Source organism: Symphalangus syndactylus, chromosome 5 (genome assembly GCF_028878055.3).
Source record: "Symphalangus syndactylus isolate Jambi chromosome 5, NHGRI_mSymSyn1-v2.1_pri, whole genome shotgun sequence".
Taxonomy (NCBI): Eukaryota; Metazoa; Chordata; class Mammalia; order Primates; family Hylobatidae; genus Symphalangus; species Symphalangus syndactylus.
In genome coordinates, this window is record NC_072427.2 from 121,670,010 (window position 1) to 121,882,125 (window position 212,116).

At 40.1% G+C, this 212,116-nt stretch overlaps 1 protein-coding gene, 1 long non-coding RNA gene and 1 pseudogene across 8 annotated transcripts; 1 reads left to right on the plus strand and 2 right to left on the minus strand.

Moving 5' to 3' along the window:
- Positions 1-51,977: 51,977 nt before the first annotated feature.
- Positions 51,978-150,651, minus strand: AP4E1 (adaptor related protein complex 4 subunit epsilon 1). Of its 7 annotated transcripts, none has more exons than XM_063639451.1 (21): positions 150,348-150,651; positions 147,136-147,207; positions 143,409-143,532; positions 135,032-135,105; positions 133,813-133,934; positions 129,019-129,178; positions 126,851-127,017; positions 123,125-123,198; positions 116,055-116,177; positions 115,844-115,953; positions 109,464-109,592; positions 107,350-107,473; positions 107,119-107,237; positions 98,517-98,819; positions 88,900-89,014; positions 73,067-73,190; positions 61,327-61,582; positions 59,798-60,355; positions 58,432-58,622; positions 56,715-56,872; positions 51,978-55,397 (listed from the first exon to the last, which is right to left on the minus strand). In XM_063639451.1, exons 1-21 carry the CDS (start codon positions 150,495-150,497, stop codon positions 55,237-55,239), a joined length of 3,414 nt encoding a protein of 1,137 aa, XP_063495521.1. In that variant the 5' UTR covers positions 150,498-150,651; the 3' UTR covers positions 51,978-55,236. The 7 variants fall into 7 exon arrangements, with proteins under 7 accessions (XP_063495521.1, XP_055135087.1, XP_063495522.1 ...); XM_055279112.2 differs by having other exon boundaries at positions 107,350-107,462; positions 109,453-109,592; XM_063639452.1 differs by lacking the exon at positions 150,348-150,651 and adding an exon at positions 150,216-150,290.
- On the minus strand, positions 109,624-114,910 carry LOC129482767 (DDB1- and CUL4-associated factor 13-like; annotated as a pseudogene).
- A 1-nt stretch (position 150,652) lies between the features above and the next one.
- LOC129482769 (uncharacterized) lies at positions 150,653-204,177 on the plus strand. Its single transcript, XR_008657808.2, has 4 exons — positions 150,653-150,761; positions 168,563-168,717; positions 191,132-191,223; positions 204,048-204,177. It is a non-coding gene; the product is annotated as an uncharacterized lncRNA (long non-coding RNA).
- Positions 204,178-212,116: the final 7,939 nt, after the last annotated feature.

Here is a 212,116-nt window from a genome sequence, read left to right on the forward strand (position 1 = left end):
CCTCCTCTGCTTCTCTTCTAATGATAATGTAAAAATACCATACTAGCACAGCTCTATGGTTCATCCTACCCCACGGTCTATCTCCAGCAGGAGCATCAAGAGATGGTTTGTGGGGAGGTGTGAAACAATGTCCACTGAGCCTCGCTGGCCATTCAGCCTCAGCTTGCTGTCATGTCAACATCATAGCAAACCATCTAGTTACGTTCTTCAGCCACGCAGCCAGAATTAGTTCATAGGAAGGCTATTCAGTATGGAATATGGAGGAGTAAGGCCAACCCCTGTTCTCCATATTGGACAAACATGGCCTAGCCCTCTACTCAAACCCAAGGGTTGAACAATGATGCCCTGTGCACACCTGGGCTGGGGAGATGGCTAGTCATTTTCATTTGGCACTGCTGGTGGGAACTACAGACAGTTGGCTCCCCTTCCTTCCCAGCTGCCTGCAAGGCACCAGTCCAGCAGTGCTGGATTTTCTCATGCAGTCTTCAAGGTTTGCCTTGATGTATTTGTCTGACCAAAGACTGTTTTCTTGTTCAAGAGATGGTTCTAGAAGTAGATTCACTGTTCATTAAGTGGACCATTACAGAGAACTCAGACCCAAGAGGAATGAGTGAACCTGTCTTCTGTCCGTGTGAGATACAGTGGGGAAGAAGGCAGGATCCCCAGCTAAAGAGGGTGATGGGTTCTCTCCTGGCCCTGCAGGCCACAGCACAACAATGGTGTAGGAGGAAGGCTGAGTTGGGTTCTGACAGCCCACAAGTCTCTAAGGAAACTGGGTCCTTTCTGCTTTGGTCAAGGAAGGATCAGCACCTCCACCAGTGAATCTCACCAAGTGCAATGGCAGAGTGTGGACCAAAACATTTTCTATTACCTTAGGCTCTCTGCTGAGGGAGCCAGTGGGCTGTCTACCCAAGACCCCCAGACTTAGCAGCAGCAACCAGTGGGGAGCTGGGCTACCTGGGCACAAGAACTCCTCTAAAAATACAAAGCCAAAACCAATCCCATGTGCACATTTCAAACATACGATTTGCATCTAAATCAAGTGGTTCTTGAGTTTCATCAAGCAGCTGAAAGGCCTACAAATTTCAAATATTTTACATAACAATCTAGTGACCAAAGCTAGCATCTCATTATACAGTCCTATTGGTTTATCCTAAGTACTCTAACCACATCACCTGGTGGCCCTGAAAGGCTATTTTGGCTGAAAAAAATGTGATAGAGGCCAGAAGATGCTTTAGAAAGCAGGACTCTAGATGTGCATTTGTGCTCAGAGCTCCGTACAAAATCTCAATATGAGAACCCACAAAAGCAGAGTTAGAACAACTAAATTTTTAGGTCCCCAATAACAAACATATCATTTTGCAAAGTGATGGGAAAGCAATTTCGAAAGAAGCAATGGTACAAGATGGCTCAATTGATCTAGCTCCACACAGACTTCAGACAGCAATGCCTGATTCAGCAAACCAAGTAGGGGCGTGACATTCTTTAAGGCTGAGGAGTGGCAGAAGCAGCTTGCATAAGTCATCTGGAAACATCACTGGGTCTTCAACCGTCCCTGAACACTCAGCTCTGTCCCCACAGGAGGACACCAGGGACTTGTGCTGAAATCCTCATCAAGCCCTTTTGTGCGTGTCCTTCCTCATGTATCTGAGCCCTGCAGAAACACATTCCCTGCCAGCTGCCACCTGCCATGTGTCTGTACCACTCTTCTCTGTGTTTGCGTCTGTGGGTCTTGACACCCTCAGTAACTCCAGGTCTCTGCTCAGCGACAAAATGAAAAGACTTCTCCATCTGTGCTTCTTCAAACTCTCATCTCTCCCATCTGTACATTTTATAGAATCAAATCAGTACATTCATTGGCTGCTCCAATGAACTTATTGCATCCATTCATATTTTAAAAAAGAAAAGAGCTTGAATCAGGCCTAAGTGCCCTCTGCCCTAATATCTTTTTTTAATTTTTTTACTTTTTAGAGATAAGGTCTTCCTCTGTCACCCAGGTTGGAGTGCAGTGGCATGATCACAGCTCACTGAAGCCTCAAACTCCTGGGCTCAAGCAATCCTCCTGCCTAAACTTCCCGAGTAGCTGGGACTACAGGTGTGCACCACCACGCCCGGCTAATTTTTTTTTTTTTTTTTGGTAGAGATGGGGGTCTTGCTATGTTGCCCAAGGTGGTCTCCAACTCCTAGCCTTAAGCAATCCTCCCACTTCATTCTCCCAAAGAGCTGAGATTACAGACGTGAGTGAGCCAACTGTGCCCAGCCTTGCCCCAATATTTTTAGGACTTTTCTCTTTCTTTAATTCAACATGATCCCAGAGGTCAAGACCGAAACCAATCAGTGAAAATTCAACTTTAGCTGTGAAAACATTGCACTAGCAGGAGCTATCCAACAAGGGACCAGAATGTTGACAATAAAGTTATGAATCAGATGGCCTTTGAGAAGAGGGTTGCCAAGGCCTGCCCAACTGGGAGTTGAATGGTCAACTGGATTTTGCTTGTTTAATCTGACCCTGCTACATGAGCCACACCCCAAGCTGGGCCCAGCTCATGCTCTTTCTTTAGAGGGAGGTCTTGCTTGTTGGCAAGGGCAGGGGAAGGGGAGAGAGAATCTCCTACAACACTATTACTCAAAATAGCATCTATGAATCTCTGAAAGTCCTGAGGGCAAGGGGGTGGGGGAGGTGGAGTCTATGAGTTCCAAAATAAGTTTTTAAGTTTTTGTTTCATTCTGACAACTTTTTAAAAAAATTAAAATCAACATAAGTATGTTCCACATCATTTGGGAATGACCTTATAGCCATGTGGTGCCATCTGGCTTCAGTCTTGAGTTTCTGAGGTTGTGTTTACAACATCACTCATGATGACTGAGCACAGCAGGTGAAAGAAAAGAATTCAACTTCATGTGTTTAAGGTCTGACATCACCTAGAGGTCTGCAGGGCGAACTTGCAGGGTCTGTGAGTACTCAATTTAGAGAAACATTGCTATGACATATGAAAGTGGAGGCTTGCAGAGAATGAATGTCACCTTCCCCTAAACAGTGACTTATTTGTGGGGGCTTGAAGGTTGAGAGGTGAGCCAAGTGTCTGAAGCACCCATAGGTCTGCATTCTATATGCAGGTCAGCTTCCACATGTTCTGCCTGCCCTTTGAAACCTGGCCAAAAGAAGCTACCACATATGTGTTAGTCTGCTTGCATTGCCAAAAAGAAATACCTGAGGCTGTGTAATTTATAAAGACAGAAGGTTTATTTTGTCTCATGGTTATGCAGGCTGTACAGGAAGCATGGTGCCAACATGTGATCCTGGTGAGCACTCAGGGAGCTTTTACTCATGGCAGAAAGTGAAGTGGAAGCAGGCATGTCACATGGCAAGGAGGGACCAAAGGAGCAAGAGAGGAGATGCTCTCTTTTAACAACCTGTCTTTTAAACAACCAGATCTCACATGAATTCAGGGCAAGAACTCACTCATTACTGCGAGGACAGCACCAAGACATTCATGGAGGATCCATCCCCATTGAGCCAAACATGTTCCACCAGGCCCCGCCTCCAACACCAGGGATTACATTTCAACTTAAGATTTAGAGGGGACACACATTCAAACCATATCAACATAGAAATCAAATTAAAGAATTGACCAACCTATGCTGGCAATCCTAATACTAAATCTCAAAGGCTCAAGAGTGTCCACCACTGGACAAAGCAGACAGTGTTACTCCCAAGGAAAGGAACAGGGAGAAGCTTTTGAAGAGGTCACCTGCACGTGCTCACACTCTGTCCTAGTTCCAGCCTCATCTGCTGGCATGCAGACACAAGTCCAAGGCCTCAGGAGACCTTGTATGCTTCCAGGATCCCAAGAGGTTGTTCCTGAAGAATGAGGCCTGTGGCTCTAAGATACTGGTGACATCAAATTCCTTCCAGCCCCAGAAAAAGGAGAGGTCAGCTGGTGCAAAGACTCACACCCACCCCTAACAGCACTACAGTTCCACTGGTAGCCTTGCCTTTTCCTTACATGCTTTGCTGAGCTGGGGCAGGTCTGTACAGAGGAGGGGTCCTGGCAGCCCACCCAGGCAGCCAGAGTCTGGGCAGCCAGCCCTCCCAGGCCTTCATATAGAGCTCCTTAGCTGACTACTAAGGCCATTCTGGACCAGTTCCTGAGACAAGGGAGTCTGGGGTTTGGCTCCCAACTCAAGGAGCAGCTGGGCAGGAGCCAGAGCTTGGCACAGAGTGAGTGCCAGAGGCTAATGGGGAAGTGGCAATTAGGTTATGTTAGGGAGAGAAGCGCTTTCTCAGGCTCTGTCACTGGTAAAGGAAGAGCTTGTGGGCTGGTCCCCGAGGAGGGACTTGGGCTCTTTCCACCTCTTCCAGCAGCTGGCTTCCCTGTAAGAGGGTCACATTTCCTCTCAGCCATGGGATGCGGCTTCCCCTACTTTGTGTTTCAGAAATAGTGACAACTTGATTTTAGAAATAGATTGTTGGCTTTGGGTTGGGGGAGATGAGGGAGATGGATATTTTGGGGTTTGCTGTCTTTTCAGCTTTCACAGTCAATAGAAAATGTAGAACATGGAGCCAGCCATGGGTCAGGAGGATTTGTCTTAGCTTGCCCACTAGCCAGGGATTTCCTTATGCTTCACCTCTTCAAGCCTCAGTTTCCTCAACTGCAAAAGCAGGGAGTTGTACAAGGTCTTTAAGAATCCTTCCAGTTCCATAATTCTTCCAAGCAGCATAGAAGAGAAGCTCTGGGCATTTCTGCACTGTAGATCTCTTAGAAGGAAAACCTATTCATTATTCAACAGAGCAATAGCCTCCGAATTGAAAAATGACTCCTCAATGATCCTCTTCAGAACTTTTGAATGAAGATCTTAGTTGATGGATTTCAAAGGGGAAAAGCTTTAAGCCAGAAAAATGAAAAGTAAAATCAAGACTCCATAAACACCAGAGAACTACACACTGTGGGCCCAGGGAGTCAGCCAATTAGCCAACTCAGCAGGAGCCCGCTGGGGTTCAATGTTAGGCTCAACCCTCTAGTGAGACATGCATTACAGATCAAAATTGTGTCAGACTCCAGTAACAGGTCTCTGGACAGAGAACAGGGTATAAGCAAAGTCATGAATAAGTCATTATTGATTTGAGTCAAATATCATAGGATGCTATGAGAATTATTTTAAAATATATTAATGAAGCCATTCCACCAACAAATGAAACATTTTATGGAATTCTCAGTCCTTTTTTAAAAATAGCTTTATAAAGATATAGTTCACATAACATACAATTCACCAGTTTGAGAGTACAATTCAATGGTTTTTTGAATTGTGATGTGTTATGCACTACATAAGGACATTTTGGTCAATAACTGACCCCATAGACAACAGTCGTCTCATAGGATTATAATGGAGCTGAAAAATTCCTGTCACCTGGTTATGTCTTCATGATCCTGACCCTTCGTAGGCCTAGGTTAATGTGTGTGTTTGTTTCTTAGTTTATTAACAAGAAAGTTTAAAAAGTAAAAATTTTAAAAATAGAAAAAGTTTGTAGAATAAGGACATAAAGGAAGAAAACTTTTTTATAGCTGTACAATGTATGTGCTAAGCTAAGTGTCGTTACAAAAGAGTCAAAATATTTTTTAAAAATTTAAAAATTTATAGTTTCAGTAAGCTAAGGTTAATTTTATTGAAGAAGGAAAAATATTTTTTATAAATTTAGTGTAGCCTAAATGTACATTGTTTATAGTTATAGGGGTGTGCAATAATGTCCTAGGCCTTCAAATTCACTCAACACTCACTCACTGACTCACCCAGGGGAACTTCCAGTCCTGCAAGCTCCATTCATGGTTAAGTGCCCCATACAGGTGTACCACTTTTTATGTTTTCTACTGTATTTTTACTATACCTTTTCTATGTTTAGGTATTTTAGATACATAAATACTTACCATTGTGTTACAGTCACCTACAGTATTCAGTTCAGTAACATGCAGTACAGGTTTGTAGCCTAGGAGCAATAGGCTCTACTATATATCCTAGGTGTGTGGTAAGCTACACCATGTAGGTTTTTGTAAGTACAGTCTATGATGTTTGCACAACAATCAAATCACCTAACAACGCATTTCTCAGGATGAATCTCTGTCAGTGTATGAGTATTCATTAATATGTGCAACCCTAACCACAGTCAACTTTTGAACATTTTCATTATCTCAGAAAGAAGCCCAATACCTTATCAATCGCCTCTCTACCCCCATGAGACCTTATTAGCAACATAAAAGTTGATTTTCTACCCAAAATATCACAAATAAGAATTTCTCAATATTGGAACTGCTCTATGGTCTTAGATTCAGATCAAGCAAATCCCAGTTATATGCATGACTGACTCATTTTGCCGAACCACATCCTAGATTGAGCCTCAAGCTCCGTGTCCCCCACCTCAACAGTCTCTTGAGATGAAGCCTCATCAGCCTCTTAACAGGGGTGGCCTCTGTGGGGAAGTAGGTTCTGCAAAATGTTAAGGACAACCTGGCTGCCAGAGGCTGGCCACTCCCTCATCATCCTGCAGCCCCACTGAGGATGCAGAGTCAATAGCCATGTGCTGGGGGTGCCATAGAAGGAATTCAGGCATTACATAGGGCAGAGGATCTCAAAATGGGGACTGTGAAACACCTGCATCAGAGGTCCCAGGGATGGGGAATGGCCTTATTAAAAATGCGGAATCCCGGGTCCTACCCCAAATCTACCAGCTCCAAATTTCTGGAGGCGGGGCTTGGGACTCTGAATAGTTAAAAAGCTCCTTGGTGATTTTCAGACACAGTAAAGTTTGCTGACCCAGTATAGAGGGCTCCACTTGAAATCATTTGCATCTCAAATTCTGTGGTTTTCAGAATGTAACTCCTGCCTGAGTTGTTTTTACTTCCCGCCCTTTTCAGCTTTGAAACTGAGTCCATCTCCTTTTCTTCCTTTGTGTTCAGGAAGCAACCTGTGGACATGTGCTCACCCCACTACTCTTCACATGCTTTCATCACCCTGGGGCTGTCAGCAAGCCCTATTCTCACTAGCTGCAAGTGCCTGAAGGACAGCTATCTTTAGGCAGTCATTTCCAATGCGAAGAGCCATGGGAACCATGAGAAAAGTGACACCAGTTGGCCCCTATGTCCTGGCAATTGCTGCATTTTTTCCATTTCTCACCTCTCAATTAATTACCTTTAGTAACTGTTTAAAAATTTTCTTCTAAAGTCAATGACCTGGGATGCTGATCTGGAGATATAATTTCCAGAACTATATTTGACCCATATATAAAGAATAAACAGAGAGAGTCCCTATCCCTTGAGGTAAATGTCATCTTCTGCTAGGCCTCTCTTTGGCCCTTTTCTTTCCAAGGCCTCCTCTCCAGTAATGTAGGATGATCTGGAAACCCCAGTGTAGAGCAGGATTGCTCCTGGAACCTGGAGGCAAAAGGGAGCAGAAAGAGCACCCCAGGCGACATTCCTTTCTTTTAGCCAATGGAGAAACAACATCTATAAAAGTTGAACCCGGGCTGAGATCAGCCAGCCATGAGACTCCCAGATGGGAGGCAGAAGAGAAACCAGGGACACACAGGGACAGAGGGGAGAGGCCTCCAGGAACATGTACATGTTGTTCCATGTGGTTGCAAGTTGAACAGGGCTACCAATCCCTTTAGCTTTCCCTTACCAAGCTCTCTTTGAGAAAAGGGAAGAAGGCTTCATCTCAGAAAAGGAACTTACAGCCAATGAACAAAAAAAAAGGAATATGGGGAGCCCAGCCCTGTGTGGGAGTTATTGCTCCCAAGCCTCCCTAAAGGGTTAGGTTCCCCTCACTGCAGGTCCCCTAGCACAGGGCAGGACTACAGGTGCTGGCATACAAGGCCATTCCTGTCAGGGGTTCAGTAAGGCCCTGCAAAAGTGAGGGCCGGCCCTGATCTCATGCCTCTAATCTGACAACAGGCAGCTCACTTCTGGAGAGATCAACCAGCTGCTAGTTCAGGTATCAGGCCACACCCTGGTCATCCCACAAACTCAAATGCCCAGAACTCAGCAGGGCACTTCTCTTCCTTCTATATGGATGGAGGCTCCTTCCCTTATCATTTAGTTGGGAGGGACAGGAATTGAAAGTGTTTCCCTCCTACTGCTCAACACAATAACAGACACCTTCACTCTTGGAGCTCCTGCCTACTCGGCCCTTTCCCTTGTCGAGGTTATATGTGTGTGACTTCAGCTTTCCTGCTCCACTCTCTCTTGGGTTTTCAGGTCACCGAAGAAGAGGTCATGAAATCTGCTCAGTGATGGGCATCAGTCACATGCTGGGACCCATCAGTCCAGGAGAACCAGGGACCCATTTCTTTCAGTCCCTCTAACTCCTCACCTTTTGACAATCACATATCCTTTCACACTTTGCCTAATTTTCTACCTCTGTGATCAAAATCCCAAGGAGAGGAGAGACCTTCATGCTGTTTGTTTGTGCACACGTGTGTGGTTACACAAGCATCTCCTTTTCAAACTTCCAAAACCATAGTAAAAGATATATTTTCCCTTTTTAAAATTAAATCCAGTTGACAAATTTCTCAAAACTCCCTCTGAGTTAATTGCAAACAACAGGATTGCTTGAAAGATTTTTGGATAAACGTAACATCTCCAGGATCTTGAATGTGGAGAACTGGCCCATTAGCACACATGCTTGATGCCTCCTGGCCTGGAGCAAGTCCTTCTACCATCACTGGGAGGAGGGAAGAAGAGGTGATATTTCACTTCCCACCTCTCCCCTTGATGCCTCTCACTTACCTCCTGAGTCATAGTGGTCTCATTTGTGGACTAATCAATGCCATCTTGGTGTATTGGAAGAGATACTGCAGCTATCGGGAGAGATACTCCTTCACCCAGGAAAGAACTGCAGCTTGGCCAGGCTGCTGAACTCTCGGCCTTTGGATCTGATTCCCCCTGGCTTCCCTCCCCCACCTTGGAATTGCTCAGGGAGAAAAGGCCCACAGGGGTGTGGGTGACCCTCACAGTGGTGGCTGGCCAATTCCTCACTTGCCTGTGAGTTCCCAGAGGAAATGCAAACAAATCAGACCACACTTGGCTGCTGGCCAAGGAATCTTTGAACTTCTTCAATAAAAAGTCTTTAAAACTTTGGTTCTGACCCAAATCTTTTGCTCCAACATAAAAACTGCCAGGCCTTAAGAGTTTCTGTTTAGAGAAACAGTGTGTCTCTGGCATTTGAATAAGGGTGTTTATCTTAGAAACCCTCTTTGAGTTCCACCATGTTCCGTAAGCTCACTGTATCTCACCTTCAGCCTTCAAGCCTCCCTGAATATCTAGCATGAGTACCTACACCTCTTGCAGCAGTTTTCTTTATAAGCCCCTAATTGTGCATTGTAAAAAAGGCCCAGAGGTTGCTGAGTTTCCCCTGAAACTGAGACAAGAGAGAAAAAACTCTCCAGCAGGAGGCATTTAAAAAGGTATTGGTCACTGATATTTGTTATCCAGTGTGGTCCTGGAGCTGCCATCATTTAAAAAAATAAAATAAAATAAAATGTTTAAGGAACTGGTGCAGTATAAGGCATAGTTGTTTCTTTTAGAGTAAATGATACAGTATTGAATGGTGCATTTTCATTCCCTATTTGTTGCTGCTTAATCTCCAAAGCAGATTATATGGCACATACCTGTCTCCAAAGTCTTATCCCTTATCTTTATAAATAGAGGTCTCAGGAGGGAGAACCAGGTTTTTCAGACCTAGGCCTTCCCCTTCATCCCATGTGTTCGCCAAATCAATACCCTCACCACTTCCACTTCCATACCTTGCTGGATATAATTTTATTGAGTCTACTTTTGGCTGTCAAGAGGAAGTCTGGAGGAAATCAAAGCAATTGCCAGGAAACCACTAAACAGGTCCCCTTTTAATCTACCCCATCACCAATTTACCTAAACAATGTGGATGAACATTCAGACAGCCACTGAACTCTTCCTGGTGTGTCTCCTGAAAATATAGACTTGAACCTTCTCAACCTGAATTCTGTCTGATCCCCAACTTGCAACACATGTGGAAATCAAAGGCATTGGGAAAGTTCTCTCAAGAGTTGCACGTTGCTGGAAAAGTAACCTGGGAGCAGGAGAGGGTTCCAGACTCAAGGACAGAAGAGAGAATCACAGCTCATACCTAAGGCATATTTTTTAGAAAACTCAAGTGAACAATAATTGTTAACCCATTCCCTTAATTAACACCTTCCTAGAATCCAAACTGTTCATTTTCACCTGAATAACTTTTAGTGACAATAGATGGGAACCGACTGTGTTTCGCAACTAATTTTCTTTTACAGCACACTTCCAGAGGTGTCACAGGGTATTACATGTTGTAAAACAATGGTTTTTTTTGTTTGTTTGTTTGTTAGTTACTCTTAAAGTGCCAGGATAAATTTATGTGTACATAAATTTGCTGGGCCTAGTATTTTAGAACACCACGAAATTTTTTATAAAGGTGGACATTGTCAACCCAAGAGTCAAACTCTGTACAATATTTGAAAAGATTTATCCTGAGCCATATATGAGTGATCATGGCCCATGACACAGCCCTCAGGAGGTCCTGAGAACATGTGCCCAAGGTGGTCGGGGTGCATCTTGGTTTTATACATTTTAGGAAAGCATGAGACATCAATCAAATACATTTATGAAATACATTGATTTGGTCCAGAAAGGTGGGACAACTCGAAGTGGTGGGGTCAGGGGTGGTGGGGGGTGTTTTTTGTTGTTTTTTTTTTGAGACATAGTTTCACTCTTGTTGCCCAGGCTGGAGTGCAATGGCGCGATCTTGGCTCACTGAAACCTCCACCTCCCGGGTTCAAGCAATTCTCCTGCCTCAGCCTCCCAAGTAGCTGGGATTACAGGCACCCACCACCACACCCGGCTAATTTTTGTATTTTTAGTAGAAACGGGGTTTCACCATGTTGGCCAGGCTGGTCTCGAACTCCTGACCTCGGGTGATCCGCCGACCTCAGCCTTCCGAAGTGCTGGTATTACAGGCGTCAGCCACCCTGCCTGGCCGGCTATAGGTAAATTTAAACATTTCCTGTTGACAATTGGTTGAGTTTGTCTAAAGACCTAGGATCAATAGAAAGGAAAGTCTGGTGGTAGACACCAAAGTTTTACTATGCAGATGAAGCTTTAACTTGCAGGCTTCAGAGAGAATAGGTTGTAAAATGTTTCTATCAGACTTGAAATCTGTATTGATGTTAATGCCAGAGATATATAATGAGGCATGTCTGACCCCCACTTCCCTTCATGGCCTGAACCAGTCTTTCAGATTACACGTTAAGAGCCCTGGCTGAGGAGGAAGTCCATTCAGATGGTTGGTTGGGGTTGAGGGGTGGGGGGCCTTAGAATTTTATTTTTGGTTTACAACATCATTAACTAGAGATTAAAAGAGGTTCTAAAGATGCCTGCTCCATTCCCTATTTAGGCATCCTTTCTTTTTAGACTGGTGATAATACACATAGCATCATCTTCACCATCACCACCACAAAAAAAAATAAAAAGTTTGCTTTAGCCACCCATAAAACAATTTCATATTCTGTCATAATATTTGTGGACTAAATGTGATACTTGACCTCTTTTTGTTCTGTCTTCATTTTTTCCTATCATTATTTTTATATATTTACATGGAAACTTCTAAAATTGGCCAGAACCATGTTGGAAGAGACAAATTATGAGAGCAGATGAAATAACACGTTCATAGATATTTATGATGTTGTAACTTTCTGAAGCACAATAAAGTCAACTTATGAGGATAATATTGTCTTGCTAATGCTAGTATTTATGGCAAGTCATAAATGAACATGTTGGGTGCCTATTTTGGGTAATGACTGCTTTTAGAGCGTTGGAAGAATTTCTCCCTGTGGGTCACTCTGTTTGACATTACTCCTTCCTCTAGAAAAATTCTGGATGGCTGTTTAAGAGGAGGATGATCCTGGAGGAAGGCGGCCAAGGCTACATATAATGTAGTGTGGTCATTATCACTTTCTAGGTGAAGATTTCCGTTGTTCTCAGGTTGTAGCCTGGAGGCAGTTGAGGATTCATAAAGCCCTGTACTTGCTCCTGCTTTTTTCCTGCCCCTCTCCTTTCTCTGCCTCTATCTTTGTTCTAGTTTTCCCTACAGCCTGATTGCTTTGGAGCTCAAACACAAACTGCTTGCCCTGTCATTTCTCCACTTGCCCATCACTGACCTCTCCCCAGCCATGAAACCCAAATTCCTCCTCCATCCTACATGTATACTCCTAAAGAGTAAGACTTAAGCTATTCTGTTAATCAGCAGGCCTTGCTTGGAAGTCCACTTCAGATAAACAAGTGCCAAAAACACTTCTTCTGTTCTCAGTCTATCATTTCTCTGAGCCCATCTTGTTTCATTTTCAGCTTCCAAAATTTTGGTCATTTTGAGAAAATGGAAGTCTCCCAGCAGAAAAGACCAACTTTATGTAATGACTATATGCTTGGTGAAGTTTTAGGAATTCCCAGGAAAAGCCTGAAATTCTAACACTGGGACTTCTTTTAGGTAGAGCATTATGTGGCCATACATTTCTGTGCAGTGTTTGAATACTTCTGAGAAGGACATGCAGTAATCCATTATCATGCCCTAACCCCTTGGCACATCTGGATGTCAAATAGATAGCTGTTTTCTTGGAAAACAATGCAATGGGACACTAATGTAGTGAGTTTTGATAGAAGATGGAGGATGAGGTGTATAAAATACAGAAAACCCAGGAAGGGATGGCTCAATCCCACTAAACAGATCACTATAATAGGGTGAAGTGGGCAACATTAAGCACCTAAGAATTATGACAAAAAGGAAATAGAGAAGGAGATCTGAATCAACCAAGGTTCAATCAAGAAAATGGCACTCCAGGGGGGTGGGGGGCAAGGGGAGGGAGAGCATTAGGACGAATACCTAATGCATGTGGGGCTTAAAACCTAGATGATGGGTTGATAGGTGCAGCAAACCACCATGGCACATGTATACCTATGTAACAAACCTGAACATTCTGCACATGTATCCCAGAACTTAAAGTAAAATTAAAAATATATATATCGCTCCCAAAGTTTCGAACACAGAATTTAATACAGGGAATTGATTACTAAGTTGATGGAAAGAGTTGAGAAGTCTAACAGGGTACAGTGATACACCCCAAAGATTAGCAATAGCTGGGGCTTGCTACCAACCCTTAGAACAGGAGGGATAGAGAGGAGAAACTTACTTATTTCCAGGAGCTCAGGAGGTCCAGTTTGAATAAAAAATTGTAGATCGTAGGCATGTTACCACCTCCATTTACATGTAACCTCCCTTTACAGGACTCTCAGTTTAGGGGTAAAGATTTCTCTACAGATTACTTAAAAGATTAAAGAAAGTCATTGTATCCCATGGAAACATGTCTAGATCCCAGTAGGCATCAAAGAAATGTTTGATCCTTTTCAGGTATTTGAATAAACATGAAGGAGAGAAATAAATATGATCAACCCTTGCCCATGTCCTCTCTTACTCCAGTGGGCTCCCCACAGGCCATTAGAGGTAGGGAGACCATATATCCTGATTTGCCAAGGACAATCCCAATATATACCTGTTTTCCTGGCATCCTATCTTGTTTAGCATATGTCCTGGAATTTTCATCTTATAATGAAATATTATCAACAATTGTATTAAAATGAGCTGGGATAGGTTTGGTAGACTTCCACTTTGCACTTCCACCTTCCACCATAGTTTCAGGTAATGGTGTGTGAGACTCATGTGCAGTGAACAGATTTCTCATTTTAACACATTGAAAGATGGCCATCTATACTCATACCTCTTTTCCAACTTTTTATGATACAACGTAATTAATACATCCCTTTCAAAATTGGTTTGCAGAATGTTCACTGATAAAACTAAGTGCACTCCTATGCCAGTGACTAGGGCCAGCTAACTACTGGGCTTAGGTGGTTGTGGGGAAAGTATGTGTCACTCTTGCCCACCTGTTATATCATGGCCATTGCCACAGCCTTTTCAATGCACAAAGCATTCAGACCACTAATTGGAAGAGTCAGCGAAAAGTTGTTGGAGTTGGCGTACATGAAATACAAGGGTAAACAAAAGATGAAAATGAAAAGAAAGTTTCCCAAATGCTCTTGATATTTTGGTTTTCTCATTTATTATATGATGTGAATCTATAACTATTTATCTCACTGTTTGGCAACAATTTTATATTTTGTAGTAAACCCTTTCAGCAGCAATGAGCTCAAAAAATAAAAATTTAATGAAAATTAAATAATCAAATTTCCATTTCACGAGAAAGTTGATGATGGATACACAACTTGCACAGAATGTTTATATTTACCATCTACCTCTGTGATAGTATGATCACATGAGAATTAGAAGCAGCATCAGCTTCTCCTTCAGAAATTAGCACCCAAAGACATCATATGCAGCTGGAGAAGGTGTGTTTACCTATCACTCTGAAAAGCACAACTTTTCATTTAGATCAAATGATGCTCCCCTTAAATGAATTTTGCTCATTTTTGATTCCAAGTTTTCTCATGCATGGACAAAAGGTAAATTAATAGCAGAAGTACACTGCAAACAGTTGAATGATGCCTAGCTTAATACCAGTATCACTAGATGACTCAAATATAAAATGAGTTAATTCCCATAATGCCTCAATTTTTTTCATCTAATTAAGTCTTAAAATGTTTATTTTGCCAAAAGTGAAACACTTGTTGTAAATATTATTGTAAATTCAATTAAAAATTTGGCATCAAGGATAGAATTATTTATTTTTGCAATGGTAATATAAATACAAATTGTGATAAAACTTATATTCTTACTAGATTGAGCAAAAATGTATTTTGAGTGGATTGCGGTGCATACATAATTTATAACTCAATATCATAAACCAGGATATTCTACCGATTGAAGCAGCATCTGTACTTATCATAGTTTACATATATTTTATATATACACACTACAAAATTTTCTGATAAAGATGATTCAGTATGACAGTTCATACTTTTTCTCTTTACTATCCATCATCAATTAGATTTCCAATATGTCTGAGCCGCTGGAAAATTAGTTTTGAAATCAACTAAAGTATCCTAAGTGGCAATGAACTTTTACACAAATAAGATCTCTAAATTTTGGTTGTACTTGGTTGAAAATCAGCTGGAAGTTTTTAATCAGGGCATCCTCAGAGTGCCAAAAACTTTAATTTTTGAAGCTTTTATCAAAGTGTGGTTATCAATAGATACATAAAAAGGATTTCACAAGACCCAATACTATTTCATGGTAAACATACTCAACAAACTAATAGAAGGAAACGTTCCATAGTTAACATATACCTACTGGTGATAGACTTGCTACGTTCATTTTTAACTACTTCTATTCAACATTGTATTAGAGGTTCTAGTCAGGGCAATTAGGCAAGAAAAAGAAAAAAGGCATCCAGATTGGAAAGAAAGAAATAAAACTACCTCTATTTGCAGAAGGCATGATCTCACATATAGAAAACTCTAAAGAATCTACAAAAATACTACTACAGCTAATTATTTCGGCAAAGTTCCAGGATACAAGATGAATATATAAAAATCAGTTGGATTTCTATCTACTAGCAATAATAGTCCAAAAATGAAATTAAGAAAATAATTTCTTAATTGTTACATTACCACCCAAAAGAATAAAATACCTAGGAATAAATTTAACCAAAGAAGCTGAGGTTAACTACCAAACATCATAGACAGAAATTAAAGAAAACCTATGTAAATGCAGACATCCTGTATTCATGGATTAGAACACAATACTGTTAAAATGGCAATATTCCCCAAAGTGATCTACAGATTCAGTTGAATCCTTATCAAAATTCCAACTGCCTTTCTTATCAGAAGTGAATGAGTCTATCCTAAAATTTATATGAAATTGCAATGGACACAGAATGGCCAAAGTCATCTTGAAAAAGAAGAAAAAAGTTGGAGGACTCACACTTCCCAATTTCAAAAGTTACAACAAAGACACAATAACCAAGATAATGTGGACAGACATATAGATCAATGGAACAGAATCAAGAGTCTAGATCAGTGGTCTCCAACCCTTTTGGCACCAGAGACCAGATTTGTGGAAGACAATTTTTCCATGGACAGTTGAGGGGATGGTTTCAGGATGAAACTATTCCACCTCAGATCATCAGGCATTAGTTAGATTCTCATAAGGGGCGCACATCCTAGATCCCTCGCACATGCAGTTTACAATAGGGTTCACACTCCTATGAGAATTTAATGCTGCAGCTGATCTGACAGGCTCAGGCTGTAATGCTCAGGCTGTAATGCTCGTTCACCAGCTGCCCACCTCCTGCTGTGTGGCCTGGTTCCTAACAGGCCATGGACTGGACCGGTATCAGTCCACAGCCCGGGGGTTGGGGACCCCTGGTCTAGATAATGAATCCATATATTTATGGTCAATTTATCTTTGGCAAAGGTGCCAAGACCATTCAGTGGGGAAAGAATAGTCTTTTCAACAAATCGTGCTGGGACAACCCACCATCCATATGCAAAAGAATGCATCAGGGCCCCTAATGCGTGCTATATGCAGACTTTAACACAAAATGGATCAACTACTTAAATGTAAGAGTTTAAAAAAAAAAAAACTCTAACAAGAAAATATAGGTGAGTAAGGGCTTCAAGAGGACTGGCTAGAGGCACACAGCACTCACCTCCTCCATAAAGAACCAAAATATGGGGTGGAGCCAAGATGGCCGAATAGGAACAGCTCCCGTCTACAGCTCCCAGCGTGAGCGACGCAGAAGACGGGTGATTTCTGCATTTCCATCTGAGATATCGGGTTCATCTCACTAGGGAGTGCAGACAGTGGGCGCAGGACAGTGGGTGCAGCACACTGTGCGCGAGCCAAAGCAGGGTGAGGCATTGCCTCACTTGGGAAGCACAAGGGGTCAGGGGGTTCCCTTTCCTAGTCAAAGAAAGGGGTGACAGACAGCACCTGGAAAATCGGGTCACTCCCACCCTAATACTGTGCTTTTCCGATGGGCTTAAAAAACGGCACACCAGGAGATTATATCCTGCATCTGGCTCAGAGGGTCCTATGCCCACAGTCTCAATGACTGCTAGCACAGCAGTCTGAGATTAAACTGCAAGGTGGCAGCAAGGCTGGGGGAGGCGCGTCCGCCATTGCCCAGGCTTGATTAGGTAAACAAAGCAGCCAGGAAGCTCGAACTGGGTGGAGCCCACCACAGCTCAAGGAGGCATGCCTGCCTCTGTAGGCTCCACCTCTGGTGGCAGGGCACAGACAAAAAGATAGCAGTAACCTCTGCAGACTTAAATGTCCCTGTCTGACAGCTTTGAAGAGAGTAGTGGTTCTCCCAGCACACAGCTGGAGATCTCAGAACAGGCAGACTGCCTCCTCAAGTGGGTCCCTGACCCCCGAGCAGCCTAACTGGGAGGCACCCCCCAGTAGGGGCAGACTGACACCTCACACGGCAGGGTACTCCTCTGAGACAAAACTTCCAGAGGAACGATCAGGCAGCAGCATTCACAGTTCATGAAAATCCACTGTTCTACAGCCACCGCTGCTGACACCTGGGCAAACAGGGTCTGGAGTGGACCTCTAGCAAACTCCAACAGACCTGCAGCTGAGGGTCCTGTCTGTTAGAAGGAAAACTAACAAACAGAAAGGACATCCACACCAAAAATCCATTTGTACATCACCATCATCAAAGACCAAAAGTAAATAAAACCACAAAGATGGGGAAAAAACAGAGCAGAAAAACTGGAAACTCTAAAAAGCAGAGCGCCTCTCCTCCTCCAAAGGAACGCAGTTCCTCACCAGAAACAGAACAAAGCTGGATGGAGAATGACTTTGACGAGTTGAGAGAAGAAGGCTTCAGATGATCAAACTACTCTGAGCTACAGGAGGAAATCCAAGCCAAAGGCAAAGAATTCAAAAACTTTGAAAAAGGGCCGGGCGCGGTGGCTCACGCTTGTAATCCCAGCACTTTGGGAGGCCGAGGCGGGCGGATCACAAGGTCAGGAGATCGAGACCACGGTGAAACCCCGTCTCTACTAGAAATACAAAAAAATTAGCCGGGCGTGGTGGCGGGCGCCTGTAGTCCCACCTACTCGGAGAGGCTGAGGCAGGAGAATGGCATGAACCCAGGAGGCGGAGCTTGCAGTGAGCCGAGATTGCGCCACTGCACTCCAGCCTGGGCGACGGAGCGAGACTCCGTCTCAAAAAAAAAAAAAACTTTGAAAAAGAATTAGACGAATGTATAACTAGAATAACCAATACAGAGAAGTGCTTAAAGGAGCTGATGGAGCTGAAAGCCAAGGCTCGAGAACTATGTGAAGAATGCAGAAGCCTCAGGAGCCGATGCGATCAACTGGAAGAAGGGGTATCAGCGATGGAAGATGAAATGAATGAAATGAAGCGAGAAGGGAAGTCTAGAGAAAAAAGAATAAAAACAAACAAACAAAGCCTCCAAGAAATATGGGACTATGTGAAAAGACCAAATCTACGTCTGATTGATGTACCTGAAAGTGATGGGGAGAATGGAACCAAGTTGGAAAACACTCTGCAGGATATTATGCAGGAGAACTTCCCCAATCTAGCAAGGCAGGCCAACATTCAGATTCAGGAAATACAGAGAACGCCACAAAGATACTCCTCGAGAAGAGCAACTCCAAGACACATAAATGTCAGATTCACCAAAGTTGAAATGAAGGAAAAAATGTTAAGAGCAGCCAGAAAGAAAGGCTGGGTTACCCACAAAGGGAAGCCCATCAGACTAACAGCTGATCTCTCGGCAGAAACCTTCCAAGCCAGAAGAGAGTGGGGGCCAATATTCAACATTCTTAAAGAAAAGAATTTTCAACCCAGAATTTCATATCCAGCCAAACTAAGCTTCATAAGTGAAGGAGAAATAAAATACTTTACAGACAAGCAAATGCTGAGAGATTTTGTCACCACCAGGCCTGCCCTAAAAGAGCTCCTGAAGGAAGCACTAAACATGGAAAGGAACAACCAGTACCAGCCACTGCAAAATCATGCCAAATTGTAAAGACCATCGAGGCTAGGAAGAAACTGCATCAACTAACGAGCAAAATAACCAGCTAACATCATAATGACAGGATCAAATTCACACATAACAATATTAACTTTAAATGTAAATGGACTAAATGCTCCAATTAAAAGACACAGACTGGCAAATTGGATAAAGAGTCAAGACCCATCAGTGTGCTGTATTCAGGAAACCCATCTCACATGCAGAGACACACATAGGCTCAAAATAAAAGGATGGAGGAAGATCTACCAAGCAAATGGAAAACAAAAAAAGGCAGGGGTTGCAATCCCAGTCTCTGATAAAATAGACTTTAAACCAACAAAGACCAAAAGAGACAAAGAAGGCCATTACATAATGGTAAACGATCAATTCAACAAGAAGAGCTAACTATCCTAAATATATATGCACCCAATACAGGAGCACCCAGATTCATAAAGCAAGTCCTGAGTGACCTACAAAGAGACTTAGACTCCCACACAATAATAATGGGAGACTTTAACACTCCACTGTCAAATTTAGACAGATCAATGAGACAGAAAGTTAACAAGGATACCCAGGAATTGAACTCAGCTCTGCACCAAGCAGACCTAATAGACATCTACAGAACTCTCCACCCCAAATCAACAGAATATACATTTTTTTCAACACCACACCACACCTATTCCAAAATTGACCACATTGTTGGAAGTAAAGCTCTCCTCTGCAAATGTAAAAGAACAGAAATTATAACAAACTGTCTCTCAGACCATAGTGCAATCAAACTAGAACTCAGGATTAAGAAACTCACTCAAAACCACTCAACTACATGGAAACTGAACAACTTGCTCCTGAATGACTACTGGGTACATAACAAAATGAAGGCAGAAATAAAGATGTTCTTTGAAACCAACGAGAACAAAGACACAACATACCAGAATCTCTGGGACACATTCAAGGCAGTGTGTAGAGGGAAATTTATAGCACTAAATGCCCACAAGAGAAAGCAGGAAAGATCCAAAATTGACACCCTAACATCACAATTAAAAGAACTAGAGAAGTAAGAGCAAACACATTCAAAAGCTAGCAGAAGGCAAGAAATAACTAAAATCAGAGCAGAACTGAAGGAAATAGAGACACAAAAAACCCTTCCAAAAATTAATGAATCCAAGAGCTGGTTTTTTGAAAAGATCAACAAAATTGATAGACCGCTAGCAAGACTAATAAAGAAGAAAAGAGAGAAGAATCAAATAGATGCAATAAAAAATGATAAAGGGGATATCACCACCGATCCCACAGAAATACAAACTACCATCAGAGAATACTACAAACACCTCTACGCAAATAAACTAGAAAATCTAGAAGAAATGGATAAATTCCTCGACACATACACCCTCCCAAGACTAAACCAGGAAGAAGTTGAATCTCTGAATAGACCAATAACAGGCTCTGAAATTGTGGCAATAATCAATAGCTTAGGAACCAAAAAGAGTCCAGGATCAGATGGATTCACAGCCGAATTCTACCAGAGGTACAAGGAGGAACTGGTACCATTCCTTCTGAAACTATTCCAATCCATAGAAAAAGAGGGAATCCTCCCTAACTCATTTTATGAGGCCAGCATCATCCTGATACCAAAGCTGGGCAAAGACACAACCAAAAAAGAGAATCTTAGACCAATATCCTTGATGAACATTGATGCAAAAATCCTCAATAAAATACTGGCAAACCAAATCCAGCAGCACATCAAAAAGCTTATCCACCATGATCAAGTGGGCTTCATCCCTGGGATGCAAGGCTGGTTCAACATATGCAAATCAATAAATGTAATCCAGCATATAAACAGAACCAAAGACAAAAACCACATGATTATCTCAATAGATGCAGAAAAGGCCTTTGACAAAATTCAACAACCCTTCACGCTAAAAACTCTCAGTAAATTAGGTATTGATGGGATGTATCTCAAAATAATAAGAGAAGGGATGACAAACCCACAGCCAATATCATACTGAATGGGCAAAAACTGGAAGCATTCCCTTTGAAAACTGGCACAAGACAGGGATGCCCTCTCTCACCACTCCTATTCAACATAATGTTGGAAGTTCTGGCCAGGGCAATTAGGCAGGAGAAGGAAATAAAGGGTATTCACTCAGGAAAAGAGGAAGTCAAATTGCCCTGTTTGCAGATGACATGATTGTATATCTAGAAAACCCCATTGTCTCAGCCCAAAATCTCCTTCAGCTGATAAGCAACTTCAGCAAAGTCTCAGGATACAAAATCAATGTACAAAAATCACAAGCATTCTTATACACCAATAACAGACAAACAGAGAGCCAAATCATGAGTGAACTCCCATTCACAATTGCTTCAAAGAGAATAAAATACCTAGGAATCCAACTTACAAGGGACGTGAAGGACCTCTTCAAGGAGAACTACAAACCACTGCTCAATGAAATAAAAGAGGATGCAAACAAACGGAAGAACATTCCATGCTCATGGGTTGGAAGAATCAATATTGTGAAAATGGCCATACTGCCCAAGGTAATTTATAGATTCAATGCCATCCCCATCAAGCTACCAATGACTTTCTTCACAGAATTGGAAAAAACTACTTTAAAGTTCATATGGAACCAAAAAAGAGCTTGCATCACCAAGTCAATCCTAAGCCAAAAGAACAAAGCTGGAGGCATCATGCTACCTGACTTCAAACTATACTACAAGGCTACAGTAACCAAAACGGCATGATACTGGTACCAAAGCAGAGATATAGATCAATGGAACAGAACAGAACCCTCAGAAATGACGCCGCATATCTACAACTATCTGATCTTTGACAAACCTGACAAAAACAAGCAATGGGGAAAGGATTCCCTATTTAATAATGGTGCTGGGAAAACTGACTAGCCATACGTAGAAAGCTGAAACTGGATCCCTTCCTTACACCTTATATAAAAATTAATTCAAGATGGATTAAAGACTTACATGTTAGACCTAAAACCATAAAAACCCTAGAAGAAAACCTAGGCAATACCATTCAGGACATAGGCATGGGCAAGGACTTCATGTCTAAAACACCAAAAGCAATGGCAACAAAAGCCAAAATTGACGAATGGGATCTAATTAAACTAAAGAGCTTCTGCACAGCAAAAGAAACTACCATCAGAGTGAACAGGCAACCTACAAAATGGGAGAAAATTTTCACAACCTACTCATCTGACAAAGGGCTAATATCCAGAATCTACAATGAACTCAAACAAACTTACAAGAGAAAAACAAACAACCCCATCAAAAAATGGGCAAAGGATATGAATAGACACTTCTCAAAAGAAGACATTTATGCAGCCAAAAAACACATGAAAAAATGCTCATCATCACTGGCCACCAGAGAAATGCAAATCAAAACCACAATGAGACACCACCTCACACCAGTTAGAATGGCCATCATTAAAAAGTCAGGAAACAACAGGTGCTGGAGAGGATGTGGAGAAATAGGAACACTTTTACACTGTTGGTGGGACTGTAAACTAGTTCAACCATTGTGGAAGACAGTGTGGCGATTCCTCAGGGATCTAGAACTAGAAATACCATTTGACCCAGCAATCCCATTACTGGGTATATACCCAAAGGACTGTAATTCATGCTGCTATAAAGACACATGCACACGTATGTTTATTGCAACACTAGTCACAATAGCAAAGACGTGGAACCAACCCAAATGTCCAACAACGATAGACTGGATTAAGAAAATGTGGCACATATACACCATGGAATACTATGCAGCCATAAAAAATGATGAGCTCATGTCCTTTGTAGGGACATGGATGAAACTGGAAATCATCATTCTCAGTAAACTAACACAAGGACAAAAAACCAAACACTGCATGTTCTCACTCATAGGTAGGAATTGAACAATGAGAACACATGGACACAGGAAGGGGAACATCACACTCCCGGGACTGTTGTGGGGTGGCGGGAGTGGGGAGGGATAGCATTAGGAGATACACCTAATGCTAAATGATGAGTTAATGGGTGCAGCACACCAACATGGCACATGTATACATATGTAACAAACCTGCACGTTGTGCACATGTACCCTAAAACTTAAAGTATAATAATGAAAAAAAAAAAAAAAGAAGAACCAAAATAGCAATAGATAATCACAGTTTGAATAGATCATCTAAAAGAGAACACTGGAATTCAACAGAGAAATGACAGGAAACATTTAAAGCAAGGAAGAAGGAAGCAAGGCAGCCTTCTTGACCAGGATCAGCTGGGAGCCTGGAGAGGCTCCCCAAAGTGGGCAAAGGGTGAGAGATCCCCAGCAGTCCACATTCTCACAGCAGACTCCTGCAATCCTAGCCACGGGGGTGCCCATTGACCCTTGTGGGCTGCCCTGAGAGTAACATAGGAAGCTGCCTGGAGACCATGCAACAGTATTGCTCCAGAGAGGGAGCTTATGCTGGGTCCCGAACAATTCCCAACTCCTAAGCAGATACAGCATGGTGTTATATTGAGACCCTAGCCCCACCAGCCTGCATCCTGCCTGGGGGCCCAACAGCACCTGCATCCCCACATCCCTGGATCCCCATTAATATTACCAAGAACAGCCACCACCACAGCTGGCTGCTGCTGCCAAGGCTGAAGCTTAAACCATTGGCAGCATCCCCACTGCTCCCGGCAGCAAAGCCATCATGAATTTTCATGAACCCTGAGGACAAACTCCTCCGCCCACAGCCACTACCACTGCAGGCTGCCACCACAGCAGGGTGGGTGGGGGTGGGTGGGTGGGGTGTGTGAAGCACAAGCAAAGTGTATGCTCCTTAGCTGCCTGTGTACAGCTGTTGCCCTTGAAAGCAACCCCACCCTCCCTAGTAGCAGGGCTGCTGACACCCCCACCTGAACATTCACTTAGGACCTGGGGATCACCCTATTTCTGCCTACTATAGTTAGTGCCTGCATGCACCACCAGGGGGCCTGAGCATAGGTCCACCCATCCCAGCTCTGCCACCCACCAATGCCCAAACATGCCATCCAGAGGCCTGGGGACCACCCAGACTAGTTTACCAGTTTTGGCACTTGAGCCTCCTAGGGGCCTGAGGTCAGGCTCACTCAGCCTGCCATTACCACCATAGCAGGAATCCACCAGCTTGTGCCACCTATGGGCCTGGTGACCAGCCTACCCAGCCCATCACAGCCACCACCAACTCCAGCAAGGACTGCTTGGGAGTCAGAAGGTTGTCTCAACACTACTACTGCCATTGCCCACACCACACTCACTCCTCAAGGACCTGAAGAACTTGTCCACTATTGCCACAACCAGCACCTAAGTAACCTGCCTGGAGGCCCAAGAATCAGCCAGCCTGGACCTGCTAACGCCAGTGCCAGCATACGCTGCCCTGGGTCCTAAGGACAGGCACACTCTGCCTGCTGCTGCCACCACTGGGGCCCAAGGACAGGACTACATGGTGTTCTTGTCCTCAGCAAAATTTCATTGCAGACTCCACTAACAACTGCACCCTAAAACCAGTGAGGAAATCACAGACATCACTGTTGCTGTTTATAGCCAAAGAAATAATACAGAGACTACACTACTGCATGCACCCAGAATCAAAGCAAAAGTGCCCTACCCAATCAACACCATAGATCCATCTTCAGGAATAAGTCCTCTCCTATAAAAGCAAATACAAAATACTGGAAGAAGTGACTGTTACACCAGATGCACAGATATCAATGTAAGGACACAGAAACATGAAAAGCAAAGAAATACGACACCTCCAGGAAAAACAGTAATTCTCCAATAACATATTCCAAGCAAAAAGAAATTTGTGAGATCACAGAAAAAAAGTGAAAATATTGATGCTGAAGAAGTTCAGTAAGATACAACAGAACACAGAAAAACAATACAAACAAATCAGAAAAACAATTCAGGAAATAAATGAGAAATTTACCAAAGAGATAGAAATCATTAAAAAGAAACAAACAGAAATTCAGGCAAGGAGGCGGAACAATATGGCTGAAAAGAACCCTCCAGCAATCATCCCCCCTGCAAGAACACCAAATTGGACAACGATCCACCCAAGAAAGCACCTTCATAAGAACCGAAAATCAGGTGAGTTGTCACAGTACCTGGTTTGAACATCATATCAAGGAAAGAAGCACTGAAGAAGATAGGAAAGACAGTCTTGAATTGCTGACATCACCCCTCTCCCTCCCCCCAGCACTGGCCACGTGGCATGGGGAGAGAATATGTGTGCTTTGGGGAGAGGGACTGCAGTGATTGTGGGACTTTGCATTGGAACTCAGCACTGCCCTGTCACAGTGGAAAGAAACATAGGGCAGAATTTGGCCAGCACCTATAAAGGAACATTTAGACCAGCCTTAGACAGAGAGGAATCATCCATTCCAATGGTTGGAACCTGAGTTCCAGCTAGCCCCCCCACCACAGGCTAAAGCACTCCGGGGTCCTAAATAAACATGAAAGTCAGTCTAGGCCACAAGGATTGCAATTCCTGGGCAAGTCCTGGTACTGTTCTGGGCTCAGAACAAGTGGACTTGGGGTGCACACAACTCAGTGAGACACTAGATGGGGCAGCCAAAGAAATGCTTAAATCACCCTTTTCCCATTCCAAGACAATGTAGCTTACAGGCCCAGGAGAGACTTCTTCCTTTTGTTTGAGGAAAGGAGAGAGGAGACTAAAGAGGACTGTCTTGCAACTTGGATACCAGCTAATCCACAGTAGAAGAGGTCACCAGGCAGTCGTGAGGCCTCTATTCCAGGCCCTAACTCCCAGATGACATTTCTAGACATATCCTGGGCCAGAAGAGTGTTGTTGCCTTAAAGTGAAGCACCCAGTCCTGGCAGGATTCGTCACCTGCTGACTAAAGAGCCGCTGAGCCTTGAATAAACATCAGCAGTACTTGGGTGAGACCCAGAGCTTTGCTGGTTTCAGATGTGACCCAGCAAATTCCCAACTTTGGTGGCCACAGGGAGAGGCTCCTTCTGCTTGAGGAATGGACAGGAAAGAGCAAAGGGGACTTTGTCACAGAGTTTAGGCATCAGCTCAGCCGCTGTGGCATACAGCACTAAGCAGGCTCCTGGGGTTCCCAATTCCAGGCCTTGGCTTCTGGATGGCATTTCTGGACCCACCCTCAGCCAGAGGGGAGCCCACTGCCCTGAAGGGAGAGACCCAGACCTGGCAGCATTCACCACAAGCTGACTGAAGAGCATGTGAGCCTTGAGCGAACATTGGCACTAACCAGGCAGTACTCGCAGTGGCCCTCAGGCAATGGTGGCCATGAGGAGACACTCCTGCATAAGAAAAGGAGAAGGAAGAGTGGAAAGGACTTTTATCTTGCAGCTTGGATGCCAGCATAACTACAGTAGAATAGAGTACCAAGTAGAATCCTAAGGTCTGAACTCCAAGCTCTGGCTCCCAGATGGCATTTATGAACCTGCCCTGGGCCAGAGATGGAAGCTCGCTGCCGTGAACAGGATACGAGCCTGGCTGGATTTACCACCTGCTGACTAAAGAACCCTTGGGCCTTCAGTGAACACCAGCAGTAGCCAGGCAGTGGTCTCTGCAGGTCAGGCAAGACTCAATGCTATGCTGGCTTTGGCTCTGACACAGTGCAAGGCCAGTGGTGGTGGCCACAGGGGTGTTTGTGTCACCCCTCAACCAGCTCCAGGTAGCCCAGCATGGAAAGAGAGAGATACTCTGTTTGGGGGAAAGTAAAGGAAGAGAAAAAGTGTCTCTGCCTAGTAATCCAGAGAATTCTCCCAGATCTTTCCCAAGACCACCAAGATGGTACCTCTACAAGTGTGAAAGAATCACAATGTTATCAGGCCTGGGGTGCCCCATAACACAGATAATAAAGACTTTCTCAGACAAACAGAAGCTGAGGGATTTAAACACCAGTGACCAAATATTTAGATTATAATACTCAATTCCTTTTGAATACTTAGAAAGCCTTCCCAAGAAGGATGGGTACAAACAAGTTCAGACAGCGAAGACTATAATAAATACCTAACTCTTCAATGTCTAAACACTGATGAACATCCACAAGCATCAAGACCATCCAGGAAAACATGAACTTACCAAACTAAATAAGGTACCAGTGACCAATCCTGGAGTGACAGAGAGATGTGATCTTTCAGACAAAGCATTCAAAAATCAGGAGGAAACTCAATGAAATTTAAGATAACGCAGAGAAGGAATTAAGAATCCTATTAGATAATTCAACAGAGATTGAAATAATTTTTAAAAATCAAGCTGAATTTCTGCAGCTGAAAAATTCAACTGACATACTGAAGACATACAGAGTATCTTAACAGCAGAATTGATCAAGCAGAAGAAAGAATTAGTGAGCTCGAAGACTGGCTATTTGAAAATACACAGTCAGAGGAGACAAAAGAAGAAACAATGAAGCATGCCTACAAGATCTAAAAAAAAAAAAAAATAGCCTCAAAGGGGCAAATCTAAGGGTTATTGGCCTTATAGAGGAGGTAGAGAGAAAAATTGGGGTAGAAAGTCTATTCAAAGGGATAATAACAGACAACTTTCCAAAACCAGAGAAAGATATCAATATTCAAGTACAAGAAGGATATAGAACACAAAACATCTTTAACCCAAATTAGACTACCCCCAAAGCATTTAACAATCAAACTCCCAAAGGTCAAGGATAAATAAAAGATCCTAAAAGCAGCAAGAGAAAGGAAACAAATAACATACAAAGGAGCTCCCGTACAACTAGCAGCAGACTTCTCAATAGAAACCTTACAGGCCAGGAGAGAGTAGCATGACATATTTAAAGTGTTGAAGGAAAAAAAAAAATTATCCTAGAATAGTATATCAAGCAAAAGTGTCCTTCAAACAAAAAGGAGAAATAAAGACTTTCCCAGACAAACAGAAGCTGAGGGATTTAAACACCAGACCTGTCCTACAAGAAATGCTAAAGGGAGCTCTTCAATCTGAAAGAAAAGGATGTTCGGGCAGATCACGAGGTCAAGAGATCGAGGCCATCCTGGCCAACATGGTGAAACCCCGTCTCTATTAAAAATACAAAAATTAGCTGGGCATGGTGGGGCACGCCTGTAGTCCCAGCTACTTGGGAGGCTGAGGCAGGAGAATCACTTGAACCTGGGAGGTAGAGGTTGCAGTGAGCCAAGATCGCGCCACTGCACTCCAGCCTGGGCGACAGAGCGAGACTCCATCTCAAAAAAAACAAAAAAAAAAACAAAAAAAAAAAGGGGAGAAAAAAATCATCTGAAGGCACAAAACTCACTGGTAATAGTAAGTAAACAGAGAAACACAGAATATTATAACTGAAATTGTGGTGTGTAAACTACTTATGTCTGGAGTAGAAAGACTAAAAGAAGAACGTATCAAAAATAATAACTACAACAATTTTAAAGGCATAGACAGTATAATAAGATATAAATAGAAACAACAAAGAGTTAAAAAGTGGGGGAGGGAGAATAAAGTTAAAATGTCGAGTTTTTATTAGTTTTCTCTTTGCTTGTTTGTAGTTTGTTTTTGCAATCAGTGTTAGGTTGTCATTAGTTTAAAATAATGAGTTTTAAGATGTTACTTATAAACCTCATGGCAACTTCAAATCAGAGAACCTACAACAGATACACAAAAAATAAAAAGCAAGACATTAAAACATACCACCAGAGAAAATCACCTTCACAAAAAGGAAGAAAGGAAGGAAAGAAGGAAGAAAAGACCACAAAACAATCAGAAAACAAATAACAAAATGGCAAGAGTAACTCCTTATTCATCAATACTACCATTGAATGTAAATGGACTAAACTCTCCAATCAAAAGACATAGAGTGGTTGAATGGATAAATAAACAGGATCTAACAATCTGTTGCCTACAAGAAACACACTTCACCTATAAAGACACACATACACTGAAAATAAAGGGATGAAAAAAGATATTCCATGCCAATGGAAACCAAAACAGAGTAGTAGTAGCTTACGCTTATATCAGACAAAATAGATTTTAAGACACAAACTATAAAAAGAGACAAAGAAAGTCATTATATGATAATAAAGAGGTCAATTCACCAGGCATGGTGGCTCATGCCTGTAATTCCAGCACTTTGGGAGGCCAAGGTGGGCAGATCACTTGAGGCCAGGAGTTCAAGACCAGCCTGGCCAACATGGCAAAAACCCATCTCTACTAAAAATACAAAAATTAGCTGAGTGTGATGGCACATGCCTGTAATCCCAGCTACCTGGGAAGCTGAGGCACGAGAATCTCTTGAACCTAGGAGGCAGAGGTTGCAGTGAGCCAAGACTGTGTGATTGCATTCCAGCCTGGGCAACAGAGTGAGACTCTGTCTCAAAAAAAAAAAAAAAAAAAAGTCAATTCAGCAGAAATTCTGAAACTGAGGACTGCAGAATTCATTAAATGAAATACAAAACAACATTCAGACTGGGCACAGTGGCTCACACCTGTAATCCCAGCACTTTGGGAGGCCGAAGCAGATGGATCACTTGAGGTCAGGAGTTCGAGACCAGCCCGGCCAACTTGGTGAAACCCTGTCTCTACTAAAAATACAAAAATTAGCCAAGCATGGTGGTGGGTATCTGTAATCCCAGCTACTTGGAAGGCTGAGACAGGAGAATCACTCGAATGCAGGAGGCGGAGGTTGCAGTGAGCCGAGATCAAACTACTGCACTCCAGCCTGAGCAACAGAGTGAGACTCTGTCTCAAAAAAAAAAAAAATATATATATATATATAATATTCAAAAGCTTCAACAATAGATTAAATCAAGTGGAAGAAAACATCTCAGAACTTAAAGACAGGTCTTTTAAAATATCCCAGTAAAGCAAAAATGAAGAAAAACATTAAAAAGAATGAAACAAGTCTACAAGATGTATGAGACACCATAAAGACCAAATATTTAATTTTCCAGTATCCCAGAAGGCAAAGAAAAAATGAAAGGTATAGAAAACCTATTTTTTTTTTTTTTTTTTTTTTGAGACGGAGTCTCTCTCTGTCACCCAGGCTGGAGTGCAGTGGCGCAATCTCGGCTCACTGCAAGCTCCGCCTCCCGGGTTCACGCCATTCTCCTGCCTCAGCCTCACCGAGTAGCTGGGACTACAGGCGCCCGCCACCACGCCCGGCTAATTTTTTGTATTTTTAGTAGAGACGGGGTTTCACCGTGGTCTCGATCTCCTGACCTCATGATCCGCCCGCCTCGGCCTCCCAAAGTGCTGGGATTACAAGCGTGAGCCACCGCGCCCGGCCTTAGAAAACCTATTTAATGAAATAATATCTGAAAACTGCCCAAGTCTAGCAAGAGATTTAGACATCCAGGAAGCTCAATGACACGCAAATACATATAATCTAAAAAAATCTTCTCCACAGCACATTATAGTCAAACTGTCAAAAGTCAAAGAGAGAATTCTAAAAACAGCAAGAAAGGAATGTTTTATCACTTATAAAAGAACCCCCATAAGGCCAGGCGTGGTGGCTCACGCTTGTAATCCCAGCACTTTGGGAGGCTGAGGCAGGTGGATCACAAGGTCAGGAGATCAAGACCATCCTGGCTAACACGGTGAAACCCTGCCTCTACTAAAAATACAAAAACAAAACTAGCCAGGTGTGGTGGCAGGTGCCTGTAGTCCCAGCCACTCGGGAGGCTGAGGCGGGAGAATGGCGTGAACCCAGCAGGCGGAGCTTGCAGTAAGCCAAGAGCACGCCACTACACTCCAGCCTGGGTGACAGAGCGAGACTCCGTCTCAAGAAAAAAAAAAAAAATGCCATAAGACTAAGCAGACTTCTCAGCAGAAACCTTACAGGCCAGGAGAAAACCGGATGGTATATTCAAACCATTCAAACCAATGATACAAAAACCAGTAGCATTTCTATATGCCAAGAGTGAACAGCTGAAAAAGAAATCAGACCAGGTGCGGTGGCTCACGCCTGTAATCCCAACACTTTGGGAGGCCGAGGCAGGAGGACCACCTGAAGTCAGGAGTTCAAGACCAGCCTGGCCAGCATGGTGAAACCCCATCTCTACTAAAATACAAAAAATTAGCTGGGTGTGGTGGCTCGTGCCTATAATAAATCCCAGCTACTTGGGAGGCTGAGGCAGGAGAACTGCTTGAACCCGGGAGGCAGAGGTTGCAGTGAGCTGAGATCACGCCACTGCACTCCAGCCTGGGTGACAGAGTGAAAGTCTGTCTCCAAAAAAAAAAAAAAAGATTAATGATGAAAGGAAGAAAATAAAGGAAAGAGGGAGGGAAGATTACCCTCACTTGCAGGTTCTATGCTGTTCCTGCAGTCCCAGTGCTTGGGGCCGTGTCTCCTTTGTTCTCTAGTATTAGATCCCGGAAGAACTACAGAAAGGCTGGCATGATAACTAGTGCTTGCCCCCCAACTTTGGGCTCTGGGACTGGCACCCACGCTCCCTGGACCAGACAGTAAAGCTGCGATTCAACCTCAAAATTGGCATCAGACCCAGCCTCAAACAGCTGGCTCTGAACTCCAGGGCTCCCGCCACTCTAGGCTTGCTCCCAGAACTCTGAAGAGGAGCTGGTGGTCTGATTATTCCACATTCTGCTCTGTTGGGAGCACTCATGGCACTTTGGCTGAGAAATATTATATTCAGACGTTTCAAGTTGATGTGGCTGAAAATTTTAATTTGAAAAAGATATTTCACACATATTAATAATAATTCATAGTTTCAAACATGTTTATTTCAATAAATAATTATATATGTGTATATGTGGGTGTGGTGTGGTTGGGTGTGTTTGTGTCTGTCTCCGTGTATGCTGGGTTTATCCACTTCTCATTCATTTTTGGTGATGATTATTCTTCTAATACAACCCTACAAAAAATACCAGTGAATCATCAATGATTAACTTGTTGAAAATAGTTTTCCTCTGGCTTCATGATTACCTGCTTCAATAAAATAAAATAATCACAGCATTATTTAATTTCCTGACCCAACTACCAAATTAATCTAAAATAAAACAAGTTACTGTAATCCCCCAGTTTTCTTTAGACTAGCTGGACTTTTGGCAGTCACAATCACTTCAAATCTGGAAGTAACAAAGAAAAGAAAAAGCAAAATGTCTTTCTCTCCAGTAGAAAAAGAAGAACCCTCCCTGTGACAGGCTGTGACTTGTCAATCTGTTCACAGACGTTATGACACCCTCTTATTGGCAGAGCTCCCAAAGGGCCAGCTGCTCCTCACTAAAGCCAAGAGGTGTGGAAGAATAAAAGGGAAAATGAAATAAGAAAAAAGAGGATATTCAAGGAAGATCATGAGATCCCAACGCAAATCCTGATTCTACAGATATAAGCTCTCTGAGCCTGTTTCCTCATCAATAAAATAGGAAAATAATACTGTGCTACAGGGGCTTGAGGAGATTAATATAAAACACATGACAGTGTTTAGAACAGCTTCTGACCCAGTTGCACTCAATAAATATTTCCTTATTGTTGTGATGACAAATTATTTTTTCTTGTAGGCCTTTTTGACTTAATTAGAAGTACAGTGTCATTATAGATAATAATAAATCATGTAGAAAGGTGTGTTTCAACTGTACTTGTAGTCTACAAGGTGGGAACCCCTTAATGTGAGGAAGGCTGACGTTAGAAGCCAACTATGTACTATTTTTTTTTTTTTTTTTTGAGACGGAGTCTCGCTCTGTCGCCCAGGCTGGAGTGCAGTGGTGCGATCTCGGCTCACTGCAAGCTCCGCCTCCCGGGTTCACGCCATTCTCCTGCCTCAGCCTCTCTGAGTAGCTGGGACTACAGGCGCCCGCCACCACGCCCGGCTAATTTTTTGTATTTTTAGTAGAGACGGGGTTTCACCGTGGTCTCCATCTCCTGACCTCGTGATCCACCCGCCTCGGCCTCCCAAAGTGCTGGGATTACAAGCATGAGCCACCGTGCCCGGCCTTTTTTTTTTTTTTCTTGAGACGGAGTTTCACTCTTGTTGCCCAGACTGGAGTGCAACGGCACAATCTCAGCACACTGCATTCTCTGCCTTCCAGGCTCAAGCGATTCTCCTGCCTCAGCCTCCCAGGTAGCTGGTATTACAGGCACCCACCACCATGCCCAGCTAACTTTTGTATTTTTAGTAGAGACGGGGTTTCATCATGTTGGCCAGGCTGGTCTCGAATTCCTGACCTCAGGTGATCAGCCTCAGCCTCCCAAAGTGCTGGGATTCCAGGCATGAGCCACCGTGCCCAGCTTTATGTACTGCTTAAGACAGAAAAAAAGGTTTCATTTTGAGTGACAACTCAGATAAACTAGTAGTGGATGCCTGAAGCACTAAAGTAGGAAGGATCCTGAAGCTGAGTTTTAAATCCAGAGCAAGAGAGATGTAATAGATGGCAACACTTACCACGACTGCAGAAGGGAATGTGATGGCTTATGCCATTCCTGATATTCTATGCACAAAGGATACAAATTCAATGAGTTTTGTAGCCAGCCTCACAAGAGAAATTCAGACAAGTAATAATAATTATTAAACCAAGAAATAACTTAAGAATCACTTCATTTACAAAAAAAATTCAGCACTGCTGCCAGTGCTCAGCACTCATGTGGACCACAGCCCCAAGGACAGGCCTGTGACACCTTCTGCTGCAGCCACTGGCACCCACATGTGCCACCCAGGGGCCCCACAGCCAGCCTGCTGCCACTACTGCTACCAGTGGTGCCATGCATGCCAGCCAAGGGCCGAAGGCCTGTCTCCCAGCCCACCACTGATACTCCCAGCACATAAGGATGCCATCTGGAGGCTACAGAATGTGCCCATGCAGGGCCCCCACCTCCACCAGCACTCACATATGCTTCCCAGGGGCATGAAGACCAGTATGCCTGTCTCACCAACACCACCACTGGTACCTGAAGATGGCTCACTTGGTGTCCCCATCCCCAGCGAAGCCTCACCACAGCCTCCACTAACAAGTTCAGCCTAAGTCATCAAGGAACTCACAGACACCAATGACATTGATTACAGCAAAAGAAATCATATGGAGACTACACTACTGTGCCCTCTCAGAATTGAAGCCAAAATACCCAATCCAACCATCACTATAGATACAACTACAGGAAAAATCTTTCCCTACAAAAGCCAATCCATAAAATTGGAAGAAGTGACTGTTGCACCAGATGCACAGATGTCAATGTAAGAACACAAGAACCATTAAGAAAAAAAGCAAGGAAACATGACACCTTCAACAGACTGCAATAATTCTCCAGTAACAGATAAAAAAAAATCTATGAAATACTTGAAAAAGAATTCAAAATAATGATCTTAAGGAAACTCAGGGGATAGAAGATAAATTGAAACCCTGAATAGACCAATAGCAAGCTCTGAAACTGAATCTGTTAAAAACAAACAAACAAACAAACCTACCAACCAAAAAAAGCCCTGATGGATTCACAGTCAAACTCTACCAGATGTGTAAAAAAGAAACGGTACCAATCATACTAAAAGTATTCTAAAAAATTGAGGAGGGACTACTCCTTAACTCATTCTATGAAGGCAGTTATCAGCCTAATACCAAAATCTGGCAGAGAATGACAAAAAAAGAAAACTTCAGGCCAGTATTCTTAAAGCACAGAGGCAAAAATCCTCAAGCAAACTGAATCCGGCAGCACATCAAAAAGTTAATTCACCACAATCAAGTAGCCTTTATTCCTGGGATGCAAGGTTGGTTCAACATAATGCAAATCAATAAATGTGATTCATCACATAAACAGAATTAAAAGTATAGACCATATGATCTTCTCAACAGATGCAGAAAAAACTTTCTATAAAGTCCAACGTCTCTTCATAATAAAAACCCTCAATAGACTAGGCATCAAAGGAACATATCTCAAAATTATAAGAGTCATCTATGACAAAACCACAGCCAACATCATACTGAGTGAGCAAAAGCAGGAACCATTCCCCCTGAGAATTGGAATAAGATAAGGATGCCCATGCTTACCACTCCTATTCAGCATAGTACTAGAAGTCCTAGCCAGAGCAATCAGGCAAAACAAATAAAAGGGATCCAAATGGGAAAAGAAGTCAAACTATCTCTCTTTGCTGATGATTTGATTCTATACTTAGAAAACTCTAAAAATTCCACCAAAAAGAGAACTAAAAAAATGACTTTAGCAAGGCTTTAGGATACAAAATCAATATACAAAAATTAGTAGCAGTTCTATATACCAGTAACGTCCAGGCTGAGAGGCAAATCAAGAACACAGTCCCATTTACAATAGGCACAAAGAAAATAAAATACCTAGGAATAAGCTAACCAAGGAGGTTAAAGATCTCTACAAGGAGAAGTAAAAAAAATACTGCTGGAAGAAATCAGAGATGACACAAATAAATGGAAAAACATTCCATGCTCATGGATTGGAAGAATCAGTATCACTGAAATGGTCATACTGCCCAAAGTAATTTATAGATTCAATGCTATTCCTATCAAACTACCAATGTCATTCTTCACATAATTAGAAAAACCTATTCCCAAATTTATATGGAACCAAAAAAGCGCCCTTTAACCAAAGCAATACTAAACAAAAAGAACTGAGCCAGAGGCATCATACTACCCAACTTCAAACCATACTATAAGACCACGGTAACCAAACCAGCATGGTACTGGTACAAAAACAGACATATAGACCAATAGAACAACAAATACTCAGTAATAAAGCCTCACACTACAACAATCTGATCTTTGACGAGGCCAATAAAAACAAGCAATAAATTGTGTTGGGATAAATGGCTAGCCATGTTATCCCAGAAGAATGAAATTGAACCTCTACTTTCACCATATACAAAAATTAATCCAAGAGGGATTAAATATTTAAATGTAAGACCTCAAACTATAAAAATCATAGAAGAAAACATACGAAATATCTCCTATAGAATGGGAGAAAATTTTCACCAACTATGTATCTAACAAAGGTCTAATGTCCAGAATCTATACGGAACTTAATGCCACAAGCAAAAAACAAATAGCCCCATTAAAAAGTAGGCAAAGGATTGGCTGGGCGCAGTGGCTCACACCTGTAATCCCAGCACTTTGGGAGGCTGAGGCGGGCAGATCACAAGGTCAGGAGATCAAGACCATCCTGGCTAACATGGTGAAACCCCATCTCTACTAAAAATACAAAAAATTAGCCAGGCGTGGTGGCAGGCGCCTGTAGTCCCAGCTACTCGGGAGACTGAGGCAGGAGAATGGCGTGAACCCGGGAGGTGGAGCTTGCAGTGAGCCGAGATCGTGCCACTGCACTCCAGCCTGGGCGACAGAGCGAGACTCCGTCTCAAAAGAAAAAAAAAATTAGGCAAAGGACATGAACAGACATCTCTCAAAAGAAGACATAAAAGCAGCCAACACACATATGAAAAAATGCTCATCATCACTAATCATCACAGAAATGCAAGTCAAAACCACAATGAGGTACCATCTCATACCAGTCAGAATGGCTATTATTAAAAAGTCAAGGGCCGGGCACGGTGGCTCGTGCCTGTAATCCCAGCACTTTGGGAGGCCAAGGCAGGAGGATCACCTGAGGTCAGGAGTTTGAGACCAACCTGGCCAACATGGCGAAACCCTGTCTCTAGTAAAAAATACAAAAATTAGCCAGGTGTGGTGGTGTGCCAAAAAATACAAAAATTAGCCAGACGTGGTGGCGTGTGCCTGTAATCCCAGCTACTCAGGAGGCTGAGGCAGGAGAATCACTTGAACCCGGGAGGCAGAATTTGCAGTGAGCAGAGATTGCACCACTGCACTTTGGCCTGGGTGACAGAGGAAGACTCTGTCTCAAAAAAAAAAAAAAAAAAAAAAGTCAAAAAGCAGGTGTTGGTGAGGCTATGAAGAAAAGGAAACACTTATACATTGTTGGTGGGGCTATAAATTAGTTCAGCTACCATGGAAAACATTTTGGAGATTTCTCAAAGAACTTAAAACAGCAATCCCATTTTACTGGGTGTTTACTCAAAGGAAAATAAACCATTATACCAAAAAGATGCACACACTCATATATTCATCACCATGCTATTCACAATAGCAAAGACATGGAATTAAGCTAGGTACCCACCAATGATGGATTGGATAAAGGAAATGTGGTACATATATACTGTGGAATTCTATGAAGCCATAAAAAAGGAATGAAATCATGTCCTTTGCAATAACAGGGATGGAGCTGGGAGGCCATTATCCTAAGAAAATTAACACAGGAACAGAAAACCAAATACCACATGTTCTTGCTTATATATGGGAGCTAAACATCCAAACATCAGGTACTCATGGACATAAGGATTGCAACAATAGACACTGAGGAGTACCAAAAGAGGGAGAGAGGGAGAGGGGCGTGGGTTGAAAAACTACCTATTGGGTAACTAGGCTCATTACCTGGATACAATATATTCATGTAACAAGCCTGTACATGGTTTGTTTTATAATATTTTAGATACTCCTGTATCTAAAAGCTGAAATTAACAAACAAAATAAATAAATAAAATACCTAGGAACTTAACCAAGGAAGTGAAAGACCTCTACAAGGAAAACTACAAAACATCAATGAAAGAAATTCTTGAACACCAAAAGATGTTCACTGAAAGATGAAAGAAATTATTTCTTTCATTGGTGTTTTGGACACAACAAATGGACACAAACAAATGGAAACACTTCCCTTGTTCATGGATCAGAAGAATTAATATTGTTAAAATGACCATACTACCCAAAGCAATTTACAGATTCAGTGTAATCCCTATCAAAATACCAATGACATTCTTCATAGAAATAGAAAAAACAATTCTAAAATTTATACGGAACTACAAAAGACCCTGAATAGCCAAGAAAAAAAAAATCCTGGACAAAAAGAACAAGGCACCACACTACCAGATTTCAAAATATACTACAAAGCTATAGTAACCAAAACAGCATGGTATTTGGTATAAAAACAGACATATAGACCAATGGAACAGAATACAGAACTCAGAAATGTATTTATGTATTTACAGCCAACTGATATTCAATAAAGGTGCCAACACACATTGAGTAAAGAACACCCTTTTCAATAAATGGTGCTGGGAAAACTGGATATCCATATGCAGAATAATGAAACTAGACTCCTATCTCTCGCCAAAAATCAACTCAAAATGGATAAAAGACTTAAGCCTAACACCCAAAACTATAAAACTACTAGATGAAAACACAGAGGAAATGCTTCAGGATACTGATCTAAGCAAAGACTTTATGGCCAAGACTTCAAAAGTATATGCAACAAAAACAAAAATAGACAAATGTGAACTATATTAAACTGAAAAGTTTCTGCACAGCAAAGACACAATCAACACAGTGAAGAGACAACCTGTTGATCGTGACAAAATATCTGCAAACTATTCATCTGACAAGGAACTAATATCCAGAATATACAAGGAACTCAATTCAACTGTAAAAAAAAAAAAAAAACCCACAAATAATCCCATTAAAAAGTGGGCAAAGGACATCAACAGACATTTCTCAAAAGAGGACATACCAATGGCCAACAGGTATATAATAAAATGCTCAACATCACTAATCATCGGGGAAATACATATCAAACCACAATGAGATCTCACCCCAGTTAGAATGGCTGTTATTAAAAAGAAAAAAACAAATGCTGGTAAGAATGTGGAGAAAGGAGAACTCAGACACTGTTGGTGGGAATGTAAATTAGTACAGCCATTATGGAAAATAGTATGGAGGCTTCTCAAAAAATTAAAAATAGAACTTCCACACATTCAGCAATCCCATTACTGGGTATTTATTCAAAGGAAAGGAAATCAGTGTATCAAAGGTATACCTGCACCCTCATGTTTATTGCAGCACTATTCACAATAGCTAAGATCTGGAATCAACCTAAATTTCCATCAACAGATGAATGGGTTTTAAAATGAGCATAATGAAATACTATTTAGCCATAAAACAAATGAAATCCTGTCATTCACATCAATATGAATGAGCCTAGAGGATATTATGTTAAGCAAAGTAAGTCAGGCACAGAAAGTTAAATACTTCATATTCTCACTTATAAGGGGGAGCTAAAACAAATTTTTGAGCTCACGGAAGTAGACAATAGAATTGTGGGTATTAGAGGCTGTGAAGGGTAAAGGGGAGGGAAGGATGGGGAAAGGTTGGTTAATGGATACAAAATTATGGCTAGATAGGAAGAATTCATTCTAGTATTCTGCAGCACTGTAGGGTAAATATGGCTAACAGTAACTTATTTGTATGTTTTCAAAAAGCTAGAAGTGAGGATTTTGAATGTTCACAGCACAAAGAAATAACAAATGTTTGAGGTGATGGATTTGCTTTTTACAACCTGGTTTGATTATTATAAATTGTATACACTTATCAAAATATCACTCTATATCCCACAAATATGCATAATTATTACATGTCAACTAAAAATAAAAGAGAAAAATCATCAGAGGGAAAAGTACCTTCTAGAATCACAAATAAAAGCCAATGAAGGTTTTTTAATTAAAACTAACAAAAAATTGTTTAACAAAGAATATGCCAGTACTGATAATATCTATGTCATTATAGGGACAAAACTTTAGAGATATCCTAGTTTACTGGCTTACACCTTTGAAATCTGAGGAAGAGGTAGTGAAAGGAGACTGCTGGATAGCCCAAGGGCTGACAACAATTTTCAACATTTATAAGTTTGATGTCCATGGAGGAAAAGCTTCCCCCGACAAAATAATTTTTTTAAAAAAAAATGCTATTATACAAACAGACAAATTGGTAGTCCTAAGTCCACAGTATTCTCCCACAAAGAACATTCTCAAATACCACTCACAATTTTGGGGAAAAGTTCAGCTCAGACTGGCCTACTACAGTTTTTGCCTTGAGCTGTTCCAGCAAAGGCCTCTGCTCTGTGCACTGTGGCCTGTCCAGAAATATCTGTTGATGCAAGTCTTCAGGGGCCTCATTCTAATGAGAAGATTTAAGAATTTCTCTTCTTCTCTATTTAGCTTTCTTAACTCACCATTTAGCTGTCACAATAAGGGGCTCCTCCTTTTGATGATAATGGTAACCTGACCAAACACAAAATAAACATATAGAAGAGTTATTTGTCTACAGAGAGTGAGACAGCTCTCTTCCTTCAAAATTCTGTACTGAATTTGATCAAGTTCCTCAGGAATTTCTAGAATAAGGTAGGAATGTCTAATGAAATTAAAACCTGGTACTAGCTGGTTAAGGTACTACCTCTTATGGCCAAGAGTAACAAGGACTAGATTTATCTTCCTGCCTTAAACAACTAGGAAACCGGAGAGACTTATGAAATCATGATTTTCAGACATTGAAAAACAACCAGCACAGGACTCTAATCTCCCAGAGAGAAGGGAAACAAAAACAACACAAGCCATATGATTGTCACAGCTTCCTGACTAGAGGCAGTTTCCAGGTCACAGCACAGGGAGGAGAAATCCTAAGAGTTAAGGGAGGTCAGGGTGGCCAGAATTTGGGATAGAAATAGTTTATGTTTCCACCAACCAGACTGCCCTCATGATACAAAGGACATCTGGTAGAATCCTCAGAAGGGTGTTTCCTAGGGATAAGTTAACCCTAAAGACTGCTTTGGACCCAGCCTAATAAAATTTAAAGGCAGGTCTTTTTTTTTTTTTCTTTTTAACTTTTAGGTTTGGGGGTACATGTTCAGGTTTGTTATATAGGTAAACCTGTGTTATGGGGGTTTGTTGTACAGATTATTTCATCACCCAGGTACTAAGGCTAGTACTCAAGTTATATTTTCTGCTCCCCTCCCTCCTCCCACCCTCCACCCTCAAGGAGCCCCCAGTGTCTACTGTTCCCTTCTTTCTGTCCATGAGTTCTCATTATTTAGCTCCCACATATAATTGAGAACATGCAGTATTTGGTTTTCTGTTTCTGCATTAGTTTGCTAAGGATAATGGCCTCCAGCTCCACCCATGTTCCAGCAAAAGACATGCGCTCATTCTTTTTTGTGGCTGCATAGTATTCCGTGGTGTATGTGTACCACATTTTCTTTATCCAGTCTGTCACAGATGAGCATTTAGGTTGATTCCATGTCTCTGCCCTTATGACTAGTGCTGCAATTAATATTTGCGTGCATGTCAAAGGCAGGTCTTAAAAGGATTCAAGTGATTCCAAGCAACTCGACTGTGTACCAGAACAAAATTCAACACCACATAAATGAATTCAATACAATTCAGCATGCAACAACACGCTGACATTGAAATGAATGCAATACAATTCAGCACACAACAATATAAAATTCACAATATCTGCATCTAGTAAAAAAAATCTTTAGGCATGTCAAAAAACAGAATAATATGATCAATAACTGGGAGAAACTGCAATCAATAGAAACAGACATAAAAATGACACAGAGAATGGAATTCTCAAACAAGGACATTAAAACACCTATTAAAAATACATTCCGTAGGCTGGGCGTGTGGCTCACACCTGTAATCCCAGCACTTTGGGAGGCCTAGGCAGGCAGATCACGAGGTCAGGAGATCGAGACCCTCTTGGCTAACACAGTAAAATCCCGTCTCTACTAAAAATACAAAAAAATTGGCCAGGGGTGGTGGCGGGCGCCTGTAGTCCCAGATACTCAGGAGGCTGAGGCAGGAGAATGGCGTGAACCCAGGAGGTGAAGCTTGTAGTGAGCTGAGATCGCGCCACTGCACTCCAGCCTAGGTGACAGAGTGGGACTCAGTCTCAGAAAAAAAAAAAAAATACATTCCGTATGTTTAAGAAAGTAGAAGAAAATGTGAACATGATGAAGAGAGAAATTGAAGATATAAAAGACCCAAATGGAACCTCTAGAGATGAAAAACACATCTAGATTAGATTAATCACCAATTAAACAAAAATAAGTTAGATGTAGGAGGAGGCAAGAAAGAAAACAAATAGATATCAAACTCCTCCAGAAGTGAAGGGAGTATCTTCCTTTTCAGAAATTATTCTCTCTGACCTGCCATTAAAATTCAAGGATAGTATACAGATTTAAGGTTAGTTTAGTAGTAAGAAAGACAGACCAATCACTGATGTTTTTTCTAGATTTAATCTTTGAAGACTGTAAACTGAGATCCTGATTGAAAGTCAGATCTGAGACAGCACTTTTCAATACAAATATAATGCAAGTCACATATGCAACTTTAAATTTTCTAGTGGTCACATCAAAAATAAAGAGAAATGGGTGAAACTAATTTTAATAATATATTTTATCTAATATATCCAAAATATAATTGTAATATCATTAAAATAAAATTAATACTTTACTTTTTGTGCACTAAGTCTTTGAAATCCAGTTTGTTCTATAGTTAGAGCACATCTCAATTCTGACTAGCCACATTCCAAGTGCTCAGTTCCCACATGTGGCTAGTGGCTAACATATTGAAAATTATGGGTCTAAGCAGATGCATTAGTCAGGGTAGTTCTAACTGATGTAGCAAACCCCCAAATCTCAGTGGCTTAATACAACAAAGACTTGTTTTTAATTCAGGTTACAGTCCAGGGAGGTCAAGAGGGAAAGGAACTGCTCCTTTCAGAGACTCAGGTTTCTTCCAACCAGTAGCCCCATTGCCTCCTTTTTGGAAACTTTATAACTGGATTCTCTCCATCCAACAACCTGATGAGCAGAGTGAGGGCATGTAAAATGTTTTAGGGCCCTTGCCTAGAAGTTCTGTATATCATTTCCACCAACATTCTATTGGAATATAACTGACTGGAACTCAATCATATGAAAATCCAACTCCAAAGGAGCTGGGAAACAGAAGAGCATGTGGAAACAGTGATGCTGCCACAACTGCAGTGCTGAATGAAAGAGTGAGGAGGCTCTTCTGCAGATCAGAGCTGCCAACACAGTCAATTTTTTCCTATCTGATTAGACAGAAGGCCAGCTGCCCTGCACAGAAAGCACTGGCCATGAAGAATGCTTCTGTTGAATACTAAGACCCTGTGGGTTATGCTGAAACTTTCTGAGTAAGTTACTGTTCTTCTATGGACTGATGTTCTTCCATATTGTTCTAGAGAAATATATAAGAATCTGCTCCCCACTCTACAATAGTGACAAGGGTGATCTCCTTGAGCTAAGAAATTTTAGAAGAGGAAGTCATATAATTTGTGAAAATCACATATGCTCAGAGCAGCCCTGAGACTCTGAACTCCAGAAGTAAGGAGGATTTGAGAGATCTACTCCAGTCCTCTCTCTTCACTTTACAGAGCAGAAAACTATAGCCCAGAGAGAAAAGATGACCTGTCCAAGGTTAGAACTAATTTGATCAGAATTATAAGTCACTGGGCTATTATTTCTAGTCCAGTGTCCATCTTACTGCAACAAGTAAATGTTGACTTTCTGATGTGCATCTCAGCTAATGCTACAACAATGCTGTCTATAAACCACCTGAAAAACTCAGTGGCTAATAGCAACAAGTATTGTTCTCATGATCATGAGTGTGCAGGTCAACTACAGTTTAGCTGATCCAAGCTGGGCTTGGTGGGCATGAAATAGGTCATGAAATCAATCTAATGGGTTGCAACTAGCTTTTTGAAAGAATGGAATAGATCAGAATAGAAGGTATCAAAGTGCATGGGACTGAGTATTAGCTAAGTGATTTTTTGTGCAATTTGAAATTTCAATTACATATATAATGTGTAAACTAGGTCATCATGTACAATGTATTTCTTACTGTGGGTTACAGTCAATATAGTTTGAAAGTCTTTAACATTTAGAAGTCTGGCCAAACATAGCGGCTTGTAATCCTAGCACTTTGGGAGACTGAGATTGTCAGAACACTTGAGCCCCAGAGTTCAAGACCAGCCTGGGCAACATAGCAAAACCCCATCTCTACAAAAAATACAAAAATTAGCCAGGCATAATGGTGTGTGCCTGTAGTCTCAGCTACTTGGGAGGCTGAGGTGGAAGGATCACTTGACCCCGGGAGGTCAAGGCTGCAGTGAGCTGTGATGGATCCACTACATTCTACCCTGAGCAACAAAGCAAGACTCTGTCTCAAAACCATAAATAAAGTCTTTGGAATTGGTCAGGCTAAATATAATCCCATATGTATGTGATAAAATTATCAAAGGTTGAGATGATTGAGCCCGCTACATTTTAATGAATCCTTTAATTCAAGTGGATCACTATTCTCTGACCACAAATTCCTAATCTTGCATCTCTCTCCCAAATCATGTTACCTTCTGTCACTCAACCCCTTCTATTTTGCGCTCATGTCATTTAAAGTTGTTCTAGATGCTGGAGATGTATTAGTGGGTGGAGAAAATGTGTGAACTCATCAATATGACACATCTCAGGCTAAGGAATATCTCATCAACACTCCTCATGTGCCATCAATATCATATCTATCTAATTTTGTTCCCACATCTGCTCAGTACACCATTCCTGTCAGGTCCTGTCTTTCCATATAGTTGATAAATGCAACAACAAATATTTAACTAATCAAAAGAGCTTGATTTAAAAGGTACATCCTTGACTGGGCATGGTGGCTCACACCTGCAATCCCAGCAATTTGGGAAGCTGAGGCGGGTGGATCACCTAAGGTCAGGAGTTCGAGACCAGCCTGGCCAACATGGTGAAACCCCATCTCTACTAATAATACAAAAATTAGCCGGGTATGGTGGCGGACGCCTGTAATCCCAGCTACTCGGGAGGCAGAGGCAGGAGAATCGCTTGAAGCCGGGAGGCAGAGGTTGCAGTGAGCCGAGATCGCACCATTGCACTCCAGCCTGGGCGACAAGAGCAAAACTCTGTCTCCCCAAAAAAAAAAAAAAAAAAAAAAAAAAAGTATGTTTTTAATGATTCCATTTATATGACGTTCTAGAACAAGTAAAACTCATCTACAGTAGAGAAAAAAAAACAGAACAGTAGCTGCCTTGCAGCAGGGTGATGATGGAACACAGGAACTGACTGGAAGGGAAACGAGGAGGTTCTTGGGGTAATGGAAATGCTTCACAGCTTGATAGGGTTGTGGGTTACAAGGGCATATCCATTTGATGAGGTTAGGCAGTTAAGATTTGCGCATTTCAATGCATGCAAATAAAAGAACTACAAAAAATAATCTAGTGGGGGCAGGAAGTGAGGAGGTAAGATAAGAATGGCAGAATGCTCATAGTTGTTGAAGCTGGATAATGGTACATGGGTTCATTATGTCACTGTTTATTTTGTATATATTTGAAATTTTTGTAATAAAAAAGTTTACAAAATTATTGCAGTTCAGGTCTTTCCAATTATGCCACTTTTATTCATGGTGGCAGCTGTCATAGGACATATGAATGATATTCAATGTTCTAATCATCTTCAACAAAATCTGAATCAATAAAAAGACAACATCTGAGAAACCAATTATAAATGATGTTTTATCTATAAAAACCTAGGAATTTCTAAGTTCCAAGATATACATATTCTATGTCTGCAAATGAAGACTGGTCCAATAATAGGGTATAAAATCATTTCATCTTTCCCATAATTCACAATAACTATTTACCCCTATAAACCATTAGTCAATCAACTAAAATAAGAAAATAAATTCTAATACCTTGATAACTATCACTAACAGGACCAGCTTGTTCCAGTCACTGGTTTTGTCCTTGCCTTCATTAAATTATTTGGTAGGGACCAAATGCCTCCCCCTGAGAATGTACATGCCTTTGCCTCTGCTCCTTTCTACTTGTCATACAAGGAATGGAGGAGATGTGCAATTAAAATATTTCTAAGCACTTTCACTGAAACACAATTAACCTCTGGGCTCTAGTCTGTCCACTTGGCACATAATCTGCCAGATCCTATCAAGGAAAAATTTCCTGAAGTCAGCCATTTAGTGGCATTGGCAATGTGATGTTTTGGGGAAGGAAAAGTACTTAGGAAAAAGAGTTTAAAATAACTAATGGAAATTGATTCCCTCCCTTGGAAAAAAAGCCCACAATCTGGCTGCAACTGCTTACAAGGACCCACTATTTTTTCATCATTAAAGATGCTCCAGGAAGCTCATATGCTCCACATCCTCTGTACTTTCTGCACAACCAGGTCCATCTTCTCGTACCCGCGATATTTGTAAGTTCTCAGGATTCTCTGGGATTGACCTTTTGGGTGCTTTCCTACCTTGGATCCATGTACCTATCATAAAAACTTTCCTGTGTGATGCATATGAAACACATTTCCTTTTAAGTAACTCCTTTCTGCTGCTTTATCCCAGAGGGCCTGTTCTTTCCCAACTTTCCTGATGTTAGTGATCTTATTAATGTGTAGTTGTCCCTCCCTTTATCATAGTGCCTACTTTTATGAATAAGTGATGCTGATGTAGCTAGTAAGTCTGCCTTATCATATTCATTAGTTCCCTATTTTTAACTGCCCCAATTAGATGTCTACTACTTTCTGTCGTAGAACAAGTTTTTAGATCAATAAAACTTTATGAACTATATAATACAGAAAAGTATCCCTCCTCCAAGTCATAATTTCTATCTGTAATAACACTGCATTTGCAGAGAGATCTCTTAAATGGCATAACATGTTCTTATAAGAGAGTATTCAGGCCGGTAAGGGTCTCCTGAAGATATCATGTTTCCTCTTTCCCACCTGGTACAAAATGGCATAGGCTATTTTCACTGGAACCCCATTCTGCTGACTTAAATATTTAAACTGGATCAGATCATATTTCTTTACTTCTGGGAGAGCCACAGAATTACTAATCTAAATCCCTGGATATTATCCGGTCCCAGGTTACTTATTTTAAGTGGGCAGGTCTCCTTAGTTATTCATTCAATAGATGAGTGACTGTTATTGAGTGTCTATTGTGTCGGCAAAAGAGACATAAAAACTTACACATAAGAAAAAGAGAGGACACAAACTACTAATATCATAAATGAAAGAGGGGACATCACTACAGATTCCATGCACATTAAGAAGATAATCAAGGAACACTATGAATAACTCTAAGCCTGCAAATTTGATAACCTAGATGAAATGGACCGTTCCTTGAAAGACACAATCTGCCAAAACTCACACACACACAAAAACTACCCAAATAGGCTTACCTTACGAAAGAGTTGAATCAATAATTAATAAACTTCCAAAATAGACAGCACCAGGCCTAAGTGGGTTCACAAATGTTTCTACCAAAACAAGAAATTATACCAGCTCTCTTCCACGAGATAACTACAGAGGAAATACTTCTTTTTTTTTTTTTTTTTTTGAGACAGAGTCTCGCTCTGTAGCCCAGGCTGGAGTGCAGTGGCGCGATCTCGGCTCACTGCAAGCTCCGCCTCCCGGGTTCACGCCATTCTCCTGCCTCAGCCTCTCTGAGTAGCTGGGACTACAGGCACCCGCCACCACGCCCGGCTAATTTTTTGTATTTTTTAGTAGAGACGGGGTTTCACCGTGGTTTCGATCTACTGACCTCGTGATCCGCCCGCCTCGGCCTCCCAAAGTGCTGGGATTACAAGCATGAGCCACCGCGCCCAGCCAGAAATACTTCTTAACTCATTCTATGAGGTCAGAATTCCCTTAATGCCAAAACTAGACAAAGACATTACAAGGAAAAAAATATATAGACCAGTCTCTCATAAATATAGATGTATAAAACCTCAACAAAACATTAGCAAATCAAATCCAACAATGTAAAATAAGAATTATACACCATAACCAAGTAGGACTTATCTCAGTTATACAAAGCTGGTTCAACATTCAAAATTAGGCCGGGCACAGTGGCTCATGTCTGTAATCCCAGCAATTTCAAAGGCCTAGGTGGGCAGATCACTTGGAGTCAGGAGTTCAAGACCAGCCTGGCCAACATGGTGAAATCCCATCTCTACTAAAAATACAAAAAACAAATTAGCTGGGCATGGCGGCATGCACCTGTAGTTCCAGCTACTCACAAGGCTGAGACAGGAGAATTGCTTGAACCTGTAAGGTGGAGGTTGCAGTGAGCTAAGATTGCACCACTGCACTCCAGCCTAGGTGACAGAACGAGACTCTGTCTCAAAAAAAAAAAAAAATCAAAATTAATGAATGTAATCCATCATGTCAACAGGCTAAAGAAGAATAATCATATGATCATACCGATACAGAAAAAAGCAGCTGACAGGCCAGGGGCGATGGCTCACACCTGTAATCTCAGCACTTTGGGAGGCCGAGGCAGGTGGATCACGAGGTCAGGAGTTCAAGACCAGCCTGACCAATATGGTGAAACCCCATCTCTACTAAAAATACAAAAATTAGCTGGGCGTGGTGGCATGCACCTGAAATCCCAGCTACTCAGGAGGCTGAAGCAGAGAATCACTTGAACCCTGGAGGCAGAGGTTGCAATGAGCCGAGATCGCGCCACTGTACTCCAGCCTGGGCAACAGAGTGAGACTACGTCTCAAAAAAAAAAAAGAAAAAGAAAAAGCAGCTGACAAAATCCAACACCCATTCGTGATTAAAATCTCAGTAAGCTAGGAATAGAGAGAACTTCCTCACCTTGATAAAGAATCTCTACAAAAATCCTACAGCTAGCATCATACTTAATGGTGAAAAACTAGAAGCTTTCCCATTAAGATCAGGAGGAAGAGAAGAATATCTCCTCTCACCACTGCTTTTCAACATTATACTAGAAATCTTAGTGAACTTAGCAAGACAAAAAAGGAAATAAAAGGTACACTGATTCGGCAGGAAGAAATAAAAGTATCTTTGATTAAAGATGTCTCTTCTACCCAACTTTAGATTCAGTGCAACCCCAATAAAAAACCCAGCAAGTTATTTTGTAGATATCTATAAACTAATTCTAAATTTTATATGAAGAGGCAAAAGACCCAGAATAGCCAACATAATATTGAAGGAGAACAAAGTTAGAAGACTGACACTACCTGACTTACAGACTTACTATAAAGCTAGAATAATCATGGCAGTGTAGCACTGGCAAAAGAAAAGACAAAAATACATGAGTGGAAGAGAACAGAGAGCCCAGAAATGGATCCACATAAACACAGTCAACTGATTTGACTGATATGGTTTGGATGCTTGTCCCCTCCAAATCTCATATTGAAATGTGATTCCCAATGTTGGAGGTGGGGCCTGGTGGGAAGTAATTAGATCATGGGGCAGATCCCTCATGAATGGCTTAGCACCATCCCCTTGGTGATGTCAGTTCTTGCTCAGTTAGTTCACATGAGGTCTGTTTGTTTAAGAGAGTCTGGGACCTCCCTCCTCTCTCTCTTGCTCCCTTCCTCACCATGAGACACCACATGCTCTCCCTTTGCCTTCCACCATGATTGTAAGCTTCCTGAGGCCTCACCAGAAGCAGATGCCAGCACTATGCTTCCTGTACAGTCTGCAGAACCATAAGCCAATTAAACTTCTTTTCTTTATAAAATACTCAGTTATTTCTTTAGAGTAACGTAAAAACAGAGTAACACACTGACAAAGAAGCAAAGGTAATATAATGGAGAAAAGACGTTCTTTTCAAGAAATGGTGCTGGAACAACTGGACATCCACAAGCAAAAAAAAAAAAAAAAAAAGAATCTAGACACAGACCTTACACCCTGCACAAAAGTTGACTCAAAATAGATCACATACCTAAAAGTAAAATGCAAAACTGTAAAACTCCGAGAAGATAACATAGGAGAAAAATCTAGATAACCTTGGGTTTAGCAATGACTTTTAGATATAACATCAAGGCATAATCCACGAAAGAAACATTTAATAAGCTGAACTTCACTAAAATTAAAAATCTCTGCTCTGCAAAAGACACTATCAAGAGAGTGAAAAGATAAACCACAGACCAGAAGAAAATATTTGCAGAAGATACATCTGACAAGAGAATATTACCAAAAATAAGAAAGAACTCAAACAATCAGAAAACTTGATTTAAAAATGGGCTAAAGCCCTTAACAGGCATCACACACACACACACACACACACATACACACACACACAAATAGACAGATGGCAACAAAGCATATGAAAAGATGCTCAACACCATATGTCATCAGGGAAATGCAAATTAAAATGACATATCACTACACACCTATTAGAACGGCCAAAATCCAGAACCCTGACACCACCAAATGCTGGCAAGGATGTGGAGTAACAGGAATTCTCATTCTTTGTTGGCAGGAATGCAAAATAGCACAGCCACTTTGGAAGACAATTTGGCAGTTTCTCACAGAACTAAACATACTCTTAACATAGGATCCAGCAAACATGCTCCCTGGTATTTGTCCAAAGGAGTTGAAGACATGTCTACACAAAAATCTGTATAGTGTTTATAGCAGCTTTATTCATAATTGCCAAAACTTAGAAGCAACCACGTCTTTCAGTAAGTGCATGGATTAAAAAAGCTGTGGTATACACAATGAATTTTTCAAAGCTAAAAAGCTAGCCATGAAAAGATATGGAGGAAACTTAAATGCATATTAAGAACAATCTAAAAAGGCTACTACTATATGATTCCAATGATATGATATTCTGGAAATAGCAAAACTATGGAGATAGTAAAAAACATCAGTGGTTACCAGGGGTTGGGGGCAGGAGGGCGGAAGGGATAAGCAGGCAGAGCACAGAGGATTTCTAGTACAGTGAACACACTGTATGATACTACACTAGTGAATTCATGTCATTATACATTTGTATAAATCCACAGAATGTACATCATGAGTGAACACTAATGTAAAACATTTGGTGATAACAGTATGTCAAGGTAGGCTCATGAATTATAACAAATATAACACTTTGGTAGGGGATACTCATAATGGGGGAGTCTATGCATGTACGTGGGAGGAGGGAGTATATGGGAAATCTATTCTTCTCGATTCTGCTTGAACCTGAAACTGCTCAAAAAGTCTTAAAAAAGAGCCTATCAAAAAAATAAAATCTATACACACACAGAGTTCCTAAGCACAAAAAGCTCAGTCTCCCATTATGCATACACTAAACCAGTAACTATCATTAACTCTGGCCGGGCCGGGCGCGGTGGCTCACGCTTGTAATCCCAGCACTTTGGGAGGCCGAGGCGGGCGGATCACGAGGTCAGGAGATCGAGACCACGGTGAAACCCCGTCTCTACTAAAAAATACAAAAAAATTAGCCGGGCGTGGTGGCGGGCGCCTGTGGTCCCAGCTACTCGGAGAGGCTGAGGCAGGAGAATGGCGTGAACCCGGGAGGCGGAGCTTGCAGTGAGCCGAGATTGCGCCACTGCACTCCAGCCTGGGCGACAGAGCGAGACTCCGTCTCAAAAAAAAAAAAAAAAAAAAAAAACTCTGGCCCATAGGGCTGCAGGCCAACCCTCCCTTCAACAGCTCCCTTCTTTTCAATTACTACAGTGAGTGTGGTGCATTTAAACTTCCTTTTTGACTTCAGTGCCCCAAAGACTTGAGACTTGAGCTTCAAGTCTCAGGGATTTTTTTCTTCTTATACACTGTAGCCAACAAGAGACACAAATCAGTGGGATTTAAACTCCATTTCTGATCTAGCTTTGTGTTTTAGGATACATGACGCAGAGATGGCCAACACACTCAGATTCTTTGGTCACTAAGTTTCTAATTGATTTACTGTGTTTCTGGCATCTTCAGACATCTATAAAGGAAGGCATGATGGAAACAATGCTCTGCTTTAAATGCTCTGGTCAGCCTAAGGTGAAAGCAGGAGATATGGACAGGCATCCTGAGAATCAATCCATGCTATAACTTGTCTGAAGCCCACAAAGTTCTCTCTGACCATCATACAGAAAGAGAAATAGCAATATCTTTACTTTTAACCAATGAGACAAGATTCTTTGGGGGCTGTAATGAATAAATCATTATTGTCATCCCATTCCAATTGCTCCTGCTCTTTTTAGCTGATGTCTACCAAGTTATTGTTTAAATAATATTACTTATTATTCAGCTACTTAGTTAATAAAGAACATAGACCAAAAAACAGTACAGATCACTTTGTATTTATTACATTACTGAACTTTTTCAAATGACAGAATTCAACTCCAAAATAAAGTAATAAATGCCTATTAAATATTCACTTGTATTTTTCTCTCCTAAAATTTTAACACAGCAAAACATCTTAAAGATATGTGAATAGGTTCAGTGCACTCTCAGTGGCTCACAATCATGAGGCAAATAACCACATTTATCCATAAAAATATAAGATAAACAGATCAATATTTTAAAATATTGCTGACATAAAAGGAAAAAATAAAATACTACACTTTTACCACAATTATTTTGGTAGATGATAGTAGACTATTGTTTAAAATAATGCTCCTCTACAGGACACATGCTGTGCTTGGTATACTTGGCACATTAGCAGTTGGTAACTGCTCAGCTTCCATCTGCAATTTCTCTAGCAGAACCCTTACTCAGGCCCACTTTCAAACCCTGAGCTCTGATCTGCCTGCCTCCACAGGGACTATTCTGGTACCCTTCTTCCTCCATCTACTCTTAAGGCTTTTCTGTCTTCCCTTATATTCCCCCAGATTCACACTTGTTGCCATCTCCATTTTCAGCAAAGATGCCTGGCACAAAACTCACAAAGCTGAGCATCTCCTCCATAGCTCTTACCCCAGATGTTGTCCCTTCACTGACTAAATTATGACTATTAGGTAAAGAGAATGAATCTACCCACAAAAATAATTTGGCCGGGCACAGTGGCTCACGCCTGTAATCCCAGCACTTTGGGAGGCTGAGGCGGGCAGATCACATGAGGTCAGGAGTTTGAGACCAGCCTGACCAACATGGAGAAACCCCGTCTCTACTAAAAATACAAAAAAATTAGCCGGGTGTAGTGGTGCATGCCTGTAATCCCAGCTACTAGGGAGGCTGAGGCAGGAGAATCGCTTGAACCTGGGAGGCAGAGGTTGCAGTGAGCCGAGATTGCACCATTACACTCTTGCCTGGGCAACAAGAGTGAAACTCCGTCTCAAAAAATAAAAAAAACTCCCTACTTTATAGTCACATCTCCTGCAATGCAAAAATAAAGGTTGGTGGACACCTGATTTACAACTTAAAACATTCAATGAGTTTTATATATACTGCTCTGAAGTTTAATATATACTGCCCTGAAGTTCCTTAGAATCTATTCTTCCATTATTGTTTGTTTTTAAAATCATAAAAATATAAAAACTGTAAACATTCTACTAAACATTTCAGTAGAAACCCTGTTACACTACTTTTTATTTAGTGGGTCAGAAAGAACAAAAGTGACACCATGTTCCTTTGGACAGACCCAAAATCATGCTCCCAGCCCTAAATCTACCATTACATGTCTCCCACCCATTAGACAGCTCTGTATGCCAAGCATGTCTCTCACGAGAACTGCAGTTACCACTCACGAATACACCCTGTAACCAAGCAACAGATCTCCCTGGTAGCTGTCCATGTGCTCTCAGCATCTTACACCTATTGCTCCACACTCAACCTAGTCTCAGTAACTAGGCAAACATAGGGAAGTAAGGACACAAAAAATTGGAGCACCTCCTTTGTGACATGATGCATTCCTTTGCAAAGTGAGAAGGCACTTCCTCTCTGTCAGAGTCACAGCAGAATTAGGTAAGGGGCGAGGGATGCTGCTGACAGAGGTAGGAATAAGGAGGGAGCTGATAAGGCTCGCTACCAGTGTCCACCGCACCCCTGGAGTCAGCACACTTATTTCATCATGACACTGCTGAGAGCCTGGGGATGAATCTGATCTATTCAAAAGGAGGAATCTATTATGCAAGAAATTCCAGTCACTTATTACTCTTGTAGCAAGGTTTCACTGTATGTTTTTAAAAGAATAAAATCAAGATGTTACATATTTTAATGAATAACTTAAAAATTAATTGAGAAAGAAAATACTGCTTTTGTTTTTAGGGAGGAATACTCTTGACACAAATGACTAATGAAATCTATTAGCTCTGAGGAATCCCCTTAGCTTCTTTACCAGCCATGATTAATGAGATAACCTAAAATCAGAATTCCTGACCTGGGTGATTAACAGTACCAATTAACCAAAGTATTAACTGCAATGACTTAAAATTGTATTACCTGAATAGTCTCCATGGTGAAGTGTCAGAAAAGGTGAAATAATACATATTTTCCACAGCACCATAAGATTTTATAAAATACTATTTCAGTTAATGTACAACCTCATGGTTTTGGTCTATCATTCATATATAGGCTTAATCTCTTTTACTGATAATAGTTCTGACAGAGGCCACACAGGCATAACTATAACATGAAAATGATATATTTTACTGAAGAACCTGTATGTTATACTTAGTCTCTGCTTCAGCTATATCCATTGAGTACTAGTGGATTCAAAGGCCAGGAAAAGATAGTTTTGCCATTTATACTCTAATCACAAATTTTCATTTGCCAAAAGGACCTAAGTAGTAACCGACTAAAATATTTGTCATAACTAAAAAGTCATTTTTGTATCTGTTTGCTTTGTTACTGTTTGCTCTTATGGGTTTTGTTTCTATATGATATTTTGAAAATGGCTCTGAGTTTTCAAAATAAGAATAGAGTGATTTACTTTGAATTTTAAAATAAATCCAGTGGAAAACAGACAAATTTTATCGCCAAATTATCTGAAATTATGTGTAACAGTTATCTATAATAAAAAATATATCACAGATTGGATCCCCTCAATATCCAGCATGCTCATGGATCTCCTACAACTGTTAGTGTGTGCTATGCCAACTTAGTTCAACACTGATCTAAGCAAAACATAATCGAAAATACTGACTTGCCTACCAAAAACCACACACTACATTCCAAAGCCAAATATGAATTAAGTTTGAGATTATCAATTTCATGTCTCCCTTCCATTTAATGCAGAAAACTGAGACTTGGCTTTATTACAAATTAGCTAGCACTAGAGTAAACGTGCTATAAAATTATTTATAACAAAATAAATATTTTCAGTCCCTCCACACACTAAGTGATATATAAATCATTAGCAGTTTATAATATTAGCTTAGGTCACTTTTTGAGGGAACTAAACATACTGTACAATCCTGAGTTAAAGGTTAGGGACACAGTTTTGGGGATCTTTCTTGACCAGGAATCATAAAGAAAACATATAAACCACACTTGTAATAATCCCCATTTTCATTAGAAGTACCATGAGTTCTTTTTACTTTGGTAAATAAGTTTATCTATGTAAACCATTGATCTTGATGGAGTAAAATTTAGAAGGGCTTCTGCTAGCATCCCTCCATCACCTTTTGACACTGATACAGTAAATAGTCAGGAAGAGTAGAGCAGGAGGACCTGAACCACAGGGCTAATACATCCGCATGAACTCGGCAATGCAGTAAGCAGGGGATGGATGGGAGCAGCTGACAGGCCAATAGCCCTTCATTGCCTACAACAAAACAAAAGTGAAAAATGATTTAATGCAAAAGGACTTAAACAGACATTTCTCCAAGAAGATATACAAATGGCTAATAAGCACATGAAAAGATACTCAATATCACTAATCGCTAAGGAGACTGCAAATTGAAACCACAGTGAGATACTATACTTCATACCCATTAGGATGGCTAATATTAAAGAAAAAAACAGATAATAACAAGTGATGATGAAGATGTGGAGAAACTGGAACCCTGGTACATTGCTGGTGGGAATATAAAATGGTACAGTTGCTGTGAAAATGATATGGTGGTTTCTCAAAGAATTAAATCTAGGCCAGGCGCAGTAGTTCACGCCTGTAATCCCAGCACTTTGAGAGGCTGAGGCGGGCAGATCACTTAAGCTCAGGAGTTCTAGACCTGCCTGGGCAATATGGTGAAACCCCATCTCTACTAAAAAATACAAAAAAATAGCTGAGCACGGTGCTACACACCTGTAATCCCAGCTACTCGGGAGGCTGAGGCATGAGAATAGCTTGAACATGGAAGGTGGAGGTTGCAGTGAGCTCAGATCGCACCACTGTACTCCAGCATGGGCAACAAAGTGAGCCTCTGTCTCAAAAAAAAAAAAAAAATTAAATCTATAATTATCATATAATCCACCAATTCCACTTCTGGGTATGTAACCAAATAAAGAACTGAAAGCAGGGACACAAACAGGTATTTCTATAACCCTGTTCATACCAGCATTACTCACGATAGCCAAAAAGTGGAAGTAACCCAAGTATCCATTTACAGATGAATGGATAAACAAAATGTATCACATTAAAATTCGGACACATTCTATAACATGGATCAACCTTGAAGATATTATGCTCAGTGAAATAAGCCAGATACAAAAGGACAAGTATTGTATGATTCCACTTATATAAGGTACCTAAAGTAGTCAAGTTCAGAGACAAGAGGTAAAATGGTAGTTGCCAAGAGGTGGAGAGGAAGGGGAAAGGCGGAGTTAGTGTTTAATGGGTATAGTGTTCCAGTTGAGGAAGATAAAAAAGTTCTGAAGACAGATGATGGTGATAGTTGCACAACAGTGTATATATACTTAATGCCACTTAACTATATGTTTAAAAAGTGTTAAAATGGTATATTTTATGTATGTATATTTTCCAATAAAAAATTAATACAGTCTGAAAAACACATTAATCTGAAAGACAGTCACAATAGGAAATACAGCTCTAAGAAATCTGATACTTGTAAGAGTTGATTTGTGTTCCAATTATAAGAAAGCTCCTATAAACACAGAATAGCCTTTTTATAACTCTACGAACCTATAATCTCAATAATATGGAGTCTTAGTTTCTGTTGCAGAGTCTTTAGTGCAGAAGGAAGTGCAGCTTGAGATTCTGACATTTTTAAATTTTGTTTCACATCATTTGTGAAGGATAACCAGAGTTTCCCAAAGTCTTCACTTGAGATTTTTAATGGTCTGAAAATAATTTTTAAAATTAGATATATGTCAAAAACAGTGAAACGATTCTAAACGAACAAATTTCAAATGCCTCATGAGAATAAAACATAATCATTGTAAATCTGGGTCCCAAAAGATTTATGTCTTTAAACCAAATATGCTAAAAATGGTTAGTATCATCCTCCAACCTGATGAAAATACTGAAAGCAGGTATATTATTAAATTTAAAATATCATTTCAATAAATCACTCAGTTATCTCTCTTTCTACCAGTCATTCCAGTAAGATTTTACCAAGTAATTTCATAAATCATTCAAATATAATACAGAACTTTTCTTTCATATTTACTTTGAATTTGGGGATAATGGGATATTCTATCAAAGTTATGAAAAAGAACATGAATGCAAAGATCTAGCACCTTAAGTAAATTAGACCGAAAGAAAGAATTTTAACAAACACATTTTTTAAATGGTTCAGAAGACCTCCACAATCACACAACGTAAGTTTTTTGAAGGCTGGATTTTATCCTATCAGCACCACAGGCATACAGTACTCTAATAGACTGACAGTTATGTTATTACTAAAAGACTTTAAATGGGCAAAGCTGGGCATGGTAGCCCTCGTCCCTAATCCCGGCACTTTGGGAGGCCGAGGCAGACAGATCGCTTGAGCCCAAGAGTTTGAGACTAGCCTGAGCAACATGGCAAAACCCTATCTCTACAAAAAACACAAAAATTAGCTGGCATGGTGACAAATTCCTGTAGTCCCAGCTACTCAGGGGCCTGAGGTGGAAGGATCAATTGAGCCTGGGAGGTCGAGGCTACAGTGAGCCATAGTGTACCACTGCACTCCAGCCTGGGTGACACAGCAAGACCCTGTTTCAAAAAAAAAAAAGAATGAACAAAAATGAGAGCATTGTATTGTAACAGAAGTGACATGTGGAGGTTAAAAAAATATAGAGGGATATTCATTGGTATTCTGCATTCTGGGTTCAGGCAGCCTTCATATTTTTAATGTTCAAAAACAGTACAATACATTTATAAAACAAAATTAGAGCAGGTAAGATATCGTTTTCAATTATTTTGGTAACACTGCACAGTGCCTAGTATAATGGTAAAAACTGCATGTTTAATAAAAGTTTAATAACTATGTCGAGCAATTTTCTTACATTTCTCTAAATCTTAACAAACAAATTTTATGAAATAATTGAATAAAATACAAATCAGAGAAATTTTTAAAAGCCATGCAGAATCTTCGGAGTTATTTAGTTTAAATAATACTTTTTCTCACAAGCTTTTCCAGGTCACCAACCAACTCCAATCTAAATCCGGTCTCTCATTATAATCCCTCATTGTACCACTTATTTTCTCTTCATAGCACAATTCATAATTACATCTGTATTTATGTAATTGCTCCATGTCTCCTCCATAGACTAGAAATTCCTCTAAGGTAGGAACTGTCTGTAGTTTTTAACTGTTATACTCCCTAGCACCCAACATAGTGCCTCCATCCAGAGAAGAGGTTTAAAAAATAGTTGGTGAATTAACAACTTGAATTAACATTTAACAAAACATTTACCTAATGAAATCTAATAGTGATAAGTTTACAGAAAATTCCAGCTGAGCAGAATGAGTATCCATCATATGATAACTAATAAAACCAGTAAGATTTCCTTCTGTAAAAGGTTTTTCTATCTGCACACTATATTGAAAGCTTTTGGTGCTTTCTGCTTCCATTACAGGCAAACAGCATCCAGGTTGCTCAGTGACCTGCAAATAAAAGTAATGAAAGTGTTGAAGAAGGAAGGGATCAATACAGACAATTATATGACTACCAATTTTCTATTTAATTGAAGTGGCACAAATCATACTAATATGGGAAGTTTATAAACTACATTATGAAGATGACTGACAACTTCACTTGAGAAAAATTCACTAGAACAGATAATGAAATAATAATTGTACACAGGTCAAAATTATGTTAACAAATGGCATTACAGTTAAAACTCTGTAAATGTCCTGGCTGGTCCTGGGTTTTTAAAGATAGGAGTTTTCAAATAATTTTTAAAAGAATTTAAATATAAATATAAATACAAATACAGGTATCATCTACTCTCATTCTCTACCCTCAAGCTCTGGTGGTAGTGTTAAAGCAACTGGGAAGGGTTTGGTCTGTTTTTTTTAAGTTCCACAGGTGATTCTTTTTTTTTTTTTTTGAGATGGAGTCTCACTCCGTCACCCAGGCTGGAGTGCTCACTGCAACCTCCACCTCCCAGGTTCAAGCAATTCTCCTGCCTCAGCCTCCTGAGTAGCTGGGATTACAGGTGTGCACCACCACACCCACCTAATTTTTGTATTTTTAGTAGAGACAGGGCTTCACCATGTTGGTCAGGCTCCTCTCAAACTCCTGACCTCATGATCCACCCACCTCAGCCTCCCAAAGTGCTGGGATTACAGGCGTAAGCCACCGCACCTGGCCCCACAGGTGATTCTAAAGCACATCTAGTATCAGGAATTTTTGCTCTGGTCAGTGGCCCAGACAATATCCCATTCAACACATTCTAGCTCGTAGAAGAAACTGGGCCAGTTTTGTGGAAGATAAATATACTGGTTAAATCTCATTATAACTCCACCAAGGACATCCATACAATAATGCAATTAAACATACTTCCAGCAATCACAATGGCAATCTGTCAGAGCTAGGGAAGAAAGAGAACTGATGTCTGAGCACTCAGTATATAAAAATAAATTGGTGAGAGAAAGAAGTAAACAGTATACACATTTATTCTTCAATATCCTTACTCCTTAATCTTCCACTTTGCTAAATAATTTGAGAATTTCATTTTAGTGTTTATGACAAAAGTGAAGGAGACATTTAAAGAGCACAGGAAAAGAGAACACAAAATACACACTGAAAATAAAACAATAATACCTTTAAATTTTACCTTGAAATTTTCTGCAGGAAAAATTTCTAAGTCAGCACTTTTCAATTTCAAACCACTCTTATTAGTGACTGACCAGACCATCAATAAACAATCATCTTTCCAAATTTTATAAGAAGACACTGATATGGTTTCATTATTACAGACTTCCATAGCATTTGAGTGTATGTATTCAGTAGTTTCTTCCAAAAAAGATGAAGCTAAAGAGCTTTCCTTGGCAACTGAGGCTGCAGTAGACTGAGGAGGGTGAAAAATTTCCATGTTGTTATTAGCAAACAATGAAGGTGTAGACAGACTACAATATGAGAATTTCTCAACCAAGGGCAGTTCTGTGAGTGACTCAGAATCCAAAAGTTCCGAATTGAGAGAAAATTTCTTTAATTCTTTGTCTCCTCTATTGTGCACAGTACTCAAATAATAATCGTCTTCATATGCCACATTTGACAAAGAACTAAAGGAAGAACAGGTCATATTATGAGTACTGGTTGTTTCGCCACTTTTAGCTTCTTTGACTTTTGATTTCCTTCTGAACTTGTGAGAGACAGTATCTGCTTTTCCCAGCTGCAAAAATAAAACATAGTAATATAAAAAGAAATCATTCTACTAGTCATGAGTTTTAAACATTCATCTATAATTTCAAATCGGCAATATAACAATTTGCTAAGGTTCTATCTATAAAGAATAAATTAGCAAAGAATCAGAGATAAATAAAATGTTAAGCCCTAAAATCCTGACAGCTATATAACTTTGAACTATTAGCTAAATCTTATTTCTCATAAAAAACACATGGAATCAAAAAAAGAAATAAGGTCAAAAAGTCAGTCATGAACAAAAAACTTGTTAGATTTCAGAATACTAGAGTATAGAACTGAACAAATTAAAAAACAGTGAGAAACAGCCATTTTTTGAGTTGCCATAGTTCTTCTGTGTAAGCCTAAGTTACTCTTGAATGCAGGGATGACCCAACCTCTGTTTTAGTCATCTATAGTAATCATGATTTCATGGCCTGTAAGTTAGTAAGCAGAAAGAAAAACTGGTTTTACCTCAGGAATTAACTGGCAGTAGCTGACTGGAACACTCAGCAGGAAAGAATTCAATAACTGACTAGTGATGTTTGCCACACATTCAGGAGATAGAATGGCAAACTTGACATCGTTGGTCTAAACTTTCTGAAGAATGGTCTGTGAATCTATGTAAGAGGAGTGATGGTTCAAGTGTTCCCTTGCCTCGCAAAGGAAGGAGTGAGAGTGGCCGTGGTCATACCTGTAACCTTATTTGGAGCCTGACCCTTGTCCAATGACTGGGCTACAGAGAACACCTGACTCAAGTTGAGCCAACTGCATTTTCTCTTTCAGGAATATAAAAAGGTGTGTCATTAGTGGTTCTGGAGCTGGGAAATGATGGTGAGTAAGAACTGGGGAAGCCACTTTTCACTATACATATAGATGACAGCCAGGAGCTTTTACAGAGCCAGTTTTTTTTTGTACAAACAGACGACAAAGATTCTTAGAGGAATAGAACCGATTACTTACCAGGTTGATTGTACTTTCTGATCCTAGACCAACAAATAATGATGATGCCAGCAGCTGCTTTTCTTTCTCCTCTTTAGATTGGGTAAGAACTTGAGATTGATCCTTTTTAGTTATAGCTTGATCTGCATTCTCCATTATACTCTCTTGAGGAATAGGCAGAGCTCCACTTTCGTCACCAGTTTTGCTTTCCTTCTTGGGAAGATAGCCTTCTTTCCCCCACAATTTCTTTATACCTTCCAGCTTCAAGCTATTTGTCCTAAGGAGGTTGATAATAAAATCAAGTCAACTTAAATAACTGCTAATAGTTACTTTCTTGAGGCATTCTTTCAAAACATATCAATGCCCATGGCCTTTTAAAAACAACTGTCACATTATATTCTATATACCAGAAGAAAAACCTCGATCTCTAGATTTTAGTTATAGCCAACAACCCTCTACCGTCCAGTCAAAGGATTTGATTTAAGGCTGCAGAACTCCAGACTTAGTTAAAAATTTCAGAGCATTTAATTTTTACTTAATTGCTTAAGTTATACAATAATGGAACTACTGTACATCAGTTTATTTCCTCCATTGACTTTACAAAAACACCTTTAATTCTGATGGGTTAAAGATGAGAAATGATTCAAATTTCTTAGCAATATGAAGGAATTAAACCTATATAAATTCATTAAGTAAAATCCTGTTAAAAGCAAAAACATCATTCAAATGTACTCCTATGTATAAATTTACATTTTATTTTTTCTTTAGTTTTACAACCCAGGAAACATAAATTCAAGTTGCCCTGAATACATGCTCCCCATAAATTTACTTTAATCCAAAAGGTTTTTCTCACTATGCACATAGCGACATTTTCAACTATTATTAAGTGTACTTTTATCAAAATGCAATGGTTTTATCTAAAAAAGAAAAAAGTAAGATTTTGGGAAAAAGCCTGAGGCTGACAAATTTTTACACCTGAGTTGAAAAAGAATTAAAATATTGTTTAGGAGCCAGGTGTCCTACCCAAAAAGCCTAAACAAGGCATCTAGGCAGTAAGTTCAGGGCCAAATTTAGAATCCTAATGTTATCACAAAAGTTGCAGTTGTGAATCTGGAGTGACTAATAAGCGTGGGCTAAAATAGCCAAGGATCATCTCTATTATTCTCATATAAGAGCTATGTGTCCATTAATTAGTTTGATTGTGATAATCATTTCACAATGTATATCAAAACATCACACAGCATGCCTTAAACACACACCAATGACCCCTGAAAAATGGAGAGGGTTGGGGCACTGACTCCTTGTGCTGTCAAAAATCCACACGTAACTTTTGACTCCTCCAAAACTTAACTACTAATAGCCTACTGTTGACTGGAAGCCTTACATAAACAGTCAATTAATACATAGACTAGTATCTATATATATTTTATGTATTCCTGACAATCTTATTGCTTCTTAATTTTTTTTTTTTTTTTTTTGAGACGGAGTCTTGCTCTGTCGCCCAGGCTGGAGTGCAGTGGCGCAATCTCGGCTCACTGCAAGCTCCGCCTCCCGGGTTCATGCCATTCTCCTGCCTCAGCCTCTCCGAGTAGCTGGGACTACAGGCGCCCGCCACCACACCCGGCTAATTTTTTGTATTTTTAGTAGAGACGGGGTTTCACCGTGGTCTCAATCTCCTGACCTCGTGATCCGCCCACCTCGGCCTCCCAAAGTGCTGGGATTACAAGCGTGAGCCACCGCGCCCAGCCTTAATTTTTTGATATTCCTAGAGTAAATGGTTTGTTGGAAAGTTTTTTCAAATTGTCTCAAGTCTGAAAAACTTTTTCCAATATATTTTTTGAAGAAATCTGTGTATTAAGTGGACCTGCACAGTTTAACTCATATTGAGTTAAATATATATGTATGTATATATTTGTATAAAAAATGTTTTGTATATAAAATGTTTATTTGGCAATTATATCTCAGTAACACTGGAGTTAAAAAAAAAAAAAAAAAAGAACTATGTGTCCTTGGCACTTGACTCATTTAAGCATCTCTCTCATGGTCCAAAATGGCATTTTTAAAAAATCATTTCTACTACAAGATGAGTTGATCATGAAATGAACAAAAAGGAAGACTCAGAAATATTTCTACCAATTATTATTAGTATTGAAATTGTTGGAATCATGATCAATGTGATTTTGAGCCCAAAACTAAACAAAAACAGGTAATTACACTTCATATTGAGTGAAGAATTAATGCTATTAAGAAGTAAGTAGCTAAAGGAAAATTTGAATGTTAATAAAAAATGCTCTAAAGGGAATTGGTTCATTCCTTCTCAATGATTTTTACTGCTGAGTATCCCTTTACAAATATCTTCATTTCCCCCTTTCTTCCTCCAGGTTCTAAAAGAGTTTTCTAAAGAAAAAAAAAAAAAGTTACACAACAAACCTCTTAGACAAAAACGGGTTGTACTTGCCATAAGCAGATCCCAAGTGGTCATGGGAACCACTAAAATAACCCCTACCATTTCTAGGATATAATTCTCAAAAGAAGTACCTCTGGGGAATTCATGAATACCCACAATAGTATTATAGTATCTGTATACTCCCTTTAACCAAAATATTACCTTTATTTACAAAAAAAAATGAAAACAAGCCCCTAAATTTTACTAATCAATGATTTAAATAGTAGTTTAACAACAACAACAAAAGGCAGATGTGGAGGACAATGGGCTGCTCCATCTGGATCCCTCTTCAATGAAGGACTGTTGACCAGCTGTTGGGAGTGCTGTCATCTCTCAGCCCCTTCAGGGACTGCCTGAGCTGCAGAGAGCTACTTCACGCAAGATCACGCCCCCTCCAAGGCAGCCTACATCCAGTGATGGATGAATGGAAGTATAAAGTCCTTGCCAACCATCTCGGTCCAACTCAGCACAACTCTGAAGGGTCATTCCAGCTCCAGAGCTCACCATGGGGTCAGCAGAGGTTGTCACTGGCAATGCATCACATCTTGACTTCTGCCCAAACCTGCTTCTTTTTCCTTCCTTCTATAGATGTTGATCCCAATGACACTCCTAATTATTCTGCATACGAAATGCCATCACAGAATGTGCTTCCCAGGGAACTCAATCCACAACTGGCAAAAAGGGGCAGGAGGTACAAAAGGAGTCTAAAAGGAGCCTCAAACTATTTTAAAGACTTTTCTTATTTATTTCATCTGCATACATACTAATGATCGACACAAATATTCTGTTACACATACATACAGACCATCTAAAAAGTGGGAAAATATGGCCAGGTGCAGTAGCTCACATCTGTAATGCCAGCACTGACGCTGAGGCAGGTGGATCACTTGAGCCCAGGATTTCATAACCAGCCTGGCCAACTTGGCGAAACTCTGCCTCTACTAAAAACATAAAAATTAGCAGGGCATGGTGGCAGGCATCTGTAATCTTGGCTTTGAATGTGTACTCCACATTCAAAGACTGAGGCATGAGAACCCGGGAGAACCCACTAGAACCCAGGAAGTGGAGGATGCAGTGAGCCAAGATCACGTCACTGCACTCCAGTCTGGGTGACAGAACGAGACTTGTCTCAAATAATAATAATAATAATAAATTAAATAAATAATAAAAAATGGGAAAATACATAAGAAAGCAACATAAGGCCATTTCATATAAAAAATATGCTTCTTAATTAAATGAAACATTAGAAAAAGAATATTTTTAAACATGAGTCATCTTTGCCCGGATTTTGACAATACTATTATATAATACATGGTTTTCTATGGTGTGCCCTTGTATTGTTTTTATTCAGACCATTCAAACATAGATGTAAATTCTGACCAAGTAATGAACCTTCAAAAGACTAGGGATGTACTTTAACTCAGCTCTAGGAATTCCCATTTGAGACAGGGTGCTGCCAGGCAAGAAATTATAAATTAGATTTGCTACCACTTTATTCTCAGGTTGCCAGGGACTGTAAAAGAGCAATTGTCTTCCCTCTAAGATGATTCACCTTGCCAATTACTATGTTCCTGAAAGAATGTGTGAGCTGAGGTCCTCTTTGGAAACAAATTTTGAATTCATCCCTTATCTTCCATTTCACAATAATGCAGCATATATTATGTAATTCCTTAGCAGTTTTGCCAAATGTCATTTCTCTGAGGGTAGTAGATGTATATGTACAGCATTTACAAGGCCCTGTCACATCCCCCAGAACCTAGTTCAGTACTATAGTAGCAGATGCTGTCACCTGTTGTAGAGGTAAAAGTGTGTAAGTTCCTCCCTGGGTTTGAAGGGTTCCTATCTCTTTCCCTTGTCCCTTTGGTCCCTGTTTGGGATACTTAATTGCTGTCACCTCCATCATCGAATGCCCACAAACAATATCTGCTCCCCATGCTTGGAGTACCAAAATTAAACATCTGGGAAAGAAAATAAGGAGGTTAACAGAGCAGAAAAAAAAAAAAAAGATAAGAAAAAGAATTTGAACTCATGCCATTTCATTCAACATATTCTACATTCCTCATGATCTATTATTAGTATCTTTCTTCTGATAAACACTTGTAACCATTTCATTGAACAACTGACAAATGTAAGGATGAACATAAAATGACTGATTTCTTAATAAATACAGAAGAACTCAAAATTCAAATGTCATCCTTTAAAGTTGTCACTTTTGAAATTTTATCACATTTATTCCAACAATGCGGCCATTACTTAAAACATTTTTAACTCTGTTAGATGCAGCTTCTTCCCAAACAAGAAAGCCATTGCCTTACTTTATTGCCGCATCAGAATACTGACCAAAATTATTCAGATGGATCATGAATATTATCTGGTAAACTCACCTCTTGGGTAATGAAGACAACGAAGACAATGATGGTAATGACAATCATTATTAATAACAGCAACTACCATTTATCAATCATTTACTATGAGCTGGGCTGTACTATGTACTTACAAATGTCATCTCATTTTATTCACTTAATTATGTTTCTAAAGGTAACTAATTATGTTTCCAAAATCAAAATATACCTAACAAGGATGAAATTCAGCTCCAAATAAGACATCTTAACAAATGCTCACCAATTTTCAAGGTGGCTGGAAAGAAACTCTGAAAGCATTTTGAGCAAAGTATACAGCTTCCATAGGTGACTACGGATGGTCCCTGACTTACAATAGTTCAATTTAATGATTTTTTGGCTTTACAATGGTGTGAAAGCAATAGAGTTCAGTAGAAACCATACTTCAAATTTTGAACTTTTATCTTTTCCCAGGCTAGCAATATGTGATAGGATATTCTCTTGCAATGCAGAAATAATAATGAGCTAATAAAATAATAAATAGGCTGGGCACGGTGGCTCATACTTGTAATCCCAGCACTTTGGGAGGCCGAGGTGGGTGGATCACTTGAGGCCAGTAGTTTGAGACCAGCCTGGCCAACATGGTGAAACCCATCTCTACTAAAAATACAAAAAATTAGCCGGGTGTGGTGGTGGGAGCCTGTAATCCCAGTTACTCGGGAGGCTGAGGCAGGAGAATCGCCTGAGCCCAGAAGGCGGAGGTTGCAGTGAGCCGAGATCGTGCCACTGCACTCCAGCCTAGGCAATGAGAGTGAAACTGTGTCTCAAAAAAATAATAATAATAAAATAAAATAATAAACAATAATGGGCCAATGATCAGCAGAACTGAGTTCTAGACATAGATCTGGTGTTTGGTAGATCACTTCTGACTTATGATATTTTCAACTTATAATGGATTTATCAGAATGTAACCCCATCATAAGTTGAAGGGCATCTGTATATGCCTTAACTGAGTGACCAACTATATGGCTTCCTCAGGTGAAATCAATCACCTTATTTTATGTTCACCTCTATATCTGTCAATGTTCCAATGAGATGGTTACAAGCTGTATTTATCAGAAGAATGAGGAATGCAGAATGATATGTTAAACATCAACCTGGATGTATAAATTCTAATATGCTTCTAAATATATATATATAATATGTAGCAATAACACATATTATTACTACGTATAAAGCTTGTACACATTTTGTGCTGTCTTGGAAGGTAGGTAAGCTCTTAAAGAACATACTGTACAATATAAATACCTTAATAGCAATAAGTAGAAACCACTGAAACAACAGCCCATACAATTTAGCTTTTAAAAACCTTTCTAAACCATTATATTAAAACACATTGTCACAAATGTGTCTCTCCCTTTGAAAATTCTGTGAAAACCTAGTTGGAAGTAAAGCACTCCTCAGCAAATGTAAAAGAACAGACATTATAACAAACTGTCTCTCAGACCACAGTGCAATCAAACTAGAACTCAGCATTAAGAAACTCACTCAAAACCGCTCAACTACGTGGAAACTGAACAACCTGCTCCTGAATAACTACTGGGTACATAACGAAATGAAGGCAGAAATAAAGATGTTCTTTGAAACCAATGAGAACAAAGACACAACATACCAGAATCTCTGGGACACATTTAAAGCAGTGTGTAGAGGGAAATTTATAGACTAAATGCCCACAAGAGAAAGCAGGAAAGATCTAAAACTGACACCCTAACATCACAATTAAAAGAACTAGAGAAGCAAGAGCAAACACATTCAAAAGCTAGCAGAAGGCAAGAAATAACTAAGATCAGAGCAGAACTGAAGGAGATAGAGACACAAAAAACCCTTCAAAAAATCAGTGAATCCAGGAGCTGCTTTTTGAAAAGATCAACAAAATTGATAGACCGCTAGCAAGACTAATAAAGAAGAAAAGAGAAGAATCAAATAGACGCAATAAAAAATGATAAAGGGGATATCACCACCGATCCCACAGAAATACAAACTACCATCAGAGAATACTATAAACACCTCTACGCAAATAAACTAGAAAATCTAGAAGAAATGGATAAATTCCCGGACACATACAGCCTCCAAAGACTAAACCAGGAAGAAGTTGAATCCCTGAGTAAACCAATAACAGGCTCTGAAATTGGGGCAATAATTAATAGCCTCTTAACCAAAAAAAGTCCAGGACCAGACAGATTCACAGCTGAATTCTACCAGAGGTACAAGGAGGAGCTAGTACCATTCCTTCTGAAACTATTGCAATCAATAGAAAAAGAAGGAACCCTCCCTAACTCATTTTATGAGGCCAGCATCATCCTGATACCAAAGCCTGGCAGAGACACAACAAAAAAAGAGAATTTTAGACCAATATTCCTGATGAATATCGATGCAAAAATCCTCAATAAAATACTGGCAAACCGAATCCAGCAGCACATCAAAAAGATTATCCACCATGATCAGGTGGGCTTCATCCCTGGGATGCAAGGCTGGTTCAACATATGGAAATCAATAAACATAATACAGCATATAACCAGAACCAAAGACAAAAACCACATGATTATCTCAATAGATGCAGAAAAGGCCTTTGACAAAATTCAACAACCCTTCATGCTAAAAACTCTCAATAAATTAGGTATTGATGGGACGTATCTCAAAATAATAAGAGCTATTTATGACAAACCCACAGCCAATATCATACTGACTGGGCAAAAACTGGAAGCATTCCCTTTGAAAACTGGCACAAGACAGGGATGCCCTTTCTCACCACTCCTATTCCACATAGTGTTGGAAGTTCTGGCCAGGGCAATCAGGCAGGAGAAAGAAATAAAGGGTATTCACTCAGGAAAAGAGGAAGTCAAATTGTCCCTGTTTGCAGATGACATGATTGTATATCTAGAAAATCCCATTGTCTCAGCCCAAAATCTCCTTCAGCTGATAAGCAACTTCAGCAAAGTCTCAGCATACAAAATCAATGTGCAAAAATCACAAGCATTCTTACACACCAATAACAGACAAACAGAGAGCCAAATCATGAGTGAACTCCCATTCACAATTGCTTCAAAGAGAATAAAATACCTAGGAATCCAACTTACAAGGAATGCAAAGGACCTCTTCAAGGAGAACTACAAACCACTGCTCAAAGAAATAAAAGAGGATACAAACAAATGGAAGAACATTCCATGCTCATGGGTTGGAAGAATCAATATCATGAAAATGGCCATACTGCCCAAGGTAATTTATAGATTCAATGCCATCCCCATCAAGCTACCAATGACTTTCTTCACAGAATTGGAAAAAATTACTTTAAAGTTCATATGGAACCAAAAAAGAGCCCACATTGCCAAGTCAATCCTAAGCCAAAAGAACAAAGCTGGAGGCATCACACTACCTGACTTCAAACTACACTACAAGGCTACAGTAACCAAAACAGCATGGTACCAGTGCCAAAACAGAGATATAGACCAATGAAACAGAACAGAGCCCTCAGAAATAACACCACATATCTACAACCATCTGATCTTTGACAAACCTACAAAAACAAGAAATGGGGAAAGGATTCCCTATTTAATAAATGGTGCTGGGAAAACTGACTAGCCATATGTAGAAAGCTGAAACTGGATCCTTTCCTTACACCTTATACAAAAATTAATTCAAGACGGATTAAAGGCTTACATGTTAGACCTAAAACCATAAAAACCCTAGAAGGAAACGTAGGCAATACCATTCAGGACATAGGCATGGGCAAGGACTTCATGTCTAAAACACCAAAAGCAATGGCAACAAAAGCCAAAATTGACAAATGGGATCTAATTAAACTAAAGAGCTTCTGCACAGCAAAAGAAACTACCATCAGAGTGAACAGGCAACCTACAGAATGGGAGAAAATTTTTGCAACCTACTCATCTGACAAAGGGCTAATATCCAGAATCTACAATGAACTCAAACAAATTTACAAGAAAAAAAAACCCCATCAAAAAGTGGGTGAAGGATATGAACAGACACTTCTCAAAAGAAGACATTTATGCAGCCAAAAATCACATGAAAAAATGCTCATCATCACTGGCTATCAGAGGAATGCAAACCAAAACCACAATGAGATACCATCTCACACCAGTTAGAATGGCAATCATTAAAAAGTCAGGAAACAACAGGTGCTGGAGAGGATGTGGAGAAATAGGAACACTTTTACACTGTTGGTGGGACTGTAAACTAGTTCAACCATTGTGGAAGTCGGTGTGGCGATTCCTCAGGGATCTAGAACTAGAAATACCATTTGACCCAGCAATCCCATTACTGGGTATATACCCAAAGGATTATAAATCATGCTGCTATAAAGACACATGCACACGTATGTTTACTGCGGCACTATTCACAATAGCAAAGACTTGGAACCAACCCAAATGTCCAACAACGATAGACTGGATTAAGAAAATGTGGCACATATACACCATGGAATACTATGCAGCCATAAAAAATGATAAGTTCATGTCCTTTGTAGGGACATGGATGAACCATCATTCTCAGCAAACTATCGCAAGGATAAAAGACCAAACACCGCATGTTCTCACTCATAGGTGGGAATTGAACAATGAGAACACATGGACACAGGAAGGGGAACATCACACACCGGGGACTGTTGTGGGGTGGGGGGAGGGGGGAGGGATAGCATTAGGAGATACGCCTAATGCTAAATGATGAGTTAATGGGTGCAGCACACCAACATGGCACATGTATACATATGTAACAAACCTGCACATTGTGCACATGCACCCTAAAACTTAAAGTATAAAAAAAAAAAAAAGAAATAAAAGAGGACACAAACAAATGGAAGAACATTCCATGCTCATGGATAGGAAGAATCAATATTGTGAAAATGGCCATACTGCCCAAGGTAATTTATAGATTCAATGCCATCCCCATCAAGCTACCAGTGACTTTCTTCACAAAATTGGAAAAAACTACTTTAAAGTTCATATGGAACCAACAGAGAGCCCGCATTGCCAAGTCAATCCTAAGCCAAAAGAACAAAGCTGGAGGCATCACGCTACCTGACTTCAAACTACACTACAAGGCTACAGTAACCAAAACAGCATGGTACCGGTACCACAACAGAGATATAGACCAATGGAACAGAACAGAGCCCTCAGAAATAATACCACACATCTACAACCATCTGATCTTTGACAAACCTGACGAAAACAAGAAATGGGGAAAGCATTCTCTATTTAATAAATGGTGCTGAGAAAACTGACTAGCCATATGTAGAAAGCTGAAATTGGATCCCTTCCTTACACCTTATACAAAAATTAATTCAAGATGGATTAAAGACTTTTTTTTTTTTTTTTTGAGATGGAGTCTAGCTCTGTCGCCCAGGCTGGAGTGCACTGGCACAATCTCGGCTCACTGCAAGCTCCACCTCCCAGGTTCACGCCATTCTCCTGCCTCAGCTTCTCCGAGTAGCTGGGACTACAGGCGCCCACCACTATGCCTGGCTAATTTTTTGTATTTTTAGTACAGACAGGGTTTCACTGTGGTCTCGATCTCCTGACCTCGTGATCCGCCCGCCTCGGCCTCCCAAAGTGCTGGGATTACAAGCGTGAGCCACCACGCCCGGCAGATTAAAGACTTACATGTTAGGCCTAAAACCATAAAAATCCTAGAAGAAAACCTAGGCAATACCATTCAGGACATAGGCATGGGCAAAGACTTCATGTCTAAAACACCAAAAGCAATGGCAACAAAAGCCAAAATTGACAAATGGGATCTAATTAAACTAAAGAGCTTCTACACAGCAAAAGAAACTACCATCAGAGTGAACAGGCAACAGAATGGGAAAAAATTTTTGCAACCTACTCATCTGACAAAGGGCTAATATCCAGAATCTACAATGAACTCAAACAAATTTACAAGAAAAAAACAACCCCATCAAAAAGTGGGCAAAGGATATGAACAGACACTTCTCAAAAGAAGACATTTATGCAGCCAAAAATCACATGAAAAAATGCTCATCATCACTGGCTATCAGAGGAATGCAAATCAAAACCACAATGAGATACCATCTCACACCAGTTAGAATGGCCACCATTAAAAAGTCAGGAAACAACAGGTGCTGGAGAGGACGTGGAGAAATAGGAACACTTTTACACTGTTGGTGGGACTGTAAACTAGTTCAACCATTGTGGAAGTTGGTGTGGCGATTCCTCAGGGATCTAGAACTAGAAATACCATTTGACCCAGCAATCCCATTACTGGGTATATACCCAAAGGAGTATAAATCATGCTGCTATAAAGACACATGCACACATATGTTTACTGCGGCACCATTCACAATAGCAAAGACTTGGAACCAACCCAAATGTCCAACAATGATAGACTGGATTAAGAAAATGTGGCACATATACACCATGGAATACTATGCAGCCATAAAAAAGGATGAGTTCATGTCCTTTGTAGGGACATGGATGAAGCTGGAAACCATTATTCTCAGCAAACTATCTCAAGGACAAAAAACCAAACACCGCATGTTCTCACTCATAGGTGGGAACTGAACAATGAGAACACATGGACACAGAAAGGGGAACATCACACACCAGGGCCTGTTGTGGGGTGGGGGGAGGGGGAAGGGATAGCATTAGGAGATATACCTAATGTAAATGACGAGTTAATGGGTGAGGCACACCAACATGGCACACATGTGTACATGTGTAACAAACCTGCACGTTGTGAACATGTACTCTAGAACTGAAAGTATAATAAAAAAAAAGAAAAGAAAATTATGTGAAAACCACTGAAACAATAGACTTCTTGAAAGTTATCCTAAAATAAGCAAATAATGACCATGATGATATGAGGTAGGAGCAGAGGGCAAATGGAATGCTAAAAGACATTCAAGCACTCCCATAACCTCCATTTTAACAAGAAATGAACTTACTCTTTCAGTCCTGTCTCAGCACTATTCCCAGATATATCTGAACCGAGAGAAATGCCAGCAGGAGACTGTCGTCCAGTGAAGCCAGATGAAGAAAAGGAGAGTCCATACGGTTCAAAATTGAGAACTAGAATTTTAAAATAATAACAGAGGTTCATATTTAAAACAAAGCAAAAAACTGTCAAAGTTACCATTCACTACCAAAATAATTCAAGCCTGGAATGTAATAGCCATTTTTAAACTCTAAAGGACTTTGAGGATGATCTAATCAAATACTTACAGTAATAAATCAACTACCATTTGGTAAATGTCTACTGTAAGTCTTCGTACTACTAGGTGATTAAAGACAAACTATCCTTTATTTTTACCTTTTTACCTCCCTTGGAAGCTAAAAAAAAAACTCAATTAGGAAAGATAACTGATAAACCAAGTCTACTGAAAAGTTGCTGCTCCCATGCAAAAATGTTTAATGAGTTATAATGAAGAGGTGACCATGTTTTGCTGAACAAACTGCTCCTGGGTACATTCTTGTACCAAATGGATTGATGGAGTCCTCAATGTGAAATCTCCCTAAGGTTAACACAGATTCTGGTTCCTTTTAATCTGTATAACCTAATTAATTCAATAAGAGCCAAGAAAATTCATGTTGTTATTGTGGTAGGGCAGATGCCAATATCCACTCTCCCTTTCTTTCTATGTAATAAACTCCTCAATTCTTATCTAGATCATGACCACCCAGAGACATTTACAGACACCTTTGTCATATGACTGAGGTCTAGCCTATGAAATTATACACACATTTTGTTTGCAACTTCTGGAAGGAGTCCTCCTGGAATAAAAGACAATCTTTCTTCTCCCCCTTTCTCTTCCCTGCTGGCTAGACTGCAACATGATTGCTGGGGCATAAGCAGTCATCTTGGATCATAAAGTGGAACACCAAAGATGCCAGAACAGCAAGAAAGGTGAACCTTGGGTTTTTTAATAATCATGAAGCCATCATCAACCCTACATTGCCTACTTCTGGATTCCTTTAATGGGAGAAAGCAATAACCATCTATCTTGTATGAGGTCCCACTTTGTTTCTTTATTTTTTAATAGGCTAATTCACCAAGCCTAATCTTAACTGACAAATTTTGGACAGTCTAGATTACAGAAACGGACCTTTTGAAATCATAAAAAGTACCTCAGAAAATATTGTGTCAACTTCTGTAATTACTATTCTCATTTTACAAATGAGGAAACTGTGGTAAAGAGTTTGTCCCAAATTACAAAAAAATAGAAAATGACAAAGCCAGACACGAACTCAGACATTCTAGCACCAGAGCTGTACTCTCAACTATTATATTATATGGCCTCCTCCAAAGGAAATATCACCTACTCCAAAGAATACTAAATAAATGCTTGTTAGTTACCTAAATAAATGATACAGAAGACGAATCAATGTAAAAAAATAATAATGATGGGCTAATGATCAGGAGAACTGTGTTCTGGACATAGCTTTGCTGTTAACTAGGTATGTGAACTAGATCTTCATTTCTTCATCTGCAAAGTGAAGAATTCAAACTACGTCAACAGTTTCCAAACGCTGATCTGATAACGAGGATCAAGCTTACTTCACTGAATCTCCCAAGGACCTTTTTATACATACAGTCAAGCTTAGAGAGATTCAGATATAGAAGGAATAGGAGTAGGGCTCAAAATAAGTCTCATTTTTAAAAAACTCTTTGTGATTCTGATTCATAATCATGTTTGGAAACCACTTATCTAAATCTCTTTAAGGTCCTTTCCAACTAGAATATCCTATCATTTTAAGTTTTTTAATCATCTAACTTAATCATAGTCCATTTTATGTTGCTATAAGACAATGCAACAGAACAGGTGATTTATAATGAACAGAAATTTACTTGGCTTATAGTTCCAGAAACTGAGAGGTCCAAGAGCATGGCACTAGCATCTGGTAAGGGCCTTCATGCTGCATCATCCCATGGTGAAAGGAAAGCAGAAGGGAAGATAGTGCAAGAGCAAGAGAGGACCGAACTTGCTTTTTTTTTTTTTTTTTTTTTTTTTTTTGAGGTGGAGTTTCGCTCTTGTTGCCCAGGCTGGAGTGCAATGGCGTGATCTCGGCTCACCACAACCTCCGCCTCCCGGGTTCAAGCGATTCTCCTGCCTCAGTCTCCTGAGTAGCTGGGATTATAGGCATGCGCCACCATGCCTGACTAATTTTGTATTTTTAGTAGAGACGTGGTTTCTCCATGTTGGTCAGGCTGGTCTCGAACTCCCAACCTCAGGTGATCCACCTGCCTCAGGCTCCCAAAGTGCTGGGATTACAGGTGTGAGCCACTGCATCTGGCCCAAACTTGCTTTTTTAATGACCCACTCCCATGATAATGATATAAATTCATTTGTGAGGGCAGAGCCCTCATGACCTAATCACTTTTTATTAGGTCTCACCTCCCAACACTGTTTCACTGGGGACTGTTTCCAACACATGAACTTTGGAGTACACATTCACACCATAGCATTCTGCTCCTCCCCTACAAAATCATGTCCTTATGATACAAAATATATTCATTCCATTACAATAGTCTCAAAAGCCTTAACTCATTCCAGCATTAACTCCAAAATCCAGAGACATCTAAATCAGATACGGGTGAGACTAAAAGCAAATTTCTCTCCAGCTGTGGGGCTGTGAAATTAACAAGTTATGTGCTTCCAAAATACAATAGTGGAGCAGGCATAAAGTAGATATTCCCATTCCAAAAGGGAGGAATAGGCCAGAAGAAAGGGGTAAGTGGTCGCAAATAAGTCCAAAGCCCAACAGAGAAATCAACATTAAGTCTTAATGCTCCAGAATTATCTATCTTGACTCTACATCCCACCTTTTGGGAACACTGGGGCAGGAGTTGGACACTCAAGGCCTTAGGCAGCCCCACATCTATGACAAAGTCCTATGACTTTGGGGCTCAGTCCACCCAGCAGCTCTCAGGGGATTGCAGTCTCACGCCTGCAACTTTCCCAGGCTGATGCTGCAAGCTAGTAGCATCAGTTCTGGGGTCTCAGGAGTGATCCCACTCCCAAGGCTCCACTAGGCACTGCCCTTGTGGGGACTCTCTGTGATGCCTCTGATCCTGTATTTCTGCTCAGCATTGCCCTAGTAGGGGCTTTCTGCGATGGCTCCACACCCGTGACAAGTCTCTGTCTAAGCCCCAGGGAGTCCACGACATCTTTTGAAATCTAGGTGGAGGACGCCATGACCCCACGGCTCTTGCACACTGTGTACCTACAGAATTAGCACCACATATGCCACCAAGGTTTATGGCTTGAATCTTCTGGAGTAGCAGGTCAAGCCACACCTGGGCCCAGTGAATGGCTGGAGCAACCACGGAATGCTGTACCAGAATGCAGGGAGCAGAGACTTGAGGCAGCTCTGGGCAGCAAGCCCATGAAGGTTACCCTGGTCATCCCCCGAAAGCATTCTGCACTCCCAGAGCTCAAGCCTGTGAAGAGAAGGGCAGCCTCTGAGATCTCTGAAATGCCTTTAGTGTCACTCTCCCAATGTCTTGATGATCATTTCTATCTGTAATAACCGCCTTTGCAGACAGTCACTTGACCAGGTCCTTGGCCTGGTCTCCCAAACACATTTTCTCATTCTTTACATGGCCAGGCTGAAAATTTTTCGTCTGTTATGCTTCTGTTTAATTATAAATTCCATCTTTAAGTCATTTATTTCTTCTCATATCTTACTGCATGCAGTTAAAAGTAGCCATAGAGCTCCTTCAATATTTTGCACAGAAATTTCTTCCACCAGATATTCTAGTTCATCGCTCTTAAACTCTGTCTTCCATAAAGCCCTCAGGCATGAAGAGACATAAACCATCCAAGATTTTTGCCACTTTATAAGAAAGATGGCCTTACTCCAGTTTCCAGCAAGATATATTCCTCTTTCCTGTCTGGGATCTCATACACTTAATGAACTTAGAGATTAAGTACACTTAAGTAACTTAGAGATAAAGAGACAGTGAAGCCCATATTTCTAACAACATTCTGATCATGAACACTTAATAATCTCTAACTTTCAGATTTTCCCTATAGCTCTCCTCTTCTCAGCCCTCATCAGAACTGCCCTTAATATTATGTTTACGGCAATCTAAGATTTTCCTAGCCTGCTCCTTTAAATTCTTCTGCTCTACTCATTACCCAGTTTCAAAGCCATTTCCACATTTTCAGATATTTTTAATAGCAACAGCTTCACTTCTCAGGACCAATTTTCTGTCATAGTCTATTTTATGTTGCTATAACAGAATACCACAGAATGGGTAATTTATAATGAACAGAAATTTATGGCCGGGTGGTAATTCCAGCACTTTGGGAGGCCAAGGTGGGTGGATCATTTGAGGTCAGGAGTTCAAGACCAGCCTGGCCACTATGGTGAAACCCTGCCTCTACTAAAAATACAAAAATTAGCCAGGCATGGTGGTGGACGCCTATAATCCCAGCTACTCAGGAGGCTGAGGCAGGAGAATTGCTTGAACCTGGGATGCGGAGGTTGCAGTGAGTCGAGATCATGCCACTGCACTCCAGCCTGGATGACAGAGTGAAACTCCGTCTCAAAAAAAAAAGAAAAGAAAAGAAAAAGAAATTTATTTGGCTCATTTTTCTCAAGGCTGGGCTATCTAAGAGCATGGCATCAGCATTTGGCAACGGCCTTCATGCTGCATCATGAAGAAGACAGAAGGGCAAGAGAGTATGAGAGCAAGAGAGGGCCAAACTCATTTTTATAAAAACCCACTCTCATGATAATGACATTAATCAATTCACGAAGGCAGATTCCTCATGGCCTGATCACCTTTTTACAGTCCAATCTCTGAATACCACCGCAAATGGCAATTAAATTTAAATACGGGTTTTGACAAACACATTCAAACCATTGCACTTACCATCCAACAGTGGTATCTTTTTAATAGCATCTGTGACAGTGAGTCATCCAGCCACTGCATTAACACTTCCAGTAACAGTGATACCTCAAGACATGTTTTCTATGCATATTAAAGATAAAGAGTTTAAAACAAAGAGCAGAAAGAAGCTCAAAATTAGAGGTACAAAGTTTGAAAGTAGAGAGAAAAAAACAGACATGGAAAGGAACAGTATTTGGAAAGGAAGCAGAAAAAATTATCAATTCTGAGTCAAAAGAATTAAGATTATCATCTAAGGAAGGGCTGGAAAGGCTCAAGGTTGAGAATAAAATTCAAACCACATTATTTTCACTCCTCAGTGAAAACTCCCCAAGACCCATACAGTGATGAATGCCTAAAAGGACTAAAGATGCTGGAGAGTTAACTACATGTGCAAGAGCTCATGCACATATGTGGAACAGAAGGAGAAAAATGGTACGCAGAAAGCACCAAGAGAAAGAAGAAGACAGCTGACTTGCAACTTAGTGAATATGTAGAATTTAGTCAGATGAAGAATGAGGGCAATTCACCAGAAAAGAAAACATAAGCTGGAGGCAGAGAGTCCTCGGAGTTGGAAGCCACTGAAGTATTCTAGGTAACACATAAAAAAGTATAAACTATCCTGGGCATAAGTGAATAATTCAACATTCAATCTATTTGTATCCCTTATTATTAATACTTTAGAGGCCTCAATTATATGCACACTCATTTATCATACTTTGTACTGCAATTCTTTTATACCTTGACGACTTGGCTATATTTCTCTAACCATTCTCAGCTATTATTAATAATTTTTAAAATCATTTAAATAATTAACTTTAATTATCTGATTATTGTTATTTTATTTTTTGAGAGACTAGCAACCTTACCTTGACACGGCTTTCTAAAAGCCAGAGTTAGTAAATACTGTTTCCCCTTATTTTTTCTGGTTATCTAGTGTTGGAGTTATAACACATTTTATTAACATTTTAATAGAATAATCCACACTGATTCTGAAATGCTTTTTTTGATGGGAACTTGTAAGAAAGTTTGTTCCCCACCATCTCACCTATTTTTGCTAATTCTTAGTATCCCATGATATTTTCCTGAAGTTTATTCATTTTTCTACCTAAAAGATCAAAGTATCACTTATTAAAGTAACATTTAACTTCTACTCTCTGCGAATGATTATAGAAATCTGAAATCAGATTAGTACCAGAACAGGCTGGCATGGTGGCTTGTGACTGTAATCCCAGAATTTTGGGAGGCGGAAGAGGGAGGATCACTTGAGGTCAGGAATTTGAGACCAGCCTGGGAAACAGGTGAAACGTCATCTCTACTAAAAATACAAAAATTAGCTGGATGTGGTGGCATGCACCAGTTGTCCTAGCTACTTAGGAAGTTGAGGCACAAGAATCACTTGAACCCGAGAAGTGGAGGTTGCAGTGAGCCAAAAGATTGCAATACTGCACTCCAGCCTGGACAACAGAGAAAGACTCTGTCTTAAAAAAAAAAAAAAAGTACCATAACAGATTGATAATTAAAAGATTCAAGAATTAATTATTTATGCATAAAATACCTATTTCCCCCTACTCTTTATTTTGTCTTATAGCCAACCCCAATTCTAAGATATATAATTTTATAATTTATTCCACAAGTATTTATTAAATACTTGCTTATCTTATCTCATAACCAATTTCCTTTTCTGTAACAGTCTACTGAAATTTCAATTTTGCTTTAAAGGACTTTTGAAGCACATAGATTTGGGAGGAGAGAGGGAGAATCTAGTTTGAGAGCTTAATCCCATTTATAATGATGGTTCTATGGGAAAAAATGTACTTGGCAAAGGACTGCTTAAGCTTGGGGAATTCCAGGGCTCTTGTACTTGTGTCAGCAATTTAGCTTATTTTAAGAAACAAAATAGGCAGTGCCAGGGAATGGTCTCCCTATTCTATCTCCCCTTCCCTATCCAACCCTTGACTTCAGTAATGGCAACTGGTGGCCCCCAGATACCTGAAAATAAGGAAATACGACAACTGAACCATACCTCCCACTGTGGAAACCCAGGAGCTTTTCACTCTAGGCCCTGGATGTCATAAGACATTTATATACAGTATAACCACAGGTTAGGCAATTATAATTCAAAAGTTTACTTTTCCCCCCAATATATTCTATTAATTATAAAAAGTTAATAAGAGGAAACTGATTGCACTTTGAAAGAGAGTTTAAATTTTATAGTACATTAGTTATCACTGTGCTAAATAACATATAAAAAGCCTTAAAAGAAAGGGATTGCAGAGAATACACGTGCTTTCCAATCCATGAACACAGGATGTGTTTCCATTTATTTGTGCCTTGTTTGATTTCTTTCATTAAGTTCAGTGGTTTTCATTAAACACAACTTTCTCACTTGCTTCAGTTTATTATTAGGTATTTTGTTGCTTTTGGTGCTATCATAAATTGGGCTGTCTTCCTAATATCCTTGTCAAATGGTTTGTTGTTAGTGCACAAAAATGCAAATAATTTTTGCATGTTGACTTTGCATCCTGCAACTTTCCAGAATTCGCTTATTACTTCTAATAGTTTTTTAATGGAGTCTAATTTAGGGTTTTCTATAAATAAAACCATATTATCTCCAAAGAGGAACAATTTTCCTTTCTAATCTGAATACCTCTCTTCTTAACTGCTCTGGCTAATACTTCCAGTACTGTGTTGACTACAAAAGAGACAAGTGAGCATTCTTGCTTTGCTCTTGATCTCAGAGGAAAAGCTTTTGGTTTTTCATCATACCATGCTATGATGTTAGCTGTGGGTTTATCACATATGGCCTTTATTATATTGAGATGCTGCCTTCTATTCTTAGTTTGAGTTCTTTTTAATCATGAAAGGGTGTTCAATTTTGTCAAACACTTTTTCTGCTTTTATTGAGAACTGTGTGGTTTTTATCCTTTATTCTGTTAACATGATATCACATTAATTTATTTTCAGATGTTGAAACATCCTTGGATCCCTAGGATAAATCCCACTTGATCATGGTGTATGATCCTTTTATTGAGTTCAGTTTCCTAGTACTTTGTCTATATTCATCAAGGATAGTGGCCTGTAGTTTTCTTTTTTTTGTGGTGGCTCTGTCTGGCTTTGGTATCAGGGTAAGGCTGGTCTCATAAAATAAGTTTAGAAATGTTCTCTCCTCTTTAAATTTTTGGAAGAGGTTGAAAAGAACTCTCTCTCTCTTTCTCTCTCTCTCTCTCTGTGTCTCTTTTGTAGAGATGGGGTCAAGCTATATTCTCCAGGCTGGTATCAAACTCCTAGCTTCAAGTGATCCTCCCACCATGGCCTCCCAAATTGCTGGGACTACAGGCATGAGCCACTGTGCCCAGCCCCAATATTAATTCATTAAGTGTTTGGTAGAATTCACCAATGAAGAACCACAAAAGACCATGAATACCCAAATTAATCTGGAGAAAAAAGAGCAAAGCTGAAGGCATCACACTTACTGATTTCAAAATATATTACAAACCTACAATAATCAAAACAGCATAGTACTGGCATAAAGACAGACATAGAGACAGAACAGAGAGCCCAGAAATAAATCCAAGCATGTATGGTCAACTAATATTGAACAAGGACACCAAGAATACACAACAGAGAAAGGACAGTCTTCTCAACAAACAACACTGGGAAAACCAAATATTCACATGCAAAAGAATAAAATGGAACCTTTATCTTACACCATACCTAAAAATCAACTCAAAATGAATTAAGGACTTAACTATAAGACCCAAAACTGTAAAACTCATAGAAAGAGACAAAGTTTCGCTCTTGTTGCCCAGGCTGGAGTGCAATGGTATAATCTCAGCTCACCGCAACCTCCACCTCCTGGGTTCACGCAATTCTCCTGCCTCGGCCTCTCAAGTAGCTGGGATTACAAGCATGCACCACCACGCCCAGCTAATTTTGTATTTTCAGTAGAGATGAGGTTTCTCCATGCTGGTCTGGCTGGTCTCGAACTCCCGGCCTCAGGTGATCCACCCACCTCAGCCTCCTAAAGTACTGGGATTACAGGCATGAGCCACCGCGCCCAGCTGGGAAAAGCTGCTTTATGGCATTGCTCTTTACAATAATTTCATGGATATGACACCAAAAGTACAGGTAACAATAACAAAAATAAACAAGTGGCAATACATCAAATTAAAAAGCTTCTGCATAGCAAAGAAAACACTCAACAGAGTGAAAAGGCAACCTATGGAATAGGAGAAAATTTTTTTGCAAACCACATTTCTGGTAAGGGTTAACCTCCAAAATATGTTAATCCTATGACTTGATAGTTTTTTTTTTTTTTAACTAATAATCTGATCACAAATAGGACAGTAACTTAAAAAAACATTTCTCTAAAGAAGACATACACATGGCCAACAGGTATATGAAAAAATGCTCAATGTTACTATTAGCAAGAAAATACAAACTGAAACCATAATAAGGCATCACCTTGTACCTGTCAGGATGGTGATTATCAAAGAAAAGAAAACATAATATGTGTCAGGAAGGATGTGAAGAAGTTAGAACCCTTACCCATTGTTGATGGGAATGCAAAATGGTGCAGCCACTGTGGAAAGCAGTATGGAGGTTCCTCGAAAAATAAAAATACAGGCAGTACACAGCGGCTCATGCCTATAATCCCAGTGCTTTGCAACGTCAAGGTAGGAGGATCACTTGAGCTCAAGAGTTTGAGACCAGCCTGGGCAACATTAGGGAAACTCTGTCTCTACAAAAAATTAAAAATGAACCAGGCATGATGGCATGCACCTGGAATCCTAGATACTCAGGAAGCTGAGGCAGTAGGATCACTTGAGCCCAGGAGTTCAAGGTTACAGTGAACTACGATCGTTTTACTGCACTCCAGCCTAGGTGACAGAATGAGACACTGTCTCAAAAAAAAAAAAAAAAAAAGAAAAAAAAAAAAAAAAAAAAAATTGGCCGGGCACAGTGGCTCATACCTGTAATCCCAGCACTTTGGGAAGCCAAGACAGGTTGATCGCTTGAAGTCAGGAGTTTGAGACCAGCCTGGCCAAAATGGCGAAACCCTGTCTCTACTAAAAATACAAAAATTAGCCAGGTGTGGTGGCTCATGCTTGTAGTCCCAGCTACCCAGGAGGCTGAGGCAGGAGAATCACTTGAATCCAGGAGGCAGAGGTTGCAGTGAGCTGAGATCGCACCACTACACTCCAGCCTAGGCAACAGAGCATGATTCTGTCTCTAAATAAATACATAAATAAATAAATAAATAAAAATACAACTACTATATGCTCCAACAATCTCACTTCTGGGTGGGTATTTATCCCAAATAATTGAAATCAGGATCCAAAAGAGATATTATTAGCACTCCCATGTTCACTGCAGCACTATTCACAATAGCCAAGATGTGAAAACAACTTAAATGTTCATCAGTAGATGAATGGATAAAGAAGATGTCATATACATATACAATGGAATACTATTAAACTTCAAAAACAAAGAAAATTCTGCAATATACGACAACATGGATGAAACTTAAGAATATTATGCTAAGTGAAATAAGTAAGGCACAGAAAAATATTGCATGGGTCCACTTTTATGAGGTACCTAAAAGGTCAAATTCACAGGATTGAGGAATGGACTGGCTGCTGCCAGAGGCTAAGGGGAGAGAGAAATGGGGACTTACCAATCAATGGGCATGAAGTTTTAGTTAAACAAGATGAATAAGTGCTAGAGATCTGCTGTACAACTTTGTATCTATAGTCAATCATAAGGTATTATACACTTAAAAATTTGTTAAGAGGGGAGACCTCCAGTTAAGGTTCTTAACCACGATAAAATAAAATAATAAAAAGATTTAAAAAGATAAAAGGCAAAAAAGAGCAAATGTTTCTGGAAAAGGAGAACATCAAGCCTATTAATATTATGTTCATAACTTTTTGGTCTCATTCTAGGATCAACAGTTTAGTTGTTGTCTTAACTCAATATGCCTAGCACACAGCCTGGAAAATAAGTACTCAACAAAATCATTAAAGGACAAATAGGAAAAAAAAGAAAAACTTTTCAGCACTGAATTTTTCAGTATTGACATTCTGAACTCATAAATAGATAATATATTTATTCACTGATCTCCCTTTATTCATATGCATACTTCCCTTCTACCATCCAAATAACTCAATGATTTCCCCTTTACCAAAATCATGACAGACGTATTTTCCTAACAGGCTGCATTTCTTAAGTACAAAGTTACTCTTTCCTTTATTAGCTGTTTCTAACTTAAATCATCAGATATTTTGTTGAATGAGGATTCTAATACACTTAAGAAATATTAGACTGCTCAGAGCCATGTAGCTGTGTCCTGTGTGAGAGAAACATCCCCACAGGGCTACCCTCAGAAGACATGCCCCCCATCCCCAAGGCCAGCCAAACAGCCTTGCACCCACATCGTGAGCCTAAGAAACAGCCCCATAGGCTACTCTTGGCGGACATGTCCCCAGGCTGGCTAGGCAACTACATGCCCATGCTTCCCAGCCAGAGTAACAGCTCCATGGCCCCAATCTCAGTAAGCCAGAACCCAAGTTGGCTGACTCACTGTGTACATGCGCATATCCATGACTTGAAAACAGCCTGGGAAACCTGCCCTTGGCGAAGCCACACCACTGTCACCACAAACTCAGCCTAGGCCACTGAGAAACTCACAAATACCACTAGTGCAGATTACAGCTAAAGAAACTACATGGCCAGGCACAGTGGCTCACGCCTGTAATCCCAGCACTTTGGGAGGCTGAGGCGGGTGGATTACCTGAGGTCAAGAGTTTGAGACCAGCCTGACCAACATGGTGAAACCCCGTCTCTACTAAAAATACAAAAATTAGCCAGGCGTGGTGGTGTGTGCCTGTAGTCCCAGCTACTCGGGAGGCTGAGATGGGAGAATTGCTTGAACCTGGGAGGCAGAGGTTGCAGTGAGCCAAGATCATGCCACTGCACTCCAGCCTGGATGACAGAGCGAGACACCGTCTCAAAAGAAAAAAAAAAAAGAAAGAAAGAAAGAAAAAAACTACATGAAGACTACACTACATGTCCACCACCAAGGCCTTAGTACCCTACTGAACTTATACTCCAAGACCCATTTATACATGTAAGTCTTTCCCTTCAAACTGTACTATATAAAATTGAAAGAGTCAACTTTTCCACCAGATTCATACAAATCAACATAGGAACAAATCAACCATGAAAAAAGAAACATGTCACCACCAAAGGAAAATAAAAAATTTCTAGTAACAGACCCCTAATCATAAGGAAATATATGAAATTCCAGAAAAGGGATTCAAAATAACAATATTAAGGGAACTCAGTGAGATACAAGAGAATACAGACAGACAATTCAATGAAATCAGGAAAATGATACATTATTTGAACAAGAAATTCAACAAAAAGACAGATATCATAAAAAAGAACCAAACAGAATTCCTAGAGCTGAAGAATTCAATAAATGAAATAAAATATATACATAAGAGCTTCAACAACACATTAGAAAGCAGAAGAAATAATTTCTGAAGTTGAAGACAGGTCTTTTGAAATAACACAGGAAGACAAAAAGAAAAGAAAAAACAATTTTTAAAAAAATGAAGAAAGCCTACAAGATTTGTGGGACACCATTAAGCAAATAAATGTTTGTGTTACGGGCATTTCAGAAGGAGAAGAGAAGAGAAAATGTGAAGAAAATAATTAATGAAATAAAAGCAGGAAACTTTCCAAGTCTTGGAAGATGGAACATCCTAGTCCAGGAAGCTCAAAGAACCCCACACAGATTCAACCCCAAGCAGGTCCTTTCTGAGGCACATTTTAGTCAAATTGTCAAAAGTCAAAGACAAAGAATTTTGAAAGCAGCAAGAGAAAAGCATCAAGTCACATACAAGGGAATCCCCATTAGACTAACAGCTAGATTTCTCAGCAGAAACCTTGGAGGCCAGGAGAAAATGGGATGATATATTCAAAGTACTAAAAGAAAAAAGAAAAAGAAAAAACAGCATGAATATCATACCTAGCAAAGCTATCCTTCAGAAATAAAGGGGAAATAAGATCTTTCACAGACAACCAAAATCAAGAATTTCATCACCAGTACACCACCCTTACATGAAATGCTCAAAGGAGTCTGGAAGTGAAAAGACAATAACTACCATTATGAAAACATTCAAAACTATAAAACTCACTGGTAGAGCTGATACACAAATGAGAAAAAGAAAGCAATCAAACCTTATCACTGAAGAAAACCACCCAACTGCAAAAATAAACAATAAGAGAGGAAGTAAGGAACAAAGCATATGTAAAATACCCAAAAAACAATCAATAAAATGATAGCAGCAAATCCTCACCCATCAATAATAACCTTGAATGTAAATGGATCAAATTCCCCCACTTAAAAGATACAGCATCACTGCCTGGATTTTAAAAAAACAAGACTCAACAATATGCTGCCTACAAGAAACTCACCTCACCTCTAAAGACACACACAGACTGAAAGTGGGGGGTTGGAAAAAGACATTCCAGACAAACAGAAACCAAAAGTGAGCAGAAGTCACTATACTAATAACAAACAAAACAGATTTTAAGTTAAAAGCTGTAAAAGGAGACAAAGAAAGACACTGTACAATAAAGGGATCAATTCATAAAAAGAATATAACAATTACAAATATATATGTACCCAACACCAGAGCATCCAAATATATAAAGCAAATGTTAGACCTAAAGAGAGAGAGAAAGACCCTGATTCAGTAATAGTTGGGGGCCTCAAAAAACTGCACTCTCTGCATTGAATGAAGTATCTAGCACTTCAATGTTTATTGCAGAGCACTATTCAAAGTAGCCAAGATATGGAATCAACCTAATAAGGAATCAGCCTAGGTGTCCAATAACAGATGAATGGATAAAGAAAATGATGTGGTATATATACAAAGTGAAATACTATTCAGCCATAAAAACAAATGAAATCCTGTCATTCATGGCAACATGGATGAAACCAAAGGACATTATATTAAGTGAAATAAGTCAGGAACAGAAAGTTAAACACCACATGTTCTCTCTCATATGTGGAAGCTAAAGAAAGCTGATCTCATAGAAGTAAAAATTAGAATAGAGGATACTAGGGGCTAGGAAAGGTAGGGGTAAGGGAAGAATAGGGTAAAGGATAAAAAATTACAGCTAGATAGAAGAAATAAGTTCTAGACCACTATAGAATTACTACAGTTTAACAATAAAGTATCACATAGTCTCAAAAACTAGAAGAAAGATATTGAATGTGGCCGGGCATGGTGGCTCACGCCTGTAGTCCTAGCACTTTGGGAGGCCGAGGCAGGTGGATCATGAGGTCAGGAGATCGAGACCATCCTGGCTAACACGGTGAAACCCCGTCTCTACTAAAAATACAAAAAAATTAGCTGGGCATGGTGGCAGGCGCTTGTAGTCCCAGCTACTCGGGAGAATGGTGTGAACCCAGGAGGTGGAGCTTGCAGTGAGCCAAGATCACGCCACTGCACTCCAGCCTGGGCAACAGAGCAAGACTCCATCTCAAAAAAAAAAAAAAAGATATCGAATGTTCCTAACACAAAGAAATGATACATGTTTGAGATGATGGATACGCTAATTACTATGATCTGAACACTATACGTGGATTGAAACATCACTATATTCCCCATGAATATGTACAATTATTTGTCAATTAAGAAAATAAAATTTAAAAATAAATAAATAAATATAAGACTGCTCAAAATAAAAATGAAGCTCACTAGTCCATAGTAACCAGGGTTGTTTTCTGAAACTTTTCCACAGATATGCTCAGACTAATATGTGTCAGCCTACCAGCACAGTGAACAACATGGTACTCCAACCTTCAAGTTCTTTCACGTAGCCATAAAAAAGAATGAGATCATGTCTTTTGCAGGGACATGGATGGAGCTGGAGGCCATGCTTAGCAAATTGATGCAGGAACAGAAAGCCAAATACTGCATGTTCTCACTTAAAAGTGGGAGCTAAATGCTGAAAACACATGGACACATAGAGGGAAACAACACATGCTGGGGCCTTTCAGAGGGTGGAGGGTGAGAGGAGGGTGAGAGGAGGGTGAGGATCAGGAAAACTAATGGGTACTAGGCTTAATACCTGGGTGATGAAATAAGCTGTACAATAAACTCCCATGATACAAGTTTACCTGTGTAACAAACCTGCTCTTGTACCCCTGAACTTAAAAGTTTAAATTAAAAAAAGAAGAAAAAAAAGTTTCCCATAAAGATCATTATGTTAATAAATATATTATCAAAAAAAAAAAGTTCTTCAAAATTTCAGTATAATGGCCAGTCGCAGTGGCTCACGCCTGTAATCCCAGCACTTTGGGAGGTCAAAGAACCCTTGAGGCCAGAAGTTTGAAACCAGCCTGGCCAACAGGGTGAAACCCCATCTCTACTAAAAATACAAAAATTAGCTGGGTGTGGTGGCACCCACCTGTAAATCCAGCTACTTGGGAGGCTGAGGCACAAGAATCGCTTGAGCCTGGGAGGCAGAGGTTGCAGCGAGCCCAGATTGTGCCACTGCACTGCAGCCTGGGTGACAGAGCAAGACTCTTGTCTCAAAAAATAAATAAATAAATAAATTCCAGTATGACTACCATATCTTAGGTATTTGTGGATAGAGAGCCTATGTCTTCAGCAATATCTCTTGGCTAACTTTTTTTTTTCCTCTGGGTATCTGAAAACCTAGTCAGGGCAAACAAATCACAAGTGAATCATTAAAGAGGAATAATAGAAAGTAAATATCTTTATTTATTTACTTACATGACTATAATATCAAAAATTACATTCCTACACTCTAGCTTATCATAAATCCATGAAAAATTACCTTTTTCCTGAGAAAGCTTTTCCTCCTGGCGTTGATGGTGAGGTTTGTAAGGCGCTGCACCCTGACTGAGTCCTTCAGCCACAAAACCATCCAGAAAAGATAAAGAAGCATCCACCTATAATAAAATTAAGCAAAAATTAGGAATTAAATAAATTTATCCTAAGTAGATTATACAGTCACATAAATAATTTCAGCCCGTATATATTTTTTAAAATTCTAAATGAGAAACGAAAACTTCAATTCTAAAAATGCTACCATAGCCAGGCACGGTGGCTCATGACTGTAATCCCAGCACTTAGGAAGGCCAAAATGGGTGGATCACTTGAGGCCAGGAGTTTGAGACCAGCCTCGCCAACATGGCAAAACCCCATCTCTACTAAAAATACAAAAAAATTAGCTGGGCATGGTGTCATGCAGCTGTAGTCCCAGCACAGTCACCACCCGGGAGGTTGCGGCAGAACTGCTTGAACCCTGAAGGCAGAGGTTGCAGTGAGTCGAGATTCTGCCACTGCACTTCAGCCTGGGCAACAGAACAAGACTCTGTCTCAAAAAATGAATGAATGAATGAATGAATGAAAATGCTACCCAACTCTCTAGCTTTCTGAAACATCCATAATCAGATCACCTGCCTAAGAATCTAACAATATAAATCATTTGTACTTACTATTAATTTCACTGCAGTGGAGAATATATTTTTGAGCATCAAATATGTTACGGCATCCTATTAGGTTCTATAATTGAGACAAAGCAAGACACAGTTCCTACCCTGAGCAGAACTGTAACCCATCAGAAGAAACAGACATATATACTATGAGGTATGGTAACTGTATTGGTTTCCTGCTGCAGGGGGCTAAAATCAAGGCTTTGGCAGGGCTGCTTCCTTCTGGATGTACCAGGGGAATCCGTTTCTTGTTTCCTCCAGCTTTTAGAGACTGCCAGCATTCCTTGACTTGTGGCCACATCATTCCAATCTCTGCTTTTGTTGTTACTTCTCCTTCTCCTCTGTAACCTCTTGCTTCACTTTTATAAGGATCCTTGTGATTATATCATGCCTAGCTACATAATCTAGGATAACTGCCCCATCACAAAATATTTAATTTCATCACATCTACCAAGTTCCCTTTAATGTTTAAGGTAACAAGCACAAATTCCAGAGATTAAGTCATGGACATCTTTGTGAGGGCCATTATTCAGCCTCCCACAGTGCCTTTGATTTAACTATCCTAATATAACTGAAAATGCTTTTTCACAAATCTATGGAAAATTACTTAATTTCACCAGGAAAAGTGTTTGGAGGATAATTTTTAATGAATAAATGATAAGAGATGAAGAAAGAATGACAGAGAAAGGAGAAAAGAAGATGAACAAAAATGATAGATAAACAAGTGGAGGGAGCAATGATGATCTCAGAAACCAAAGACTTGCCTCTCCTGATTTAGCCAAGTATATACAAATAGCTCAGATAATTTAGAATAGCAAATAATTATCAAACATAAAAATGGCACCTCACTCTCTGAATCTGGAAAGGTTTCGCTTAAATAAGATTCTTAGGCTGCACGTGGTGGCTCATGCCTGTAATCCCAGCACTCTGGGAGGCAGAGGTGGGTGGATCACCTGAGGTCAGGAGTTCGAGACCAGCCTGACCAACATGGTGAAACCCCGTCTCTACTAAAATACAAAACCGAGCCAGGCGTGGTGGTGGGTGCCTGTAATCCCAGCTACTCGGGAGGCTGAGACAGGAGAATCACTTGAAACCTGGGAGGAGGAAGTTGCAGTGAGCCAAGATCGTGCCATTGCACCCCAGCCTGGTGACAAGAGTGAAACTTCACCTCAAAAAAAAAAAAAAAAAAAGATTCTTGAGATGAGGCTGAGGCTATGTCAACATCATTATCTTTTATTGGAGGAAAAAGGAAGTGTAGTTACTCCCTAGTATAATACTATGTGTAGCATATTCATTTATCATTTCAATAAACATCTCTGGAATGCCCACCAAATACTAAAGCAAGGCCTCTGCCCTTGAGGAACTACTGAAAGAACTAATGACGAAATGCTAAAAATGAATACAAGCCATGAAAATCTGAGTCAAAATTAGTGGAAATATTACCCTTTTTTTTTCTCTTTCTCAGCTAATTTGAATAACTCTGATTACCTTTGAAAGTTTTCTAGACCAGGTGCAGTGGCTCAAGTCTGTAATCCCAGCACTTTGGGAGACCAAGGTGGGTGGATCCCTAGGTCAGGAGTTTGAGACCAGCCTGGCCAATATGGTGACACCCTGTCTATACTAAAATTACAGAAAAATTAGCCAGGCGTGGTGGTGCACACCTGTAGTCCCAGCTACTCGGGAAGCTGAGGCAGAAGAATCACTTCAACCCCCGAGGCAGAGGTTGCAGTCAGCCAAGATCATGCCACTACACTCCAGCCTGGGTGGCAGAGTGAGACTCCATCTCAAAAAAAAAAAAAAAGAAAGTTTTCTAATTTACACCTGAGGGAGATCATGCTATGAAATAAAGAGAGTGAGTATTAAGTGAGAACTTTAGGTTAAAAGGGGTGGTGGCAAAAAGTAGGTGGGAAACTAAAAGGTGGGTGATCAAGCTCCAAAATGGTAAAGACTTTAACAAGTAGATTGACAAAATAAAAGGGAAAACCACTTTTTTGGATTCTCAAATAGAGGACGAATAAAATGACACAGAATTTCAAAGGAGATTAAAAGAAGATAGCCAAACATGTGGAGGTTCCTGAAAAGTGGTATGGCCACGGAGAGTATAAAAGCTCCGAAAACCTTCCTCCATAGCTTGCCCTATGCATCTCCTTCCTCTGTATCCTCTGCAATATAGTTTATAATAAACCAGTAAGCTAACACAAATCAAGGAGAAAATGTGGAATAATGCTAATGAGATATTACCCGATTCATGAATCACTACTAAAAATCAATTTGTGTGCACCCCACTGTTGCCACCACTGGCATGTGCACATGCCACCTTTGGAGGCCCAAGGACTGGCACACCCAATCCTGCCACTGCCAGGACCCATACACACTGCCCAGGGATCTGACAACCATTATGCCCAGCCAACCACTGCTACCAGTAGTGCACAAGGATCAACTCACCTAACGTTCTATCCTCAGCAAAGCCTTTCTACAGCCTCCACTAACAACCACAGCCTAAGCCATTCTATTAGTCCGTTCTTGCACTGCTATAAAGAAACACTTGAGACTGGGTAATTTATAAGAAAAAAAATAGGTTTCATTGGCTCATGGATCTGCAGGCTGTACAAGAAGCATGATAATGGCATCTATTCAGCTCTTGCAAGGCCTCAGGAAGCTTTTACTTATGGAGGAAGGTAAAGCAGAAGCAAGCATATCACATAGTAAAAGCAGGAGCGAAAAGGAGAATCCTGTGTGCGTGTGTGTGTGTGTGTGTGTGTGTGTGTGTGTGTGGTAGGGGGAGATGCTATACTTTACAATAACCAGATCTCTCAAGAACTCACTCTCTATCACGAGGACAGCACCAAGCCATGAGGTATCTGCTTTCATGACCCAAACAACTCCCACCAGGCCCTACCTCCAACACCAGGGATTACAATTCAATTTGAGATTTGGGCAGGAGATCCAAACCATATCACCACTGAGGAACTCACAGACATCACTGATTATGATTATAGTTGAAGAAATCATCTGGAAAATATACTACTGTGCCCATCCAGAATGAAAGCCCAAGCACCTTATTAACCAACACCACATATACATCTATAGGGAGAGGTCTTTCCCTACTAAAAGGAATCCATAAACTTAGAACCAACTGCTGTGATACCAGATATACATATGTCAATGTGAGGACACAAGAAAAATAAAAAAGCAAAGAAATGTAACACTTCCAAAGGAACACAATAACTCTCCAGTGACAGATTCCAAAAAAAGGAAATCTACAAAATGCTTGAAAAAAAAATCAAAATAATGATCTTAGGGAAACTCAAAAGATACAAGAGAACACAGATAGAACAAAAATAAATCAAGAAAACAATTCATGATCTGAATGAGAAATTCAACAAAGAGGTAGACATCATAAATAAGAAACAAACAGAACTCGTAGAACTGAAGAATTCAATGAATGAAATAAAAAGTATAACCAAGAGCTTCAACAATAGACTAGATTGAGAAGGGAGAATCTCCAAATTTGAAGACATGTCTTTGAAATAAACCAGACAAAAATAAATAAATAAAACAGAATAAAGAAAGCATACGTGACATGAGACAACATAAGGCAAACAAATATTTGAATTTTGAGAGTTTAAAGACAAAATGGGCGAAGACACAGAAAACCTAATTGAAAAACAATAGCTAAAAACTTCCCAAGTCTTGCAAGAAATACAGACATCCATATGCAGGAAGCTCAAAGCGCCTCAAAGAGATTCAACCTGGGCGGGCACAATGGCTCACGCCTGTAATCCAGTACTGATTCTAAATAGGAAGAAGAGTGTCTCTTCTGGAAAGCTGCAGTGAAGATATTTATATCCTGTGACAGTCTCTTTTAATACAGAATAATTGAGGAATTTCTCTTATTTATTGGTTTTAAAAGACATACATACCTGGCATACATACGATTATTTGATACATGCATAGAATGTGTAATATGTAAATCAGAGTATTTAGGATATCCATCATCTCTAACATTTATCATTTGTGTTGGGAACATTTCAAATCTTCTCTTTATTTTGAAATATACAAATAATATATAATTATTACTAACTATAGTCACCCTACTGTGCTATCAAACACTAGAACTTACTCCTCTTATCTAGGTATGTTACTAACCATTAACCAACCATTCTTCTTCCCTGCCCCCCGACCCTTCCCAGCTTCTTTATTCTCTACCTCCATAAGATGCACATTTTTAACTTCCACATATGCATAAGAACATGTAATATTTGACTTTCTGTGCCATGATTATTTTACTTCATAGTGAAATAAGTCACATCTATGTTGCTAGGATATTATTTGGCTGAACAGTATTCCATTGTGTATACATACCACATTTTCTTTATCCATGTGTCCACTGGTGGACACTTAGGTTGATTCCACATTTTGGCTATTGTGAATAGTACTGCAGTGAACATGGGGGTGCAGGTATACGTTTGAAATAATGATTTCCTTTCCATTGGATAAATACCCAGGGGTGGGATTGCTGGGTTGTTTTTTTTGAAACAATTTTTGGTTGTTTGAAAACTCTCCATGCTGTTTTCTATAATGGCTATCTTAATTTACATTCCTACTAACAGTGCATGAGTTTCCTTCTTTCTGCATCCTTGGCAACATTTGTTATTTTTTGTCTCCTGGATAACAACCATTGTAACTGAAATGAGATAATATCTCATGGTGGTTTTGATTTACATCTCCCTGATGATTAGTGATGTTGAGCATTTTTTTGTTTACCTGTTGGCCATTTGTGTATCTTCTTTTAAGAAACGTCTGTTGATGACCTTTGTCCACCTTTAAATGGGATTTTTTTTTTTTTTTTTTGCTACTGAATTCAGTTCCTTATATATTCTGGATATTAGTCCTTTGTTTGTAAATATTTTTCCCCAGTCTACAGAATGTTTCCTCATTCTATTGATTGTATCATTTGCTGTGCATAAGCTTTTGACCTTAATACAGTCCCATTTGTCATTTTTGCTTTTTTTGCCTGTGCTTTTGAAGTCTTAGCCATAAATCTTTGCCTCGACCAATATCCTAAGGCATTTCCTCTAAGTTTTCTTCTAGTAGTTTTATAGTTTTGGATCTTACATTAAATTCTTTAATTCATTGTGAGTTGATTTTTTTATATGGTGAGAGAGAGGGATCTCGTTTCGTTATTCTGCATGCTGACATCAAGGCTTTTCAACACTATTTATTGAAGAGGGTGTCATTTCCCCAATATATATCCTTGGCACTTTGACCACAAATCAGCTAGTCGTAAATACACGGATTTTTTTTCTGGGTTCTCTCTGTTCCATTGGTTTGTATGTCTTTCTTTATACCAATACCATGTTGTTTTGGTTACTACAGCTTTGTAGTATATTTTGAAATTGGGTGGTGTGATGCCTCCAGCTTTGTTCTTTTTGCTTAGTATTGTATTGGCTATTCAGAGTCTCATGGTTCTCTACAAATTTTAGGGTTGTTTTTTCTATTTCTGTGAAGACTGTCATTGGTATTTTGATAGTACATTGAATCTGTAGATTGCTTTGAGTAGTATGGGCATTTTAACAATATTCATGTGATCCATGAGCATGGGATATATTTCCATTTGTTTGTATCCTCTTCAGTTTCTTTTATCAGTGTTTTGAAGTTTTCCTTGTAGAGGTCTTCCACCTCCCTGGTTAAATTTATTCCAAGTATTGTTATTTTTTTTTTTTTTTTTGTAGCTGTTGTAAATGGCATTACTTTCTTGATTTCTTTTTTTTTTCTGGCTTGGTGTATAGAAATGCTACTGATTTTTGTATGTTGATTTTTGTATCCTGGATCTTTACTGAATTCTTTTATTGGTTCTAAGAACTTTTTGTTGGAGTCTTTAGGTTTTTCTATATATAAGATCAAGTCATCTGCAAAAAGGGACAATTTGACTTCCTCTTTTCCAATTTAGATCCCTTTATTTCTTTCTTTTGCCCAATTGCTCTGGCTAGGACTTCCAGTATTATGTTGAATAGGAGTGATGAAAGTGGGCATTCTTGCCTTTTTCCAATTCTTAGAGGAAGTGCCTTCAGTTTTTCCTTATTCATTGTGATATTGGCTTTGGGTTTGTCATATATGGGCTTTATGATGTTGAGTATGTTTTTTCTATGCTTAATTTCTTGTGAGTTTTTATCATAATGGGATGTTGGATTCTACCAAATGAATTCTCTGCATCTATTGAGATGATCATATGGTTTTTGTCCTTCATTCTGTTAACGTGAAGTATCACATTAATTGATTTGTGTATTTTCAACCATCCTTGCATTTCTGGGAAAATTCCACTTGATCATAGTGTATTATCTTTTTTATGTGTTATTGGATTCAGTTTTCTAGTATTTTGTTGAGAATTTTTGCATCTATGTTCATCTGGGATATTGGCTTGCGGTTTGTTATTGTTGTTGTGTCCTTGTCTAGTTTTGGTATCAGGGTAATGCTGGCCACATAAAATGAGTTAGGAAGAATGTCCTCCTCTTCAATTTTTTTGGACTAGTTTAAGAAGAGTTGGTGCTAGTTCTTCTTTATAAATTTGCTAGAATTCATTTGTAAAGCCATCTTGTAAGCTTTTCTCTGTTGGGAGACTTACTATTACTGATTCAATGTCATTATTCATTCAGGTTTTCTATTTCTTCCTTGTGCAATCTTGGTAGATGTGCCCAGGAATTTATTCATTTCCATCAGGTTTTCCAGTTTGTTAGTGTACAGTTGTTTATAATCATCTCTAATAATCATTTATATTTCCGTGGTAGCCATTATAATGTCTACTTTTTTGTTTCTGTTTTACTTATTTGAATCTTCTCTCTTTCTTGATTAGGGTAGCTAGCAGTTTATCCATTTTGTTTATTGTTCAAAATAACCAACTTTTTGTCTCATTGATTTTTTTTTGTATCTTTTTTTAAGTCTCCATTTTGTTTATTTTTGGTCTGATCTTTACTATTTATTTCCTTCTAATAATGTTGAGTTTGGTTTGTTCTTCCTTTCTAGTCCCTTGAGGTGCATCATAAGGTTGTTTGTTTGAAATCCTTCTACTTTTCTGATGTATGTGTTTATTGCTATAAACTTCCCTCTTAGCACTGTTTTTGCTGTATTACATAGGTTTTGGTAAGTTGTGTTTGAATTTCCATTTTTATTATATTCAAGAAATTTTTTTATTTCCTTCTTAATTTCTTCACTGACCTAATCATCACTCAGAAATACGCTATTTTGATTTTCATATATTTGTTCAGTTTCCAAAGTACCTTTTATTATTGATTTCTAGTTTTATTACATGCAGCTTGAGAAGATACTTGCTATGATTTTAATTTTTTCAAATTTGTTGAGACTTTTTTGTGGCCTAACATATGGTCTATCCTGGAGAATGTTCCATGTGTTGATGAGAAGAATGTGTATTCTGCAGCTGTTGAATAAAATGTTCTGTAAATATCTGTTAGGTCCATTTGGTCTAGATTACAAATTAAGTTTGATGCTTCTTTGTTGATTTTCAGGCTAGATGATCTGTCTTATTCCGAAAGTGATGTGCCAAGGTTTCCAACTATGACTGTATGGGGTTCTACCTCTCTCTTGAGCTTTAATAATATTTGCTTTATATATATTTGCTTCAGTGTTGGGTGCATGTGTATTTACAAATGTTATATGCCCTTGGTAAATTGGTCCCTTCATCATTATATAATAACATTTCTTGTCTCCTTTATATTTTTTTTCCAAGTCCATTTTGTCTGATATAACATTAGCTACTCTTGCATGCTTCTGGTTTCTGTTTGCATGGTTATTTTTATTTATCCCTTCACTTTCAGTCTGTGTGTCTTTACAGGTGAGTGAGTTTCTTATAGGCAGCATATAGCTGGATCTTGTTTCGTCATCTATTCAGCCAGCCTGTATATTTTAATTGAGGAATTTAAACTGTTTTCATTAAAGGTTGTTATGGATAGGTGAGGACTTACTCCTGTCATTTTGTTGATTGTTTCATACATTTTTTCCTTTCTTCCTTTTTCATTGTTTACCTGTATGGATTTTGTGTGTGTGATGATAATATTTGATTCCTTTCTCCTTCTCATTTGTGTATCTGCCTTACCAGTGAGTTTTATACTTTCATGTGTTTTCATATTGGTAGATATCTTTTCACTCCCAGATGTAAGACTCCCTCAAACATTTCTTTTAGGGTTGGTCTAGTGGGGATGAATTCCCTCAGTTTTACCTGTCTGGGAAAGACTTTATTTCTCCTTTATGCTGTGTATAGTATACTTACTTGTCTGGCAGTTTTGGGGTTTTTTTTTTCCAGCACTTTGGGTATATCTTCCCATTTTCTCCTTGCCTATAAAATAAGGTTTCTGCTAAGAAATCCACTATTAGTCTGCTAGGGATACTCATATGTGTCACTTGATACTTTTCTCTTGCTGTTTTTAGAATTCTCTCTTTGTAATTTGACTTTTGTCAGTTTGACTATAATGTGCTTTGGTGAAGACCTTTTTAGGTTGAATCTTTTTTTTTTTTTTTTTTTTGAGACAGAGTTTCACTCTTGTTGCCCAGGCTGGAGTGCAATCATGCAATCTCAGCTCACCGCAACCTCCGCCTCCCAGGTTCAAGCAATTCTCCTGCCTCAGTCTCCCGAGTAGCTGGGATTACAGGCATGCACCACCATGCCCAGCTAATTTTGCATTTTTAGTAGAGACGGGGTTTCTCCATGTTGGTCAGGCTGGTCTCAAACTCCCGACCTCAGGTGATCCGCCCACCTCAGCCTCCCAAAGTGCTGGGAGCTCTCAGATTCCCTGTCATACTAATGTGAGAAAGAACTCCAACATTCACGTTAAATGCTACAGAAACCACATTTTGATATATTCCTGATATGTCACAAATGCAAGAATTACTCTATGTTTAATGACAACACAATTTTTAAAAAGATGGAACACCAATGTCTTACCACCAAGTCTTCACAACTCCTGTCAACTGGAAGCAAGCTCTTCATAAGTTCCACATTCTCATGCAAATGTTTTAATTCAAATGCATGTTGTCTCATACAAGTATCCAAAGATATGGTAAATTCATGGATTAATCTCTCAACTGTATTAGAAGAGTGTGCCTGGGGTGTCAATTTGGTCACAGCAGCAATTAACCAGGCTTTTGTTTCTGAAGACACAGAGTCATTCATAAGTAACTTGTAGAGCTTAGCTATAACTTCCTCTGGTGTTTCCTTATCTAAGAGATAGGAATATTCCCCTAATACCTGTAAATAAAACAAAGAGATATTTATATAGAAATATCAAGTTATACAGTAGACTATACTAAAATCTAAACAAAGTACCTATTGCTAGAGTGAATTTAAAGTAGATTAAACATCCTCTCATGGTGAAAAAATTATTAAAGATACAACTGTATATTTTAGGTTCAAAATTATACCAATAATTCAAAATGGCTTTCCCCGTCATTGTCATTAACAATATAAAAAGCAGCATACCTTTACAAGTTTCTGAACTTCTGGAGTTGGCTGTTGGTTTTTATAAGCACTATCACATCCTGTTATTATTTTCCAGTAAGCATTTATTGATGGTTCTCATGTAATGACGGTTCTTACTACACGTAGTAAGAGGCACTTAAGGTATTTCATAAAAATACAAATTTCTAGGCTCTACCCCCAGATATTCTGATTTAGTATGTCTGTGGTCCCCAAGGATATACATTTGAATACGCATCAGCTGATTCTGATGTAGACATTCCACAGAAGAGACTTTAAGAAACACTTATTGGCCAGGCATGGTGGCTCACACCTGTAATCCCAGCACTGTGGGAGGCCGAGGAGGGTGGGTGGATCACCTGAGGAGTTCGAAACCAGCCTGGCCAACATGGTGAAACCCCGTCTCTACTAAAAATAAAAAAATTAGCTAGGTGTGGTGGCACACACCTATAGTTCTCAGCCACTCGGGAGGCTGAGGCAGGAGAATTGCTTGAACCTGGGAGGCAGAAGTTGCAGTGAGCTGAGATCATGCCACTGCACTCCAGCCTGGGCAACAGAACAAAACTCCATCTCAAAAAAAAAAAAAAAAAAAGAAAGAAACGCTTGTCTATGTCACATATCTAACTTAGGTGACATATAATCCTGTAAGTGAAAGAATGGATAGGGACAGGAGGCAGAGAAATTCTAGGCAGAAAACGGTGGGGTCCCTGGAGAAGCACCCCCCACAAGCCAAAAAGCCTGAGACCATGGCCCAAAGTGAGAACTTATATCCCTATTTTCCCATTCAAATGTTGCCTTTTCCTAAACCACCCATGGCCCTGCCCTGCCCTGCCCCATCCTGTGCCTATAAAGACCTCAGACTCAGCCAGCATACAGGAAGAAGCAGCTGGATGTCAGAGAGAAGTGGCTTTACTTCAGAGTGACAGCTTAACAGCATAACTTCAAAGAAGAATCCAGCCAGAGACGGCTGGACTTCTGGAGAACATTACCTCCCCCTGTCAGTTCCCCTTCCTGCTGAGAGCCACTTTCACCGGCAACAAAATCCCCTGCATTTATCATCCTTCAATTCATTTGTGTGACCTCATTTTTCCTGGACACTAGACAAGAGTTCAGGAGTGAGTGCAGATACAAAAGGGCCCACTGAGCTGTTAACACTTAAGCCGTCTGCTGATGGTAGAGCTAAAAGAGCACTGTAACATGCTCACTGGGACGTCAGGAGTCGTGGGTACTCCCCACTAGATGCTGCCATGGGGCCCATACAGAGTTTTGCTCCTGCCAGAGCCCAAAAGCACTCACTCTGGCTCCTGCACCAACTCACCTGCATGCTCACCCTCCCGCGAGGGGTTGACAGCTGCAGGATGAGTAAGTGAAGCACCCATCTCAAAGCCCACAAAGGGGTCAAAGGGAATTTCCTGTTTCAGACTCATTAATAAACTGATAGTTCAGGAAGTATGAAATCTCTCTGATATGGTTTGGCTCTGTGCTCCCACCCAAATCTCACCTTGAATTGTAATAATCCCCCACATGTCAAGGGGAGGACCAGGTGGAAATAATTGAATCATGGGGGTAGTTTCACCCATGCTGCTCTTGTGATAACGAGTTCTCACAAGATCTGATGGTTTTATGAGGGGCTTCTCCCTTCACTCGGCTTCATTCTCCCTCCTGCCGCCCTGTAAAGAGGTGCCTTCTGCCTTGATTTTAAGTTCCCTGAGGCCTCCCCAGCCATGTGGAACTGTGAGTCAACTAAATCTCTTTTCTTTGTAAATTACCCAGTCTTGGATATTTCTTCATAGCAACGTGAGAACAGACTACTACACTTTCCTAAATGGCGTTTATGGAATAATTTCATCTCTTTGGTATAATATTGGCACCAGCAAGAAAAGGAGGCTGGGTGATAGGCAAGGGAAAATGTATAGCTAGTAAGAAGAGAAGAGAAGAGAAGAGAAGAGAAGAGAAGGAAAAAGAGGACTAAATGAGTTCAATCCTTAAACAGTATGATAATTTTTAGGGTGGTTTCATAAAAAATGGAAGGTAGCTCCAGAAGAACAGGCAACATAAGTCCCAGTTCAAAAATCAATGGTAATGGACGTCTGCTTCTGGAAAGATGGAGAAGATGTATTTATCTCTATTCTTCCTACTAAGTATACCTAAAAACCCTTGATATTATATATAAAACATACAGCAGATTATCTGTTGTCTCATTTACCTCAGACTGGATGTGGAGAGCCAGAACCTGGAAACGCCAATAGGCACAGACAAAAAGGCCCGAGAGGAGCCTGCCCTCTAGTCAATAAGCCTAGAGGACAGAAAACTTTCAGACAATAACCCTCCTACTCCAGCCAAATACCACACAGAAAAATCTGCAGCCCCACCCACACCAGCAAAGGCAGAGTGGAGAATCAAGACTTCTACCCTCACCAGGCTACAAGAGGTCCCAAATTCCCCAGCAGCGTGGCAACTGAGAAGACTGAGTGGGGAGTCAGGACTTTCATCCCCACTGAGCTGTAGAGAGGCCTACTCCCCTGCAGTGTCAGTGGCGACTAGGCAGGGAGCCTGCACCTCACCTCCACCGAGGAGAAATGCAGTGTCCCTGCCTTTCTTTGATGGGAGTGTGTCAGTGGAAGCCTGATGGAGTCAGGATTTTCCCCACTGTTCAGCAAGCCACCCCCTCATAGTATCAGTGTAGGCCACAGAACTGAAGATGTCAATACCCTTCTCTCAACAATTAATAGGACTAGACCAAGAATCAGCAAGGATATAGAAGAACTCAACAACACCATCACAACAGACTTTATAGAACACACCACCCAGAAAAAGCAAAATAGATCATCACTGGCCATCAGAGAAATGCTAATCAAAACCACAATGAGATACCATCTCACACCATTTAGAATGGCCATCATTAAAAAGTCAGGAAACAACAGGTGCTGGAGAGGATGTGGAGAAATAGGAACACTTTTACACTGTTGGTGGGACTGTAAACTAGTTCAACCATTGTGGAAAACAGTGTGGCGATTCCTCAAGGATCTAGAACTAGAAATACCATTTGACCCAGCAATCCCATTACTGGGTATATACCCAAAGGATTATAAATCATGCTGTTATAAAGACACATGCACACGTATGTTTATTCACAATAGCAAAGACTTGGAACCAACCCAAATGTCCATCAGTAATAGACTGGATAAAGAAAATGTGACACATATACACCATGGAATACTATGCAGCCGTAAAAAAGGATGAGTTCATGTTCTTTGTAGGGACACGGATGAAGCTGGAAACCATCATTCTCAGCAAACTATCGCAAGGACAGAAAACCAAACACCGCATGTTCTCACTCATAGGAGGGAATTGAACAATGAGAACATTTGGACACAGGAAGGGGAACATCACACACCAGGGCCTGTTGTGGGGTAAGGGGACGGGGGAGGGATAACATTAGGAGATATACCCAATGTAAATGACGAGTTAATGGGTGCAGCACATCAACATGGCACATGTATACACATGTAACAAACCTGAATGTTGTGCACATGTACCCTAGAACTTAAAGTAACTTTTCAAGCAAACACAGAATATATACCAAGATAGACTGTGCCTTGAATCGTAAAACAAACCTCAAATTTGAAAGAACTGAAATCATACATAGTATTTTCTCTAATCACAATGAAAGTAAACTAGAAATCAGTAACAGAAAGATAACAGAAAATTTTCTAAACACTCAGAAACTAAACAATATTCTTCTCAATAATCCATGACTCAAAGGTAAGTCCCAAGGGGGCGGAAAAAAACAACAACAAACTGAACTATTGAAGGAAAATTCAGTTAAGAGATTTTTCTTTAAGAAAATTGAATTTGTAATTTAATAACTCCCCCAAAAATCTACAAGTCCAGATGGTTTCACTGGAAAATTCTACCAAATTTTTAAAGCAGAATTAACAGCAATTTTATGCAAACTCTTCCAGAAAATAGGAGGGCACATTCCCAAGTCATTTTATGAAACTAGTATTACTTTGATACCAAAACTGGAATACCACAAAAATGAAAACTACAGACCAATAGCCCTCATGACACTAGATAAAATTCTTAACAAAGTCTCAAGAAATCTACAAGAACACTCCTAGAACTATTAAGTTAGTTCAGCAAGACTGTAGGATACAAGATCAAAATACAAAATCTACTGTATTTGTATATACATTTGGCCCTCTGCATCTAAAGGGGATTGGTTTCAGGACTCCCTGTGGATGCCTGAATCCGAAAATAGTACTGAACCCAACTGCCATCAATTGGAGCATGCTTCTGATCACATCTTCCACTCACAAATTTAATGCCTTTTCCATCTTAACTAAGATCTCATCACGCACTGTGACCATAACTTTTGTAATGTAAGGTATGACAGCAAAACTAAGAGGACGTTTTTTCCTTCTTCACAATTTCACAGAGGCAATTTCCCTTCTTACTGTAGAACTTTACAACCTCAGCATATGATGTTTTTCTTTCCTCATTAAGTCAAGAACTTTCACCTTCTCACTTAAAGGAACCATTTTTACAGCTTCTCTTTGGCATATCCAAATTGCCAGCATCACAACTCTTGTGCTGTGGAGCCATGATTAAGTAAATAAAGGTTACTACAATATAAGCACTCCAATAATGCTACAGTTCATCTGAAAACCTAGACAGCTACTAAGTGACTAACAGACAGGTAGTGTATACAGCATGGATACATTGGACAAAGAAACGATTCAGGTCCCAGGTGGGGCAGAGCAGGATGAAGCAGGATGGCTCAAGATTTCATCACGCTACTCAGGACAGCACATAATTTAAAACTTATAAATTGTTGATTTTTGGAATTTTCCATTTAGTATTTTCAGACCATGACTGGCCACAGGTAACTAAAACTGCAGAAAGCAAAACTACAGATAAGAGGGCTGACTGTACATGACCTGTATGCTGTAGAAAGAAATAAAAGACAATCTAAATTAAGTGGAGTGACATGCCACATTCACAGACAAAAAAGACTAATGGCCACAAAAACCAATAATCAATTCAGGAAGGATCATCAACACTAAAGCCACTGAAGATAGCTGAGGAAAAGATATTTGCACAGCCTCATAGAATCACCTCACAAATTAGTTATAAATTACAAAAAGGAAAGATACCTTTACAATGCAAAGATCTGGAGGTCACCATCTTTTTTTTCTCCCTTTGGTAGAGACTAGGTCTCACTTTGTTGCCCAAGCTGATCTCAAACTCTGGCTTCAAGCAATCCTCCCGCCTCCCAAAGTGCTGGGATGACAGGCATGAACCACCGCACCAGGCCACCATCTTAACCCAAACTTATAAACTTAAACGTACAATCACCAATAAGTAGACAAACTGACATTATATATATCCTGATATGATGCAGTAGGAAATACACAACATTGCCTATGTAGTATTCTCACTAAAAATGTTTAACCTGAACAAAAATAATCAGATATCCAGAATGTAGGACATTCTACAAGTTAACAGTAGTCATCCAAAACAAACAAAAAAAATCAGTCATAAAAAGCAAAAGAAAGTGGGGTTCACTATAAATTTAAAAAGGGTAAAGAGACATAAGTAAAGGCAATTCGTGATCCTCAACTGGATCTGGGATTGAAAGGAGGAGAATAATAGCCCTAAGAGACATTTTTTGGTACAACTCCATAAATCAGAGTATGGACAATATAGTGGGTGATATTAATGAATTACTGTACACTTCCTTTTTTTTTTTTTTTTGAGATGGAGTTTTGCTCTGTCACCCAGGCTGGAGTGCAGTGGCGTGATCTTGGTTCACTGCAACCTCCGCCTCCCGAGTTCAAGTGATTTTCCTGCCTCAGCCTCCCGAGTAGCTGGGACTACAGGTGCGTGCCACCGTGCCTGGCTAATTTTTTGTATTTTTAGTAGAGATGGGGTGTTACCATGCTAGTCAGGATGGTCTCGATCTCCTGACCTTGTGATCCATCCACCTCAGCCTCCCAAAGTGCTGGGATTACAGGCATGAGCCACCACGCCCGGTGTCTTTACACTTCTTGGGTATAATAAACATTTTATAGTTATGTCATTCATAGAAGATTCATGTTGAGGTTTTAGGGGTGAAGTGTCATAGTGTCTGCAATTCAATTCTAAACAGCTCAGCAAAACAAACTGTATATAGGTAGACCTAGATATACCTATAGATGCAGATACAGTAAAACAAATGTAGTTAAAAATATTTAACTGGGCCGGGTGCAGTGGCTCACACCTGTAATCCCAGCACTTTGGGAGGCTGAGGCGGGTGGATCACCTGAGGTTGAGAGTTCGAGACCAGCCTGGCCAACATGGCAAAACCCCATCTCTGCTAAAAATACAAAAATTAGCCAAGAGTGGTGGCGTGTGCCTGTAATCCCAGCAACTCGGGAGGCCGAGACAGGAGAATCACTTGAACCCAGGAGGCAGAGGTTATAGTAGGCCGAGATCACACTACTACACTCCAGTCTGGGTGACAGAGCAAGACTCTGTCTTAAAAAAAAAAAAATTAACTGAAAAAAATAAATTAAAAGTGTATTTTATAATCTTAGTCTTTTAACTTTTCTGCAGATAAGAAAAATTTTAAGTAAAAATCTGGGGAAAATTTAAGCTAACATGCTAACATTTGGCAATTCTATAAAATATTAAAATGTGCATACCATGTCACTTCTCCAAATCTCCCCTAAAGAAACACTCACCTATATGCACAAGAATGAATACATAAAGGTAATGACCTGTATGCAATTACATGTGATTATATTACACAAAATTGTGACCTCTGTCTTGAAAAAAAACTGATCTCCACTACTGGCTTTGATGAAGCAGGTGGCCCTGTTGGGAGGCCACATGGCAAGAAACTGAAAGCAGCTCTAGCAGCTAAGGACTGCCTACAGTTAACAGTATGCAAGTAAAACCCTCAGTCACAAAAACTCAGCCACAAGAAAATGAATTCTGCCAACAACCACATATGAGCTTGAAAGTGGATTATTTACCAGTCAAGCTTCAGGTGAGACAGCAGCCCTAGCCAGCACCTTGACTGCAACCCTGTGAGACCCTAAGCAGAGAACCCAGATAAGCCATGCCTGGACTCCTGACCCACAGAAACTATGAGATAATGAATTTGTACTGTCTTAAGCCACTAAGTTTGTGGTAACATTGTTATGCAGCATAAAAAAACTAATATAGCACAGATAGCCTATCAATGATAGACTGGATAAAGAAAATGTAGTACATATACACCATGGAATACTATACAGCCATAAAAAAGAAAAAGATCATGTCCTTTGCAGAGACATGGATAAAGCTGGAAGCCATTATTCTTAGCAAACTAATGCAGGAACAGAAAACCAAACACCACATGTTCTCACTTATAAGTGGGAGCTGAACAATGAGAACACAGGACACAGGGAGGGGAACAACACACACCAGGGCCTGTCAGGGAGGGTGGTGGGGGTGGAGAGCTTTAGGAAAAAGAGCTAATGTGTACTAGGCTTAATACCTAGGTGATGTGTTGATAGGTGCAGCAAACCACCATGGCGCACATTTACCTATATAACAAACCTACACATCCTGCACAGGTACCCTAGAACTTAAAAAATAAAATAAAATAAAATAAAAAAGAAGAAGAAAAAAAAGTTAGTAATATAAGTATTCAGCACTGTGCCTGGTACCTCAAAAATGCCTCTTAAAGGTGAACCTCTTTCTATTTGGTTAAAATAATTTACTGGTTATAATTTTTTAAAAAAGAAAACTAATATAGTAGAGACAAATGAGTATTCAAATATTCAAACATGGATGCACATAAAAAACACAACAAAAACATTGTAAACAATGTAAATACCTATCTTTAAAAGACCAGACAAGTGAAATGGCAGAGACAAAAAACAAAGTAAATAGTTAAGTGATAGATGGTGGCCATTTGAAAAACTGACAGCTGAAGGAGTTAGCTGAGTAAAGTGAATGGTTTCTGAAGGAAATATGTTAACATTTGGTTTGTATAAAAAAAGTTACAAAAATTTATGATTTAATGTACTTTGCTCACCCAACTCATAACTTGAAGAAATCTCTGTGGATAGAACACATTTTCCATATCCAGTAAAGTGAGATAAGACTGAACTGCATAGAGTCTTAATTGCTGATCTTCTGTTTCATCATCAAAACCTACAAAGAAATTGATACACCATTTTAATTTCTACAAACTTATCTAAGGACTCTGTAATAAAAACATTTAACTTTAAAATGTTTACTTTACAGAATATAATAGTCTACCAACCTTCCGCTAGTAGTCTCAGAAAGTTATTGGGAATATCAGGATGCATTACATCTCCTCCTACTGAAAACACAGCATTCATTGTCTGAATAAACCATGCATTATCAGGAGCATATGTGTCCACAGTGTTAAGAACAAGTACACTTCCAAACGCTACTTATTAAAATTACCCTTCTATAGCAACCTTTTAAAAAATAACCCCAATTCATCCTAGTATGGCATTTTTACCTTTAACCTGTGCCATAAATTGTTCTGTATCCCAGTTTTATGTAAAATAGGTACTTAGTAGAAGCTTATTTAATAAACTTAATAAACTGAGTTTATGTCACTTTGGCACCACACTTGCACAAAACAGTCATCCAATAAATAAATGTGAAATAACTGAAAGAAACAAACCAGCTAACTAGATGCAAATAAAGGAAAATTATATTCTTCAAAGAAGAATATAATTCACTTCAAAGAAGCTAAATATTGTAGTATGTCTACTTGAACAAATTGTTTAGCATCTTTTCTTTTCTTCCTTTTTTTATTTTTTTGCGACAGAATCTTGCTCTGTCGCCCAGGCTGGAGTGCAGTGGTGCGATCTCGGCTCACTGTGACCTCTGCCTCCTAGGTTCAAGCAATTCTCCTGCCTCAGCCTCCCAAGTAGCTGGGACTACAGGTGCACACAACCAAGCCCGGCTAATTTTTTTTGTATTTTAGTAGAGACAGGGTTTCACTGTGTTGCCCAGGCTGGTCGCGAACTCCTGAGCTCAGGCAATCCTCTGCCTCCGCCTCCCAAAATGCTGTGATAAAAGGTGTTTAGCCTCTTTTCTAATCTGTTCCTCATCAGTTCTAAAGTTCTATCACTCTGCTGGCCAGAGCTACAGCATTGACTAGGACAAAACTACACTTAAGCAATTTCCAATATAATTTCATTAACTGCATTCACTCACTCTTTTTTATATTAAACTTCTTTTTTTTTTTTTTTTTGGAGATGGAGTTTCGCTCTTGCTGCCCAGGCTGGAGTGCAGTAGTGCAATCTCAGCTCACCACAACCTCCGCCTCCCAGGTTCAAGCGATTCTTCTGCCTCAGCCTCCCTAGTAGCTGGGATTACAGGCATGTGCCACCACGCCTGGCTAATTTTGTATTTTTAGTAGAGACGGGGTTTCTCCATGTTGGTCAGGCTGGTCTCAAACTCCCGACCTCAAGTGATCCGCCCGCCTCGGCCTCCCAAAGTGCTGGGATTACAGGCGTGACCCACCGCGCCCGGCCTAAACAGTAACATTTTTTAATGAATGGAATATCCTTATGACCTGTGAAGTTCTTCTGACTTTTAAGAAACAAACATGAAGAAGAATAACATGTTAATAGAGTTCCCAACTACTTGTGACAATTTCCAGCATAAAACAATAAAGGATAAGCTTTAGCATCCTGACCACTCCCACACACCCTCCACTTTCCCCAAAAAGCAAGAACTTTTACTCAGAAAAGAAATCAAGATAGAAGGCCGGGCACGGTGGCTCAAGCCTGTAATCCCAACACTTTGGGAGGCCGAGGCAGGCGGATCACGAGGTCAGGAGATCGAGACCATCCTGGCTAACATGGTGAAACCCTGTCTCTACTAAAAATACAAAAAATTAGCCGGGCGTGTTGGCGGGCGCCTGTGGTCCCAGCTACTCGGGAGGCTGAGGCAGGAGAATGGCGTGAACCCAGGAGGCGGAGCTTGCAGTGAGCCGAGATCGCGCCACTGCACTCCAGCCTGGGGGACAGAGCAAGACTCCGTCTCAAAAAAAAAAAAAAAAAAAGAAATCAAGATAGAAGTTAGAAGTAGAGACGAAGCAGGACTGAAAGAGGAATAAAGAGGATAAAGGTTCCTCTATCTTCCTGCTCAACATACGGACTACATGAATAAAAGAAACCAGTAAAAAAAAAAAAAAAAAAAAGCCATCTCCTAAGAGGTCTACACAAATCCCTTTTTCTGACAAGAGAGGCTTGAAAATCAGGAATAAAAAGTATTGCTAGGTCTCTGAACTCAACTTGCAAGTGACCATATCTATATCAATCATCTTAAAGTCACTGTGTAACTAACTATTTTAAGACCCATGGTCCAAATAAAAGGATATTTCTCAGCCAGCTCTGCTATTTTGCCAACCAAATTGACGATGACATACTCTTCTTTGCTCTGATGTAAATATTCAAGCATTTTCTGGACAATAACTGTTATATTCTGTGCATTAGTAATTCTGTAAAGAAGTTCCAGAGTCTATTTAAAGAAAAGAAATTAAAAACAATATTATAAAACTATGCATAACACCAATGAGTACAGTAACATAAAGGTTGACCATACAGTTGATTCTTCTACTTTTATGGAGATCTACTGGGTAGTCAGTTAACAGGTAAGAAATGCAAATTTTAATGAAAAGCTTAAGAAAGGTAAAACTATTGTCAAAAAATGAATTATGGTCAATTCCAATGTCTATAAGCTTTCTACTGAGATAATCACAATCTGACATCTCTACATGACAGAACACTTAGAGACTAAAAAGTTAAAATACAATAGATATGTATTTTCTAAAAACATAACAGCCCTTAAATATACATTACCTACAGCTATGAGTGTATATATATGCAAGTGAATGTATGTGTGTGTAAGTCTAGTCTTGGAAACTATTTCCCCACGCTACAGAAGACAGCAGACTATTTCCCAAACAACAGAAGACACCACTTGAGTGGGTTAGGTAATTGAAGGCAAACAGGTTTTGTTTGGATGGACAAAGACTGGTGGCTCAAATGCCTCAAAGCCTAGCAACGCCTAGGTTCAAAATCTCAGTCATCAAGGAAGAACTGTTTTACAGCTACTTTTTTTTTTTTTTTTTTAAGACAGGGTCTTGCTCTGTCACCCAGGCTGGAGTGCAGTGGTGCAATCTCAGCTCAATGCAACGTCCACCTCCTGTGCTCAAGCAATCCTCCCACCTCAGCTTTCCAAACAGGTGGGACTACAGGCACGTGCCACCATGCCCAGCTAATTTTTTGGTATTTTATAGAGATGGGGTTCGACTATGTTGCCCAGGCTGGTCTTGAACTCCTGGGCTCAAGTGATCCTCCCACCTTGGCCTCCCAAAGTGTTGGGATTACAGGCATGAGCCACTGTGACTGGCCTGTAGCTACTTTCTTTCCTTTTTTTTTTTTTTTTCTTGAGATGGAGTCTCGCTCTGTAGCCCAGGCTAGAGTGCAGTGGCATGATCTCAGCTTGCCACCAAGCCTGGCTAATTTTTGTATTTTTAGTAGAGATGGGGTTTCATCATGTTGGGCACGCTGGTCTCGAACTCCTGACCTCAGGTGATCCACCCGCCTCGGCCTCCCAAAGTGCTGGGATTACAGGTGTGAGCCACAGCACCCGGCTGCTACAGCTACTTTCTAAGTGCTGAGGAATATACCTCTTGCTGCTTCAAATAAAATGAAGGAAGACCAATACCAGAGTAAGCTCCCATTTGCATGGCTTTCCACAGCTCTAGATTAAGGTTTTAAAAATATAAGTCTCAGAAATCAATATGAGAAATACTGAGAAAGCATCATTTATTGGTGTTTTAGGATCAGCAATATTAGCTGCAAGATAATTTCCACATATTTGTCAAACTTGCTCAATATATTTAGGGTTCTAATTTTTCAATACTTACAGCCAGGACTTCAAGCACAAAGGATAACATATTTTGAAAGATTTTTTTTTTCAACGCTGAAAGGAAGTTTTATTATCTTAACTTGACCCAAATTATAATATTATTTATAAAAGTTATATAAATGCAGGCTGATTGTTTTTTAAGAGTCAAAAAGCCAAATATAAGTAAAGCACTAGAAATACATTGTTATAAAAAGTTGACATTCTTCTAAATGTTATGTGGAATCATAGGAAGAAACATCATTGTAATCATTATTCAAAGGAATGTTAAAGATAACATAAGAGATGTTTGGTCTTAAATGTCAATTTGAATGTGCAGTGTCTACAATAATAGATCAGAGAGAAAATAAGTATATCTGTAATTAAAACAGGAAAAAATGAGTTAGTTGCAAATACTGTATTCTTCAATAAAAGAACACAGATTAAGGATAAAACAGTTAGATAGTCTTTATCAACTAGGCCACCTTTAAGGATCATTTTTCAGGGTAGCTAAAAGGAGCAACAATAAAGCTCTACACATGTAACTAAAATGTACGTAATTAATCTAGTCCCAGCACTTTTATTTGTAGAGTTCTCAAATCAAAAGTAACAAATAATTATACATCAGAATTGTTAGGAATACCAATTATTTTACAACTGCCCCTATGTGTTTCTTCTTCTCTGACACAATTGGCACAGATCCAGGCTTGCTGTGTTTAATACGATTCACTTCCTTTCTTCGACAAGCTTCTTTCATGATGCGCTGTTCCTGAATCTGGCTGTAGATAGATTTTGGTAGCTGTCAATGACAAGCTATACATTTTATATGAGGATGATGCTGAAATTTCTCCTTCAATTTCTAGTTATAATCCTCGGCTTTTTCTCGTGATGTAAGCACACCAAATTTTTCAGAAGCATTAGCTTTCCACAGGCAAATGTTCATTTCATCAGATCCACACATAATATACTTGTTGTCGAAGTCCATTTTACACAGATAACATGTTGCATTCTCTTTGTGTGATATATCTCCCTGCTTCGATTTTTGTCTATAGGAAAGATTCAAACAGCTTTATCGAAACTAGCAGACAGAAACTCTTCCCCAGTGGGAGGGTAATCCACGTCAAGCACTGCAGATACATGATCCACATGGAACATTACAGGAGTGTCCAGTGCACACATATCAAAAATATGTAAGTTATAATCTTCATTTGCTGACGTAAAAATGAAAGCTTCCATAGGGTTCCAACAGATTGTATTTGTTCTCATATCTAAGATAACCTTTTTCAAAGGAGTAGCTTGCCTCATGTCGTACAGTACTATATTCCTGTCAGACGCAAAACTTCCCAAGAGAAATGTCTCAATTGGGTTAAATTTAACACTACTTACACTGTCAAATCCCCAGGTCATTGAACATATAGGATTAGTTCTTTGTTCATCCCAAATGTCTACTTGCTGTCCACATGTGGCAAAAACAGCTTCTTTCCAGTGATGATCAACCCCAGTATACACTGTCTTTCCTAATGCTGTATGTAATGGCTCTTCCTCATCTCCATAGCCTGGCCCATCCATTTTCCATTGTTTCACAGTTTTGTCACCACCAACAGTGAAAAATGATGTCCCACAAAAGTGAGTACATATTCCTTACACAAAGCCTTCCTGTGCTTGTATTATAGGGATACATTTCTGTTGAGTCAGGTTCCAAATTCTAACCTCTCCATCACATGCCCGAGAAAGGACAGCAGCCAGGTTCTTTGGATGCTTTGCCAAGCAACTTACTCCATCTTGGTGACCATCCAGCAAAGCAAGAAATGGTTTTGCAAATACTCATTCCATTTTAGTAGCATTTAAAGCTCTTACATATTCTCATGGGACCTCAAAAGGATGTAAGGTAGGATCATAGTTTCTTGGAACTCTCTGTAAGTCCAACTTGGTTTCACGGACATAACTGTCCGTATTCTGGCTCAGTATCTTCATCCTCATCTTGGTTGCTCTTCTGGCCGGACTCCACAAGCTCTTCGCTATGAGTTCTGTCCACTGCCCGATTTTTTTTAACTGTTTTAGTTAATGTGTAATGCCACTTAAATCTAAAAATACATAGGCCACCCCATCAATAGCTTTCAATTCATGGAGCTGCTTCAGACATGCTCCCTGTGGACTCCAAATCATGTTATATAGTTTTAGATAACATACATCAAATTTATTTCCTACTCTAAGACCATGAAATATGGCATTTCCAGAACTGAATGGGGTATAGTGTTACAAACTGTATTGCCAGAGGTCTTTTCTGTTCAGATTTGGTAGCTCCTTTTCACCTTCTCTCCTCCTGTATATGAGAGAGGTAATAAAACCCGGTAAAAGGGAATCCTACCCCAAGCTACAGATTAACAAACATCCAAGGACCAAAGTTCTTGCCATATCATTTGATAGAGGTTAGAAGTGACAATAGCATTGAGGAGATGGTACTTTAGTGCCTTCTTTGGGCACCAAGGATATTCAGTATCTCCTCAAAGAATTCAGATCACTTTTCTCACTGCAGGTAAGGGACCAAACAGATCAACCTTCATAATTTTAAAAGTCACCTATTTTCCCTTTGACTCTCATTTTTAAGTGAAAGGATAATTATTAAATACAATAATATTATAAACCCCCTATCTGTGGTTTTGCTTCCCATGGCTTCAGTTACCCACAGTCAAACCGAGTCCAAAAAATATTAAATGGAAAATTCCAGAAATCAATAATTCGTAAGTTTTAAATTGCATGTCTTTCTGAGTAGCATAATAAAATCTTGCACCATCCTACTCCATCTGGGACATGAATCATCCCTTTGTACCCACACTGTATATGCTACCAGCCCATTAGTCATAAAGTAGCCATCTTGGTTATCAGATTGAAAATACATAAATATATATATGGTTCAATACCATCTGTGGTTTCAGGCATTCACTCGGGGTATTAGAACATATTTCCATAAATAAGTGGGGACTACCATATAGCAATAAGAAAAAACTGTACCTAAGTCAACTTTGTTCAACTTAGTACTCAACTATACAAAGGAAATGCATACTCTGTATCTGTTAAAGTAGAAGGGCTGTATAATTATTTGTTACTGTCTCTTGGAGCCTTCTTATTTTTCTAGGATGTCTACACACAGAAATTAGTACATCCGCAAACTGCCCAGATCCAAGGCATGTAACAATTTTCAGACTACTAAAAATATGAAATAAATAAATATATATGAAGGCAAATTTTTTTTAAATGTTTCAAAAATGCCTTTTAAAATTTAAAATTTGTAATCGTCAAAAATTATAGTTGTTTAATGTAATAGTGTTCTCTCAATAAACTCTCCTATTCTTAGCCCATTGCTTTTAAGATATTTAGATGTTTAGTAGATTCTCTTTTTTTAAGAATGTAATCATGTCCTTTGCAGCAACATGGATGCAGCTGGAAGCCATTATCCTAAGTGAATTAATGCAAAAACAGAAAATCAAATATCACTTGTTCTCACTTATAAGTGGGAGCTAAACAATGGGTACACGTGGACATAACGATGAAACAACAGACACTGGGGACTCCAAAAGCAGGCAGGGAGGGCAGGAGGGGAAAGGAATGAGTTGAAAAATTACCTACACAGTACTATGTTCACTATTTGGGTGATGGGTTCAACAGATGCCCGAATCTCAGCATTACACAAAATGTCCATGTAATAAACCCGCACATGTATCCTCTGAATCTAAATTTTAAAAATTCTTTTTAAATCTTTGCTATTTTTATAAATAGAATTTTTTACTTTTAACTAGGTCCCATATATCATTTTAAATGAAGATATTGAATGATTTCTTCCATAAGAATTAAAAGAAATATTTATATAGACACCAAGTAGACATTGAAGCAAATTTACAAAAAGAAAAAGTTGGAATGAAGTTAAGTATATTATTATTATGTGACATATATAATTATATATATATATAATATGTAATATACATAAGTAATATTATACTTAAGTCACATATAGTATATGCTATGTATATGTTATATATAATATACAGACATATATGATGATGATATTATTGAGCCTTTCCTTCCAAGAAGTTCAAATCATTTTATGAATATCTTCATTAATTCTTTCAATACTTCTATTTGGTAGGAAATTAATTTTATAGATATAAAAGAGAATAATGAGAAATCATTAATTAACATCAACTGCATCTTAAATTGTACAGTAACAGGAAATTGTACTAATAGGAAGACCTGGGACAGAATTCAGGTCTCCTATTGGTACGATGCTCAGATCGAAATTATATTAATGAACCCACACAGATGACTGAACCTAATTCCTTCAACTCGTAATTTAAAGACGTTCCTGTGGACACTGACGTACTTTTTAGAAAAGTTACTTAAACTTTAGTAAAAATAAATAAGCCAGGCATAGTGGCTCACACCTGTAATCCCAGCACTTTGGGAGGCCGAGGCAGGCAGATCACTTGAGGTCAGGATTTCAGGATCGGCCTGGCCAATATGGTGAAACCCCATTTCTACTAAAAACACAAAAATTAGCCATGCGTGGTGGCACACACCTATAATCCCAGCTACTCAGGAGGCTGAGGCACGAGAATCACTTGAACCCGGGAGGTGGAGGTTGCAGTGGGCTGAGATCATGCAACTGCACCACAGCCTGGGTGACAGAGTGAGATTCTGTCTCAAAATAGAAAACAAAAAAAAAAATTAAATACATCCAAAAGTTAAAATACACACACAAGCAAACATACACACTGCCCACCACTTTAATCTCTCTACAGAATGCCAACAAAATTTTTAAAAATTTTAACACTTCACATATACTATTCAAAATACCAGTTTACCTCTCTTTTAATAATGGGATCAGGATGATCTAAACATTCAATTATTGTCATCTGGTGTTGAAGAGCCAGAGTAGGATCCTGTTGGATAACATAGGTAAGAGCCTTCAGTCCTAGGAACAAAGACACATTATACAAAGTGAATTGAAACAAATACACAGCAAATTTCAAAAGCTATCTCTGTAATTTCTGTCAAAAGAACCAATCATCTTACCTAAATATTTTAGATTTATTTTAGGTGACAGAACAAATTTTCCAATGCACTTGGCAGCCTTCTCAAGTAATTCCGATTTAGGATAAATAGAATAGACTGTATGCACACATTCAAACAAAATAGCTAGAAAAATAAAAATAAAAATGGCAGGTATCATGGTAAGGTATCACAAAAGAATGTATTTGTGTAGAACTTGTAATAAAACTAGTTGGAAAGTCCATTTTAGTCAGAAATCTTATTTATGGACTTTTCACAGAAACAAACACTACTATTTTCAGGCTTACCCAGTTACTAGGATTAGGTTACCACAATACAATGTTTAAGAAATTTTATTTACTGGTAATAATTATGCATTTATTAATGGAACAAGTATTTACTGAACAGCTCCTATGTGCCAGACATGGTTTCAGTACTATGAATATAGCAGTGAACAAAACAGATGGGAAAAAAACACCCTGCCCTCAAGGAGCTCACATTCTAACGGAAACATCAATAACATATTCATTATTCCTATATAAAAAGATATTTCCCACACTCTTTTAATGCTTTAAAATGGTTTATTCTCAAATAGTTTTGACCACTTACATGCCAAAATTGTGTATGTAGTTTATTTCAACATAATCATTTTATAGGATGATCCAGTATTTATTTCAAAGATACAATCCCTACTCATAAATCTTCAAACTATTCTTTAAAATAACCTCAAAGCATATAAAATAATCTACTGGACATCTTGATAGCATTGAAATTTTATTTTCTGATACAGTCGAAAGTCTCATCACTATGACAGATGATCAAAGTGAATGATCAAAATGGACACTAAAGGTTTTTTTAAATTATTTGAAAAAGCATGAGTCAAGCAGTTGGAGCTTTGCCATGGTAAAGAAAAATCACTGAAAGGACATTAAGTCTTATATGTTCTATGGAATCACAGCATCAGAGTGTGACACAGTGAAGGTACAGAATCAACACTTAAAAACTGTTCTAGTACAAGCTGAAGTATATCAAGCATCCTGATACAATCACTTCTTCTCTATTTCCAAAAGCTTAAAACATAACCGGGCATTCTCTTTATGTACAAAATATATTCTGAATATTCAGCTAGCTATGTTTTACACTATGTTGCCTATCAATTGATGCACAAATAAATTTTGTGGAAAAAACTTCTATAAACCTCTGCCTTTTTCTCAAATTTACATGGAAAGAAAAGACAAAAAAAAAATTTAAAACCTCTTCCATAACAGAGACAGAAAAAAAAAGAAATCAGAAATATTAATTTTTCTTTAAGAAAGGAACTGACTGAGATCGAGACCACGGTGAAACCCTGTCTCTACTAAAAATACGAAAAAAAAATTAGCCAGGTGTGGTGGCGGGCACCCGTAGTCCCAGCTACTCGGGAAGCTAAGGCAGAATGGCGTGAACCCGGGAGGCGGAGCTTGCAGTGAGCCGAGATTGTGCCACTGCGCTCCAGCCTGGGTGACAGAGCGAGACTCCGTCTCAAAAAAAAAAAAAAAAAAAAGAAAGGAACTGACTTTAAACGAAAACTACAGAGTAACTTAGCTGAACCTAAAGAGACTTTGTATATTCAGATGCTATGCTATAAAATATCTTTACTCTGTGCTGTGAAAAAAGTTGGCTTTATGATTCATGAACTAGACAAACTGAACAAAGAGGACCTTAGTCAATCGACTAATAAGATAAGGCAGGAATGGAGAAACTGCCACTAAATCCAGCCTTCAGCCTATTTTTAAATTGCCAATAAATCCAGCCTTCAGCCTATTTTTATAGGCCTGTGAACTAAAGAATGATTTTTACATTTTTAAAAGGCTGTAAAAAAACAAAACAAAAAACAAAGGAGAATATGCAACAGAAACCTCCATGACCTGCGAAGCCTAAAATATTTACTATCCGGCCCTCTTTTCAGAAAAAGTTTGCTGAACTGTGAACTACCATGATAGTCCTAAGATTTCAAATGATGATATTCCATTTTCCATCATAACTGACACATTTTTCATTACAGCTTCCTACCATTAAGAACTCTCTTGCTATTAAATTGTTTTACTGACAAAAGCCTGCCATTACCCATCCAAAATGTAAACGTTTATATTTAGATGCTCATAATGTTTCTGGGATGCCAATATGGGAAAAAAATAACAGTTCAAAAACTGCACTAATTTTTAGTCTCCTTAGGCATAATTGAGATGAAAATGAATTTAATGGATTTTTAAATTATTTTCTCACCTAGAGCTAAGTCATTTTATTCTCCAACTCTACAAATATCTGAGTATAAGTTCATAACTGAAAAAGCAGCCTCTCTGCTGTCTCCTCTCTGTGGTGGTGAAGTAAAATACAACTGAGAATTTCTTTTTTTTTTTTTTTTTGAGATGCAGTCTGCAACCTCCACCCCCCAGGTTCAAGTGATTCTCCTGCCTTGGCCTCCCAAGTAGCTGGCAGTACAAGCGTGCACCACCATGTCCAGCTAATTTTTGTATTTTTAGTAGAGACAAGGTTTCACCATGTTGGCCAGGCTGGTTTTGAACTCCTGACCTCAAGTGATCTGCCCAACTCAGCCTCCCAAAGTGCTCGGATTACAGGCATGAGCCACCGCACCCGGTCACAACTGAGGGTTTCTAAACTTAAAAATACAACATGGAACTTGGTTACTCTTCAGTACTCTTGGTTACTCTCTTAGTACTAATTAAAATACTACAAAGTATATATTACTAAATTAAAAATTAATAATGTTCTACCATTCATGACACTGCAGTTTCATCATAGATATTTGGGGTTGGATTATGTATGCTCAAACAAAATGTGAAGTTCTTCTGACACCTTATCCCTCAGAATGGAGTTTACTCTCACTTTAATTAAGTTAAATAAGTATCTACTGGCATTATTCTGGCAGGAGAGAGGGGGTACCACCCAATGGGAATGGAATCCAGGCTCTCTACTCTGTCTCCTTTGATACCTGGGGATGGAGAGGCTCCTGATTATTGTTGGAGGGAGTATCAACTGATTCTACCCTGCCTAGGAGAGAGAGGGGTACCTCATTACTGCTTCCTTTGTGGCCTCCAGTGACACTGTGAGGGAGTGGTCTCATTATCGCTGATCAGGAGTGGAAGTTCTGACTGTCCACCAGGATTTCTCTAACACCCATGCCTCCGAACCCTGGCCACAAAGAGGGGAGAAGTACCTCATTACTCCCTACTCCCAGATGGGAAAAATCCAGACTTCCCAAGTCACCTCCACTGACTGTGTAAGGAAGGGGCCTTCCTTATCACCTGGCATCAATGAAATTCCAGCTGCCTCTTGGGCTTCTGTCACCACTCCAGTGGGGAGTCAGGGAGGGTGTGTTGGGGCACCTCATTATACCTGGTGATGATGGAAATCTTGGCTTTTTCCTCAGCCTTTGCTGGAGGGGATGGGTCCACAGTTTTTTCCTGTGCTTGGATGGAATAGAGGGGTTATCGTCTAAGTTTTCTACCCTGCTAGTTTCCCTCTTCTTCTTGGTCCTTTGGTGAGAGAGGGCAGGCTTTTCTGGGGGTGTTTTTGTCTGTGTCTGTTGGCATTTCCAGACTGCTGGCTCTTCAGTACCCAGTCTGGGGTACCCGAGGCAAAAAGAATACCCAGGGTATGCACCACTGTGTCTGTTTCTTTCCTTGTGTCCTGAGGTCTCTAACCAGCCTGACTTGTTCTCCACCCTCCTGAGTCTTATGTTTCCTACACATAGTATCCAAGGGTTTTAGGTGTAGTGAGAAAAAAAATGGAAAAGTACTTCTATCTACTTACTTTTGATGGCTTCTGTCCCTTGTACTCCATTTTATATAATTCTCTCAATTTACTAATTTACTAAAAATGACATTCTCATGTTATCAGTACCCTATCCTAAAACCTTCCATACCTCCGGATTTACAAATCCAAACTCATTTGGCTGTTGTGAGAGGTCCTCCACAATACCGCCTTTCCACTGCTCCCCATCATAAATTATCCTTTCAGACTGGTGAGACATTGACTCTGAAACTGTTTTTAAATAGCCCCATGCCTACACCTTCTTTTCATGTTCCCTCCACCTAAAAGCCCCTTCAACCTCCCTTCTGCCTATCTAAATCTTATCTACCTTTCAGGGTCATATCACATCAATAAATCCCTATCTGTGCCCTCAGGCCCTTAATGATCTCTACTTCCTCGGAACTCCTACAATACTTATTTCCCTGAACCATCCCTTCACATTCTGCCTTATAACTGGTATTAAGCTTTCATGAACAAGTTATCTTTCCACTATATTGTAAATTTCTTAAAGACAAAGGTCACATATTATACTTCTTCATATCCTATACACCACTTTATACAATGCCTGGCACATAGCAGATATTCAATAAATGTCTTTAATGTAATTTATTTCTCGATTAGACACTAAATTCTAATAATAGAGCTTCCATAAAAATATAATATAGAAAGTACTAATACTGAAACCCACTTAGATAACTGATAAATAACTTTTTCTTCCTTTAATTCAATTAAAGCATATTACTCATTAACACAGTACCAGCTACTGAGATATGCTGGTTAATAAGAGAGACACAGTCCCTGCCCTTATGAAGCTTACAATTAAAATTAACATTCTTAAGCAGTAAAATACCTATATCAGGATTGCTAGCAAATACTCTACCACTGATATAATCAATATAAGTTATAAGCTCTATCAATACAGATATAGAGAAAAGCATAACAATGAAAAGCTAAACAAAGGAAATGAAACAACAGGAACAAGAGCCTGCAAAGAAACAAACTGTTGGTGTTGCTTCAAGCAATCTTTTTTTTTTTTTTTGAGACGGAGTCTTGCTATGTAGCAAAGGCTAGAGTGCAGTGGCACAATCTCGGCTCACTGTAACCTCTGCCTCCCAGGTCCCGGTTCAAGCAATTCTCCTGCCTCAGCCTCCCGAGTAGCTGGGATTACAGGAACGTGCCACCATGCCCAGCTAATATTTGTATTTTTAGTAGAGACGGGGTTTCACCATATTGGCCAGGCTGGTCTTGAACTCCTGACCTTGTGATCCGCCCACCTCGGCCTCCCAAAGTGCTGGGATTACAGGCGTGAGCCACCATGCCTGGCCAAGCAATCTTAATAAAAGGGTCATTCTGGAAAATATTAAAAAATATTTCCTCAGGTATACAGTATTCTCCAAATCAAAAGGAACGGGTAACAGTGGTTATCCCCAGGAAAAGGGAACTGGGTGGTGGGTGATAAGGGTGGAAAGGACACTTACTGTTCATTGTATACCCTTTTGTACCTTTTGAATTTTGACCCATGTGCATATATTACCTATTCAAAAAAATAAAAAAATTAAAGCTGAAATGTCAATTATTAAAATAAAAAAAAAACTTTCTGCAAGGGAAAAAAAAAGCAGATTTTTAACTGAATTTTAAGCAGAATTTCCCGAAAGACTTTCAAACCCTTATCCTGGACACTGGCTATATTGCAAACAAAAAAGTTTAACTTACTTTAACTTACTGGAAAAATTCTGACACTTTTCTAGATCTTCTCAGAAAATCACCTGCTTCAATAAGGGTCATCCACATCTGTGACCCCTTATTCTCACTGCATAGCAGGAACCTATATAATATCAACTGTTTATTACACTATATACTCATAAGGACAAGGCCTATGTCTACCTTATTCTTCCCTTTACCTTCCACACTTAGCATGGAGAGATACATAAGTCGATCAACTCTTTCCTCAATCCACACCTAGTTTAAAACACAATCAAGTTTTTGTTTCACAGGCACTCTATAAATGCTGGCTGAACAAATTAATAAAGCATCCTTATTACCTTAATTACCATTCATACATGCAAAACATAAATCTATCCTTCAAAGTTTACCACCCCAATTCACTACCATGTGCATTATTTTTCTTGTATTAGTCTCATACACACAATCCTTTTTCTTTATTTGGACTGCATCTTTGTCAAGCACTTTTTATTTCAGTTAAACTAGTTCAATTTCTGTCCTCTGGTCTAACCTATGCTTCTACAACCATTGTTCTTAAAGGTCCACAGGTTATCCTTATCTCAAAGAAAAAGTAATGCTCTTCATTTCCTACTTCATGATATTTTACCAGATTAAGAAATGACTTCTCATTTGAGTTACATCTCTCAGTGCCTCTTCTACTGTTGTCCTCCAGAGCATGCAAAATTCAAACTGTTCTACCTTTTAAATAGCTCCAAATATCTCAATTTCCTCACTGAGCTTTCTCAGGCTGATCAAAAAGAATAGCTCCTCCCATTGGCTGTTAAAATTGGAAGTTTTTTTTGGCTACTTTCTCAGTTTTCTACCCCCTTCCCTCAATTTACTCTTGTCTCCTATTACTAATTTTTAAATTGTATGTAACAATTTATTGTCTCTTCACAAAATAGTATACTATTATTCTACATCTACATATTCCTGTCTATATCCTATTCAGCCTTCAGATGTCTTCTTAAATATTACTTTCTCAGGAAAACCTTCTTTATTCTTCCCCTCACCTAAGACTAGCTGCTATATTCTCCCACCACGCCCTGCAATTCTCTTTTGTAACATTAGCAACACCTATCCCTATCCATCCATCTAGTTTATAAGCCCCATAATGTTTTATTCACTGCTGTATTCTAAGTACCTTGCATAGGGCCTGACAAATAACAGAAATTCAATAAAATATCTGACAACTAGTCGATTGATTTATTTAAGAACTGTCTTTGAATACCGTAAATTTTTACCAAGTATGGAACAAATCTATGGAGTTATCTTCACAGTCAATTAGATGCTTAAAAAAAAAAGATAATTGATATGTGTTTTCAATAGAGACAATTATAATAATAAACTTAGGTCAACATTTAGAACATGCCCTGAGTTCAAATTACTCTTATCTATCAGTAATTAAATGCTTACATTGAAAAAATAATAATCCAAAGAACTATCTTAAAATCAGTGTATAAAATTCTATTGGAATTTATAGCATTCTAACACAGATTTAACTGCAATACTAAAAAACATTATTAGTCATTAGAGTAATATTTACATATATTACCTACCATATGTGACATTGTGATTTAACTCAGCTCTTCGTAAGGATTCATCGAGAACATCATACATTAATTCACTTGTCCTGTTTAAAAGATATTTTATTTGCAGTAGAATTATAGTATACTAAAACCCAATAAAACACAGTTTTTCAAACTTCTCTTTAAAACTGAGGATCTACAGAAGAGAAGTGAAAGAAATTCATTTTATGATGAAGTTATGGAAATTTCACTTCTTAAAAGGTTTGCTGTTTTCACGAGCTGAACTTCCTACTTTATCAAAGTTGACTAGTTAACCAATGAGATATATATGTCTATCAACTCTTTCCTCACTGTGCCTAGTTTATAAACCAAGTTTTTATTTGGTTGAACATACTATATTTTATAATTTTCTTTCAATAGAATATTTCCAAGTTACCATAGTAATACTTCATATATTCATATTATTTCAGACAGTATATTAACTGTATTTTAACCAGATACCATGAAAAAGTTTTCAAATATTAGTCTTTCCTTGAGTAGTAACTAGGTTCTTCAGAAAGAAAATTTTTACTTACATTTACATTAAATATAAAAAAAGATATTTTGTGGAATTAATAGGTTTGGACCATTCATATGTCTTTATGGTCACTGATTACAGTAAGAATAACCGTGATGAGGAAGATACTGTGGGGAAATAAAGTGCACTAGTGCCCTAGCACTCTGCCTCCACGCTTGTTAGAGAAATGTCCTCTCCAGGAGGCCAATGTGAAAAACTATAGCTTCTTAGCTGGTATTTTGTATGTTTTACAAATTCAAAAAGCACTAATAGAAAAAAAAAAAAAATACCAGCAACACAGGATACATACAGTGGTCTTGCAGAGAAACTGTGCCATAAAATAAATGAAAATATAAAAATAATTTGGGACTATATAAACTACATCTTTCAGAAAACGTCTTTTTTTCCAAATATACAGCTAGAAAGTTCAATGTTAAGTGCATGTACTTTCATTCTGTCTCGACTGAAGTATGAATATCCAGTAATTAAGAATCCAGAACCACATTCTAAAATCCTTTGTTTTATTGTGTAAGCATTTCTTCCTCAGAAGATAACCATACAGTAGACATTACCAATCCTTCCCTGCCCCCCAAAAAAATCTGGTAATATTATACCTAGATTATAGTCTAGTTCCTCAATTTTAAAAGCCAGTGTCTGGCATGAGTCTTAACCACATGAAATGAAGAAACACTTGTGAACAAGATCAAGATAAATCTTAATAAATCTAAGAAACACAAAACTACAAAACACAAGAAAATATTCAAATAGATATAAAAGACCATAAATACAGCAGACTTTTCTAGTAAATTGGTTTTTTCAATTAAATACTTTAGAAACCGGTTATAACTTTTTACTTTGCTACATTGAGCTAATAATGTCTGACAGAATGTAAGATTTATGGTAAAATAAAATCTCATTAGAGTTGAGACAAAAAAGGAGAAAACATTCTAATGTTCCATAACATTATAAGAAAGTTCCACTCTATTCATAACTGAGCCTAATTACTAGTCACATGAGTGCTGTGAAGGTAAGGACTAGCTTACTCATCTTTGTATGTATGTATTATCCAAATTTATCCATGAAGGCAAGAAAAAGGAAGATAGTGAGTTAATGAATTTAATAAATTCACTAAATGCCTCCCAAGTTACTTCCTGATAACAATGGATGGCAGTAAGTCTTTTTTAGACCAATAAGATCTGATGCATTAATACAAAATTCATGATTTTAAAACATAATTCCAGTAACTCCAACTAGAGCTCCACGTTAGGATAGGCTGGCATGATACAAAATAAAATGTAATTAAGACAATCATTTCTAATGTGTGTACATGCTCCATCACCTTACGTTTTCACTGCAGGTTTCAACCAGGAGTTGAGATTCATAAACACAGAAAAAAGTAACACTGTAATACCAACAGTGATGTAGCCCAATTAGTGCTACTCAGGAGCTCACAGGCAAATGGATTCTGACATTAAGTTGATTTCTAGAAGCAAAAGCCTGGAGAATGGTCCCTTTGTAAAGCTAGGCTAAAACATTACAATACAAAGGTACCCTACTATATAAAAGGGAATAATATTCATAAAATCAGAACACTGATTAGCAAATATTTTCTTAAGACAGAAACATACCTGGAACTCTAGCCAAGGTCCTTGCTCTCAAGGGAACTAAAATCTCAAGGGACTTGCTCTCAAGCAACTCAGAAATAGTTTTCAAAATAAAAATAATATGTAGGTGCACATGCAAATGCATACACACATGCACACACACAGAGAATGAGAACGACAGAACAAATGAAAATAAATTGATGAATCTAGGTGCAGGATGTAAGGGAACTCCTTGTACTGTCCTTGGAACTTTGAAAGTGTCTAAGTTTGAAAAAGTTAAGGCAAAATTGAGGCCGGAGCAGTGGCTCACGCCTGTAATCCCAGCACTTCAGGAGGCTGAGGCAGGGAGATCATCTGATGTCAGGAGCTCGAGACCAGCCTGGCCAACATGGTGAAACCCATTTCTACTAAAAATACAAAAATTAGCCGGGCGTGGTGGTGTGCGCCTGTAATCCCAGCTACTTGGGAAACTGAGGTAGGAAAATCTCTTGAATCCGGGAGGCGGAGGTTGCAGTGAGCTGAGATCGCACCACTACACTCCAGCCTGGGCGACACAGCGAGACTTAGTCTCAAAAACAAAAAAAAATGGCAAAATTGAAAGTATATATATATACAGTTGGAAAGATAGACATGAAAAGTTTAAGTTATTGGCTAAAAGAATAATTCAGATAAATGAATTAAAAAGGTGAAGCACTCACACCCAGCTAGAGCAAGGGTTGGCAAACTACAGTCCGCAGGCCTAATCTGGCCAGATGCCTGGTTTTGTATGGCTTCAAGCTAAGGAGAGATTTTATAGTATGAAATAGTTGGAAAAAAAACTAAAAGAATAATACTTTATGATGTGCCGATTTGAGATTCAAGTTTTAATGTCCATAATGTTTATTTATGTTCTATCTGTGGCTGCTTTCATGCTATAATAGCAGAGTCGAATAGATGCAAAAAACAACATATGGCCCACGAAGCCTAAAATATTTATTTATTTATTTATTTATTTTGTTTTGAGACAGAGTCTCGCTCTGTCACCCAGGCTGGAGGGCAGTGGCACAATCTCAGCTCACTGCAACCTACACCTCCTGGGTTCAAGCGATTCTCCTGCCTCAGCCTCCTGAGTAGCTAGGATTACAGGCGCGTGCCACTGTGCCCAATTAATTTTTGTATTTTTAGTAGAGACGGGGTTTCACCATGTTGGTCAGGCTGGTCTCAAACTCCTGACCTTGTGATCCGCCACCTCAGCCTCCCAAAGTGCGGGGATTACAAGCGTGAGCCACCGCGCCCGGCCACCTAAAATATTTATTATCTGGCCCTTTGCAGAAAAAGTTTCCCAACCCCTGAACTAGAACAATTACAAAAGCTTCACAGAGGAGATGGTGCTTCATGGCTACCTTTCATGATGGGTAAAATTAAGATAAGGAGAGAGCCAGGATTATCCCAGCAACCTGAAAGCATTTATGTGATTCTTACAATGGCTTCTTTTATCACTATTAAGCCAATTAAACAGTGGAAGAATCTGGTTTATCATTAAACCTCTAGGTTACTAAAGTCTAAGCTTATCATCTGGTATGGGGTCATTAAGCAAACTTACTGAGAATAGTTTACCTTTGATCATCTTTTCCTAGAAGTCCCAGTATTCTCAAGAGCTGAATTTGTAACCATGGTGCTGGCACACTGTGATAATTGAATTCTACTGGGAGCTTTCCTCCAACTACTTGCTTCAAAATGGTTACAAAACTCCCAGTCAAGTCTTTATATCCAGATGAATTCTCCTACATCCCCCCGAAACAAACTTTGTTAATAACGTCTTATTAAATAGAAATAGACCTGGTTGAAGTGTCATATAGAACCTGACTTAATACATGCTTAAGTTTATGTTCACATTTAATGAAACAGTGCTCTAATACGTATAATATCTTCCACGATAAAATTCCTCTGGCTAACCAACCCAAAGCTGAATCATCCCAGAAAAGGTTTCACCACTCCCTACTTTTTCCCATATACAGTTCAATCACATTTCAAAATTCTTATAATTATATCTTAGGTAGAATCCTTAATAGCCAATACCAGTAATTAAAACAAAAAGTGAAAAGAACTGGCATACTGCAAAAGGACAGTAATACCTCGGCTTTGGATGAAAATCAAGGCCTATTTGCAATCTCTGAACTCTGTTTCCAAAAGACTTCACATGTAAATGAGTTAAATTCATTCTGGGGCCGGGCACAGTGGCTCACGCCAGTAATCCCAGGACTTTGGGAGGACGAGGCGGGCGGATCACCTGGGGTTGGGAGTTCGAGACCAGCCTGACCAACATGGAGAAACCCCATCTCTACTAAAAATACAAAATTAGCCAGGCGTGGTTGTGCATGCCTGTAATCCCAGCTATTCGGGAGGCTGAGGCAGGAGAACTGCTTGAACCTGGGAGGTGGAGGTTGCGGTGAGCCGGGATAGCGCCATTGCACTCCAGCCTGGGCAACAAGAGTGAAACTCCATCCAAAAAAAAAAAAAAAAAAAAATTTGTTCTGGGTAGAAGAGCACAGCCAAGACTACTTAAACATTAAAAGTCCCCAAAATCGGCCGGGCACAGTGGCTCACACCTGTAATCCCAGCACTTTGGGAGGCCGAGCCAGTGGATCATTTGAGGTCAGGAGTTCGAGAACAGCCTGACCAACATGGTGAAACCCTGGCTCTACTAAAAACACAAAATTAGCCGGGTGTGGTGGCACATGCCTGTAATCCCAGCTACTCGAGAGGCTGAGGCAGGAGAATCGCTTGAACCTCGGAGGGGGAGGTTGTGGTGAGCTGAGATCGTGCCATTGCACTCCAGCCTGGGCAACAAAAGTGAAACTCAGTCTCAAAAAAAAAAAAAAAGTCCCCAAAATCAGTGTGCCTGCCAATTAAAAGTTAATTAGCCACACAGTATCTAAAAATATTTGTTTCTGAAGGAGTGTGCCTTGATTATCTATCTGAGTAATCTCTTGGACTGGGGAAATTATATCCATACTCCTTAAAAGGAACATTAGATTCTTTATTCTAATTTTTATTATGTATCAAGGGAAAAGTTTTGGAAAGGAAATAAAGCTCTTTCAAATTTTAGTAAATGTAAGGAAAAAATAAAATTTAATATTGAACATCTATTTATACTGTACTATTTTAGAACACAATACATAAGAAACAATATAACTTTAAATGAGTTCAATAGCATATTTTATTTTGTTATAGCAGGTGCCATGAAATCTGTTACAAATATGTATATTTGAACACAAATGGTTTCAGGCGATACACTAAGGATGAATTAGTATAAATCCACCATCGCCATTTAGAAAAGTGTTTTACCATAACATTCAACCCTCTTTCCTCATATGACACAGTATTAATATATGGAGTCAACACTACAATCTATAGCTTGCACAATCCCCGTTGGTTTTCCTCATTTCTATAAAATGTTATGCATCCCAAGAAGCTATATAAAGGAGAATTACTGCTTGAAAAAACACAAATCTGCAAACTTAAGACACCTTCCATTGCTACCATTTTTCCACACCTGTTTAGTAACATCAAAAAATTTTAGGCATTTAAAAAAAAAAACTAATTCTGTAATGTGCCTACAACTCATGCTCTCAACAACTTGCAAAATTACTAATTCAAAGGTCAATAATAAAATTATAAAATGTTAACTAAGCATTTTACCAAAATATGTTTCTTTTTAATTCCATAATTGTATTTTTCTAATAATGGTAACTAGCCAGTACTTGCTAAAATTTCCAACTTACCTTAATCATTCTAAGATATATATGCAAGGAGGCAGCCATGACCCCAACATCTCTGTCACAAAGTGCTTTCCGAAACTTAATATGAATATGTTGTACTTGATTAGGAGCAATGAGATGGAATTTGTATAATGCCAGAACAGCTTTTCTTCGTACAATCTCCCTGAAGACAAAAAATGAAATTTAAACAAGACAATCTGAATTCTCAAGTATTTACTTTGAAAGATTATGGGTCAGATGGTTTCAAAATACTGGCTCACTACCTTAATTTACCAAGAAAGAGATAATTATACATTTGTGATTAATTTATTTATTCTAATATACCAAATGATAAAAAGTGGTTGCCTCTAGGAAGTAAGGTCTCAAAACTTTAACTGTCCGTGTTATATATTTATCTAATTAGGGGATTTTTTTTGTAACAAGCATATATTATTTTTGAGATTAAAAAAAAAAGAAAAACAAATTTCTTAATTCTCTAATTCCATTTTTAAAAGACGTATCTCTAAAAATTGGAAAAAAAAAGAGTCAACAGTAAGTTTAAGTAATAGGTAATTTCAGCTAGTAATATTAAAGTTTTTTATTAATATTAAAAATCTTTGGCCTGTAATCCCAGCACTTTGGGAGGCTGAGGTGGGTGGATCACTTGAGGCCAGGAGTTCAAAACCAGCCTGGCCAAGATGGCGAAACCCTATCTCTACTAAAAATACAAAAATTAGCCAGGTGTGGTGGTGCACACCTGTAGTCCCAGTTACTTGGGTGGCTGAGGCACAAGAATCGCTTGAACCTGGGAGGCAGAAGTTGCAGTGAGCCAAGGTTGTGCCACTGTACTCCAACCTGGTGACAGAGTGAGACTCAGTCTCAAACAAAACAAAAAGGAAAGAAAAGAAAAAAACTCGTTAACATTCTCACTCTAAAATAGTAGCTTCCTATGTTTCTTTTTTATATATATATACATCACTGGGTAGCAGACTCCAAATACTTTGGGGGACAGAGGGGACACACATGGAATAAAAAGATGTTATTCCTCTCCTTGCCCAGTTCATCTGTTTCAAAACCTCATGATAATAAAAAGTATATACTAGTTTTGTACTTCATCTGTAGCAGATAACGTTTAGCACACAGAAAGAAAAAGAAATGCCATCCTATGTTCATGATGTAGTTTCCAAGGAAGCTTCTTCCTTGTTAGAAATTCTCTCTCTTGTCTATTTCTACATATCTCTTATTTGCAGACTATGCTGGCAGTGCTCAGAACAGCAGCAAACATCACAAAAGTGAAGTATTTACTTTAAGGGTTCCTTAACAGATATTTATGTCATAGAATCTCAAGACTGTGACTATTCAATGCAATCCTTTGTGTTCCACTCAAGAACACCTTTTATAAGATTCTTAATAAGTGGTCATACAAATTCCATTAATAAACAACTCATCTTCCTAGGCAAGCTTCGCCATAATGGAAAACTCTTTCCACAAAAAAAAAAAAAAAAAAAAAGAAAGGCAGATTAACAATAGATTTACTGTTAGTATTAATACTGTGGTGAATGCAAGCCACATCACAGTGTATTGCCGTTGGGTGTTAACCGATATTAATTCTGGGGGAGAATAGGTAAATGAAGTGAGGAAAAAAAAAAACAAACTGAATAGGCCCAGGAATTCACAGGCCTGGCCTCAAGTGGTGGTACTAACACAAGACGAGAGACCTAGATTCAGGCTCTGGGGTTGGTATGCTGAAATACAGCCAGGGATTCAAAAGTTGAATTCAAGCCTTATTTCAAATATTCTTTGTGACATCTACTGGCTTACCTATAGCTCTGCCCCATATTCTTCAGCTCTTTACTCCAGAGCATGGGGCTGAGTATGGCCATAACTGCAGAAGCAGAGTTTCAAAAAGTCTAAACTCTAGCCAGGACTTGAAATTAGACTAAATACAAAGCAATAAAGAAAAAATCGAAAAGGGACCTTTCGGCTGGGCGCGGTGGCTCAAGCCTGTAATCCCAGCACTTTGGGAGGCTGAGGCGGGCGGATCACGAGGTCAGGAGATTGAGACCATCCCGGCTAACACGGTGAAACCCCGTCTCTACTAAAAATACAAAAAATTAGCCGGGCGTGGTGGCGGGCGCCTGTAGTCCCAGCTACTGGGGAGGCTGAGGCAGGAGAATGGCGTGAACCCCGGGGGGCAGAGCCTGCAGTGAGCCGAGATTGCGCCACTGCACTCCAGCCTGGGCGACAGTGAGACTCTGTCTCAAAAAAAAAAAAAAAAAAAAAGAAAAGGGACCTTTCAATTCTCAGAAGGATTTCATACAAACGGTCAGTAAGTAGTAAGGTCACCACAAAAGTGGTGGTAAGGAAAAGTTAAGGAAAAACATGCTGCCGTTATAATCAGATCACCTTATAAATCTTAAAAAAGCAAATATTTCCAATAATTAATTGTCCATAATCATCCTTTGTTCTAAACACAGATATGACATACAATATATAAAAAGTCTGAAAGACCTATGAAGTTATTCTGTAATTCTTAGTAAAAGCTATCATTTTAGCTAGAAGATTCATGATCCAATATTTCTTAAAGAATACAAGTTGGCTGGGCATGGTGGCTCATGCCTGTAAGCCCAGTACTTTGGGAGGCCAAGGCGGGTGGAACACGAGGTCAGGAGTTTGAGACCAGCTTGGCCTATATGGTGAAACCCTGTCTCTACTAAAACTACAAAAATTAGCCAGGCATAGTGGCGGGTGCCTGTAGTTCCAACTACTCAGGAAGCTGAGGCAGAAGAATCGCTTGAACCCGGGAGATGGAGGTTGCAGTGAGCCGAGATCACGCCACTGCACTCTAGCCTAGGCAACCGAGCAAGACTCTGTCTCAAAAAAAAAAAAAGAATACAAGCTATAAGACAACATTTTAGTTAGAACTAAAGTCCAGGTCTCTAAGTTGTTAGTTTAGATATACTTTCCATGCTGTTATCTTTTTTTCTAGGATCTGTTCTAAAGGGATATAGATATAAACTGGGTAAATGAAGTCTTTAAAATTTAAAAAGTCATTTAAAAAAAGAATAGAATATAATCAAGTAACTGAAATGTAGAGATAATAAAAACAATCCTCACTCACAATATTTTCTGTTAAACTTCCAAATCAAAATGATAATGAGATGTAATTGAGTTGTCAAGCTTTTTATCTTGTGTCAGTTTTTTGATACGTGAGAGAGAGAGAACAGTATTTCCTGATGTTTAAGTCATATACTATATTAAGGTTACTAGTAGCTTAAATTTCTTCCAAACTTAAAAAACATATTTTTAGGTTCTATCAGAATGGTTTGTAAACCATATGGATAGATAAGTACATATGAATGTGTGCATTTTATCGTGAATATTCCAGAATCACTTCCTTTTAAACTTACATTGTTCCTTTTAAACTTACAATGTTCTGAGACAGCAATCTCAGAACATTAAAAATACTGATTTAAAGTATGTAAAATAAATGTTGTATAAGTAACAAAAAAATCTTTATCAAGAATATATAACTGACATACCATAATCACAATGATTGCAAACCTTTTCCAACTTTAAAAATTATGGGCCAGGCGCAGTGGCTCACATGTCTAATCTCAGCACTTTGGCAGGCCGAGGCAGGTGGATCACAAGGTCAGGAGTTCAAGATCAGCCTGGCCAAGATGGTGAAACCCTGTCTCCACTAAAACTACAAAAAATTAGCTGGGCATGGTGGCGTGTTCCTGTAATTCCAGCTACTCGGGAGGCTGAGGCAGAGAACTGCTTGAACCTGGGAGGTGGAGTGTGCAGTGAGCCGAGATCACTCCACCACACTCCAGCCTAGGCAACAGAGTGAGACTCCATCTCAAAAAAATTAATTAATTACTTAATTAATTAAAATTATGACATAAAGGGGCTTGGTCAAAAACAAAATATTAATAATTCAAATACAGTGAACAAGTTAAGTCAATCTGATAGGGAGACAGTTAAGGAAACTTACAAGAGAAGATTAGCAAAATATTACAAAGTAAATTAAGTTTGGATACATTCTGCTGTAAAATAGGATTAAAATGCTGTGGTTTTGATATAAAAAGCATCTTCCCGGGCCGGGCATGGTGGTTCACACCTGTAATCCCCAGCACTTTGGGAGGCCGAGGCAGGTGGATCACCTGAGGTCAAGGAGTTCGAGACCAGCCTGGCCAACATGGTGAAACCCAGTTTCCATTAAAAAAAAAAAAAAAAAAAAATTGGTCGGGCATGGTGGCAGGCACCTATAATCCCAGCTACTTGGGAGGCTGAGGCAGGAGAATTGCTTGAACTTGGGAGGCAGAGGTTGCAGTGAGCCGAGATCATGCCATTGCACTCCAGCCTGGGCAACGGAGTGAGACTCTGTCTCAAAAAAAAAAAAAGCATCTTCCCACTACACTGAAGCTTTGCATTCACAACACTTGCACAATTTCCATATGCTTTTCATTATTTCACTTTATCCCCAAAACAACTTTGGTAGAACTAAGGAGCTTCAACCAACCCCATATAGCCAAGGAAAAACAAGACCACTGCTCATTAGTGGTAGAAATGGGAGGCAAGCCAAGGATTCCTGGATACTAGGCCTCACTCTTAGTCTAACTTTAGAAAGCTGTCTAACATTTCCCTAAACCCACATAAAAATAAAGATGATCCTATTGAAAATTTTTGTATTATTCCTAGCAGTCAAATAATCTCTATCCTGGTAGCATTGAAGTTATGATAAATTTTCTAGTATAAACTTCTGTTTTGAGATATATGGCATAGATACCTATCCCAAAAGAATTTACTTACTTAGAATGTTGAAGTTTATCTTCTATTAATGGAAGAACAGCTGGAATCATTTCTTGGGGGAAAATCTGGCTAACAACAGTCAGTGCCATACACACTTCTACTAGGTTAGTGCTCTGCAGATCCTGGCACAACATTAAGCAAAGAAAACATTCAGTGTAAATACTGAAACTAGGAATGGCAAATTCAACACTGTAATGGTCCTATATACTTAGTAATTTTGTACTATTTATAATTAACTTGTACATCCAAACTTACGGCATATTTTATTGGAATGCTCCTATTTGTTTCATTTGCCTTAATAGAGTTAGTAGATAAATAAAGCCAAAAAGCAACTGATACAAGAGGAAATTCTATCTCTGTTCTGAATCCAGCCAAGGTAGCCTCCTTTATTACAGCCTTTAAAACTTTTCTAAACCAATAATAAAACAATTTTATGAGTTTTTCTTATTAATCAACAATAATATGAATGTAAGTTTAAAAGGAAGTGATTCTGGAATATTCACGATAAAATGCACACATTCATATGTACTTATCTATCCCTATGGTTTACAAACCATTCTGATAGAACCTAAAAATATGTTTTTTAAGTTTGGAAGAAATTTAAGCTACTAGTAACCTTAATATAGTATATGACTTAAACGTCAGAAAATACTGTTCTCTCTCTCTCACATATCAAAAAACTGACACAAGATAAAAAGCTTGACAACTCAATTACATCTCATTATCATTTTGATTTGGAAGTTTAACAGAAAATATTGTGAGTGAGGATTGTTTTTATTATCTCTACATTTCAGTTACTTGATTATATTCTATTCTTTTTTCAAATGACTTTTTAAATTTTAAAGACTTCATTTACCCAGTTTATATCTATATCCCTTTAGAACAGATCCTAGAAAAAAAGATAGCAGCATGGAAAGTATATCTAAACTAACAACTTAGAGACCTGGACTTTAGTTCTAACTCTGTGTTTTAAAATGAAATTATAACAAGAAGAGCAGTAGCTACTACTTCACATAGTATTTCATTTAATCCTCACAACTCTGTAAGTTCTATTATTTAACTCCATTTTATAGATGCAGAAACTGATCTAAAAGATTCTTCTAAGCCCATTCTGCAAGCCCACTTTCTTCTAATATCATCTAATTGAATATGATTGAGGAGAAATATCAGGTGCTGACAATAATTATGACTTCATATTAACCAACATACGATACACTACCTTTACAACTGTATTCACAAGGAGAAGCAATAATTCATGACTTTCATGTAGAAATAAGGAAACAGCCAAATAACCTATAAAAGTTGAGGGAAAAGTCTCATTACTAACTACCAAAAATAGACTTTTCACAAGAAGTTAAACAAAGCAGTCCTGTAAGTATCAAAGATACCAGTTACAAGTAAACATAAATACAAATTGCAAAATACAGGGTTAAAAACCTTCAGTAAGGAAGATTTCAGGTATTCTTCACCCTGAAATCTTCCAGAATTATGTATTTCATAGGATAGTCCAGAAATGGAACAGACACTATGTGTATCAACTTAAAATCTTGTAAATGGCACTGAGAAGACATGCCTTCTATTTTTTGTGAAAATCTTTACATTATCAATCAAAGCATTCTCTATTTTATAATTGCTATTTTATAGCCAAACATATAATGCAAAAACTAATCACTACAATTAAAAAAAAACCCTAATCACTACAGTTAATAGTGAGTTACTAGCTCTTTGTATTGAGTGAGCTAGCCACCTAATGTCAACCCACATGATGTAAATCATATATTAAATATATTAAGCCACACACAATACCTTATTTTCTCAATTGAGGGAATAACAATTATTCAGGAAAGAAATGCTGTCTGCCATATTAAACATACTCATTGGCTTAAATAAGCATTTTTATTGCAATAATATTAAAACATTTTTAAAGTACATTTTAAGATAGAGGAAATATATTAACACTATGACAAATGCCATGTACATAGAATCTAGATACTCCAAGGAATTTTCTGTCAGGCTTCACGTTGATAATAACTAACACTTTAATTAGACAGTCACTATGGGTCAAGTACTTTATAAGCATTACTTCATTTAATCCTCACAACCATCCAATGAGATAGGCATTTTTATCCCTATATAATAATGAGACCCAAGACTGGGCGTGGTGGCTCACACCTGTAATCCCAGCACTTTGGGAGGCCAAGGTGGGCGAATCACGAGGTCAGGAGATCGAGACCATCCTGGATAACACGGTGAAACCCCGAATCTACTAAAAATACAAAAAATTAGCCGGGCGTGGTGGCGGGCACCTGTAGTCCCAGCTACTCAGGAGGCTGAGGCAGGAGAATGGCGTGAACCCAGGAGGCAGAGCTTGCAGTGAGCCGAGATCGCATCACTGCACTCCAGCCTAGGCGACAGAGCAAGACTCGGTCTCAAAAAAAAAAAAAAGAGACCCAAAAAAGGGCAATTTCCCAAGGTCCAACCTATCACATGGTGGAGCCAGGACTCAAACCCAGAGAGTTGAAGTCAGTCCATATTTTAAACCCCCATATTTTACTGCCTCTCCACATAGTCTATCTTGACCTGATTCCCTGACTCCATGCTCGTTGTTTTTCATTCTTCTCAATTCTTTCACCCCTTTCATCAGGGATTCTAATGTTAACTATACCCATCATTACTCAGCATCCATGCTGTCTGTGTCTACTATGGAACAGGAGAAAACGGAAACTTACTGTTCTTACAATCAAGAGGTAGCAAGCAGCATAACCAATTCCAACACCTTCACTAGAGGTCAGAGGAGCAGAGCTATTACTCCCACAATCTTAAGACTTGAAACAAATCTGACCCAGGCCAAGAAAGAGATGAGGAAAATCCCAGAAAGCATTTGTTTTGTTTTGTTTTCTGAGACGGAGTCTCACTCCATCACTCAGGTTGGAAGGCAGTGGCACGATCAAAACTCACTGCAGCCTCTATCTTCCCAGCTCAAGCAATCCTTCACCTCAACCTCCCAAGTAGCTGGGACCAAGTGTGCACCATCACATCGAGCTATTTTTTTTTTTTTTTTTTTTTTTTGTAGAGATAGGGTCTCACTATATTACCCAGGCTGGTCTCAAACTCCCAGACTCAAGCGATCCCTCCCACCTTAGCTTCCCAAAGTGCTGGGATTACAGGAGTGAGCCACCACACCCAGGCCCCTAGAAAGCATTTAAAGCAGAGATTGTCTTATCAGATTGCTGATAAATCACCTGCTCAGCTAAGGTATCACCCATTCCCAAGTCACCAATATCAAGGTCAACAAACTAATCCAAAGACCATCTCAATGAAACCTTAATTCTTTCTGTTATAAATAACATCCCAACTGTTTCAACAATCAGAAAAAAGGGGGAAAAACACTGTGACTCAAAAAATGTAAAAATTTTCAGAGAAACAAAGAATAATAACTACGATTACAAAGTATATTTGGTATAACTAAGAATGAGGTATACAAGCTTTGAGTATAGAAATTTGGGCTCTGGCTCCAGTTATCTGCTCTATGACTTATGCTCATATGCTCTATAAATTACTTGACTTTTCTGAGCCTCAGTTTTCTTATCTTTAAAATGAAATGGCCAGGCACCTTACAGGAATCCCAGCACTTTGGGAGGCTGAGGCGGGCAGATCACTTGAAGTCAGGAGTTTGAAACCAGCCTGGCCAACACGGTGAGAAACCTCATTTCTATTAAGAACACAAAAATTAGACAGACGTGGTGGCACTCTCCTGTAATCCCAGCTACTTGGAAGGCTGAGGCATGAGAATCGTTTGAACCCAGGAGGCAAAGGTTGCAGTGAACCAAGATCACGCCACTGCACTCCAGCCTGGGTGACAGGACAAGACTCTGTCTCAAAAAAAAAGGTAAAATGAAGATAAATACTATCTCAGAAGATAAAGCACTTAACACCTAACTTTATGAGCACTGAAGTTTATTTATTCATGCCTGTAATTCCAGCACGTTGGGGGGCCAAGGTGGGAGGACTGCTTGAGGCCAGAAGTTTGAGACCAGCCTGGCTAACGTAGCAAGACCCTATCTCTAAAAAGAAAATAATAACTTAAAAAAAAAAGTATTTATTCAATGATACTCATAAAAAAAAAAATAATAAGACATTCTGGCTGGGCGCGGTGGCTCATGCCCGTAAACCCAGCACTTTGGGAGGCCAAGGTGGGTGGATCACCAGAGATCAGGAGTTCAAGACCAGCCTGGCCAACATGGCAAAACCTTGTTTCTACTAAAAATAAAAAAATTGGCCGGGTGTGGTGGCAGGCACCTGTAATCCCAGTTACTCGGGAGGCTGTGGCAAGAAAATCGCTTGAACCTGGGAGGTAGAGATTGCCGTGAGCCGAGATCATGCCAATTGCACTCTAGCTTGGGATGCAACAGCGAAACTCCATCTCAAAAGAAAATACAAATAAAAGGACATTCTGCATCAGAGAAAGCACCAAAGCAAGCCTTAAAATTCAGGAGAGTGGATGAGAAACAGTACCAGAGTGAAGACATATAGAAGGCATAAAATGGCCAGGCGTGGTGGCTCATGCCTGTAATCCCAGCACTTTGGGAGGCCAAGGCGGATGGATCATGAGATCAGGATTTCCAGACCATCCTGGCTAACACGGTGAAACTCCGTCTCTACTAAAAAATTAGCCAGGCACAGTGGCACACACCTGTAGTCTCAGCTACTCGAGAGGCTTAGGCAGGAGAATCGCTTGAACCCAGGAGGTGGAGTTTGCAGTGAACCGAGATGGCGCCACCATACTCCAGCCTGGGTGACAGAGACTCCGTCTCAAAAAAAAAAAAAAAGAAGGCATAAATTATATCTTTTTTTTTTTTTTTTTTGAGACATATTATCGCTGTGTTGCCCAGGCTGGAGTGCAGTGGCACAATCTCAGCTTACCACAATCTCCGCCTCCCGGGTTCAAGCAATCCTCTGACCCCAGCCTCCCAAGTAGCTGGGACCACAGGCATGTACCACCACACCAGGCTAATTTTTGTATTCTTAGTAGAGACGGGGTTTCACCATGCTGGCCAGGCTGGTCTCGAACTCCTGACTTCAAGTGATCTGCCCACCTAAGCCTCTCAAAGTGTTGGCATTACAGGTGTTAGCCACCGTGCCCAGCCCCATAAATCATATCTTTAAAAAATGATTACCACTCAATAATATACATTAAAAACATCTGATGCCTGCAGATACATGTCCCTCTAATTGGCAAGAAAATATTTTCCTAAAGATCATGAGTCTCAATAAAAATAACTCTGAGATCCCCTTTAAGATAAGCATCCATAACTATAAAATGATACATATAAAAGGTTATTAATTACAACATAATTTATTTATTTATTTATTTTTTGAGATGGAGTTTCACTCTTGTAGCCCAGGCTGGAGTGCAATGGTGCGATCTCAGCTCACCGCAACCTCCGCCTCCCAGGTTCAAGCGATTCTCCTGCCTCAGCCTTCCAAGTAGCTGGGATTACAGGCTTGCACCACCACGCCCAACTAATTCTGTATTTTTAGTAGAGACAGAGTTTCTCCATGTTGGTCAGGCTGGTCTCATACTCTTGACCTCAGGTGATCTGCCCACCTCAGCCTCCCCAAGTGCTGGGATTACAGGCGTGAGCCACCGTGCCTGGCCACATTATTTATTTATTTTTTTGAGACAGGGTCTCACTCTGTTACCCAGGGTGGAATGCAGCGGTGTGATCTTGGCTCACTGCAACTTCCACCTCCCAGGTTCAAGCGATTCTCATGCCTCAGCCTCCCCAGTAGCTGGGACTACAGGCACCCACCGCCACGCCTGGCTAATTTTTCGTATTTTCACTAGAGACAGGGTTTCGCCATGTTTGCCAGGCTGGTCTCGAACTCTTGACCTCAGGTGATCCGCCCGCCTCGGCCTCTCAAAATGCTGGGATTATAGGCATGAGCCACCGTGCCCAGCCAAATTACAACATTATTTATGAGAACAACAACAACAACAAAATCAAAAACAAGCCATATGTCCACCAAAAGGGATGTGGTTGAAAAAACTATGGTACATCCACCCAATAAAAAGTATGCAACTGTATAAAAGTATAAAGATGTCAAAACGGCCGGGCACGGTGGCTCAGGCTTGTAATCCCAGCACTTTGGGAGGCTGAGGCAGGCGGATCACGAGGTCAGGAGATCGAGACCATGGTGAAACCCCGTCTCTACTAAAAATATAAAAAATTAGCTGGGCGTGGTGGCGGGCACCTGTAGTCCCAGCTACTCAGAGAGGCTGAGGCAGGAGAATGGCGTGAACCCGGGAGGCGGAGCTTGCAGTGAGCCGAGACTGCGCCATTGCACTCCAGCCTGGGCGACAGAGCGAGACTCCGTCTCAAAAAAAAAAAAAAAAAAGATGTCAAAACAAGGTATAGAATAATCTATATAGTATGCTATCTTTCAAGTAAGAGATAGTATACATAACATGCTGCCTTTTATATAAAAGAGAGTGAATGTGTGTACAAACTTTTGCTTGTTTTTTCAAAATAAAACAATGGAAAGATTAATCAGAAAATAACGAAAATAGTTCCCTATGAGGATAAGGGGAAGACTGGGTAGTGGGGCTAGAGATGAAAGTAAGCCATAATGCTTTACATATTTTAAAAATAAAATAAAATTGAAAATTTTTTAAATTATATGTAAGTCTAAGAAGCAAAATGTAGCAACAGTTGGACAAAATAATTCTACCATCAACTATGTAATATTTATTAACTATCTATTGTTTTCAAAACAACCTGCCTATGCTAACATGGAAGCCAGCCAAGTAACAAGAAAGAGCAGGACTAAGGCCCATCTTCATGCCAAAGGAAGCCAAAACAAAAATGGCAGGACCAAAGCAAAGTACTAAACTCTACCCATGCAATATTTAAACAGGTTCCCAGGTAGTTTCATTTCAGAACTGTCAGACAAAATCTAATCAGCATATTCTCCTCTTCAAAGTCTGAGACCAAGGAAACAAAGGTTCCCATGATCATTCGTATGCCTGATTATATCAGCACAACACATGGTCCGTGCCTTCACGAAGGCAATTACAACATTATACTATAACTTTCTTTTGAGACACGCTCTGGCTCTGCTGCCCAGGCTGGAGTGCAGTGGCACAATCTCAGCTCACTGCAACCTCTGCCTCCTGGGCACAAGCCATCCTCCCACCTCAACCTCCCAAGTAGCTGGGACTACAGGTACACACCACCATGCCTGGCTAATTTTTGTATTTTTTGTAGAGATGGGATTTCACTATGTTGCCCTGGCTGGTCTCCAACTTCTGAGCTCAAGCAATCCGCCTGCCTCAGCCTCCCAAAGTGCTAGGATTACACGCATGAGCCACTGTACCCAGCCTGTACTGTAACTATTAATTTCTGTTTGTCTCTGTCCTCTCCCTTGCAATTGCAGGGATCCTCAAAATGGAAGCAATGTAAGTTATTTATCTGTAAGTTTAACTGCAGTATCTGGCATACAGTGGGCACTCACCGTATCAATTCCATTAATATTGAATAAATTTTATAAACAGACAATCCCTAAGAAGATTTTCCGTTCACAAATATTTTTCCTACTCAAGACAAAATTTCACTGTTGAAGGCTAATTTATTTGGATCTGTCTTCCAGAGTCTTTAACAAAATAGATACCTCTAAGAAGGGTATCAATGTTATCTCAACTGCTGTAAGCTAATATGTAAAGGGAATAAGAGAAAATGGCCCAAAGTTGAAGGGAAAGATTAGAAAGCAAAGAAATTGAGAAGCAGAAAAGTAAAAGAAATGAGATGAAAAGGTAAGATGGGAGGGAGGCAAAGAAATACCAGACTTTTCCCTAAAATCTGCCATCACTGACTCTTGTTATGACTGAATTGTAAACATTTCCAAATGTATTCACATCTAACACATTTTTCCTTAGAAACGAAAAGGATGAAGTTGGTTTTCACTTTTCTCAAAATGCTCAACAATGGTTGAAATTTCCTTTTTGATGTTTTCCTTCTTTGATCAAAACCAAACCAAAGAAGAGAAAAAAACTACAAATACAGTCTTTCAGAAGCTAAAAGAGCAACACCATTAGACTTTAGACATATGAAAATTCGGACAGGTGAATTTTCAAGGTTTGGGATGACAACTGAAAATCGTGAATATGACTGGAAGAGCTTACATTCCATATTTGTATAATGTTTAAGAAAAATCAAAGTTTTAAGAAAAGCAAATTACTAATAAAAACTAATTTGAAAGCTTGAAAAAAAAATTCCTGCCTTTAGGGATCTTAAAATTAGTTCAGGAGCTAAGACATTAATATATGAAAAGATAACAAAAGGTAACAGATGGTAGGAGCCACCTGAGTGATCACAGGAGAAATAAAATTTGATTTGGAATATGGAAAGAGAGAAACAGAATGCTAGAGGACATTCTACTTGGAGGAAAGAATATAACAAGTTTAAAAGATCTAAGTGTGTTTTGGGTGGAGTGGGGTTCCACAAGTGGAATATTGTGTGCACTCAGTCTCAGAATGTTTACCAAGACATTTGTCACCTCCACCCCATCATCTGATAGCACAGAGCAATATAACTTATGAATAATGCTAGTACTTAACGACATGACATTATCAACTTCTCTGAATAAAGAACATGTTCTACCCTTTACTATTCTAAAATACTTCCTTCTTGAGATTCTGATATAAAGCTGAACATTTATGAATAGAATATTTAATTGCTTAAAAGAATTTTTCCTAACAGCCCTAAAGGTTGACTATAGAGAAAATTTTTTAAGACACTGCTAATCCTCATAGCTAACATTTGAGAAGCTAAGAACAAGATATTTAAAATTATTTTATTAAATTTCAGTTTTATTCTATAAAGAAGCATTTCTGACCATTAAACTAATAAGGTTAAACAGACTTCTTAATATCAGCTCTATTGACCGGGTGCAGTGGCTCACGCCTATAATCCCAGCGCTTTGGGAGGCCAAGGCGTGTGGATCACTTGAGCCCAGGAGTTCAACACCAGCCTAGGTAACATAGTGAAACCCCATCTCTACAAAAACAAAACACAAAAATTAGCCAGGCATGGTGGCACACAGCTTAGTCCCAGCTACTTAGGGGGCTGAGATAGGAGGATCACTTGAACCTGGAGGCAGAGGTTGCAGTGAGCAGAGATCCCGCCACTGCACTCTAGCCTGGGCAACACAGAGAGAATCTGTCTCAAAAAAAAAAAAAATGAGCTCTTTATAGACATATAATTTATATTTTAAAAAAGTCAGCTTTATAGACATATAATTTATATACAAAAAATATTTAAGTGTATGGTAAGGAGTTCTGACACATATAGTCATCTAACCGCCATCCCAAGACCAAGTAATTTTTAGTCTTCTCTTTAACTCCAAAATGCTATGAATCAGGAAAACTGATTTCCTATAAATGGCTTTGAGTTTCTGAAGTGTGATCTTTTAAAGTTTCAGAAATTATAATACAGTATTCTAAAAACATACTATATACCTGCCATCATTCATTTTGTATAATAGTTGGAACTTCAAGGACAACATGAAAGCATCAAAGTCTTAAAACACATACATACCTACTCTTTTTTCTAAGAGGTTTCCTTGTTGGGCTAACTTGATTGCATGAATATAGCCAAAGGAAGCATCATAGCCAAGCATTTCACAATATATAAGTCTCACCATACATTCTTTCATCATTTTCTGAAAAGCAAAATATCCAGTAGCTGTATAAATAAATAGAATATTTAGATTGTTTTACTATGTTCTCATAATTTAAAAGGAGGATCCTTTAATCCTGGCACTGAAGAAATAACATATATATTACAAATTAATCACCCAATATCGGACTTTATAAATAAAAATTGCTCCCAATCTTACTTACCAACAGTATTACTTTCAGTAAAATTATGTCACTATTTTGTTAGTGGCACTACTATAAAATAAATCAACTGTAGCTGTTTCTATGTGCCCCTAGTGAAAAAATTGGTTATAATGTGATACATGGGGTCTTCACACAAGATTTCATCATGGTCATTTTACTTGGCTTCTAAAATACAGCACATAATTTTAGTAGACTTTGTCAAATGAAAACATCCATAAAATTCCCACAAGTTGGCAATAATTTCTGTAACAAAAATATTTTTCACATTGGAAAACTAAATTGCACCTAGATTTTCTTCAGAATTATTGTGCTAAGTACAATATGGAATAGTTTGCTTTATAGGCACTCTTTTTTAATAACTCACAATTATAAACTGAGAGGCATGATTTCATTAATGGCATAGCTATTGTAATAATATTTAGTTTTCTAATGGGGTCTTTTAATATCTTCAATGCAAGCCAAAAATTTTTAAGAGATGCTAAAAAATTTATCACTAAGATATTTGCATTCTCAATATTTATGGAAAATCTTAATCAGAAATAAAATATATAAATAAAATGTGTTTCAAAATAACTAAAAGCTCATAGACTTTTTTTTTTTTTTGAGACAGAGTCTCGCTCTGTCACCCAGGCTGGAGTACAGTGGCAAGATCTCGGCTCACCACAGCCTCCACCTACCAGGTTCAAGCGATTCTCATGCTTCAGACTCTCAAGTAGCCAGGACCACAGGCGCACGCCGCCACGCCCAGCTAATTTTTGTATATTTAGTAGAGATGGGGTTTCACCATGTTGGCCAGGCTGGTCTCAAACTCTTGACCTCAAATGATCCACCCACCTCAGCCCCACAAATTGCTGGGATTACAGGTGTGAGCCACCACACCCGGCCACATAGACTATTTTAATATGTCAAAATTAATTAGGGTTAGCATATTACAGGACTATTAAATCACAAAATGCTTAGGAAACAGTAAAATTGAATATTTGAAAGCAAGGATAATAATGTTTAATGTAAATATAAAGAGTTTAAAGAGAAACCATAGGAAAATCTTAAGGGAATGAGATTTAACTCAGGTCACTTGTGCTTAAAGCAGTAAAAGTTAATTCATTAACACATTAATTAAGACTACAAAATACTAGCTGGGCACAGTGACTCACTCCTGTAATCCCAGCACTTTGGGAGGCCAAGGAGGGCCGATCACCTGAGGTCAGGAGTTCGAGACCAGCCTGACCAACATGGTGAAACCCCATCTCTATTAAAAAAAATACAAAAATTAGCCAGGCGTGGTGGCCTGTGCCTGTAATTAATCCCAGCTATTCTGGAGGCTGAGGCAGGAGAATCGCTTGAACCCGAGAGGCAGAGGTTGCAGTGAGCCAAGATCATGCCATTGCACTCCAGCCTAGGCAACAGAGCAAGACTCCATCCTCCCACCCCACCCCTCCCCCCAAAAAAGCTACAAAATACTGAGAAAACAAACAAAAGATAAACAAAAAATACTGGAAGTCCCTCTTCAGACTTCTACATTAATTAGGAGTTAAAGTGTTCATTTAAGCCATTAAGTTTTAACCCTAGATTTGTAACATTTTATCTCAGAGTTTTTCTTTTTTTTTTTTTTTTTTTGAGACAGAGTCTCGCTCTGTCGCCCAGGCTGGAGTGCAGTGGCGCAATCTCGGCTCACTGCAAGCTCGGCCTCCCGGGTTCACGCCATTCTCTTGCCTCAGCCTCCCGAGTAGCTGGGACTACAGGCGCCGGCCAACACGCCCGGCTAATTTTTTTTTTTTTTTTGTATTTTTAGTAGAGACGGGGTTTCACCGTGTTAGCCAAGATGGTCTCGATCTCCTGGCCTCGTGATCCGCCCGCCTCGGCCTCCCAAGTGCTGGGATTACAGGCTTGAGCCACCGCGCCCGGCCCACTATCTCAGAGTTTTTCAAAAGTCATTACGAGCTTTATCTAAGTGAGATTACATGTCATGCATTTATTTTTAGAGATGAAAGTGCATTCCCCAATGCAGGAATTCTCTTTGCAATTTCTCTGACAACCAACCTTTACATGAACAGCTCTGGGACAGACTACTCTGTAAGATATACACAGAGTTGGATGGCCATAGTGTTATAAAACCTTCCTTTCAAACTCTGCCTTCCTAATCTCTACCTATTTATCTTAGTTCTGCCCAACTTCAGGTTTCTGCCTTGGAACAAGGAAAATTATATACTGATGCCAATCATAAAAAATGGAAATCTAACAAACAAAAACCATTTCTGTTTAACGTTTCTATCTAGTACTATGAAGCATAATTATTTTATCCATAGCCACAGACACACATACATGTATACACACAAACATACATATACATATATACATACGGATATATCAGATTATGTTTTGAGTTTTATTTGCCACATACTATTATTATGACCACAGAAGAAAATATATTCATTCTCTCAGACTTTACAAGTGTTATTCAAATTCACGATCATGTGCTTACGCAAAATGATCACCCTGATATTTTTACTGGCGGAGAGGGAAAACATTCCCACAGTGGCTTGTATACTGAAGACACTTACCAAATATTTGCTGAAGAAATGTTGCTTGAAACAAAATCTCATTTAAAAAAAAATCAGGCCAGGCATGGTGGCTCACACCTGTAATCCTAGTACTTTGATTTAGAAGGCCGAGGTGGGTGGATCACTTGAGGTCAGGAGTTCAAGACCAGCCTGGTCAACATGATGAAAAGCCCAACTCTACTAAAAATACAAAAATTAGCCAGGCATAGTGGTGGGCACCTGTAGTCCCAGTTACTACGGAGGCTGAGGCAGGAGAATCAGTTGAATCCAGGAGGCAGAGGTTGCAGTGAGCTGAGATCGTGCCATGCCACTGCACTCCAGCCTGGGCAACAGAGCGAGACTCTGTCTCAAAAAAAAAAAAAAAAAAAATCAAACTGGGTTTTAATCTAGCTATGCTGGGACAGCCCCACAGTGGCCTGCATAATAATGAATGACCATTCATTAAATAGTTGCTGAATATTGTTTGAAAAATCAAATTATGTAGAACAAACTTTAAAAACAACTAGGTCTTAAATACCTACAATATATTAATTCAGGTCTGAAAATATCATGTTGAAATCCCAACCTTTGCCAAATACATAACATTAAAAACATCAGATCAGCACTAGGGTCCCAAGAGTATCTCCACATTTATGTAATCATCATCACATTAGCCCTGACTTCACATAGGCAAATCTTGTTCTGGTGCAAACCAGTCAACAATAAAAGGCTAAAGTTAACATGAGTTGCTATCATCTGTAATTCATTTTGACCATGATAAATCAAATTTTAGCAACCGATCATCAGTTAGATGCCATTATTGAGTCCACGGTAGACTAGGTTTCAAATTCAAAGGTGTTGGCACTGACTATGCAAACCTACCAGTGTCGTAGTAGGAGCAGAAACCGTCGCTTTCAGACTACTCAGTTCCTGCTGGATTAATTTTTCTTCTTCCTGAGAAAGTGAAAATATTTAAATGCTTAACTGTCTTTTAAACTGTAACAGCATTTATCTAAAGGGAAAAATATAATTTACAATACTTTTAATTTAAAAGAAACATTATTTTAAATGAGAGTTACAAATATTATGTGCTTACGATCTATCTAAAGGCATTTCTCCAAACCTCAGAACCATCCCTGGAGAGAATAAATATTTCCAGGCTAACCCATCCTTCCTCTTTTCTTTACTCAGTTACTTCCCCTTAATGGTAGAATAGCAGAAAATGTTTTTTTAAAAACTAAAGGTGGAGGCCAGGCACAGCAGCTCATGCCTGTAATCCCGGCACTTTGGGAGGCCAAAGCGAGTGAATCACTTGAGGTCAGCAGTTTGAGACCAGCCTGGCCAACATGGCAAAACTCCATCCCTACTAAAAATACAGACATTAGCTGGGCATCCTGTAATCCCAGATACTCAAGAGGCTGAGGCAGGGGCAGGAGAATTGCTTGAACCCGGGAGGTGAATGTTGCAGTGAGCCAAGATCGTACCACTGCACTCCAGCCTGGGCAACAGAGCAAGACTCCATCTCAAAAAAAAAAAAAAAAAAATTAAAAGTGGAGAGAGAGTAGAAATTCTCCATGTATTGGCCCAGGAAAAGAGTCTCATCTCACATCTTCCCCTTAGAAGTAAAACGTCTTCATGGAATTAAGAAATAGGGTAAGAAAGCAGAAACAGAAATAGGTCTTTTTCCCTTAAACTATATTCTTCTTCCCTGTCTTTTGCTCATTCCCCAAATCCTTTCCATAACTTCCTATCTCAGACACATACCAATGTGGTCACTTCTACTGTCTGCATTGTATGTTATCTCCCTAAGCACTTAAAAAATTGGCCCCATTTTTTTTTGGCTAATATCATGCTACCTTTAAATCACACACTGAATTACATGTTCATCAGATGGCTATTCAAAAGCCACGAGTGAAGTACTGATACACGTGGATGCCTATCTACAGTTTCAAACTGCTATTTAAGACCAAAAATAACTTTTTAAAAAATTTTATTGAGCATCCCTTAAAAATTAGCAAAGGACAAAAACCTTAAGAAAAACAACATTATTAAGGCCACAAATGGCCAGGCGTGGTGGCTCACGCCTGTAATCCCAGCACTTTGGGAGGCCAAGGCAGGTGGATTACCTGAGGTCAGGAGTTCAAGACCAGCCTGGCCAACACGGCGAAACCTTGTCTCTACTAAAAATATAAACATTAGCCGGGTATGGTGACGTGTGCCTGTAATCCCAGCTACTAGGGAGGCTGAGGCAGGAGAATCACTTGAACCCAGAAGGCAGAGGTTGCAGTGAGCCAAGGTTGCACCACTGCATTCCAGCCTGGGCGACAGAGTGAGACTGCATCTCAAAAACAAAACAAAACAAAGCCCACAAATAATGATTCTGGAATGTGAAGATGGTTCTCTCCGGACAGCATTAACTTATTAGAGCTGCCAAAAAATGATTTTTTTTACACCTTCAGAGCACTTTCTTTTCTGTCTTTCCTTCTGTTTTAGCACTTACATTGCATTGTAGTCATGCTTATACTTGTCTTAAACCCAAAACAAATGACCAATTCCTTGGGAAAAGGGAATGTGTTTAATTCTATTTTCCTGTGTCTAACACAAAACCTTGTTCCATAAACATCTGTTGAACAAATAATGACATTAACACATGCTCTTTTTAAGATATAAACTCCTTGTAGCTGTGAATCGGTATACTACACAATCCGTGCAACCATCGAGCGCCTGTGGGGGCCCGGGGCGGTGGCTCATGCCTGTAATCCCAGCACTTTGGGAGGCCGAAGCGGGCGAACACTTGAGGTCAGGAGTTCGAGACCAGCCTGCCCAACATGGCGAAACCCTGTCTCTACTAAAAATACAAAAATTAGCCGGGCGTAGTGGCGTAGGCCTGTAATCCCAGCTACTTGGGAAGCTGAGGCAGGAGAATCGCTTGAACCTGGGAGGCAGACGCTCCGGTGAGCCAAGATCGCACCATCGCACTCCAGCCTGGGCGACAGAGCGAGACTCCGTCATTAAAAATTAAAAATTTTTAAGGCCGAGCAGGGTAGCTCACGCATGTAATCCCAACACTTTGGGACGCCGAGGTGGGCGAATCACGAGGTCAGGAGATCGAGACCATCGTGGCTAACACGGTGAAACCCCGTCTCTACTAAAAGTACAAAAAATTAGCCAGGCGTAGTGGCGGGCACTCGTAGTCCCAGCTACTCGGGAAGCTGAGGCAGGAGAATGGCGTGAAGCCGGGAGGCGGAGCTTGTAGTAAGCCGAGATCGCGCCACTGCACTCCAGCCTGCGCGACAGAGGGAGACTCCGTCTCAAAAAAAAAAAAAAAAAATTAAAATTTTTAAAACCTTAAAGCTCCAGCGAGCCAAGATCGAGATGGCACCATTGCACTCCAGCCTGGGCGACAGAGCGAGACTCCGTCATTAAAAATTAAAAAATTTTAAAAGCTTAAGAATTTTTATAACTGCTCATTTTCAAAGCCCATTTGAGGCAGAGACTTAGTAAATTTTACATTTTGAAAGAACTATGCTTTTTCTTTGCCCAAGATGTTGTTCTAACCCAAGAACCTCAAGCTCCCCACAGATATTCGACAACAGGCTCACAGGATCTCTTCAGGTATGCGACATCTGAACTGTTGTTCAGTTGAAGGCACCAGAACACAGAAGGAAACTAAGTAGGGAAAAAAACTTTGTGGAAGGTAAATAATGTTTGACACCTCCATCGCACTAGGTATTTTCACACGCTTGACATCTCACCCAATCCTCAAAACAAACAAACAAAAAACCTATGAATTATGTATCAGCACTTTTCCACGCCAACGTTGAGAAAACACATGGAGGGTCAGAGGTTACAGAAATGTTCCCCAGATCAAAGAGTCAGTGTCAGAACTAACTGTGGAAACGGCCTCCCTGCTGTCAGTCCCAGCAGGAAAGTGAAGCTTCCAGGCAGACGAAAGGACTAACCGACACAGCAGCCCCTGAGCCCCGCCGGAGGGCTAACCCCAGAGGCCCTGGAGTCTCGCCGCCCGGCCAGGGCCTGCTAGCGCGGGGGCCTCACTGCGATGTCCCTAAGCTCCCGGGCCGGCGGCCACCTACGTGCTTGGAGGTGAGCGCGGTGATGCCGCGGACGAGGCTGCCCAGCCTCGAGGAGAAGGACGCCTTGGCGGCCGCGGGCCCACCGCCGGGCTGGTTCTGCAGAAAGAGCCCCGGCAGCGCCGTCAGCGTCTTCTCCACTATGTCGCTCATCGCCGCAGCCGCCCGCGATCCCGCAGCCGCGAGGCTTCACGCCCGGCCGCCGCAGCCGGCCCGGCCTCCGTAGGCACTTCCTGTTTTTTGAATAAGAAATCTTTATTGGAGTCCCGAGTGAACAAGCTCAGTGTCGTTCTCGCGAGGGGCCACCAGAGGGCGCAAGAGACCGCGGGGGTGGACAAGGCCGCTCGCCCGAGATTGCGCGCGGAAGTAGACCTCCTTTCTCGCGACGGGGTAGCGGTTCCGGGATCCCCCAGAACTGTGAGTCACCCTGAGGAAGCCGCCAGGGGCCTGGCCCTGTTAGGCATTGTCTCCCAGAGTCCCCCTTTCCCACTTGCCGCCTCCGCGTAGCCCGGGACAGCGTCCGGAGTTGCGTCTCCCTGGATGCGCCTTTTTCGGGACGTCCCCGCCCCATCCGCCGCCTCTCACTGTCCGCGGACCGCGCGCCACCCGCCCGCTTCCCACAGGCGGTTTCCCGCGGGTCCCCGGCGCCGCGCGCGGCTCCGGCCCTGGCGACTCTTGGGACACCCGAGTAGTTGCGTGATAGCGGGGCTGTCCTGAGGATTCGGCGTGCCAGGTTGAGAGCCCGTCGCGTGCCGGGGACTCGCGGCCACTGTAGCTTCCCGTCCGCCCCTCTTCTCCTGGGATTTGGGGAGGTGGACGGGAAAGAGAAGTGGTCGGCGGCCACCCTTGCCGACTCCTCCTCAGCAAGTCGCAGTTGAAAGGTCACCTTCCCGGAGTCCACTCCCCTGGCCCGGCGGGCAAGGATAGGTCTCCACGTCCCACCCTCTCACAGCGCTCGGTTCTGTTCCACTTTAGAACAAGTCGCAGTTGCCAGTACGTAAACAGCTCCCCATAGAGAGAGTATTTTATTCATTCCGATTGCCCCAGCTTTTACCTAGAACAGAGTCTGGTACAATGGCTCCCCAAATGTGGTCTGGTGACCTCAGGGTCGCTGAGACCCTTCTAGGGAATTCACAAAGTCAAAACAATATTGATAAAGTTTCTTACATGTTATTTGCCGTTTTCACCCTCATTCTGTTGGAATTGTACAGTTTTCAAGAGGCTAGATGACGATTGACTAGCTGGTAAAATGTATGCTGGAGTATCCTTGTGTTTTCTAGAATTTTCTAAGATAGTAGGTTTAGGGCATAAATACGTGCGTTTTCAGAGATTAATGCAGTTTGCCCTCAGTACCCCTAGTGTGTTTCTAGGAGGTAGGTTAGATAGGTGGTCATAGCCTCCCTTCAACGGGAACAAACTTGCTAAATAAATAGAACAAACCAGCCCATAGTGTACAAACCACATCCCAGGCTCCTGGTTAGAAAATTTTGTAGCAAAGAGGTAGAAGAGCAGAAGGGAAAATCCCCAAACTCACAAGCGCAGAAACCCATGATCAGTGTCCTTGGGCTGAATTATACTCATTATAATAGTAAAAAAAAAAAAAAAAAAAAAACCTGGGTGAAGATTTAAGGTACTAATAAGACATGCAATGTATATACTAGTATATACAACCACAGCGCACATGGTGCCAGAAGACCAGAGAACATGCTTAATAGCAGCACCCGTTCTCCCCTCTTCATGAATGATCCTGTGAGACTCCTACAAAGGGAGTTTCCCCAGTGTCAGTGCATGCTGTCTCACCTTTGAGCAGCCCGCTCTGATCAGCCGTGAGGGTGTACTTTCGCTTTGCAGTAAACTCTTTTGCTTGCTTTTACTTTGGACTTTAAAATTATTTTGCACCACGAAGTCCAGAACCTCAACCGGCCCACCAGCTACAGCTACACTTACAGGCTATCTTCGGTTATACCTGCTCTAATCTCTGTAACCTCCTTGTCACCTAATAAATGACTTTTTTGAAATCCTGAAGTTGTTCTAATACCTATATGGGAACATAAGAAAAAAGTTCAGTTTGTTAGCTTGTCTCTCAAGAATATTTTTTAATATATTGAGAACATGTTAAAATATTTAAACTTTATCTAAAAGGGATGTTCATTTATTTATTTAATTTTTTTTTTTTTGAGAGTCTCGCTCTATCACCCAGACTGGAGTGCAGTGGCACGATCTGGGTTCACTGCAGCCTCCTCCTCCTGGGTTCAAGCAATTCTCCTGCCTCAGCCTCCCAAGTAGCTGGGATTACAGGCGCCCGCTACCATGCCCGGCTAATTTTTGTATTTTTAGTAAAGACAGAGATTCACCATTTTGGCCAGGTTGGTCTCGAACTCCTGACCTCAGGTGATCCGCCCACCTCAGCCTCCCAAAGTGCTGGGATTACAGGCGCGAGCCACCGCGCCCAGCCAGAAAGGGATACTCTTTTAGAATTTAATTATTTTATTTTATTTTATTTTTTTTAGATGGTGTCTTGCTCTGTTGCCCAGGATGGAGTGCAGTGGTGTGATCTCAGCTCACTGCAACCTCCGCCTCCCAGGTTCAAGCAATTCTCCTGCCTCAGCCTCCCGCGTAGCTGGGATTACAGGTGCGTGCCACCACGCCTGGCTAATTTTTTGTATTTTTAGTAGAGATGGGGTTTCACCATGTGGGCCAGGATAGCCTCGATTTCTTGACCTCATGATCTGCCCGCCTCAGCCACCCAAAGTGCTGGGATTACAGGTGTGAGCCACCGCGCCCAGCCTAGAATTTAATATTTTGTCGTCTGGGCGCGGTGGTTTGTGCCTATAATTCTAGCACTTTGGGAGGCCAAGGCGGGCGGATTGTCTGAGCTCAGGAGTTCCAGACCAACCTGGCCAACATGGTGAAACCCCGTCTCTACTAAAAATACAAAATATTCGGATGGGCACGGTGGCTCACACCTGTAATCCCAGCACTTTGGGAGGCCAAGTGGGCGGATCACAAGGTCAGGAGTTCAAGACCAGCCTGGCCAACCCATGTCTCTACTAAAAAGATACAGAAATTAGCCGGGCATGGTGGCGTGCGCCCATAATCCCAGCTACTCGGGAGGCTGAGGCAGGAGAATTGCTGGAACCCGGGAGGCGGAGGTTGCAGTGAGCCAAGATTCCACCACTACTGCACTCCAGCCTGGGCGACAAGGCAAGACTCCATCTCAAAAAAAAAAAAAAAATACAAAAAATACAAAAAATTTAGCCAGGCGTGGTGGCACACCTGTAGTCCCAACTACTTGGGAGTCTGAGGCAGGAGAATTGCTTGAACCTAGGAGGCGAAGGTTTGCAGTGAGCCAAGATCGCACCACTGTACTCCAGCCTGGGTGACAAAGCAAGACTGTCTCCAAAAAAAAAAAAGGAATTTAATATTTTATCTTAAAATTAAATTTTGTTTTATGTATAGTTTTTAATTTTAGGCTTTTCCATTGGCTTAAAAAGGGGATACTGGAAGATTCGCTTTCTAACCTTCCCATATGTCAAGATGCTGAAAAAGATGAAGCTGACATCAGTATCAGAATTCGCTGACTCAGGGAAGGGGAGAAATCTGGTTGAAACTATAAATAACAAAGGAAAGTATGACAAAAGCTTCTTTCTTTCCCTTGGCATTAGAGCTGTTAATCACTTGCCTTATTTTATGTCATTCAACAGAACATTTTCAAATACTATTATGGTGCCAATCAAGTTGAGGCATCGTTTTCAGACCAGTCAGAATTTAAAAGAAAGGGAATTGAATATTTTCAACATAGACATGATATGCTTTATAAAAGTCAAAGCTTTTGTATTACCATTTTCAAAGTAAAAATGAAAAACCTACCGAAGCATCTTACACATGAAATTATTGTATTTCATTCATTGGAGAAGGACCTGCAATAGCTAAAAGACTAATGAATGCCTGCTAGATGATAATCAGTAAAAGAACTCATGGGAGTGCTACTTTCCAAAGATGCAGTAACTCACCAAATTAGACATTTAGTTGCAGGCCGGGCGAGGCGGCTCATGTCTGTAATCCCTGTATTTTGGGAGGCCAAGGCAGACAGATAACTTGAAATCAGGAGTTTGAGACCAACCTGGCCAATATGGTGAAACCCTGTCTCTACTAAAAATACAAAAAAAAATTAGCTAGGCATGGTGGTACATGCCTGTAATCCCAGCTATTTGGGAGGCTGAGGCTGAGGAATCACTTGAACCTGGGAGGCAGAGGTTACAGTGAGCTGAGATGGTGCCATGGCACTCCAGCCTGGACAATAGAGCAAGATTCTGTCTCAAAAAAAAGAAAGAAATTTAGTTGCAAACATAAAGACTGAGTTAATATCTCATCTGCAGAATTATAATTCCTTTAAAATGAACATAATTTTTCATGTAGCTGGACTTGTTGCTTTGCTTATATCCATCCAATGTCAGCACCAACTAATTCTTGAAGATCTTCTTTTACATAAATCTTGACAAGAAACACAAGTGGTGATAAAATAATGTATTAAACAACTTGTTTGAATCTCATAGTTTATCGTGGAACAATACACTCAATTTTTTTTAAGTCGGTTTCACTTAAGAATATCCTTGATGAAGCAGTAAGAATTCTTAATTTTATTAAACCTCAGTCTTTTGGGTGCACTTTTTAAAAAATATTTTTTGTGACAAAATGAGAAGTACTCATAAAGTACAACCTCATAAAGTATAAACTTTTAAATCCTGAGGCTTTTTTTTTTGGCTGGGCATGGTGGCTCAGGCCTATAATCCCAGCACTTTGGGAGGCCGAGGCGGGTGGATCACGACGTCAGGAGATCGAGACCATCCTGGCTAACATGGTGAAACCCCGTCTCTACTAAAAATACAAAAAATTAGCCAGGTGTGGTGGCAGGCACCTGTAGTCCCAGCTACTCAGGAGGCTGAGGCAGGAGAATGGCATGAACCCAGGAGGCAGAGCTTGCAGAGAGCCGAGATCGTGCCACTGCATTCCAGCCTGGGCAACAGAGAAAGACTCTGTCTCAAAAAGAAAAAGAAAAAGAGTTTCATATTAAAAAACAAAACACAGGAGAAAATCTTTATGACCTTGGGCTAGGCAGAGTGCTTAAATATGACGTCAAAAGCACAGTTCACTGCCGAGCGCGGTGGCTCACGCTTGTAATCCCAGCACTTTGGGAGGCCGAGGCGGGCGGATCACGAGGTCAGGAGATCGAGACCACGGTGAAACCCCGTCTCTACTAAAAATACAAAAAAATTAGCCAGGCGTGGTGGCGGGCGCCTGTAGTCCCAGCTACTCGGAGAGGCTGAGGCAGGAGAATGGCGTGAACCCGGGAGGCGGAGCTTGCAGTGAGCCGAGATCGTGCCACTGCACTCCAGCCTGGGTGACAGAGCCAGACTCCATCTCAAAAAAAAAAAAAAAAGCACAGTTCACAAAAATAGCTGACAAATTGGATTTTATCAAAATTAAAACTTTTGGGTTTAAAAAACATCCATAATAAATTGAAAAGATGTAGACTGAAAGAAAATATTTATAACTCATATATGTGATAAAGGGCTTATATCCAAAATATACAAAGAACTCGTAACTTAGTAATAAGAAGACTAATAATCTAATTTTAAAATGAAGTAAACATTTGAATAGACATTTCACCAAAGAGGATATATAAATGACTAATAATCACTTGAAAAAATGTGCAACATCATTAGTCATGGGGGAAGTGCCAGTCAAAATCACAATAAGATAGCATTAACACACCCACTAAGCTACAACCAAAAAGTCAGACAATACCTAGTGATGGAGGAGTTATGGGAAAACCTTCACATATTGCTGGTGAGAATACAAAATAGAACAGCCACATTGTGAAATCGTTTGGCAGTTTCTTAAAAAGCTAAATAGATTTGCCGTACAACTCAGCGATTCTGCTACTAAGTATCTACCCAAGAGAAATGAAAACATATATTCATGCAAACACTTGTATAGAAATGTTCATAGCAACATCATTTATAATAGCCAAAAACTGGAGACAACCCAAACGTTCATCAACTGATGAATGAATAAACAAAATGTAGTTTATCTATATACAATGGACTATTATTCAGCCATAAAAAGGAATGAAGTACTGGCACATGCTACAACATGGGTGAACTTTGAAAACATGCTAAGTGAAAGAAGCCAGTCACAAAAAACTGTATAGATAGTGTATGACTTCATTTATATGAAACGACCAGGAAAATTTTTAGAGACAGAAAGCAGATCAGTAGTTGTCTGAAACTGAAGGTAAAAAATGAGGATTGACTGCAAATTCTCTTTTTGTTTGTTTGTTTGTTTTGTTTTATTTCTCTTCCTTTTTTTTTTTTGACTGCAAATTCTCACAAGGAATTTTCTGGGTGTTAGAAATGTCCTAAAACTGGATTTTGACAGTAGTTGCACAAAGCTATCAATTTACTAAAAATTATTCACTGTACACTTATAATGGGTGAAGTCTTATGGTACATAAAATATATTTCAATGAAACTAAGAAAAAGTCTCATGAATTTCAGAAATGCTAATTTATTGTTGATTGACAGTTTGCTACAGGATCTTTCTGGGACTTAGTGACTAGAGATGCATGCAGAATTACAAAGATAAAATAATTTGTTTAGAAAAATTAGTAGATTGAGAAGGGTTTGGTGGTGGTCAGAGAAAAACCTTGGGAATGGCAAAAAGTTAGTCAGGAAACTCTCCAGGCTGAGAAAGGCCTAGAAAAAGAGACACTGGGTGGAGTTCTAGGGACTGCAGCAGTGGGGATTTCGGCAACTTTGTATACGGTTCCACTCTCATGCCCAAGGGGGCGCCAGAGCAGCAAGCCTCAGTCGTGATTGTGGACATTCCCAGCCCCTAATGCTGGGTCACGGTACCGCGTTCATTCAAAACCTGTCCCAGGTTTTTTAAAGACCAGGACTCTCCATTTTGTTTTATTATCTTTCTTGAGAGGCGGAGGGAATTTGCCTGAAGGTGGCTTCCTTTTAAGTCTGAAAGTGCAACAGGAAGAGCCAAGTGAGGCCCTGTGACTCTCTATGGAGAGAGGCAGTGGTTACAGCCCAAAGAAATAGCCCTAAGAAGAGCTTTTTCAGAATGACACATGCTAGTTTCTTCCTCTCCTTTCATGACTCAGGTCCACATTTCACACAGACTTTTGCCTGTGCCAGACTTTCCTCTGCCTTGACCGCTAGCCAGCAGACTGTGTCCACAGTGTTTTCCCGCTCCTGCTCCCCAGTCTGAATCAGCCTGGTAAAAACATTAGCTGGAAGATATCTGTTTACTGGGTAAATTCCTCTACAACAAATACCTTTGCAATGAAAATCTATGTTTAACCAAAAGTTCTCCACAGCCCAGCTTATGTCTAACCTAGTTCAAGCAGTAATCCATGAAATAAAACTCTACTCCATACCACATATTTAGACAGTCAAGTTGAGCTACTTGTAAAGAGATTTGACCTGTAATACTTTTATTTTCCCCGAGGAGCTGGAAATATAAGTAGAGGCAAAAACAGAGTCCCCTTTGCACTTGGAGAGTATTTTCCCACATGCACTCATTTTAAAAATCCAGTTCCCAGGAAATCTTTGTAAGGACTTTTCCCAATAGTCTACCAGATCCAGGACAAGGAAGAAAGATAGGCTCCAGACTGGATAAGCAGAGACCTTCCCAGAAGGAAACAATGGGAATTTAATATTCAAGCAGGCTCTGATCCAGAGCATTATGGGAACTGATCAAGGGATCAAAAATGAATCAAGAAACTAAATAACATTCCAAAGAAGTGATAGTACTGTTGAAGCCTGAGGCTGTACTCCACCGCGCCCAGCCCTGTACTAATATACTAACGAGAATCAAAACTTCAAAAACTACAGTATGTAGATCATATGACAGAATTAATTGTATCAGTAGTCCTTCTGTACTGCTAAGAGCAAGATGTTACACACAGATGATGCACCTTGATTTACAATAGGGTTACATCCCAAAAAACTCATCATAAGTTGAAAATATCATAAGCGGAAAATGTATTTAATACACCTAGCCTACTGAACATCATAGACTAGCCTACCTTAAAAGTCTCAGATCACTTATGTTAGTCTAGAGTTATTTTATAATAAAGCATTGAATATCTCATGTAATTTATTGAATACTGTACTGAAAGTAAAGCAAAATGGTTGTATGGGTGCTCAAGGTATGGTTTCTACTGAATGCATATCACTTTGAACCTGGTAGAATTGAAAAATTTTAAGTTGGGGACCATCTGTACTGCTAAGAGCAATGTTGTTAGGGGAAACCATTTTCTCCCTCTCCCAGGTCCATAAAATAGAAACTTCCAGTTCAGAAGAGTTGTGAAAACAGCATTTGCCTTCCTGCTATTTTCCCTCTCAGTTATCCCCAAGGAAGGAGTGACTCATCTGACTGAACCACTGAGGAAGGAACCGAGCATGTTCAGCCCTTTTTGCAACCTTCGTGGACTAGCCTGCCCACTAGACAGGTGCATCCTCCCACCAACCTCATCACTGAAGCATGTGCACCTCCCCACACACATACACTCCTGCCTCCCCAAAAAGTTTAGGAGTCAAGTACAGTCATGTGTCACTTAAAGACAGGGATACGTTATGAGAAATATGTAATTAGGTCAGTGATTCCCAACCTCTTTGGCACCAGGGAGGGACCAGTTTTGTGGAGGACAATTTTTCCACAGACTGGAAGGGGTGAGGTAAGGTTTTGGGATGAAACTTCCACCACAGATCATCAGGCATTAGATTCTCATAAGGAGCATGCAACCTAGATACTTTGCATGTGCAGTTCACAATAGGGTTTGCGCTCTTATAACAATCTAATGCTGCTACTGATCTGACAGGAGGTGGAGCTTAGGCAGTAATGCCCGCCTCCTGCTCACCGCCATCGCCATCACCTCCTGCTGTGTGACCTGGTTCCTAACAGGCCAGGGACCGGTACCTGGAACCGGGTGATTCTTTGTTGTGCAAACATCATAGAGCACACTTAAATCTAGATGCTTACTACATACCTGGGCTATGTGATGTATCTTATTGCTCTTAGGCTACAAACCTATACAACATGTTACTGTACTGACTACTCTAGGGAATTGTAACACAATAGTGTCTGTGTGTATAAACATATCTAAACATAGGAAAGGTACAGTAAAAATACAGTATTATAATCTTAAGGGACCACTGTCGTATATATGTTCATCATTAATTAAAGAGTCCTTGGCCGGGCACGGTGGCTCATGCCTGTAATCCCAGCACTTTGGGAGGCCGAGGCTGGCGGATCACCTGAGGTCGGGAGTTCGAGACCAGCCTGACCAACATGGAGGAACCCCGTCTGTACTAAAAATACAAAATTAGCCTGGCGTGGTGGCACATGCCTATAATCCCAGCTACTAGGGAGGCTGAGGCAGGAGAATCGCTTGAACCTGGGAGGCAGAGGTTGTGGTGAGCTGAGATCGTGCCATTGCACTCCAGCCTGGGCAACAAGAGTGAAACTCCGTCTCAAAAAAAAAAAAAAAAAGAGTCCTTATGCAGTGCATGACTGTATTAGGAAGTCTGATTGTGAGACCTGACCGGCAGCTTCTCTACTCTGTCCTCACTAAAGCTGATGCTTTTATCTCCCTCTGTCTGATTTTTGTGTCTATTTCTCAAAAGGAATTCAGATGGGTAACAGTTGTGATTTGTTTGTCTCTCCAAGGCCCCCAAATCAAGACTTTAAGTAGCCCTGCCACTGAAAAGGTTGAAAATCAGTGAAAATGCAAATAAATGACTCTAGTAGAAGACTAAATTCATTGTATGCCCTTGAGCAAGGGTTCAGCTCCTCAGTCAAAGAAGAGAGTCACCTTTTCCAGAAGAGAATGCAGCTCAAGGGGAGTGCAGGTGGGGCAGTGAAGGAGAAAGAGCTTCCCAGAAGCCTCGAGTGGGGGAACCAGCATCACTACCAGATTCCCTCATGTCTGTAGTGTGAAGTGGTGGCAGGAGCCCCCCACATTGGGACCCAGAAAACTTGTGATGAAATCCAAGCTGTTTTCAGATGTGTAGCCTTTACCATTTTGAGCCTCAGTTTTCTTATTTCTAAATGAGCATAAATATCTTCCTGCCTACCCTATAGGGTTACTGTGAGATTACATTTATATCATGTATATGAATGTTCATGTATATACTGGAAAGCAAAATAAAAATATAAAATAGCACGAAAAAAGTAGTGAGGAGAAGGTACTTGATATTTTGTGATAGAAGTGCTGGATATTTCCCATTTGCTCACCCATCTCTACTCTCTACTCTGATCCATATCCTAAAGGCTGAATTGTCTGAATTGCCTCAATGGGTTCCCTTGCCTTTCGGCTTCTGGTTGAGTTTTAAAAGGAGCAACATAAGGAATTGGATAGGGGTAGATTTTTTTATTAGATTCTCTTCGTACGTCCCTGCTGGATCTCCCATGTTGGCTGCATCCCTCTGTGGAGAGCACAGCTTATGTCAAATTGCCAAACTGCCTTTTTTTTTTTTTTTTTTTTTTGGCAATCACCCAGGCTGTAGTGCAGTGGCACAATCGTAGCTCACTGCAGCCTTGACCTCGTGAGTTCAAGCGATCCTCCCACTCTCAGCCTCCCGAGTAGCTGGGACTACAGGCATGTACCACCATGCCCAACTTCTTTAAGTAGAGACAAGGTCTTGCTATGTTGCCCAGGATGGTCTTGAACTCCTAAACTCAAACAATCCTCCTGCCTCAGCCTCCCACAGTGCTGGAACTACAGGCATGAGCTACACATCTGGCCCCAAATTGCCTTCTCCACACTGTTTTCTCTCCAGACCAGTAGCATTGCCATCATCAGGGAATTTATGCAAAAGGAAAATATTTTAGTCCTACCCCAGACCTACTGAAGCAGAAACTCCAGGGTGGGGCCTAGTAATCTGTGTTGTAATAAGTCCTCCAGGTGATTCTGATGCATACTAAAGCTTGAAAACTGCTTGCTGTTGGAAGGGATTACTCCCTCTCATTTGCTCACAGTAACTAACCCTAGAATACTGCCCAATTCCTTGCTGCTTCCCCAGAACTCTTTTACCTTTGTAAATAGTCCTTTTTATTATACTCTCCTCAAATTACTCATTTTCTTTTTCTTTTTTCTTTATTTTTTTAGGCTCTTTGAATTCTAAAAATTATTCATTTTCAATACACCATCATTTCCTGCAGGACTCTGATGCTGAGATCTCAGAAATAAGACAAGTAACTGTTCTGTATTACACCTGCGTAAAGGACAGGCACACTGATCAAAGTGCAAGAAAAAATGTCTGTCAATGAGATACCTAAATAAGATTTAGTTTAAGATCACTGTGGGCTACACACTCCCAAAATCTTTTAGGCCAAAGCTCACAGCGAGTCTCTGTGTTTCAGGAAATGTCTCCATTTGGTAAACTAAGAAATGATGTAACATCCTTGCAAGACATATGACTAAAATCTGAGGTTTCTGTGTGGGCTTTGGCTGTAATTTTGGTTTCTACCAAGGGCTTTAGTCTGAAGTGGGAAGCACTAAAATAAGTTGCTACTTGCAAAAAGAAGCTGCTGGTATTTCTTTCCTTTGGCGAAGACCAAAGCTATAGTGAGCTAAATTCATATCATTTATTTTTCATCCAGTATAAAAATTATATGGGCCAAGACATAACATTTGAGTAGCTGTAGAAGGTAAGTTCAACGGGTCCGTGTGACTTTAGTGTATAATGCCCAAGACAAAGAGAGACTGTTTTAGGTGTTTGTTTCCTCAAGTCTCTTGTCATAGAGACTCCTCTTGTTTCCAGGGCATAAATAAATCCAAGGCAGAAATATTCAACAGAGGTTGGGAAGAAAGCCTAGAGTAGAAATTGAGACGCCCCGCCCCAGCAAGTCATTTCCTTTGGAAATATAAGGGTTAAGCAGCCTGGAGTCAGGCTAAGAAAGAGGCTTTGGGAAAATTTAGGCCAAAGTGTTAACTCAGGTTTTTCTCACCTTTGTGGATTGAGACCATTGCTTTTGCCTACAAATGAATAAACTGTTCTTTTTTTTTTTTTGAGATGAAGTCTCACTCTGTTGCCCAGGCTGGAGTGCAATGGCACGATCTCAGCTCACTGCAACTTCCACCTCCCAGGTTCAAGCGATTCTCCTGCCTCAGCTTCCTGATTAGCTGGGATTACAGGCACCTGCCACCATGCCTGGCTAATTTTTCTATTTTTAGTAGAGACAGGGTTTCACCATGCTGGCCAGGCTGGTTTCGAACTCCTGACCTCAGGCAATCCACCCGCCTCGGCCTCCCACAGTGCTGGGATTACAGGCGTGAGCCACCATGCCTGGCCGAAGAAACTGGTTTTCAAAGCAGTATCTTTTGTTTCTGCCTCATGATTTATTTATTCAGTCAGTAAGAGCTGGACCCTGAAAAATGGTGAAGTTAGCTAAACTTATCTTCAAATTTTTTCCTTAATCCATTTAAAAAAAAACAATTTTAAAACAATTTATCTCACCACCACACACACACATACACACACACACACACACACACACACACACCCCCCAATACCTGGTGCTTTCAAGCCGTAACCTGTCTGTCCACGGCTACCACTTGAACAACCTTCCCAGATTTCCCCCTTTGAACTATTGTAGAGTACAGTCAGAATTTAAAGGAATAAGATCCTATCGCTCATGGTCTGTTACAGACATGATTATCTGATTAGCCCTGATGGGCAACGGCTTGATGCTAGAAACCCTCTCACCTAAGGCAGCCCAGTGGAGTGGACCAATCAGGAACCGAAGGCTTTATTAGCTGTGTGACCTTGGGCAAGTTACATAGATTCTTGGGGTTGAAAGGAACCAATGCTTTAATACATAACACCTCACTGAGGTGTAATCCATCTTCTATGTCATTTTCTTCTGAAAATAACTTCTACTACTTCTTCAATACTTCCTATGGGCCAGGTATGGACTAGGCAAAGTATGTGGTATACATTATCACTAGTCCTGAAAGTAACCCAGCAAGTGGTTAGTACTAGTCGCATTTTACAAATGCAGAAAGTGAAACTCGATTGAGTGACATAATTCATCCAAGTAAGTGGCAGAGCCAGGATTCATACCCAATTACCTTTAGTCCCAAAGTTGAAGCTGTGTGATTTTCCTAAGAGATCCAATTCTTACCCTATAATTGAAGCGTCATTTATAATGAGCTAAATTCTGTCTAACTCTAACTCTGGCTCACCACCACCTCCAAGTCCTACCCCTCTGGGTATAGTGAGCAAAGTTTGCTTCCTCTTCCACATGCCACTCCTTCAGATATTTGAAGACTACAAACTACTTCGACCACCCTGAAATTGTTTGACTTTTCCTCCTACAAATGTTTAAAGTCCCTTAACTGTCCTGGTGATTCTCCTTCACTTTGTCTCTGTCCCATTTAAAAAAAAAAAAAAAAAAAAACCTGAAGCTTAAGATACCTAGAGAAAACTGCACGAATTATAAATATACTGTGCAATTAACTTTTACACGTGAACACTACTTGGTCAAGAAACAGAAATATTACCAGAACCCTAGAAGTTTATGCTACTTTTTTATCTCTGCCTCCCCCAGAAGTAACCACCATCCTGACTTTTAACAGGTGAATTATGTCAATAGAATCACACAGTATGCACCATTTTGTATCTGGCTTCTTTTCTCAACATTGTAAGAGTTATCCATGTCATATTGTGTGTAGCTATACTTGATTCATTCTCATTGTTTTCTGTGTACTTTTTCAAAAACTGGTAAAATAGACATAAAGTTTACCACCTTAACTATTTTCAAGTGTACAGTTCAGTAGTATTGAGTATATTCACATTGCTCTATTACCATCAGCACCATCCATCTCCAGAATTTTTTCATCTTCCCAAAGCAAAACTCTGTACTTTAAACAATAACTCTCCATTTGCCTCTCCACTGAGCCCCTGGAAACCACATTTTACTTTCTGTCTGTATGAATTTGACTATTCTAGGTACCTCATATGAATGTAATCATACAGTATTTTCTCTTTTGCAGCTGGCTTATTTTTCACTCAGCATAATGTCCTCAAGTTTCCTCTATGTTGTAGCACATGTGAGAATTTCCTCCCTTCGTAAAACTGAATAATATTCCATGATATGGATATACCACATTTTGTTTGATTCTGTGTACTTTTTTTTTTTTGAGACAGAGTCTCACTCTGTTGCCCAGACTGGAGTGCAGTGGTACGATCTTGGCTCACTGCAACCTCTGCCTCCCAGGTTCAAGCGATTCTCCTGCCTCAGCCTCCCAAGTACCTGGGACTAAAGGCACGCGCCACCATGCCTGGCTAATTTTTGTATTGTTTGTACATATAGGGTTTCACCATGTTGGCCAGGCTGGTCTCAAACTCCTGATCTCAAGTAATCCACCCACCTCGGCCTCCCAAAGTGCTGGGATTATAGGCGTGAGCCACTGTGCCCATCCGATTCTGTGTACTTTTTAAAGCATGCTGCCTAAATGGGATTCAGTGTCCCCGGGTCTAGCATAAGCAGACGCTTTGCACAGTCACCACTGCTCTGATATAATTTTTAAAAATTGCTTCCAAGTCTGGCTCCCCTCTAGACAGAGTGCCCCTTATGTGTTATCCATCTTTGTTTCCCCAGCACCCTACTCCAAGTAGAAACTCAGTGAACAATATCGTTAATAAATGAATGAAAGTATAACAACCCCATGAATTTCCTTTCATTTTACCTCTCTGAGCCTCAATTTCCTCATTCTTCATATAAAGGGCTTGGACTATTGATTTCTCAAGTCTTGCCTTCTTTAACATCTCTGATTTTGTGACAGACTTGCACTTAACAAGGCTCTTTAATGATCTATTCCAAAGGGTTTTCTAACAAAAACAACAGTAATTTTTAAAAATACATTTATGTGTTCTAGTTTATGTAACTTCATCTTATCCTCTTGGTATCCCTGTGAGGTAATGTAAGAATGTAAGGCTCTGCACAAGAGATGCCTGCACAAGGATATAGGAGACAGACTTGCAAAGTGGTTCACTAAGGTATTCTCCATTAGGAGGAGGTTTGCCAACCGAATTTCTTTCATTCCACATCTGCGATGAGGCAGGGTGAATTGGCAGGCTTCCCCCATCTGTAAGGAAGCTGCAATTCCCAACTCAGTCACTAGATGGCTACGTAACTGCATCCAGAGGGGATAGACAAGGAAAACAACTCTGTCCCAGAACCAGAATCCACCCAGAACCAGAATCGTCCCAAAGTGGCAGTAAACCAAATTAGCCTTTTTTGGGGAGCCTTTCTAGATATAAAATGGTTAGGAGGTGCTGAGCATTCTGAAATACACCGTGAGGGCATTACACTGAAAATGCTACTCATTCTGTTCCTGGATAAGTTAAAAGAATAACCGTAATATTTTTATCCTCCATCTTGTGGCTTTTTTTTGTCTTACTCTTTCCTCTCTTCATTCTCCCTCATCCATCATAATTCATAAGAAGAGGCACAAAGTCAAAAGTCAAATTTCCTTCTTTTTTTTTTTTTTTTTTTTTTTTTTTTGAGACGAAGTCTTGCTCTGTCGCCCAGGTTGGAGTGCAGTGGTGCGATCAACCTCTGCTGTTCTCATGTCTCAGCCTCCAGAGTAGCTGGGATTACAGGCGTGTGCCACCATGCCGGGCTAATTTTTGTATTTTTAGTAGAGGTGGGCTTTCACCATGTTAGTCAGGTTGGCCTCAAACTCCTGACATGAGGTGATCCACCCGCCTCAGCCTCCCAAAGTGCTAGGATTACAGGCGTGAACCACCGCGCCCGGCCTAAGGGCAAATTTTTTATGATCCCATTACTGAAACACACTTAAAATATATCAAGGGACAGTAAGTTTACAAGTTAATCAGTAGCTTTCCAGCTGGAATTTTTAAAGGAGACCAAGTTTACGGTTTTATGAAAGAAAACGCTCTCACAAGTTTCAAGAACATTTGGAAACTTCTGTATCAGATCAGATAAAAATCCATACAAATAGGTATTCTTTCCTTGATAATTGCTGTAACATCAGTGTATATGACTCCAGATGTTTTTTTCTTTTTTCTTTTTCTTTCTTTTTTTTCTTTTCTTTTTTTTTTTTTTTGAGACGGTGTCGCCCAGGCTGGAGTGCAGTGATGCGATCTTGGCTCACTGCAACCTCTGCCACCCAGGTTCAAGTGATTCTCCTGCCTCAGCCTCCCGAGTAGCTGGGACTACAGGCACACGCCACCACGCCCAGCTAATTTTTGTATTTTTAGTAGAGACAGGGTTTTACCATGTTGACCAGGATGGTCTTGATCTCTTGACCTTGTGGTCCACCTGCCTCAGCCTTCCAAACTGCTGGGATTGCAGGATTGAGCCACCGCACCCAGTCCAGGTGTTTTTTTCAAAGTATATAGTAGCATATGTTTCTTTATAAAAATAAAAACTAGCATTTAGAAATAATCTTTACAATTTTATTATAAAAAGAACTATTGATCAAACTGAAGACTGAGCTCTGATTTTTTTATTTTGCCCAAATTCCTACCTAAGGGTCTAGGGAGTCATGCCCTACAAACCATAAATTCTCATCAAATGGGTTTTATTTGACCCTATATATCATGACACATTTTTCATTCTGACTCTGGCATAACATTATGAGACAAGGAAAAAATATTTAACCCCAAAATATATTTCCTTAGGCCGGGCGCGGTGGCTCACGCTTGTAATCCCAGCACTTTGGGAGGCCGAGGCGGGTGGATCACAAGGTCAGGAGATCGAGACCACGGTGAAACCCCGTCTCTACTAAAAAAATACAAAAAATTAGCCGGGCGTGGTGGCGGGCGCCTGTAGTCCCAGCTACTCGGAGAGGCTGAGGCAGGAGAATGGCGTGAACCCGGGAGGCGGAGCTTGCAGTGAGCCGAGATTGCGCCACTGCACTCCAGCCTGGGCGACAGAGCGAGACTCCATCTCAAAAAAAAAAAAAAAAAAAAAAAAAAAAAAAAAATATATATATATATATATTTCCTTGCCATACCTTGAAATTGCCCCGCAAAGTGTGTTGTGGGAAAAATCCACATTTCCCTTTTGTTTTCCTTCTTTTCTTTCCAGATCCAGGAGATAATCAACTAAGAGCCAGGCACCCTTTTAGGTCTGATAAGAAACATTTTACAACCTGCTTTCTCTCTGAACTCTGCTATCTGAGAGATTCCTCTGCATAATAAAACCTGGTCTCTATGATCCTTTTTCTTTTCTTTTTTTTTTTTTTTTTTGAGACAGAGTTTCACTCTTGTTGCCCAGGCTGGAGTGCAATGGCGCGATCTCAGCTCACCACAACCTCCACCTCCCGGGTTCAAACGATTCTCCTGCCTCAGCCTCCCGAGTAGCTGGGATTACAGGCATGTGCCACCACACCTGGCTAATTTTGTATTTTTAGTAGAGATGGGGTTTCTCTATGTTGGTCAGGCTGGTCGCGAACTCCCAACCTCAGGTGATGCGCCCACCTCAGCCTCCCAAAGTGCTGGGATTACAGGTGCGAGCCACCACTCCTGGCCTCTATGATCTTTTTTCTTAACTTGAACATTCCTTTGCATTAACTCCAGGTCTTCAGGTAAACTCAACCAATTGTCAACCAGAAAAAGTTTAAATTTACCTATAGCCTGGAAACCCCCGCTTTGAGATGTCCCACCTTTCGGAACCAAACCAATGTATTTCTTTTTTTTTTTTTTTTTTTTGAGACAGAGTCTCGCTGTTGCCCAGGCTGGAGTGCAGTGGCGCGATCTCGGCTCACTGCAGGCTCCATCCCCCGGGGTTCACGCCATTCTCCTGCCTCAGCCTCCGGAGTAGCTGGGACTACAGGCGCCCGCCACCTTGCCTGGCTAATTTTTTTGTATTTTTAGTAGAGACGGGGTTTCACTGTGTTAGCCAGGATGGTCTCGATCTCCTGACCTTGTGATCCACCCGCCTCGGCCTCCCAAAGTGCTGGGATTACAGGCGTGAGCCACCAAGCCCGGCCACCAATGTATTTCTTAAATGTATTTGATTGATGTCTCATGCCTCCCTAAAGTATATAAAACCAAGCAGTACCCCGACCACCTGGGTCACATGTTCTCAGGACCTCCTAAGGGCTGTGTTATAGGCCATGGTAACTTACATTTGGCTCAGAATAAATCTCTTCAAATATTTTACAGAGTTTGACTCTTTTCATCGACAATAATCTGGTGCCCAACATTGAGCCTCAGAGAAGACTCAGGATCCTGAAGGAGTTGCCCAAAACTGGAGCTAAGGTACCAGCAGGAGCCCATTGAAGCCTCACCGAATTCAAGCTTCTCCTTCGGTGGAACTGGTAAGTTTTCCTGAGCCCCAACCTCCTGTTTTGGTTGACGGTCCTTGATTTATTCTAAGCTGATTTTTTCCTCTCTGTCTTTTCTCCTAGGAAGTTGGTTAAAATCTTAATTTTAGTTTCAGAAGTGCGTTCAAAAGGATCTTTCTCCATTGCCTTTTCTCTCGAAATTAATCTCAGTTGGCTTGTCTGTGCACACTTTGCGTGAGGAACTGAACTGTTGCTTTTCATAAGTAAGTAAGAGACTGAGTTCCTCAGCTCTGAAGTGAAAGGGCATTTTGCTCCTCCCAGCTGAAAGGCACCTCTGGGTGACCGGGGGCCTTGTGGGAGTGTCTGGGGAGGGGGTTGATCCCCTGTAATGTGCAGCGGCCCTATAGGAAACTCCCCAACAAATATTAATTTAAAAAGGCTCATCCAGGAAATGCATATAAGGGCTGATCACCCGGCGTCTTGAGCCCTCTCAGAGGTGATAGACCTCTGAAGAGAGAAATTGAGACACGTAAGAGTGTAGAAATAACTCAGTGGTGACACACTGTGGAGTGCTACCGACAGGCAGCACATATCGATCCACCACACAAAAACCTTAGGCCACAGGTCAGTTCCCAAAAAAAAAAAAAAAGGAAATAAATCCTCCAAAAAAGAGGAAAGGCAAGGAGAGTGGCCCCCTGTGGGCACTCCAACTGAGTTTATGTTTAATAATTGTGGCGCCTTTACTTGCAAGTATTTATGTAAATGGAAAGATCTTACTAAAGATGACCTAGGTCTAAGGTTTCCAAAATGGGGAACTTTGATATTCCTAAATTGGCTTTCCTGCATGCTAGATTAGACAAATTAGGCTCCCGAATCAAAGAAAATGAATGGCAATCATACTTTAGCTGGCATCTAGAATCATCAAAAAAAGGGAAAGATAAGCTTGCCTCCCTCCAGGAAGTTAATTAAAAATTTTTTGAAACTGTTTCAGAATTTAAAAAACCAGTAAAAGTCACTTCTGAAATCAGGAAGGCTCCAGAAACTGACTCCCCTTCTGCTCCTCCTGACCCTCTACTCTGAACTTCCTTATCCAGACAATTTCATTTTTCTTCCTCCTTTCCCTCCTCTCTTGTCTCAAACCACAGGGGGGCCAGAAATAGCTGCAGAAAATAATATAGTAGTTGCTCCTTTTAGAGTAAAACCCATAAGCAGAGGGGATTCTAACATAATATGTGCCCCCGGACCAAATCATAGTTAAGGCCCTGGTATCTGGATTCCCCAATCCGATTGAAGATCCCTTTGGGTTTGCTTAGGAATTCCAGTTAAGTCTTAAGATTTATGACCCAGGGTTCTCTGACCTATATCAGCTGATTCAGTTACTGGTCTCCAAAAACAAAGCTGAAGAATGGTTTAGAGTAGCAGATTGGAAACAGCCTTTAGAAGATTTTGACAAAATAGATGCAACTGGAAGAGAGAAATGCAGAGAGCTCTGCAATCGCCTCTGTGACACTGTACCACAGATATTCCCCAAGGTTACAGATTGATAGATTGAGCAAAGGTGCAACAGTGTAAACTACGCCCAAACGAAGTCATGCCTGACTTTTATATCAGGTTTGAAAAGACATTCAAAGAGTTTTCAGGAATACCTCCTAAAAACTTTGAGCACGGTAAAAGTGACACCTTACTTAATTCTGAGTTTATTCAAGGTTTAGATAAAGAGTTAGCAACCCTAATAAAGAGGAATAATGTGACTTGGGCTTCCTTTCCCACTAGCCACCTAGTCATCCTACCTGACCGGTTGTCACAAGCAATCATTAAGAAAGAAAAGGAAATGGTCTCTAAAATTATAAGTTTACAACTAAAACAACTTAGTAACCAAGTTGGGAGTTTGCAAGGGTCCCATGGTCCCCAGAGATCTAAGCAACCCCAAGAGGAAGCAATTTACCACTATTGCAAAAAGAAAGGACACTTTTAAAAATAATGTAAAAAACTTAAATGGGTGCTTGCACAAAGTGAGCAAAGGACCCCAAAGGAAGGCACCAGAACAACTCAAAAATCAGAATAAGGATGCTCTGAGGGAATAGAGAGGGTTTTCCCCCTACTTCTAACTAATGCTTTAGGAGAAGTAGAAATATCCATAAATTGGGAAAATATCAAAGCCCTTGTCGACACCAGCGCTACACTGTCAGTCTTCAACCCTACCTTGATTAAAAACCCTCTCCCTTGGAGTAAAGAAAAAGTACACATGGTAGGGGTTTCAAACTCTCGCCTTTAAATCAAATCCCCATCAATTTCAATTAGGAGAACTAGGCTGGGCGCGGTGGCTCACGCTTGTAATCCCAGCACTTTGGGAGGCCGAGGCGGGCGGATCACGAGGTCAGGAGATCGAGACCACGGTGAAACCCCGTCTCTACTAAAAATACAAAAAAAATTAGCCGGGCATGGTGGCGGGCGCCTGTAGTCCCAGCTACTCGGAGAGGCTGAGGCAGGAGAATGGCGTGAACCCGGGAGGCGGAGCTTGCAGTGAGCCGAGATTGCGCCACTGCACTCCAGCCTGGGCGACAGAGCGAGACTCCGTCTCAAAAAAAAAAAAAAAAAAAAATTAGGAGAACTAGTGGGGGATCACATTTTTCTTATAGTAGATAGTGTCCCACACACACCTGCTGGAACGGGATTTCCTAGAGACCCATAATGCTCATATCTCATTTTCACAAAAGGGAGAAATTATTCTCAACTTGGGAGACTTACAAAAACCCACATGTAGTACTGTGCTTGGGAAAGTTAATCAAGATTCTGGACAGGAAGAATTAGAGCCTTTCTTATCTAATGTACCAGACCCCTTATGGGCAAGCTCTTCCACAAATATTGGGAGAATTAAGTCAGCAGTCCCTATAGAGATAACCATAAATAAATCCAAACCTCTGCCAAATGTAAGGCAGTATCTCCTTAGACCTGAAGCCTTCCTAGAAAGCAAACCAATCACTCAGGACTATTTAGACAAAGGAACTCATAATACCCTGCACCAGCCCTTGCAGTACACCAGTCCTCCCAGTTAAAAAGCCAGATGAGAAAGGCTGGAGATTTGTTCAAGACCTAAGAGCTATAAATAAAATAATAGTTCCTAGACACCCTGTTGTTCCTAACCCCCACACCTTACTGTCCAATATTCCTATCACTGCAGCCACCTCTCTGTTATTGATTAATGTAGTGCATTTTTCAGCATACCTGTAGAGCAAAATAGCCAATATCTTTAAACTTCCACTTGGGAAAATCGCCAATACACATAGACAGTCTTACCCCAGGGCTACTCTGAAAGTCCTACTTATTTTTCTCAAATACTAAAGGCAGACTTAGATGACACTGAATTTCCAAATGAATGTACTCTAACTCAGTATGTGGATATTTATTGTTCGTCCTCCTTACCAAAATGCAGAGAAGATACAGTCCTGAAACAGCTTGCTTTTAAGGGACACAAAGTGCCAAAAGATAAATTACAATTTTGCCTCCCCCAAGTTAAATATTTGGGACATATGATTTCCCCAAGGGGGATTTTAATAAACCCTGGGAGAATCTCTGCTGTTACGACATTTCCCCTGCCCAAAACTAAAAAGCAATCAAGAGGCTTCTCACGGTTAACAGGCTATTACAGGAGTTGGATTCCATACTACTCCTTAATTGCTCAACCCCTATATAAAAAACTAAAACAGACCCAGCCAGACCCAATCCACTGGGAAGAGAGGGAAAAAACAACACATAAAAGATCTAAAATAGGCTCTTACCCAAGCACTTGCTATAGGCCACCCCAATTACAGTCTTCCTTTTTCCCTCTTTGTACATGAAATAAATGGGAATGCTCTAGGAGTATTAACTCAAAAACATGGTGACAATCACAGACCAATTGGTTATTTCAGTCAACAGTTAGATCCAGTTGCAAGGGGGCACCCTCCTTGCATGAGGGCTATATCAGTTGCAGCCACATTATGCAAAAACATTGAAGAATTTGTCCTAGGGTCCCCTCTGACCATCTATGTCCCCCACTCGTGAAATCTCTTCTAAGCTGTCACTACACTCAGCAATATTCTGTTAGCCACCTCGCCTCTTATGAGGTACTCCTGCTTTCTGCCTTCAACATCACTTTGAAGTGCTATAACACTCTTAACCCTGCTACCCTGGTCCCCCTTCCCGGTGGACAACAAAAGGAAGAGGAACATGACTGCACTCTACTAGCTAATATCTTACTCTCCCCTAAGGAAGATTTATAGGAAAACTCCCATTGATAATGCTGAATTAATTTGGTTCACAGATGGTTCTTAGTTAAGGGATATTACCTGGCAGGATACGCCATCACTTCCATAACAGACATAATCGAAAGCGCCCAACTCCAAGGAGGCAAATCAGCCCAGATGGCTGAATTAATAGCATTAACTAGACACCAACTGAAGGATTCCTTACAACCCCTCCGGAAAGGACCTTTTCAGGTGCTTTTAACCAACTCTTGCTCTGCAAAGTTAAAGAGAGTCACTTCCTGGATTCACATTTTACACCTAAAATGAGCACCTGACCACATTCCTGACCGCCCCTGAACTTCGCAGCAGTCTCTGACACTCACCTGCAAATCAAGAGAACACTGGAAGCTCAGCCTGTCTCTAGGGCTACAGCAAAGCCAACATACTTCCAGAGATGCTGGACCAGGCTAGTCCTCATGAACCCTAAAATAACCATCATTCTTACTGTCCTTGCTATAGAATATTGCTAAAACCCTAATGTTTTAACCGAGACCCCTAAGAAGCTGTTTGGAATCTATGTAATCTTCTTTGGTATAACTTTCTAAATGGATGCGGCTATGCATTCCCTTGCTAAAGCCAGGAAAATGTTTTACTTGTTCATTCTCATTCCCATAATCTCCTCTGTCTACCTACCCCACACTCCTCTTTTCAGACCTGAAAATTTCTCCCAGTCCCCTGTAAACCTTAGCAGTCTTCCTGCAGGCAGAGCCCACATCATTTGGTATGATATAGACCAGGAGGAAATGAAGACTGTTATATGGAACAGCACCATTCTAAACATTCCCCAAGGTCCCCACTTTTTAGGTACCTCTATTATAGGGCTGCAACCAAATATGACGCCCTGCAGGAATACTTGCCTAGCAATGCCTCAGGATGATCACTGAGGGGGTCTAACCAGGTAGAATGTTGCCTAACAATAGATATTGGGGATGATCATTTGAGACAATTGCCTTGTTACAATGTCTCCTATGTAAACTGCCATAGCATGGCCTGCCCAAATAACCACCAGCCCTGTGCTTGTGGCTGGATGCTCCTATCCAATACCAACCACACTGACACTGCCCTTAAAGAACTATTTATGGAAGTCAATTGGTGGACTGAAGTCCCTGACAGCACAAATTCCACCCTAAAACCAGGGCGCCACTGGGAAGCCTTATGGAATACCCAGACAAGAGCATACTTAGGTGTAACCTCCACTCACCTAACAATTGTTTGGGATACCTAGCAGTTGTGCATTGACTCCATTTATCCAAATTGTACAAATGGCATCAATATAAAATGGCAACAGCATTCCTGATGGATACACGAAAATTGGCCACCCAAAAAACTAAAGCATGACCTCACTGGAGGAGTCAGAGCTGGGCAAGGCATACTGGGGCAAGCTGAGTTCATGGCTAATGAAGAGAGACATTCTTTAGGAAAAAAAAAAAAAATCCCTATCAAAAATAGGCCACATTGAAGGAATGCTGTTCCAGGAAGAGGGAAAAGGATGGGAAGCTGCTTTAAAAGATAATGCAGCACTCATCAAATGGATAGAAGAAACCAGACAAACCATGAAAACATACTCCCAAATCCAAAGATGGGAACAAGCATGTACTCTTACCTGATAGGGACTCATGTCTATTTTATTACAAATGGGATCAGGGGTGGATATGAAGCAATGGTCTACAATCCTCAGTACTGAGGCACAATCCAAACACCTGTGGAAAATATGTGGTCCTCCAAACTTATGGAGATTTTTGGACATTAAATGTGACCTTAAACATTGTATTCTCAGAGCACAGGCACCGAAGTTAAATGAGGTTCAAAGGTACTACCCCTGGGAAATAGGTGGGCTATTTTAGCTGATAATAACACATGGTATTCCATCTCCATTTCAGATTATGAAAAGAGAAAAGGAGAATGGCTATGCCCTCAAACCACTTGGAACCCTGATTTTTCCTAAACTTGGCCTCTAATATCCACCCCCATGGAACATAGCATCTGGTATATAAGGAAGGGCCATTTCTGTTGGGAGGGACAACAAAATGACACTGTAGAATTATATGACTTCTCCTGTAACAAAACCTCCTTTTCTCTCCCAAATACCAGTATATGGTGCAATACAAAAGTGGGAAAAATAGATTTGTCCACTGTTAATAAGTCCTATAACAATTTAGACACTGAGGGCCAGGCATTCCTTGCATTTGATTTATACCCTCCTCAGGATGTTATACCCATGGAGATAAATTGGCTGGAAGACAGATTAAATTTATTAGATTCTGATTTAGTGTCAGTCCTACAATCCTCAAATAAGATTTATCATAAGGTTCAAATGACCATTGATAAGGAGGGTAAACACATTGTGAGTCTGATCAAAGAATATGATGATGCATGCAGTGATTTTTTTGGCTGGTTAGGTTGTTTACTGCCCTCTGACTCTACCTGTAACCTTCTTGGATGCCTAATCTTTGCTATCTTGGGTATTTTGGTATTTGTCTCTGTATTTATCTTGGTATTTGTCACTGTATTAGCATTATATATCTCTTGTAAATGTTATGCCAGTTACAGCAAAATGAACAAGGCACAATTAAAGTCCCAGATCATGATAGCTCACAAAAGAGATATGATCTGGGATTTTTTTATACTAAACCCTAGGTCTGACTCCATCTCACCCCTTAAACTACTACTATTACACCAGGTCAAACCATTTCCTCCCCCCATGATCAAAATTGCAAATACTTAAAATTATTACCACCCAACCAGACTACTCTAGGAATGAGCATTCCTAGCACTGTGGGATCTGTTGCTGTTTGTTGGCCTGCATATGCATTTTGTGGAATGCTTTTTGGCCAAGAAGGGGGATGGAGGACTAAGCTGTTTTTTATTTTGCCCAAATTCCTACCCAAGGGGTCCAGGGAGTCATGCGCTACAAACCATAAATTCGCATCAGACGGGTTTTATCTGACCCTGTATATCACGACTTACTTTTCAGTCTGACTCTGGCATGACATTATGAGACAAGGAAAAATTACTTAATCCCAAAATATATTTCCTTGCCATACCTTGAAATTGCCCTGCAAAGTGTCTTGTGGAAAAAATCCACATTCTATAGAGAATCCCCTTTCCCTTTTGTTTTCCCTCCTTCCTTTCCAGATCCAGGAGATAATCAACTAAGAGCCAGGCACCCTTTTAGGTCCAATAAGAAACATTTTACAACCCGCTTTCTCTCTGAACTCTGCTATCTGAGAGATTCCGCTGCATAATAAAACTTAGTCTCCACAATCCTTTATCTTAGCCTGAACATTCCTTTCCACTGATCCTAGGTCTTCAATAAACTCAACCAATCGTCAACCAGAAAATGTTTAAATTTACCTACAGCCTGGAAAACCCCACTTTGAGTTATCCCACCTTTCTGAACCAAACCAATGTATTTCTTAAATGTATCTGGGTTGTTTGTTTGTTTGTTTGAGATGAAGTCTCACACTGTCACCCAGGCTGGAGTGCAGTGGCACGATCTCGGCTCCCTGCAACCTCCACCTCCCAGATTCAAGTGATTCTCCTGCCTCAGCCTCCCAAGTAGCTGGGATTTCAGGTGCGCACCACCATGCCCAGCTAATTTTTGTATTTTAGTAGAGATGGGGTTTTACCATGTTGGTCAGGCTGGTCTCAAACTCTTGACCTCAAGTGATCTGCCCACCTCAGCCTCCCAAAGTGCTGGGATTACAGGCGTGAACCACCGTGCCCAGCCCTTAAAAGTATTTGATTGATGTCTCATGCCTCCCTAAAATATATAAAACCAAGCTGTACCCCAACCACCTTGGGCACATGTTCCCAGGACCTCCTGAGGGCTGCGTTACAGGCCATGGTCACTTATATTTGGCTCAGAATAAATTTCTTCAAGTATTTTACAGAGTTTGACTCTTTTCGTCGACAAAACGTTGACAAATCTCACTCGGCATCTTCTTCTCTTACTATGAGTATTCATGGCCTTTAGTAAAGTTGTGTTCAATTATTTCTTTTTATCTTTTAAAAATAATTAAATTTATTTAGACCTCCTTCCAAATCCTTAAGTGTTATTGGCATTTCTGCTACAAAGGTATTCTCACCAATTCCTACCAATTTTCTCTCATTCTTTGAAATTACACATTTGAAGATTGAACCTAGTTATATTTTTTAGGTTGATTTATCACTTTTGAAACATGTTACTTTATTTTATTATCATTGCTTCTCTTGGTTTTGGGCCCTACTAACTTTAGGTGGGATTAGCACACTTTACTATTCATCCTTCTATTGTCTTCATGGAAGTTCTGTGACACTCCAGTTTTGTTCATTCTTTAGCATTTTAAATGCCTGGATGGGATAAAAAACAGAAAAGCAAAACATAAATAAAGAAATAGCTATTTTGGCAACGGCAGAGAACAATTTCAACTACATGTTAGCATTATATATAGATAAAATGAAATAATGAATGTGAAGGCACTTTGAAAGATACAAAAGGATGCCATGCAAATGTAAATGAACATAATATTTGGCTTGACTTCAAGTGGAAATCAAGAACTGCGAAAATAATGGCTTGTTATGATTTACCAAATGCCTGGGGTTAAATATCTAGGGGGAGAGCATGGAGACACATAACTAACATCATTTCTTAAACTACTTGAATACTCTTCATATTATTTACTTATTGGTGTTCTGGCTACTGTTGTGACTCTTAACACATCTTAGTAACTGAGCAATGGAAGAATACATTTTTACAGTAACCCAGAGATTACAGTGAATATCAGGGACATAAATCAGCACAAAGTCTTAAAAGTGATTGGTTTGACAAGACGGAGCCAGTGTAATGTGGCTTTTCTATTAGCTTGGCTATAAAGTTGGCTATTAACTTAGCACTTAATTGGATCCTCCTGCAGGGAAACCATAAGAGCATTCAGTCCTGCAGGCTAAAAGAACATGGTGTACCTGTTGAATAGTGTTTAAGGTACTTTAAAAGTCTAGTTATAATTGAGTAATGACTAAACACAACTCTATTATATCAGACTTTTAGAGGTGGTAGGTATAGTGTCTACGTACACAAAATTGTATCTGAACGTCTGAGTCTGAATCCATTTACAAACTGTGTGCCTTTGATCATATATTTTAGCCTTTATGAGGCTGTTTCTTCATCTGTATATTAAAATTAACAGTATCTGTCCTTACTTCCAAGAATTACAAGAATGAAGTCAGATCATACACAGGAGTTTTAGAGACATAAACACCACACAAACATTATCATTACCAAATATAACTATCATATTTTACAAATGAGAAAACCGAGGCCCAGAAAAGCTGAATGATTTGGTTAAGGAGCTATTGTGGCTGAGTTAGATCTAGAATACAAATTTTCAAGACCTCTTTCTTTTCAGTATGTCAATCAATACTGGTTTTTGACATTTTATATATACTAAGGTCTCCATCCATGACTCATTTACATACAATTTATTACCCAGCCATAAAAAGTAATTAAAATTTAACTTTAAGTTTGTTGGAAGCTAGATTTAATTACTATGTATGTTTAGATGCATTACTGAACTTCCAACTGTAGCTGGGCTAGTCCCTGAAGGAAAAAGGTTTTTGTTTTTATTTTGCATGTCAGTGCTTGGTTAAAATGTCTGTTTTTATAAGAGAGTCACATGAGATACTCTAAACCCTAAATCTAATTACTGGGAAGAATCTAAAAAACAAATCCAAACCTTGTATGAAAGCCAAACCTTCATTGTACTTTCCAGTCTTCCGAAAATAACATTTTTCATCTTCATCCTAGCGTATATTTTAAACCTTTAATTTTACTATTCACATAAAAAGGACCAGTTGTAGCCTCAAAGATATTTTATTCTAATATGATTTTCATCCTAATAAATTTATCAATCGTGTGAAAATAGCATTATATCTAAAGATACTTTTGTTGTAAATAAAGCTATTTTGAGTTTTTTCTTACAATTTGTGATGGATTAGGACTAAATAATGTCTAAAGTTGCCTCTAAGCTCCTATGAACTAAAATTCAGAATTATAGGAGGAAACTAGATCAATATTTATTTTTCCAGCTACAGTTGCATGGAGATTCGAGACTAGTTTCATTTTCACAGAAAAAAAATACACAAGGACATGCTCATCCTTGAGGCCTTATTAAGGAATGTTTTTCGAAGCTTTGTGAGGCAAGGCGCAGTGGCTCACGCCTGTAATCCCAGCACTTTGGGAGGCTGAGGTGGGTGGATCACCTGAGGTCAGGAGTTCAAGACCAGCCTGGGCAACATGGAGAAACCCTGTCTCTACTAAAAATACAAAAATTAGCTGGGAGTGGTGGCGTGCGCCTGTAATCCCAGCTACTTGGGAGGCTGAGGCAGGAAAATCACTTGAACTCAGGAGGCAGAGGTTGCAGTGAGCCAAGATCGTGCCACTGTCTAGCCTGGGCGAAAGAGCGGGACTCTGCTCAAAAAAAAAAAAAAAAAATGCTTTGTGAGTGTGTGGTAGTTTAATTTTACAGTGTTCCACTATGGAGAACACATGGATTTTGTATCTGAAGATTTGGCTCATGTACTGGCTGATCTTAAGCCTCTCTAACTCTCAATTTTCTAATCTTTTAAATGGGGTTTTTTCAACCAGATGCCCAAACTTAACCTATAAGATTTATTTTTTAAAGGAAGGGGGAGGGCAGGGTACTGAAATAATCTAGAAAAGCTATTATTTTAAAGCTAGAATTTTTCAGTCCAGAGAAAGGTAAAAACTTGACTATTCATTGCATTTACCCTTTGTTCTGGAAAAAATACCCAACTAGGCCCTTTACAAAAAGTAAAACTTGTAGCTAATCTGGGTCATGGAGAGCACTTTGAGAAAACCTAACTGCAGATATTTCCAGCAGAGAAGCTAACTAGATATTCTGGTTAGTAAAGCAATTATTGTGAGTTTCTGAGCTTGTACTTCGTCTCTGCCTGCTTTGTTGCTTTTGAGTTTGAGGCAGTGTCTCTTTTCTTTCCATATTAATCTAAATGGATTGGGCAGCCTTCTTGCTTGTGCATGGGAAAATATGTATTCTTGCCTGAGAAGGTGATGTCCAGAAGTCTGAAGCTGAGGCCCAGGAGATGGCAGGGTGTTCCTTACTTGACAGAGAATGCCACATCACCAGCCCATCCCTGAGCTGTGCTGTTTGCCTTATTTCTCCAAGAATATATGAGCTTCAGCCCCTTCCTCCATTTTCCAGAAGTGCCAAAACAAAAAGGTCAACAAAGCTAACAGCTGAAGCATCTCTATGCTAGCAATTTTCCCATGAAGTGGTTGAGATGAGATCTTGAACTATTTTAACGCAAACAAAATTCTTGTGTCCAAACTTCTAAATCACTTTAAACATTCTATTCAAAGTTTTTCAACCCAATGGTTTTCTTTATTGTGACTAATTTTATGAAAGGAGGGAATGGATGTTTTATCATAAGAGAGTGAGTAGGCATTCAAGAAGTGCTTGTGGAATGAGGAGGAATTATTGAGTCCTTCCAGAAGTGAGTGAAGGGAGAGGTGACACTGTGTAGCACAGATCTACTGACAAGAGCTCCTTAACAGGGTTTGATGATTCTGATAGTCATCTCCATTTGGGTTATATTTAAGGGATGTTCTCCTGGAATCTGCCTGACACCTGTTTTTTTTCTTGTCTTAGTTCAGGCTACTATACCAGAATATCATAGACTAGATGGCTTAAACAGCAAACATTTATTTCTTGCAGTTCTGGAGGCTAGGAAGTCTAAGACCAAAGTGCTGGAAGAGATGATGTCTGGTGAGGGCCTGCTTCCTGGTTCATAGATGGCCATCTTCTCACTGTGTCCTTACATGGCATAAAGAGGGCTAGAGAATTCTCTGAAGTCCCTTTTACAACGGCACTAATCCAATTCCTGAAGGCTTCACCCTCATGACCTAATCACCTCCAAAGGTCTCACTTCTTAATACCATCATATTGGGGGTTAGGATTTCACCATATGAATTTGCAAGGCACACAGACATTCAGTCCATGCATTTCTAGTCCCTTTCTCCTGAGGTCAGTATGTATTAAAGGAGCAGACTCTTACTCCTTCCACCTTGGAAGGTATGCTTCAGTGGAAAGGCAAAGATTGCAGTATTTTAGACATCTCCAGATATTGTGTCCATAAGAGGGAAGGCTGTCGGCATGGGCAATTTAAATTAATTTGTTTTTTCTTTTTATGGACTTGCTATGTTTACAAAAAGCAAACTTATCAAATTAAATTAAATTAAATATATGCCTTCATTTAACAAATATGTATTGAAGGCCTATCTTATAACAGACACTATTCCAGGCACTCAAGATACAGTAATGAATAAGACAAAGTCTCTGCCTTCCCAGAGTTTGCGTTCCAGTGGGGATAGGGAGACAATAACAAATAGATAGATACACAGTAAGCCAGGTGGTAAATACAACAAGAGAAAAATACAGCAAGTTAAGGAGGATATGGAGTGTCATTATATTTGTGGGAAGGGGTGTAACATATTGATTTCTGTTTCAGATATCCATTGCCACACAACACCCTAAATCCTATTGGTTAAAAAATATTAGCTGGGTGTGGTGGCATGCACCTATAGTCTCAGCTAGTCAGAAGGCTGAGGCAGGAAGATTGCTCGAGCCCAGGAGTTTGAGTTTACAGTGAGCTATGACTGTGCCACCGCACCCTGGCCTGTGTGACAGAGTGAGACCCTGTCTCTAAAATTTAAAAAAAAAAAAAATTTTTTTTAAGAAAAAAAATGTATGATCTTGTAGGTTCCCGGGGGTCATTAAACAGTTGCACTCATATGGCAAATGGGGCCAGAGTTATCTGAATAATTGAATGGGCTGGACATTCCAAATGGCTTTTGCATTCACATGGCTGGCCCCTCAGCTGGGGAGGCTGGAACAACTGTGGTCTGGCCAGGCATCACTCTGTCTGCACATGACCTTTCTATGTGGCTATCGTGGGCTTTCTCACAGCATGGTGGGATTGAGTAGTCAGGCTTCTCCCATGCTGGTGGCTTCTCCTGAAGCAAATATTCCAAAAACTCTAAGTGAAAACTGCAAGGCTTCTTATGATGTAGCCTTGGAAGTCAGGCAAGCATCACCTCCACTACATTCTATTGGTCAAAACAAGTCACAGGGATCACTAGATTCAAAGGGAGAGGACTCTATGAGGCTGAGAATATTGGAAGATGTGGCTCATTAGGGGGCCATTTTTGGACACTAGCTACCAGTTATTAAAGGGATGGCCTCACTGATAAAGTGATATGTGAGCAGAGATAGAAGGGAAGCCAGGGAGAAGCCATGTGAGTATCTAGAAGAGATCTCCTAGCAGGATGAACAGCAAACACAACGTCCTGAGGCAGAAGTAGTCATAATATGTTTCTGAAAACAAGGAGACCAGTGTGGACAGAGTGAGAATAGTGGAGAGAAGTAGAAGTCATTCAGATAGGGAAGGAGGGGTTAGATGATATATAGCCTTATAAGCTTTTTAAGGACTTGAAATTTTATTTGGAGTGATACAAGAAGCCAATCCATGATGTTGAGCAGAAGGATGATACGACCTGACTTCTATCTTTCTTTTTTTAGGCTAGTCGTGTGAAGCCGTGGGGGTGGGGAAGGCTGACTTCTGTCTTAAAGGCTTACTCTGGATCATAATGTTGAGTGAAAGCTGTCAGGAGACAAAGAGGTAGAAAACAAGTTATTGCCATCATCCAGGCCAATAGAAAATGAAGCTTGGAGCAGGGTAGTAACAGCAATAGAAAATATATTCTAATATGTTTTAAAGGTAGAGTCCTCAAGATTTTCTGATGTTCTATGACAGAAAGAGAATTAAAGATGGCACCAAGGTTTTTTTGCCAGGGAAATTAGAATAATGGAGTTGCCATTTATTAAGCTGGGAAAGACTACATGAGCTACATTTAGTAGGGAGTTGGTCTTCAGGAATTTGGTTTATATGTGTTAAGTTTCAGATGCCTATTAGATGTCCAAGTCGAAATGAAAATAAATACAAAGTTTATCAGGCTATGTTCATGCTCATTTTATATAATTGCATGTATTAATAAAAATTGTTGCACTTAACATAAGAAAATAAAATATTTGGGTAGCACACAGCATTCTAAGAAACCTGGAGACCCATACTGATGGTCTCCAGTGAACTCTAAGCTCTCATTTTGACATAAATGAATAGGCAGTAGTGTCGTGAAAAGAACATAGGCTTTGAACTCAGGCAGACTTGGGTCCGGATGCAGACTCTACCCTTTATTAGCAGTGAGGCTTCTGCATATTACATAATCTAAGCCTCAGTTTTCTCATTTATAAAATGAGAATAATGACACCTTGGAATACAGTTGTTAGAATTAGGTGAGTGAATGCGTATAAGGCACCTGGCACACAACAGATACTTGGTAAATGGTAGCCATTATGAATGTGCCCACTGTTTTTTTTCCTAAGTTCTTGCATGGCCTCTTCTTCTGGCAGACATCAGGGGAGGTGGCAGAAAGCAGGGAAGGACTCAGTGGGGGACAGTCCTACTGAGGTGCTGACCTGTGTGGTCCCACCTTACCCCTGGACATGCACCTGCAAACTTTGGGCAGGTCTCTGGGTGACAGCTCGATAGGATAACAGCAGTGAGAAGCAAAAGCAGTCTGTACAGCTAGCATCCTCCCAGACTGTCCCAGTGAGACATGTGAACTGTAGTTCAGCAGAAGTGTGGGCGGGGGACACATGCTCAGGTCCCTGGGTTAAACAGGCTTGCATTCACTTATTGACGTTTCAAGCAATAGAGGCACAGCAACACGAGGCAGAGGGACACTGCTGCCAGGGAACATGCCTAGGACAGTGCTATCTTATTGTTTTAACCTTCAGTAAATATGCTGCCCTTGAGGTAAATGACAACTAGAGTAGGAGCATGTAGCCAGTGCTGGGTGCCATCTTCCAGCGTCTAAACTGATGTAAGTCCTGTGGGAATTGGGGTAAAAGGAGTACATAGAAATTTTTAAGAAAACAGTTAAGCAAGGTGGTCCACTGAGAGTAAAAGGGGGGAACAGGTATGTTGAGCCATCTAGGGTCATGGGCAATGTGATAGAACAGCCAAGCAGTGTGGCCAGACGTAGTGGCTCACGCCTGTAATCCCAGCACTTTGGGAGGCCGAGGCAGGTGGATCACCTGAGGTCAGAAGTTGGAGACCAGCCTGACCAACATGGCAAAACCCCATCTTTACTAAAAATAGAAAAATTAGCCAGGCATGGTCGCAATTGCCTGTAAAGTCCCAGCTACTTGGGAGGCTGAGACAGGAGAATTGCTTGAACCCAGGAGGAGGAGGTAGCAGTGAGCCAAGAGAGATCATGCCAGGGCACTCCAGCCTGGGCAACAGAGGGAGACTCTGCCTCAAAAAAAAAAAAAAAAAAGAACAACCAGGCAGCATGGAGGGCCACAAGATGCCCATAATCATGAATGATCGTGAACTTAAAGTGTGTCTGGTCAGCATGGTTGCATGTTTTCCAACACTTTTAAGCACGAACTAGGCAGAGTTGGTTTTAACCATACCTAGGATATTGCCAGGCACATACTGTACTCTGAAAGGAGAGAGAGGCAAATAAGTTGGTGTATGCAAGGACTGCAAATGGAAGCTGGCTAAGGAGGGACATTGAGGACACAATGGCCATGAGGGGCAGTGGAAGGTGTCAGGGTCAATGGCCTCTAGGTCCCCATGGAATTCAGGAAATTCTTCGAGCAAATCTTGGCATTACACTTCTTTTTTTTTTTTTTTTTTTTTTCATGGAGTCTCGCTCTGTTGTCAAGCTGGAGTGCAGTGGTGTGATCTCGGCTCACTGCAACCTCCGCCTCCCGGGTTCAAGTGATTCTCCTGCCTCAGCCTCCCAAGTAGCTGGGACTACAGGTGCACACCACCATGCCCAGCTAATTTTTGTACTTTTAGTAGAGACAGAGTTTCACCATGTTGGCCAGGATGGTCTTATCTCTTGAACTCGTGATCCGCCTGCCTTGGCCTCCCGAAGTGCTGGGATTACAATTCTTTTTTTAAAAGGTGTTTAAGAATGGGACATTTCCTTGCCATCTTCCTACATCACCTTCTTTATTCTCAGTTTTTTTATTCACCTTTGCGCAGTTTAAATAGTACGCTTATGAGGTAGAGTGTTGCTAGCTGCTTTGCTTCTATTGGGGTTTCGGGGACAGGGGACGGGACCTCACTCAGAGTGCAAACTCTTGTAATTCTCGCAAATAAAGAGTTAAATGGTGTTATTTGGAAGTCCTTTAATATTATCCCGATTTGGCTTAGAGATAGGATTATGCTGCTGAACTTTATTTTTCTTCTTAATTTACAAAGAGCTCTCTTAATTCAGACATTCCAGTGCTTTGTTGGAATTTTCTATGTAATGCAGCCTATTACAGAGTAATTTTGAGGGGAGTTCTAACTTGACCTCTAACTTGGGGCGGGATCCTAATAAAATAGAAGTCTCCTGACCAGAGCTTCTTGCTCAGGTTCCTAACAGGAATGTCTTCTCTCCAGAATGGCTGTAGGAGATCAAATGACAGAGGCAGTTTTATCAGTTTGTTGTGCTGGTCTTTCACCTGCCTGAAAACTATCTTTAAATGATTGCTTTCCAAATGCAATGACACAGCAGTCTGTTTTCTAGAGACCTGAAGTTCAAATAAGCTTCTTGTTTGCCCTGGTGATTCTGGAGGTGATTTAAGGTAGAAAGAGCAGATCTCAAAGACACAGAAAGAGCCAAAAATAAAATAATTTGTAAGATTTTGAAACTCAAAAAAGTGAAAATGACCCATTAAGTCCACCATCCCTGCCTTGAGTAGTCTCCATGTTCATCTTCCCACTTCTACACAGGATTGCAGAGAAGCTGTTCTAAAAGAGAGCTTTCTGCCCATTTAGAAATTAGGTCCAAAACTGTCAATGTCTCAAGAATTTTCTAAAGTTATCTTATATTTATCTTTATGCAGATTTACTCCTCCACACTTGTACTCATTCTTTCATTGGCAACAAAGGGATATTCCCAGTTTGGAAAGTAATTCATTTCTTGTTGCTACAACAAACAAACCTAATGGTTAAATTATTTTCTTACCACAAGAAAAATTAATCATGATAAACTAGGGCATAAGTCTGGATTTTTTGGTTTTTTGAACCTATGGAAAACATAGCCTTGTGAAAGGTGACTTGAATTCTCCCTGAGTTCAACTCCTTCCTCTTCCTGGCATTGTGGAATAGTGGGAAGAGAAAGAGAGCTGAAGTCAGAAGCCTTAAATCCCAACTCTGCTTTTATAAGCTGCATCATCACAATTTATATTATTCTTAATTTATAGCTCCAGTCTCTTCATTTGCAAAATGTTAAGAAGCATGCCTATATTTGTTACCAGATAATCAGGTAACATATGAAAACTACTTTGTAAACAGTAAAACATTGTAAAGTGTGTTTATTTGTAGAGTTCACTCCAAGATGTCTCATGTTAACTTGTTTGGGGTCCTCTCTGAGCCCCTCTCCATCTTCCCTCTGCTCTTTCTTTCCCCAGCTTCCTCTCTCATTTCCCTAGTGTTCAGCTTTCCTTCATGGAATGTTATTGTAGCAGAGTTCCCAGAAATGACACAAAACTAAAAACACAGCCAAAGAAGAAAGTAATAACAGTGTACAGAGACCTTCCTTCTGCAAAACACATTTCTTACAGGGTGCTATAAGACTGGGCAAAGGGGGAGCAAGAGGAAAAAGCAGATTGGAGAAGCCAGTGACAGGAAAGCAGGAGATGGGGAGAAGGAAGAGTAAAGGAGCCAGGAAAGAGTTAACTAGAAAGGGAGAGAACGCACATCACTCCCAAGTGTCTGAGCCTCGTCGGGAAAGGAGGATAGAGGGCTGCATAATGCCAATAAATCATAAAAGTACATAAAAGGGAGTTTGTACAGAAAAGAGCAAAGTAAGCACAACAGAACAAAATTGTTTTCCAGGAGCAGGTATCAGGTAGCATTGCATGTAGGCACTGTGATAAACTAAAGTTATTATGCAGTATAAACTGACAGGAAGAGTTTAATAAGAGTGTGTGATTCCTACAGCCAATTACTAGAAAGAAAATGTAGGCCGGGCACGGTGGCTCACGCTTGTAATCCCTGCACTTTGGGAGGCCGAGGCAGGCGGATCACGAGGTCAGGAGATCGAGACCACGGTGAAACCCCGTCTCTACTAAAAATACAAAAAAATTAGCCGGGCATGGTGGCGGGCGCCTGTAGTCCCAGCTACTCGGAGAGGCTGAGGCAGGAGAATGGCGTGAACCCGGGAGGCAGAGCTTGCAGTGAGCCGAGATTGCGCCACTGCACTCCAGCCTGGGCGACAGAGCGAGACTCTGTCTCAAAAAAAAAAAAAAGAAAGAAAGAAAATGTAATCACTGTTATATTTGTATTGCAGGTAAAATTATACTGTGACCAATAAAATATAGAAAAGATAGGCTAGGCGTGGTGGCTCATACCTGTAATCCCAGTACTTTGGGAAGCTGAGGTGGGTGGATCATGAGGTCAGGAGATCAAGACCATCCTGGCTAGTAGAGACAGTGAAACCCTGTCTCTACTAAAAATACAAAAAATTAGCTGCCTTTAGTCCCAGCTACTCAGGAGGCTGAGGCAGGAGAATGGTGTGAACCCAGGAGGCGGAGCTTGCAGTGAGCCGAGATTGTGACACTGCACTCCAGCCTGGGTGGCAGAGCGAGACTTTGTCTCAAAAAAAAATAAATATATGTATATATAGGAAAGATTTGCTTAAAATGCAAATGCTCTGTGCACATGAGGGAACATGTGTAGGAAATTAATTTAGAGCAACACACATTCCCATCTACAAGCTTCCCGCCTCTGTGGAATAAAGTGGCACTCTGCAGAAGCTCAGAAGTGGGTTTTTGGTACATACCAGGTGTGGAAATTGAAAAGATGAAGGGGCTTGAGGAGGAATCACCACCAAGACTTGTGCTTGGATTCACAGAAGGAAGAGTGGCCTACACGGAACAGCAATCCTGTTAAGGACAAGACTCTTTAGTGGAATTTCTTGAGTAGGGTAATTGCTAATACCTAGTCTACTTTGTAATTAAAGAGAGCCACATAAGCCTACTTGCAGACCTAGGCTCCTGTGTAAAGATTGCCAACCAATCCTCAATCTTCTGACACACACATATAAGATATCTTTCTTTGAGCCTGGATAAGGGCAGAGCAGACCATATTACATCCTGGACTTTTACTCTCACAAGACTGTTTCAGAATCTAACATTGGGGTAGAAACCAGGATAGTGAGCTAAAGTTGGGAGCTAAATATTCTACATCTTCAGGCTCCTCAGATAAAACCATAGAGGAGGCAAACTATTTCTGTTTTCATATTCCAAAAGTATTCCATGACTCATCCCTTTCTTTTTTCTTGAGTGTTCCTTCTCTTTCATATCACATCCATCTCATCTCAGGCGAACCTAATCTCTGTTACCCCACTGTGAGCACCAGGAAAGGTCTTTCCATGTAGTGTTGTCTTGAGATACACCAAGTTGATTTCACTTCTGCTTTGGCTGCTCTGAAATCAACCACTTTATGCAAAATTGAATGTAGGTGACTTATCTAAAGGTTAGGCAAGGTGCTAGTGAAGACAGGCCTCTTCTGTTACCTGGGGAAGACTGGACTTTCTCTCCCAAATAGTTCAGGTAAAACCCTTGCTGCCAGGCCTCTAGGCAGCTTTCACAGCTGTCAATTCTCTGCTTGTGCTCAATGGCCAACAGAAAGAAAAAACAAACAAAAATTCCAGGCCATCCCATGGGCCTCAAAACTAGGACTTGATGACTTCTGAGGTCTGACCTCACTTGCAGGTTCAGAATCCTAAGGCGGTAGCTTCTACCTTCATGTTCATCTGAACAAGTTAAGCAACATTTATGTTGCCAGTCCCTGAAGTCATTGTGTAACAGAAAGCACGCAGAGAGAATGAAAACCTTTTGCCCTGAGGGAAAAACTCTTCAACTTCCACTTTGAATACACCCAGTCAGACTGAGCAAGAAAACATCTTTCATAACTACTTGCTGAGTGTTATAATAGAAGTCAGGGATAGATTCTTTGTCTAAATCAGGACTGTTCTGGTTTTAAAACAAGAAAGCAGGCCGGGCACGGTGGCTCACGTCTGTAATCCCAGCACTTTGGGAGGCTGAGGCGGGCAGGTCACCTGAGGTCAGGAGTTCCAGACCAGCCTGGGCAACATGGTAAAACCCCGACTCTACTAAAAATACAAAAAAATTAGCTGGGCGTGGTGGTGCCCGCCTGTAGTCCCAGCTACCCGGGAGGCTGAGGCACGAGAATCACTTGAACCTGGGAGGTGGAAGTTGCAGTGAGCCAAGATGGCACTATAGCACTATAGCCTGGGCTACACAGTGAGACTCCATCTGAAAAAAAAAAAAAAAGAAAGCAAATGTAGGAGAGCCAGTCCTGCACTTATAAACACTCAACTTTGGAAAAACTGGTACACAGTGCCTTTTATGTAATAGGGCAAAAGGGGTTTATCTATCTGCTTGTGTGGGAAAATTCCAAATACATTTTATGCACTTATCAATTACAAAATACAATACCCTAAAAACAGTCCATCATATTTCTCTTTTTGTCTTGGTTTTCCAAATAGGCAGTGAGGTTGCTGGGCATGGTGGTGCATGTCTGTAGCCCCAGCTACTTGGGAGGATGAGGTGGGAGGATCACTTGAGCCCAGGAGTTCAGATCCAACCTCGGCAATATAGCTAGACCCCTAAAAAATGGGGGGAAAAAACCCCACATATTATTAAATTGTTTACCTACAACAATTGTGAAAATTCTTTGGTTAAAACTGTAACCAAGAAAACCAGATTTTGATGAGATTTAAAAAAAATACGTAGCTAGGTTTTATTCTCACTTTTAGTAGCTTCCCATAGTGTAAATGTACTCCTAACATTATATTCATGCTTCATTACTTGACTCTTGTCTTTTTGCTCTTGATTTAATAAGTTTGTAATTTAAAGTTCCTGTTTCTCTTATTGTATCTATCCCTCATCTAATTTGGAAGAATAAAGAGCATACAGAAGAAATGCATTATTTTATTATTATTTTATTTATTTATTTATTTAGATGGAGTCTTGCTCTGTCGCCCAGGCTGGAGTGCAGTGGCGCAATCTTGGCTCACTGCAACCTCCCTCCGCCTGCTGGGTTCAAGCAATTCTCCTGCCTCAGCCTCCCAAGTAGCTGGGATTACAGGCGCACGCCACCACGCCCAGCTAATTTTTTGTGTTTTTAGTGGAGATGGAGTTTCACTATGTTGCCCAGGCTGGTCTTGAACTCCTGACCTCAGGTGATCCACCCACCTCTGCCTCCCAAAGTGCTGGGATTACAGGCGCCAGCCACCGCGCCCAGCCTATTTTATTGTTTTATTTTATCTTATTTTTTTGAGATGTAGTCTTGTTGTTGCCCAGGCTGGACTGCAGTGGCACGATCTCAGCTCACTGCAACCTCTGCCTCCCAGATTTAAGCGTTTCTTCTGCTTCAGCCCCCCAAGTAGCTGGGATTACAGGTGCGTGCCACCACACCCAGCTAATTTTTGTGCTCAGCCTAAATGCATTATTTTAAAATAACAATAATGAGGGCCAGGCATGGTGGCTCATGCCTGTAATCCCAGCACTTTGGGAGGCCGAGGCAGGTGGATCACCAGAGATCAGGAGTTCAAGACCAACCTGACCAATATGGAGAAACCCCATCTCTACTAAAAATACAAAATTAGCTGGGCGTAGTGGCACATGCCTGTAATCCCAGCTACTCAGGAGGCTGAGGCAGGAGAATTGCTTGAACCCAGGAGGCGGAGGTTGTGGTGAGCCAAGATCACGCCATTGCACTCCAATAACAGTAATGGTTATGACTTCCAATCAATGAAAAGACTTTTTCTCTTTGCTATGAAGTTAATCTTTGTGTGTCCCCACCCCATACCTGAGATTTATATGTTGAAGCCTAATCCCCAATGTAATAGTATCTAGTCCCCCTCCCAGAGAGGCCTCTGGGAGATAATTAGGTCATGAGGGGGGAGCCCTCATTAATGCAATTAGTACCTTATAAGAAGAAACTCTATAGAGCTTGCTTCCTTTGTCTCTCTTTGCTTTCCACCATGTGAGGATAAAATGAGAAGATGGCAATCTGCAAACCAAGAAGCAGACCCTCATCAGACACTGGCACCTTGATTTTGGACTTCCCAGCCTCCAGAACTGTGAGAAATAAACATTTGTTTTTTAAGCCACCTAATCTATGGTATATTTGTTACAGTAGCCCAAACTGACTAAGACACTCCTATTCCAAACATACACAAACAATAGAAAATATAACAACAAAATAGAAAAATATAACAACAAAATAGAAAATGTAACAACAAAAAATTAAATACATGGATGAATTCAAAAACAAGAAAGGTAAATCTCTAGATGCCAAAAGTGAAGCAGAAACTAAAAGCCATAAAAAGATGTAAGTGAATGAGTGGCAAGGCAGCCAAACCATGCCTTTGCATGAATCAAAAATAGACCTACTCCCTGAACAAATTCACTCTCATGGTTTCAGGAATTGGTGAGTTCAATTTGGAGTTCAAGCTTGATATTACCCCCATGCACCACCTTGCCTAGGTTTCTTTATGTAGGATATAACCTGCTTACCTGTACCCAGCATTCCTGATAAATGGGGGCAGAAGCTACGTCACTCAGACGGGTTTTAAAATTGGAAGTAGGCCTTTGGTGCTGAATGAGAAAGTTTAAATGCATATATATGCAGAAAGGATACTAAATCTTAAGTCCACAAAAGACAGAACTGATTGTACAGCCATGCTTATAGCAGCAGCATTTGTAACAGCCAAAAGGTGGAAGTAGCCTAAATGTCCATAAATGAAGGCACAGATAAATAAAATGTGATGTATACATATGATGGAATGCTTTTCAGTCATAAAAAGGAAGGAAATTCTGACATATGCTACAACATGGACGAACCTGGAGGATATTGTGCTAAATGAAATAAGCCAGTCACACACACAAAAACACTGTATGATTCCACTGCTATGAGGTATTTACAGTAGTCAGATTCTTTGAGACAGAAAGTAGAATGGTGAATGCCAGTGCCAATGGAGGAGGGAGAAATGAGGAGTTATTGTTTAATGGAGATGGGATTTCAGGTTGGGAAGATGAAAACTTTGGAGATAGATGGTGGTGATGGTAGCACAACAATGTGAATATACTTAATGCCACTGAACTTTACATTGAAAAAAAGGTGAAGACGGCAAATTTTATGTATTTCGCCACAGGTTTTTTTTTTTGTTTTTTTCTTTTGAGATGGAATTTTGCTCTGTCGCCTAGGCTGGAGTGTAGTGGCGCGGTCTCGGCTCACTGCAACCTCTGCCTCCCCAGTTCAAGCAATTCTCCTGCCTCAGCCACCAGAGTAGCTGGAACTACAGGCGCGCGCCACCACGCCCGGCTGATTGTTTGTATTTTTAGTAGAGACGGGATTGCACCATATTGGCCAGGCTGGTCTCAAACTCCTGACCTCGTGATCTGCCTGCCTTGACCTCCCAAAGTGCTGGATTTACAGGCGTGAGCCACTGCTCCCGGCTGCCACAATTTTTAAAAATTAAAAAAAAATCGGCTGGGCGCAGTGGCTTACGCCTGTAATCCTAGCACTTTGGGAGGCTGAGGCGGGCGGATCACGAGGTCAGGAGATTGAGACCATCCTGGCTAACACGGTGAAACCCCGTCTCTACTAAAAATACAAAAAATTAGCCGGGCGTGGTGACAGGCACCTGTAGTCCCAGCTACTTGGGAGGCTGAGGCAGGAGAATGGCCTGAACCTGGGAGGTGGAGCTTGCAGTGAGCCGAGATTGCGCCACTGCACTCCAGCCTGGGTGACAGAGCAAGACTCTGTCTCAAAAAAAAAAAAAAAAAAAAAAAAAAACACACACATAAATAAGTAATTTTTAATGAGACCGTAATTTTTGTAAAAGATAAGGAGCTGGAACCAAAGTCTGTATATAATGCCAGGAGCCTCAAAGGGTGGGTGCTCTTGAAGTAAACCAGGAAGTAAACTGTGGTCCTTAGCAAGGGAAGTAGCAAGGAATCCTGCTGAAAGCCTAGGGCCATGAATCAAATGAATCCAAAAAAATCAGAAACACAGACCTGTGTCACTCATGGACAAAAGATCTGAATTCACACTACTTGCAAGTTATAGGGACTCTAAGTAGAAAAACGCACATGAAAAGAGATCCAAATACAGTATTTCTTGTACGGCCAGAGACAGGGAAACATAAAACTTCCTAACTGAGACCCCTCTCAACCCAGGGCACAAGGGACTCCCATATAAATCAACCAGCTAAAGATGAACTCACAGCCAAAACTTACAAATCACATGCAGAAACACCTTGCTGGGATGGAGAAAAAGTACATCACATGTCTTCCATTTGCTCCTGTAGACCCACTCTCCACTATTCTACATCTGTCTTCTATTGCTGGAGGCAGACCTACACGGACTACATCAGTGAGTTCTCATGTCTTCTGGCCTCTTGTTAGATTCAGCCAATGGGAAACCCTAGCAGAATATTGGAAAGTGGGATCCGTTTTATTCCCCAGTTGATTCTCTCTCAGCTGTTGGCTGTGTCTCTCAACAGAAGGTCATTGCACCTCTCAAGGTGATCTTTTCTTCATGAGTTTCTTTCAAATTCTAGACACTTCTCCCTATCCTCGTCTCTTCAGGCCAAGGAGTAGTAATGGCTCCACTGCAACCATTTCCAGGTTATTGCACTATCCTTTGTGGCCACACTACACCCTGCTCACACCTCTGTAAATGGTCCCTTTGTAAATAAACCACCTTGGAATTATACAAATTTTAGTACATCATCTATTTCCTGTTAGGAATATGATGAAATAATCATAAACAGGCAATGGGGGAATTTGAAATTTAAGAACTAGAAATTTTAAAAATAAACAGAAAGCAACTTTAAAAAGAGTAGATTCAAACCCATAAAAAATAATAAACATTTTAAAAATAAAAAAAGTAAATAAATAAATATTTGTTTTTTGATATGGCATTTTGCTCTTGTTCCCCAGGCTGGAGTGCAATGGTGCAATCTCAGCTCACTGCAACCTCCACCTCCCGGGTTTAAGCAATTCTCCTGCCTCAGCCTCCCAAGTAGGTGGGATTACAGTCATGCACCGCCACGTCCAGCTAATTTTGTATTTTTAGTAGAGATAGAGTTTCACCATGTCGGTCAGGCTGGTCTCGAACTCCTGACCTCAGATGATCCACCCGCCTCGTCCTCCCAAAGTTCTGGGATTATAGGTGTGAGCCGCCGCACCCAGCCAAAAATGTTAAATAAAATAAAAACAAGAATAGACGCCAGGTGTGGTGGCTCACACCTGTAATCTCAGCACTTTGGGAGGTGGAAGGGGGCAGACCACTTGAGCCCAGGAGTTCTGGACCAGCCTGGAAAACAAGACAAAACCCCATCTCTGCAAAAAACAAAAAAAACAAAAAAAGTTGGCTGGGTGTGCTGATACACACCTGTAGTCTCAGCCACCTGGAAGTCTGAGGTCACTTGAGCCCGGGAAGTCGAGGCTGCAGTGAGCCATGATCGTTGCCACTGCACTCCTGGGCAACAGTGAGACCTTGTCTCAAAAAAAAAAAAAAAAGCATCGAAAATATAAAAGAAAAAGAAAAAACTACAATGAGCAGAATTGTCATGTATTTAATAGGAGCTTATTAGAATAGGAGAAAGCAAAAATAATGGGAGAGTGAGATAATATTTGAAGAGATAATAGCCAAGAATTTTCAGGAATTAAAGAGAGATAAATCCTCACACTGAAGAAATATGCTGGAGCCAGCTTATGAGAGCTGCTTATTAAATATTCAGAAAATGTGCAAGCCAAGTGTTAACCATTATTGAAATTAAATTGCATAAACTTATGATTAAATAATTATATTAAAAACAGAAGTAATAAACATTTAAAGCTTGTCAATTCCTAATTATTTTACTACATTTTACTATTATTAATGCTCTTGAAGTTATTTATGTCTATCATGTTTGCATGGCTAAAATAAAATGGTATGCTACTCTGCATCCTTTCTCAAATCCTTACTTAAAGATGTTACATTGGTAGCTTGAAATAGGTTATTGAGGGAATGTTTATGTCACAGAAATTGGCAAACTGCTACAAATCACTCCCACTCCCATGTTCACCAGCACACCACTGTCCAAGCATTATACTGTTTACACAACGAGAAAAAATACTTCTACACACTCCATGGTGAAACTAAAAAATGTTAAGAAAAAAAAAAATCTGAAGAAACTACCAGAGATTCAGGATAACCTTTGTACCCAAAACAAAAACAAGCAAAAAACCTCCCAGAGAAATCAATGAAATTGAAAACAGGAAATAACACAGAAAATCAATAAAGCAAAAACCAGATTCCTTGAAAAGATCAATAAAATCAATAAGCCTCTGGCCCTGCTAACTAAGAAAAAAAATTACTGATACCAGAAATGAAAGAGTAGATATTACTGCAGATCCCATGGACATTAAGAGAATAATATAAGAATACTGTGAATAACTCTATGTCCACATGTATGGTAACCTAGATGTAATGGAGCAATTCCTTCAAAGAAACAATCTGCCAAAACTTACACAAGAAGAAATAGACCTATATCTATTTTAAAAATTGACAATAATTAATAACCTTCCAAATCAGAAAACACCAGGCTCAGATGTGTTCACCATTCTACCAGACATTTAAGGAAGAAAGTACATCAGTTTTCTATAATCTTCTCCAAAAGATAGAAGCACAGAGAATACCTTCTAACTCATTCTATGAGGCCAGCATTGCCCTAACACCAAAATCAGAAAAAGACATAGCAAGAAAAGACATAACAGACTAATATAATGAATGTAGCTGCAAAAATCCCCCCAAAAATATTAACAAATTGAATCTGATGATGTATAAAAAGAATTATAGACTACAACTAAGTGAAATTTATCCCAAGTATACAAGGCAGGTTCAATGTACGAAAATATATTAATGAAATCCATATTGATAGACTAAAGAAAGTCACATGATCATATCAATGGATGCAGAAAAGGCACTTAAAAAAATCCAACACCCATTCATGGTAAAAACTCTCAGCAGATGAGGAATAGAGGGGGAATTTCCTCAATTTGATAAAGAAGGACTATAAGAAACCTACAGCTAAAATTGTACTTAAATGGTGAGAAACGAAGCTTTCCCACTAAGATCAGGAACAAGGCTAGGATATTTTATCTTACCACCGCTTTTTTGACATCTGGACGTCCTAGCTACTGCAATAAGATTTTTAAAAGAAAATAACCAGTATATAGGTTGTAAAGGAAGAAATAAACAGTCTTTGTTTACAGATGACGTGATAATCTATGTAGAAAATCCAAAAGATTCAACCAAAAAGCTCCGGAAACTAATAAGCTAATTGTATCCTGCAATTAGCCAGATTGTAGGACACAGGTTAATATATGAAAGTCAATCACTTTCCTATATACTGGCAATGAGCAAATGGAATTTGAAATTAAAAACATATTAACATTTACATTAGCATTTCCAAAAATGAAAGCTTAGGTATTATGATGGTGAATTTTTTTAAATTTTATTTTTATTTTTTATTTTTGGACACAGAGTTTCACTCTTGTATCCCAGGCTGGAGTGCAATGGCATGATCTTGGCTCACTGCAACCTCCACCTCCTGGGTTCAAGCGATTCTCCTGCCTCAGCCTCCCAAGTACCTGGGATTACAGGTGCCTGCCACCATGCCCAGCTAATTTTTGTATTTTTAGTAGAGACAGAGTTTCACCATGTTGGCCAGGCTGGTCTTGAACTCTTGAACTCCTAGATATTATTTCTAGGTGTGTCTGTGAGAGTGTTTCTGGAGAAATTAGCATTTGAATTGGTGACATGAATAAAGATGGCCTTTCCCCATATGGGTGGGCATCACCCAATCTGTTGAGGGACTGAATAAAACAAAAAGGTGAAGGAAAATTGAATTTGTTCTTTGCTTGACTGCTTAGGCTGGAACATCAATCTTCTGCTCATGGTGCTCCTGGTTCTCAGGCCTACAGATTCAAACTGGAATCTACACCATCAGCTATCTAGCTCTCAGGCCTTTGAACTACACCATCAGTTTTCTTGAGTTTCCAGCTTTAGATGGCAAATCATGGGACTTTTCACCTTCTATAATCACATGAGCTAATACTTTCTAATAAATATCTACATATATATGTTCTGACTAATACAGAAATTGGTACCAAGAAGTGAGGTGCTGCTGTAACAAATGCCTTAAAATGTGGAAGCATCTTTGGAACTAGGTAATGGGTAGAAGTTGGAAGAGTTTTGAGGTGCATGTTAGATAAAGCCAGTGATGCCATGAAGAAATTTTTGAAGATGATTATGGTAAAAGCTCAGAAAGAAAAGAAGATTTCTGGAGAGAAAGCTTCCATCTTCTTAGAGAATTTGAAAGTAATTACATACAGAAAGTTGGTAAATATATAGATAGACCACTCTGATGAGATCTCAGATGGAAATGAGGAACAGGTTATTGGACAATGGAGAAGAGGCTATCTTTTTTTAATTTTATTTCAATAGTTTTGGGGGAACAGGTGTTCTTTTGTTACATGGATAAGTTATTTAATGGTGATTTCTGAGATTTTAGTGCACCCATCACCCAAGCAGTATACACTGTACCCAATATGTAGTCTTTTATCCCTTACCCCCTGACCCATCCCTCCAAATCCCCAAAGTCCATTCTATCATTCTTATACCTTTGTATCCTCTTAGCTTAGCTCCCACTTATAAGGAAGAACATATGATATTTGGTTTTCCATTTCTGAATACTTCACTCAGAATAATGGCCTCCAGCTCCATCCAAGTTGCTGCAAAGGCCATTATTTCATTCCATTTTACGGCTAAGTAGTATTCCATGGTGTATATGTACCACATTTTCTTTATTCACTTGTTGGTTGATGGGCATTTAGGTTGGTTCCACATTTTTGCAAATGTTAATTGTGCTGCTATAAATATGTGAGTGCGTGCATCTTTTTCATATAATGACTTATTTTCCTTTGAGTAGATAGCCAGTACTGGGATTGCTGGATTGAATGGTAGTTCTACTTTTGGTTCTTTAAGGATTCTCCACACCATTTTCAATAGTGGTTGCACTAGCTTACATTCCCATCAGCCATGTAGAAGTGTTCTCTTTTTACCACATCCACACCAAACACCTTTTTAAAAATTATTTTTAAATTCTGGCCATTCTTGCAGGAGTAAGGTGGTATTTCATTGTGGTTTTAATTTGCATTTCCCTGATAACTAGTGATGTTGAGCATTTTTTCATGTCTGTTGGTCGTTTGTATATATCTTCTTTTGAGAACTGTCTATTCATGTCCTTTGCCCACTTTTTGATGGGATTATTTGTTTTTTTCTTGCTGATTTGTTTGAGTTCCTTGTAGATTCTGGATATCAGTCCTTTGTCAGATGTATAGTTTACAAATATTTTGCTCTACTCTGTGGTTGTTTGTTTATTCTGCTGATTATTTCTTTTGCTGGCAAAAGCTTTTTAGTTTCATTAGGTTCCATTTGTTTATTTTTGTTTTTGCTGCTTTTGCTTGTGGATTCTTAGTCATGAATTCTTTGCCTAAGCCAATGTCTAGAAGAGTTTTTCCAATGTTATCTTCTAGGATTTTTATGATTTCAGGTTTTTTATTTAGATTTAAGTCTTTGATCCATCTTGAGTTGATTTTCAAATAAGGTAAGAGATGAGAATCCAGTTTCATTCTTCTACATGTGGCTTGCCAGTTATTCCAGCATCATTTATTGAATAGGATGTCCTTTTCCCACTTAATGTTTTTGTATGCTTTGTTGAAGATCAGTTGGCTACAAGTATTCGGTTTTATTTCTGGGTTCTCTGTTCTGTTCCATTAGTCTACATGCCTACTGTTATACCAGTACCATGCTGTTTTGGTAAGTATAGCCTTATAGTATAGTTTGAAATCAGATCATGTGATGACTCCAGATTTGTTCTTTTTGCTTAGTACTGTTTTGGTTATGTGGGCTCTTTTTTGGTTCCATATGAATTTTAGGATTCTTTTTACTAGTTCTGTGAAGAATGATGATGGTATTTTGATGGGAATTGCATTGAATCTGTAGATTGCTTTTGGCAGTGAATCTGTAAATTGCTTATGGTCATTTTCACAATATTGGTTCTACCCATCCATGTGCATGAGATGTGTTTCCATTTGTTTGTGTTGTCTATGAGTTCTTTCAGATCTTTTTTTTTTTTTGCCCAGGCTGGAGTGCAGTGGCGCAATCTTGGCTCACTGCAACCTCCGCCTCCCAGGTTCAAGCAGTTCTCCTGCATTAGCCTCCCAGGTAGCTGGGATTACAGGCGCCCACCACCATGCCCAGCTAATTTTTGTATTTTTAGTAGAGACAAGGTTTCACCATGTTGGCCAGGCTGGTCTTGAACTCCTGACCTCATGATCCACTTGCCTCAGCCTCCCAAAGTGCTGGGATTACGGGAGTGAGCCACCACACCCAGCCCTGTGAGTTATTTCAACAGGATATTGTAGTTTTCCTTGTAGAGATCTTTTACCACTTTGGTTAAGTATATTCCAAAGGTTTTTTTGTTTTTTTGTTTTTGTTTTCTGTGTGTGTGCATTTTGTTTTTTGTCTGTTTGTTCTGTTTTGTTTTGTTTTGTTTTGTTTTGTTTTGTTTTTAGATAGAGTCTCACTCTGTCACCCAGGCTGGAGTGCAGTGGTACCATCTTGGCTCACTGCAACTTCCACCTCCCAGGTTCAAGTGATTCTCCTGCCTCGGCCTCCTGAGTAGCTGGGATTACAGGCAACTGCCACCATGCCCAGCTAATTTTTTTTGTATTTTTAGTAGAGGCAGGGTTTCACCATGTTGGCCAGGCCTAAGTATTTTATTTATAAGTTTTCTTTTTGCAGCTCTTGTAAAAGGGATTGAGTTCTTGATTTGATCCTCAGCTTGGTTGTTGTTGGTGTATAGCAGTGCTATTGTTTTATGTACATTGATTTTGTATCCTGACACTTTACTGAATTTATTTATCAGATTTAGGAGCTTTTTGGATGCATCTTGAGAGTTTTCTAGGTATACAATCATATCATTGGTGAACAGCAACAGTTTGACTTCCTCTTTTCCAATTTGGATGCTCTTTATTTCTCTTGTCTGATTGCTCTGGCTAGGACTTCCAATACTATGTTGAATAGAAGCGGTGAAAGTGGTCCATCCTTGCCTTGTTCCAGTTCTCAGTTATATATAATAATGCTTTCAATGTTTGCCATTCAGTATGGTGATGTTGGCTGTGGGTTTGTCATAGATGGTTTTTATTACTTTGAGGTATGTCCCTTCTATGCCAATTTTGTTGAGGGTTTTTATTAAAAAGGGATGCCGGATTTTGTCAAATGCTTTTTCTGCATCTGTTGAGATGATCATATGTTTTTTTTTTTTTTTTTTTTTTTTGAGATGGAGTCTCACTCTGTCACCCAGGCTGGAGTGCAGTGATGTGATCTCAGCTCACTGCAACCTCTGCCTCCCGGGTTCAAGCAATTCTCCTGCCTTAGCCTCCCAAGTAGCTGAGATTACAGGCACCTGCCACCACACCCAGCTAATTTTTGTATTTTTAGTAGAGATGGGGTTTCCCCATGTTAGCCAGGTTGGTCTCAAACTCCTGACCTCGGGTGATCTGCCCACATCAGCCTCCCAAAGTGCTGGGATTACAGGCCACACCCGGCCTGATTTTTGTTTTTAATTCTGCTTGTGTGGGGTGTCACAATTATTGACTTGTGTATGTTAAACCACCCCTGCATCCCTGGTATGTAACTAACTTGATCATGGTGTGTTGTCTTTTTGATATGCTGTTGGATTCAGTTAGCTAGCATTTTCTTGAGGATTTTTGCATCTATCTTCATCAGGGATATTGGCCTGTAGCTTTCTTTTTTTTTGTTATATCCTGTTTGGATATTAGGGTGATTCTGGCTTCATAGAATGATTTAGGGAGGATTCCCTCTTTCTCTATGTTTTGGAATAGTTTTACTAGGATTGGCATCAATTCTTCTGTGAATGTCTGATAGAATTCAGCTGTGAATCCATCTGGTCCTGGGACTTTTTATATTGGCTTTTTTTTTTTTTTTTTTTCTGATTCTATCTTGCTGCTTGTTATTAGTCTGTTCAGAGTTTCTATTTCTTCCTGGAGGCTATCCTCATCATAAAGTAGCAAAGAAGTTGGCTGAATACTGTTCATGTTCTAGTGTTTGGTAAAAGGTATAATGCATGAGCAATGAAATTGGACATTTAGGCCAGGCGCTCCTGGTGGCTCATGACCATAATCCCAGCACTTTGGGAGGCCAAGGTGGGCAGATCACCTGAGGTCAGGAGTTCGAGACCGGCCTGGCCAACATGATGAAACCCCATATCTACTAAAAATAGAAAAATTTGCTGAGCGCGGTGGTGGGCGTCTGTAATCCCAGCTACTTGGGAGGCTGAGGCGGGAGAATCACTTGAACCTGGGAAGCGGAGGTTGCAGTGAGTCAAGATTGCACCACTGCACTCCAGCCTGGGCAACAGAGTGAGACTCCATCTCAAGAAAGAAAAGAAAAGAAAAGAGAAGAGAAGAGAAGAGAAGAGAAGAGAAGAGAAGAGAAGAGAGAAAAGAAAAGAAAAAAGAGGGAAGGGAAGGGAGGGGGAGGGGGAGGGGGAGGGGGTGGGAAGGGAGAAATTGGACATTTTGCTGAGGAGATTTCTTTTTTTTTTTTTGAGATGGAGTCTCACTCTGTTGCCCAGGCTGGAGTGCAGTGGTGCGATCTCAGCTCACTGCAGCCTCCACCTCCTGGGTTCAAGTGACTCTCCTCCCTCAGCCTCCTGAGTAGCTGGAACTACAGGCGCCTGCCACATTGCCCTGCTAATCTTTGTATTTTTTGTAGAAACAGGGTTTCACCATGTTGCCCAGGCTGGTCTCCAACTCCTGAGCTCACACAATCTGCCCACCTCGGCCTCCCAAAGTGCTGGGATTACAGCACTCTACAGTGAGCCACCACTCCTGGCCTTAGCTGAGGAGATCTCTAAGCAAGTGTTAAAGAAGCAGCTTGGTCCCTCCCTACTGCTTATAGTAAAATGCAAGAGGAAGAAATAAATTGAAAATGGTATTGTTAAGCAAAAAGGAATCAGAACATAAAGATTTGGAAAATTCTAAGCCTGTTCATATTATTTTAAAAATAAGAAGGTATGTTCAAAAGAGAACACAAAGGTCATGTCAGACCAACAATTTGATAAAAAAGATCAGCATAGGTGTGAACTATGAACCAAATCAGCCATCTATCTTGACAGAAGCCAGGAATACAGATAAGATTATAGCAGCGGAGTCCAGGCGTGGTGGCTCACGCCTGTAATCCCAGCACTTTGGGAGGCCGAGGCGGGCGGATCACGAGGTCAGGAGATCGAGACCATCTTGGCTAACACTGTGAAACCCTATCTCTACTAAAAAAAAAATAAAAAAATAAATTAGCCGGGCATGGTGGCGGGCACCTGTAGTCCCAGATACTCAGGAGGCTGGGGCAGGAGAAAGATGTGAACCCGGAAGGCGGAGCTTGCAGTGAGCCGAGATTGGGCCACTGCACTCCAGCCTGGGCGACAGAACAAGACTCCGTCTAAAAAAAAAAAAAAAAAAGATTATAGCAGCAGAAACACCACTGCCAGCTGGCACTAAACGGAGGGAGACTGTCAGCCTTCTTAGATCCTACAGGACTCGATCATAGAGCTGTGAACATGCACTATTCCTCAAAACAAGAGAAGAAAGAACCCAAAATGATTTGAAGATCATCAGGCCATCACTCCCACCGTAGAACCAGAGTGCCTAACTTGGGGAACAGGGCTGCCTCTGCCTCAGTTTCAAAGAGCAGGACCAATGCCCAATGGAGCCATGGGTGCAGCGCCACCTGTAGCAGCAGAGGCACAGCACTATTCAGCAGAGCCACTGAGGTACAACTCCAGCCTGGCAGAGCCATGGGTGTGTGGCCCCCACCAGACAGAGCCACACAGGCAGGACTGCTACCCCAGTGGGTCCCAGAAGGCAGAGCATTGAGCCAAAGAAGTTCATCAAGCCTTAACATCTTACGAATTTTACCTTGATAGGTTTGGGACTTTCTTGGGACTCCATCATCCCTTTCTTCTTTCCTATTTCTCCTTTTTGGGATGGGAATATTTATCCTATCCCTTTCTCACAATTTTACTTTGGAAACACGCAACTAATTTGGTTTCATAAGTTCACAGCTGGAGAGGAATTTTGCCTCACAATGAATCTTACCTCTATTCTTATTCATATCTCATTTAGATGAGACTTCAGACTTTAAACATTAGAGTTCAGGCTGCAACGAGTTAAGACTTTTGAGGCTGTTGAGTTGGAATGAATGTATTTTGCATATGAGATGGGCAGGAGTTTTGGGGGTCCAGTGGCAGAATGCTATAGACTGAATTGTTGTGTCCCGACAAATTCATATGTTGAAATTCTAACCTCCAGTGTGATTGTATTGAGAGGTAGGGACCTTTGGGAGGTAATTAGGTCATGAGGGTGGAGCCCTCATGAATGGCATTAATACCCTTATAAGAAAAGACATGAAAGCGTGATCTCGGCCGGGCGCGGTGGCTCAAGCCTGTAATCCCAGCACTTTGGGAGGCCGAGGCGGGTGGATCACGAGGTCAGGAGATCGAGACCATCCTGGCTAACACAGTGAAACCCCATCTCTACTAAAAATACAAAAAATTAGCCGGACGTGTTGGCGGGCGCCTGTAGTCCCAGCCACTCGGGAGGCTGAGGCAGGAGAATGGCATGAACCCGGGAGGCGGAGCTTGCAGTGAGCCGAGATCGCGCCATTGCACTCCCGCCTGGGAGACAGAGCAAGACTCCGTCTCAAAAAAAAAAAGAAAAAAAAAAGAAAGCGTGATCTCACTCTCTTTCTGTCTTCCCACCATGTGAGAATGCAACAGTGAGACAGCCTTCTACAAACCAGGAAGAGTGCCCTCGCCAGAAAATGGATTTGCTGACACTTTGATATTGGAATTCCCAGCCCCCAGGACTGTGAGAAATAAATTTCTGTCATTTAAGCATCCAATCTGTGGTATTTTGTTATAGCAGCCAAAACTAAGGTAGGTATAAATCTAAAAACTATGTACAAGATCTATATGAATAAATCTATATAACTAATGAAAGATATCAAAGAACAAAATAAATGGTGGGATATTCCATGTTCATGGCTAGGAAGACTTAATATTATCAAGAAGTCACTTCTTCCTAACTTAATCTGTAGATTAAATGCAATCCCAGTCAAAATCCCAGCAAGTTATTTTTCAATCAATTTATTGATATATATCAATAAACTTTTTCTAAAAAAGAGAGGCAAAAGACCCAGTACAGACAACTCAGTATTGAAGGATAACAAAGTCAGAGGACTAATACTACCCAAATTCAAGACTTCCGGCCAGGTGCGGTGGCTCCCGCCTGTAATCCCAGCACTTTGGGAGGCCGAGAGAGGCGGATCACCTGAGGTCAGGAGTTTGAGACCACCCTGGCCAACATGGTGAAACCCCATCTCTACTAAAAATACAAAAATTAGCTGGGCATGGTGGCACACGCCTGTAATCCCAGCTACTTGAGAGGCTGAGGCAGGAGAATCACTTGGACCCAAGAGGCAGAGGTTGCAGCAAGCCGAGATCGTGCCACCACACTCCATCCTGGTCAACAGAGTGAGACTCTGTCTCAAAAAAAAAAAAAAAAACCTTCCTATAAAGCAGCAGTAATTAGAACAATATGGTACTGGCAAAAGAATAGACAAGTAAACGAATGGAACAGAAGAGAGCCCCAAAAAAGACCCACATAAACACAGTCAACTGATCTTTGACAAAGGAGCAAAGGCAATACCATGGTGCAAAAATAATCTTTTCAACAAATGATGCTGGAACAACTGGACATCCATACAGAAAAAAAAAAAGAATCTAGAGAAAGATCTAACATCCTTCTCAAAAACTAACTCAAAATAGATCATAGGCCTAAATGTAAAATGCAAAACTATAAAACTCATAGAAGAGAACATAAGAGAAACTAGATAAACTTGGGACTGGTGATTACCTTCTAGATATAATGCCAAAGTCGTGATCCATGAAAGAAACAATTGAGGCCAAGAGTGGTGGCTCACGCCTGTAATCCTAACACTTTGGGAGGCTGAGACAGACGGATTGCCTGAGCTCAGGAGTTACAGACCAGTCTGAGCAACATGGGGAAACCCTGTCTCTACTAAAAATACAAAAAATCAGCGGGACGTAGTGGCATGTGCCTGTAATCCCAGCCACTCGGGAGGCTGAGGGATGAGAATTGCTTGAACTTGGGAGGCAGAGGTTGCAGTGAGCTGAGATCGTGCCACTGCACTGCAGCCTGGGCAACAGAGCAAGACTCTGTCTCCAAATAAATAAATAAATAAAATTAAAATTAAAAAGAAACAATTGATAATCTTGATAATCTCGACTTTATTAAAATTAAAAAATTTCTGCTACATGAAAAACAGTGTCAAGAAAATGAGAAGCCACAAACCAGGAGAAAATATTTGCAAAAGACACATATATAAAGAACTTTTAAAGCTCAGCAATAAGAAAACAACCCAATTTAAAAATGAGTAAAAGATTTAAACAGATTCCTCACCAAAGAAGATACACAGATGACAAGGAAGCATATGAAAAGGTATTCAACATTATATATCCTTAGGAAATTATGAATTAAAACAACAAATATATACCATTACACACCTATTAAAATGGCCAAAACACAACACCAAACTCTGGATGTGGAGCAACAGGAACCCTCCTTCATTGATAGTGGGAATGCAAAATGGTATAGCCAATTTGGAAGAGAATTTAGCAGTTTCTTACAAAACTATATGTACTCTTAACTGTACAATTCAGCGATCATGCTCCATGGTATTTACCCAAAGGAAGTGAAAGCTTATGTTCACACGAAAACTTGTATGCGGATGTTTATAACAGCTTTATTCATAATTGCCAAAACTTGGAAGCAACCAAGCTGTCCTTCAGTAGGTAATGGATAAATTGTTGTAAATCCAAACAATGAATTTTTCAGCACTTTAAGAAGTGAGCTATCAAGCCACTATAAGGCATGGAGGAAACTTAAATGCGTATTATTAGGTGAGTGCAAAAGTAATTGTGGTTTTTGCATTGTTGGAACTTGCCGTTTGATATTGGAATACATTCTTAAATAAATGTGGTTATGTTATACATCATTTTAATAGGAATTTCTTGCTTTATGTTTTTGTTTTTTGCTAATGACTTATTATGTGCTCTTTATTTTATGTTTATTTTAAACTATGGAAATGATGTTAGACAAAAAGCAAATTCAAGCGATTTTCTTGTTTGAGTTTGAAATGGGTCATATAGCAGGGAAGAGAACTCTCAACATCAACAGTGCATTTGGCCCAGGAACTGCTAACAAACATACAGTGCAGTGGTGATTCAAGAAGTTTTGCAAGGGAGAACCTTGAACATGAGGAGCATCGTCACTGGCCATTGGAAGTTGACAACTACCAATGGAGAGCAATCATCAAAGCTGATCCTCTTACACCTACAAGAGAAGTTGCCGAAGAACTCAACATCAACCATTCTATGGTTGTTCAGCATTTGATGCAAATTGGAAAGGTGAAAAAGCTTGATAAGTGGGTGCCTCATGAGCTAAGCGAAAATCAAAAAAATCATTTTAAAGTGTCATCTTCTCGCCGGGCGCGGTGGCTCACGCTTGTAATCCCAGCACTTTGGGAGGCCGAGGCGGGCGGATCACGAGGTCAGGAGATCGAGACCACGGTGAAACCCCGTCTCTACTAAAAATACAAAAAATTAGCCGGGCGTGGTGGCGGGCGCCTGTAGTCCCAGCTACTCGGAGAGGCTGAGGCAGGAGAATGGCGTGAACCCGGGAGGCGGAGCTTGCAGTGAGCCGAGATCGCGCCACTGCACTCCAGCCTGGGCGACAGAGCGAGACTCCATCTCAAAAAAAAAAAAAAAAAAAAAGTGTCATCTTCTCTTATCCTATGCAACAACGAACCATTTCTTGATCGGATTGTGACATGCATTGAAAAGTGGATTAATTTATACAACCAGTGACGACCAACTCACTGGCTGGACTGAGAAAAAGTCCCAAAGCACCTCCTAAGCCAAACTTGCACCATAAAAAGGTCATGGTCACTGTTTGGTGGTCTGCTACCGGTCTAATCCACTACAGCTTTCAAATTCCCAGCAAAACCATTACATCTGAGAAGTATGCTCAGCAAATCAATGAGATGCACCGAAAACTGCAACGCTTGCAGCTGGCATTGGACAACAGAAAGGACCCAATTCTTCTCCACAACAATGCCCACCGCACATTGCACAACCAATGCTTCAAAAGTTGAACGAATTGGGCTACAAAGTTTTGCCTAGTCTTCCATATTCACCTAACCTCTCACCAACCGACTACCACTTCTTCAAGCATCTGGACAACTTTATGCAGGGAAAATGCTTCCACAGCCAGCAGGATGCGGAAAATGCTTTCCAAGAGTTTGTTGAATCCCAAAGCACAGATTTTACACTACAGGAATAAACAAAATTATTTCTCATTGGCAAAAATGTATTGATTGTAATAGTTCCCATTTTGATTAATAAAGATGTGTTTCAGCCTAGGTATAATGATTCAAAATTCACGGTCCCAAGCCACAATTACTTTTGCACCAACTTAATACTAAGAAAAAAAAGCCAGTCTGAAAAGGATATATACTGTATAATTCCAACTATGTGACATTCTGAAAAAGGTAAAACTTTGGAGACAGTAAAAAGATCAGGGGTTGCGGGGAGGGAAGGATAATAGGCAGAGCACAAAAGATTTTTAGGGTAGTGATACTACAATTGTGGATACGTGTCATTATACATTCATCAAAACCCATGGAAGATATAACACCAAGAATGAATCCTAATGTAAACTAAGGACTTAGGGTGAAAATGATGTGTCAGTGCAGGTTCATTGATTGTAACAAATGTACTCCTGTGGTGTGGGATGTCTGTAGTGGGTGAGGTTATACAGGTATGGGAATTGGTAGCAGATTAATATCTTTTTTTTGAGACGGAGTCTCGCTCTTGTTGCCTAAGCTGGAGTGCAATGGTGCAATCTCGGCTCACTGCAACCTCCACTTGCCAGGTTCAAGCAATTCTCCTGCCTCAGCCTCCCAAGTAACTGGGATTACAGGTGCCTGCCACCACGCCTGGCTAATTTTTGTATTTTCAGTAGAGACCGGGTTTCACCATGTTGGCTAAGCTGGTCTCAAACTCCTGACTTCTGGTGATCTGCCTGCCTTAGCCTCCCAAAGTGCTGGGATTACAAGACTGAGCCACCATGCCCAGCCATGGATTAATATCTTTGAAGTACTGCAGAAAAACAATGGTAAGGTTATAACATCGATCTATCTATCTATCTATCCATCTATCTCTCAATAATGAAGTCAAAATAAAGACTTCTTCAGACATTTAAAGCAGGCAGTTTACTGTCTCAGTTACTCATTTAAAAAATGACTAAACTTTCTTATTTGGGAAAAATAAAATAAAAACATAGAGAAGCTTCCATTGGCCAAATATAGGAAAAAAGTGAACATCAAAAGGAATATTGGGCCTGGGCACAGTGGCTCACGTCTATAATCCCAGCACTCTGGGAGGCTGAGGCAGACTGATCGCTTGAGCCCAGGAGTTTGAAACTGGCCTAGGCAACATGGCGAAACTCCATCTCTACAAAAAAAACACAGAAGTTAGCCAGGTGTGGTGGCACATGCCTGTAGTCCCAGCTACTCGGGAGGCTGAGGTGGAAGGATCACTTGAGCTCAGGAAACGGAGGCTATAGTGAGCCATGATCATGCCACTCCACAGCAGCCTGGGAGACAGAGTGAGACCTTGTCTCAAAACAATAACGACAAAAAGGATATTGACTACATTTGATTTAAACGTCCTGAATATATAAAAATCCATGAGTTCACAGTGTTACAGAATCAAAAAGTAAAAGTAAACAAGAAAAAGCAAATACACACCCATGCAAACACTGGATGCTATTAAAACCTAGGGTACAATACTTCGAAAAATTGGCAATTAAAAATAATTGAGAATTAATCCTGCCTTTCCTGAGTGAAGTATACTTCAGAGTAACCAAATACTTAATGAGGGAAAGTTCTTTATAAAAGGACTCTAGTTAATAAATCAAAGGAAAAATACATTATAAATTTTTTATTTTACAACATAATGAAATAGTTGATACAACAGGCAAAGCTCATCAATGGCTAAAACTACTAAATTAAAGATAGAGAACTTTACAATAAAAGGATCAGACATTACCACTTGAACCTTCTGATCAATCTTAGCATCACTTATAATGACACAGTCATGCTAGACCTCCTGAGACGATACAATATAAAGTAGAGTATATGGCACCAACTGTGAACTATTTTTGTCAAAAATATTGAAACTACCAATATTCTGAGACTCAGTTAACCTAGTTTCCACTCACTGGGAATAGGTCTTAGAGGGATATGTTGGATGATACTATGAGGGAGCAGACAAATTCAGAATGTGGGACATTCTACAAAACAACTCATCTAAACTCATCTAATTTCTTCTATAAGTTAATGTCCTTTTTTTTTTTGTTATTTTTTTCTTTTTTTTTTCCTCACACTGTAGCCCAGGCTGGAGTGCAGTGGCGCAATCTCGGTCACTGCAACCTCCACCTCCTGGGTTCAAGCAATTCTCCTGCCTCAGCCTCCCGAATAGCTGGGACTATAGGTACAAGCCATCATGCCCGGCTAATTTTTGTATTTTTAGTAGGGATGGGGTTTCACCCTGTTGGCCAGGCTGGTCTCAAACTCCCAACCTCAGGTTATCCACCGCCTCAGCTCCCAAAGTGCTGGGATGACAGGTGTGAGCCACCACGCCTGGCACGTTAATGTCATATATATATATGAAGTGGGGGGACTATACTAGTATACTAGATCAATGATTTCAACCAAGGGTGATTTTATCCTCAGGGGACATTGTCAAAAAATTGTCCAAATTTTTTGACAACTTTCCCCACAACAATTATCTAGTCCCAAATGTCAACAGTGCCACTGTGAAAAATTCTCTACTAGATTAAAGGAGATTGAAAATACTTAGCAATCTAATTTAATATGTAGATCTTATTTTGATCCTTATTTAAACAAACCAAAAAACCCAAGAAGACATTTTTGAGACAATCAGGGAAATTTGAATATAGTCTGGATATTAAATGATACTGAAGAATTATTGGATATGATACCAGTATTACGTATGGTAAGAAAATGTCTATAATTTTTAGAGATGCATACTAAAGGATGTAGGAATTAAATGGTATAATGTCTAGGATTTTCTTTAAAATATGTCAGCAGGCTGGGCACAGTGGCTTATAACTGTAATCCTAGCACTTTAGGAGGCCGAGGCGTGTGGATCACCTGAGGTCAGGAGTTCGAGACCAGCCTGGCCAATATGGTGAAACCCCATCTCTACTAAAAATACAAAAATTAGCCAGGCGTGGTGGCACGTGCCTGTAGTCACAGCTACTCAGGAAGCTGAGGCAGGAGACTCTCTTGAACCCAGGAGGTGGAGGTTGCAGTAAGCCAAGATCATGCCACTGCACTCCAGCTTGAGCAATACAGCAAGACTCTGTTGCAAAAATAAAATAAAATGTTTCAGCAAAAAATAATATATAAGTATGGAAAAATATTGATAATTCTGGAATCTTGGTGATGACTTTGTGAGAGTCCCTGTATTTTTGTGTATGTTTGATAAAATTTTTTATTTAAATATTCTTTAGAAATACGTAATTTAATCCAGAAGGAAAAAGAAATAGGTAAGAAGCAATGATTGTTATTCATAGAAGAATCATATTGGATAGTGAGACCCCTCTATTCAGACCTGAATGAACAGGGTGAGCAGCTGGTGCTCAAATCCTCAGCGTGATAAGCTGCAAGCCAGCCAGGCACTTTGAATCACAGTTCACTGGGAAGAAACAAGCCCTTCATGCTCTCCAAAAGACACTGTATGTGAAAAACATGTATTTTGGTGGGTTCATTCTAATTTAGAAGTTATAGTTACACATATCTGCTGAAGAACAATAACTTTTTCATTTCATTTTTGTAATACAGGCTTTTGAGAAATTTGAATACTCTGAAAAACTTTAATTCAGGGAAAACTGTTGAGCTAATGAGGAAGGAATCCTCTAATGTGCTTGATGTGACTTGTTTTTCTGTGTTTTTAAAGAGACTGTCATTTTTCACATCTCAATGTATTTGATGACTGTACCTCTCAAAAAATTAGGAAAAGATTATTTTCTATTTGTGATTTTCCTTAAACTGTTATCATGCAAGGTCTAGACACCTAACATGACCTCATTAGTGTTGGCTGCAGAGATGGGTGTGTTCCTCATGATTCGTGGTGACATTAATGGAAAGTTAAAGCCATACTTGCACTAGCCAAATAGAATCCTACTGTCTGCTGGAAAGCAGCTGTGGAAATAAAAAATCATTCACTTGTAGGACACAAGTGTGGACCACAGTATGAGTGACTTTTACTGGTGTAGTAGGTTGAATGGTGGCTGCCAAAAAGATGTGTCCAAGTCCTAACTCCCGGTACCTATGAATATCACCTTATTGAAAATAAGGCCTTCGCAGCCAGGCGTGGTGACTCATGCCTGTAATCCCAGCGCTTTGGGAGGCCGAGACAGGCAGATCATCTGAGCTTGGGAGTATGAGACCAGCCTGACGAACATGAAGAAACCCCATCTCTACTAAAAATACAAAATTAGGCAGGCATGGTGGCGCATGTTTTGTAATCCCAGCTACTCAGGAAGGCTGAGGCGGGAGAATCTCTTGAAACTGGGAGGCGGAGGTTGCACTCCAGCCTGGGCAACAGGAGTGAAACTCCATCTCAAAAAAAAAGAAAAAAGAAAAAGAAAGAAAAGGCCTTCGCA

Bases quoted from the DNA above. Each gene is read 5' to 3' on its own strand.
- AP4E1 (XM_063639451.1), bottom strand. From the start codon at position 150,497: ATGAGCGACATAGTGGAGAAGACGCTGACGGCGCTGCCGGGGCTCTTT. The intron at 123,199-126,850 runs GTAAACTATTCT...TCTTTTAAACAG, and splicing joins CTAGGAAAAGATGATCAAAG to GACAAGTGAATTAATGTATG. The intron at 73,191-88,899 runs GTAATTTTTCAT...TTAAAATTCTAG, and splicing joins AAAGCTTTCTCAGGAAAAAG to TTCTCAATTTTGAACCGTAT.